This window comes from Sciurus carolinensis, chromosome 7 (assembly GCF_902686445.1).
Source record: "Sciurus carolinensis chromosome 7, mSciCar1.2, whole genome shotgun sequence".
Taxonomy (NCBI): Eukaryota; Metazoa; Chordata; class Mammalia; order Rodentia; family Sciuridae; genus Sciurus; species Sciurus carolinensis.
The window spans coordinates 66,434,283-66,722,640 of NC_062219.1; the positions used below are offsets into that span (position 1 = coordinate 66,434,283).

Sequence of the window (288,358 nt, forward strand, 5' to 3'; positions counted from 1 at the left end):
CGCAAACGATACAATCAATAATGTGAAAAGAGAGCTTACAGAGTGGGAGAAAATCTTTTCCACACACACTTCAGATAGAGCACTAATCCTCAAAATTTATAAAGAACTTACAGAACTACAAAGAACCCAATCAGTAAGTGGGCCAAGGAACTGGACAAACACTTTACAGAACATACACAGGTGATTAATAAACATATGAAAAAGTGTTCAACATCTTTAGTAATCAGAGAAATGCAAATTAAAACAACTCTAAGATTTCATCTTACTCCAATTAGAATGACAATTATCAAGAATGCAAGCAACAATAGGTGTTGGCAAGGATGTGGGGAAAAAAGTACACTCATACATTGCTGGTGGGGCTGCAATTTGGCACAACCATTCTGGAAAGCAGTATGGGGATTCCTTAGAAAATTTGGAATGGACCCACCATTTGACCCAGCTATTTCACTCCTTGGCCTATACCCAAAGGACTTAAAATCAGCATATTACAGTGACACAGCCACATCAATGCTCATAGCAGCTCAATTCACAATAGCCAGATTGTAGAACCAACCTAGATGCCCATCAACAGATGAATGAATAACGAAATTATGGTATTTATACACAATGGAATATTATTCAGCCATAAGGAAGAATAAAATTATGGCATTTGCTGGTAAATGGATGGATTTGGACAATATCATGCTAAGTGAAATAAGCCAATTCCAAAAACCAAAGGTCAAATGATTTCTCTGATAAATGAATGATGATACATAATGGAGGGTAAGGGAAGAGTGGAGGAAGGATGGATTGTGTAGAGGGAAAAGAGAGGTGGGGAGAGGGTGGGGGAAGGAAAGATAATAGAATGAGACAAACATCATTATCCTATGTACATGTATGATTACACAGTGTGACTAATTTGTGTACAACCAGATAAATGAAGGTTGTACTCAATTTGTGTAAAATGAAATGAAAAATAATAAAAAAGAATTAACACCAGCTCAAATTACTTGTGTCTGATCCCATATTTACACTCTTTTCCAAATTAGTACAATTTATTTGTCCTCCCTGTTGATCATGACAGTGTTCATAGCAATGATCAATTGATATTAATGAAAAAATGTGTGAAATCCAAATGAAGCCTTGAATTCTGTTAATTAAAAATTAATGAACTGCTGATATAAACAACAACACAAATGAACCTCAAAGAATTATCCTAAGTGAAAATAGGCAGAATATACATTGAATGATTCCACTTATATAAAATTCTAAAATAGGTAAAACCATCGTACAACAACAAAGGGTGGTTCCAGGATGGACTGGGCCTATGAAGTGCAATGCTTGTTGACTCCAAAAAGGTCTGAGGAAATGTTTTGTGAGAGGTAAATGATCTTTATCTTATGGAGGTTATGCAGCCATTCATATTTCGAAAACTCAGAATTGTATTGGTTAAAATTGATGCAGATTGTAGCATGTAGATTATACTTCCAAAAGTTGATTTTTTTTAAAAAAAGATATACTTAAATATTCTAGAACTGTGAAAATATGTTCTTAAGATATACAAGTTAACATTTTATATTTTGTAAACATTAGACCTGTGATAAAGTTAGTGGACAGGGAGTTAGGAGTCTTGACTTTGTCACTAAATTACTCTTTGGCAATTCTCTCTGCTCCTCTGGCTTCAATTTCATTATCTACAAAGCAAAGAGTTTGTTCTACCATTTCCAGGGGTCCCAGTTCTGAAGAATTTGGATATAACTTGGTTAGAGCCTATGTTATTTTGTATTTCAAGTACTTCTGGAGAAGTGTTTAGTTTCTGAGCTCAGTTCTGTAATTTGTCAGGCAACATTAGTCAGTCAATAGTCCAGAAAGAGGGACAAATGAATGAACACACAAAGTGCCCAAATCTGGACTGAGATTCAGTGTTTAGTGTTTTGCACATTTTTTTTTGATGTAAGAATATTTAGAATTTGGGGTGGGATAAATGCAGATATCAGGTACTGTATGAAAACAATAATTTGGCCACTAGAACTATATCATAATTTTCATTATAGAACATAGCTCTAAAGGTCATAAACATAAGACAAATAGTTATAAGCAAGAAGCAAATATATGGCTGCATAGAATTAGATCCTCAAGACAAAGAGAGTCTGTTGATCAGCAAATAAATTCCCATGTCACAGGAGGAGTTAAAGAATCATCCATGACCTTCAGGATTTTGCCATGTAGAAAGTAAAGGAGATAGTATACTTTTTAATATGTCACAATGGAATAAGCTTAATAGTAGAGTAGGAAAACATGTCATGAGAGTATAGAGAGGAAAATAGAATTTTCAGGAGGACATTTGGAAAGCTTCCTGAAATATTCATTATTTATACTGGATCTTGGAAAATGAGGAAGTCTTTCAGAAATTACTATAAGAAAGAAGGTAATTTCAGTAGAAGCAGTGATCTGGAGACTGGCAGGTCAGAGGTAGAGCTTCCTAAGAGGTTTAAACAATGAATTTGAAGTAGTTTAGACAATGATTCCAACAGTTCTGCTCTGCACTTTAGAAGGTGTTCTGGCAAAACATGGACACATTTCTGATAAGGAATTTTTACACAAATTAAAGATATCAGTTTTCTATAAACTTTTATTTTAGTTTTGTGATGTATTGGAAACTGCCATGAAAGTGAGCCATACTTCCTAATTCAAATTTCTTTATATTGCAAGGAGAGAAGAATTTATTTCAGCAGCTGCACAATTGTACTACCTCACTTGGAAACATTTGCAGCTATATTCATTCTTATTGACACAGTACATTGTATGAGTTTAGATTTCTGGTCTACAGTAATTTGGGAGAACCTCAATAAAATTGGCAGCATTCCCTAGAACTGAGGTGATTAGGATGAATCCTTTCAAAAGTGTTTACAATGAGTTGGAGTTTATAATGAAAAATGTGGAGGCAAGGATTAAAGTTTCTTATAATTCATATCCAAGCATTACTTCATGTCAGTGATAATTTTCCATTTATATGAATTTTAAAGTAACAAAACTATTGTACAACAACAAACAGCAGTTCCTTAGTTAACTGAGCCCATAGGATATCGGGTATTTTTGCTAGATCCCTCATCCTTTGGCTCCTGTCAATCTAAGAGGTTTTTAGCAGAGCCCTGTCACAAAGCAGTTCTTAAGTAGCTTGAAAAGTTTTAGCTTATAACTAGCCGTGTGTGTTTTTCTCAAGCAGCCTGTCTTGTAGGCAAATCTCAAGGCAGGGCAGAAGTGTGGAGAAAGTGTGCTAGCTTCCAAAGGAGGCAGCACAGAATTTAACTGTCAGCTCTTCTGCTTCCTGGCTCTGGGTCTGGGTAGTCATGTAATTTTCATTTCCACCAAAATAAGATGAGACTAATAATTCATCCTGCTAAACACAGTTGTGAGGGTTATTGGTGCAAGTGAATGTCAGCATCCTAGGAGATTTTCTGATTCCCACAGGACTCTTTCCTCCCTGTGGGGGGTTCTTTACACCTGTCCACAGATCGGTATGCACATGTGCCTTTGCTTAGCTTCATCTGGTCCCAGCCTTGCCTTCATCACTGGGCCTTTCGCCATTCTTTAAAAATGCCTTTTACCCTACTTTCCCTGGGATGTTGTAAATACCTATTTTCCTGAAATTCACTCTGTCTTCATAGTACTTATCACACTGGCAATTTCTATTTATATGTTGACTATGGGTTTGTAAACTCTGCAAGGGTAGGAACGGGGTCTGTTTTTCAGTCCACTGTGGCATCAATTTCTACTTTTTGCCTAGCACTGAAGAATCTTGGAAAATACTTACTGAATTTATAACCAAATCAAGCAAAAAAGTAGTCCTTAAATCCTGATAAAACACTTCAGCTCACACATGGAGAGGGTTAACATTGCCAAATACATAGAAAGCTGTCTCTGGAGTCAGATAAAGCTAGGTTCTACTGCATTAGTCAAGACTCTTTAGATAATTGAACATTTCTGATACTCAGTTTCTACATCTAAGAAAATGAGGTTGCAGTGTTCAGATACATTTTTTTAAATGTTAAGTAGGATAACATAAATAATAGGCTTAATATGGTATATGCATGTGGTATTCACATAGCAATTGGTAGTTTTTAAGGTAGTCATTAATAGTTGTAACAGTAATAATACCACACTTTAAATAAACAATATTCTATATTAGTATGAAATCTCCTTTCTATGTTAAAGGTAAATAAAATCTTCTACTATTAACTAAAAATTGAATATAGGAAAGTGGCATTTTTATCTGAATAATTCAAAAAATGCATCCCAGCAGTATGTTTTAGGTTACCAGTAGAACTGATAATTAAAATGTTCAATAGTTGAAAAAATGTCTTACACATTTTTGAGTAAAGAGTATTTGAAGAAATAAACATTAATTTATGGTGAAAGACATAAGTACTAACTCAATTTTGCTGAAGATTCTTCTAAAAAATGGAAGGCAGATTGCAAATGCATTTGAAAGCTGAAGACAGACAGCTCCTTCTATATATAACATGGCTTTAGGGAGGTTTATGGAGCTTCATGGGCTTAGAAAGGATTAATCAACTGGATGCTTTTATGTCTATATTGGAGTCTCTTGTACCAGAAGGAGGCATTGATCAATTTTCTGCTTCTGCAGACTTCTGTCATCACCACAGTCAGGTGGACTACTTTGGTTGACAAAGAAGCCCTTTGAGAAAGCTTACAAATAAACCCATGAGAATTTCCAGTCTTGTGGGTGAGGCAAGATGTTACCAGCAAAGGCATAACTTAGAAGGTACATGGACAATCTTTGGTCATGTTGTGGCTTTGTGTGTGTATGTGTGTGTGTGTGTGTGTGTGTGTGTGTGTGTATGAAACACAGTTATAAGAAACAATAATTGTAAAAAAGTCTCAAACCAGAGATCACTTTGATACTACTTGGTATGCAGAATGCCTTGCAGTCTTCCAATGGCAAAGGAACCACTTTAGAATTTATTATATACGTTAATTTGATTGCACAGTGATATATTTGTTAGACAAATTACCACAGGTCTAATTAGAAGGCGGTGTTAAAGCCATCTGATTACTGATTTACATTGCATTTATTCGATTCCAATGTATTTGTGGAGATAAATTAGATGTAATTTCAAAGTAATAAAACTTTTTAAGTGGTGTATGATCTCAAGGTTACTGGATCAAAAGTGAATGGAGAAGCTCAATCACATCACTGAATGATGTGAGCCATTGAATGAGGTATTATGTATCAGTATTACCATTGTCGAGAATTTAGCAGACTGTTTTTAATCTCTTTGTTATTGATTCATGGGAATCACACATTCTCTACTTAGAGGCCTTTGTTTCTTCATTTGAACAAGAGTTTTCTTATTTACTCTTTAGGGTTGTTTTTGAGAAAACTGGTAAGAGTGGAAAACCCTCTGACTTTCTAGTTGTATGTAATGATATATTATGAAAGCTACTTCTAATGTGTGTATCATGGCTTATATTGAGCCAAAGAAGGTTTGATCTCTTTATTCTAGTACAATACATGTCTTCAGAGCATGGGTATATCTGTTGTCTACATAGGAAGACAATCTGTTAAGTACCTGAATCAGAATTTGCTATAATATCAATGGACATCTGAAAAAACACATACAGATTAATTATAGGCAAGTGATTACACTTATGAAAATAACCCACTCTTTGAAAACTTAAATTATTTTCCATTTTATAAATGCAGTTATCTTTGAATTATGATATGAAATACAATTATTTTTTGAAGTTAGAAAGATTTTGGTGAAAAACAGGTGTTGCTTGGTGTTCGCTACTGCTTCTTTGCTTCAGCTCATTAGTGAAGTTCACTGTTTCACTACTTTTAATGATGTGACACTGGTAGGTTTGAACTATTTTCCTTTAACATGGACATCCTGATACTAGTCCTTTAAAGGTACACTGAAATGGAATGGGGAACCGGACTGGGTTGGAAGGTAGGTGAGGACTGTTGGGAGCTCTGAAAATAAAAGGCCATTTTCATGAGATCTCCCCACCCCACCTTCCTTGAAAGGAGAAGAAACTTGATGATTGAAAAAAACAGAGAGATAATAAAAATAGGAGGATAAGTAGAAGTAAATCTTTTAGAAGAAAAGTAGATTAGAGGAAAGGGACCAGGGGGAAGAAGAAGGGGAGGGAAAGGGGAAATGCTGGGAAGTGATATTGGTCAGATTTATTGTTATATTGTGTGCATGTACAAATATGTAACAACAAATCCCACCATTATGCACAACTATAATACATCAATAAAATGGGGTGGGGAGCTGTTCAAGGCAACTGCTTCACGTTAGGAAAAGATGTATGCATGTGTTGGTGTGTCTGTCTATACTCCTGCCGCCTGCTGAATCTTCTGTGTGTGAGTGTGTGTGTGTGTGTGTGTGTGTGTGTGTGTGTATGTGTGTGTGTGTGTGTACCCAACCTGGGGCGTTTCTATAGGACTGCTTGCTTATCCTGTTTTACCTGTGATGCTGAGAGTCCTCTGTGTATGGGAAGCTCTATGGTTACTGATTTTGCCATCTGGTGTCTGAGCAAAAAGTGCCTTTTCTTATCTTTTATTAAAGATGTCTTTTTATCCTCATTTCTCTTTACCATCAGAATCTCCAGGCTAATTACATGCTTGAAGAAGCCTCCCTCTGTCATATTTAAATCTGACTTTGTTGCTTTGTTTCTAGTAAATTATGCTCCTGAGTTTCTCTTTGATCCATTATAACCACCTGTCTTCATGATATACTTATTCCTTCTCAGAAAATGTCACCTCCATATTTTACATATAAAATATTTTCTAAAAGATTTACTTCCACTTATTCTACCATTTTTATTATCACTCTCTGTTTTATTTCAATCATCAAGTTTTTTATTTCTTCAAGGATGGGACCTGTTTTCTGATACATATTAGCAAATTCTGCAATGTAACTTAAGGTATGAAGTTGAGATAAGCTGTAATGCCCATGTCTAAGATCCTGTTTTACTTATTATACTTTGTGAAGTCAAAGTTTTTTTTTTCCTTTTGAAAACATTCTCAATAAAATAATTCAGTGTTTGTAGTTGTGAAGTTATTAATTTGAGAACATAATCCTGGGATTTTACACTTTCAAATTCACATGTTAAAACATACTGAGCCATCTCTAGAAAGAGTAAGTAAGATAAGAATTGTTCTGTATATCTGAAAAAAAGAGATGAATTAAGGACTTGTGTTTATCATTTTATTTTTAAGTTTCTACTAAAATTGCTTTTTTCAGTGAAGAATTGAGTGAATACTTCCCAATTAAACAGGCGATTTTATGCATACTTCGAAATGAAATGCAAATGTAAGACCTAATGCTAATTAATAACCAGAACATAGAAGATGAATAGAAAAATTAATTCATTATTTTGATTGAAATGGTGAATTTAAAAAAAATAATTATTTAAAGTGTTATTTTTTTATCACAATTACTTTCACATGGAAATTTTGACTGAAACTGGGATCAAAGGGCAAGAAGAATAATGGTGTTCAACATGTAATACAAGAGAGATTTTAATTTACCACTGACTGCTCATGAATATAACTATTTTCCTAATAATAAAAAAGAAAAAATAGTTCGAATGTTTTTTTATGCTTTGGCTTACAGATAACATTTTGTTCATGGCATGTATGTTGCTCATGTTTTGCTTTCTTTTATTTGATATGATATAGAAGGATGATGCAAAAGGTAAGTGGGCACAGCACAAGGAACTAAGAGACTTTAATGATTTGACCCACCGAAAACTATGTAACATTGAGAAAGCAGGTTGACTTCTCTGAATTCCAGTTTATATGTAAGATGAAGATGAACAGAGAAACAACAGGTATCCCATTTGTTTACAATAAAAAAAAATTTTTTTTCATAAGTAAATCATATTCTTCTGAAAAAAAAAAGGAAATTAGACCAGATGATAGCTGAGATTATTCCTGACTTTATGAAGCAGTGAGTTTATTTCTGTTTTTATTTAACTGTTTGATATTTTGTATTATAAATTCACTTTTGTCTCTACCTACGTGTCTGTTCCATGATTACCTTTGAAGGAAATGACGGTGGAATAATAGGTTTGGCATCCAGGGATTTCATAATTGTGCCAACAATTTCCCAGGATTCTATCCTCTATAGACTCTATTCTTGACTCTAAATCATAATTAATCAATGGTTTCTAATTTTTCATATTCTTAAGTTAGTTTCAGCTCAGTTATCTTTAAATAACTAATAATATAACTAATAACTTGGGCTGGAGTTGTTGCTCAGTGGCAGAGCATTTGCCTAGCATGTATGAGGCACTGGGTTTGATTATCAGCACTGCATATAAATAAATTTAAAAAAGGTCCATTGACAACTAAAAAGTATTTAAAAAAGCAATAATGTAACTAATCACTAAAATAACTAATATATAAGCACTAACGTTCATATTAGTTTGGAGTAAATGTGTTACCTCCAAAAGTCAACTTTTTTCAAATACTGAAAAAAATATTTTGGGTTAAACATTTTATCTCTTATAAAGACACATTTACTAATGTTGATAACCCAAACCTACATTTCACGATACAATGTTTTCCATTATGATTCCATTCGAAACATGATAGTGTTCAAAACAGATAGCTAAACCAGATGTGGTGGCCCACGACTGCAATAGCACACACTGAAGATGCGGAAGCAGGAGCATAGCAAGTTGAAGGTCAACCTGGACAACTTGGGAGAACCTTTCTCAAAATAAAAAATAAAGAGGGCTGGGCTGTGCTCAGTGGTAAAGCTCAATTCCCTGTACCACAATAAAAAAATAACTAAACTAATTAATTAAAAAACCCAGCTAGCTCTGCTAGGTTGGGCTAGAAATCTATCTTTCCTTTATAGAAGTTCATGATGATAATAAATATTTTATTGTGCTAACTGCTGTGAACACATATTTTCATTTAATGCTCATGGCAATTTAATTAGGTAAATTCTAAAAGTCTTCCAAATTTATAAATGAGAGATTTAAGATATTCATCTTAAATTTACAAAAGGAATCATGTATCTATAATGCATTATGATATAACACATTGAGATATATAATCTAATGAAACAACTGAAATAATTTCAATATGGGTTTCTGTAATGCAGATTGGGTTATAAGTGAAGATAAAATGGAGAAATGATATAAAAGTGAACATGTAGAGTAAGTTCCTAGGTAATTTTTCCTAGTGTAGAAACATGTTTTGAAGTCGGCAAGAACAGTCTTTCACACAATTCAAGAGAAAATTTTAACAATATGCAGAGGGTGGATGTTTTGTGGTTTCCAGAACTTCAGGGCTTTCTCCAAAGTTAAACTCTGTGAATATTTATGTTAAAATTGTTATTAATACTATTATTTTTGTTAATTTTCCTCATAAGTCTTATAATTTTTAGTGCACATTACTAAAAGTGTCTTAAATGAGCACTAAGAATGCAACCATCAGAATAGAAACTTTCTCCGTCACAATCTTTCTGTTTTTCATGGCCACCAAGTCAACTGATATGTGTTATGTTAGTAAACTTCTTGCAACTGTAAGTCTTCACACTCTTCTACGACTTCAACTCTGTGATGAAATGAGGAGAAAAAACAAGACCATAGTTGAATTACTCTAAATTAGTCATCACTAATATAAAACTATTTCAAAGAACTGATAATTTGCAAGTGAGAACCTACATTGCAGGAAACATTTAGACCAAATGGAATGCTGTTTTTCCTATTAAAACAAATGTAACAGGAACATTAAAATTTTTTAATCATCGATATTGTCCCTACCATAACAAAACTAATTTTACTTTGACATATTACATGTAGACTTTGTTTTCTCACTCATTCATAAGCATACATTTAAAATAGTTATTATAATGTGGCATAATTTGACATCTGTATTTTCATTTGTTCAACCATTGACTTGATTTTTTAACTTAAAAAGTTTCAATATGATTTATGAAATCACTCCTCATATTTAGTATTTGAATTGTTTCCATTTTATTTCAGTTTTACATAAAGAAGTAAACATCTTGATCCTGATAACTTTTATTTAGTATTAAATTGCTTATAGAAACAATTTTATTGGAAAAAGGAGTGCTAAACCATTTCTCATAACTGATGTGAATATATATATATATTTGCACACAGATATATATGCACACATATATATAATATAGATATATTTATTTTTGTGTATATACTCATGATATATTACCATATTGTTTTTCATATTGGTGAAAAAATTGCTAATTCCACAAGAAATTAGTAAATTTAGTAGTCTCACCACAACTTGGTTAGCATTTATTTGATCTTTCTATTTTCAAAATTGGTGAGAAGTACAAAATAATATTTCAGTATTGGTGCAATTTAATTTTATTACAAAATGCTTGATATTTTCCTGTAGGAATTGCCCAGTACGTATTTACTGGGGACATAATTTTTAAAAATCTTTCTAAGCAAGTTACTGAGGTATAATTGACATATGTTTACAGTGTGAATTTCATAAATTTTAACTTACATGCCCACTTGTGAACCTTCTTGCAATCAAGACAATGAATATATCTTCTTCAATTTCTGAAAGAAATTGAAAGTATTTGCCAGTGAGCTATCTAAGTCTGGAAATTTCTTGGTAGGAAGATTTTAAACTACAAATTCAAGTTTTGAAATAAATATTGAGTTATTCATTTTTTTTTTGAAGTAAGCTTTATAGTTTGTGTCTTTCAAGGAATTTGTCCATTTTGTCTAAGTTGTTAAATTTATTGGCATAGAGTTGTTCATAATATTCCCTCATTAACCTTTTACTAGCTCTTAAATCTGTAATCATGTAACTATCTCATTTCTGGTGTTGGTAATTTATGTCTTCTCTTTTTCTATGATCAGTCTAGTCAAGATTTATCAAGATTTAACTCAGAGGTCTTTGTATCTTTTTCAGTTGGCTTTTCAGAAATGGTTTTACTTGCTTTTCATCCACGATTAGTCTCATTTACCTGTTTACTTTTGTGTAATGAATATTGTATCAGGAAGATTATTTATGTAAATAATTGGCCGCTGAGGATGGTTTATCTTCCTTTAAATATTTTTATTGCTTCTTTTAGGTCTCTGAGTTCACCATCAGCCTGCATAGCTTGAAAGTAGACTGTGGGTACTCAGATGATCCGGGTGCAGTCTGAATAAAGGCAGTTCTTTTATTCCTCTTATTACTGGGATGTGACTTTTTGGATTCCAAATCAAACAGATAGGGAAGGTTAGAAGAATTACACTCTTAATTGGTCCTAGGGGTTGATTTTTGTCACTCAAGACTTATAATGATGTTTCAAATACATTAAAAAAAATAATAGCTGCTCGGCTTTTGGTGGTGACAAATTTATGATGTGATAATTCCTCAGAGCAGAATTTTCTCAATTGTCATGTTAGAATCATTGGATTCATATTCTTCACATTTAGAATTCTTTACCATCAATCCATTTAATTATTTTCAAAAATATGATCATTTTTACTCTTCCTGCATTTTAGATATGTTCAGTAGAAGAGTATTTCTTGAAACAGAGTATTGATTTCAGCAATGTAAGCCATAATATTTTCCCTTTTAAACGTTTGGGCAATGTGTTATAGCTATAATGTTAGCCTTAAATGTTAAATTCAGTGTTACTTTAAATCTTTTAAATTATATTAAGTATTAAATATCACCTTATTGTAATTATAAGAATGAAATTGTCTCCAGAATTTGCCAAATGATCCCTGGAGAGCAAAATTCCCCTGGTTGGGAATCATGGCTGCTGGATGCAGGGCAGTATTTTCCTGGTTCCACAGCCTATGCTCATGACCATCACATTGCACCTCCTGTTTGGTGGGCTCTACTGTGGGAGAACCCTTGGCTTCCCCTGATCCTCCATCTCACTGCTTATTCTTTCATTCTCAGATAACTATGCCACCATGAAACTGGATTGTTCTTTTCTTCTTCTCTGTACTTCCATCTATACTTAAGTCATGATGTACATTTTTCTTAGAATTTACTCGTTACTTACTTATTTCCTGTCTGAAAACCTGACCAGTTTAAATGCCATGTCCTTTCTGGAGTCCCTGCCTAATCTTATTTTCCTCCTCTGATTGTGGGTTCTTTCCTGAGTGTCTTAGTTGTCTATTTGAGGATAAATCAAGAAAGGTGTGCAAGGACAGATTTGTCTCTTATTCACCTATTGTTTTCTAAAAATGCCAGACAGTTTCCTGTTTTCAGTAAGCGCTACGAAAATGTTATTGTATTCCATTCCAAGTTTTCCAAGGACTCTCCATACTACTTTCCATAGTTGTCGCACCAGTTTGCAGCCCTACCAGCAATGTATGAGTGTCTTTCCCCCCAACATCCTCACCAACATTTATTGTTGCTTGTATTTTTGATAATTGCCACTCTGACTAGAGTGAGGTAAAACCTCAGTGTAGGTTTGATTGGCATTTCTCTAATTGCTAGAGATGTTTTACATTATTTCATCTATTTGTTGATCAACTGTATTTCTTCTTCTGTGAAGTGTCTATTCAGATCCTTAGCCCATTTATCGATTGGGTTATTTGGGGATTTTTTGGTGTTAAGTTTTTTGAGTTCTTTATATATCCTGGAGATGAATGCTTAATCAGAAGCACGTGGTAAAGATTTTTTCCCATGCTGTGGGCTTTCTCTTCAGATTATTGATAGTTTCCTTTGCTGTGAATAGGTTTTTTATTTTGATTCCATCCCATTTATTGATTCTTGATTTTGCTTCTTGTGCTTTAGGTGTTTTGTCAAGAAAGTCAGTACCGAAACTAGCATGGTGAAGATTTGGGCCTACTTTTTCTTTTATTAGGCGTGGGGTCTCTGTTCTGGTGTCTAAGTTGTCCCACTCTTCAGTTTATACCCAAAGGACTTAAAATCAGCATATTACAGTGACACAGCCACATCAATGTTTATAGCAGCACAATTCAAACTAACTAAACTGTGGAACCAACCTTGGTGCCCTTCAACAGATGAATGGATAAACAAACTGTGATATATATACACAATGGAATATTACTCAACCTTAAAGAAGAATGAAATAATGGCATTTGCTGGCAAATGGATGGAACAGGAGAATATTTTGCTAAGGAAAATAAGCCAATCCCAAAGAACCAAAGACTAGGGGGTGGCACTGGAGAAGAATAGAAGTACTTTGGGTTAGACAGAGGGGAGTGAAGGGAGGGGAGGGGATACAGAGGTAAGAGGAATAGTAGAATGAATTGAACATTATTACTCTGTGTGTATATATGATTATATGACTGGCGTAATTCTATATCATGTACAACCAGAAGAATGAGATGTTATACTCCATTTATGTATGATGTGTCAAAATGCATTCTACTGTCATGTATAACTAATTAGAACAAATAAAACAATTTAAAAATGTTATTGGATGAGTAAATTGCTCTTTTGTGAGAGGAGAACTGATTATCTTTCACTAAGTACTTCTAGAAAGAAACTGCTTCCTTAGTTTCTATTTTGAATTAATTACAAATTTATCACCAAAGAATTTAACTAAATTATACTTTCCTAAGTTACTATTTCTTTGAGCTACAAATTCTTGGAGAATTATGCCCCAGGCATGGACTAGTTAACATTTTGCCACCATTTATTTGTTTGAGAATGAGCTGTTTTCTTTCTTTACTATTGATTTTTTGAATAACTTAAGGAATTTGCATGCACAAAATTTAATTTTATCTACCTATGTTGAGTAACACATTAATTTTAGGATATATTAGAGGAACTCTATAACTAATTGAAATTAAACTGGTGCCCTAGATTGCATTCTGTTGCTATTACTGAATACCTGAGACTGGGTAATTTAGAACGAAGGTCTTATTAACTCACAGGAAGTTGAAAGTTCAAGAGCATGGCGCTGACCTCTTGTCCACATCTTGTGAGGGTCTTTTTGCTACATTATAACATGGTGAAGGACATCATATGGCAAGGTAAAGTAAATCTGGGTCAAATTAGGTTTCTATTCCTCCTCTTTGCAGCCACAAGTTCCATCATAAAGACTACACCTGATGAATTTATTTAATCCCAGTTGCCTTGCGCATGGCACCTCCAAATACTATAAACTTATGAATTTGGAGATGAAGTATCAATATGAATTTCAGAGGCAATGTATAAATGTAAAATTGCAGGCAGAAAATAAATATACTTGATTTTTCTTCAGTTTCCTTATGACTCAATTGTTTCTTAGCATTATTTTATTAACCCAGAATTAAAATAAAATTAGAGCAATATTTTCCAAATAATGTCCTCTTACTGATTTTAGGTAGTCCATGAAAATTTAAAAGCAATGATAATTTTAAAAGTTTAAGAAACTTTATGGTATATTGTACTCTGGTAAATTTGTAATTCATAACAACACATAAAAGGGAGTAATAGATCCTGTAGCAGAATCAATTAATCAGTCACTGGTTCAACCTCATTTCAACCAGTGTTTTCTAAACTAGAGTTTAGTGGTTGAACATTGAGGACCTCCAGCCAGACATTTCAACCCTACATTTTTTTAACTGTTGGTTAACTTTCCCAATATTTTGGTTGGGAAAATGGAGATAATGGTAGGACAGAAGGGTGTTGTGAGGATTCAATAAAAGAATACATGTGAAGAACTTAGAATATTGTGTGTCTCATTGAAAATCTTCACTACTATTTACTATGGTAATCATTTATATTTGACTACAAAATTTATTTTGGGGTCAGAACTATTGGAATTATTGCAGGATGCAAACTTTGAGACCACTGTTACAGAGGTTTTGACATAGTCCTTGGGGATAAGTTTGCCCAGCTCAATTACTTCTAACCTTCAGAAAGGATAGCTGGCCTACGCTGGAAATAGGTAATGCTTGTATGTGGCTGGATATGAGTTGTTGACCCAGAATCCAGGGGCTATCATCTTCCTCCACGCATGCTGAGAAACACAATAATCCTACATATTCAGAGGAAAGAATGAAGCACGAAGTTGGGAAAAGGATCTTTCCCAAAAAAAACCACAACTATGGACCCATACAGAGGAACACACAGAAATTTAGTTCACATATTAGAATATGTGTGCAGATATTGACAGTTTCTTAATTCATATCTGCACCCTGACACTGCAGAGTTTCCTGCAGGCCTCCCTGTTCTTGGTCTAGAACTCTCAAGAGGCCTGGCATCTTGAATTCTCTAAGCCATATGACAATTTATCTTATCAGCTTATTTTATCTCATGCTGATTTATCTTATTATTTATTGTTTATCCTGAAATACTTCAATCGTAAATTTGATTGAATTCAAGACTTTGGTAAATCCTCAAGTTCCTAAATTTCGAAAGTAGAGATCAATAAATGTATTGCCTTGAGATTTATTTTAACTCAAAGTGGACAAATGATTATTAGCTTTAAAAAATCTTTATGCTTCAGATAGGAGTAGCAGCATATATCTATAGTCCCTGTTCCTTGGGAAGGCTGAGGTAGAAGTATCACTGGAGCCCAGGAATTTTATATTGGCTTGAGTAACATAGGAGTCTTTGTCTCAAAACAAACAAACAAAAATCCAAATCCAAAACCAAAACCAAAAAAAGCTAAAAAACCAAAAAACGAACAAACCCAAAAAACCTTCCTACCTATTTCTTAGAGCCTTAGAAGCATGCCTCTTCTAAAAAGCAAAATATCTGGTGATACAGACCTACAATCCTAGTTAGTCAGGAGGCTGATGGAGGAGGATCACAAATCCAAGGTCAGTCTTAGCAATTTAGCAAGACTCTCTCAAAATCCAAAAGTACTGAGGATGCGGTTCAGTGGTTAAGTGTCCCTGGGTTCAGTTGCAGCACACATACACACACACATGCACAAATCTTACAGCCTTAGAAAGCATGACACACTTGTGCTTTATATTTAAAAGCTGGAAATCAGAAAACAGATTTTTTTTTTTTTTTTTTTTGTATTGGGGATTGAACCCAGGGGCACTTAACCACTGAGTCAAAATCCCAGTTCCTTTATTACTTTTTATTTTGACACAGGATCTTGCTTAATTGCTTAGGGACTTGCTAAGTTGCTGAGGCTAGCTTTGAACTTCGTTCCTCTTGTCTCACCTCTTGAGCTGCTGGGATTAGAGGCTGTGTGCCACTGTACCTGGAAAGAAAATAGATTTAATAGCCAAGTTAATGTTACAGAGATTATTAATGTGCTTCATCTATTTTAATGAAATGGTGAATTTTATTTTACCTTAAAATTTAATTAATAAACAAGTTAATGATAAGGCTTATAAGGATTTGATTAGAAATTTTTTGCTGATTGAAATGAACTAAATATTAGAACTTTAAGGTGAATTTATGAATTAAGAAAATTACACAAATTGAAGCCAAACCAGAAATGACTTTACCATCAAATTAAGTGACTAGAGGGTACCATTTATGAAATTATCTAGTATTTAAAAATCCATAGCTGATTAGTCATAAAAATTATATAATATTCTCTGCATAAAATAGCTGAAATACATACTATAACATAGAGTCAGTCTCTGCTCTTACTTCTCAAATGCATATTTTTTATTAAATAACTATTGAGGGTCCAGATTGACACAATTAGAGAATTTTGTATTTCAAACTTATTGAAAATTCTCTTAGTTTGACTTCATTGACTGGAAAATCTAAACAATGATCCTATAGTTTAGTAAAATACTAGATGAGAGTACATTAACATTTTCATTTCTAGATCTGATTGAAGATACAGTTTGTTTGCTATTGGCCATTTTAGAAAATTGATTTGCATGGCCACCTTATAAGTTGTAGAAACCCTCAATTTAAATGTGAAAATTCAATTTATAAATGCTGGGTTGAGAAATTGGAACTATACTCTATTATTCTACTTTCTAAACTGATTCATACACATATACATGAAGACACAGAACAGACATAATTCGGAGTGATTTCATGTTAAAATGATCATTGTATTGAAGTTGTTTGTTTTCCTGATCTGAGTATATGAAAAACAATTATCTTTTTATTTTATTGGCCTTGTTTGGTTAGAAGTGAAACATCTTTCCAAAATATATATCCTAAAGCTTGTTTAGTACAGAGATTAAAAATTCCTTGTTAAATTTTGAAGAAAAATACTTTGGTAAATATTGCACATCATTTTTCTTTTGATAAATACTTTTCTATATAACTATTACATGACTACTTGGATGAAAATGTACCTCTAGCAGAGCTAATTCTTCTCCCTGAGTAAGCAGTTAAGAACATTGTATTTCTTTAAGAAAGATTTCATCTGAAATGAGTTGATGACAACGTAGTTTTCAAAACCACTCCAACATTTTTCTGTAGCTTTACTGGAATAAATTTCTGCCTTGGAAGCATCTTTACAAACAGAAAAAATAAATTACTGTACTTGGCCAGTTTGTCCATCTAAGGGATGTTAGAAAATTCAGGGTTTCTGGCCTTCCTTTACTATCTAGGAATTTCTAGAGTATAATTTACAAGCTTAGAGACTTGTCTAAATAGAGGCCAGGTCTGTTAAGGAGCTCTGCCATAGACTCTAAGGTGATCTCACCTTGGAACTCCATTCTAATGACTGAATTTCTGAGGTTTCCTTCCTTCAGTCTCCTCCAGAGTTCCTGACATCTTCTAGATCCTGATCTCTAAAGAATCCATGTCTGGTCTTCATGAGCTTCTCTTAGATGAATGGGATCCCAGCCACCTGCTCCTGCTTCTAGCTGTCCTAATTTCCTCTCCTGTCACTATGTCATGTTCTGTCTTTTGTTTGATATACCATTGCAAACATATAGATGCATCTATCTTTTTTTCCTGCTTTATTCTTATCACTTCCCTTTCCCTGGAATATCATTTTTTTTGTCTGTTGCCTACCCTGTAGAAACCTCATAATACTTTACTTCGTAGAATAAAGTTTCTTGTATCTCTCTAAAACTTCAGTCTACTTTTCTAGCACCTTCCCTGCTTTAGTTGGTGGAAACAATCCTAATTCTCAGATTTTTCCAGTTTTTTTTGTTTTACTACAGTGAATAAGACTACATCTGAAAGACATTTGAGACTGGAGATTATTGGGGGCAAAGAGAAAGAAACAAGATCAAGAAATTAGTTCAATAGATTCATTGTTGTACACTGTATTTTTTGCTGAATTCAGCATTAGTGTATCTGTCAACATTCACATATCCCTGATATAAAATAGGCTTTTAATTTCCTTGACCATTTTATATAATGTACTAGTGCAAGAGTTCTATTCTTTAGTATAAGGAGGAATTTGAATGGGTTAAGGTGTTTTGGCAAAAAACAAATGCAGTTATTACTATCATTTTGGCTTCATCTTAATTTAGTGTTTAGGCCAGAAATCCTGAAGCAGATTGGATGTCCCAACTATATAGCTTGCAGATGTTTCCCCTTGAGAGGACTGTGGATTTCCAGAATGGGCATAGAATGTGAATCCAGAATTACTCTGACTTCTTGGGTCTAGACCAGACTAGGGTGCCTCACAATCCCATAGAATATGCTGATATTCAAAAGTGACAAACAGTCTCAAATATCTTAATGATATCGAACCTGGGTTTATTAGAGCAAAAACAAATAGTCTTAGAGCAGAAGATTTAAAAGAGTGTTACTTAGAATACTACTCTCCTAGAATTAAATTGCCACTACAGAAAAACAGTTTTTGTGATGAAATACATTGAAGACATGTTGGGTTAAATAAAAATGAACCCTTATTGAAGGTTATCTTGGGGACTTTAACACATGAAAGTGCATTGCAAATCTCTGAAAAAGGAATACTTGCAAAATGTTTTCAAATGTTTTTGACCACTGACCTGCTTTTTTATTCAATAAATAGCACAAAGAATGAGTGTTTGTCACTAGACTAATTTGGGACATAGATTTAAGGGACACCATTTGATGCAACTTTCAGTTTGAATGATCATTTGCAAACATGGCCTTTAATAAAATAAATAACATATGTTCACCAATTTATTAGATGGCTAAATGGTCATTCAAATACTTTCTTATGTTTTTTAAATTCATGGACTATAAAACAGTTTTTCAACTTGAATTACTGATGGTTGAGTAATTAGCATTCTGAGTTTTTTTTCCTTTAGTTTTGGGGCTTAATGTTTTACGTTATGGCATAATCTGGCTATCCCAGGGAGACATTGAACCGCCAACAATTTTATTTTTTCTCTTTAACTAGATTTTGTACTGTGGGGATTTATATTCTTCTAGTTTCTGGAAATTAGACTTATTTTCCTGGTAAGTTTTGGCAATATATCTATTATTAAAGGTATTCCAATTTTTTTTTAAAGTCTTTTTTACTTTGTAAGATAGGAGGGCACAACCCCAACTCCCTGTCTGGAAAATGGGTTTCAGTTCTTACCAATCCAGGTCTATTCTCAGAAAAAGGTGTCATACTGTTGGCAGTAAGATGACTCCTGAGTTACCAGTATCACCAGCTTACTTTAGATATGGTAATTCCCAAAGCAGGGTCTGTTCTACATGCATTTTGTTTGTTTTGAGTACCTGACAACTAACTGAGTGTAAGTTATAAAATTTAGTATTCTTCCTGTCTCTAGGAACTGTGTGATGAAAACATCCTTCTCTGTCTATTAAAGAACAAAGCAATTATTAGAGGACCAAGTGTTTTTAAAACAATTTATTTTTAGAAGATGTTTTAATAGTGACTAGAGGGACTAAAGAAAAGATGCACTGGGGAAATGTTTGTGTTGTTTTTTTAAATAATAGTTAAGATATTGGGTGCTGTGTCTGGTACTGTCGTAAATTTTTCATGTGTAGTAATTCGTTTAATTTTTTTCTTCTTCCAGTTCTGTTGATGAAAGTTAGGGCTTCACACATGCTAGGCAAGTGCTCTACCACTGAGCTGCCTTTCCCTGCCACCAGACCAACTCACTTAGTTTTCATAATAATTCTATAACAACATATTGGTATTATTCCTGCTTCCTATACAAAGAAATTGATAAGAAGAAAAACTCTCCGTAGGCTGCACAGTTGGAACTGGGAGTATATGCCAGCTGTCCAGCCTGGCACACAAACACAGAGCTGCTACATCACACTGCTTCTCTTCAGCAAAAGGAATGTACTATTCATTAACACACATTGGAACTGGCCACGAGGGTGGATAAAACATTATGATGCTAGTTTACATTTTTTAATGATTTGGAGTATTATAAGGTTGTATTCTGAGACTTTGTACAAATTGCACATTTGCTCATAAATTTTCAGTGACTTTACATCATACTGCAATATAAATCAAATCAAACTGTTACAGGTTCCATATGAGGTGTCCCTCCAAATTCATATGTGAAACAATGCAAGAAAGTTTAGAAGTGAAATGATTGGATTATGAGAACCTTAACCTAAAGAGTGGGTTAATCTGCTGATAGGGTTTAACTGGGTGGTAAGTGTAGGCAGGTAGGGTGTGGCTGGAGGAGGTATATCACCTGGTTGTGCATTTGGGGTATATATTTTGCCCCTGCTTCCTTGTTACCACATTCTGAGCTGCTTTTCTCTGTCATGCTCTTCCACCTTGATGTTCTGCCTCCTCACTTTGGATCCTGAGGAATGGAATAGGTCATCAATGGACTAAGACCTCTGAAACTGTGAACCCCAAATAAACTTTTCTAGAATTGTTCCTGTCCCGTTTTTTAGTCACAACAGTGAAATAATTTCTAAGATTTTGTACTTAGGCAACATAATTTATAATAGTGCTATTAATTGAATGAAGGATGAGGGGAAAATTAGGTGATGAAATGTCTTTTTTGCAGATTTATGGATCTGGAGTTGGATGACAGTTGGCAGTTAGAAGATAAAGATAGATGGTTGAAGGAAGAAGTACATACTTAGGATCTTGTCTTACTGTTGGTTTATAGCCCTGAATAAGAGAAATCAGAAGAGTATGCGGCATGTCAGAAAATAGAGAAAGCAAGGTGGGTGAGATGACTTCAAAACTGGGATCAAGGCAAAATGAAGAGATTCTTCTATTCCACAAGCCCACTTACTAATGGGTCTAACTGTAGCCCTGAATCCAGTAAAATAAAGCAAGATTCAGGAAAAAAATTAGCGTAAAACAGTTGACTTGTGTACATTGGCTGTTCCTTTTTTTTTTTTTTTTGACTTAGCATCTATAATGAATGCATAATGTGAAAAATGTATTTATTTACTTTTAAATTTTTAATTCAATATATCCAGGGAACCAGATATACATGTAAGTGAAAATGAATCTTCTCAAGTGAATGATTTTGAATTTAAGCATGATAAATAACCAGTACTAACTATTGTTCATTTAAATTGAAGTCTTTTATTTTAAATATTCACATTACAGGAATTCATTAGGCCTGAATAAAACATTATTTACACATCCAAGTGCTAAATCAGTGAGGTACTTACATGAATATAGGAAATATAACCAAAGAAAGATATTTTTTTTCTTACACACAACAGGCTCAAATTCTTTTAAATGACTATTTCAGCCTTGGTATCAGCACACATTGCAGTAGTCACTATTTAGTGCTAACCAAAATTTCACAAAATTATAGCAGTCACACCATGTATTTATAAGCCCAGAAAGACATCAATGAGCAGGAATCTATACTGGGATGTCATTTGTAAGGGAAGGAACTTTCAAATGGCATCTCTAGTTTAATTTGTGGAAAGCACAATTTCTCCAAGTAGCGAAATATACAGATTTCCTATGGCATCTTGCCTTTCATGGCTTATTAAAACAAGTGCTTAGCTGCCATAAAGTGGTTATTTACAGGATGAGTCAATGAAGGAAGTGATGTGGTATCAAACTAAGAGCCCAGATCAATGTTGCTGAATGTCACTCACAACAGCTCGGATGGTGTAGTTGGCCTTCACATTGCTAGGACTGGCAGCTCATTATTTGAATTAATGCTTTACTCCAAGGATACAGCAATGACATCAATGACATGATTTTCACTTGGAATAGTAGCTAGAATCAACTTTTCTTACCATTATATTAACTTCACTGAAGCTTTTAAAATTGAACTCAAAGGAACCAATCTTCTATGAATAAATAAATAAATAAATAAATGTATAAATAGGATCCCACTGTTTTAATAACCTAGCAATGAAATTACCTTCCAACAGTGTAAATGCTTATCTTGGTGTTTTAAATTACCAAAAGCTATCTTTTAGCCTTGACATACTATGATCAATGACTAATTTCATCTGGGGAAGGGGTGGTTGGCCTACACATAGTTCCCATTTGAAATTAAGACCTTCCAAAAGCACAAGTATGTTTTCTAAAAACAGTCAAATTAACACACACACACACACACACACACACAACCTAAAACACCCTTCTTTTTTAAAAAATGTTTTTTAGTTGTTGATGGACTCTATTTTATTTCTTTATATGTAGTGCTGAGAATCAAACCCAGTGCCCACACATGCTAGGCAAGTGCTCTTCCACTGAGCCACAACCCGAGCCCTTCTTTTAATGGAATGATCCTTGTAATTTTCAAAGACTGCTATCAATTATTAGCATGTAAAGGCATGTTGCCATAGCCAAAATTCATATTCTTTATACATTTTAAAAATCACTCAAGTTATTAAGAAAAAAAAGGTTAGGGTCACCATTTTTATACCCTGCCAATTACATGGATTGGCTCTCTATACTGCCTGCTGTTTTATGTTATTGCCCATTAGTATTGTGCAAACCTCACCTTAAACATTTTTCCCTCTTGGCAGTAGTACTGATTTTGGCAGTGTAAAATAAATACAATTTTAAAAATACACCATTCTTGATTATAGACAAAGCTGCCAGAATATTTTGTTCATAGAATGAAACTGGTAAAAATAATTTTTTCACATCTTCATGCTTTATAATACTGTTTCTGTGTTATAAATTGTATTATTTACCAATAAATGATTTTATTTGTTGAATTTTATTGCCAATAAGTCCAGGAAGAAATTTTTGGGAAAATTTGCATGATATGATGCAAAGTTAGGAAAAAAAAAAAAAAAGCCAAAGCAGCATTGTCTATTGGCTCATTATCACTAAGAATAACATTTTCACTTTACTGAATGTTTCAGAAGGACTTGAAAGGATGTGAATCATGCACACAGATTGAAACGAAGCCTGTGTGTGAGTTGGCAGTGTAAATCCCCTACCCCAAAGATGCATGATTCACCAATTGCATGCTTATATATTTCACCTAATATGAACACAATCTTAATATTGTCATATAATATTTAACATCTTATTTCAAACATGCATTGGCTACTAAAATAAGATTTTAAAGAAAAGTTGATGTTTGATATAAAATAAACATGTTTTTTCAAGTGTGGAAAAATACTCTACAAAAAAATAAGTACAAAAGTGATATCTGATCAATGTGTGATTTTATCTATAAAAATTCAGATGACTAATTAGTGTGCTTACAACAACCGTATCGCATCTGCATCACAATGATACACCCACAGAAAGTTAATGGCATTAAACAACTATTAGCATAATGCAATTAAATTCTTATCAGAAATAACATGAACCTATAAACTGTACATTTGGCATTAGGTTTCAGGGTATTTTTTAAGAGTTTTTTTGTATATGACAATAAAATAGTGCAAAATTACATTAATGAAACATACAATTACAATCCAAATTGTTTATGGATAACTGACCCTTACAATTCACATATTGGGTAGTATTGGCACATTTTGTTCCACCATGGTCATTCTGACCTTTATTACTTGAGTGTAAGTAAGTCCTTTAGTTCAAAGTCACACTTGAACTACTGATAAAAGATATGGACATATGTGCATCTGTATGTGTGATCTTGAGGGCATGAACTCAAGAGGAAGCCTGCAAAGTTCCCACTCTTCATTTGCAGAGCTTCATTGCAGCTTTCTTCCTCAGCAACACTCTAATAAAAGATCAGTGAGAAATTAGCTGTGAAATTCAGTCCACCATTTCTCATCTCCTGCAGAACAGTGACATGGCCACACGGAAGGGAGCAGAAGGAAGGAAAAGTCTATAGAATATGTAGCAGCCCGTATAATCAAACCAGGATTTCCAATTAATAAATCAAACTTTATGAAGAGCTTTCAGGTGATTCTATCGGACAATTCATCTCTCTTGGTATACTGCTGAAAAATCTGTTGTTGCTCAGAAATTACACAATAGATTATGAAAACTAGAACTTGTCTCAGATCCTTAGTTCATTACAATTTTTGTTGTTTCTTGTTGACACTTTTCTCCTTTCTGAAGCTTTGTGAACCTAATTTGAGATATAGACTTGTTGACTCTACTTTTTCTATTTTCCTATATTCACATGTTGTTTTAGATTAAGAGTAAACCACATTATTACAGTGAATATAATAATTTCATTCAACAATTTTGGTCAGTTACATTTCTGCAAGCAAATATTACTTCTTACCATTATCTCACACATGGTTTAATCCTAGGGACTCTACAGAAATCTTATTTTTTATATTGTCAACATTACTCCATTGTCTCTTACTCCTTCCAAATAACACTTAAAAGAAAAGAGAGAAAGCATATGAATTAACATCATTTTTGAGGGCTGCCATTATGATAATAGTTCTAAAGACTTAAATTTTTATTTAAGGATAAAATTCATCAAAATTTCCTCTACTTTTTTCCTATCTTTTTTTTAATGGCATTTAGTCTATCCTGCCTTCCAGAGCACTCATTGATTTGACTGTAGATCATCTATAAGCTGAAATATGTTTTCTTTCTTTCTAAGTAAACTCCTGGTGTAATGTATAATTTTTTGTTCTTTATTTTTAAATAAAGTGTATATATATATATATATTTTTTTTTGCTAAATCATTTGTTTTCTAAAACAGACTGCTTCAAGTTTATACAGATATTAAATCTGATATTCTTAATTTGCTCAGGGCTCTTGAAGAAGAAACTGTGTGAGAGTCGTGGTCTCATTATAAGTCCCTGGCAACCTGTACCCCACCACAGAGGAACTCTCCTTTGGCAATCTCATGTTGAATAAAGATGGCATCTTTAGTCTTATCTCGACTGGGAGACTGAGGTGGTCTAATGAGGATAGCGTGAGATCTGGGATGCCCTGTTGTAAGTCTGGCAGCACATATTTCTTATATAATGAATAGTCCTGGGTTGTTAATTGAGTCTTTGGGTACCATTTCTGCTAAGTCTGCTTTTCTATCTCTTGCACTCTCATTAATCAAAACAGAATAGAGCCACAGATAGAAAAGCTACCACACTTAATATACCTCTACAATTTCACCCTGTAGATATCACCCTTAACACTTTTCAGATAAAATTCACTCCCATTTGTCTTTCACAAAGAAATTCCAGCAAGCTCTAATTTAATATGCTTTACATTCATAATTAAATCAAAATTATTTGTTTGCCAGAGACTTTTTAAAAATTCAATTTTTGAACTTTTCTAACATTATGACAGAAATAGTAAACATTTCTGTTGTTCTTTAGAGAAACACAATTAGGAATTATGTAAAATACTATTTTGAATGTTATTCATTTTTTCGTTTATTAAATTAAAAAGTTTTTTGAGTCAACCTTTTAGTTTTAGCCTAGTTCAACTTAAAAATTGTGCACATGAAAGGTTGAGATTTTTCATGTTGAAACTCTATTTATTATGCAATTATCAATTAGAGTAGTCTTAATCACAATCTGGCTAAGAACTATTTTATTTCTGCAACAGTAAACAAATACAATCATGTTTATGGAATTTATACTTTTAGAGTTTAAAAGTAAATTTTGGCTCTTTTGACTTCTTTTCTTTTTGTACTAGGAATTGAACCCGGGGTTGCTTAAACACAGTCACATCCCCAGCCCTTTTTTATATTTTATCTAGACAGGATCTCACTGAGTTGCTTAGGGCTTTGCTTAATTGCTGAGGCTGGCTTCAAACTTCGATCCTCCTGCCTCAACCTCCCCAGCTGCTAGGATTACAGGTGTGCACAACTGTGCACAGGGGTTTTTTTTTGTCTTTATTAACTTTAGGAAAAGTAGATGGAGACTTGATTCACTTTTCTAATGATCATTATTTATTTACATGTCTGTGGACACTGAAATGAAGACAAGTTGTTGGATATTTCTAAGGCCTATTTCTTTTCAATTTTTTTTTATTATTTCACTCTAGTTATACATGACAATAAAATTCATTTTGACATAATTATAAAGCATGGAATATAATTTTTCTAATTCAGTCCCCATTGTTTCCCTTTCCTACTAATCTAGAGATCTTTCTGCTATTAACTTATAATTTTTTTTAAATTAGTGTCTTATGTATATACTTGATAGTGAGATTCACTGTGGTATATTCATATATGTACATAGGAAATTTAGACCAGATTAGGCCTATTTCTTTACCAGAAAATGATTGCCAAGAATTTTCCTACTATTCTATTCTGTGACTTCAGCTATACCAATTAATAAAAAGCTAAATTGACTGTTAATTTACTGATTGCTGAAAACAGTGTGGGAAAATTAGGCCTGCTTGAGTTCTGATTGTTTTAAGAAATGGTGTATGTGTTTAGTAATGCAAATAATGCCTATTCACCACTGCTGCCAGCCTTACACCCTTCCATTACTTATTAATTATAGAATACGTGAATAAATGCTTCCACACTATGTTTCCTTTCTGAAGATATTCCTTTGGCTCAATTTTCAGTCTTTCTTATAAGTTGCCTGCTTAACATCTTCAGAGTTTAGCACTGAAACTGAGGATATAGTTTTGGATTCCTCACAATTATCTTTTATAAAAATAAAAATGAAAGATGATAGACCTGGTGATTAAGATCAGTGATAGAGTGCTCGCCTAGCATGAACAAGGTGCTGGGTTATATCAATAATAATAATCAATAATAATAATAATAATAAAAATAATATCTAATCATTCAAAAATAATTTCATCTGTTTTACAAAGAACACATCAAGAGTGTGTTACCTCCACTTTACAGATGCAAAATCTGAGACTAAGACAATTCAAATAACTTGCACATAGCTAGAGAATGGCAAAACCATGATGCAATTCTAAATCTGTGTTCATCAAAAATCTGTATGCTCTAACTCATTGTCATACCCTCATTGCAATTTTTCTTTCTATCTATCAATTGAGGACTTTGGAACTCAGTCTCTTAGATATAAGCAATGGATAAGGAGATCACAGAATCTAGAGATTTGGTGCCTTCAAAGAGTCACAGTAATTGTCTAGTTCAGTATTTTGTGTTGCAAAATATAAACATGCTGTTAGAAACCCAAAAAGAGAAGGATACATGTATGTGTGTGTGTGTATATATATATATATATATATATATATTTTTTTTTTTTTTTTTTTTTTTTTTTTTTTTTTTTTCCTTTCTTAACAATCCCTCCAGGCTGAGAACTGCCCATGAATAGAGTAATGGCTCCCACCATCAGTATTACCTATGGCTTCCTTACAACACTGCCTTCTGGGTCTTCCTCAAACCAATTCCATCTGATCTCTAGAGATGCTGCTTGAGCTCTAGCAATTTTAAAGACTCTTCAGATGATTTTGGTGTGCATCCAGGTTTAAGAACTACTGTTATCAGTCACTCACAACTTGGAAGGATGTCTGGAAACTATAAATAACCTGCCCCAGATCACAGAATTAGTTGATGTGTTCCATGCTCATGCATGAATTATTAGACATAAAGAATGTTCTGGATGCAGAATGCAGTCCTTAAAACTGCCAGCTCATCAGAACTGGGTATATTTTTAAAGTACAGATACCAGGTCCCATCTCTTACCCAGAGTATCAAAAAGTGTGTATTATAAATAATATTTTAAATGATTCATATGCAGCTGATCCAGGAAGTTCTTAAGACATATATGTGTGTTTGAGAATGACTGGTTTATGATAGGTAAGATGGTTCAGTAACTATATAGTAGGCACAGGATAACTTAGGAAATGTATTAATAACATGTTTTTTGTTTCCCCACTACTTATTTGAAGAGGTTCCAACTGTGTGGGCCTTTAGGGCCCAAGAATCAGTAAATCAGTATTGCTAGTAGTCACCTCTGGTGACTCTAAGTCAGAAGACCTAGGAACCATGCTTTGAGTAATACTGACAGAAGGCAACAGACACTGAACAGAGGTTCTTTGTAAATAGAAGTATTTTCAAAGAAAATCAAATGCATGAACATATATTAATTGTGAGTTAACAAAAGTAAGTAAGCTAATCAAATTATACTATATTATTGTCATTGAGAGGACAAATTTTGTGCATCAATAAATACTTTAAATTATTGTAATAAGAATTTGGGTATTGGTACTTATATTTGGTATGAATCCAAAATATTTTAAAATAAATCCCAGCATATGGTTTGTTTTCTTCAAACAATTAAGTTTTCAGTGAATAGCGAGTTACAAAGAACCTGGGTAGGTAATTACAGGGAGGAAGAAGATAAAGGAGGAAGTTTAGTTAATTGAGCACTTGCTGTATTCCACACTCCAGTAAAGAAGCAAGATTATGTTTTTTTTTTTCTACACATTAGCTTAAACAATCAGTTTCATGCTTTAACTGCTTATACAGAGAAATAAGAAGGAAGTCTTTTAGGAATGTTTATGTCCAAAAATTATTTTGAGATGGTCATCAAAATTTCATTTTCAAATTCGTGCATAAATCAGTTTAGATCTTAGATTAGAGAGCAGTAATGCTAGACAGAACCATACAAACAAAAAGGTCCAGAGAGGTTAAGTGGCTTCCTCAAAATTGCAATTAGTTGAACTAATAACCCAGAGTAGCATTATTCATATTTATGATTTAGCAGACTATCTTTCATTTAAGTTCTGTTAAATTTTTTTTATAAAGTTCTTATGAATATGGATGCATTTAATATGAATAACAGAGAAGAAGTCATTTGGATAGTAGTGGAGCTTGCCCACTTACAAAATGCTACAGAGTCTTTGGATGTGAGACATCTGGAAAAACAAAATCATCTTAATTGATTGATGTTTGTAATACAACAGAATGCAGTTAGGGAGTTAGGAAGGAAATAAACTGTATTTCTCTCCCTGTGTAGTTCAGTAATAAATATCTGCCCTTCACAGTGCTTGCATTTTATATTCTCCTTAAATACTCATTTTCTTTTCTATTAGAAACAGTTGGTATGTTATTAATATTTGAATAGAATGCTACAAGTTCCAAATCCTATTTAATATTTCTTGCAATGTTACTTCTTTTGGAGTCTTAGAATGTGGTAAGAAAGGAAGTAAAATCGGTACCAATAAACTGGTACTGTTACTAAATTTTAAAAATATTTTTATGATCATGAATGATATTTATTTGTTAATTCAACAAGTATTTGTTGAGATCCTCCTCCATAATACACACCACACTAATCTTTTAGATTCTGAAAGGTTTTATTTAACAACTTAATTATAATTTGTCAGGAAGTTCCCCTAAATGAGATCAGAGTTTAAAGGAACTCAAAGATATGATCAAGCATGAGGTAATAAGGGAAGGACCTAAAACTTGTTTGGGAAACATTAGTTAATGCAAAATCACTTTCCAGGCCATCACCTTAAGAATCATGGAATCTAGTTTGATATAAGCCAAAAATTTTCCTATTATTTTCATATTTAATCTTCAATTGGAGGCAAGAATTTAGTCTCAGTAAATAATTCCTAAATATTCTGTGACATTTTACCTCAAATAATATGAAATATTTTGAAGTTTCATTTCTGCACATTATAGGATTATCAGGAACTTTATAGTAAACATAAAAATTTTAAGTTGATATCAGTTTCCCACTAAGATAATTTTTCTGTTTCTACTTCATATTGTCAAATTTATGGCTGATATAAAATATGTGACTATCATAGTTTTTCCCTCTCACAGTGTAATACTGTATGATATGAACAATTCAATATATATTCTTATTAGCAAAACCCATAATAAATAAATTTTATATATTCTTACTAATAAGATGTTTAATAATTAATACTTAAATATTCAAACCATTGATGGTAATAGCTTTTTGATATTTTGAAATAAAACATTTTAAATGACCTGTTCTGTTTTTATATCTATAATATATCACTGGGCAAAATTACTTGTTTTTTTTTATCCATCCATAAGGCAATTTTGTTGAATCAATAAGTATTTTACATAAGATATCCTTAGGAAGAATTGCAATCCACAGGATTTATTAAAGAGGTTAAGAATCATGTACCTTTTGATGGTTGCATTTCACTTAAATACAATGAGAGCCCATTTTCATATATTAAAGCTCAATTCCTAAAATATTTAAACCAGAAAGAAATGCTAGCAAGTTTCATCTTTTATTTACTGTATACCTTCAAAAAATGAAGTTCTTTCACACAATATACCATCCTGTAGTCCCTAAACAATTCCAACAGACATTCACATATATAGGCATTGAGACATACTTCTATGATAAGGTGGGAGTGCAAAGATCGTAATTATGATTGTGTTCACATGCCTCTGTGTGTGTGTGTGTGTGTGTGTGTGTGTGTGTGTGTGCGCGTGTGCCTATCTTGAATAACTAATATCTTTGGATCGAATTAGTTCACATATAAAAAGAAGAAATGGGCTTATAAACATTACTATAAGTTTATCCTGCCTGAAAACTCACAGATCAGTGGATCCCTAAGTGAAGGCTTCATTCCTTTTGGCACTTCAAATTAAAAAAATTATTATTATGGGACTTGGTTAGGGGTTTGCGTATGCAGATGCACCAGTTAAACACTTATTGTCTTGGCTTAGTTCATATTATCAGCATATAATTATAGTCATAAAATATAAAGGATAAAAGAAGGAGTTCAGTTTCCTAGTCAACAGTAGAGGCAACTTCACTCATGTGTTTCAAGTACTTAAAATAATCAGCATCCACTTTAGCAATGGCAGGTTGAAGTGACCTTGAAAGCTTTTCAGCTTTCAGAGAAAGCTGGGACTTTCTAAATGTATTAGCATTTTCTTTAGATCCCTCTTCTCTATAACTATAAATGACAAATAAATGTACATGTACAAATTTGACTATTTTAACAATAAAATAAATTTAAGTGGATGTCTTGACTAATAAGTCATACATGCAAACATGCTTTTTTTTTTTATAATAAAGAGAAGTACATGGAAAAAAGAGGTAACATAAAGGAAACCAAATGAGTAGACAAAGTCTTCAGCTGAGACACATGTCATGTTGCTAAACAATTGGGAAACTTTGCTAATGCGTTTTTTTTTTTTTTTTGCATTAACTCAACAGTGAACCACATAAACTCTGTTGAGAGTAGTATGTGTATAAACAGACTCAGGCTGAAATTGAAAGGAAACTTTCCTTTGTCTCTCTGCTTGTGAGCTCCTTAAGGCAGATAGTACCCTTTTCATCTTCCTGTGGTGGTGTGGGAACTGCCTGACACCAAGTACCTATTTATTCACTTGTGGTTAAAGAAATAAACCTGAGAAAGAAAAGATCCTCTCTTCAATGCAAGCAACTTCCTTTGCTCAAATCCTTGCAGTGCAAGGAAGAGTCATTCTCTCCATAAAGCAGTTTTGATTGTTGGGCATACTTCCTTCTTACTGAATTGAAATTTGTCTCTATTTTCTATCAGGTGTATAAAATTGGGGGTTGAATGCTGATACCAACATGCAGAAAGACTACTAAAATAAGGCACAAATACATCAATGTGGATGCCATCAGAATAATCTAATTCATTTTATGATTTTTGGTTATAGTGGAATAAAATCACTGGATATTCCTTTGTAGAATGCTTTCCTTAAAGAATCTTTAGCATTTACTATTCTTATCCACTATTTCTGCTTATATCTAGCTCTTCCTTTCTCTAACACTATGGGGGAGAAATACTATAGGCAGATGGAAGTTCAGTGATAAATTCTCCAAAAAATTTAGTGTCATAGTAGGTTTATGTTGGTTCTAGAAAACCATGAAGACTCTAGTCATAGGTGCTATGTATGAACAATTACTAAAATGGTATATAAAACATTATCTCCATAAATTAGTACCACTAGGCTAGAACTGTCACTTCATTGAAACAAACAAAAATTTCCCCATAACTTTCAATGTTATTTATTTCTTCATTTAACAAATATGCAAAAAGATCCTACTCTGTGTTAGCAATGTGTGTTTCCTATAGATCCTCATTTTATTATATTTACCCACTTATACTTCATACATTGATGATAGTTTATTTAGATTCTCTTAAGTGATAGAACGGATATTTCAAATGTTATATTTATTTATTTGTCCATATGGTAAAATAAAACTGTTTTAAATATTTGGGTTTCTGAAAAATATTTTAAACTTATAAGTAATTAAAAATTAAACATAAATAGTACCATTTATGAATGCAATATACCTATAGCTACCTGTTTCTTTGTTACTTGCTATATTTTAAAAATAAGTGTTATTAGGATTGGGAAGAGCACTATCCTAGATTTTCTTAAGTGTTATTAGGATTATTTCCCAGGTACTGAAAATCACAACAAATCTGACATTTAAAAATTCTTGAGCACTTTAAGTTAAGATCATGAGAATAGGTGGTTGCATTTGCCAGTCAACTTAATGAAAATAAAATTGAGGTCCAACAGCTCCCTGAATAGAACAGTTCTGCTTCAAATCTTTCTTATTCAATATGTGAATAATTTTTCTTTCACAAATGCCCCAAACAGGTAAACATTGATCAAATAGACAGTTACATACTTTGTTCAACTCTGAAGTCACAGAGGTTATATAATTCAATTATAGTACATTCTTCCTTTGTTAACATTATGCAAACTTGGAACTAGAGATTATAATATTTAGAAAAATCTTTCATATTTTAAGATGTGCATCTTAATTTCCCAAAATGATTAAAGAGCTGATCAGTGTAAAAAGAATAATCAAATCATAAACATATTATAGACTACTACAAAAATATGAAAAAGAATGTTTATAAATGATAGTGAAGAATAAATTATTTTTTCAGTGCACATAATTAAGTATATACAAGATAATTTAAAACCAAATGGAATGATAGCTAATGCTGAGCTCTTAAAAATCTTCATCAAAATATACATGTTACCCAAGAGAAAGTGATAAAAATAAGTTGTGACATGAAAACAGTGTTGTTTTTCTTCATATCCTCAAAATTTGGATATCTCATCAAAGTATTTTACTAAATGTGCAGATGATGGAAAAACTTTAATTCCAAAACCATTTCTCTAAATTACCAACGGATTTGTATTCTTGATGCCTTTTTACATGATCACAAGCCAAGCATGCATGTGATTCCCAAAATCGTGGAAGATTTACAGTGAAATCCTTCCTCCAGTTAAAGTAACTAAGGTATAACTTATTGTTTTTGTCGACTTCCTTCAGATACTTTGCTAGCTCACTGGGAGAGTTATAATCTTCCACATGAATGAATGAATCTGCTGGAATATAATTCTCATAGTTTTCCCTAGATGGTCCCAGAACAACAGGTACAGAGCCAGCCAAAAAAGCATTGTAGAGCTTTTCTGTGATGTAATCTTTGTGGATTGAGTTTTCAAAAGACAGATAAAATTTACAAGTAGAGATGGTAGGAATCAAATTTTTATCATTCACATATTCTCCAAATGCTTGCCCATAGGTGTGGATTTCAATACTTTTGCTTAGCTCATTGTAATACTTGACCCTGGCATGCTCAGGGTTCCAGTTACTTACAACCCAACACACCAACTTCTCTTTGCTTGGCACTTCAAACACGAAGGGGTTTGTGCTCACCGTCAAGAAGCCATAAGGCACTTGGATGTCTGAGTCACGGCGGTATGTTAGAGTCAGGTTGAACAAATGCTCAATACCACTCTTCTGGGGAGTATGAGTTGGTGATTCCAAATTCATCCAAATCCATTTCTGGAAGGGCGGTCTAGCCTGCTGAGGTAAATTAGTCAGATCCCAACTGATGTCTCGGTGATGTATCAGGACTGCATGAGATTTGTTGTACAGTGAACGGTCTGTTGTGAGATGACATCCTTGGATGTTGAACATTGCTTGGCAGGATGTAAGGTCAAAGGTTTGCCCAAATGGCCACACCCACACCAGAATAGTAGTTTCATTAAAATAATCAGTTTTGGTGGAGAAGAAATTTTTCATTTTTAGCACTGAGCTGGCAGACTCCATTGGACTAAAAATCCAGCTGTTGGTGGGCTTGATGTAAATAAGCAGACATGCCATGAAGCAGCCCAAGATAATGCAGACAATTAAAAATGGGCGGAGAATTCCTTTGGATGTTGATGTCATAATTTTTTCTGTGGAACAGAGAAAGATAGGGGAGGGTTAATGCAAGGATAAAAGAGGTACTTATAAAAATGATTGAAGAGAAAGAGGTGGTACATTATAAAATAATCACAAAATCAACTGCTTTTCCTTTTCAGTGTTATCAAACCATTCAGAGAAAAAGCTTTCATTTAAGCAAGGAAATTAATTTTAAACAGAAGTTTTCCAGAAACTCTTCTCTACAAGTAATGAATCAGAATTTGTTCTAAATATATCAGCGTATCTTCAAATTGAGTTACATTTTCTTCAGTGTCACCCCTATCTGTTCTATTTTTACTTGCTTGTAGAAAACTGGTACAATAGACTGTCATCACGAAAGCATGACTAAAATTTTTAATATTTTGATACTGCCTCATATTTGTGAACATTTATCACTTGATAGAGTCACTTATTTGCTACCATGTTGAGATTATAATATAACTTTTTAGTTCAGATGGAATGCAATAGGAAACTGGACTTTTAAAAGGAAAAAGTGATTTTTTTTTTTTTTTTTTTGCCTATGCAAGTTTATCTTTGCTGTTCACAAATGCATTAGAATGGTAATGTGATTTTAAATGGCAACCCTTGACTTGACATCTTATTTTTTAACCTTATAATAGCTTCATTATTTTTTATCTTAGAAATACTTCATTGTTTTTATTTTTACTTATATCTTTTTCTTGAAATATTATGTACATATACATAGTAATAATTCTTTAGTGGATCCAGAATCTACCAGATTATAATAACTAAATGCTCTATTGGCATTAGAACAGCGATCTCTTTTATGTAGTATCAAGGTATTTAAAAGGTTTTCTTTGTGTGGGAGATTCAAGATAGTGGATTAGAGGAGGACTGGATTTCCATTTGATCCAGGGTTTAGGATTTAAGCAGCAAGAGGACTGCTTCACAGTCAGGTAGGTTGAAGAGGGAATTCAGAAACTCTTAGAAACCAAGAAATTCGGGTGCACTGAACAAAGGGCAAGAAAGTGTAAAGCTGGTGGTGGCAGTGGCAGCACATTGGTTCAATGCGTCGGGGGCAGAGAATGCAGAGAGAAACACAATGTAAAAATTTGACATGGAAACACCTGTAGAATAGAAAAGCAAACAACTTAGCTGAACCAAAGACTGCACAGTGAACATTTGAAAGATGTTCTCTGATTCTCAACTGGCCAGTGAAGAGTGGAGGAAGGGAGACATTTTGAATAGGCCACACTGTGGCTTTTGCTATTGCAAGAGTCCATGACATCACAGCAAATATTTCCATACTGTCCCAGCAAGTGCCTAGAGTGTATCTAGCAGACTGTGATTGAAACAGGCAAAGAGAAAATTGTACCCAGGGAATTCAAATCAGAGATAGGGACAGGGGAGCAACTTGCTTTCCCTTTAGGACCAGTTGAAGACAGTCAGGAAAACAACCGGTGGGTGTGATTACACTCATGACTGATCCTGGAAAGTCACATCGGTGGTGGGTGGACTGTGTGATACCTGTGCAGGGTTGTTTCTCCTGCTCTACTAGTAGACTTCCTGAGAGGCCCCTCAGAACCAGGTGTTCAAATGGGCATTTGCCCATCTCTAGGGGTGTGTTAATCTAATCTCTTCAGAGTAGATACCATCCAATGAAATCTCCAGTGCCTGATGAGAGCTAAGCCCCAGACTTCAGACCTTCCCATGTAGAACTCTGCAGCAGCCTCATCCTGGGAGTTAGCAGATCTGTTCTGTCTGGACAAAATTCCAATTGACACTACCTCCTCCCTCACTGTGGTTGCAGATCATTCTGGCTGGCAGTTCAGTGGGTAATACAAGAAGAAGGGTTTAACAACCCCCAACCTTGGCTCTCTATAAACAGTACATAGCCCAAGAAGAAACAGAAAGAAAGGACAATCTTGTATAGGCAGTGAACATCCATCCTTGATGACAAGGTTGACCACCTCAGAAAACACAGTTCTTCCATTTCTCATTAAGAATTTCCTTTCCTCCTCCTCCTCCTCCTCCTCCTTCTCCTTCCTCTTCTTAGTGTTCTTGCTGTGCTGTTGACTCACAGCTGTACATACATGAACATACTTGTTTACTTTTTTCTTATTCATCATGTTTTAAACATTTATTATTTTTTGTTTTGTCCTTTGAAAGTTAGAGTTTGCTAGTTTATTTGTTTCTTTTTCTCCTCTTTATTTCCTCCAACAAATTCTCATTTGCTCTATTTTGTTTTCTTTTTTCTTCTTCTTTATAGCTATCACTGACTACATCTCTTCTGCTTTCTATCTATTCACATTTTGAATAGTCTAAATTTCTTTTTTCTTCTGATCATATTTTCTTTTAATGAACTGCATTTTTGCCATCTTTAGAACTATTTGATTGATATAATTCTGCCCTGCCATTCAGGTTGTAATTATTAGTACAGTGGATGACAAAGTTGACACCTGCTGTTTACTTTTATCCAGTTCATGATTATTAATTGTTGTTGCTTTTTGTAGTTTCTGACCCCACCATTTTTGTTTTTGAGATAATTAGAGTTGTAGATACTGTAGAAGGCAACGGGTATATACTTTAATGCTGTATGTTGTTCACTATTCTTGTTGCTGTTGTTTGCTTCCCCCTGCTATGTGAGTTGCTGGGAATTGACTGAGACACTGCAAGAGCACGGGTACAGATTCTGATGCTGAGTTACACCAAAACCCAGAAAAGAGACAGTAAACCTTGCTCATATACAAACTAATTATGCTCAAACCTCAATGATACTAATGATATTGAAGGGATAGTGACCCCAAACCAATGACCAGGTCTCAGTAGAAACACCTAGGGAGTCCTCCAGGTCCTACTCGTGGACATCCACTCCAACAGCTAAAACAAAATTAACATGAAGACCATGGATGCCACACCTGCAAAGGGCTCAATCTAGATTTCTCCCATGACCCTTTAGAATATACAGATTTCTTTTTTTGGGAGGGGGTACCCAGGATTGAACGTGGGGGCACTCAACCACTGAACTACATCCCCAGCCCCATTTTATATTTTTTTTTAGAGACAGGGTCTTATTGAATTGCTTAGCACTTCACTGTTTATGAGGCTGGCTTTGAACTCGCGATCCTCCGGCCTCAGCCTTTGGAGCTGCTAGAAGTACAGGTATGCGGCACTGTGCCCAGCTTAGAATATACAGATTTCTCAAGTGACAAAAAGAATCACAGAAGCACCTCACATACTCTGCTGTATACAACACAATTGTGAGATCAACAAGAAGTACCCTACTTTTAAAGACCTACAGGAAAAGTTGGGTCCCAAGCTTTGACACAATATTCACTATCAAACTACACTTAACATCAACAAAGTACTAACAGGGAAGCTACTACAAAACCTTGTGGGACACATCAAGAAAAGTACAGACCAATATCCCTGTTGCAGTTAGAAGCAAAAATCCTCAATAAAATATTAGAAAATTATAATCAGCAATATTTTCAGAAAATTATGCAATATAACCAAGTTGGTTTCATTCCAGGGTAGTAAGACTGGGTTAGCATAAGCAAATCAATAAATGTAATTCATCACATAAATATAATTAAGGACAAAAATCATATATTCATCTCAATATATACAGAGAAAGCTTTTGACAAAATTCAGCACTCATTCATAATAAAAAACTGAAGAAACTAGGGGTACAAAGAATTTACCTAAATAATAAAGTCTTTGCATGATGAACCCGAAACTAACATCACAGTGAGTGAGGAATAACTGAAAATACTCATTTAAAAATCTTGAACAAGACAAGAATGTCTGTTTTCACTAACTTGATTCAATATAGAACTAGTAATTCTAGCCAGAGCAATTAGGCAAGAAAGGTAATAAAAGGAATAAAAATAGGAAAGGATGAAGTTGAATTATTACTGTTTACAGATGATCTGATCCTATGCTCAGAAGATCAAAAAAAGCTCCAGCAGCAGTTTATTAGAGTTAATAAGCAAATTCAGCACAGTAGTAGGTTATAAAGTCAACATACATAAATCAATATACACTCAAAATGAACTGGCTAAGAATTAAATCAGGAAAACAATGCAATTCACACAAGCCTGAAAAAAAAATACAAATAAATCTAACCAAGGAGGAGAAAGATCTCTACAATGAAAGCTATAAAACACTGAAGAAATAAATTCAGTAAGACATAAGAAGATAGAAAGAACTCTCACGTTCATGGAATAAGCAGAATTAATAATTTTCAAAATGATTATATTACCAAAAGCAAGATACAGATTCAATGCAATTCCCATCAAAATACCAATGGCATTCTTCACAGAACCAGAGAAAAACTGTCCTAAAATTCACTTGAAGGAACAAAAAGCCCAAATAATCCTCAGTCAAAACAGTTCTCAGCCAAAAAGCAATGCTGGAGCCATTACAATACCTGGCTTCAATTATACTACAGAGCCATAATAACCAACACTGCATGGTATTGGCATACAGACACATAGTCCAAAAGAACAGATTAGAAGACACAGAGGCAAACCCACACAGATATAGTCATTTAATCTTTTTAAAATGTGCCAAAAATATATGCCAGCAAGAAGCCCTTTTAACAAATGATGCTGGGAAAACTGGTTATCTGTATGTAAGGAATGAGACTAGATACTATATCTAGTATATATCCTTCCCTACACAAAAGTCAAATCAAAATGGATTAAGTACCTGGAAATTAGGCCAGAAACTTTGCAACTCCTGGAAGAAAATATAGGGTCAACACTCCAACATATAGATTCAGGCAATGAATTCCCTAATAAGACTCCTAAAGCTCAGGAATAATAAGATAAGATGGTATTAAATTAAAAACCTTCTGAACAGCAAAGGAAATGATCAAGATTGTGAAGAGAGAAACTAAAAAATGGGAAAAAAAATCTTTGGTGTCTATTCTTCTCACAGAATTAATATCCAGAATATACAAAGAACTCAAAAAACTTGCCACCCAAAACCAAATAACCCAATTAATAAATGGGCAAATTACTGAAACAGACACTTCTCAAAAGAAAAAAATTAAAATGGTCAACTAATATATGAAAAACTGTTCAACATCTTTAGCAATTAGGAGAATGCAAATCAAAACCACACTAAGATTTCATTTCACTATAGTTGAGAATGACATTTATCAAGAGTACAGACAATAATAAAAGCTGGAAAGAATGTGGAGAAAAAGGAACAATTTTATACTCTTGATAGAACTGAAAATTAGTAGAACCACTATAAAAATCTTTATGGGAATTCCTCAAGACTAGGAATGAAACCACAATATGATGTAGTTGTGCCATGACTTGTTTTTTTATTACAAAGTAATAAAAGCTATTATATCAGTGCATGCATACCCATGTTTATAACAGCACAATTCAGAATCATCAAACTATAGAACCAGCCTAGGTGTCCATCGACAGATGAATGGAAAGAGAAAATGTGTTATATATACACAATGGAGTTTTATTCAATCATAAAGAGGAATTAAAGTATGTAATTTGCATGAAAATGGAAAGAACTTGAAGTATTATGTTAAATGAAATAAGCCCAACTAAGAAAGTCAAGGGTTGTACGTTTTGTTTCATATATAGAATTTATGTAGAAAACAGAAAAAAACAAGGTATGGGGGAAGCTCATGAAAATCAAAGGGAAATCAGTAAAGAAAGGGGACCAGGAGAAAGAAGGAGGGGAAGGAAAGGGGAAATACTGGGAAATGATAATAACAAATTATGTGGTTTTATCAAGTACATGTATGAATATTTAACGATGAATCCCAACAATACATATAATTCTTATAAAAAATACAGGGAAAAAAAAAACAAAATCAAACCCCCTAATTTTTTCCTTGTAACAAAATTGTATTAGTAATATAAGAATAAAAATAAATGGATTCTCAAAAGATGAAAGTTTTATTTCATGGAGAATAATTTGACCTTGTGAAATTTAGCAGACTGAGGCTAAAGAGATCAGGAGAGGCTTTTTTTCTTAAATGTATTCAAGGTTTTCCCCCTTTGATATTCATTCCTCTTTATGAATATAGACACATACGTATGACATGTAATATATTTGCAAAATATAGATTTTAATAAATTTTTATTGACCCTCCGAAAGCCATATTATTCTTCTCACAAAAATAATACAGTCTATCAATTTCAGATTCATTAAAGTATTTCAAAATGTTAATCAAAACTAGCATGGACAATTAGATGTGTAATGTCTAGAAAAAGGGAGAAATTATTCTTCATATAATTACCTAAATTTATGTGAATATTTTAAAAATCATATATATGTTTTTTGCCATGTCACTTTTCTTAAAGCTTATGATATTCTCCAAGTAGTAAAACTTGGTTTTGTGAGTCCAAAAATTCTGGACATTGCATTCTAGAGTACCCCTAAAACTGAATTTTTTGAATGAAAGATTAGCTTACTAGTTAGTTGGTAACTTACTAGCTTACTAGTTAGTTCAGTCTTGAAGTCTGTAACAGAAGGGAAAAGAAACATATGTTTTAAATATGCCCAGAAATTGTTACTTTACCCTTAGGATACACATAAAATCAGGAAAGATTTATGAAGTAAATCTTAAGTATTTAGATCAAAGTGACACTGGAGGTACTGCAAGTTGATCTTCATGATATGTTGTTAAAGCAGTATTTAGAAGGAAATTTATAAGTTTATACAGTTTGGGGAAAATTAATTGGTTAACTAAAGGAGCTAATCAAAGAGCAATGGTAAAAAGCTAAAGAAATAAGAAGGAAGCATTAAGGTAAGGACATTGAAGTTGAGAATTGAGATTTGAGGTGATTAGTGATGTCACAAACTTTGAAAATACCAACACAAACTTCAGGTAAGGATAATAAAGAAAAAAAGGACATTTGAATTAACCATTAAAAAAGATAAATCACTGATTTAACAGATTAAAATAAATGACTATCTTAAATAATTTTATGCTAATAAATTTGAAAGACCTGATGAAATAAATAGTTGTAATTTTGCACAAATGGAAAATACCAATGTGGCTATAAAAGAAAACAAAAATGTCAGTTAAACAAATGACACCTAAAGAAATGGGATTCATAAATGACAACTAAAACAAATATTAGAACAGGAAAGTTCTGCAGGATGACATTAAATCAGTGACTTGGGAATATTACCCAACTTTTTAAAAACAAATATTTTGAGGAAATAGAAAAGAAAGAAGCTTAACTCATGAAGTCAATTACAATCTTATAATCAAAATAAGATACAGAAGTTTTTTCTAAAAAGGCAATTTTAAGGCTCTCCTGGTGGCACCTGCTTATAATCCCAGTCACTCAGTAGGTTGAGGCAGGAGTATTGTAATTTTGGAGGTCAGCCTGGGCAACTTTGAGAGAGTCTCAAAATAAAACAGTAAAAAGACTGTGGATGTAGCTCAGTGGGAGAGTGTCCCTTGGTTCTACTGCAAGCACTGCAAATAAATACATAAATAGTTAATTTCACTTGCAAATACAGACACACAGATACAATAAATTTATCAATAAAAAGTATTGAAAATGAATCAAGATGCAATTCAAGAGGAGGTTTATGGTAGTTTAAGTTGATGCTTCTTTATAAATTTAACTAGTGGAACAATTTCTCCATTCTTTGTAGACCAAGCATTCATAGAAACTTGTAAAACTTACTGGTAGGGTCTCCTTTTATTGGATAAATATTAACATTTAATATGCATGAATTTATTGCCCATTGCAGTGTTTTCTTGCTATGAAACTGAAGTCTAATATTTGATAGAAATGCTCTGATTAGAAGTTTCCTTAAATCCTCATTGAATTGAAATGCAAAGACAATCGTCTAAATAACAGCATGATTTAAAATTATCATTCTATTTAAACTATATACATTAAAAAGCTAAAACAGATTTGGCAAAAACTATGCTAAATTATTTTAAAATTTCATCCTTAAAAAACTATCTGAATAAATGATGTCAACTCAATACAATCAGACTACAAACAGCAATAACCACCATATAACAAATGCTTACTCAGCCAGGCCTTGTGCCAAACACTTGGCACACATCGTTATTTTTTCATCTTCATACAGCTACTATGAAGAAGGTTTATATTTTCAATCAATTCTTCACAAATGAGGAAATCGGGTGCCAGAGATATAAATGACTAGGTTAACCACTGAATTATGCTTTCTCTGGCCTTGTACAATCTTCTTTGAACAAATAATACAAATATCAATAATCCATTCACATTTGGTACCTTGAATTTTGTTGTCTGGATTTCCCTTGTTTCTACCCTTCACTCTATAATTAAGGATTACTAATTCATGAGCTCAATTTAGGCCAAATTATCTTAGCAAGATTGGTACCTGACACTGCTGTTGGACTTATTGCCAAAAACTCATTTGAGAACTTAATTTTATCTCTCTGTCTCTCTCTTTCTATCTCTTCCCCCTCCCACAGCATACTCCCATGTATATCTATTAGCTTGATTATCATATTCCCATTTTACTAATAAAGGAACTGAAGCCCCCAAATTTTAAGTAACTTGCCCAAAATTACAAAGCTAGTAAGTGGTAGAGCACACTTTGAATTTCCAGCTATCTGACTCCAGAGTCTGGGCACTTGATGACTAGGTTTTATGATCACTGATTTCATAAACTGCAGTCAGAGAATGCAAATATCTTAGTAATAATAGAATATCAGCTCCTTGAGAGACTTTGCTTCCTTCACTGTTGTATCCTTACCAATAGAATGTAGTAGGTACTTAATACATGCTGCATACATTGTAAGAATGAATGGGTAAGTTACTGAATCTCAACTATGTGCAAAATACAGTGTAGGTAACTATATGTACAAAAAATGAACCAAACGAGAATGAATAAATGTGTACTTACTTACTTTCTCTGGGAATTTAACATACATTCCTCTGTGGAATAACAGCCATTGAAATTGAGATATAGGTATTCCTAGCACCAGATGAGCAAAATCTCCTATTTGTATCTCTTTGTCATGTTTCAAAGTTGACATTTACCCTTGTATGCATTAGTCCCATAACTTTTTTTTTTAATTTAGTTGAATGAGGGAGAATTGGTCACCAAGCAGAAAACAATGTTCTTTCTACTCTGTTTTTCAGTTTTTCTAATTCCTGGATCCTTTGTATTACTTATTTACTCTTTACACCCTCTATCCTTGATTTTTTTACTGCGGTTGGGGTCAATTACTCAGCATTAGGGCAGTTACTCAGTAACCCCTGTTTGCAGAGAAATTGTCAGGAAAGTTTGCTTCCTAGAACCAAATTGACACTCCCTTGACAGGAATTGTTTCCTCTGTTCCTCATAACTAAAATCCAGTTAGTACTCAACATATCTCAAACTGTTAATCAAACCAACTTATTTTTAAAATAGTTTCAGCAGTGTTGCTGTAGTACTCAGTAGATGCAGCAATAAATTTATAGCATAAAGCAAATTGTAGCAGTAAACATGATAACTAAACTTTTCAATTATTTTTACTACTTGCAGGTATTATGAGAGAATATAAAGATTTTAATATTAAAAATAAGAGAATATTTAGTAAGAAATGTTGCCTGATAAGACTTGGTATGGAAATGATGTAGTTTTCCATTAAGGAACTGTTTCCATTCTTTAAAGATGCTTTAGAATGGAAAAGCATTTGGAATAGAAAAAGGTTAGAGTTGTGATTCTCAAAATCACTGACATATCAAGGTATTTGGGAGAGAAATGTGAAACCAAAAAGAATAGATTTCTTTGAGGAGTAGTAATGCTTCTTTAAGTGGTCAAATGTTTTTTTTCTTTTATTTCCTTTTTCACAGAGGAGTGTAATCCTTATTTAAATGGAAAGAATCAGAAGTACACTATATAATACAATTTAATACTTGCCTAAAACCAACATAGAACCAGCCTATTAGGCTTGTAACTTGCCACTTTGGGGCCTTATCCCTGTTGGCAGGTATTACTTATGTTTGAACCCACCTCTCCTCTCAGCTGTGAGGTGGAATTGTGAGAGTTCTCCTTATGTCTTTAGGAACTCTCGGGTTAATATATTTTAAAATCAATGGTAGTGCATTTACTCTCTATTTCTTTATGTGGTGCATGATCAAACCATTCCTGATAAGATGTTTTATCCATAGTGTTATGGTTTGACTGTGAGGTGCCCCCCAAAAGCTCATGTGTAAGACAGTGCAAGAAGATTCAGAGGAGAAATAACTAATCAGTGATTTAATCCCCTGATAAGGATTAACCGAGTAGTAACTGAAGTGGTAGGGTATAGCTGAAGGAAGTGGGAATTGGGGTATGGCTTTGGGGCACATATTTTGTATCTGACTAGTGGAGTCTCTCTCTCTCTCTCTCTCTCTCTCTCTCTCTCTGTCTCTGCTTCCTGACGATATGAGCTATTTCCCTCTGCCACACTCTTCCACCATGATGTTCCTGTCTCATCTGGAGCCCCGAGGAATGAAGTCAGCTGTCCATGTACTTAGACCTCTGAAACAGTGAGCCTTCAAATAAACCTTTCCTCCTAAAATTGTTCTGGTCAGATTCTTTAGTCACAGCAGTGAAAAAGCTGACTAAAACACATAGGAAAAACATGAGAAAGAAATCAGTAAGATCAACTCATACTAATATTTCCAAATATTAGAAATAAATCATTGATAAATTGAAAGATGGACTAAAGTTAAAAACAGTTTAAAAAAAGGTTGATTACATATTGTCACACTTTGACATTCTTTTTTTTTTAAATAAATACCTGTGAAGTGTTTCATATAGTATCTGAATAGCAGTAAGCACTGTGTATTTGCTATTATGCTGTTATTCCCCTTTATAGAATCAACAACAGAGTTCTTAGGTGAACCTCTTAGGATAATAATTCTCTTCTGCTTTCTGTACAAACTATCAGCATTTTTAACCACATGCTCATAAAAATTTTCTGTAAGTTCAAAATATAACTCACTATTAATGACTGGATAAAATATAGAGGAAGAGTTCCTAATAAATATAAGCAGGGTTTTCTAATATTTTGTCACTGTAGCCTTTTTATTTTTTTTTTAAAGTTACTTTATAAGGATATTGTACTAACACATTATGTAGTACAAGTGTTGGTTTTTGCTGCCTGGAAATCACTCCCTCTTCTTCTGCAACCTCCCCAGTTTCCTATTGGAATATTATGTCACCTCTCTTGGATGTAATCTTTGGAATTCTTCCCTTCCCTGACCAAGGTTGAGCAGTGGAGTTGGGTCATTTAAATATCCTCTTGGACTTTAAACTTGAGCAGAAGTATCAAGTATGAAAAATCTTGGAGCTGATTCATCACAGTAGTGTTCCTTAGAAGATAATATGTAAAATCTGCAGTGTGGTTTCATGGAGCTGCTATGTATCTCACCTTTCTGGACTGAGTTCTCTAGGTATTCCTTTAGTTCCATAACCTTCCAATAATTTCATTTTTGTTTACATTATCTGTAATTGGTTTTACTGCTTGAAACAAACCCAAGTAAAAAGAACTCCATCCCAAATAAGCAGAAAACCCAATTGATATTCTTCCCTCCTCATTTTTTTTCTTTTCCTCAGGATCCAGATTATATAACCAGAATTCTTCAAAGCAAATCCATAATTATCCAGATTTAAAAAAAAAAAAAAACACTACACAGTATATAAATTCTCAAAACTGCAAACAAATCATTTTACTTTATATAAATCATCATCCTGACTCCACTGAGAGTTTGGTGGTGTTGTCTAACCTAGAAATATTAGTGATCCATTTAGGCAGACTCAGAAAATAACTTATATAATTATTATGTATTAGAATCACTACATTTGTTTGGGGTTAGGCAAAATTTTGAACACCACATAACTTATGCATAACTTAAATTACCTGGGTTATTTTTTCTCTTTCTGTTATTTGTTTTTGTTGTTGTTTTATTTTTCTTTTATTCCTTCCTACAATTTTTATGCTAAGAACACATACAAGACAAAAAATAAAAGCTTGATTCATTCACTATTATATGCTAAATTATATTCTGCAACTTTATACATTCATCACTTCATTTTCCAAGATTCCTTTGAAACTTCAAATTCTATTGAATCTTCTTGTGGGCGTTCCGGCTCTTAGTTCCTACAATCCTGCCCATTAGATTCTGAGCCAAATGCCTCCTGCCTTGGGAGAGAAGCCATTTACTTTTTGGCAAGAAGACACTGGTTGATCTCTGGAATGCTATCAAATTTGTGTTTTGGAACCTTTCTCAAAGATTCTTGAATGCAGTCTCTGGTATTTCCCAGGGTAAACCTTTGCTTTGCTTCCTCACACCCTGGGTAAGTTGCCATCAAGCGTTGCTATCAAGCAATACCAGTTTGGGTCACCAATGTTTTTCCTGAATATTGCTCCAAATACTCTCTAGCACTACCACTCATTCTCTGATTTACTTCTTAATAGTTTCATGTTTATACAATCTAATGAATGGCCTTTTTGTTGTTGTTGTTGTTTTGCTTTCATTTGTGTCCCAGATATTTTGCTTTTATTGGTGAGAGAACTACCAACTGTTATTTTTCCTGCAATACAAGCTCCTTTATTTTGGGAACTTTCTACATTCACTGTCCTTTAAATTTTTTTTCCAATTCAGGGATTAACTTCTTTTAGTTTGATTTTTCATCTGATCTCTCCCCTTTCTATTCAGTCATTAGTTCTTAATTGCTGTCTTTATTCACTGTGGAAACTCTATTTTCCAACTGCATCTGCAGTCAGAGCAATCAGATCTCACACAGCCGAAGTGTAATATGGCTCCTCCTGCCCATAGAGAATGTACAGACAGGGCCACGGGGTGCTGTGGTGCCATTTTCCTAGAATATGCTTTTTGGTGTCCCTTGAGGCCAGCAGTCTTTAATAACTTGGCATCAGCACCAGCATTTGTTGTGATTATTGTCAGGTTGTAGTCCACAGCAACCAATAAAAATCAAACACACACACACCTCTTATTTTGGGCTGATGTATCATTATTCCTTATTATTTCAAAGATGAAAATTCAGTCTCTCCAAATGACAAGTTAGAGCAATTAACTCAGAAGAGTCTCCTTAACAACCCCAGCCCTTTAATATCCATTCTCCATCTTGCACCAAATATGGCCAATTTTATTGTATATGCAAGTATTCTTTGTATTATCTGACTTCTCTTCATTTCCCTAGGTTAAATATTATCTCTTGTATGGAATGCAGATATTTCTTTCTAAGTGAAAGTTTGGTGGTCACCTGTCATTTACTTTTGATCTTTTTCAATTTGTTCACAGTGCTGACCAATGGTCCTGAAAGTGTGGCCCACAGACCAGCAGTATCAACACCAGCATTGCTCAGGCTCAGAAAACCATACCCCAATGAAAACCTTAGAAACAAAAGTTCATTTTCACCCCACTTTCTTCTCTTTCTTTGTTCACCTTTCTTCCCCTCCCCACCCCCAAGGAAAGTCATAGAATTTCTCTTCCTCAAGGCAGGAAATAAGATCAGAACCTCTTTTCTTCTAAGCAAGCCATAAAGATTAAAAATATTCCAATCTCCCTCTGTCTTTCTGTCTTGCAACTGGCAATAAGGAAGTTCTCTGACTTACCTTGTCTTATAGTAGATCACAAGATCTCCGTTTCAGGTGTCCTGCCCCATTCCGGAGAGGACGGAACCCTGCATAGTGAGGCTAAGAAGAATCTGAACAGACAGGCCTTGCAGGGCTCCCATTCAGTCTATTAGCATAGGGTCATACCCTTTTTGTCCAATCATATTTCTACACCGATATCCATATTTCATTTAACCAAGGTATAAAAATGGATAGTTTATCTTAGATGTTTGGGTCTTCATTCTAAAGCTTCCCATGTCATGTAAAACTATATCAAATAAATTTGTTTTTCTTTTCTCTTCTGCTAACCTTTTATTATAGAAGTGTCAGCAGGGAAACTTTATGATGGTCCAGAAAGAAATCCCCTTTCCTACCCTATACCATCACTTGAGATCCAGTTAGAAATGCAAATTCTCCCACCCTCACCCAGATGTATAGAATTAAAAACTCTGAGGTGAGGCATAGCAATGTGTTTTAAACAGTCTTATGAGCAGATCTAACTTACACTAACGTTCAAAAACCCCTGCAGAAGAGTGATATTTCAAACCACAGATCACATGTTACCCTTTTGTTTAAGGCCCTTCAGTGAATTCCAAAGGCTTTTAATAGTCCTTGACCATGGGCTCCATGCCTTTGTCTCCAGTCTGTCTTACAAATTTTGCATTCCCTGCATTGCCTCCTTCCTTGTGCCTTCCCTGCATGGCCAGGCTAGGCCCTCTTGCACCTGGTCATCACAGTCTTCCCTCTTCCTGGAGAGATTTCCCTCCTCTCTCTGCTGATTTACTCCTTTTGTACTGCAGCTCTCAGCTCTGCTGGCAGTTGCTTATGGAAAGATTCCTGACCACCCCTCAATACACCAAATCAAAGTTCCCCAGCACATATCATAGTTCCATGTGTCATTTTTGTACATTCATCACAATAGCAAGTTGAGCTCTATTTGTATGAGTATTTGATTAATGTTGTCACCCCTGTTCAACTACAGTTGAACTAGACTCATAAGGCAGAGATGGGGTGTTTTTACTCAGAGTTCAGACCCTAGTGCCTAAATCATACTTGGCATATTCTTGCTCTCACATGTTTTATGAGCTACCAAAGAGCTAATTATTGAGCATTTACAATGTCCATGGCATCAGGCTAAACTTTTATACAAATTTTATCTTTTAATTTTCAGGAAAATATATTTCTTTTTGTTCACTTAACAAATAAGTATAAATCACTCCCTATGTTCTAAGCACTTTACAAATGTTAATTCCTTAAAATCTCACTGACAACCAGATGGTATATACAGTATACTTATATCCATTTTGGCAAATGAGGAAACTGATCTGCGTCTATTTGCCTAAGGTCATACAGTTAGTGTGGTCAATAAAGATTAGAACACTGGTGGCTTGATTCCTGAGTGTGTTGCTTTAAAAATATGTGAGAATTGAGATTCCAGCTTACAGTTGCAATGACTTACATGAATTATGTGAATCAAAATTTATTTTATGACACATGTTGCTCTGGAGTCATTGTTCTTAGAACAGACAATTTACCAACACTTGCCTCTGCTCTCATTCTGGAAACCAATGGCCAGAAACTGTGAGCCCAGAGTATTAGAAAGTTTGCATAATTATCTTTCTGCCTGCAAGAGAGTGTAGACAGGTGAATTAGAGCAGGATTTTAGAACTTTTTTCTATTATTGGGTGTTTATAAAACAATATAAGGAGCACCATGGATTAATGACACATGCAATTGCTGATAGAGGCCTCTGTGATGGTTGTTTTCCCCCCAGCTGTGTTCTCTTTCAGATGAATTTTTCATGTGCTGTTTTGTTGAGTCAGCTTTGAAGGTTAACTGATCTCAAAGTGCCAGGTTGCCCTAAAACATTATGCATAGAGTAAAGAAAGCATTTAAGTAAAAATTCTGTTATATCTCCGTATTCTGTGCATGACACCGTTACCAAAAGCTGTATCCTTGTCCCTGAAGTCAATTCAATAATGAGGCCATGGTTTGGGGAAAAAAGAAGAAGAAGTTTTATTGCTTTGCTAGCAAAGGGACTTCTGTCCCAGAGTCTGTAATTCTGACTTACAGGGGAAACAGAAGGTTTTTAAAGAGGTAATTCAAGGCTACATTCCAGGTGTGCCTTGTCAGGGGTCATAATTCACTTGTAGAGTTTAGAAATAGTCATTTCTTAGGTCTTATGGTGCCATCCTTAAGTCTGAATTACTTGTGGTGTGTGGGCTCAAGGACAGATAACTTGGCCTGGAATGGGAACGTTTTTCTTGCTCCCCCAAGATTAGAGAGGGAGAAAGGGTGAAGAGGAAGGAAAAGTAAACCATGTCAGTTTTGAAGTAAGCCACAGAGCAACAAGAATTATGATCAAAATATGAGGTGGTCTTATTACATTTCCTCACTGTCAATTTCTACTTTCCATTTTTATGGAAAAATGGATGATGACGTCTCCAAGCTGCTTCCTGCTAAAAATTAGTGAAGAAGGGGGTCTTAGAAAAGAAGGTTTTATCTGTTGTCATTTTTTTTTTTTCCATCTTTACCAGAAGGAATGTAGAGGTGACTCCAATCTTGATGGGAACCTGGAAGAAGTACTCTCATGTACAGCATTTATATCATTGTTGTTCATATTATTTTAATCTTTTTTTTTTTTTTTTTAGCTACATTTTCTTCTCTCCCCCAAGAATCCCAGGAAAGGTTTTGAAAATCCTGTTTCTTTCTAGGATCAATTTAAGCTTGGTTCTGGGAATACCCGTATTGAGGAGAGCAACTGGCAAGACTTCATCTGATTTTAGGTGGGTTCTCGGCATAATGTAGTTATCATGGTTTTTCATTTTGGTACTGGGGGATTGAACCCAGGGGTGCTTGACCAGAAAGCCACCAGACCTTTTAAAATTTTTTTTATTTTGAGGCAGGGTCTCACTAAGTTGCTTAGGGCCTTGCTAAATTGCTTAGGCTGACTTTGACCTTGTCATTCTCCTACCTCAGACTCCTGAGCTCCTGGGATTACAGGTATATGCTCGGCACTACTCGCGGCAGTTATCATCTTTTTTAAAGGTGTGATTTATCTTTTTTCTTTTTTTCCTGTATATTGAACTTTTCCAGATGTGTGTGACTTCTACAGGCTATCTATTGTTTGTTCACTTGTTTGGTCACTTCTGCCATGAAAGATAATCCATTGTCACTTTGTATGGAGGAGGAAGCCCAGTATCTTGGGATCAGAAGTCCACCTGCAAGGGGACTGTAGTTATTTTTAAAGGCTTTTCTGTTCTGGTAGGATAAATCTTGACCCACCTAGAAAAAGAAGCTACCAGTACAAGCAAATATCTGAAGTTTCTCATGGCACAGGGCATTTGAGTAAAATTTACTTGTCAGTAATCAAAAGGCTCTATTTTTACACCATCTTTGGATTGTTTGGGGTTTTCCAGACAGAGTTTTGAACTTGCTGAATAGTCTGTTGGTGGCAGATCATCAAGGTATCCCTCCCACAGTGCATACTCTCAGGTAGGTGTTTTATCAAGGGCCAGACCTGTCTTTTAGGCAGGAGGATAAGTCCACTGGAATTTTGTCTCTACTTGGCAGTTAGTTCTATCACAGGAGTTAAAACCCCATTTTGGGGGCCAATTTTCTGTACTTCTTAGTATAAAAGGGTTTGTATTAGTGTAATTTAGGCTGGGGTATTATCTTCCCATCCTTCCTGCAGTCAGCCAGTAGTCATCCTTTTGCTGTATGGTGAAGATGTTTTGACAATTAAACTGTTGGTCATAGTATGTCTTCCAAAGTCTGTAAGAGAACTTTAAGAGCTGTGTGTTGTTTATCCTTTCCTTTTTTTTTTTTTTTTTTTTTTTTGTGGTACTGGGGATTGAACCCAAGAGTGCCTAACCACTGAGCAATATCCCCTCCCCTTTTTATGATTTTAATTTTGAGATAAGGTCTTGCTAATTTGCTAAGGGCCTCACTAAATTGCTGAGTCTGGGCTTGAACTTGTGATCCTCTGCCTCGGCTTTGTATCTTGTTTTCCATGGACATATAGTCTGAACTTCTTTTGTCACATAGGTTTAGGGCAGGGACTGTCATGAAGCTTTGTTTTAAATTCTCAAAGGCAGCTTGGCATTCTGGGGTACAAGTCAAGGTCACCCTCCACTTTAAAATCTTATACAGGGGGTCAGCTGTTAGTCCAAAATTAGGGATCCAATTATGATAGAGTGTTGACATTCCAGGAACACATATAACTTTTTTAAAAGCTTTTTAAAATACTCAAAATAGCCTGGTTTTGATTCTACATTAAATATCAGTTCCATTGGCCATTCTGGAATTCCAGATGACAACTCGTTTATAAAAGTGAGCTTTTTAGTGGACACCACATATCTACATAAGGTAAGATGGTTTATTGTAGCAGTAGTGTTGGGAAGGCAATGTACGTAGTCAGGGCTGGCTATAAACAGATCATCCACATGTTGTAAAAGGATTCCTTTATTCATTTGCAACTCTTATAGGTCTTTTGTTAGACTTCATTAAACAGAGTAGGAGACGTTTTAAATCCCTGAGGTAGGTTAGTCAAAAAATACTCAGCAGTTGCTTTGGAATCAGAGTCTTGCCACTCAAAAGCAAATAGTCAGTAGGACATATGATTTGGTACTATGGGCTGAATATCCTAAAGGATATTATTTATGACTCTTAAGTCTTGTACAGATTGATTCTTATCACTGTGAGGTTTCTTAGTAGGCAGAACAGGCATGTTGTAGGGTATCTGGCAAAGTTGACTCAATTCGTGTTTTAAATATTTTTCCAGAAGAGGATGGATTCCCATCAATGTCTCTTTCTCAAGGGGAGTATTGTTTCTTCCTGGGGCAAGTTACCTCCTCCTTAAACAAAATCTTGGTTGGGATAACATTGATCTTCCTTCCCAGGGTTCCTTTGTCCCAAACAGCCTTATTCACGTCTTAGCGGTCTTTCAGCATAGCAGTCTTAGTTTCCTTTTCCTGGATGGTAAATGAAAGCTGGAATCATGGCATGTGTTCTGGTGGCACTTTTAAATGGAAATTGTTACTTTTTGGATGAGAAGGTTATCTGAGTATTGAATGCATATAACAGATTTAAATTTGGCATATACAAAACTGTGTCTTAATCTTTTTCGCCCAGGTTGTACTCAAGGGGTTGGAGTACAGGATACTATTGAGTCTGCCCTGTCACTCTTATCATTATCATGATGTAGTCAACTTTAAGTCATTTTCTTACTATCAATTGATTTCTGAGACTCTTGTGGGGCCTTCTTTAAAACTATAGGTATATTAATATTTCATGGAGGGAGGTCATTTCCATTCCTTTCTTCAGGCTTTCTTGAAAATCCCTTTGTACGGGCTGCCAAAAAAATCTGAGTTGCCTTTAGTTTCTCTTCCTCCCAGACATAACATACCAAAAGGACAACATCAACTAGCCATGAGGGGTTTATGTCAGTTTGTCTCCTCTGTCCACTGAAGGTTTTTTTTTTTCTTCTTCTTCTTTTTTTAATGTCCAGGGCATTATATCCAAAGAAGTTCACACTGACCATACAGAGATTTTTAGGGACTTCTCTCTGTAGAAACCAGCAGAGTCAATGGGGACTTCCGGAGGCCTTCATATCTCAGCTCATCTCTCATATCTCATATCTCAGCAGGCAGGGATCCACCCCTATCTGTTGGTTGGCAGATGAAAGAGCTCAGGAGTATACAAGGTCTGGACCATTACAAGCTGCTTTGGTTTCAGGTTGCAATCAGGGCCTGAGGGACCTAGTTCCCAGTGCTGAGGCCAAACTGGTGGCTCTCTTTATCTCTACATGTCCCTGCTGCTTATGTTGTAGCTGTAGTATAGTCAGAGAAGTCAAGCACCCTGAGGTTGTTCAGTTCAATTTTTATGGCTTGGTACTTTTGTCCAGAGTTCAAGAGGTTGTAGATTTTTCTCTACTCTCATCATCTACTTTTGAGACATAGTTAGCTTTCTCTGCATGTGGTTGTTTAGCCTGCCAGCCCTGTGAATTTATGGAATACTGTCATAACAAGAATTGTGTCCTAGTGACAGCTGTTCCCTGACCAAGTGGGGTGTCCTATCAGATCTTAAAGGGAAGACCGTCCCTGGCCTCAGGTCCTAATCTAACAGTGTCAGCACCCATTGCTACATCCTTTTTGGCCAGCAGCCTATACCCCCAATTAGGCAAAAAGGGCTGGAAGGTAGGGAAGAGGTCAGGTCCTCTGCCCATTTCTCTATAGCCCAGTTTTCCTGGGATTTTTTTCCCCCCAGCCCGGGGCTGGTGTCCCTGACTCAGAGAGGAATGATCTGTGGCTGCCTAGGGATGGGCTGAGAAGCAGAGCTGCGACTCCTAGCTCTGGTTTGAAAGGATTTAAATCTTTTTTTTTTTTTTTTTTTAACCCTTTCTTTTGGTATCCTGCTATCCTTGCACACCAGAGGCAATGCCTTTTTGAACTATCAACTTAGTTTCTGGCTGTTCATACTCCTTTTCATGTAAATGCATAAATGCACAAACAGAGTTTTTTCCACTTCCTTTACCTCTGACAGACCAACTCCAATTGCAAGACTGTATAAGAATTCAGAAAACAATTTAAAGGCCAGCTCGTGTGACGATAAAACATCACCTTATTTTTTAGACAGGATTATACCTATAGGTAGTCCTTTAAGTCAAGCTTTTTCCTAAGAGATTACCAGTAGGATGAATGCAGCATTGCCCAAGTCTTAAAGGGCAGTAATAGATAGAAACAAAACCACAGAGACAGATTACCAGAAGATCCCCAAAACCAGGGGTAACAGATGAGAACCTTTAAAACAGGCAGACCACATAGGGAAAAAGTACCCTAATTTTTCTACTACTAGTTAATGGTGATTCCTATTACTAATGATGTCACAGATGTTCCCAGAAATCAAAGATCTTGTGTGCACTCATGGGAGCTTACCAGATTGTCAAGGTGTCACAACTTTACTGTTTAGTTTCCTATTTTTCAAAGTAGACCAGTTAGTGGAGCAACTCACTCTGTTCAAGAGGAGAAGACAGGAGTTTCCAGAAGCAAAAGGTGAGGACTCCACAGACAGCTGTTCCTCAGTCCCTACCTTTACTCAACTCCTGTATGGCCAAAGGCAATCTCGCCTTGTCTCCGAATTCTTCAGCAGTTGGCTTTTAGCAAACTCACCAGTTACCTTGCATCCTTAGCATGGAAGGGGTTATTACTCAGAGTACCAGACTTGCCTAAGAAGACTGGAGCAGGAGCTGCTCTTGGGCCTCACAATGAGTGTCAATTTGTTACCAAAAGCTGGGTCCTTGTGCCCGATGTCAATCTAATAATGATGACACAGTTTTGAGAAAAAGGAAAAAGTTTTATTGCTTTGTTAGCAAAGGGGAAACACAGGGGACTTCTATTTCAGAGTCTGTGATTATGACCATCAGGGAAACAAAGGACTTTTAAAGAGGTGATTCGAAGGCTACAATCCAAGTGTGCCCCTTCACAGGTCATGATTGACTTGTTGACTCTAGAGATAGCCATTTTTTCTGGTGCCAACAAAAAGTTACTGTACTCCTGTGGTGTGTGTGCACAAGGATGAATAACAGCTTAGAATTGGAAGAAGGTTTATCTTGCTCCCTCAATGTTAGGGAGTGGGAGATGGAGAAGAGAAAGGAAAAGCAAACCATATCAGTTTTAAAATAAGCTGCAATGGCAGAACAGCAAGAGTTGGGTTCAAAACCTAAAATGGGCCCTTGTTAGAATATTACCAAGTGTATGTTCTTATAGGATTTACAAGTAATGATTTCAATCATTACATAAAATGGAGTAAAGAATTCCTTCTTTAAAAATTTTTATACTCTGAATTTCTGGGATTTCACTGAACTACTGTATAAGTCATAAACTTTTAGTGAACAAATTGCAATAGTTTGATCCTTCATTGGTATTGCTGCCCAGAATTTCTCGTCTTCAAAGTGTGTTCCATTTGTTTCTGTGAAAGATCATGAGAGTTTCATATGAATCCCAACCCTGCTTGACAAACACACTACCAATGACCCTACTAGCCCTCCATCACTGAACTATCATGAATTTGAGAATTCACTTGATATTACATCACTCCTGCTCACGCTCACTGAATGTGTGGACCTAGACTTCTAAATTCAACTCTTCTATGATCTCTAACCCTCGGTTTCCAGAGTTTTTGAGTTTATGTTTCTATTGGAAAACTGGTTTTCTGAATCAAACTTTGCCACCAACAAAGCCATTTTGAATTTGTTCAGACACAACTTCTCTCAGACGATTTTATTTACTTTCTTGTCCTCTGTCTGGCAACAATAAAAGAATGGAGGAAGGATGGATTATAGAGAGGAAAAAGAGGGGTGGGAGAGGTGGGGGGAAGAAAAATAACAGAATGAGACAAACATCATTATCCTACGTACATGTATGATTAAAAAAATGTTATGACTCTACTTCATGTACAACCAGATAAACAAGTTGTACCCCATTTGTTTACAATGAATCAAAATAAATTATTTTAAAAAGTTTTAGTTTGGGTAATAGGGAAAATATATAAGTCTCTAGGAAACCAACTGGCTTCCTCTCCTTGACTCTTTTCTACACCCTTTTCCCTAACATGAAATTCTTGCCCTTTCAGGTTAATCTCATATGTCAACTTGTTTGGGCCATGGGATGCTCTGATAGATGGTTAAAATGTTATTTCTGAGTGTGTCTGTGAGGGTGCTTATGAAACAGATTAGTATTTGAATTGGTGGGTTGAATAAAGCAGATGGCCCTCTCTAGTGTGGGTGAGCACCATCAAGTATGTTGAAGGTCTGAATAGAGCAGAAATGTGGGGGAGGGTTTTATTTGCTCTCTGTCTGACTGATTGAGTCAGGAAGTAGATCTTCTGCTCTCTATGCTCCTGGTTCTCAGGTTTTCTGACCTGGAATGAAATATTCACCACTGGCTCTCTGCTCATAGGTCTTCAAACTCTACAGCCAGCTTTTCTGTTTCTCTAGTTGGCACATGGAAAATCTTCCAACTTGTTAGCTCCTATAATCATGTAAGCCAGTGCCTCATAATAAATCTCTTTTTATATACGTACCTTAAAATGAATATCTTTTTATATATAAAAATCTTTTCTCTATATGTTCTATATATATCACAAATCTTTCTGATTGATTCTGTTTCTCTGGAGAACCATGAATAATACACAGTTATAAAATAAACACCATCATGTGTATCAAAGGATGATAACAGATTGTAAGAAGAAAACTGCACGAGTAAAAGAGAGAACATTTACCTGTAAAGGTAAACACTATTAGGTCGGGCATTGTCATGGCAACAGTTCCAAGATCAGACCAAATTTTGCAGGCTGATCATCTTTTGAACTCCTGTGAAATTAATTAGCACCAGTTTTACTGGGATTAAATAAAAATCTATCACTGTAGTTAATTAGTTCCTTAAATTTCAAGTCAAATTTACAATAAGAGGACAAACCAGTAAAACTGAAATAGGAAGAATGAGCTACGAAGAAGTCAAAAGCATAAGAAACAATAGGACAAACATGTAGCTAAAGAGATCTTAACGAAAAAGTAAGTTTAATCAACTTGCAAGTGAAAAAAAGGTGAAAATGAACTAATCAACATTCTTAAAAAGATGATGATATTTTTAGGAAAAAGGTGAAAAAGGGGACCTGATTAAGAAAACAAACAAATAACAACAACAAAAACCTCAGGATGAGAAAATGCTAGTTTTCGAGAAATACAAATGCCCCACTCCTTGGCAATGGTGGCAGGGGTGTTGTATTAGGACATTCATTTGACTCCATTGGCTTCTTTCTCAAGGGTCATCTAATTCTCTTGCTCTTATTTCATTCCTAATCAATGATCTTTTGAATTCTCAGTTTACCAAGTGCTTAAATATCCAGAAGAAGTGCCATATTTTTTTAACACAATAGAGAAAATGGAAGGCACAGAAAGAATGCATCAAAAGAAAGCACTCTTTTTTCTTTCTTTCTACCTCAGTGGAAAATATCTAAGGCTGATCTCCCTCATTAAATTCTGGAATCTAAATGAGTAAAATGATTGTATCCTATCAGTTAGCCTTCATTTTCCCTATGTGTTCAATTTCTCTATTTTTACTGTTTTGTTTCACAACTTAAATAAAATCATAGTTCTCTTATGTTCTATTAAAGAACATATACCCTTCCAAACACTGCTCCTATTTTCTCTGTCTCCATAAACAGTCACTTGCCCACCCAGGGCTTCAATTGGAAATCATTATTTGTTCAAATACTTTAACCTTACATCTAATCAATTACTACATTTATTCAATTGAAATGTGGTCATGTGCATTAAATCTTGCTCGCCTTTAAATTCTTGTTCCCCTTCTCCATCCTATTTAGCCTGTCTCTCTTTCTGATTCTTTTCTGATTATCAAAAGGAACTGCTAACTCTTATCTGATGTTGGTCAGGTTTCCCTCCAAATTATAGCAAGCACTGTGACTTGAGTGCTATTTTATTTCTCCCTTTTCATTCTCTCTTTGAAAAACATATTGAATTTAGGGGAGAAGAAGGAGTTAAGCAGGTATTCTAAGATTCCTCCTGTTCACCAATGTAAGATATGGAAAATGACAAAGCCCAAAATAGTGTGGCCTGGGAAGAGGGAGTAAGAAAGAAGGCAATACATTGATAATATTGGTCCTTTCCCAATATACCCTTTTCCAGGGACAGGAAGTCCCTGGGAAGGAAGCAAACATAACCCAGAGACAAGACAATTCCTGGGAAGGAGATATCTGTTAAGCCTACAATGGCAGTCTCTGGGAGGAAGCCAAAGCATCGATCCTTCCCCAAATAAATCCTTTCCCAGTGACAGTACAATGGAACCCTAAAGGGAAAGAGATAAGTACTGAACTCTGACCCCAGACCCTCCATTCTTCCCCAGGTAAAAACATTGCCCAGTAAAAACAAATTTCAGATTCTTGTAACCTGTTTCCTGAGTGCCCAAACTGACACGTGCTGTCAATAATTAAGTTTCACTTCTCAGTGTAACATATATAAGCAGATTCCTTCTTTGGCCAGTGACTCATTTTCCATCAGGAAAGTGTGTCCATTAGATGCATGACTCCACTACTGAATAAAGGTTTTGCTGATCCGTGAAGTTTGCACTGGGCTTGGTCATTTTGTGCTAGCAACCAAAAAGTTCCCGGAGTGTAGGGAAGAGGAAGGTTTGTGACCTGGTCTAATGTGGTAAACCTGATAAACTTGACTTTGAAGCCAACAGACAATAAAATTTGCAGGAAGAATTCTTTCCTAGGAAAAAAACTTTGAGGAAGAAGTTTTTGATTTGGGACTGCTTACTGTAAACTAACCTAAACTTTAGTAAAATTATGAGACATGGTTCTCTAGAGAATGTCCCATAAGCCATCCAACATCTTAGAATAACATGGAGCTGTTGGGTAACTTAGACATAGGGGTCTTCTACTATCTAGATCAGAGACTCTGTGTTCACTAGTACAATGTTTCAGTCCTCTTTCTGCCTCTTCACTAAATACACCCTTAAACTATTAGCAAAGCTTGATCTTGATATACTCTGATGGAAGAGAGTCAGATATGACAATCTACCTTTTGTATTAGTTTAATGTTTATTATATATGCTTTTGAAAATACACAAACATAATTAATAGCAGTCTATATTGCAACTCACATAATCACAATATTTTGTTATGTTTTTCTAGTCGTTATTGTGTAGAACTATTTTGTTATTTTAACTATCAACTATTTTCAACTTCCAATTGTGTATGAAATGTTTCAAAACAATAGTTAGAACCAACACATATAGATATTTTTTTCTTCTGAGTTTTCACAATTTGTGTTTGAGCATATTCTCAAGTCACTAAAAAAATCCTGGACTTTTAATGACCGGAAAATCTTTCTTTGGATAAAATGTACTAAAACTAATTTAAACATTCACATATTGTTTGTTCTATGGACTATTTTCAGTTTCTTAATATAAATATTACCACACTATGCAATTTGTACAAAAATATATAACCACATTAAAAAATTCCCCTTATGATTGATTTAGACAAGGGGTAAAACCACATGAAAATTATGAATAATTTTCAGAATATATATCTTTACAGAAAGATATAAAAACTCATATCTTTTCTTAAAGTAGAAAAGAGCTCCTTTATTAGAATTTAGTGTTCTTTTAAAATGTATGTGCCTGTTTTTGTATTTAATAAGAAGTATATGATTTGTTAAATCTCTGTTTAATTCATTTTGATTTCTAGGGAAATATGCTTATTTTTGGCTATTCATATTTATTTTTAAATGAATTGCCCATTTGTCTATTTTTTAAATCAATTTACAGTTGAACTTGCTAAATTGAAGGAACACTTTATCAGTTATATATTTTTTAAATTTTTTTACAGACTGCATTTTGATTCATTGTACACAAATGGGGTACATCATTTCATTTCTATGATTGTACACGACGTAGATTCATGCCATTCATGTAATCATACATGTACATAGGGTAATGATGTCAAAATGTCTAATTTCTGCTTTGCTTTTCTTTGTATTTTTCCTTAGAAAGCATCTCAAATAAAAATCAGCCAAATGGATATATTATTCTAACTTTTGTTTACAATTATTTTTATATTAGACTTTTAATTTTGGGGGAATATTTTCATACTTGATATATAATAAGGAAAAGCTCAATATATTTTTCAAGTACATAGTCAATTCTTCCCAATGATATTCTCAACTTCATCTTTCCCACATATGTTTTTTATAAAACTTTATTTCTCACTTTCATGTATGTGTCTACATTTTTTCAAGGGTGTCTTTTTTGTTCCATTTATCTCTCTGTTAATTGTAGTGTTATAGTGCATTTTACATTTTCATAAGTATTTAATAGCTTATAACTTATTTATTCTCCCAGATAACTTTAAAAATACTATTATAAAATACCTCAAAACCAACATGCTAGTATTTTGAAGAAAAATGTCATTATATATATTTAAATTATTTGTATAAAATGACATGCTGAAAGTAGTTCTCAGTGAACACATATGTAACTCCATTAAAGGTGTTTCATATTTCTGAGTAAAGGTTGGTGGTTACCTACCTAGGAAATATTTATTTTTTTCTGAATCATTTCATCTGTTATTGTCCTACTTGCTGCTATGTACTGAATACTTTACCTCCTTTAATATCCTGAGTATTTCTGAAATAGAGAAAAATTATGAATCTTTTTACTTTTTATATTTTATTGAACCACATTACAGAATTCATTAATTTTAAGAATTTTGTGTTCTTTGTCTCCAAGTTGTAAATGCATAGGCTTTGCAAATAAGTTTTATTTATAACTTTCAACAGGTAAAATTTATGTTTTTTGGCTTAGAACTTCTGGAATAAAGTAAAATAAGAATGATGATTTTGATATTCTTGAAAGAACTGTCTAACATTTGGTCTTTGGGTAAAATAGATATTATTCTTATGTGAAGGCTATTAATTTCCCTTCCACCTTTAAATCAAGTAGTAACTATATTTTTTCAATTAATTAAATTAAATGTCATCTATTTAGAGTATCCTATAATTTTTTATATTGGGTCTTTGATTCATTATCATATCAATAGATTTTCTTGCTTAAATTATGGACATACACTACACTTTTTGGTCCAACTTATTTATATTCCCCCAGGTGTTTTTGTGTACATGCCCAGAATTGACCATATTTTTCTGCTCTTGAGCACTCACAAGTTTCTGTATTGGAATAGTGCTGGAATATCTATACAAAATGTTTTAAATTATACAGGCATTGTAATAGTCCTAGCAAATTGCATGTGTAAAATAAATACTAATGTTGTTAATATTTTATGTATCAGGTAACATTACAAAGAAGCTTTTGTAGCTTGGGAATTGTGAACTCAAGACTCAATTACCTACTTGTATATGTGAAAGTGACTGCTTATTTTCAGGTGCTGGGATAAAATCTGTTTTTCTGAGTCTGGAAAGCAGAAGCAAATCCTGAATGTCTTCTTTTGATGTCTGAGATACCAGCAGATTTTCAATGACATCCCTTTGTCTTTCAAACTTTAATAGCAGTAGTATAAATGTAGCAGATTAAAAAGATTACTGAACCTATCCCCCAAGTGTTCATCTATGACTCAAATAAAAAAATTGTCCTTACTTTTAGTTATGTGAAATCAGTCTTAGATTGTACATTTTAAAAAATATAAACAGGAAAAGAACAAGAAATGGAAGGGAGATCAGTAGAGTAGAGTAAAGAGACCGGAGAAGGGAGAAGAAGGAGGAAAGGGGGAAATATTGAGGAATAATACTGACCCAATTATATTGTTATATCGTGTACATGTATAAATATGAAACAATGAATACTACCATCATGTACAACTGTAATGTGTTACAGTTATATAAAATATGAAAACTAAATACATTTAAAAAATGTAAACAGGAAGACCACTGGTGTCTGGACCAGGCGAGGCACGTGGAATAGTGTTCTATTACTGATAATACTCGCTCTGGACACAGCGAGGCTAGTTTCAAATCCTGGATCTATCTGGTCACCTTTGAAACTTTTGGGCGACCTCTTCAACCTCTCCATGTCTCAGTTGTTCATCTACAAATTGGAATGCCCACTTCCTAGATTTGTAACTGTGAAATTAATTGATACACATAAACTACCTGGGACAGTTCCTGGGACATAGCAAGCACTTAGTAAATATGAACTCTGATAATTGTCACACACATGTGTATGGCTTAAATATATAGCTTTTCTTATTGAATATGAAATCACCACATGTAGACGTAGCAATAAAAAAAAAAAAAAGACTTCATACTTCCTCTGAAAGAGAGAGTTGCAAGAAATTTTACATGGGACCGCCTAGTCACTTATTATCAAGCAGTAGGTCACCTTTCACAAGAAGAAAGTGGTATTTTGCAGCATGAATGTGTCACTACTTGTCATTGGCTGCAATGTAAAAGGCAATTTGCTTCATTTTAATTTGATTTTGCTCCATCTTTCAGAGTAATTACCGGACAATTATTTTGTCATAAGCTCTACGCTCAAAAGGCAAATCTGGCTTCACGAGATTAAGAAACTAATTTTCTCTGATGTAGCTTGCCCCTCTTTGACCTTCAATTTCTGAAAACATATTTTCAGGTGTTCTCTTTGAGAGTTAGTAATTTTTCACTCATTGTCATTTATTCATCATTCAGTTCTTATGTCCTGAAATTACATTTATTTCTTTCAGCCAAAAAGCTAACTTACCTAAAGCTTTGCATATATTGAATGCTCATTAAATATGCTTTTAAGTTCATGTGTTTGTGACATAGTGCTATGAATAGACATTAAACTGAATACAAGGAACTCCCTTAACTCATAAACAACAACAAATAGAAGTGGTAAACATATAAGTCCTTTTGAGTGACAGATATTTTAAAAATATTTTACCTTGATAAGTTGTTCTTCCTGTATACTCCAAAAATTGTTATTCATGTCTCTGATGTCACTTGAATTATGAAACATAATGAATTTGCCTATACTCCTTCCTGATCAGATCATCAGATCATAAGATCCAGGAAGCATGAACCAAGTATTGTACTTTGTATTCTTTGTACATATCAAAATTTCTTCTATACAGGAGGCATAAATATCTATCAAATGAGGAAATGTCTTGGATATAAATGAATGAAAGTTCAAGTAACCATTCTAACTTAGCAGTATTTTTTTCTTTCTTTCATTGGAGTGGAGGATACATCTTCTATGATTGTATGCAATATGGGGCAACAATACCCAAGCTGCGAAGATCCAGAAATTTCCAATACAACAATTTTCATGCATTTAAAGAGTGGAGTTTCTCAAAGCAAGAGCTGCTGCAAAGGTTTTTTTTTTTTTTTTGGTTAGAAGATAATTCTGAAAATACTAATGTACTAGAGATACTTAAAGCAAAAGAATTTAATTTTTTTCACCAAGAAATTTTGTGAATTGCAAGTAGTAGATGTTTATGTAAAGCAAATATGGACACAGTTCAGTAGTATATATAGCAATGAAATGGGAGGTTGATAATTTTCTACTGCGTTTATTATATTAAATAGTATTATATAATATATCAATAAACAAAAGACACTCTTGCATATTCCTGTTTATATTCTTTTCATTTATATAGTAAATCAAGTGATGAATTTAGTTTCATAAATAACTCTAAAAATTATGGAATTGTTAGAAGCCTATTATTAAATTATTAAAGCTAACTTTTTCTTAATTAATCCCTCTCAGGTAGTAGACAATGGAACATTTTAAATTCTTACATTAACAAGAGATGAAGACATTCATAAGAATTCGGGTTAATAACAATAGAAAATAATAAAGAAGTTTTCACTGGACAGTATCTTTGTGATCACCCACTCTCAACATCCTTATAATGTAGCTTAATAGTGTTTCAAAATAGATGTTAAATTAAATTTTTGCTAATGTTGTATATGTAGTGACACAATAGAAACATTAATACTGTGTTGTAGAATCTGGTCCAAGACTCTTTCTGTAATAAATACACAACCTTATCTCCTCATGAAATAAGAAAATACAATTGTGATATTCAAAATTAAAAATGAAAAAATAGTACAAATTCAATGAATCTGGTGGATTAGGGCTAAAACTCAAATGAATGTAAATTCAAAAGAGAAAAACCTTGCTGGATATTGAATGAGCACAGAAGTTTGTTTTGGCTATCTTGGTACACGTCCTTGTACATCCTTCTTTCTGCCATGGTGTCCTGGCCCTGGAACCCAGGGTGATCTGGCTAAACAGAATGGCAGAATGGGTGGACACTGAAATTTGTCCTTAAAAAAATGGAATCCTCTCACACCTGTGAGTTAAGAATTGCTTCTTTCTAGGAAAATACATATCCGTGTAACTGTACTCAGTGGGTAATATTCTAATGGAAAAGTAATAATTTAAACAATAACTAATGTTATTGAGCATTTATATGTGGCAGATTCTATGCTGAATACCTTATTATATATAGTCTAAAAAGAATGAGAAAATTATAAAAGAAAGCTGCGACTATTGCTATCTCATTCAATCCCATAATCCTCTGCAAAGGCTGAGAAAAGTTTATTAATTTGTTCAAGTGGTCAGAGCTCGTATCTGGGGGTAGTAGAGCTGGAATTCAGACCATAGTCTTTACCATTACTTATCTTCTTATGTTTTTCAAGAACTATGGTTGAATGAGAAGTAGGAATAGAGTCAGAAACTGGGGTGTGTCTCCTGGTTTCTTACCTAGTAACTAGGCAGGATTAGCATGTTCAATTCAGCATTTTCATTTCTAAATGAAGATAACAATACCTATCTTGAAAAGTTATGGCACAGGAAACACAGGTACATTCATAAAACTGAGTAATATTTTGAAAATTATTTATACATGTCCCTTTTTGGACTTTCTCAACTCACAGTCTTTATACTATTGGCCTATCTACCTCATCTACCTGAAGTGGGGTCTGTTAATTAGGATTAATTAGAAAATAAATAAAAGGAGAAAGGGGAGAATAATTTTCAACTTCTGAAATGTAGTGCAAGATGTATGCTTAGTTATTATTTTGTGAGAAGATTTTTCAAATGCATTTATTCCTTTTTTAACATAAGTTTAAGACTGAGAGAAGCTCCCTGGATTTTGGCCTAAGTGGAGAGTGATAAGATGATTTAGGTCAGTATTAAAAACAGGGGCAAGAAGGAACAGTCAAAATAAATTTGGTCAGTATATTCAAACTCTTGAGGTCGTGAAGGACATTTCTTCAAATTGCTCTTGGTTCACATCCAGTATGGGTTGGATGCAGATGGAGGGAGGAGCTTGTCAGAGGAGGTTTCCATAATGAGGTGAAGTGGCCTTGTAGGACTGCAGAACTGACCACCTGGCCTGAGATGGGCGGGAACCACAACCAGACCCCTGGAAGAGCTTAGTGACAAAGGAACTGAGGGGAACCCAGTGCAGTCAGACAGCTCCACTCATTGTCCTTTTTGAGATGTCCCAAATCACAAATTATCCTTCTCTCAGAATTTAAACCATTAGGGCAAGCCAGAAGCAGGTAGACAAGGGGCTTGGCTCTAAGGAGGCAGATACTAGACAGGAATATTCCTCCTCTCATTCTCTTTTATTTTATCTGAGGGAGAAAAGCAGGTGAAAAGAGAGACTATGTGAAAGAATAAACAATTTAAAATTGGAAAAAAGAACTAATTCAATCAGTGGTTAGCAAATTATATGCTAAATACAGCCACTGCTTGTTTTTTAAATAATATTTTACTGGAAAAAATTACATTTATATACTGTCTATGGCTGTTGTTTGGCTACAATGATACAGTTGAATAATTACAAGAGAAACTGTGCATTAGTCAAATTTCTCCAAAGAAACAGATCCATTAGGAGATCTCAATCTTCCCACCCCCATGAGAAGGGATTTATTAATGGTATTGGTTCATGTGATTATAGAGACTGAGAAGTCCCAGGGCATAACTTTCTGCAGGTTTGAGAGCCAGGGAAGCTGGAATCCTGGCTCAGTTCAAGTCTAAAACCTAAGAACAAAAAGAGCCAATGAGATAAATCAAAGTTCAAGGTCGAAGACCAGAGAACCTGGTAGACCACTAGTGCAAATGACAATCTATAGGACAGATGACCCAAAGTTCTGATGCTCAATAGGAGGAGAAAAATGGATGGTCCAGTTCCAGAAGAGAGAAAGAATGCATTTTCCTTTTCTCTGCCTTTTTGTTTTAACTGCGCTCTCAGGAGATTGAATAGTATACACCCACACTGGGTGAAGGTGGATCATTCTTGTTCAGTTCACTTATTCAAATGCCAATCCTTTTAAAAACACCCTCACTGACATACCCAAAAATAATTCTGTCCCAGCTATCTAGGTATCTCCGAATTCTATGAATTAGCCATCGCAGTCCATGTGGCCTGCAAGCCTTAAATATTTACTACCTTGCCCTTTATAGAAAAATATTGCAATCCATGGTGTATGTAAAACATCAGCAAGAATTTATTTTTAAAAATAGTGTTCATTTGCTTATTTATTTTTCTTGATATTTGATGTCTCAAATAGAAGGCCAGAATAGTGATAAACAATAAACTTCACATTTTATATTCACGTGACAGTTAAACATACATTAAACTAGGTGCTCTATGATAATTGTATACTAAAGTATCTCAGATAAAGTCATGAAGTAGTTATAATAGTTGATGACTGAATTTATATATTTAGCCTCCAGACCATTGATTTTTCTTAGCTTCTTTTAAAGAAACCATATTTTTTAAACATTGCTTAGCAGACAATAAAGTAATAGGGATGTATTTAGTTGAGAGAAAAGGTGGGAGTAGGACAGGGAGGAAATGAAAATATAATTCGTTGCCTGTACCTGATAAAGTAAAATAAAGACAGAGCTGAATGTGCTAGCTGGGAAGGAGGACCAGGTTGATGGGGTTATGGTCTTGGAGAGACACTGTTTCTTTCTCTTTGATGAGCTCCAAGATTTATCTTCTACACTATAGTGTCCAGGAATTGAGAGCCAGAGGAACAGTTCTTTAATTTTAATAGTCCCTGAAAGAATCAAGAACAATGTCTTAGCTTAGCTTCAGAAAAGAAGATACTGGTCTGGCTGATTCCTCATTGTTCAGGCCAAGTCATGATTGGTATAGCAACACAATTAGTCCAATGCGAAATTCAGTCTAAGTCCCTGAAACACCTTGGAGTCAACTGCCCCTTTGCAAGGATGAATGCTTTAGAATAACGGTCAGGAAACAATGCAAATATATGAAGTGGTTTAGATTATGGTTTACATATGAGTTATCCCCCAAAAGCTCATGTGTGAGACAATGCAAGAATGTTCAGAGTTTAAATAGTTGGGTTATGAGAGTGTTAACCTTATCAGTGGATTAATCCACTGATATGAGTTAACTGAGTGGTAATCATAGGTGTGTAGGGTGTGGCTGAAGGAGGTAAGTCACTGGGGGCATGCCTTCGGGGTTTATATTTTGACCCTGGTGAGCAGAATTTCTTCTTCCTGGTTGCCACGTCCTGAGGTGCTTTTCTCTACCACATCATTCCTCCATGATGTTCTGCCCCACCTTGAGTCTGCCATCTATGGACTGAGACCTCTAAAACTGTGAATGTAATATAATATAAAGCTGCTCCCCCGCCCTTTCTGCTGCAGCCATTTCCCTGCCTCCCAACTACTTGTCAGTCTGTGAACATCCTAGCTAGCTATTGGTTCATCAGTCAGCTTGCAAATATCCTTCTCCGTTATTGGTCCCCTGTTAGCCCGGCAGAATTCAACTGCTTAAGGATAGCTTCCCCACCATCTTTTCTCATGCTTTCTCTCTCCTACTCACTTTCTTTCTCTCTCCTCCTCGCTTTTAACACACTCTCTCTTGCATGTGCCCTTTGTCTTTTCCTCTCATTTTCTCTTACCCTGCAGGGAGACACTCTGTTTGCTTAATAAACCCTCTTATGTCAATTCCCATGTCTGGCATGGTTTTCTGGGTTCTTACAGTGAACACCAAATAAACATTTCCTCCTCTAATTGTTCTTGTCAGGTCTTTAGGTCATAGTGATTAAAAAGCTGACTAAAACAGTGTGCATTAAATTTCAAGGAGATTTTGTTGGGTTATTTTTTACCTCATTAGTTCAGGATATCAGAACAAGTATGTATAAAGAATGTCAGTGGATTTTCCTACTGTCTACAGATCACTTTTAAATTGTGAATTTTTTAATCTTTCCTAATTTATTTCCATCTTCTTCAAACTCTGTAACTTAGACACATGCCTCTTGTTCACTTTTGACTTTTTTCTTGGTTCAAATGAAAGAATAATGATGAAAGCATAAAAGTAAGATCTTAATGTGCATCTCTTGCTACTGTGGTACTGATTATCCGCTTTAAAAAAAATTATTTATTTTTATTTTTACAGACTGCATTTTGATTCATTGTATACAAATGGGGTACATCATTTCATTTCTATGGTGTGCATGATATAGATTCATACCATTTGTGTAATCATACATGTACACAGGATAATGATGTCTGTCTCATTCCACCATTTTTCATATCCCCCTCCCTCTCATTTTCCTCTACATAATCTAAAGTTCTTCCATTATTCTCTCACCCCCACATTATATATCATCCTCCTCTTATTAGGGAAAACATTGGGCCTTTGGTTTTTTGGGATTGGTTTATTTCACTTAGCATGATATTCTCCAGTTCCATCTATTTATCTACAAATGCCATAATATTATTCTTTTTTGTGGCTGAATAATATTCCTTTATGTATATATACCACAGTTTCTTTATCCATTCATCTGTTGAAGGGCATTTAGGTTGGTTCCACAATCTAGCTATTGCGACTTGAGCTGGTGTAAAAATTGATGTGACTTCGTTACTGTAGCATGCTAATTTTAAGTCCTGTAATTATTCACTTTTATTTTGAGATATGTGTCTATTTCTGCGAGGGGAAAAATCCTGATAGATACTATTTCTTTCACCCTCTGCCTCTAACTAGTGTAATATTAACTGCTAAAAGATAACTGTTCAATTTTAATGGCTCTTTTCTGTGGAGAAAGATCTACTAGTTTGTATCTAGTTTTTAGATCTAGTTTTTATCTTTCTGTTTTTAATGCTGTATTTTTTTTTTTTTTAATTCTGTTTGTTGATGGAAACATCTGGTCAACCTTTTTATGTGCTTGAGCTCAATTATTAACACACCTCAGATAGCTTTTTTGTGTGTGTTAGTATTCAAACTTTCTTTAACACCTCTTTATAATTGTATGCTGACCTCTAAATTCAAAGCTGCTAATGTTAGGAAGTTAATTTTGAGTTGTTTCATGGTAGTGGTAGAAAGTTTGCACTTAGTTAATCACATCTCTTTTACTTTAATCTCCACTGTGTTGCTTCACAGCAACACTTGATGGTGCATAGAGTGGTCTGTGACTACAAAATGAGTGAAGGGGTAACTGGGGACATAGAATTTCAAATTTCCTATATCAACCAGTGGAAGAAATTCCTTATTTTAGAAGTCTCAATGAATTTTCTTGTGTTTTCCCTAATCTTTATTCACAGAATAAAATTTCACATTTGTTTTTAGAAAATTAAAGGACAATCAGTACAAATAAATGAAGTATTTTGTTATGCAAACGATCTCTTACAAGAAAATTTTAATGACAATATGGCTATCACAGTCACTTAGGAGCTTCAAACAAACTCTTTTCCAATGCTAAAAGATTGTAGATCTCACAAAATAGTATTAGAGGAAACAAAAGTAAATCTGTAGGATTTTTCTTTCAATTGCCCACAATGCATGTTAAATTATCAAAATGTATATATAAAAGACCAGGTGCTCCATCTTGACAAATTCATACTTTCATAAGAGAGATGCAATAATATTTTATCTCTTGAAGTATTCACCATTTTTTCTTTTATTCACATTGAATAGGCTTTAAATATAGCAAGAAAATGAATTAAGGAAACTTCGAATGAACACAACAACTGAGAGAAGAACATGTCTGAGTCTTGGTTCCACCAAGGACATGATTGTACCTATTTATTTAACAAATATGATTGATTGGTTATCAACTAAACAATCATAGTTGATTGGTTAGCAACTTCGTGAAACACTGTAAAAGTTTTCTGTTGATATAGTAGGTGGACAAACTCTCATTTCTCATGTAGCTACTGGTGGGGGATGGCAGGCAATATAATAAAGGCAAGTGAACATATAAGATAACATTAGTTTAGGCAAATTCTTTGAAGAAAATAAAATAAGCATAGTGCTAGAGAGTCCTGGTACTAACGTACATAGGATAATACAGGTATATTTAACTTGAGAATGAAATGATAGATGGGAGTGAAATCCTTAAAACTTTGAAGAGCAGCAGAACTGAAAAAAATGGTAAGATGTCATTGTGATAGGACAAACTAATGTATGTCTGTATAACTCTATGTGACTCCTCACAAAGTATACACTTCCTGCCCCTGTCCACCAATCCAAACTCAAACCTCCCATTTTCCACAAGCCCTTCCCCAAATCCATAAAACAATTCATATTAACTCCCATCAATTAAAATATTTTCACTTTCAAGTTTCAAAAAGTTTTCAGTGGTACTGAAGGCAGAATGAAGGACTGGCAGTTAGTGTAGAATAGGGAATCTGGTCACATTGAGGAATGAAGGCCATCTAAATATGGGACATTGGAGAAGGCCCCTGGGAGATTGGAATGTCAAGGTCTCCAGAGCCCTTTTGATCACTGAAGTTACCTCCTGTACTACCCCTCCCAAAAGGCTAAAGGCAGGAAATTGCTAATGAATGCCCCCTGGGCCCCTACGTGCCAGAATCACTCCATTTAACCCTTTCCCCACTGCCCATCTGCTTCTCACCTTTTTTGCCATCTCACCAGCATCTCCTGAGCCTAGTCAAGTAGGCAGGAAATAGAGAGAAGTGGGGGAGGGGAAGAGCAGGAAACTCTAATCTATAAAACACAAGGGCCTGCTCACTTCTTGGGATTTCAGACCACCAGCCATGGCCACCTTCTCCCTCCCGGGTGAAGTCTGTGTTACTACTGTTAAATAAAACCTGCTTAATGTGCTTGCCCTGGCGTGCTTCTCTGGTGTTATACTTGAACATCTGAGGAAGCAGAACTGGTCACCGATTAATGGTGGTATCAGTATTGGGAAACTTCATACCTAATTATATATGTTGAAAATGTTTTGTATATGTTTTGCCTATGAATTATATAGTTTTAGAAAGAGATTTACGTCCCATGACTTATTTGACTGCCATACTGTCAATCATTTTGTACAAATGCTATTGGTAAAATAAAAATCTTTTTTAAAATTTTGATACCAGTGATTGAACTCAGGGACTTTAGCACTTTAACACTGAGTCATATCCCCAGCACTTTTCAAATTGTTTCAAATTTTTTTTTTTTTTTTTTTTTTTCAGAGAAGTCTCACTAATTTGCTTAGGGCCTTACTAAATACTGGTCTTGAACTTGCAATCCTACTGCCTCTACTCCTAAGCCACTGGGATAATAGGCATGTGCCACTGCACCTGGGAAGAATCCATTTGACCCTCGAATTATGACTTACTAGATATTTTTACATCTAAAAAGAGTTTTATACAAAGTAATGAAGAAGACTATCTCTGGGGGTAATAACTAAGCACCTTGAAAAATAGTGAGAAAAAGTACGTAAATACTAAGGTTGAGTGTGTACCAACTTATATAGAGTCTTGGTCCTTCAGTTTGACGAAGAACCTATTTTTTTGCAGTTAGTTGTCAGTTCTCTGCCTTAAACTTCCAAGGATTTCTCAGTCTTTTCTACAACAGGGGTCTTTTCTCTATGCCTTTCCTTCTGGCAGCAATCTCTAAAGATTGGTGATATTATGTAGAAGCACTACTAAGGCTCTAGTCTTCAAGAAAGAGGGCAAAAGATTATAAAGGTTAAGTGGCTAATAAGCTAATCATTTGTCAGTGATGTAGTGTTGCTTTCCAAAAGAAAAAAAAAGAGACCAAACAATCACCTGAAACTGAATTCAGACCCAAACAATATCACCAGCATTTCAGCAGGAATAAGAGGGATATGAAAAATTTTTATGGTGGTAAATGTGTGTCACCACAAAGAAAAGGTTAAAGTAAATCTTCCATTCATGTTAGCTTGTACTGATTGTGAAAGACCGAATGTCTGTGGTCCACCAAAATATATATGTTGAAATCCTAACACCCAGTGTGATGATAATAGATGGTGATACCTTTACCTGATGATTAGGTCATGAGGGTGAAAGCCTTATTAATGGGTTAATGACCCTATAAAAGGGTCTAGAGATATAACTCAGTAGTAAGCCACTTGCTAAATATTCATGAGGCCTTGGATTCATTCCCTAGAACCACAAAGATATAAAAAAAATAAAGACTACAATTAGCAAACAGAAAGAAACAAACAAAAAGGACTTTGTCTTTCATTAAAAGAAAAAAAATGGCCTTGCAAAAGGAATCCTAGAAAGCTGTCTTTCTACCATATGAGGATTCAAACCAGGGGGTGTATCTCACCAAAATGCAGCCAGAATAGTTGGAGCTTCCATTCTCTAAAACTGCATGAAATAAATTATTGTTGTTTAGCCAGTTTTTGGTAATTTAACTGGGCAGCCCATATAAAGACACTGATGTTTTGAAGAGAGGAAATATTTTCTAAAGTAAGAATTGTAAAGTAGTAGCCAAATAAAAAAAAAGTGTCAAGTATTTGAAAAATTTTTATTCTGCTAGGTCTTTTAGACAGGATCAGGATGGTGCTTTAGGGCACTTGCCTAAAACTTAAGGGTCGGGATGAATGGAGAAAACCAAAATGGGAATAACTTTGAGTTGATGGGAACTCTTAAATAAGATAGAAGGATTCAAAGTTGCTTTAAAGTTGCTGTTTAGGATTTTTAAAAATTTAAAATGCCTAAAGTATCTCTATTTTGTTTTTATTTTGCATCAGAAAAATAAGGTTTGGACATCTAAGATTAAATCTTTGAATAGGGGTTAGCAACATGCTCAAGTGAGAGTTTGAGTCTACAGAGTGCATGAAAAAGAAGAGGAGTGTCTCAGATAACTGTTGTGCCTGTCTTTGCCATACTGAGCCACACCTCTAACTAACCCCTGCTTCAGTATGGTGACAGGTTTTATGCAGCCCTTCACCAGCAGTGGCAGAGGTTAGCCAGTAGTCCCTTCCCCTGGGCTACATACCTACTGCTGCCTGCCTCAGGGCTTCTCTGACACATTGAGTGTGGAGCATTCTTGGGATCCTGTAAAGTATTCATGCATAAGCAACCCAGAAGTACTGAGCTGTTAATATCTAATACCTCAATCTTGCCCTGACTGGGTGGAAACAGGTAAATGTTCTTGTGTTTCATCCCTCAGGCACAAAGCTCTACAGCAGTTCATAAGGCTCTGCAGAATGTGCCATGTGCTTGAGGGCCAGTCTCCCCTTTGGTGATTAACCGGATAATGAATCCTGGAGTCAGCTTTCATTCCTTTCCTCTTTCACTTGTCCTGTTCTGTACTACTGTTTCTTAGTATTCTATGTCCTCCAAAATTATCAGTAATCAAGTCTTTGTCTCCATCTTTGCTTTTTGAAAGACAGAAGCCAAAATAGTGGGATTTGGTGGGGCAAAAAGAGCAAAGCACCGCAATGGTTCCCCTAACAGCAGGTTTTCATTTATGTGCTAAATCACTGCTGTGAGTAACTGATAAAGTGACACTCTTTTTAGATCACTAGAATTTTCTTCATGTTTTTACTTGAGTCAAAGCCCAATCCCCAAATGCCCCATTCTCCAGGGTTTCAAATGTCTTAAATGAATAGAGAGCTAGAAAAATATATTTCCTTCTAATCCCCGGACAGTGCTCTTTTGTCATTATTACATACTTTATTGACTTTTATTAACTTATAACAGATATTGTAGAAAACTATTATCCTCAACCTGTAAAGTAATGATTCTAAATGACAGTAGCATTATTTTATTTTATCCTATTCAACAGCATGCATGTATGCGTGTGTGTGTGTGTGTGTGTGTGAGAGAGAGAGAGAGAGAGAGAGAGAGAGAGAGCGATAGAGAGAGAGAGAGAGAGAAAGGAAGGGGGAGAAAGAGGAAAGAGATTTTGCTTCAGTTTAATAGTTTGAACTGGTTCATTAGCTATCCTTTATAAAGGAAAAAAGAGCATAGTTTGAATTTGATATAATATAGTTAATAATTCTAACATATTAATGGGTAGGTTCTCCTTCAGTTTATGGTAGGTACAATCCTGCTCTCAATGTTAAATCTTATTTATGACTTATTTTAAACTTCTGCCAGAGTCAATCTTGAGTTTCCACGTTTACCAAGTAAAATATTTTACTCTAAAGAATTACATTATCAATTTGATCTACTGTGCACATTATAATCTACTTAAGCCCAATTCTCTAGAAAGTTAGTAACCCCAAGAGATTTAGATGGAAACTCAATTTTCCTGCATGATTTTGTGTGACTGATTTATGAACAAGAGAAACTTCAAATGCAAAGTGTGTTTGAACTTCTTGTTATTCTATGTACATATGTTTCCTTCTCTGTAATATTATATTTGTAATTCATTAGCCATTTCAAAACTTGTCAGAATGTAAGCATTTTTTAGTTTCTAATTTAGTTTTAATGGCAAGAGAGTCCTATTTGTTTTCAGGGTTGGTTTTACTTCATTTAGTCAGGATTACTTGTTTTATAATTACATGTGGAAATAAATAGCCTTTTCACAGGCTGATAACAAAATGCTCATTCAAGTTTGTTCCAAATTTATTTGGTTGAAAGAAAGTAATCTCTCACTCAACACTACTATATGAAATTAAATTTCCTTTCCAAACACAATAAAAAAAGCTGATTTGATTTTCCCAAATTGTATAAAAATCTCATACAATTTTAAAGAATAAAGGAGAAAAACTGGGATACACACAACATTTAAACAGAGATTTGGATATGAAGGGAAAAAGTCTTATTTGTAATGCCTATGCACTTTAGAATAGTTCTTCATATAAAAAAGTCTAAATAGACCATCCAAATTTAAAGCAAATGTGTACATCTTCAATAAATAAAACTTCTTGCTGAAAGATGAAAGTCCACTTCTAATTTAAAATAGAAAATAAACCCAAAAGAACAAAATACAAAAGAAAATTATAAGCAACAATTAAATTACTTCCAACACCTAGCAATAATAAGAAATGAGGACTTTCTAAGAGTCATGATTTAGTTCCTTTAACTTATAATTATTGCTGATATTCACTGAATACTTACTATGTGCCCATAACTATGCTGTATTGTTTATTTGCACTATTCATTGAATCCTCATGTAACCCTATCCTCCATGATAATGGCATGATAATTTTATAATATTTTATTTAACTGGGGATGAATTTAAAAGTACAACTGAAACCATTAACCCAGCTTAATTTGATGTTAAAATTGAAATCAGTATATTTGCTTCATAGCCATCAGAATTTCCACTGGCAATATAAAACTGGGCATCAGCAGATTAGTTATTCATTACCTGGTGAGTCTTTACAGTGGACATTATGGTGTGCCACCCAGATCTTTCCTTTAGGGCTTGGTATTCATTCATTCCCCAGATGCTGGGCAGGTAGGTTGCTGATGACATATGTGAAGAAAAGAAAGTCAACAGGCTCCCACTGCTTTCTGTTCATGCCCAACAGCGCCCACATGAATTTACTCTGCCTTCTTATGTGTTACCATAAATAGGCTTTAGTTGTATGAAAGCCAATTCCTTGATTTGTACAGTAATACCTATTACCTCTTCCCCAACCAAGAAAATTGAGCCCACATACATTATTGCTCATTTTTTAACCTTTCTGTATAATTCCCACTATAATGCGAAGAAGTCTTCCATCTTAAAATGAGTCATCAATAAACCTCTCTTTACTGCCCAGCCAGCTACTTACTGATTCACTTCTGCATTTCACCTTCTAGCAAAATTGTCTGAATTAGCCATCAGCGTTCACTTTCTTCGCTCTTTTTTCTGCTTCTATCCCTATCAATACAGTCCAATCAGACATTTTCCCTTGCTATTTCACAAAACTCTTCTCCCATTTTCTAACCTCAGTGATCCATTCTCCATCCTCACCTTTCCTACTCTTACTTTACATATACGTAATATTTTATATATATTCTCCATTCCCTGATGTACAAATTTTCTGTCCTTGTGTCAGGATGCCACATTCTCTTAGTTTTCCTCCTTTACTGGTCACAGATCCTCTGCTCCTTTCTTGGCTACTTTCATCCTATCTTTCTTAAGTACTCAATGTTTGAGTGTCTCAGAGCTTAGTATCTGGTTCTTATAACTTGTGTTCCATAAATATGTGCAAAATTCCAAATGTATATATCCCAGGTCAGATGACTCCTGAAATCTATTCATATATCAAGATATGTACTTGATCTTTGCCCTTAGATGTCCCAATGATATCCCAAATTCCCTTTGAGATGAATAAAATAGCATCAAATGAATATCACCATTCTTAACTTTTCTTTTGATGAAAAAAATGTGATATCCAAATCTTTTACTAAATCTGTTGCACCTGTTCTTTCCATCTTCCTTGATGGCAATTTCATCTTTCAGTTGCTCAAGCTATAATCTTGGAATATATTGAGTATTCCACTCTTTATCTCACACAAACATGCAGTTCATTATATAATCCTGTTGGCTCTATCATATATATATATGATATGATATATATCATATCATTCTCCACTCTCTTTCCTTGTTGTTCCCTACTCACTCCTTTAGAAACACAGTGGCTTCCATGAAGTAACTTGAGTAATGTACTACTCACCACCTCAGCCTGTCCTCCTGCTGTTCTTTCCACTCACTGAGTCCTCTCCACCACCTCATCCAGCATCCTCATCTCCTAGTGTTTGCTTAAATGAGGTCTATGTATTTCAAATTGCAGCCACTCTTCTCTACCTGACACTCTCCAAATTCCTTACTTGTCTTTTTATGTTCGTTATTACTTTTGATATACTTTTTTATTTATTATATTCTTATTTATTGTATGTAGCTTCTGAACTCCAAGAAGACAGGGAACATTTTGTTTTGAACATTGCAGTATCCTAAGTGTCTAAAGCAGTGCCTGACCCATTGCATGCATATATGAATATTTGTTGAATGATCAATGAATAATTACTGTGCCTGGGACATTGTAATTGCCACATAAATGTTAGCTACATTTGCACTTGCCATACTTCCTCCCTTCTTGTGAAGCTTATAATCTTGATTTTATTTCACTTCTGTACATTCCTCCTCATTACTGGTACATTGACACCTACATATAGTTGCCATCAGGTTGATTTAAGTATTTGGTTTAAGAACTTTCAAGATCTTTGATTTTTATCTTCATTTTTCAAAATCTGAGGATATGTAGTTGCTTACTAGAGATTAAGAATCATATTCAACAACTTCTAATTTCAGAAATAGACTTTAAATTCTTAGTTATATTGTTTCTCTCAAACTTGAAACAGTAATTTTACATTTGCAGGGTGTCAGCAATGGCAGCATTTAGGCAGGGAGCCAAAGTCACAAAGCTAATGTGCACATTTGCATTTTCCATACGTATGTTCATCAGGTCACATGCATTCATTAGTTATGGTTACTGACAGAGATATCAAGTTTAAAGTTATCTATGAAGTACAGGAAATATGTTTTTTTAGTCAATGGCATTCCAGAGTTAATGGCTATTATTTACTAATAAAGTAAAACAAAAATGGACAAAGTAATAAGCCTTTAGTTTTAACCTTCAGTTTACAAAACGTGAATGCTTGTGACTCCCACAAGGAACTCAGAATAGCCATAGCAGATTTTGTAAAAGTCAAATATAAGATTATTCAGAGAAAAACATAAGATATTTTATACAGCTGCATTATGCTAGTACGATAATTTCTGAACAATTGACAATGTATAGAATATGCCAACATTACTATTCTTCCCAGTCTAATGTTACATTATCATATTTAACTGTCTTGGCAGTGCAATTACTTTGAAGGTTTGAGCCATTAAACCTGTCACTTATGTGACATTCTTTAAAATGAAGAATATAGACAATCTCATTTTCTTTTTGTTCAGTGTTTCAGAAGCAACAGAAAATGTGCATGTTCTCTCTCTCTCTCTTTACTTTTTAGTTTGGATTGTATGCTTTTGAAATTAGTTTCTGAATCATTCATGGGCTGAAATCATCAAATGCCCTTGAGGATCTTTTTTTTTTTTCTTTTTTTTTTTTTTTTTTTACAAATTCAAAACCACAACCAAAAGTTTAAATTTCAGTAGCTAATTAAAAGTTTTAATAGGTAAAATATGCAAAGTAATATAAAGACAGTTTTTAATCCATGTGACAGTCACTTGCAGGAAGGACAAGTTTTACTTAATGTATTCTGGAACTTAGATGAGTCTGGATCAAGGTGGATATCCTTGGTGTCACTGTATGCCTGAATCTTGATTCAGACTTTTGACCTTTGTCTCATCCCTAGAATTAAATAGAGATCACTTCTTATCTTGTTTACCACAGATTATTGTTAGTCAACTCTTTTAGTTAACCTCTATTCTTAATTATTTTTCTTATTACCTAATGATTTTTGAAGGTGAAACTGAAAGAAAAACTTAAGCCCTCTCTACATCATTTTATATACACCCATTTTGTTTATTCCATTTGCTTGATGTTTATTCTTTAGAGAATTTCTCTAGCCCAGTTCTGACCAATAAAGCTTTCTATGATGATTGAGATATTCTAATAAGAGAAAAATTCTAAGATGTCCTAAATCTATTTACAAGAGACAGAAGATGGAGGGGAAGAGTGACAAAAGAAGTTAATCTGTGAACTATAGACTGAAACCAAGAAAATACTGTTCTACATTCATGAAAGTATTTTGAGATCTTGACTCAAAACCCCACGAGCTGACTACCAGGTACCACCACGTCCTATTTACAAATTAACTTTCCTGGTTATTAACAACCAATCCAGAAGCACCTAGTACTTCTTGTGAACTGTTCTCCTACCCTACCTTCTCGGTTTTGCATTATCCTGTACCTCTTATTTATAGGCAGTATGGGCTCAGTGTAAACAATCTGTGCTTTCATTCCTCACATTTTCACTACTAAAATGTTCTTCATTCTTAGATCCAATGGACGTATTTCCAACTGCTAAGGAATCTTCCTGCCAGTGGTTGTGTATCTTGTCCTAGGACCTACTTCTTTCCTGTGTAGCATCTGTAATGGCTTAATAATTCCTTTTGTCTCAGAGAACTCAGTCTCAAGAAATTTGGTTTAACAGTTCTATATGGGTACTATCATAGTAGCCACTGGCCACACCTGGCTTCTGAACATTTGAAATATGACAAGAGTGACTATGCAGAGAACTTTGAATTTTACTTAGTTGCATATAAATTGAAATAGCCACATATGAGAATTCTGGTTAAAGATCTAAGAAGTTGCTCCTATCTTTTTAAAACCAGGAAAAATCAGAACAACTTGAAATCAATCACTTTTTTATGGTGCTGGAGATCCAATGCAGTTTCTCACTGCATAATAGGCAAATACCCTACCACTGAAGTGAATTCCTAGTCCTTAATGGCTTTTCTTGACCCATAAAAGAACTGAAATTATAGAGTATATGTTCACCCAGCATCAACAAAGACAAATAAATCCTAAGAATTGCAGGCAAGATCTCGGTATTTGGAAGAGAAGCTGGTGGTAGGAATATTTAAATGTTAACGTTAGTGAATTGGTGAAGCTGGGTGAGGACTAGCAGGAGTGAGAAACCTGTGAGAGTTGCAGTCTTCTGGACTCTTAGGTTTTACCTTCATAATCCCTACAACATTCTCAGTGAAGAGTCAAGATCATTTTCAAGTTCTGGCAGGGAAAGGAGTAAATAGCCTTTGTGAAACATACCTTTAGCAATCTCTATAGTAAAAGCCTCCTCTAGTGGAAAAGATTTTACCAGAGCTTTTCTAACCTCTAAGAAGGGAAGTCCCCAGCTCTAACATTGTCTAGCCTTCCTGAATGACCTAAGAAGAAGTAAAAGACTAAGAAAGAACTGTGAAGGTCACAACCTAAGTACTTAACCTATTAATATATGAGATTTAATTCTAATATTAAAAAGCACCTCTTTGTCATGCATGCCTTATTAATACCACTCCAACAGGGCTCCAGTATTAAAATAGTGGACTATGGTTTGAAAGGGTTGCAAAATGCAGGCTCTATCTGAAAAAGAGTCATAAAGAAGCACAAAAACAATTATGGAGGCATAACAAGGAGGGTAGCCAGTGTGAATTTGCTGACCACACAAGGACAGCAACTATTAACATAGTCCTATACACTTTCTATTAACTGATGCACCCTTTCTGGCTTTCAACAAAGCATTTTCAAGTTATTCTAGAAGGTGAGAAAAAAACACATTCTGAAGATGAAAAGTATGTATCTGAACTGGACTCGGATATAGCATAGATTTCTGAATTATCAAACAGAGAATTGGAAATAATAATGCCTAATGTATTAAGGACTCCTTGGAAGAAAATCAATAAAAATTTTCCAAGTTGAAATACAAAGAGAAAAAAATAATGAAAAAAAAAAAAGAAAGAACATCCATGAGCTATAAAATAATCTTAAATAGAGTGATACACACATAACTTAATACCAAATAAGGTAAGATAAAATAAAGCAGAAGAAATATTTGAAGTAATAATGGTTGAGGATTTTAGAAAATAAATGACAGAAACTAAGCCACAGATCCAGGATGTTCAGAGATCACCAAGTAAGATTAAATACTCCAAAATTTAACTCTAGGCCTATTATTTTCAAATTGCAAGAAACCAAAGATATAGAGAAAAATCTTGAGAGAAACCAGAAAATGCCTACAAATTTCCTACTTTGAACATAAGAACTCAGTTTAAAAGCAAAAGAATGGAGAAAAAATTACTATGCTAGCAGTGATTATGGGAAGGTTGGAGGAGCTATCTTAAATTAAAGACACAGCATTCTTCAGAATAAGAGGATAAAATAGACATCATAAAATGAGAAAAATGTCAATTCTCTAAGACATTAAATAAAATGCTTAGTAATATGCACCTAACAATACAACGTCAAAATGTATGAGGCAATAACTGTTGGAACTGCAGGGAAAAACAGATAAATTCATGTTAGTAACTGTAGATGTAAATGCCCCTGTTTCAGTAGTTGACCCATCAAACAGGTAGGAGATTAGTAATGATATAATTGACCTCAATAGCATCATAGCCACCAGTGGCTAGTGGCTTTGGTATTATGCAGTATGGTTCTAGTTGTTTGCTACCCACAATGTGATCTTTTAATCAGTAGCATTGCTTTTCTTTGGAGCTTGTTAGAAATTCAGAATCAGTCTATACTATCAACATACTGAATCTGAATTTCCATCTTTAGGAAAATATCCAGGTAATTTTATTTCTTTTTCTTTTCTTTTCTTTTCATTTTTCAATACTTGGGATTGAAATCGAGGGCATGCACCACCACACCCAGCCCACCCAGGTAACTTCTATGCATATTAAAGTTTGAAGAGTACTGTACCAGATCATTGGAAACCCAAACATTATTTCTCCTGAAACAATATATCATGATGCCTTTTAAATTAACATTTACATTGTATTAGGTATTACAAATCATGTAAAGATGATTTAACATATAAAGGAGAATGGACATAGGTTTTCTGCAAATTCTATGCCATTTTATATATGGGTCTTGAACATCTGTGGTGGTCTTGAATCTAATTTCCCATGAATGGCTAGGGATGACTCTATATTCTTTATGCTCAAACCATGCAGTTTTATAAGTGATAATGCCTTAGATAACATATGTAGTGTATCTTCTGAATAACTTCACACATCCAGAGTGATGCCCACATCAGTGAAGAGACTCAGGGGGTTGAAGAGTGAAAAAATATCCATTAGTTTACAAGAGATTATTCATATAATAATAAAAAAAAACATTGAATCATAGATGGTGCAAATAATATAACATGACATCAGTGGAAAGTAAAAAGTGACTGGTTTATAACAAAACACCAAGTACGTTTTTGAGAAGAATGATAAGATGTGGGATTTCACCTTTGCTAATAGGTACAGCTGTAGGAAAGATAGGCAGTACATACTTTGTAGAAAGGAGCTGGGAAGAGCCAAGAGAAAAAGTTTTGCAGTAGATCAAACTGCATTGATTTTCCCAATAAGCACCCTTAGGAGAATTGCAGAATCTTGGACTCAAAGTTCTGGAACATCTAAAGGGTCCTGAAAATATTTGGTGAAATAAGCAAACTGAGTTCTATTACTTGACATGCCTTAGAGGTCATCACTGCCCTCAGGAAGGGTCATGCTGAAGAATATTCTTTTTACCCATTCCAAACTGGATGCTCCATTGTAATGCAGTTACAGAGAGGGTGAACCCGCTCTTCAGTAGTGCCATAAGTTCTGAATTTTCTTTCCCAAGTTAAAAGATCAAAAGGTACTCTAGTCTTTAGCATATTGACACAATTTTTGATAAAAATTTTAGTAAATAATGTTAAAGCCATGAGACTATTCTGGTAGTTCTTGATGACTTCTGTATTTTACATTGAAACTTCCCATAGATTACTGTACATACAAAGAAGTAAGTGGGGGTGATTATAAGATGATTTCTGCTAAGAAGCCATCAACAAATCTGAATCAACAGAATTGTATTAAGGTTTCTTGCATATAAGTCATTTCTAAATATGATATCTATGAGTAATAAGAATACAGTATGCAAAAACACCTTAAAGCATGCTACCTTATCAAAGATTCATTAATCAATTGTAAGTTTAAGCAAAAGTAGGACTAGTTAACATGACATTACTTCTGTATTCCATCAAAGAAAGCATTTCATCACCCTCAGTTTTGGGCATATTTTACCTGAGGTATAGTGGATACAGTCAAATGCTTTGAAAAATAATGAAATCATTTTTAATTGATATTGCTAGTTGTTTGTGCCCCAAATAAAATATTCTCTAAGTAGATTTATCTCATTCAGTTTGGTGATGCAGATTATGCACAGAATTTAACTCTTTTGCTGTATCCACTGACCAGCTTGCCCCATGGAAGCAGTCCTAGTACTTTGTGATATTTCATTATCTTGTTGTACCACTTTATTACTCAGCCTGTGGATGTGTATGCTACTGAGAATATATAGTGTTAACAAAAGAGATCTATGAGAAATACGTAACTCATTGTGCATAAAACATATGAACATTTAGAACATTAAATATACAATCTTCAAAAGTTGCTTATACCTAGGATTCTGTTTAAAGTCAAAGAGAATCTTGTGATCCCATAGGATGTCAAAAGAATTGTCACTTTCTATTTTTAAAAATTTTTTTATTTGTTCTAATTAGTTATACATGACAGTAGAATGCATTTATGCATTTTGACATATCATACATAAATAGTGTATAATATCTAATTTTTCTGATTGTACATGTTTTAAAGTCACGTCATGACATCATATATGTACATAAGGTAATAATGTCTCTTTCATTCTACTGTGCTTCCTATCCCTATAGCCCCTCCCCTCCCTTTACTGCCCTCTACCTAAAGTAACTCTATTCTTCCCTAGTGCTGCCCTCCACCACTTATTACTAATTAGCATCCAGATATCATAGAAAACATTCGACCTTTGATCTTTTGGGATTGGTTTATTTTGCTTAGCATGATATTCTCCAACTCCATCCATTTACCAGCAAATGCCATAATTTCATTCTTCTTTAGGGCTGAGTGATATTCTATCTTCTCTATATACCACATTTTAAAAATTCATTCATCTGTTGAAGGGCACCTAGGTTGGTTCCATAGTTTAGCTATTGTGAATTGAGTTGCTGTAAACATTGACTTGGCCATATCACTGTAGTACGCTGATTTTAAATCCTTTGTGTACAAACTGAGGAGTGGGACAGATGGACAAAACGGTGGTTCCATTCCAAATTTTCTGAGGGATCTCCATACTACTTTCCATAGTGGTTGCTCCCATTTGCAGTCCCACCAGCAATGTATGTGTGTACCTTTTCACCCACATCCTGACCAACATTTATTGTTGTCTGTATTCTTGATGCCATTCTGACTGGAGTGAGATGAAATCTTAGAGTGGTTTTGATTTACATTTCTCTAATTTCTAGAGATGTTGAACATCTTTTCATATATTTGCTGATCGATTATACTTCGTCTTCTGTGAAGTGTCTGCTCAATTCCTTAGTCCATTTATTGATTGGGTTATTTGTTTTTTTGGTGCTAAGTTTTTTGAGTTCTTTATATATACCCTAGAGATTAATGCTTTATCTGGGGTGCATGTGGTAAAAATTTTATCCCACTCTGTAGGATCTCTTTTCACATTATTATTTCTTTTGCTGAGAAGCAGCTTGTCAGTTTGAATCCATCCCACTTATTGATTCTTGATTTTACTTCTTGCACTTTATAATTAAAAACAATGGTCTAACTGAATGAAAAGATGCAGAATTTCAACAATTGGAATATATGAAAATGAATCAAACGAACATTCTAAAACTGAAAATATAATATCTGAAATTAACAACTTATTCAAAGTGTTTAAGTGCAGACTTTATAGAGCAGTATTTGAATAAGAAAGTCCAAATCCACTGATGTGAATTCTTGGAATGACCCACCTTTGTATCCCATATAAAAGGTATGGTGGAGTGGGTATTCTTTCTGAGAGATAGCTGGCATTCACTACTAACACCAGAGTTATAGAGTTGCTTTTTAAAAATTTATACAATGCAGTTTTATTGAACAGAAAATGTGAATTCATAGTGCAGCTAAAGATATAAGGCTTTATTCTAGACCCATAAATATTTGTGTGCTCTATGATTATTCATGTGCCATTCGGACAAGTGCCTCTAACATGAAAAATATTTACCCTTTTTTTTTTCCAAAGAGGACAAATCTAACCTGTATGTATCTATACCTAGTTCTGGAGGATGATAAATTGAAGATTGAATGAAGCTTTGGCAAGTTCTGTTGAGGGCTTGTTCTTCATGGAGTGAACCTTTAGGCTGTGTCCTTCAATGAGAAAAGGGTCAATGAATTCCTTTGACCACTTTATAAAGATACTAATCTCATTCTGAGGGCTCTATTCTATCACTCTGATCACCTCCCAAAGGCTCCTACCTCTTAATTCTACTCAGGATTATATTTCAACGTATGAATTTTAGGAGGACATAAATATTCAGATCACAGAAAATCTCTGGTTCTAAAGCCTGTTCTTGCAGCTTGCTCTTGTGCTAATTATTGTTCTTACTTTATTGTTACAAAATTAAACAAATTCAAATTTTCTTTATTGAATAAGATTTCCCTCTGAGTTTACTGTGTAATAGTAAATGGAGATGATTATAATTTGCTTTTTCATAATTATAATTTAGGAACCAAATAATCTTTCATTATTTTTCTCTGTCATTCAGTCACTCATTCTCATCTCTCTCTCTCTCTCTTTCTCTTATCAGCACCTTCTCATTTTTATTATTTTGAATACTGTTATTGGTATTTTCACTATATTAATAATAAGAAACATAGAGAAAAACTGAAGTGTGATAAGTTTGCTATGGACAAAGGACTATAATTTTAATCAAAATGCATTTATAGGTAGATCAATATTTTTATGCTTCCTTACTATCATCAAATCCTATTTATGTAAATAATGAAGAGCTAGCTTCCTATGATGATGAAATTTAAAAATCATCAGTATTTACTACTAGCTGTCCTTTACATAATTTTCTTTTTCTTTTTTTGGTACTGGGGATTGAACCCAGGGGTACGTAACCACTGAGTCACATCCCCAGCCCTTTTTTGTGCTTTTATTTAGACACAGGGTCTCCCTAAGTTACTTAGGGCCTTGCTAAATTGCTGAGGCTGGCTTTGAACTTGAGATCCTTCTGCCTCGGCCTCCCGAGCTGCTAGGATTACAAGTGTGTGCCAGCGCACTTGGTTGACATGATTTTTTATTGGAGACAATTTGGTGAATCATGACCTTCAACAATTTTTTTTATGTCTGTGTCTAACTATAATAAATAATGCCTTGAAAGTTTATAACTTGTTAATTTTCAAAAAGCTTTCATATATAGTATTCCAACTACATTGACTAGTTATTGCATTGGATTGAACCTAGTGACTATCACATAAATCACATGAATTCTTTGTTATCCAACTACAAACACAGTCATTGATGGAAATTGAAGTTATTTATTTTGCAAACCCAGACAAGATAGCTGCGGTATCTTTCATCACAAATAACTAGTTGCTGAAAGGATTGGGCAGCTTTTTCACCCCTTCTCCCCTAACTCTTCTTTAGAACCACAATTCTACCATTGACACAGATTTCAGAATTTCCAATTTCAATTCACTGTGCCAAATATTAAATTAGTCGTGTCCACACCATTTTAAGCTTTGAGCCATCTTTGAAGTTGGAAACACGGGACACAGCAGTATTTTTAAGAGATCAATCAGGGAGTCTTTATGGGCAAAAATCTAAAAGACCTTTTATCTCTATGTAACTAAGAAGCATTCTGAATTTTTATACTTCTCTGATTTTATCTGATGTTCAGCCTAATTAAGTTCTGGTCTTTTAAAAATATTTTATATATACATATGTGGAGGTGTAACCATTTAACTTACATTGTATAGTGTTCACTGTGTCAGTATCATATCTACACAGTGGAGAAAATCCTTCTGCATAGCCTGTTTATTGTGATACAATGATTAAAGACAATGAAACTATAGTCCTATTTTGAAAATATATACCTGAAGTAGAGTCAGTAAGAGTGTGTCCATTAGCTAATGACTTTATTTGTTTAGAAAACAAGTTCATATGAAATATTGAGCTTAGGTGAAGCATATTGTGAAAAATTACAGTAACCACTAATTATATTTTCTTTACAATGTCAGATTGCAAAAGTACTGCTTAAAAGTAATCATTGTTGAGGTCATGTCTAATTTTCTTTTCTAATAAAGTGTGTCCTGTTAGTGATAATTGACACAAATGAAATCTTATAGTTTGGAGAAATAAATAAATAACTATGGAAAGCATATTTACTATAAACATATTTCTTTCATTTGCATCGTACTATTATGCAAAAATCTCTAATGAAACTTTCTCTTAAAAAAAGGGTAGTACTAGATTTGAAAACAAGTGATTTTACAATCTTCAATAAAGAAAAAAAAGAAAGATAGGCTTGCACTATTTTAATATGTTATTGATTAAAGTTATAATTTCAGGGTTGGGTAATTCTCACCAAGAAGTGGATTCATTCCCTGCTTTGCAAAACATTTACATAAAGATATATTACATAAGATTCTGAAATTGCTAATTTAATTAGCTTATGGTTCTCATCGGTATTTCTAAGGTTTAAATGTTTAAACTCTCCTGTGGGTTTTTTTCCTCCATTGATTTAAAGTGATATTAAAATCTGGATTAATTTTTAAATGTCATTATTTTTTTCTAGAAGGAGTTCTGAACCAGAACTTCATAACAAATAGAAATACCTCACATTCTGAAGTATTGTTCACTCTTAGTGTACAATCACCAAGAAGTTTCATTAGGCATTTCCTTCCAGAGGAAAAACAAAAGAAATTAACCAGAATATTTAGAAAGATAATGAAAAGATTCAAATATCTTTACACTTTTACCTTATTTAAATTTTATTTAAAATTATTCTGAGGGCCCAAGGGCCCTCCTCTGTGATATTATCAGTGATTTTGGTAATAGGCTTCTCAGATACTCGAGACACAAAGGTTGTTATAGCCATTTCACAAACACAAGAGAAAATTTAGGTAAAAGTATTGATCATATTATATAGAATCAAAGAATGTGGAATAGAAATCCAAATCTTGTTCAATCTTTCTAGCCAACCATGATTTCATAACAGTTTTCTCTAGAGCTATGCAAAGCTGACTCAATTCCTCAGGGGACACAATTCTAGTCCAAAGTTTTGCCTTTTATTTCTTTCTCTTTCTTCTGACAAAGAACTAAACCAACTTTAATGGGAACAGAGGGAAAAAAAAGAACATTTCAAACTAACATTCCTGCCCATTATTTTATTTGATGGTAACATACTTCAGTTCTTTAGATACAGGCAGTCAATTCAAGACTGAAAACTCAGCACACATTTAAAAGGAGATATTTAATTTATATTTTATATGAACCGGGTTTATGATGGAATAAATGAAAAAAAAATAGGCATGTCCTCAAGGCCCCAGAAGGAAAAGGTGAGCTAATAAACAAAAACTATTAGAAAGAAATCACAATGATGAGTTTGCAGGCTCATAGATCTGAACCTCAAAATGTCTGCTGGTTGGAAGGATAGTGTAAAAATTTTAAAACTTCCTAGAAGCATTATATAACCTATTGGTGTCAGAAATACATCAATCTCATCTAGTGTGATAAGTATCCCTTGAACACTAGCAAAATAATAATTTCCTTCCATGAAGTCAGTACTTCTCACTGTAATTAAAAAATGCTAAATTAAAGGGCTGGAAGACACAGCTTGATTGTGTGACCTCCAAAAGGAAATAGCCACATAAAAAATGAAAGCAACGACAGGAGGGAGTCCTAGACCAGATATAGTTAGAATGTACCTAGCACAGGCATGTTAAGAAATGAAAGGAGAAATGAGTGAAATCAATGATCAGAAATTTAATGATATGTAAAGCAAACAATTTGCTAGGACTGCCATATCAAAATATCAGAGACTAAGTCAGTTAAACCACAATTTAATTTTCCCACAGTTCTGGAGGCTGACAATCAGAGAGCGAGGTGAGACCTCCATTGCTTTCCTTTGAGGTCTCTTTCCTGGGCTTGCAGCTGGCTGCCCTCCTGCTACTTCTTCACATGGTCCTTCCATTTTGCATTTTCACCCCTGATGTCTCTTCCTTTCCTTACAAGAATACCTGATAAGGTTAAGAGCCCCATACTGATTTTAACCAAATAATCCCTTTCAAGCCCTCCTCACCAAACAGGGTTACACATTGGGGGATGGAACTTCGATATATGAATGGAGGTAGAGGGAGATACAGTTCAGCCCATAACATTCCCCCGGAAACAACAACAACAACAAAAAAGATAAGAAAGACTTTTCAGAGTAAATAATTTGATATTCTTTTTTCTCCTCAACAGAAATTAGTCACTTTCTAGATTTTAAAGAATCAGATTTTAAAATTCTTGTAGGTTGCTAAGTGTACTTTTTATAAAAGACAGGTGCTATTGGAAAATGAACCTTGACTGCTGTAGAATTGAGAGATCATTGCTCTGCTGATTGTGGGTCATTTCCCCTTACAATAGAGAGACTGGTTGGTACTCTAAGAAAAAGTCTGTTGAAATTTGGTAATTACCAGCACTGTCATTGCCTTATCATCATCATTGTGTACTCTGTCTTGTCCTATTGCTGCAGTACTGACTCCAGTTCATGAGAGCATTAGTCTGGAACCTAATCCAGTGCCTATTCCTGCCTTCAAATCTGCACAATTACTTCAGAAGTGCACATGCAGAATCATTTGGTTCAAGAAGGATGAAGTCCAGAATTTTTGAGTATTGGAAAAGAAGACCTCTTGTTTTACTTAATCTGTTTCTTTCTTTCTTCTTTCCTTCCTCCTTCTTCTCCTTCCTTCCTTCCTTCCTTCTTCTTTCCATTCTTCCTTCCTTCCTTCCTTCCTTCCTTCCTTCCTTCCTTCCTTCCTTCCTTCCTTCCTTCCTTCCTTCTTTTTTCTGAACAATATAGCAGGTGAATGTGATGCCCCAAACCAAAACACATTTAAGAGAGGTAAGTAAACTTTTCATGAAATAAAAATAAGAGTTGATGGAATTATAGAGAAATTGAGAAAGACTTGACCAGACTGTTTCCAGACCCCACCAAACTCTGGACTCTTAAATTATATAAACTAATACATTTCTTTTTCTTTGGATTTAAGATATGGATCCTATGATTTACAATCTGAACTATGTTTTACGGACTTTATTATTTTACAAGTATTAACTATGTACTATTTGTTGATTTTTTTTAAAATTACTCTTGAAATTCAAGAAAAAGTACAATTTTTAAAAATCAAAGTTGACCAGATAATTGTGTCTTCACAAACAACTGATGGGAATCAGAAAAACTGAAAATTGAGCAATAACAGGATCATCGTGTGGGAAAATGATGTCACTACCTTTGTATTTCTTTCATCTTTATTAATAGCCGACTTTAAGAAGCATGGTGAATATCATTGAAGTGTTACTATAAAGCACTTTGAGCTCTGATTTAGAGAGTAACATAAAGTACCATTATCATTATATGAAAGCAAATGTGTCAAACAAGATTAACCATTGGATTGAAAGCATCTCTTTCACTTTCTGTCCTCACTCACATTGAAAACTAGTGCCAAAATGAAGTTAATATGCAGTAATATACAGTCTGATAAAGCCAGAACAAAGATAAATATAGAAGCTCCCCTCCAGAAGAATTAAGAATTGAATCATTTCCTTTCCACATTAAGATTGGCTACTGGCAACAGAAATGTTTCTGAAAGGGACAGGGAATTAAAATGCAAATGGTATGTAGAAATAAAGACATTCTATTTTTCAGATGACAGCAATGGTTCTAGTATTCATAATTGAAAACTATAAAGAAAATGGAGTGTTTCAGTTAGCTTTTAATCACTGTGACCAAAAGTTCTGACAAATATAATGTAGAGGAAAAAAATTTTATTTGGGCTTGCAGTTTAAGAGGTTCAGTGCATAGTTAACCAACTCCATAGCATTGGGCGTGAGGTGTGGCAGAACATTATAGAGGAAGGGTGTGCCAGAGAAAAGCAGCACAGAACTTGGCAATCAGGAAACAGAGACACCAGGGGAACCACTCACCAGGGACAAAATATAAACCCCAAGGCACATCCTGAATGACTTACTTCCTCCAGCCACACACTACCTAATCTTACCACCCAATTAATCAATATCAGTGGATTAATCCACCAGTTAGGTTAAGGCTCTCATAACCTAATCATCTTGCCTCTGAACAATCTTGCATTGTTTCACACATGAGCTTTTTGGGACACCTCATATCTAAAACATAACATGGAGAAACCATGACTCAAAACATAGCAATAAATGAGAAACCTCAGGAAGTAGGTAGCATTTCTCATTCTAATTTAACAAGTTTTTGTTTTTGTCTTGTCTGAGTGAAGAATTAGAAATACAATGGTCATTATCATGATGCAGAGAAGTTTCTAGCAGAAATCACAAGACTGCATTTTCTAAGTTAAATTTACTCTGACTTTTCAAGATATGTCTCAGTTTCATGCTTAGGAAGATATTTGGAAAGTATTCACAACTTTTTATCTTACTGTCTACTCACAGGGAATATTGCACACTTAGAAAACAAATAATGCTACATCAATTTTTCTAATATCCCCCAAGTATGGATTGATGGAAGGCATCACTTGATGCATAACATTCTTTTTAGTGATTTTAAGAATAAAAGGTCAGATATAAACGGAGCAGTATCCTCTGAGAGGGCAGAGCACATCCAGAATGAGAGAAAGCAATCAAATCCCACATGGTCTGGTCTGATTCTCTTTAAAATTTTTTCACATACTTTTCATTAAAAAAATTAGATTTTCAAAAACTTACCCTTCTTGAGTACCTATGCTAGTCAGATATTTTTCTATGTACCCCCATTTAGAATACACTTATCAGACAGGGGGAAAAATGGATTTGTTTCAAGGTACTTCACTCCCTTTACTGACAAGAATTAATGGCTTCTCTAGTCTGTGTCTATTTAGTGCTATTCTTATCTAGATTTCTGCAGTTTCCTCAGAAGGTGCCCAGATGCATTTTGCCTATCCTCTGTGAGACAAAGCTTAGATTTCAGTGAACCATGCATATGGGAATGCAAACACATTTTATATTATGCTTTTCAGGTATTGCCTTGAATGCATATGCATTGTAGCAACTTTCTTCTGAAAGGCAATAATTCTTCATTTACATCTCTATCAACTGAATGGTCAATAATATTAAATTACTTACACCTGGAAGAATATTCAATCATGCAAAGTCGTATAGCAAATCATCACCTAAAATGACTGTTTATAGTGAATCAGTGTACTGTGACCCTAAGGAGACAGCACTTAGGAAGTCCTAATGAAGTCCCTTCATCTTAAACGTCAGTGGCTAGAGAACAGATTGCTTAAGAAGGACATTTTATGAAAGTATAATTGTCCAGAATTATTCAAGCTCCACTCAATTGATTCATTTATTCAAGGAATACTTATTGAACATCTGCTATATATAGGAGCTAGGCCTCCAAAGATGAACAAAACACACTGCCTCCTAGGGCTGGTGGATCAGGGGGAAAGGAGTGACACACACACTTAAATTCAATGCAAGGGGGACCATGAGGGAGGCGGACAGAGTGCACAGAAGCCAGGTGGGTGCCAGAAACCCGTGGGAGAGGCAAGCATGTGTAAATCTAGGTCATTATTTAAATCTGAATCTTGAGGAAAATGTCTGGGCTGAATTTACAGATTTGAGTCACCAGAATGTCAATGGTTAATAGGTAAAACCTTGGCAGAGAGAGTGTCAATCACCAAGGACAGAATTCTGGGCAACAGTAGACTTTAAATAACAGTCTCCTTCCCTGTGATTTCTCAAAATGTAATGCTGATCTCTCCCAATGTAAAGATGGGAACAGAGGCTGTTTTAAGAGAAGAAGCAGGATCTGGTGACTTAAAATAGTTCTGAAGCTCACAGTTATGTTTTTTATTACATAACTACTTTTATATTGGAAGGTTGCTTCCTAGAGAAAGAGAAAGGATAAAATATTCCTTAGGTCCAAAATATCCTACTTGAACCTCAAAGTTCATGAGAGAGAAGGACAGTGAATCTGTATATGATAAGATCTGCTTATAGCTTTGTGTCTCTTGTCAATTTAGGGGAGTTTTGTTGTGCCTAACTGGGAAATGATGCTTCCCAAGTGAACTAGCTAGCATATGAATGTACTCTAAGGCAATTTACAATGTCCTGAAGCAAGTAAGAAGACAGGACTGATGTCTCTGTCTGATAAAATCTTTAAGAAAGGCTGATCTTCTTAAAGTATGTCTGTACTTGATCTGATGACAGGCAAACAATTTCACTTCACCTTAGGCAGCAAAGACAAGAAAGGCAAATATTATTTTTTCCTTTCTCTTTGACAAATTTTCTTTCTACTAAAGTGAGATTATCTCCTTCAGACATTGCAATGTACTTTGGAAAAAAAATCTATTATATATAATTATAATGGCCTGGCACATAGAATGAGACTCATCTTCAAGCAGAAGTTACCCCAAGGATAGCAACACTGTCAAGTTTAATCAAAGCATTTAAGCCTTAAGCAGGGTTCTCCTCACTTTCCTTTATAATCTAAAGTTAACATTTATTTTAGTCTTCAAAATGACTTTATACTAAGACATTTTCTTGCTGTTATTGAATCTGCTAACTCTGGAAACCATATATCCGAAATATCAATTAGCATTCTATTTGCTGTCTGCAAATCTTTAAATTATGGAATCGCACTTTTCCATTCTGTTGTCACATTGATAAAGACAATTAAAAAGCTAGTATCAGTGGTACAGCTCAAAACTTAAAAAGAATTAAGTAACTTTTATTTTTTAATAAAACTTCAGAATTTAAAGAGAGGAACAAAGTGGCAATGTTAGAGTATTATTTTGCCCCAACCCCCAATCCTAGGGAATTATGTGTATTTTTTATTATAATTATCTCTCCTGGGCCAGTCCCTCACAACTCACTTGTGGCAAGAGTTAACTTTTCATAGATCTAGGGTATTCTGGAAAGAGGCAGGCATCTTCATATTGTATATTGCAGGTGGATTGCAGGCTGATTATCAGTGGCATTTGGGTTAGTTGCTACTACTGTAACTTTTTTCCAGTTTAAGGAGCTGTTGAGCCAGCATCACCTCCTTCAATTCCTCCTACACATGGCTGCCAGAATAAGTCTCCTAAAGCACAGCTCTTGTTTTGTCATTTCCTTTCATAAAACTTCAATGCTTTGTCCAGGCCTGATGATTAAAGTCCATGTCAGGCATCCAAGGCTGTGTGTAGTGCCTCATGGCCCACTGCTCTCTCTAACACACTACAGGTGCCAGTGAAACAAAGTTCTCTTTTCAGTATGTGCCTCACATCTCCCTTGTCCCCTATATTTCTCTGCACGTTGCTAACTCTATCTGGAATGCTGGATCCCTCTTTTCCTCCTCTTAATTTTCGCATTTTAAAATATGTCTATCAAAAATGCCACTTTCTTTACCATGACTTTCCCAATCCCTGATTACTCTATTTGAAATTACGTCTCCAGAATTTTTATGGTGCTTTATATGAAAGTCTCTAATTTAAACCATTTATTCATTTTGTATTGTTGTTCTTGGATACATCTTATTTATTCTAAGAGAACCCAGGCCTAGATGGGCAGAGTATACTCTTTGCTTTAGACATATAATTATTAAAAATTTAGATGAATAAGTACTTTGCACAAATCATAGATTTTTTTCCCTTTTTTTAATAGAAATGCCCTTAATCCTATAAGGTTTATTCTTACTTCTGCTGGTAATTATGATCAATTGAGTTTTGTTTGATGCTGTTAATATACACTTGCTTTGAAGCAATCAAATTTCTTGACTTAGTGAAATGAGAGTATTCTCTAGAAATGTGATACAAAGAAAATATTTGCTTTAAGTATTACAAATATTTACCCATTTTGGGTTATCGATATTTTCATTTTACCCCCAAAGTGTTTCATCATGGTTTCCAACAGATACATTTTTTTTCTAAGTCTAAAACTCAGCTATGTGTTATCTAAATTAGTAATCATGTTGCTCATTAAAACAAATGCACTTTGGTGATAGAAGAATTACATTTGATTTAACAAAAAAGCACAGAATATTGACTCTTAAGATTATGCTAGGGAATTACACAATGAAAGTGATCTATTTTTCCAAGTAACTCAAAATCAAATAGTCCAAATTTTAAAACACAATCACGTAGGAGCAATTAAAGAACAGTTGTTGGAATCTGAATGCATGTGAAGACATAGAATAGACAATACATTTGTTTAAATTTTTATTTCTTTATACTACTTTAGAAGTAGTTATTTATGTTTTTCTTAATTTTTTCAACCCTATTACAAAATATACCACAACAATTATATATCTAGGGCAATACAAAGTTATTACAATTTATGCTTCTCAAAAGTCACTACAGGTTTTGGAATATTTAACTGTTTCCACAGGGTCAGTAAGTATCAGAAAACCCAGTCATAAACAGCCTGCATAGCACATTTTCACAGCTCAACTCATTTTACTGTGTAATTTTAGTGAAGCAAAACTGTAAAATTTAAAGAAGTCAGCAGTCTTGAGTCTGTTTTGATGCTCTACAGAGTAGTCATTCATTTTAATTATCCACCTTAACAGAGGAGTTTGTTTGATGATTATTTATTTATATTTTCACTGTTTGGCTTTGACGACAGTTGTTGACTGGCTTCTATCCTCCAAATTCCCTAGAGCTCAGTGGAGTTCTTAGACTCAAATAATTTTGGAAACACAAGAGAATTTGGTGATCTTACTAGCCGTAATTTTCCATTGCCTATGAAGTATCTGAGACCTTGAGTGATTAATTACTAAAGCTCATTTAGTCATTTATTATAACTGGAACTTCTCATTTTACATTCCTACCTTAATGATTTGTCTACTGAAATAAACAGAAAAGATTCTATTTATCATCAGTTGTGTGAGATATTTGGTTCATTAAGAATAGTTTGTAACGAAGGACTGGCCTTGATTTAATTGCACATAAAATGACCAGCTATTTTTTTTCAACATTAATGTTTCTGTTAAGGGCTTCTCTTTGTAGTTGTCTCTAAAATTAATTTTCCCTTCAGTACACTTTATCCCATGTTCAGTGTTTCTTTTTTTTTTTTTTTACCCTTCATCTCTGCTGTGGAATCATATCAAATGTATTTTTTTTTCTAAAATATTAACTATATCTCTGTTTCTGAACATCTTTTATCAAGCATGGCTGTGATATCTTCAAAGACCTCCTGCAGATTAGTTATGCAAGGCTGCATCCATTCTGGCTGGCCATCACCAAGTGCTACTTCAGCATTTTGTATGAGATGATTGCTGAACTAACCCCCTGGGGTCTTCATCATTTCAATTAGCACAGAAAGGACAGAGAGTGAAGAAATCTTCACTCAGTGTGCTACTAGTGGAAAACATTCATACTGCTTCTTGATATCTGAGAAGGCATCTGTCTGTCTCTAGATTTAAGGTCAATAGTTATGACTTCCTGAAATTTGAAGCCTTATTAGTCTCAGGAAAAACACCAAAAGCTTTTGCATTTTTATATTCCACCGTTTCTTATTTTTGGCTTTTGCTTTAGGATAGCATGAAAATAATATGTCCTTGTGCAAACTGGCAGAAAAGATTGTGCTACTCTAATATTGGGCTTTTTAAAAGGGGAGAGTTATTTTATCTTGTGTGTGAGGTAATTGTGTTTGCACTGATTGTTACTCTTTGGTCTGTGAATTCTTTGTTCTTTTTAATTTCTGGAAGAGAGGCATCTGCTTGTAAGATATTTTATATTTCATTATGAAATAATAAGGGAGCTAAAGCAAGCTTGATTAAATTATAGCTATTCAAAAATAGAAAATTTTCAGTTCCAAATTTAGTGTTGTACAATTGGACTTGTCAATTAGTAGTAATAAAACCAGAACTGGAGTAGACACGTGAACATATTTAGTTGGCTCCTGGGTGAATCCTTTCAAATATATTTAAAATTCATTTTACCATTTTACCAGACAAAAAAAAAGTTTTACCAAGTAATAATGTTGTTTTATGGTAATATGGAAAAGAATCAGAAGGTTAATAAAATAGAAATTAGAGATACCCTTTTGACTTTTTCCTGTGGTAAAGTGACATCCTAGAATTAACTCCTCTTTAAATGTAATTTTAAAGGAGGAAAAGCAAAGAATATTTATCATATGCCTGATGCATGAAAATTATTTTTTTAAACTAGTGTCAAATTAGCCAATTCTCAGGAAATACAGGCATTTGAATTTCTGTAATGATATTGTTTTCTTTTGCAGTTTGCAAATTGGTTGCCTCTATAAATTAGAGGCATATTTTAGATTTGGTGTATAAAAGACAACTAACATCACTAATAAATACTTTCCAGTGTTGCTTGTATATTAAATAGAGTGATAAATATAAATAAAAAAGGAAATTAGAGTTATTAGAATTATGATTCATTTAAAATATTTCTAAAACCTATATAAGAGATACTACATTGGGTCACTTAGGAAATTATTCAAAGCTATATGGCTCAGAGCAACCTCTGCCATTTAGAAGCTCACATCTAATGAAATAGAGCAGATCATTTCTCTTAGGCTCAAAATCAGCAACTACTTTCCATCTTATTTTGATTAGTGTTTCCCTTCTTACTGTGATCTATAATATGTCTCCTATTCTTACTCTGCTACCCCTTTGATTTATAATATCAACACCAGCTTTCTTACAGTTGCCCAAAGAAGCAAGACACATGACTTCCTGCGGGCCTTTGCACATCTTAAAAGTTTTCTTCTTTTAACTCCACAAGATTAGATCTTGCACTTTCTCAAAACTTCACTCACAAGTCTCCTCAGAGAGAACTTCTTAAACATTCTTTCTAAAATTAAAACCCACCCCTATACTTCCTATTTTTTCATATTTTTCTTATCTAGCATTCATTACTATTCAACATACTATATACTATATAGTATATTTACTTATTTTTTAACCTTTTAAAAGGTTAAAATAGAATCTTGAATTCTATTCAAGATTCTTGATGGCAGGAAATTTTGTCTTCATTCTCTGTTATGTCCCCCTACCTGAAATGCCACCTATCACATGGGAGGTGCTCAGTAAATGTCAGTCTAATGGATGAATGAAAAAGGCCGAGTGGATGTGTCTACAAATAGCTATGACCTAATAAAGACATGAAATAGTATAAGCATAAAGTGGCTACACATTCAGTCTTTCAGTTTTGGACTTCACATATCTGTGATTTGGGATGGTTTTCAGCAAGTGGAATTCTTTCAGTCTGTTTTATTTTCTGTAAAGTGGGTTAATGTCATTATTAGACTACCTTCCCTCTCCCATAAATACTGATGATACCATGAAATGTCTTTAGAATATTTTTATTTTAAAGAGAAGCTAGAAATATATCTATTCTTTTCTGAGAATAATTATTAAACACATCTTAAATTGTAATGAATAATTCTACTTTAAAAATGCAATGTTTGATAATAGATCTTAAAATATAAAATTAATTTCTACTTTTCTAATTAGCCTCCTATTATTTGCAGTCTTAATAGCTGAAAAAACATAGATTCATCATGTTTTTAATCAAATTAGCAAGCAGATTTCCTCCTTTACTACCCTTCCATAAAAATCTATTTAGCATAAAATAAGGATGCTGTAGCATTTCCAGGCAATATTTGATTATGTACAGACTTAAATGCTTCCAATTCTAACCAATTGTTGGAGGGTGCATCTAATTATATCTTCACTTCTAATTCAGCAATCTGTTTTTCCAGTTGTTTCAATCTGGCATATCACTCTTTTCTCCTATCAGCAGAAAAAAGATATAATAGCCCTGCACAGCATTGATCAAGCAATTTTCCTAAATGAATAACTGGTGTTCTTTATGGGCAACACTGGAAGCTGCAAGCAAATACCATTGTTTGTTTAACTAATTGGGGGGAAAAAACACTAGGAAGAAAGAGTATTTAGAAGCTAAAAGCAAAAGCAAGAATCACAGATGATGTAATAGACGGGTCCCCACTGCTGTGTGTGTCTGCATGTGCATACAGAGTCCAAGGTCCTATGATGAGAAAACATATCCAGGTGAGAGTCCTGAAGGGAGAAGATAAATAGACGACCCAGTTTGGAGAGTAAGAGCACACAAATAGTACAGTTCACTTTATCAGCAAAGACTCACCCCTCCATTTGCTGAGTTGGGGCTTTCTGAGTCAGGTGCACAGCCTGAGTTATCTTTCTCCAAGTAGCAAAAACAAAGCAGATGGGTAGGGAGGAGTGAAGAGGGCTAATTTGCTTAAATTATTGAAATAATGTCCTTACTGTTTTCTCTGTTATCTGTCTCATTTCTTGTTTCTAACAGGGCAATACATTCTCATATACTAGGCCATCCTATCTAAAATTTCAATTCACCCACCAAATCCATGAAATCTTTGTATTTTAAAAATAACCATGTTAAACAAATACTGATACTGCAATAGCTACTAATGGCCCTGTGCCTAATACACCCATACTGAGAATATGGTATTCCTGAGGGTTGGTGATTGAGACAGGAGAAAATTAAAGGCAAGAAAAAATAAAGGGAGAAAGGGAGGGCAAAGGAGGGTAGAAGAGAGAGAAGAAGGGAAGGAGAGATGGGAAAGAGAAAGGATTGGAAGGAAGGAAGGAAGAAAGGAAGGGAGACAGGAAGGAAGAAGAATCCTCTTGGCTACCACTGCCTATCTGATGGGGTCCATACCATCCTAACTCTCTAGCCACATACCAGAAGACTTGCAGCTTTCAAGGCATCTTGAGGTAGTTCCTTTTTCATCCCCTCTGTCTGAAATGTACATTCTAGGAAACATTTCCTAAACCTTCAGACTTTTCCTGAACATTCTGGGCTTGATGCCTGCATCCCCTCCTCACTGTTTCTATCTTAATTATTGAAGTACATTGGGAAAGTATTAGTTTGCGGGAATATTTTCATTCTTTGGTCCAGAAAACAAGCAGTACCTTTCTGTTCTGGTTTTTCTAGTACCGAATATAGTACTGGCATATCACGTACACTCAATGAATGCTTATGGAATAAAGTCCTATCAAGGAATCCTGAACTTCTCTGGATTTTTCCTTGCATTGTGTAAGAGAAATAATGACATCGGTAGAATTTGTAAGGGCTTCTTTTACTCTTCAGGACTGTGAAAAGAAGTTTTACTTATTTCATCCTCCTAACAATACTTACAAGGCAATGATATTAGCACCCACATTTTCTAGGTAGGGAACTCAAGAATAGAAAAGTAACCTGTCCAAGGTCATAGAAGTATGAAAAATACAGAGAACTAGGTCAGGAAAGAGATGATGTAGATAATACCACATTATTTGAAGTTGAAATGGTCTTGGCTTCATTTCTAGCCATGACATTGACAATTTACGCCATTGAGGAAATGATCCTTGTCATCGTCAATTTAAGCAATATAACAAAATAGCATAAACTGTGGTTTATAAATAAACAGCAAAAATTAATTTTATAGAAGTTGTGAGATACCAAATAAAGGTACTGACAGGTTAGGCATCCAGTGAGGGTCATCTTCTCTGTCTCTGTTGCTTTTTTGAGGGCACTGATCTTGTCCATGAGGGCAAGCCCTCCTGACCTCGTCCTTTCCAAAGGCACAGACATGATGATGTCAGTGATGAGGTTTTCAACATTCGACTTTGAGGGTTCACAGACATTCAGACCATAGCAACTCTAAACTTTACCAAGATTCAACTTTTCTTTCTCTCTGAAATGTACATAAATCACCTGCCTTCTCAAAAATCCTTCATTGTGAAGATACCATAATATTATCTATGCAAGAATACTTTTTGAAATTATATTACTTTGATTTTAACATTATGATAAAAAATTGATAATTCTATATGTTCTCTATAGCTATGCTCTTTTTTGAGTAAAATTAATAAGAAATTTGTATTGGCAAAATTTACAGTTAGAGAGCTGAAATGTAAACAGTACTCTGTATACACAGTATATGTATTTTAGTGAGAGTTTTCATGATTTTAAACAAAAAATGTATCATGATCCTTATACTAGATATTCCTTCTTATATGTTTTTAAAAAAATTTTTGTACTGGGGATTGAACCAGGGGTGCTTAATCACTGAACCACATCCCCAGTCCTTTTTTATAATTTATTTAGAGACAAGAGTTTCACTGAGTTGCTTAGGGCTCTGATAAGTTGCTGAGGCTGGACTTGAACTCACAATCCTCCTGCCTCAGCCCCCGAGTGGCTAGTATTACAGGTGTGTGTGACCACGCCTAGCTTATAAAAAATTTTTTTTTAACAACTTGTAATAGTGACCCCCATAATAAACCTGGATACAGAAAAAAAAAAAAAAGTTACTACAAATATTTGGTGGGACATACCCCAAAAAGAAGGAAGTGACCAATAGCCTCTGGTCTGGGAAAAGGCTCATTCAGATATGTTCACTCATGAGGGATCTTTAAATAGCTCTTGAGCAAGTGTATCCTGATTCTGGTGATGTTTTTCCTCTTACAGATATTCTCACTTAGTTTCTTGTTCACTTTTGGGAAGATGCAGGCAGGCAGATCTTTTTTTTTTCTCAGAATAGATTGGGCACTGACCTAGGCTGGCCCTTTTCTGGTCATTGCCTTTTCTTCTAACTAGATTTTTCTTTACTTTTTCATTTTTTTTTTCTATTTATAGACAGAAGGAAATAATTTGCCTACCTCCATACATATTAAATATTGTCTTATTATCATTTGTTAACATGTGAGGAAACTCCCTAGATGAATTTAGGACCTAGAAACTTCCTTTAAGACTACAACATTTCTCAGTTATAAATCAAAGTGAAATTATGGTATTTGCTGGTAAATGGATAGAACTGAAGACTATCATGCTAAGTGAAATAAGTCAATTGCAAAAAACCCAAAGGTCAAATGTTCTCTCTGATATGCAGATGCTAGCACACAATGAGGGGTGAGGTAGAGAAGAATAGAGGTACTTTGGATTAGACAAAGAGGAATGAAGGGAAGCGGGAGATGGGAATAAGAAAGACAATAGAATGAATCAGACATTACTCTCCTATGCTCATGAATACATGATAGGTGTAACTCCACATCGTGTACAACCACAAGAATGGGAAGTTATACTTCATGTATGTATGTATGTCAAAGTATATTCTACTGTCATGTATAACTAAAAAGAGAAAATAAAAAAATTTTAAATAGCCTAGAACATTTTAATAGAATTCATTGTCTTTGCCATTTTCCTATACCCTGTTCTATTAAAGAATTACTAGTTTTTAAAAGAATTTTAGTTTCTTAGGAAAATTCGTGAGTAAAATACCCAAGTGTGTACACTGTTGGCCTCACCCCAGCACTACCATTAAAATACACTTTCACAAACATACATACATTTTTAAAATGTGTTTGGACTAATTAATTCCATAGAAAGCTGATATGTGAAATGGAAGAGGAAAAATATTAGACTTGGGAGGGACATATTTATCAGACAGGAAGAGTGGTGTTATAAGTTAAAGTAGCTAAGTCATAGCCAGCAAAATCTAAGAGATGACAACCAGATCTAGAGAGCAGCAGTACAACAGTGAGTCAGGTCCTAACAAGTTCTGCACTGTTACTCTTAATTCTCCTGCAGTTCCTGGGGTCTCAGCTTGCTGCACGAGCCTTGAATTCTCTTGGAAAATTTAGAGTGAGCTTATTCTCCATGCTTTCTCTCCCCATCATCCCAGCTCACACAATGCAAGCTTCTAATCTACCATCTCTTTCCCTTTACCCTTATGCTGACCTGCTGCTCTGTCTTCTTTTCTGAGAGCAAATCCTTGCTTCTCTGCTCCTGCAATGCTCTGCTTTCTTAATTTCCTGGTTCTTTCCTGAAGCTCCTCATTCTTTTATCACCCCCTTCTCTTCTCCTTTTATCCTTTATGATTGGTGCTCCATCCTTGGGTAAAAGCATCCATATCATTGATACTCTTATTATCCAGGAAGGGAACTTTCTTTTTTTTTTTTCTTTACCGTCTACCTTCTTGCCTCCTGTTTATTTTCGATAATTCCTGTTTCTTTGACATCTGACTCTTGGCTTTTCTTTTTAAACAAATCCTGACCTAATCAAGCAGAATCATAATGTTCATATAACATTCCAATATTATGGCCATTTGTTGCTTTACCATACCAACTCTAATGTCATTTGTACGCTCACTCAAAGATCATCATTCTCATGGCCACACTCTACAATCTGTGGCTCTACTTCTGAATTTTATACTTAAATATGCTGAACTTTTTATACCATCACCTTTTTACACCACCTTGCTTTGATGGCTTGTGGTATTGAATTTACTTGAGCTAAAATAACTTCTAATTTCTTTTTATCCTTTCCTACCTAATCCATTCTCTTTCTTAGGTAAAAACTTCACTGGAACCCTCAACTCCTTACAGCTTGATCTGGGTCAGTCCAACACTTTTCTCATTTCTCATCTTTGGAGTCCTGATCACTTACAGAGAAAATCATGCAACCAAATGGCATAGTGTAGATAAAAATGCACTGCCCCAGCTCACTTGCGTCCTCTACAGCCTGAGGAGCCTTGGTCATCTTCTCATTCATTCCTCAAGAGGCACTTTCATAACCCTCAGAACTTTCCTAATGCTTCCATGATTTAAACTTCTTTTTATTCTCAGCAGAAGAATTTGCCTTCCATTTAGAAAGAATATAAAATTCAACAGATGGGAAATCCCTCAATATTCCATATTTAAACTTATCAATATATCTACATGTATTTCCATCATTATCATTTTTCCTTTAGTCATTGTGAACGATAAGTCCCTCTAGATATCATTTTGCTTCTTCAAGAATCTGCATTATCCAACCAGTCTTTTGCCTATATTTCAGTGTTTTTTTCCTCTGTATCATACCTCCTCACCTTAAATATAATAAAGGAGAACAAAATAATAATATCCATCTATGTGTCTGGTACTATCTTGTCACTCTTCTTCCCATCAAATAAGTTTCTGGAAATAATTGCTTATATTTGTTAGTTCTACTTCTAAACCTCCTACCTAATCTCTTAATCAGGCTTTTGCCTTACTGTTTCACTAAAAGTAGCTGGCCATGATCATTAGCAACTGATTCACTATTAAACCCAACAAATATTATTTCCCATATGCATTACTTCACATTTTCTGTAGCATTGTTGACGGCTTCCTCCTTCTTAATGCTCTTTGCACACTTAGCATTATAATCCTGCACTCTGATGTTTTCCCCTATGACACCTACCAGTTGTCTAATGCTTATCTTTTGCTGATGTTTGCCTGAGTGACTCCACCTATTGCTATGATTTTAACTACCACCTATTTCCTAGCATAGGTCTGTAGCCTATGTCTTTTACTTGAGTGCCAGAGTTTTATATTCAAATATACACTGATACTATTTTCCTTGACTCTACTACATGAAAACAGATTCTGTATTTTATCCTGTTTCTGACCCTTGCTTTTATGTGCCTAATCTTAGTGACTTGTCCCAAATCCACTTATTACCCAAACCATATATTTAATTCATTGCTGAATTCTAACCCCCTGACATCCAGTCACTTTTTGAATCCTGACATTTCTAATACACTTTTATCTGTCTACTTCTTTTTAATATGATTACAACCATATTTGCTCAGGTTTTCTTTGTTTTCTTTAGATTATGGGAAAATTTCCCTAATATGTCTTTAATCCACCCTTCATATTGTTACCATTGTGGCCATTCTAAAAAGAAGTTTGGAAAAGTTTCAAATTTTTCAGCAAGGCATAGAAGATCCTTTATAACTTGGATGCTGTTTGCTTCTGCAGACTTTCTCCTACAGCTTTTAAAATATTTTTGGCAGACATTCTTTTTATAGGACTTACCAGAGCATTTCATATGTTAAAGAAAAGAAGCTTAGAAGAGACCCTGGTAGGCAACATTTCTGAAATTTATGTGATCAAGAAATGCTTTCTGTCTTTTCATAGATGTATTGATAAAAATATGTTAGAACTAGTAATATTCTAACATTTGGGAAAATGATACAATAACATTTTGACTTGATTTTGTTATAAAGAGGAATATTATAAAATAATAAAAATGTTCTTCAGAAGAAACTGAACAGTAAAAAACAATTTCCATACTGTTATATGTAATCTGTCACAAATATTAATGCCTTTGAAATAATTTTTAAAATCTCATTAATGTGAATCAAAAATGAAAATAAACCCACATATTTCTAGATTTAGATAATAAAATTGCCCATTCTATAAAAACTTTTTTATTACACATAAAGTGATTTGTTTTATTATAATATAATTCTAAGATCAATACAGGACGGAAAACAAATGTCTTTCATCATTCGAGTATAACTATATTTCTGTCAAGATTTTAGGTATGTAATGCATGGCATACTTCAGATACTTGAACATTATAATGAAAAATATGAATAATCTTAGCAGCAAAAGTAGCTAAAAAGATAGAACTCTTATTTTTTGATGTCTGTGATGTTCATGAGTAGACAGTGGTCAATTAAAAAATGGATATTAAATTGAGGTTTGCATTTTCTGCATTGAGGGCAATGAATAAGTAGTTGATAATTTTTTTTTTTTTCAAAATTGTGACCTCTATCTTACTGTGTTTAATTTTTGTGACACTTTGTTTGAAATCTTAGCTAAAGCTGCAAACCAAGATTTTATTTTTTCATGTAGGGAATTTCTACTTGAAAAGAGATAACTTGTGCTGCAGAAAGGGTGGTTTTTCCTGGTTAGGCAAATTCATTCGTAGTTACTTATGAATGTCTGTATGTTATAGTGACAAGTGATCTAACAGATGGAAAAGAAATAAAATAATGCCTTACTGGTAAGTCAGCTCAGTCTTGGCTTCTGCCTTCACAGCCTCTGAATTGCTGACAGGTCATACAACTATATAATTTCAGACTTAATTGTTGGCCTCAACCTTTCTGCTAACCATCCCTGCTAAGTTTTTGCTTTCTATGTCTTTCTCTCTCTCTCTCTCTCTCTCTCTCCTTTTTTTTTTCTTTTCTTTCTTCTTTTTTTCTTTTTTGGCCTAAGAAGTATAATTTTAAGTTTCACATTCCTTATAAAATGTTAAAATAAAAAGAAAAAAGTAACAAATAGGTGCTTGCACTTTGTTTCTCAATATTATTCCAACACATATCTTTCTTTGGAAGTCCTGATTTTTCTTTGTCAGCATTCAGATCTATTTTTGTGAAGCAACAAAGGAAAAACTAGAAATTCATAAAAGAAAGAGTAAAGGATAAAAATCAAACAAAACTTGCCCTCCACCTTCACTAAGATTATTCTGGTTCATTTATAAATACCTTTAAATACCTCTTGGTCTACAATGTCATTTTACCCAAATATAGAGCAAAACCCAAATCTGTATTGGAAAACCGTTGCTACCCTATTTATTTATTTATTTTTTAAATCTAGAACGGGCATGCCTAACACACCATTGACTTTTATACCTTTTAATAACTTACCATTGAAAGAAGTAATAAGAATGTGAGTAAATATGTAAAATAGTCATCAAAAGAATAAACTCCAAATAGTCCAACACTTCAATAGATGTGTAGTTGAAAGCAAAAGAGTTTTCCTTATTTCAGTCAATGGGTGGCTCCATATAAAATCCCTTGGATTGCAACCTCAGTTATTCCCATGTCTATCATTTTAAAATAAATTCTTATTTTCAGAATACTTTTAAGATTTACAAAAAGTTGCAAAGAGAGCTCCCAAAGTTTTTGTGTATTCCAAACTCAGTTTCCCCTATTCTTTATTTTTTTGAGACAATGATCTTTATTTTTAAATTTTTTTCTTTATTTGTTCTAATTAGTTGTACATGACAGTAGAATGCATTTATACATTTTTATAGATCATACATAAATGGAGTATAACCTCTCATTTTTCTGATTGTACATATTGTGAGGATCATGTCGGTCATGCAGCCATGCATGTACATGAGGTAATAAAGTCTGTTTCACTTTACTATCATTCCTTCCCCTATACCCCTTCTTCTCCCTTCACTCACCAGTTTCCCTATTCTTAACAACTTATATTATTATGGTTCATTTGTCAAAAGTAAGGAACTAATATTAATACATTATTATTCACTAAATCACATACTTTATTCAGATTTTCTTAGCTTTTATTTCATATCTTTTTCCTGGTCCAGGAGCCTATCCAGGATGTTACAGTTAGTCATATCTCTTTAGGCTTCTCTTTTCTAGTAGTTTCTCAGCCATTCTGTTTTCTGTGAACTTGAGATTATTGAAGATCTCAATTGTTAGATATTTTGTAGAATATTCCTCAGTGTGGATTACTGGATCTTTGTTCTTGTGGTCAGGCTGAGGTCATGGGGAGGAAGACCAAAGAGGTAAGGTGCTATTCCCATCACACCATACCAAGGACGTGCTCTCAACAGGACTTTATCCTCCGGTAGAAGTTGGTGTAACCTTTATCCTCTGACAGAAGTGGTGTTTATCAGGTTTCTCCACTGTAAATTTCCTATTTTTCTCCATCCTTACATGGTGATGCTTGGAGGAGATCATTATGTGCAGCTCACATTTGAAGAGTTGGAAGTTGTGTTCCTTTACCTTGAGGGAGGAGTATCTACATAGATTATGCCAGATTCTTCTGTGTGGTACAACCGCCTTTTCTATTCTATTTATTCATTTAATCATCTAAGTTTGCACTTATGGATTCATTTCATACATTAGGTCATAAAATAATTAGGTCATAAAATAATTATTACTCTATTTTATGTTATTTAAAATTGGTATTTTGGAAGTCTTTCATTCAACCACCCACCCCTTTTATTTTCTAATTGACTTCAATTTGTTCTTTTTTGCTATTACATTGCTTTCTGACAAAAGAGATCCACCAGGCTCCTTTTGTGAATTCCCTTTTTCCCTAGAATCAACCATTTCTCCAAAGAGTCCTGTTACTTTTTATTAAAGAATGATGTTAGAATTCCTTTACATTTCGAAAGGAAAGGTATTGCTTGGATGTTGAGAAATGAAAAGGATTCTAGGATCAATTTTGTTAAGGAATACAATTGACTAAAAACAGGTTCCTCTATATTTTGTTAACTATTATGGAATGCCAAAAGGTCATTGTACCCTTTCAAATAAAAGCATCTATGAAAAAGTGGGTTTTTACATGAGAGGAAAATAAAGGTTTTAAGTCTTTCAGGAAAGAAGTTGTGCCTCATGGTTTCTTTGCCTTACCACACCTCATAACATTCCCTGAATTAAAAAGTTCTTGTTAAATATTTGCTGATTGATCTCAGATGACCGTGTGTCTAAATTTTGACTGCATGCATATAGGACACAGGAAAAAGTAAATGTCAAAGATTTATAAACTCTGTCTTAAAGTTTTCATTTTCCTATGTCCAAGTCTATTTTTTTAGGATATAATCTGTATGCTATAAAGATCAAGTCTATTTTATAAGTCATATTAAATGTTTATATTCATATGTGATATTAAAAGCCATATTAAACTGATTACTCATGTAACGTGTTTGAGAATGGCTTTTGGTTTGAGAGTAACATTAGAAATATTTCTTTTCTCCTATTATTTTAAATACCCCAATGCCCCTTTTCTTCCACACATGGAACATTGCCACACGTAAGTGATTCTCTACAATTCTTTGGAATAAAATTTGTTGTTTTTAGAACACAAAAAGCATCAGGGTATGTACAAGTGCTGTGGAAATGATATTCCTAACATCACATCAATCTTTTAGCATCTGCAGATCACTTAATGAATACTCCGTATTCAAAAGTATTGCCAATTTTAGATAAATGAAAATGTTTGTCAGGACTAAATATGAAGTATAGTACACATAACAAAATTATTTTATAACTTCAGGGAAGATGATGTGTATAACTGACTCAGAATAAATATGTTAAGTGGGTTTCATTTCTTAGTAAAATTAAATCTAAGCTTTCAATTATATCTATTAAATTTTGCAGCAAACATTCAGAGGCTCCGTTAGACAGTTTTGATTATTGAGATATTTCTCACTGAATCAAACTCCTGGTTTTCATCAAATACTACGTCAATATAGCATGATCAATGCTAAAGGATAAAGTGATTCAACCCACTCAAGGAAGTCAAGGTAAGTGACTTTCTAACTTTCTCCTGGGTGATATTTCACTTAGACAAAACATTGCTTCATGATCTAATGCAGCATATGGATGCTATTTTTAAATATGTCTGTGATCAGTATGTTTTGTAGGCAAGTAGGAGATAAAGAAAATCATCAAGTAACAGAACAGAAAAAATCAATCTATAAATGATCAGCTCTTTTGCATGATTTTCTTTTGGTTTTATTAAAGGATTCAGTATCTTCATCTCAGTAAAGTAATTTTTCTAGCAATGAATAGCTGGTTCAAGCTAGGATAGACACAGAATATATAACCAAAATATGCTATTTGAGGTTCACTTCAAATCATATAGATGATTTTATTCATATTGGGAAGCAATGTTCGTTTTCTGCTTCCTCAAATCAAGAGTGCTTTTCTTTATATTTCTTTCTTTCTTTTAAAAATTGTGGTAGGAAGATTTAAGATTTAAGATCCACACTCTTAAGACTTTAATTATGCAATGCAGTATAGTTAACTAGGGCACAATGTCATACATCAGAGGTATAGAACTCATTCATCCTAACTGAAATTTTAGACCCATTAAACATCAATTTCCCATTTTCTCATCCCCCTGTAATTTTCCTTTCAACCACCAGCCTGCTGTAGAAAAGGAGTTTTACATTTGCTGTGTATTTTCTTACACAGTATACTGAGTATCTGTAACCTTTTTATATACCCATGGTCATTATTTCATTCAACAATGAATCATGGTACAAATTAATTAGATTGACTGGCAACTAGACTTTCCAGTAGAGCAAGTACTGTAGGTTTTGGCATTCATTTGCAACTTCAGACTTGCCCTTATTAATACCCCTCCTCTTGTACAACAACTAATGTGCACTCATTTCTAATCCCAACAGAACATTGAGGCTATGATATTTTTCAAAAGAATAATAAGCAGTAACTAAAGAAATACCTCTATGCAAAATTTTCAGTATATATATATGTATGTATGTATGTATGTATGTATGTATATACCATACATATACTTATGCTTGGTGAAAATATACAACAGTTTTGTGCTGTTGTAGGGGAAAATATCAGTCAGAATTCTTAAACGATATTGTCTTTTCCACTTTATCTGCCATTCATATTATGTAATATTCAATAGAGTAATTTGATAATAATGTTTTGCCAATAATTTGTCCTGATGTATTTGTCCTGATGTATTGTTAACGTATTAGTCCTTAACTTTGCAGCAGATGATCTCAGTAAAAGAGTGACTTGTACGTCTTTTGAAAATCTCATGAAATTTGTGCCAAGCAGTTATTTGACAAGCTTACATAATAGACAACACACTGAGGACCAGGGACAAACTAATTACAGTTGGTCCTACAAAATTAATTTAAATATTCTGGAAACAAATTAGCAAATACTAATAAAAAATTAAGATGAGTGTACCTTAGGAAAGAGGTAATACAATGCACTAGTTATACACATGGCTTTTGGAATCAATTGGTCCTGGTTATAGTTTCAGCTTTCAGTGGATTTTGACAAATCATTCAATATTATTAATCTTTAATTGTTCTGTATGGTAAAATAGGGTTAATGCTTGCACTCACCTTTCAAATAAATAATATCTCTTTGATAACCAAAAACCAAAATTTATTTTTTACTTGAGAGACTACTGGTTTTGAAAATAACTTCTACGAGGTATACACTGGACAAATATAAAAAACCAGAAAGCCAGACAAAATGGGAAAAAAATGTAGTTCTGTGGGCAAATTGTTACTTTGTAATCCCTTCAGTAAGGATATTGAGATAATTGTTAACAGTTATCTGAAAAATTATTAATTGTGAGACATGAAATCCAATGGGTGAACTAAACACCTTAATTGTGTTAACTCCCAAAGAGACAGGGTAGTTTTGTCTTTGTTTTATAGGTGAAGATGTGCAGCATTGTGTAGTAGTTAACTTTGTCCAGGATTCTCAAGCAGCAATTTATAGAGCTAGGGTCTGAATGCAACACTTATTAACTGATGTTTAATTTTTTTGTATTCAGTAGCAACAATAACAACAACCTATCATGTTTGCAGTATTTGGAGACTGTTGTCCTTTTCCACATTTAATTACCTCTTTATACCCTACTCTTAAGGGCTCTCAGTTATGTAAATAAATGACCACAGAAGTGCAAAGGATTGTCTTCTAGATATGGGAGAATTTCTTAACAGTTCTACATTTAGTGCTATTTTTTTTTTTTGTAATGGCATTTAAAATATTTGACTGTAACCTACAGTATGAAATATATTTTATATCATTACCTAGTAGACACACACATACAAACACATATCTTCTGTAAATACATAAGAGTCTTAATACAAGTGCTCTGAACCAGACCGAATAACCTGCTTTTTTGTGTATTTGCCTAGAGTTTTAGAAGTCTAAAAATAGATTTTTGCTCAGGGCAATTATGTTTCATAAAAATTTTAAGAAAGCTTATGGGAATTGATGTGTGCTTTTTACACGTTAGCATAAATTCGTTTAAAGTGTCTCAAGACACTTTAATATAAAATATTTTGTCACATAAAAATTAGTGTGTCCAAATCATCAAAACATCAAAACAAAGTAAAGTTGAGTGGTAAATGGCTGGCAAAATGTGTCTAGGCCCAGTGTTGACAAATCCCCAAAGTGCATCTCCTTTACTACCAGTGCAAGGACAAATTACAGCTTCATTGTGAAGAAAAGTATTGAAGATATTCATCCATATTATGTGTTTTCCATGGTCTGATTCACCTTTCAGTATTATCCAAATGATGGTTCTGGCATGGAATGCACACTTACCACTAGACTGTAAAGGGCAGGTGGCACTAGAGAAGGAAGTGTTCCTTTCACAGGCGGAGAAACTGATGTTTTGCTAATTTGCAGCTCATAAAAAGCTTGTCAGGAAAGGAAATGTGGAAGTGTAAGTCTTTGCACCTTTTGTCTTTTTCTGTTTTCTGAAATGATGTTGAATATTAATTTTTTTCAAAAAGATATATTAAATGAAATATGGCTTCTATAAAAATATTTAACATATAACATAAAGTCTTTCATATTTGTTCCCAAATCAAAGATATAATGTTAGGATGTAAAAACACCATGTACCATGGGAAACAGGGATTTTGTAGGGAGGCTTTAGGGAAATAGAATTGATAAATGGCTCCCTTTTCAAATGAAGATTTGGGCAATCATTCTCTGAGACATACATAAGAAATGAAGGGTATTATTATACCTTCTTCATAGAATCGTGGTAACATAAAAAATAATTCTTGTAATTACTGATATGTTTTAATCAATTTAGTATGTTTTAGGTCACCTCCCCTTCCTTAATTCCTGCCTATAAGTACAAGAATGGGTTACTTGTTTGGGACCACACAAGGAATTTTCTGTATAATAGGGTGAAGGAGATTGATGACTTCTTTTGTATTCTGTAATATCTACAAAGAAATAGAAAATCTTTTCTCAATCTCAGTTTCTTTGGAGGATTGGAGACAGTGGCTCCTAGAGGAATTAGGGAATAAATGTGTGAAAACTGGGATTTGCCAAGGTATGCTGAGGTTATTCAACAACTGCACATCCCTGCTGAAAGTCTAGAAACAGTAGAACGAGAATGGCTGTCTTTATAGCACTCTCTCCTCAGAGACAGAGAGATGGAGCAAATACCTGAATTCACCTATTGGTTAAATAATTATGATTAAGTTCAACAATGATCTGATGCAAATGGGTGAATGAGGTGGGGGAGTAGGACATCACTACACTTGTGCACTACATCTTCACTAGTTAGTGCCAGCAGCCTCATCAAATATAGATGTGGAAAGAAAGGGAAAGATATCAAAAAAGGGGGAAAATCAGATTGCTTCCTCTTCTGAGTGTCAGGGGAGCAATTCTAGAAAGCTGAAATTTTGGAAACAGTCATTCATGATATGTTATATTCATTTGTTTTTCAATTTTTTTCATAAAAGTGGTTGATACAAAATTCAAATAGGAAAAGAAGTGAAGTGTAGATGTTTTGATGATATTTTAGAATAGAAGAGAAACAGAAACTCAGAAAAATAATGCTAGCAGCTCTTATTCATTAAGGGCTTTATGTAAGCTAGGGAATGGGTCTTGTGCTAATATGTGCCACCAACACAATGGTTGGTGATTTTATGAACCAGATTTTACAGCAGGTGGAATCACTGTGCTATACTGTGAAGAAAGCTAAATTTTGAAGAATTTATAAAACAAAAGTTCAGAAATGACTGTAGAGTAGCAAGCACCAAGATTGCATTGTCTCAGTGAGAATAAACAGTTGCAAGATCTCTCTCTGACACACTACATAAGAGAAAGATTCAGGACTAGTAGGAGGATGATGAACACATTTTCTATTCCCACACCAAGTTTGAAAACATGTACGTGAAGTTCAATTACGATTGTGTAAAAGGAAAAAATACATTTTAGAGTGTTACACTTAGAGGAAAAATAATTACATTCATATTCTTTAAAAGGATATGTAAAGGTAGGTTGGATATTCATAACTACAGCAATTAAAAAGTCTGAAAGCTTCACACAAGCTCATTCATCACAATGAATCTATAGCATTTCTTTGATGTCCAACAACCATGAGATCTATGTCTCTGCTTTTTTGAGAGGTATTTTCACAAAAGGATAGGTATAAATTTTTCAAGCAGGTTGTGGAGACCTAGTTAGGGTGATTCTGAGACAGTCAAGGTGAATGATGGGGAGACAATGTAATTAATGGTGTAATTAATGAGACATTAGCTGTCACACCAGGTTTCACTGTTCTTCCATCCTATTCATTTATTTATTAGGAAACAACTTCCTTTCATTTAATTTGGATAGCTATGAGTCATTGTTCATTTCCATTTATATTCTCCTAAGGGGCCTTGGCAAATGCATTCATATTAAACAATTATGGGTGCTTAAAATCTCCCCCGGGTGAAAATTTCTGTGCAGCAATACACTTTACTTCCAACTTTTTGTAGCGCAGTCATAGATTATCACCTACATTGTCCCAGTGACTAGAAATCATTAGAACCTGTGGTGTCTTAAAACAAAGTGAAAAATCATTTGACCTTTTGACCATTTCCTTCTCTTAGGTGGACTTCCTTCTTTCCACTATATTCTCTGGATCTGACTGGTCTATGCTAAGAAGCTATCTGGTAACTGAAGTGTTAGTAAAACCTCATTCTTCATTTCCTTCCTCTTCTTCTTTTTCTTCTTAGCAACTTACACTCGATATCTTATAGTTTTGTAGTTCAGAATTCTGGACTTAGCTTTTCTAGGTTGTCTGCTTCAGAACTTCATTTCTTCAGGCTCCAATGCAGGTGTTGTTCCGGCAGGGCCAGTCTCATCTGAGGCAGCCCAAGGAAAGACTGTCTTCTACATGACCTCAAAGTGTTCAGTTTTTTTGCTGGAGGCTGCTCTTGCACCAATGTGAAGCCTCCTACTGATTCTTGCCTCCTCCAACATGGCCATTTCATGACATAGCTTACTTCTTCAAGGCTTGTGAGAAGCAATCTCTCTAGTGGCTCTGCCACTAGAATGAAATATTAAATGTATGGCAAGGGAGTTGCAGTAATGACCTCTCATGACCTGTGTCATCAAATCTAACCATGGTGGTGGCATCTCATCGGCCCTAGATTTTGTGAATTAGAAACAAGTCACCGGTCCCACAGCCAAGGGAAGAAGATCACATGCTGCTCGGAACACCAGGAACGGAGGATCATGAAGAGTCATTCTAGGAACAGTCTGCCACAACTGTCATCTCTTGTCTGGATTTTTTAAATAGCCTCCTGTCAAATTCATGCTTCTTCCCTCTCCTGTTTTCATCCACAGCTAGAACGAACTTTTAAAAAATTGAGTCAGATAATGTTATGAGCTCAAAACCTTGAACGGCTTTCCATTTCAATCACAGTTTTCCATCTTAATATATGTCCTTTCAGAATTTTAAAAATAATACTGTATTTGTCAAGGTACACACACACACACACACACACACACAAATTACTAATGAAACAAAAATATCTAATTAAACTACAAAGCAACATTTGCATATAAAGTAGTAATGTTGGGCATTATTTCCTTTATTTATGGGTCATTTTTATTTCCCCTAAGATATAACTAATCATGCTTTACTTCGCCTTTTTATTGTGCCATTCATTTTTTGTAATTAATTTTTAGACACATTTTATGTTTATTTTTGCAAATATATTCAGGTTTTTAAATGTAAAAATTAGTTTGTTTCTAGTCTCTATTGTTATCCTAAAGTATATTTTTTATAATGGTGTAGTTGAAGTTCTTTTTAATATTTAAGTTTGGTTTAAGAATTCCTTTATAATTACTTAAAGAAAAAGAAGTTTCTAGTGAGATATATTTTTACCCTTCCAGTCAAATAATAATCTGAAACTCTTCATAGAAGTAGTTTATCATGACTTATTACTTAGGTTAATCAGGCTTGACCCTTAGATTTAAATTCTCTGCTCAATCATTTAATGTTATTACAGGTGATTGTTCATTTCCGTTTTAATCATCACTTCATATTTCTCAGTCACTGCCTAGCCATGCTCTAATTCCTACATGAAAGTTTAAAAATGCAGAGATGGCATTGCCTCTACCTCCATGGAATTTATTCAGGTGAATTGAATATGTTTATAATAGAAAATGACATGAATTAAAGCGTGGTTTGAATTTACAAACTTATGTATATGTGGACCAAATTCAGCTTCCTAGTGAGAAGCAGAAGCAGAGAGCCCTTTGCTTTGAAATGCACTGAAGCCTAACAATTCATTGCATGTAAGTGATAATTTAAAATACATCCTGGCTCTGCAGAATAGCATAAAGGTGTTATAGATGTTTTTTCTGCTCAGTTGAGTGAGTGCTTTTACAGTCTCAGAATTTTAGGGAAGTGAAGAGTAGCATCCAAAGGCTGTGGAGCAGTTTTAACCTGTGCCTCCAGGGGAAACAAGAGAGGGGTCATGAGCACGACCTGGGGCAGCACAGGGTGGGAGGGAAAGCAGGAGGTCAACCCTCACTGGGCTCAAAAGCTTGTGTTGCTGTTTAAAAAAAAAACAAAACAAAAACAAAACAACAACAACAACAAAAAAACACAGTGAAATTACCAAACAGAAGTATGAAATAATGAGACTGGAAATAAAGCAATTTTAACCTGAAGTGAATGAAAGCAGGATCCAGTAGTAGAATGCTGCCAAGAGATTTAATAGGGAGGGGCCTTTGAAAAGGAGCTGAGCGGAGATGGTACATGAGTCGGGTAATGGCCAGGAATCATTTTCGTGAAAGGAAATCATTTTTAGTGAAAGGAAACCAAATACTACTGTGACCATTCTTGTTAAGATAATACATATTTAGTACTATTGTGATCACTGTCACATTTCAATTTGTTGTTCTGACAATGAGATCAAGTTAAAAAAAGAATTATTATTATCTCTAAGTGAACAAACTTAAAGTGACTTGACTATTAAGGTGCTACACAAAGACATTGTGCTTTTTACATCAAGTCTCATAGAAATTTTAATTATGCAATGTAGTAAGAGAAATTAGGAAATAAAATCAAATGAGATTCATTATTTATGTGGTTACTTCTGGAGAAAAAAATGTGCTGTGTGTTTCTGCATATAATTTCAATATATTATTGTAGCCATCCTTTGTACAATATTTCCCATTTTATAGATAAAAAAGGTAGATTCAGCTTAAATTACTCCAGGAAAGTTACATCTGCCAATAAATTGAAGAAATAGGAGCCATTTATTACTCTGATCTTAGAATTCAAGATTTCTTAAGGGTTGCAATAAGTCATCTGTTAATGGTGGGAATGGACTGTGGAAGAATGACAGAATAGAAGATATCAGCATCACTCGCAATGACTTAATTTGGACCTACCTTATAGACATATTTAAAGACAGGAAGCAGAAAGAAAAACAATAGATCTTTTTGTAAAATTTATGTAGAAAAAGAGGGCTTTTGTTTGTTTGTATTTAGCCGGCAGGTATGATGGAAGAACAGAGAGACAAAAATACATGAGAAAAGCCAATATTCAGAAACTAAATGTCATTTTAAAACAAAACGAGGAAGAGCTCAAAATTGTTGGCTATGGAAGAGGAGGAAATTCAGGAGGATGAGAGCCTGAAAAGCATTTTGGAACTGCCAGGAGCAACCTTCTGGGAGGAGATTGGAAGCCATGCTAGAATAAAATACAATAGAGAGCACAATTTATATCAGACAGATGATGAAAACAAACAAAAATCAAAGATTACCAAATACTCTTTATGAGTATAAATTGAGAGAAAAGCAGCCCTGTGAACTAAAAATTTTAATAAAATAATACGTATGATTCCAGAAAATGAATTTTAAAAAATGTTTAATAGTGAAGAGGAAATAAGTTTTCTTTAACAGTTATATATACTTACATTAAAATGTACTTTTAGAATGTACTTAATTTTCTTAAAAGTGCATTAAGTTCTACTTCTCTTTTTTATGGGTACTAACTTTCCATGTTTATTTTAGTGTTTGATACTAACACAGTATTTCTTATCAGAAGAAGATTGCATTAATAACCAACTTCTAGTTATTTCCTTGTCTTCCTTACAAATATCCTTTCTTGGCATTCTTTTTTATTTCCTCTATGAAATTTTATCTCATATGGTTAATTCAAAAATAGCTAGAGAATGAAATGTTCCTACAGTCCTAGGAAACAACTGATTTTTTAGTAGCTGTGATTGCAACTGGTCTCTAGAAGTAGTTTCTGCTTTCTTAAACAATAGCACTTCTAGAAACCATCAGAATGGATATTAGACAAATTTGAAGAATTAATGGTAATGTACCTTAGTAAACAAATATTTGAAAATCAACCAATTGGTAAAACCCTAACTTTCAAAAGTCAGTTGATCAGAAAAAGACTTGGTCTAAAGAACACACATCCGAAAGTTAATTAATCAATAATATTGTCACTTGAGAAACCGTGGCTCTACAGATATCATCAATAGACATTTTTCTCAAAGACCACCAACCACTGACTTCTACTCTTCCTCCAAGTTCTAAAAATATTAGCAGTCATATCTTCTCTGATAACTTGTGTTTGGCACATTTCAACATTCTCTAAGTAAGCAACAAATTCAACTTTGCACCATTTGCCTTAAGAAATTGAGGGTTAGTTTTCATGGTTTGGGTAGTTGAATACTCTGGAAGTTAACAATTTGTTCACAATCTTGGAAAGAATATAGTTATATTTTTTGCCTCTATAATTTAATACCTAGAAAATTTCTCAAATAGATAAAATGCATAATCTTTGTTATGTATTAATTCTCATAACTTTATAATATATGCTTTACTTTTATCTCTATTTTTTTATTTGATGAAAGCAAGGTTTAGAAAGTTTATGACCATTTCTGTAGCTATAAACCTAGTAGGTTGAATATCTAGGAACTTAACTCCTAAGCCCTAATTGGGCTCTTGAGTCCTAATTCCTCTAGAAAATAAGTTGATCCCACAAAATCACGAATATATTTGATAAATATTGAAATTGACATTCTATTTATACATATGAACACCTAGGGGTCCACCATAAGAAAAACCAAGCAGAGTCATTATAAAGACACCTATAATATAATAAATAGGCTAAAACACTTATGGTGGCATTGAGTACAAAATCAAAACACACACTTAAAATCATGCAAATTTATGTGTACAACATAGATTAGAAATTAAAGGTAATATGAGCAAATAACTAAATTTCTGGAGAATAATCATTTTGGGTGGGTTTTCATGACATTAAAGTCATAAATTTTAAATTAGCATTTTATTGGGTTCAGAGTATAAAATGATATGAATTAAAAAGGAGGGATAGGACATAAAATGTGAAAGGGAAGATTAATTTTTAATAACAAATACAAAATAAAAAGGAAACTAAAATATAGTAGAAATAATCAAAATTAAAATTCAAAAATATATAGGATAAATTATAAAGATAACCAGAAAACCCTTTGAGTTAATATGCATAGTTTTAAATAAAAATCTAGGGTACTTTTATCTGCCTCCACTTACTTTAAGTACTTACCAACATAAATATTCACTCCACAGTGTCTTTCCTAAGAGAATTGATTCACTGAGAAGTGTTTTCTTTGCTCTTTGCAATGTAGCTACAGAGAAATCACACTCTCTAAAAATAAAAATTTAAGACCAATTTGAGAATAATAATTGGGATTTTGTGGACATTTCTTCAGCTAATTCTTTCCCTGGAGCATATAATTTGAACTACAGACTTCTTATATTTGCATATTCAAATTAAGAGTATACCATTAAAGATATACGAAGAGAAAGAATATAAAAGAGTCATTATTATAAGAAGTCTTCATATGTATTAATTTTTCTATGAAGGTCAAAGTAAATGAACATCATTTTGGGGGGATAAGCAAAATAAAGCAATAAGTTCTCCTGGACACAGAGGTAAAAGCATTAGAAACTCAATTGTTTCCCAAATTATCTCAGTTCCATGTAATTCTGTATTATGAACATTTTTACTCAATTCCTTTAAATAAGTTTTCCATGTCTGGATGAAACATTGTTCATAGTATGAAAATTATTTGGGGGGTATTAGCAAGAATAAGTTTTCCTATTTTTCCATCTATTCATTCTCTTCCATCTACCTATCTATATTTTGAACTACTTCTAAACCAAGAATCACGTTCTGCTCTATAAAGGATGCTCATCACCAGGCTCTGGAGTCCCTGCCATGTGTGGTTCCTTCCAGAATACCTCCATGTTTCCTAAGTTACCTAACCTCTTAAACCTAGTTTCTTTAACTGAAAAAAGTGCTCTGTGGTATTCTGTTTAGAAATTCAGTACCACAAATATTTGTAAGTACTAATTATTCCCCAAGCAGTACAGTAGGAAGTTTTTGTACAAAAGAGACAGATCTTATAAAAAGAAACTCTTCTAAATAACATTTTAAATGAAACCAAAACAAAGAAACAAACAAAATGAAACAGGCTTTTACTCCTGTAGCTGGGGTTTAGATTAGAAAAAAGAAAATTGTGAGTGCTCTAAACATTCAAATATGGTAGGGAAGTAGTTTTGAGGATATACTTTTCAAAGTTTATGAATTTTAGCAACTATCAAATTACATTTAAATATAGGATGGACCAGATTGATTTTCTATATGCTTCCTGTACCTACTATACTATTATTAGGAAGTGTAGAACATGCTTTTCTGTTGATGTGTCTTCTTTCATTGTTTGTAATCCTTTCACAGTCAATAAATTTTCAAATAGGCTAATAAAGTATTTTCAAATTACCTAACAAAATTAGCTCCCCAGAAGTTGATATTGTGATTGGAAAGCAATAGGGAGAAACCTTGATATGTTGATAAGTGAGAGCATGTTATAATTTTTTTTCCATTTTAAAATTCTGTGTGGATTATGAGATCATTCTTACTAAAATGAACTGCAGCCAATGGGCATAGTAATGTAGGTATTAAAGGAAAGGATCACAATTCCCAAACAGATATGCTTTGCTTTATAAAATGAATCTATTTCTTCTGAAATAATATGCATAGATCTAACAAAATCACATCAGGGATGATTGTTATTTAAGAAAAGACATGATAAATGCTTTTGTGAGACCGATGTTCATATTTTAATAAAATATCATTTCTCATTTTATGTATTTTATAATTTATTTTTACTTTTTTTTGGTTCTCATATATAGTATTATACTTCCCTAAAGTGAAAGCATCTTTGCATCTAATATTGCAAATCAATTAGCAAGAAGGATTTTTTTATTTAGTAGTACAAGTGGAACTCCGAGGCTCAACAGGAAAAAGACACTTCAGGTAAAAATTCTGAATTTAAATATGTATAATACTTTTAAAATAAGTAGTATTTTGTATTAAATAAGATAGATAAGATCTTATTCCAATTTATAGAGACAATACAGGTACTTTGACCATCTTATCTGATATTTAAGCATATATTTATTTTGCATGAAAAACAAAGCCAATCATAATGATTTTAAAATTGCTGGGCCTATATGACCAGGAACACAGTATTGACAAAGATTATGGTACCAAATGTGCTATAGAAGGATTAAAATTAAACCATAATTTTGGGAAGTTTAAATAGTATGAGTTGTTAAAAATGCAAACATGAAAGAACTTTATAATTAAGAAATTTTAAGTCATGAAGAAATACTTATGGCAAATAAATAGTAGAGGTTCTTAAGGACTTAAAGCAAATGATAAAATGTGCTTACAGAAAAGTAGAAAGGATTATATTACACATGAGAAAAATTTTCCTAATAGAAGATTTCTCAATGGTCAAATGTTTTTAATACTTTAAATATATAGATTTATGGGTCATAATTTGATACTTCTATATAGTTGTAATCATCAAATCAGGGTAGTTTATATTTCTCTCTCAAACATTTAAAAATATCATTAATATTCAATAATTATATGTTTATTGAGTATGATGTGATATTTCAGTACATGCATACAATATAAGTTGACCAAATTTGAACAATTAACATTTTCATCCCCTTCTCATTGCTCTGTGTTTGGCACATTTAAGTTGCTGTCTTTGGGTTATTCATAAAATATATGATAGGTTATTGTGGTGGAAAAATCACTCTACTGTGCTGCAGAAGAGTAGATTTACAACTTCTATCTGTGTTTTGATTCCCATTATACAACTTCCCTCTCTTCCCCTCCTCACCACCCTTTGCAAACTCTACTAATCACAACTCTACATTCAGATTCACTTTTTTTTTTTTTTTTAACATTCACATATAAGAGAGAACATGCAGGATTTGACTTTCTGTGCTTTAGTTCACTTGACATCTACTTAGTTGTTTAAAATTGTTTTAAAGCCTTAAATTAATATAAAGTATAGATAGAACTAAAATTTTGAAGTTCTATTTGATTTGGTCTACCCTGAGTGTTTAGGACAAAGTCAATGCAAATAAGAGCTTTCATTAGCCTTGAACAGGGACAGTTGAAACTTTTAGTTCAAATACAAGACAATTTTAATATATTTATGTCTTTTTTCATTGTCATTTGAATTCTTCCACTGCTTCCTCCTCTACTTGTTGACTGGGAATCTTGCTAAGTTGTTCAAGATGATTTCCATTTTGGGTTCAAGTGATCCTCAGACCTCAGCCTCTGAGTAGCTGGAATTACAGGTGAGTACCACTGTACCTTGCTGAATTTCTTCCTTTGAGGAGTGGCTATTCATGTCCTTTGACCATTTTACAATTGGATTATTATTTTTTAAATTCTTTTTTAAAATTTTAAAATTTTAAAATTTGTTCTAATTAGTTATGCAGGATAGTAGAATGCATTTATGCATTTTGGTAAATCATGCATAAATGGAGTATAATTTCTCATTTTTCTGATTGAAGATTACAAAACCAGCCTACTACAGTGATGCAGCCAAATCAATGTTTATGGCAGCTCAACTCACAATAGCTAAACTATAGAACCAACCTAGGCATCCTTCAACAGATGAATGGATAAAGAATATGATGGAATATTATTTAGCTTTAAAGAAGAATGAAATTATGGCATTTGCTGGTAAATGGATGGAGTTGGAGAATATGCTAAGCGAAGTAAGCCAAACCTAAAAATGACAAAGGTTGAATGTTTTCTCTAATATGAAGATTGTTTTATTTTTGTTATTGAGATTTTAATTTCCTTATATATGCGGGATATTAATCTTGACTAGTAAAAATCTTGTGGTTCATATAAAAATAATTTCTCTATTTTGTAATAACATGAGATTGACAGAAAAGTTGCAAAGATACACAGAGATTTCCCATATATCCTTCCCTCAGTTTCCCTCACTCTTAATAAGGCACATTTGTCAAAAGTAACAACATCTATGCAATAATATTAACCAAACTATAGGATTTATTCAGTTTTCACCTGTTTTCTCACTAATGTCCATCTTCCTTTTCAAAATTAAACCCAAGATACCATATTGCATTGTTGTAATGTCTCCTTCCTCTCCTTAACTGTGCTTCTCAGTCTTTCCTATCACTTTGCTTGCAAATTTTGAAGAACATAGGCAAGTCATTTTGTAGAATGTCCCTCGATTTGGTTTTGTCTAATGGTTTTCTCATATTTAGAGTGGGGCTATGGATTTTGGGGAAGCATATCACTTAAGTCTAGTGTCCTTAGAACATCACACCAGGATACATGGTATCAACATATCTTGTCACTGGAGATGCTAGTCTTGTGCACTTGATGAGGGTGGTGTCTACTAGATTTCTCTTGGAAAACTTACCTTCCATACTCTCTATTCCATCTTAGTCATTTGGGTCTGTCTTCTTTCACTTACCAAAATGCACTTAGGATTTATACATGCTACAAATGAACAATAGCTCCTTTCAAACTTTGATCTTTTTCTGATTCAGTGATCTGATACACTCTCATGATGCTGGGATTTTATTCAATGTGTTTCAATATATTCAATATGTTCAACTTCTAATGGGTTTGTTGGAATGAAACCCCTTTGCAAGTAAAGGAGCATCTGTGTTTAATTTTATAAGGAATTGGTATGTAGTTTTTAGAAGTGACTTTGCACCATTTTGAATTCCCATCAGCCATGAATGAGAATTCTCTGTGGCCCTCTATACTTCTCAATATTTTTCATTGTCATATTTTTAGAAATTTTATCCATTTTAATAGATTATGAGTGATATTTCACTGCTTTTAACTTGCATTTCCCTAATGATTAATGGTTTTAACATTTTCTCATATACCCATTAGCCATCCATAACTCTTCTTTGGTGAAAAACAGATATTTTACTCATTTTCAATTTGGTCCTACATAATATTATTAAGTTTTAAGAGTTCTTTACATACTGTGGCTACAAATTCTTTATCAGAATGTGATTTAAAGGTCTGCAGCTTAGATTTTCATTCTTTTGTGGGTATATTTCACAATTAAACTTTAATTTTTCATTTTATATTTAAGCTTTTGATTCACTTATTGAAACGAGGAGGCTATGATTAGCTAATTCCTTCAGTTACAATAGAAGATGCAATTGAAGCAAATTAAAAACCTCCAAATTTAAATGTGTTATATAACTTGGAAATTATTGTATACCTTGTATATTTTCTTATCCATAAATGTCTCATAAACATGTCATTCTATAAAACCTTACTTTAAGTGAGAGTTTTTTGATAATTTTTTTCTCATTGAAATTCTAAAGTTATATGCTCCTTTACTATGTCTCGAAGTTTAGCCTTCAAAATTTATCACTTAGCAGAATTGTAGCATTGTGTCAATAGTTCTCTTGAATACAGTTTTTCAGTGTTGCAGCCAAATGCATGTATGTAACTGTTAAACCCTTGAAATGTGGCTAGTTTGACTGAAGAAATGACTTAATTTTAAGTAAATTTAAAACTGATATTTGACAGTTATTCAAAAAAATTAAAATATGTGTAGGAAAACTTGAGTTTGTTAATCTAATTCTTCAATTGTAAATTTTATAATATTTAAATGTAGGTCAAAGTATGTCCAATAAAAAATTAATATCTGAATTGAGATGTGCTTTATGAATACACTGAATTTCAAATATTAGTGGACAAAATAATGCAAATTTTCTCATTAGTATTTTTATATTAAGTGTGAAAATTATTCTGTTTTGATTACAAGAAGTTGAATAACTGCATAATTATAATCTCTTTCACCTGTTTCCACTTTTTTAAATGTGGTCAGAATAAAAATTTAAATTACATGTGTGGTTATATGACAAAATACATAAGCATATATTTTGTTTCTTTGTTTTTGTTCTTTGTTTTTGTTTTGCTTTGGCAATGCTGAAAATCAAACCCAGGGTCTTGTGCATGTTAGGCATATTGTCTACTACTGAGCTATACCTCCAAAACCACATTATATTTTTAATAGGAGTACTTCTTTAGAGTCTTATATTAAGTATTAAATTATATTTTTATAAAAATTCATCCTTTATTCTGAAATAGGATGTCAATAACCTATCTATTATCACCTCAACCTTCAAAATAAAATCAGACACCCAACATTTTCCTGCCTTCCATGAAGAAGGATCAAGGTTCACTACATTCCTCATCATGGGTGCCAGATATTACATCCTTAGACAAAAGATTCAGCAAAACAATAACTAGGAGAATGGAGATTAAGTCTTGAGATGGGAATTCTAGGTTTTATAATATTAGTGGTTAAGGGAAAGTATGTCCTGGTGTCTAAACATGTTAAAAAGTTGTGGGTTTTGATAATCAAAGGGCTCCAATTCATGGCTTACATTCTTCTGAGGGAAAGAATTGGCTGCCTCCTTTCTTTGCCATCCTAAGAGTTGGAACTGATTGCTTAGTACTTCTTTCTTCTTGCATTGCTTTCAAAAACATTTTATTTTTAAATGATGCATAAAAATAGTGAATATTTATTGGCTCCTATGTGATGTTCTTATACATGTGTAAAAGGTGCAGTGTTCAAATAGGGATAGTCATATCTATCCCAAACGTCTTTTATTTCTTAAGAGTATAAAATATAACATTTTAAAAATATAATTAAACGTTAGTATATATTCTATCATGATAGACACTTATTTTAAACTTTAATTTTGGTACAATATTAAATCTGTTTACAGAATTTCCCTTCATCGTAGATAATCTTGTAAATTCATTCTATATTTCGGGTGAATTTTAGCTTATAATTTTAAGAAACAATCTAAGTTGCCCACAAATTCAAATTGAATATATTTATCCCACAAACGAGCTGGATTGAGGAAGTAAATATTTACTTACAATACAGAGAACATATCATGGGAAGCACATAGACAGTTGTTCAACTATTCCACTGTGTTATTGAATTCTTGAGTTATTACATTCTAAACCTGTTGAGAAAGAGAAAAACAAATATGTTAGTTAAACTCATTGGGTGTACTATATAAGTAATAAATGATCAAAAGGGAAACTAAAAGAAATCACACATCTTACAAACAGACCTTTTTATATGTATTATTGGTACCTTTACTTATATCAATTCATGGCTTCTTTTAATTTTTAGGAAAATGCTATTGAATTACATAAACAAATTAATAAAGGAAAATGTTATTAAAAAAGAATTAATGCCATAATTGAAACTAAGAAATTGAGTATGTATTGACAGGCAAATATATTTCATGTTCTCCACTTTTTACGTACAGCATAAAAATAGACCCATGTTACTAAATCATCTAGATGTTTATAATTATGTAGATACTTAACAAAATAAAGATCAAATAAGTAAATGATTTTCCTAAACATTTTTCATTTTCATGTTGATATTTTTCAGTCAACATACTTGATTTGTATCAAATGGAAGCAAGTGCTTTAAAATTTTTTGAATTATGTATTCTATAATTTATGAGAATTAGATTTACTTTTTTAAAAAAGGGAAATCAACCCAGAGAAGAAAAATATCCAGTGTACCTACAGTTGTGGAGATCCAGGATGCAGGAGCAGGAGGTAGGGCTAGTTGGACAGATAGTACCAAGTCATATAGGACCTCAAAGGTCATCCTAAATTCAGGCTTTATTTTATAGTTCAAAGGAGAAAGGTGAGCTTTAACTGGGAGACTGACATGATCTCATTAAAATTTTAAAGAATCACTTCAAATGTTCTGTTTAGTAGAGAGGAAACTGTGGAAGCAATATCCAGTCCAAAGGTTACTGAAGTAGATGAAATGAGAAATATGGCTGTTATCTTTTGTCACAGAGGCCATGGAGAGAAGTGTTTGGATTTTTGTGATGTATTTGAATAAATATAACTGGGATTACTTTTTCTTTTCACAAATGCAAATGCATTTGGAGACTTCATTATTATAAAGGTTATTTTTTTCTAAAAAGAAGGGTTAATTTTAATAACAGAAATTAGATACTTATTCAGGATAGATACTCAAGTAGGTTGATTGATTTTTGTGGTATTGGGGACTGAACCCAGGGATACTCTACCACTGAGCTACATCCTTAGACACTTTGTTTGTTTGTTTGTTTGTTTCTTTCTTCTTCTTCTTTTTTTTTTTTTAATTTTGAGACACTTGTCTAGGCTAGAATTGAATTTGTGATGCTCTTGAGGAGCTGGGATTACAGATGGGCATCACTATACCTAATACTTCAACAGATTTGTGTAAAATCCACCAAAGTGGGAAATACAGAAACCTAATTGTTTTAAAACTACTATTGAAGTTTTGGATTAAATATAGTGCAATGAGCTGGGCAAGGCAGCAAAAACCTGTAATCCCAGTTACTCAGGAAGCTGAAGGAGATGGATCACAAGTTCAAAGTCAGTCTCAGCAACTTAGTGAGGCCCTGTCTCAAATTAAAAAATAAAATAAAGTCTAGGAATGTGGCTCACTGGAGCACCCTTGGTTTCAATCCCAGTATCAAAAAAAAAAAAAAAAAAAAGATAGTGTAATGACTGATAATAAAATTATCCAATATATAAATTTAAAAACTAGTGAAATAGCTGCAGGGACACAAAACATTAGAGGACATTGATGCTAGAAACATCTCAGATATATTCAAAACTGAATTCATTAATAAGACCAAGGTCTTAATTCAATTCATCAGATTTGATTAAATGACTTTGAATTTTGAACAAATATCCACAATGACTTTATGCCATTTGTGGTAATAAATGAGATTTGCTGCCAGAAGAGGTCATGGAGCCAATTCCTGTGACTGTACTTTAAATAGAATTTTATGACTTCAGAATTACTAGACTGAAGTTTTAAGCTCTCTTTAATTCAACATACATTTTTCTAAGTGCCTTTACATAACAGAAAGCTGCTAGGTGTTATGACTCTCAGGGTCTCTAACACATTCTCCCTGCCCTTGGAAAGTTCACAGTCTAGAGGAGAAAGCTGGGAAAGAGAAATGAAGAACTTTGAACAAATGTCGGGCTGGGGACACTAACGTAGCAACATTCCATTTTACTTGGCAGGAGCTTAATAGAAAATAGGTTGTGCGAATGCTGAAGGATGACTAGGCAATGCAGCATGCACGAAGATAAGCAGGACAGGGATAATAGAGTTTGGGACTAAAAAGTAATCTGGCTATAGTAGAGCAGAGTGATAGGAAGTGAAAGGAGGACACGTGGGAGGCAGAGAAGGTAAGCCAAGTCTTGGCCACTGGAGGGTCCCTTAGTCATGCTGACAGTTCAAACCTCAATAACACAATAACAACACTGAGTATAAATGAAAGTTCACTACATAATGGCTCAGATTTAAGTTTTTATACATAAAGATTTATATATTTTTTCTCATTTCATCCCATTAGCAAGTCTCTCAGGCAATGTTATTTCCATTAGAGATGAAGGCTGTGAAGCATAGAGAGGTTAAACAACTTGTCTAGGTCATCCAGGTTGTAAGTAGTGTTTTGGGGTTGGAACGCAGACAGGCTGATTCCAGATTCCACTCTGGTTCCCACATTGTTTGCCTTACGTAGCCAGTGCAGAATGCCCTGAAGGATTCTTTTTGTGTGAAGTACATGAAAAATATTTACCTCCCTCACAGTATAAAAAAGCTGACTTTCCATTTATATTAAGCAGAAATGGGAATAAGAAATTTGGACCTAACCGTGCAAAACCAGGCAAGGAAAGGGCAGAAGAGAAGAAAATAATGAATGTGTTTAAACATTAGATTTTGGGACAAATTTGGGGCTAGATGGTTTAAACTACTTGGTCCATATCTCTGCAGTACCTGAGAAAAGGAGAGTGGTGATGGAAGAAGTCCATGATTTGTGCTCACTATTATGGCTCCTGCTTATTTTCATTACCAGGAATCTTGCACTGTTTGGGCTTTCTTCTTCCTCCCTTCCCTCTTCCTTAACTGATTTGAATAATTTGTCCTGATCCTTAGAGTGAAAGTGAACTTACTACAGTCTTTGTAAACTGGGCAGAACAGGGGTGGGCTCCTTAAAAATGTTAGCTTAGAATGACATAGAGTATGGAGGATGCAGACTCTTTCACTTGCTTAGTTGTTGAAGACAAGGAATTAGTAGAACTTCCAGTCATTGTGAAATGTATTAAAATGTACTTATGATTGGAATACAGGTAATTGTTATGACAGATGTTTGAGATTAATTTGTTCATATTTATACATTTATTTTATTAGTCAAAATTTTTTCAATGCACAATTTCTGGGCAAAGACAGAACTACTTTTTTTTCTTAAAATCTGCAGAGCCTTCCAGGGCTTCTCAGGCTTCTGCCCTGTGGGGTTGGAGGCAGTATTGGAAATTTCACTGTATTCTGGAGCACCTATGTTATGCAAAGATCCTCCCAGTGTACAGCAGAGCCCAGAGATCACTGATGTTGAAGAGACTAGGACACACTGACTTTTCATATTTAATACTTGCCTCTCATACTTAAATAGGCACAATAATTATTTGAGTGGCTTGTTAAAAACAGATTCATGGAGTATATTTCTATAGATGCTTATAAATAAGTATGGGTTAGATCCAGATTCGTCATATCCAGCAATCCTTCTACTTCAGAGGGAAACTTGTAGCAAATTTTGGGGACCATACTGTGAAAAATAATAGGTCAGTTCCAGATTATTCAGAATTGTTGAATGAAAGGATTATAGAAATTTATTTTATTATTTAATTTTTCTTGCATATAAATTAACTGCGTGTAAAGTAGATGTTTCTATATATATTTTAGATATAAAATTAAAACTATAGCTTTCATTTAGACCAAAATCTCTTGGAAAATCAATAACAAAATATTTAAATTCAGGAAGCTGGGGTGTAGCTCAGTGGTTGGGCCGTGGGTGGGTTCAATCTCCAGCACTAAATAAATAAATAAATAAATTAGTTAAATTAAACAACATGTGTTAGTGTGTGTTTGAAATTAACAAAAAAGAAATAATAATCTTAACAAAAATCTTCACTGGACATTTTATAGCACTTCATTTGGAATAATGTATTTCCTCTTTTCTAAAAAGTGTTTATACTCATGAGAAAATTTTAAACTTAAGAATTTTTTTATTCTGCTTTTCAAAAAAATATTGAATTCTCTATGAAAGAAAAAAGTTCATTCCAATGTAAGCTTTATTTTTTGCGTTAAGTGCAATGATTTGAACTGTGTGTTGGTAGTATGTGATTTATAAATACATCAAGTTATTTAAAATTTGAAACATTATATTGTTTAGAATGTAGGGTAGTTTTACTACAAAGCAGACTTGTGGCATACAAGGGAAAATTATTTTAAAATATATTTATCTCCCTTTGAATCATTTTAAAACTTGAATATTATGATTTTAATAGCCTAGATAAAAGTGCCTCTTATTCTGGCCCCAGTCCTTCCAGGGATGAATGGTCCATGATTGTAAATTGATATTGACTACTAAGCAAGCACAAAGAACCCAGTTTACCTGATCTAAACCTCACAAAGACTCTCCTTTTATTCTTATCTGTTCTTCTAATTTAACCTTTAAAATATTTGGAGAGAAATTAAGCATGGATCCAACAAAACCATTTACATTCATGTAATTATCCATTGCCCAAATTTTTGCATTGGTGTCCTTTTTATTTTTTATACACGTCCTTCATATATGTACTATGTATGGGGAATAGGCAAATCTAAATCCATGTTAATATGGCAAAGTTAGCATATGAAGTATGAAGTCATTATTTATGTAATTTTGTTCAAAAATATTTCAACATTTATTATAAAAGTCAAAACACTGCTAAAGGAGAAGAAAAGAAATTTTCTGTATCATATTCAACAATCCCACTACTGGTATCAAAAGGAATTGAAATTGGTGTGTCAAGAGACATCTGCATTCCCATATTCATTGCAGTACTGTTCAAAACAGCTAAGATGTGGAAGTATCTGGGGTGTCTATCAATGAATGAATGGATAAAAAGTGTTTATACATATAATGGAATACTATGAAGTTTAAGAAAAGGAAAGATAGTGGCTCACAACAACATAGAACTGCAGGATATTATACAAAATGAAATAAGCCATGCACGGAAAGATAAATACTATGTGAGATCACATATGTGTGGAATTTTAAAAAAGTCAGTTCCATAGAAACAGTAGAAAGGTCATTAACAAAAGCCAGAGAAAGGATGAGAAAAGAAAGATGTTGAATAATGGGTATAAGTCTCAGACAGGAGGAATACGTTTTAGTGATCACTGCAGGGTGATCACAATGAGTAATAATATATTACATATGTCAAAATTGCTAAAAGAATGGATTTTTAATATTCTCACTGCAAATAATGAAAAGTTGGTGAAGCGATGATATGAACCAGACTAAATCTTTCAAATATATATATATACACACACACATATATATGAATACTTTATATACATATGTATCTATTCAGTATATATGTATGTATCAATACATCTGTTTGCATCCCACAAATATGCATAATTATTATTGATCAATTAAATAGACAGAATAAAATAAAATATAGAGATAAAAATGTAAAAAACTAAATGATTTTTCTGTGTGTCTCTGTTTCATTTATAGCTGTCCACTCTGGTGTGAGAGTAGAGTGGTAAATCCTTTGCCTGGGTTTGCCAAAGTTGGGGAGTGGGAAGCCCTGGACAGAAAATATGCTTTGATCTCTATAGTGCATTAATTTTTTCACACATTTGTGTTTCATATGTTTGTATTTATTTTATAATATGCTGTGTGGTAATTTTTATAGCAGTCTTAGGAAATTAATGTAGCCTTCATAGATTTAATTTAGATTTGGGTAAGGAGGGTAGTTGGAATAATATTGGGATGCTTTAGTGTTGAATGTGAATGCTTGTATAAAAAGGAAGGAGCATGGAAATTCTGTTTACTTGGAAGATGAAAACTGGCAAAGAAGAAGAAAGGAAGTGTATAAAAATACCTCTCTATACTACATACTGATGTATATATATCAGCATATATATAGACAGGGGTGGCAATTTTGTCATGACTTATATAGCTCTAAGTTTGTCATAACTGAACTTCAAATCATTTTAAATAGTGCTACTGCCTAATACTATCTCTGAAAGTTTTGCCTGCCTCCTATACCTTCATTCAAATGTGTAGGCAATTCTTTGTTTACTGACTTAGCTGATGTTGCACAGAAGAACACCACTATTAACCTGTGTCTCTTCCTGATCATCACTTTTCAAAAGTGGATCCTACCTATGATCTCTTGGCTTTGCTCACAGGTTTTGTCATTGCAGCCTTTGGTCAATTCTTCAAAGTGCTTTCCCATCTCAATATATAATAATACCTTTTGGTTCATGTGGTTAAGTCACATTCTAGCATAGCTGGATGCATGGGAGGAATGTAAGCTTAAACTGTTCTCTTTGCTACAACAGGGAAAATATTTACCTTTGAATTTGGCATATTGAGGGAAAACACAAATTTTATATGTTATTTTTCATGGGTATCGAACCCAACTACATCTTTAGATTAAGATGAATTGACCTGGATTTCAAATTAAGTGTCATATGCAAATATAATTCAAAGTATAAACTTAAAAATGCTCTAAGTTAATGATAATTATATTGTGGCAAAGTGCATCTCAAAAGTTGACTCATGCCCCATCTAGAGCATCTTGAGAGAAGAAATTTACAATATCTTTTGAAGGGAAGCACTTGATCACAAAAATCTGATAGATCAAAAAATTCCTATAGCAATAACAGATTCTAGGATTCAAATAAAAGGAAAAGGAAGCAAGTATCAGACAACTAAATAAGAAATAAAACACCATATCTGTTTATTCTGTTTAATGAATGACTGTGACCTAATAATTCATTTTTAACTTAGGTGAATTTAGTGCTTCATTTATATGCAAAATTTCTGATATACAGTTCTTACCCTGTCATTCCAATGAATATGGATATGAAATATGCCATCCTTTGAATTTCCAGGTCTCATCAGCACACATCATTTTCAAGAAATAAACTGATCCCTGCAAGACTACTTCTATGACTATGTAAAGATGTGACACTAGAAAAATTTTATCTGCATACAGTTGAAATCATGAATTAGGAAAATTTTATTGTTTATGGAAACACCCACCAACTGCCTTTTGAGATTTTACACTTCTATTTATATGCATGTGCACATAAACATATCCATACATGATACCAAGCAAACTGAAATAACTGTTTATTACTCAAATATATCTTTACATACACTTTCTTATTATTATAGGCTAAAAAGTTACATGAATTCCTAATGACATTGACCAGGTAGAAAAGGGAAACCTGGAAGGACAAAGACTTTCTCTTCTCCCCAGTGACAGGATTTGTAATCTTTTTAATGCAATAATTGAACATTTAATGAAATATACACATTTGTGCTCTTACCTTTTTCCCGAAAATTTATTCTTGAAGATCTTTAGTAAAACAAGATACATACATGTATGCACATATGTATGTATATATATGCATGAATTAGAATATTACTCAGATATTTACATGCTCAGAATGTTTTTCAGAATTAAGAACACTTAGATTAAAAATCTGAAGTGGTAATTAAATATAGATTGCCAAATTTTAATTCACATTTAGTTACAATTATAAGCAATAACACTGAGTAGAAATCCCAATGACATCTTTTCCCCCTTGACTTCCACTTCATTCAATCCTAAAGTCCTAATTCTAACTTGTAATAAATCTTCCCCTCCTTTAAGTCCACATCAACTGCCAAAACTGAGTCTCCTTACTAGAACAACTGCAGTTTTTATAACTTCTGTGTTGCTACCAATGATAATGTCCTGAAACTCAGCTATTGAGGGTTAGCTCTGGTCATTCCAAAGTTCAAATCCTTCAATAGTTCCTCACTACTTGTAGGCTAGTCTGAACAGCTTAATGCCAAAAGGGTGAGTTTCCAATTTGAAACCCCAGTTTTACTTCCAGACTTATTTATCATCACTACTGACCATATCTCCATATCTCAGTCACATAGGTCTGTACTCCATTTCAGAATTTTATCTTTAGATATTTCCAGGACCTTTGTCCATATTTTTACTTTTACTTAGTATTTCCATTAAATCTTGAAAAATTCTAACTCTATATTGTACAATTAAAATATTTTCAACTTTATAAAATTTCATCTTTGAATGCTCTGTTTCACAGTTATTGGAATATATTCTAATATTTCCCCATTAGATTATCAATTTTTGAGGGCATTAACTACCATTTATGCCATATTCTTGGCTCCTAGAATAGCACCTTAAGCATAATATTTTAATATAAATATTTATTACTGTTTATAATTCAAAGCAATATATTCTGTGCAGACATTTTATGATAATAAATGATAAGAAATGAGAAATATCCTCAACCTCTTATGTGCTCATTGCTATTACAAATGTTCCTCCTAATTTCCCTTGGAAATGTTCTCTCCCCTGTAAACCTAAATGGATGAGTAAGAAGAAAGTAACTTTCCCTGTTTTGGTAGTGGATTACAAATAAAGTGAATCATTTCTTACTAAACTTCAGCATTTGAAAATGAACTAACAAATACAAGAGGATTTATTGGTATTCCATTGACCTTTCTGTTGTAGACAGCATAAAAATCTCAAGGGCTAGCTTACAGTTCAATTAATAAAAATTGCACATAATGTACAAGGTTGTTTTGTTCTTCTTCCATTGAATTTTTCAGTCAGTAGAAGAAACTAATAACAACTTGTGTGTAGGAAAACTGGGTATTTACGGAATATTTTATAGAAATTTAGCTATGAAAAAAACAAACTTGTATCTGCCCAGTGAAAGGTAGAAATAACATATTTTATACTCCAAATATGCTATGAAATTCACAAGCACCAGGCAAGGGACAGAAAATTCAATGTAAATTTTATATGTGTGCATCAATATTGAAGAACATGTGACTTCATTGTGTTTGGTCTTTTTCATACAATTTTTCAGAAGGTATGCCAGGTCTATGAATGGAACATTGGTAACTGTTTTCCCTGAAGTGTGTTAATGAAATACTGTTTCTGACATTTTAAAAAGAAATACTAAAGGTGAGATATAAAAGGAAGAGAAATAGCCACAACAACTTGCATATTTTTATAGTTTTAAATGGATGAAATTATCTTTCTGTTATGAAACCAAGTCACACATTTCATATATACATGAAACTAAAATAGAGTGTTTTAAGTGAGGCACAGAGATATACGGGCTCCTCTATTCCCCAAAATTGTTGTGACTCATTTTTTCTGTAATTTATTTCTGAGAATAAGTCTAGAGAAAATTGCAAACTTTATGAAGAACTCTACACTTTAAGGTGAAATATTCTCATAGAATATATCAGAAAATATTATCTGTGTTTCTAATTGATTTGACAAATATTTATTGAATAAATGTTAGGAACAAATTTCTGATAATGCAGAGGTAAAGGATGCACAGACCCATCTCCAAGGATTTGACAGTCCTTGAGAAGAGAGAGAAAATGGAAATCAGGTTATTTTGTGGTAAGGACTAACATAGGAACTTGCACAAAATTCTATGGGTATACAAAGGAGATGCATACGATTGAATCTAAAGGAGAAGGTAACACAGAAGATGTGGTGCCTTATCTGAATCAACTGTATTTCAGAAAGACTTCTGAAATAATTCCTAAGGTATTAGGAATCATAAGATGAATGTATATGGTAGGATAGTTAAGTAGTTGGTTTGCATCTTTAGCTGATAGAGCTTTCCTATCAAACAATGATGATTAATGGCTTACTGTCAAACTGCAGGTGGTCTCCGATTTCTATTAATGAAACTTTATGTCCTTCTTATGTCATTTTAAAAATAAACTATTTAATCATATGCAAGACATATTTAATAAGTTTAGAGATGAATCTAACTTGGGAGCTTTATCTCCTACAATATAATTATATTATCTCCTATAATATAATTAACAAAGACTCCCAAAGACTAGAACAGTGAGATCAAACTGATGATGAAATTTAATAGCAAAAATACAAAGTTAGATTTAAAAGTCCACAGAGGAAATAGATAAATGAAAGAATCCATATTACCTTTTAGATAAAAAGAATGTAGAGTTTTAGTAAAATGAAAGATCACTGGATCATGGTTGATAAAGTTGGTTAGAACATGAATGGAGTCTTGAGCTACAATAAAAAAAAGTTTATATTCTGGCAGGGGAGAGATTCAGGGGCAATAGCTTGATCTCTCCAATAGAAAGCAGGGACACTGAGTAACAGGAGGGTGATCTGGAAGTTGCAGGTTTTAAAAAAATGCATGTTTTATAATGAAGAGTTGGCAAAACGTGAAACATTTAGAAAAAAATATCTAAGGGGTAGTAAGAGGCATGTAAGTAGTACTCACTCAATGCATTTATTCAATCTGCACATCTTTCTTTTTTCTTTTTTAAGTACCAGTATTCAGACACATGCTGAGAATAGGAAATTAATTAGATGAATAAATTAGACCTGAGTTTCTTCTATTCCAGTGCAGAGTTCTTTAATATGGTAGTATGATGGGGAGGTCTATGCTCCCCCAGAAATTGTATGCCCAATTTTATGCTTCTTTGTCAATTATCTTAGCCTTTGCTGCTGGATGTACTTGTTGTTCACTAAATTTACCTGACTTAAGGGTAATGATAAAGACCTTCCTATTTTATACATAATAAGCATGAGATGACATTAGACTTAGAAGTAGAGTTATTGTATGGGTAGTTGAATATGTGGTTTATAAGTTCATGGTAGAAGTTCAGGATAGATAGATGTTATGAGTCATTAAAGTATCCATGATAAATAAACAAACGTATAGTGTCAATTATTCTGCTTTGCCCTTTTATAAATATTAACTCATTTAGTGCTCCCATACTTTTATTGCACAGGTACTATTATAATTCTCATTTTTACAGATGAGGTAACTAAGTAGGGATAGATGGGTAGAGATGGATCACTTCCCCTAGTTTACACCTCTAACAAAGTAGTTGAGCTGGTATTCAAAGCCAGATAGCCTGCGGCAAAAGTGTTTTCTTGGCCCCAAGCTCAACATGAAACTTGATGGAATCATTAATAGAAAGACCACAAAAAGCCAGGGCAGGTCAACACTTAGAAGCTGTACTAATTAATGAATGAACAAGAAAAGCAGATCCAAAAGGAGTTTCCAGTGATGCATAAAGAAAACCAGAAAGGTTTCATTGCCTGGAAGGCAAGTGAAGAAATGATTTGAATTTCTAAAGAGAGATCAATTTCATCAAATAATGTTGATAATTCAAGTAAAATGAGGGCTAAGTCTTTGCCTGGATTTATCAATTTAGCAGCTGTTAGTATGCTAGAAAAGAACAACTATGGTGAATGGTGAGGCAACCAGCTTAGGGCTTGTTACCAGAGAGGCTAAGGAGGGGACTCAATCAGGCAGTGCAGACATCTCTTTCAAGGAATGCTGTGAGGAGGATCAGAGAAATAATATATTAGCTGGGGGGAAAATGTGAGCACTAAAATGAGAATTTCGATGTGTTGAGATAGATCTAAACACAGTAAATGTTCATTAAAGATGAATGGTCATTAATATTATTTATATAACAGTATAACTCATTAGGATTGATTTTGTATGTACATATGTGTGTTTGTTAGAGTTTGCATGTATGTTTGTGGCTGAAGGGTAAACAGAATGAATGCATTACAGATGATGTGACATTTAAACCAGTATATAAAGAAGAACTTAGCATAAATCACAAAAGGATATAGGTATTCCTGAGTAGAAGGATGGGATGGGAAAGAACGGGAAGTGCTAAAAGTAATGTCTTCTGAAGCGGGTCTGCATTAGAACAAAAAACAAGAAACAGAAGTATTATAACTCCCTCTTGCCTGGAAGAGTTTTCCAGAATTTTTATAAAATTAAAGATATCCCTGGTTCCAGTGCTGCTTGGGAAGTGCTTGGGAATTGAAAATGCTACTTCTTTACTAAAAACTTTCTCAAAAAGTTATTGAGTAACTTATAACAGCATTTCCAAAATTTGTTTGAGCTTAGATTTTTCAGAGTATAGCATTCCATCTGAGGAAACAGTAAAAAGACAGACTTTTCTGACTCAATAGCTTCACCACAACTTTCAGGCATTTGGCTTGTGGTGCACCAAATTAGGGTTTAGAAGTCATACAGAAGTGGATTTTAATTTTGGCTCTCCAATAATGGAACCTTGTGAACTTATTAAACTCCTCTGTTCATTTTTTTTTTTTTTTTTTTTTTTGCAGTGCTGGCGATTGAACCCAGGGCCTTATGCATGTGAGGCAAGCACTCTACCAACTGAGCTATATCCCCAGTCCCTGTCCATTATTCTTGACATGTAAACATGGGTGGTAACATATTCTTGCCTCTGAAGGACTATGACACAGATGAGGACCATGTGTATCAATTTCCTGGTTGGTATATAGTCCTTGTAGAGGTTTGAGTCACAGAAGTCAAAGTGGTTATTACCTTCTGCCTCGCATCATAGCTATGTTGGCAAGGCTCCTGCCTCTAGTTGAAAAGCTCTCTGAAAGCACTTTATTTCTTATCAATCATGTTCCAGTATCTTATACACACAACACTCAATAAACAGTTGTTAAATTGAATAGCTGAAATGCTGAAAAGAACAACCATTATGTTTTTTTTCACTCTGCATTAAACAGTTGCTAAAATAATGATTTTTAAAATTCGCTTTTTGTAGATTCTTATTCACTCAATATCTTTGAAGCCATTTTATGCTTTACTCAGGAAAAGTGATGATGATATGCTTGTAAATAACATAGGCATGACGAAACACATATTTCAATCCTTGCTTTCGTTTCAGAGAACTTTTCTGTTAAATATCCTACTTCATAATGCGATCTAATTTATAAGCTTGTTTCTACAGTTTCTTTTTTAAATTAATTAATTATTTATTTTGATTCATTGTATATAAATGGGGTACAACTTTTGTTTCTCTAGTTGTACACAACGTAGAGTTGCACCATTTGTGTAATCATACATGTACATAGGGTAATGATGTTTGTCTCATTCTGTTATTTTTCCTTCCCCCCATCCCCTCCCCACCCCTCTTTTTCCTCTATACAGTCCCATCCTTCCTTCATTCTTGCCTCCTTCCCAGCCCCCATTATGTATCATCATCTACTTATGAGAGAGATCATTCAGCCTTTGGTTTTTTGGAGTTGGCTTATCTCACTTAGCATCAATGTTCATAGCTGCTCAATTCACAATAGCTAGGTTGTAGAACCAACCTAGATGCACTTCAATTGATGAATGGATAAAGAAACTGTGGTATATATACACAATGGAATATTACTCTGCAGTTTATTAACATGGATTTTCAAATATTCTCAAAATTGCCATATTCCTTCCACTTGTCTTAGAAATGGTCCATTCAAGCCCTATAGTTTTAAAGGTGTGATCAATCAAATATCCATCTCCTTTCATCCAGAGAGAGATGTCCCAACCACAACTGATTGCATTAGTCACATGAGAAAGACAAATGAGGGCTTAGGATAATCAACAGAAGGAAAACCCATTTCAAGAGAATCATGACAAATACAAAAGAGTTCTATAAAAGAAAGTGACTTTACCAATTAATTCACCAATTTAATAAATATTTAGTAAGCACCTTTAATATGTGAAGAACTGTGCTAGGTACTGGGAGCACACTGATCAGCAAAATAGATGAGGTTCCCGATTTTATGCCTGGGTGTGAACCTAATGGGTGGATAAATATTAACCATATGACATCATAAATAAATGAGAAATATCAGCTGATACAGTGTCCTGGGAGGAAGGAATGGTATAAAATGTTATGAGTAAAATGAGGAAATTTGACCACATATTTCCTGAATAAATGAGGAATGGGGTAAAAGCTGATAGGTAAATATAACTTATTTAGGAGGAAAAGTAAGAATAGAATATTCCAGGGAATGAGAGCACAAAGGCTCCACGGTGAGTTATAGCATGACACAATCAATCTTTTTTGTTTGAATAGATCCTGGAAAGGATGGAGCACAGAGAGCTGGAAGTGTAACATTAGAAAATTCTAGAAACAGCAGCAGAAATCAGTTCAAGTAGAACATTATATTCTATAACAAAGATTCTGATATTAATCTCATAATTTATGGGGAGTGATTTGCACATTGGAAACAGGAGATATACTCTCAACATTCATGTTTTTATATTTTTACTGTGAATATATATCCAGCAACCTGATATATAATTTAAAAATTTTACACATGTGGTAGCAAATGCTAAGTATCATTCTATAATAAATTGATGCACTCAAAATTGTTTCAGAAATAAATTCATGAAGATGTATAAAGATCTAGTTTATTCATTTTATTGTTGTTTAGGACTATATTATAGAATATTTTGAAAATGATTACAAGGTTTTTTTCTGTTACTTTGATAAATGTGTTAAATAAATATTTTTTTGTTAAAATAATATTATCTTTTTAGGATAAACTCTACTTGCCCATAATATATTTACATTTTGTTGCACTGTTTGTTATAGTTTGGCAATATTTTATAAAGTATCATTTTTGTATCCATGTTTATAGTAATATATTAAAATTAGACTTTCTCAAACTATGCATCTAATTTAAAGGTTATGCTTACATTATAAAATCATTATGGGAATTTTATCTCTGAAAACATCTTCTTACCCAAGAATTCTTAAATATTTAATAAAATTTGCTTGTAAAACCATATGGTCTTGGTGAAGTTGCTCTCAACCTTTTTGTTTGAAAAAAATTTAATTGACAAAGACGGAAGCATTATTACAAAAACCATATGCTTTCTCTACACCTAACTTCACCAATTCTTTATATTATGCCATATTTATGTACTCTTTCTCTCTCCATATATCTGAAAGTATATTCATGAACTCCACCATTAAATATTTCAGGATAAATAGTCTAAGAAAAAGGGCTTTCTTCCACAAGACAATAATAATTGTATATCATATAATATGTATGGAACTTCTTTCAATTATGCCCAAAATGTATTTGAAACTGCCTTTTTTTTAATCACAGATACAATCAAAATTCATGCCTTGCTATGGATTTAGTCTCCTTGATATCATTATCCTATGTACAAGTATGATTACACAAATGGTGTGAATCTACATCGTGTACAATCATAGAAATGAAAAGATACACTCCATTTGTGTACAATGAATCAAAATGCAGTCTGTAAAAATAAAAAGATAATTTTAAAAAATCTACAATGATTCCACTGCCTTTCCTAATTTTACCTTCTTTACTTCCTTAAGGAGGATATACTATTTTGTTAAAAAAAAAAAAACAAAAAAACAAAAAAAAAACCCCAAATTCGTATTTGAATTTCTAGTAGTTGAATTCAGTCTAAATATTTGTGGCAAGAGTACACAGATAATTCTTTGTATCTCTTATTGCAAAATGTTAAGGATAATATAAGTCCAGTTGATGAAGTTGTATCTTATCCAAACTTTCCAGAAAGATTTTCGATTATGGTATATCTGTGATTTTTAAAATATGATAAGTGCATTCATGTCATTTTTTTATTCTTACAGTATAAGAATAATGTATAGTCACTTTTTTCTTCTATTTCATATTTAGGATCAGTTTTTTCTTGTTGATAATTATATCACTAATTTGTTTTATTTAATTATTTTAAATTTTTTAATTTTTTAAAAATGTATTTTACCATATACCTCAGGTTTATCCTTTGATTCCTCTCACTTATGTTGATCACTTTCTCTAATTTTTTCTAATGCATTGTCTGTACATATTTATCTAAATATTATGTAAATGTATCATAAATTTCTAAAATTATTCAGTTTCAGATAAAATATTTTAAATATGTAGTCTGATTTCTTTCTCAGCTGATAATTGGTTTTTCACATTTCTTTTTTATGTTCTGAAAAAAGTGTATATAAGATATTAAGTTTGGAATTTATTGAACTACCTTTGTTTTTAAGCCCAAATAAAATTCCATATTGTTCTATATTCTAAATTTTTTATAATTTTATGAAAATTGTTAACACTTTATGAAAGGATATAAACTCTCTGTACCTCCTTACACTATGCTGTTTAATTTTTCTTGTTTCTCTATCTGTCCTTTTTGTCTTTTTTTCATAATTTTATGTATTAAAAATCTACTCATGTGTTCATGGTTTTGTACAAGTTTCTGTGTAATTATGGTTTAAGGCTGTCTTTTCAAGAATACACAGATTTATGTTTGATTCATTATCTCAGTCAATTCTATGATTAAGACATATTCATCACCATACATGCAAAGATTTCTGTTTTAATTTGATCTACCCTGCAATGATCATGGGCAATGTGAATTCAGAGGCCACCTTCTTACAAGCTGGAAGCTTAATCTTGTGATTCTTTCTTTCTCTGCTCATAGCCTGGATACTCCTTTGTGCTGGCAGGGCAATGTTTTAATAGAGATTATTGGATAGAAAGGGAACCATGCCTCATGGCAATATGCTGACAGCTCAGATCACCTTCCCTTCATGCTCTGTGATGAGCCTTTGAACACACTGTTAACTATCCAGACCATTACTATATTTTGGGCAAAAGGCAAGAATATAGATCAATTTTGTCTTCTAATATGTCCATTAGATAACACTAAAACAAACAGTGCAATACATTAATGTCAACAAAAAGGAAGAAAGAATGTGTATCAAACAATGGTTTTGAACATTTGCTATTAGGCAGTACAGGATAATTATCCCTGACAGAAGAAAAACAATCACTGGGAAGTCTCCAGATTCCTGCTAGGTCAGAGATTTTAGGCTGCAGTAGGGGAGAAGGGAAGCCAGGTGGAGCCTGATTGTCTGTTGTAAGGTGGAGATAAGAGGAATTCGGGAAGACTAACAGGATGGAGTTCTCCAGGGCAGCATCCCAAAGCACAGAATTCCACAGCAAATCTGAAGATATAGGCAGAAGAGGAGGGACATCAGTTGAATACTGGTTAGCAAATGTGAATGAGGAAATCACCCATGGTGGAGCAAAGAATCAGCCAAAAGGAAGCTCACAAATGACTAGCATAATTTGAACTACTATCAAAGTAGAAAAATACTGAATTTGACATTGATAAGAATATTCAGAAAAGTATTGGGAGCAAAATTAGTCCTTGAATAAAGGCTGCTCTCATCCTACTAATAAAATCTAAAATCATTTCTCAAAAGGAAAGGATCAAACTGTTTATAAGTAACTTAACTGGGTCCCAGGACAAAGCTCAAAAAATTATAAATAAACAAAAACATCCACCAAGAAGGTAAAACTAACAAAAGATATGATATCTAGTAAAAAATAACCAGTCATGAAAGAAATCAGAAAAATAAGATATTTCATTTGTTCAAGGAGGTACAAAAAATACCGAGATAGGGAGAATATTTTCAAAAGACTCATTGAACTCTAGAGACAAAGCTACAATTTCTAAAACAAAAAGCATGCTAAACAAGATTAACTACATATCAGACAATGCAGAATACAAGTTAGTGAAATTAAAAATAAGACAATAGTAACTATCTAATTTGAGAACACAAAGAAAAGAGTGAAGAGAACATCACATAAGTGTAGGAAAACTTCAAACCACATACTATACATGTATTAGAAGTCTCTAAAGGAGTGGAGGAAAGGGGGAAAATATTTGACTGAATGATGGGGAAATTTTTTATTTGATGAAAATTATAAATTTATAGAACTAATAAGCTCAATAACAAAAAAATTAAGAAAACAATATCACAACATATAATGAATTTACTTAAAAATGAAACATTTTTAAAGTAGCCAAAGAAAAAAGATATACTATAGAAAACAAACCTATGAATAATGACTATTTCTAATCAGAAACAATGCAAACCAAGTAACAGTGGGAAAACATTTTGGAAGTATTGAAAACCAAAATTGTCTTCTTTCTGATCCCCATGTGTTCAGATGGCATGTGTCCTTTTGCCAGTGATACAGAGGGCACAGGTGCTAACCCAAAACCGGCAGGCCGTACACTCCTGATCCTGAATTGCAGGAAGCCTATTTTCTGTGACAGCAGGGTCCTGATGTCATCATGTACTTTTTAATGCCTTGGTGCAGACAGTTTGTTCCTTTAGTGTAAGGACTAAAAAGAGAGGCCAATCAGAGAAAAATGTTAACTAACAGAGAAAATACAAAAGTTCTTTTCAGATAACAAGTTCTTACATTGAGATTAAGGGTTATAAAGACAAGAATCCTGTGATGTAAACTTGACTTTTGATACAGAAAAAAATAATAAAATTAGCTTTCTATTTCATTCTAATTATCAGATTAAAGTCCAGATGGATTATATTCCTAATTATGAAAACTATTTATAGCTAATGGAAGAAAATATAGGAGAGAATATCTTTGTGACCTTTAGATGGGGAAATACTTCTTAGGCAAGTTACACATAAATAAAACTTAAAAGTGGAAAGACCAATTGATTTACCTAGTCAAGGATTTCTAGTGGAAAATAACGTTACTGAATAGATGATAAAATGAGGGAAAACAATTGCTACATAAAACTGAAAACCAAAGTTGAACTAAAGCTTTGAATTGAAAATTTAAAGAAGACTGCATAGCTAACAAATAAGTTGAGGTATATGCAAATGAGGGGAGTATTGTCCATTTCAAATGGCAAAATTAGAAATCTAAAGACCCAAAGTATTGTCAAGAAGTATAGAGGGAGACAGGTGCCTTTATGCTGTCTGGAGCACACTCTTGCAGTATTAAATGCTCTAATTTGCAGAGTACTGAGTTTTAGAAGGATTAGTTACAAAAGGGTATGTAATAAAAATAATTTGGTATACTGAAAAGTTAATATTAAACTTTAGAAGAAATCAACTAGGCTCAAGTTTTGATAAATTTAGGGATATATATGTATATATATGCATATGTATATACATATACATATATAACACATGGATATATGTATATATATGTACATATACATATTGACAAGTAAGATTAGGAGCAAAACTGAAAACTAAAATTTGGTGTAATTTTTCGTTTCAGTTCTTTATGCAAAAGCTCTTCTCCTTAGTCAGATAGAAAAGTCAATAGCTTTTAAAAATACATAACACTTATGAAATATGCCAGATGGTCTTTCTAGGAAATTTAGGATTTTTTTTTTCATTTTCACAGAATTCTTTGGAGAATCAAACCAAAATTATCTTAGCTGTTAAAAGAAATCAGGGAGAGATAATCTTCCATACACTCTGATTTTTAGTGCAATTGAAAACTTTAGTCTCTTTTTTCTCTTTTAAAATTTTAAGGTTGGTAAGCACTTCTTATTTTTGGTTTTAAAAAAAGTTGTATCTCCATCACTGTGTCTAAGAATTAAGAAATTCAAAGTGTTAATTAAACATCTTCAATGTTTGACATGCACCTAATGAAAGGTTAAGGCTTAGGTTTATGAATTATCACATAATGAAACGTGATAAGAAATGTTTTCTGGAATTACTAGTGCTCCTCTTTGCTATATTTGCTTTGGTTAACACATGGTAAAAACCAAGAAATTGTAATTGAAAGAATGCATGTATATAAGTAAAGGAATGTTTAGATTAAATAAAGGAAAATATATTATAACTCATAAATTTCTTAAAATATTTGAAGGGTCACTATATTCAAAGATGTTAAACTTCTTTTCTTATTTCTCTCTCTCACTCTTTTTTTTTTTTTTTTTTTTTCTCTCTCACTCTTGCTCTCTGTTTTTTGGATATGGCAGTTAGAGCTAAAAACAGTGAATGATGACTTGAGAGAAGCAGAATTTAGTTCAGGATGAAGAACTCTAATGCAATTAGAGCTACTTAAAAATGTAATAGAAATCTAAGGAGAGATTGTGCCACAGGCCCCTGAAGGAGTTCAACTGAAATTTTATGTGGCCACTCAACAAAGATGCAGTACAGAGGCTGGGACACTGTCTGGAAAGTAGAACTAAGTGACCTGTGACCAAGAATATCATTCTACACTGTGTTCAAAAAGATTTGTAGGTGAATAGAAGAGAATAGAAGAGAGAAAAAAAAAAAATAAAACAGTCATCAGTTCCATCAGTTCCTTTTCTATTATGTGCTAGTCACAAATATTTTCTTTTGGTTTACAATTTCATGATTTTGGTCTATGCTAGTTAATTAATAGCCAAGACAATCTATTTATTTGTGAGAAAAGTAGAACATTTTTCTGGACTTAACATTTCTGAAATATTATTAATGTATAAAACTTACTTATTCATTAATTTAATAATATTTTTTAGTGTCTACTTTGACACTGGGGATACAGTGTTGTTCAGGAAAGACAGTTTCTACTCTCAAAAGCTGAGTCATGGTGTCAGAAGACAAATCTAACACATCAAACAATAGGAAATAGAAACATTTCAGAATGTAACAGTGAGGAGACTGAACTGTAAGGAGACAAAAATAGAAGCACAGAGACCAGTTACAAAATGACTGTAACACTGCAGTATAAAATTCATGAAGAACTCTCATTTCTAGCATTATGGCAGACTAGGCAACCAGAAAACAAGAAACAAAAACAAAACAAAATCCTCTCCTGGTTAATGAAACCAAGAACATAAAGTATCTAGAAGCAAACAATAAATAAAAACCAAATAAATAACTGTTAAAAAATATTAAGATGCATTTTTTTGAGAAAAAAAATAATTAAACTTGATTAAAAAACAATAAAGAAATCCCAAATAAGTTGGACAGGTATAACATGTTCCTGAATGGGAAGACAGAATCTATGAAAGATACAGTTTTCCCCAAAATACTTTCTAGATTTAATGCCTTTTTTTTTTTTTTTTTTTTTTTGCATTATAGATTTTTAGAACTGTTAATGGCTTGTTTTTTACTTTTTGCTTTCATTTGCTTATTTATTTTGCTGTCTTGGGGATCGACCCCATGGTCTAGCACAACGGCCTGACTCAGTAATCTACCAGTGAGTTGCATCCCCAGTCCTTTTTATTTTTATTTTGAGGCAGGATCTGCATTGCCTCTAGTCTGGACTAAAACTTACAATCCTCTTGCCTTAACCTTCCAAGCATTTGGGATTACAGGTTTGTGCCACCCTTCCCAGTTCATATTAGAGTTTATGCATAATCATAATGCACTAATAAAAATACATTTGAATAATTATGGCAATACAGAAGACAAAAAAATTGAAAACATTCTAAAATATGTATAGAAGAACAGAGAAACAATAATAGTCAAGACTCTCCAGAAGCATTATGTGAAAAAACAAAACACTGCAGATAAATTGTAAAGTTTTACTTTAGACAGTATGGTGTTCCACCCACACAAACAGCTTTGGGAACCTAAGAACAGAGTAACACATGTATGGGAACTTGTTTGACTACATTGCTGTCATTGGGAAAGAGTAAACTACTTAAGGAATGGTGCTGTGCTTTTGATACTCTTCCAAAGAGGGAAAAAAGATCTCCACACATGTCATTCACAAAACTTGTTTTAAGACATATTAAATATTTAAAGTGAAAGGCAAAACTTCAAAAGTTTCAGATGACTATTGAAAAATATCCTTATGCTTCAAGGTTTGGAAACATTCCAAACCTTAGAAAGCTTGGAAACTGGAAGAAGACTCAAGAAGTCTAACTTCAGAAGAAAAATCCTGATGTATTTTACTCAATTAAAAATTTAAAAATTATCTTCAAAAGATACTTTACAAATAAAAAGACAATATCTGAACTGAAAGAAAATATTTTTGAAAGTATATCAGACAAAAGATAATAGGATAGAATAGGTGTATATAGAACACCTACTGTTATGGTTTGGGTCTGGACTACCCTTCAAAGGATCAATGTTGAAAGTTTTGTCCCCAGTGAAGTAATATTCAGAAGTGGCACTTTTGGAAAATGATGGAACCATGAGGGAAACTAACCTTGTCAGTGGATTAATCCACCAATGGATTCATAATTTGATGAATAATTAGGAGGTGATGGTAACTTAGGAGCAAGGACCCATTTTCAGGGAGTGGGTCATGGGAATGTGTCCTTGGGTATTCTATCTTGTCACCAGGTGTTTCATCTCACTCCCTCCCCTTTTTCTGGCCACCATGAGTTGAAGAGCTGTGCTCTGCCATACCCTCCCCGTCACAATGTTCTGCCTCACCAAGAAACCCCAGCAGTGGAATCAGGTGATCATGAACAGAAACCTCTGAAACCATGAGCCAAAATAAATCTTTCCTTCTCTAAGTTGAATTTCTTAGATATGTTTTCACAGATACAGAAAATTACAAATCAATCAGCATAAGATAATTGATAAAAGATGCCTAAGTAGCCATACAAGCATTTTCAGAATAAGATAGAACATGAATGACCTTGAAATATAAGATGCTCAGCTGCATCCAGAAAATGCAAATTTAAAATAAAGAAGAGATATCCTCTTATACTCTTTAGATTGGTCACACTTAAAAAGTTATAGATAATGTTATTGGTCAGGTGATGGAGCAATAGTAATATTCATCCATTGATAATGGGGGTTTAAATTAACATAAAAGTTTAATAGGATAGTGTAAGCCATTACATTTGAATATGTGGAAATCTCAACTCTTAGTTCTTCCACTCTAGATATATACATTGGAGGAAACTAGCATATTTTCACCATAAACTATTAAAGGGATGTGTGTAGTAGCATTGTTTTAAATCCAGAATGACAATAACAAATATCAAGGAAAATCTGGAAGTCATTCAAATATTTACCTGAATTAGAATCAAAACATAAATTGTGAAATATTAAAATAATTATACATTGTATAACAGTAAAAGTGAATGAACAGTGAATATACACAGAAGCACAGACAAATGTTGCAAAGGAGAAGCTGAGAGAAAGAAACAAACTAAAGAATAATATATGCTATGAACTCCATTTAAGAAAAGTTCTAAAACTATCAATGCTAAACAACACATTATCTAGAATACAGATAAAGAAGAAACACTTTAAAAAGAAAGAAAATAATGAGCAATTGAGCCTCTAGAGAAAAAGAGAACAATTTGATCTGCAAGAGCATTCATGGGGATATAAAATAATAAATGACTGTAGTGTGAGTAGGATTTTAGCAGTGGGATTTAGATCTGATATATATTTTAGAATTATTGCTGATAAGAATTTATGGTAAGCTGCATACACAAAAATGAGTGAAAAAGTAATATTAAGAATCATCCTTTGATCTCTAGTAATAAAAGAAATGCAAATCAAAACTACCCTAAGATTTCATCTTACCCCTATTTGAATGTCTATTTTCAAGAATACAAGCAACAATAGGTGTTCACAAGGATATGGGGGAAAAAGTACACTCATACATTGCTGGTGGGGTTGCAAGTTGGTGCAGCCACTCTGGAAAGCAGTACGGAGATTCCTCAGAAAACTTGGAATGGAACCACCATTTGACCCAACCATCCCACTCCTTGGCCTATACCCAAATACTTAAAATCAGTGTACTACAGTGATGCAGCTACACCAATGTTTAGGGCAGCTCAATTCACAATAACTAGATTGTGGAACCAACCTAGATGCCTTTCAACAGATAAATGGATAAAGAAATTGTTGTATATATACAGAATGGAATATTATTCCACCATAAAGAAGAATAAAATTATGGCATTTGCAGGTAAATGGATGGCGTTGGAGAATATCATGCTAAGTGAAATAAGCCAATCCCACAAAACCAACAGTCGAATGATTTCTCTGATAAGTGGATGATGATACATAATTGGGGGAGAGGAGGTAAGGGAAGAAAAGGGGAAGGATGAATTGTATGGAGGGAGATGAGGGGTGGGGAGGGTGTGGGAGGAAGGAAATATAATAGAATGAGACAAACATCATTACCCTATGAACATGTACGAATACACAAATGGTATGACTCTGACTCTACTTCATGTACAGCCAGAGAAACAATATTTGTACCCCATTTGTGTACAATGAATCATTAAAAAAAAATTATACTCAGCTGCCTTCTCAAGAGCAGCAATGCAAACCTGAAGAAATGGAGTCTTTGTGTCTCCATGTACTGTAATGGAAAGATTGATGTTAAACAAAAAATAATCCTGTAAAATGTTTAAGCTTGGGAATTTAATATTTTAAAGATGTCACTTCTCCCCAAGTTACATTATGAATTTAATACAATCTCAATAAAAATTCTAAAGGGGAAAAAAACCCCGAATCATCCTTTGGATATAACCCCAAATGCACACATGACAAAAGTAAAAACAGACAAATAAGATTGTATCAATCTAAAAATATTCTGCACAGCAGAGGAAATAACAGAGAAAAAAGACAACTAGCATAATGGAGAAAATACTTGCAATTAATACATCTGACAGAGGTTGATATACAGAATACGTAAGGAACTAAAAAATAAACTCCATAGCCAAAAACCAAATAATCCAAATAAAAAAGTTGAAAAGACATTTCTCAAAAAAAGTCATAAAAATGGTCACAAGATATAAAAAAAAAAAAATGCTCACTAACAATTAGGGAAATTAAAATCAAAACCATAATGAGATACTACCTGATTTCATTGAGAACAGTGGTTATCAAAAAGAGTAAAATAACAAATGTTGATGAGAATGTGGAGAAAGAGAAACTCTTACCCATAGAAATTATGCAACCCAGCCAATCGCAACAACATGGATGAACCTGGAAGACATTATACTAAGTGAAGTAAGCCAGGAACAGAAAGACAAACACCACATAGGCTCACTTACATGTCAAATCTAAAAATGGGAAGTGGTTGATCAATGAGTACAATGTTATAGTTAGATAGGAGGAATAATTTCCATTGCTCCATGGCACTGCAGTATGAATACAATTAACAGAAATGTATTATATATCTAAAATAGTAAGGAGACGATTTTCAATGTACTCACTACAAAGAAATGATAGAAGTTTAAAGTGATGGTAGATTTACCCTGAGTTGATCACTACTCAATATATGCATGTATCAAAACATCACATTATACCTCATAGTATGAACAAAAGGAGTCAACCAAAATAAAATTTAAAAATACAAGAATGAATCCCTAGATATTGTCTTGAAAAAACAAGATGAATGTTGTTGTTGATTATTCAATTAAGAAGCACGTTTCCCAGTGAAATAAGAGTTCTGATGTGGAATTGCCACTTTGAGGGGCACAACAGATATATTAAAGAAGATGTTAAGTTAATGGTTGGATACATGAATTTTAAGGAGATTATCAGGGCTAGTGATACTAATTTAGGAGTCAAGAGTTTTACAAGTAGTTCCCCTTTACTCACAGAGGATGCCTCAGATACACAATGAACACCTGAAACCGTGGATAGTACAGAACTCTGTAATACTAGGTGTTTTCCTATAAAGACATATCTATAATAACATTCAGTTTATGTTAGACACAGTAAAAGGTTAATGATCATAACTAGAAATAGAACAATTCTAACAACATGATAAAAGTTACATCAATGTTCTTTCTCACAAAGTATCTTACTGAATTTTTGTCTTTTCACTAAAGAATAAACTTTATAACTTCTCTCTGGCATGTCAGCATCACTGCTCTTTTACATTGGCGTTATTACTAAGTAAAATAAGGGTAACTTGAACAGAAATGCTCTGATGCTGTGCCAATGATGGAAGAGAGAAAGCTACTCAGGAGTGTGTCATCATAGATACAACTGACAAAGGGAAGTTTCCTCTTCTGGATGGGATGGGACAGGACAACACACAATTCAGAAAGGTGTGTGGCTTAAAACTTATAAAAACTTTATTTCTAACACTTTCCATTTAATGTTTTCATGCTGGATAACAAACCATGGATTAAGGAGGACCCATTTTCAACAATGAAACTGGATGTGGCCACTCAGGATATGGTTCTCCAAAGATTAAATAGATGAGATATTTCCATTTTTATCATCATTGAAACTTGTAGATACCTTATTTGTTCAGCATCATTTTCTTAACATTATGTTTTATTTGAAAAGTTTTACTTCACATTGATTTTTGAAGTTGGAAGAATATACATACCTACATGTAATACACAGGTAAATTATTTTAATTTTCTTTTTGCTTCACTTCAACCCTTATTATTTCACTAAATTACTTAAGCATCCAAAAATATACCTTAAAAATCTCATTTTTTAAATCTCCTCACTGCTTTCATATAAGGTTTTCTTATCTAGGTTCCAGTAAGTATTGAAGAAATTATTTATAGTTATGTTGGTATTCCTCTTACATACAACTATTTAAAATTTATGTCATTCTTTCTGACTTGCCTTTGAGAAACACAATTAAGCTTTATTTGTGAGACAACTGAGAAATGGGTCACAGCAACCAGTATAAATAAAATGTTGAATATTTTTTCGATAAATATTTTATGCATTATAACTTATTTAAATGCGATACTGAAAATAATTCAAAGTAAAAAATACGCATGAATTTGTGTTTCTTTTGATATTAAATGGCATGGATTTACTCTACTTCCCAAAGTACAAAGCAATAATGTTGATGGATTCATTGTTGTATCTGAAGAAGGTAGTAAAGGTATTGTTTTGGTGATAATCAGCATTGTTTCTCTATTATTTTTTAGCTAGATCCATTTTGTTTTCCCAAAGACTATCGATTTTTCAGAGTTCATTAAATTTAGCTACTAGTTTTTCCTAAAATATTCAAAAACACCATTGTCATGATGATAGATGATTTTGTAGTATAGTTCTTAGGACTTTTTAATATAGATAATGAACAAAAATTTCCAGTTCAGATTATCTTGCTTTTTCTGGCTGAGACCATGTTTTTGCATCAGAAATAGATGGTGTAACAACAAAATTTGCCATCCTGAATGTCTTCAGAAACACTTTGTCTATGTATATTAGAAGGCAAAGTGATGATGCTGAAATCTAGAAAATTAGTAAAGTAACATTACATTAAAAACAGTGAATTGATCTCATGTACTTTTTTCCTTCCTTTCAATAATCTCACCAAAATGACCATAAAGAAAGGAACAGTTTTTAAAGGCTTGAAGAGCATGGAAAACAGAAATATCTGTAACTAAGAGATTTCAGCATTTCAGGGAGATATGAAAGAGTAGTAACTGGATTTAGCCTCCATATAGATTCTTAGAAAAAGGAGAATTAGAAGAAGCTAGTCAGTAGAGCCATGATATCCCGGGAAAGCCCAGGACTTGGATCCACTAGATATTGAAGGAATTTGAAGTTTTTGAAAATGGAGAGTTGATTAAAAGAATGCATTTGGATCTCATATTTTCTAACCTTATTTCCCATCTTTAAAAAAACATGTAACTTCCATCAGAGAAAACAAATCAAATATTTATTTTCAAGAGAAATTAAATCATAGTGGCTCTGAACATAAGACCATCAAGAAAGGTTGTGTAGATCAGAGCAAAATATAGGTATACTGTAAGGGTCTGAAAATATTGTAGGACTCTCTAATCCCAGAATTACAACCTTTGGGATATGTTTTGAAGGAAAGAAATTGAGGAGTCTTCTGTTCAGAAGTTGAGTTTTTGAGAGTAGATTAAGAGAAGAAAAAGACCAACAAAAAGACCAACTCAATGATTAATTGTGAAAATTTTCTAATGTTTAATATTTCTGAACATTTAAACATTTCTAATGATTCATGAAGCTTCAGTTAGCTTTGTTTGGCATGAACTCCAAATATAAATAAGTAATTAAATATTATGGAACATTTAGCTAAACAGAGATCAAAGGAAGCACACTGAAAAATGTCTCATGGGAGAGAAAATATAGTGAATATCTCAGCATTATAAAAGGAGATTTTTGTTTTGTAAAACAAAAGCAGAATGATATGAAGCTAAAAGATCAATAGCAAGACAAAGCTTTTGGTAATAGTACCAAAGTTAAAATTATAGTAGAAAGTTTATAAAACAAGTTTAGGGAATCTCCTAGAATACAGAATAAAAATGAAAGGAAGAAGAGTCTGCTAGAAAAATAAGTTGAAATCAGTCAACTCTGAAGGTTCAACATATTTGTTTCATAAGCATTCCAGAAATAAAACACACATGAAATAACTTTAAAATTGTTTTTAAAAACAAGAAGATAACTAAGGGCACAATGAACCTGCTTATTGAATACCTAATGCAAAAATTTTATAAAGGAATTCATACTAGTATGAATCATCTTGAAATTTCAGAAATCCAGGGATAATGAGCTAATATGAAGACTACATTTATGAGTAAATAGAAGACATATTTATAAATAAATATGACTATAAGGTGGGTGTGGGGTCAGATCACGTAGGAGGGAACAAAATAAAGGAATTATTTCTGAATTCTTAAAATACTGGATATCCAGAGACTAACATTTTAAAGAAAATGACTGCTAATAAGGGATTCTACAGCCAATCTATAATTATTAGTTGTGTGAGGGCAAAATAAGGATGAAGCTGGCATCCTAGAAATATGGGTTCAAAATGTATTTTTAGGCATCCTTTTCAAATTTTATTGTAGGATGTTCTTCACAAATGCAGGAGAAAAAACCCAGAAAGAGAAGTACTCAGGAAACAGGAATCCAGCCAGCGAATGAGCCATGGGGCCTCTCCAGGATAGCAGCTGTTCACCAAGTCTAGAGAATAATCTGTCCAGACAGAAAAATGGTTGAAAGCTTCAGGATGAAAGCCAAACAGAAAAGAAAAAAAAAAAAAAAAACCTGATAATTCTGTGTTTTCAAAATCATACTTTGATAAACTGAAAAAAATAGGAATGGTAAATAACTAAATAAATAAGTAAATTAATAAAAATAAATTGTTAATTCCAAGAACAATAAAAAGTTATGTAAAAGAGGAGAGTACAGAATGTAGATCGTAAATGAGTATCTAGTTATATAATCATATTATAAAAACTGATCAGTAAACTTTCTAATAGTCTTAGTTTAGGAGGTTGGATAAAAGGGATGTAGGAGTGTTGGTGAGGTGGTGGGGGAAGGATAATTGTGAGGATTCTGATCTCATTTACCATAAAAGAAAGTAAAATATCAGCATAAATATTGATTGAAAAAGTTATAGCAACATAACACAAGTACAGAAGAATAATGGTATCATCTTTTCAGGTATTGTATCTCTAGGGTATCAACCTGGGGGAATGTAAAGGCTTGGCAGAAAAATTGAAGCTTTTGTTTACTCGAACTTTTGTACTGCTTAATGGGTTTGAACTATGTAAGCATATGACTTGGATAAAAATTTTACAAATCATAAAATAACAAAGACAGACATCAGTGACTAATAATCAAGGTTTGCTTGTTATGATGTATTTGTTGATCTGACACACACATTCAACCAGAGTGCCAAACTGTTAAACAAGTTCAACAATATTTGCTGCTGGTGGATAATGGGGTGGGTTTGGAAACTACTGATAGGAACTGCAAGGGGAGATAGCAGTGCTAACAAGAGACAATGTTATGAAGTGCCTGCTCTGTGTGAGTTGTTTTTATATTTCTCTATATCACACAGTATAATTCATTGACAATCATTTAAATTATTTATTTCATACTTGTAAAGAAAATGTCAATTATATTTGTTGGTCCCTGCAATTCTATTTTTAAATGAATGAAACCTAATCTTTTGCCCAGTCCTATGCTAAATATATTTTTTAAGTGGGCCTAAGAAAACTTTAGGGGAAAACTCAAATAGTATGCAGATGTTAGTATTCTTGGATAAAGGAAGACTGACATTTATATTCACAAAATAGTGTAAATTAATTCAACAGCCACTTGAAAGCTCTCAGGTAATTTCCAGATTATCAAGGAGGATGATCTACCAGTGAACTTGCTGTCCTTGACATTTTATAAAGATCTCTTAATAATCCTTGTTAAAATTTTCCTTCTTTGGTGCTCATCTCAAAATATTCTCCATACCTTTCCTGGAATTTCAATATCGATTAAAAAATGTCTCTTGGTGTTAGAAAATGCAAACATGCAAGCATTCTTTATGTTGTATCTGGGTTCTAAGTAGAAGGATCTGGAAATCCCAGTTATTTCTGAGTCCCATGGTAACGTTATCCACCATGAAACTGACTGTCCTGAGTCACATCTCACTTCAGACCACTCGCCCAGTCATTTCATTATTTATAGTAAATAATAGGCTGGTGACACAGGGTGAATAGCACAGCTTGTGTAAGTGTCCTTTTCTGGTATGTTTCAAGATGTAGAAGAACAAAGGATGTTGTCACAACAGTCTATTTGGGGCTATAAATATTTGTTAATACCTACTACAAAACCTGTAGGAGGAGATAAGCAATGTTACCCTCTACTTATCTTAGTGTATATAAAACACTATAGAATTCTACAGGCCTTTCATTGATCTCTTGTCAAATCAGTCAGTAGACCTAAGTTGACATGAAATTGAAGGAATCAGCTAACTGATATTAATAGTCAGTTAACAAATTGCTAGAATTAATAGGACTGGAGTTTCAAAGGTTTAAAATGTGTATTAATTTCCATAATATTCAGTTACACATTTATATTTTAGGAATATCCTGGTCTATCTCATCTACAGTCCATTAACTCTCCATTCATAATATAAAGGAGTGAACAAATGATTAAAAGTTAAGAAAATAAAAGTTATATATGATTTGAATTTTAAAATATGTCAAATCTGCTTCTGCAAGAAAGTTAGTGTATTCATTTAGCAGAAAATTGAGATTCATTTTTTCAGGACAGAACTTTCATCATTTTCATCCAGATACTAAGTAGTAAAGGGTAAAAAGTTGATATTTGGATTCTATGTCTTTTTGAGTTTTCTTGGCATCAAATACCTGATCAATAATTTCATGTCTAGTGTATCCAAGGAGAACATGAAGCCTTGATTATTTCTTCACTATTTAAAATTTTCAACATCATTAGTTTTAAAGTGAGCCCTTAACCAACTTTTCTTGTGTTTCTGATTTATATGATGTAGAATCTCTGCTAGTAACAGAATTTCTTAATTATTCTAATTAATGTATTTGACATATTTTATAGTTACAATATTTGATTTGATTACAGAATTGAATTTTTATTGATGAAAATAATTCTGAAAAATATAGTTGTTATGTTGGTAACTACACTATTTTTAAATGACCTTTTTTTTGAACCCCAATGTTCAAAGGAACAAAGTCTCTTTCTGAATATTCTTTAGGAAATCTCCATGAAGTAGGAGGATTCTTTTTCCTCTTTTAAGAAGAAGAAAAGTAATATGCCAGAAGGCTAATTTTAGCTGCTTCTAAGAGTCTTATAATTAAACAAAAATATGACTCCAAACTAGATATCAATAAACTAAGCTTCTTCAGGAAATTCATGATCACAATTCAATCTTATTTTCATTATGCTATATGCCTTTCTTCCAAGAAATGATTTGGATTGTAAACACCATGTTTTGTGTTTTAACAAACTATAGGAAACAGATATGATCACATTTTATGTATCACGCTTTCTGAGAGGGCCTATATGTAGCTGCCAGGCAGAACACATTCCCAGGGATGAAGTCATGCTGTATATATTTTATATTAAAAAAAACAACTACTGTAAATATTCACCGATAATAGAATGATAGGGTTTTAGAACTGGAATGGATTCCTGTAACCATGTGGGCTAATAGTTTCCAATGTTTTCAGTAGTAAAGATTTTTGTATTGTTTTTAATGGCAGATGCTGAATTTTGAAGAATGTTAAATCAGTAAAGAAGCTGTCATGTAGGTTGGTATTCTGTAATTTTGAAAATCTAAATGGGGTTTTAGTTCAGTACGAAGAATTCCATTACTACCTTTGGGGACTCAGGTTGGAAATGAATGAGTTAGTCTCTTCTATCATCTCATTTCACAGATGACAGAAGTTGTGCTAGGATGTGCTGTTCAAGGTTACACTGATAAAGAGAAGCAGCACTGGAGACAGAACTAATAAAAAGAGGAAATCAATTTGAGAGAGTACCATCTGGGACATCTCATTAGCTCTTCTTCCTCATCAGTCCCTTTTACTATTTCTGCTCCCTCCCATTGTCCTTTCCAACCTCTATTCTAGTTCTGCTTGTCGTGCTGTTTAAAGATTTTAATTAATGCCTAGAAATGGATGATGTTTAACCAATTTCTGTAACCTGACCTCATTCATTATATTCAAACTTGCTTCCTATAACCTATTGAATACTACACTCTAATAGACTACTTGACCTGTATGCTTATCATCAGTATTATCCTGCTTCATCATTTTAACCCTTCTTCAAAAGGCAGTTAAAAATCTTATATTCTTACATCTCTTGAATCCTACCTTTCACCATGTCTAGTCAGAAATAAGGAGTTCTTCTTCCCTGTGTCTATATTACAAGGTACAGCATTTGTCTTCCTGTTTTCTGATCGTTCCTGCATACCTCTCTAGCTACACTGAAAGTCTCTTAAGGGTAGGAAGAGTCTCTGCTCCCTTTTTTCACTTCAGTGCCTACTTAACTGACTCTGACATATTTGAAACCAAACACTCATATGCTCTGATTGTTAATAAAGAGATATTGGTTAAAAATAAGACAGGAAAGACAAGAAGAATAGTGCAGTGGTTCTGAACTTGGAATCTGTAGTCAGTTGGGTTTGAAGTTTTACTCTGTGACTTATATCCATGTAATCTGGCTCAAATTAATTAATGTTTATAAACCTCCTCTTTTTCTTTCTCATTAAGAAATGAAGCTGATTTAAGAAAGTAGCTTCTTTAAGAAAGGATTAAATGGAATAGAAAGTAATTTGCATCACACCTAGTTAAATAAGAACTATAAAGGAAATTAACTATTTTTATTACTTTAACTATGCAGTGGCTATTATCGAAATTATAGTCTTAGAAATTTAGAGATGGAAAACACCTTGCTGATAAATTAAAAACAAATGACTTAGTTTATAGTTGATATAACTGAAGTCTGTGAATTTTGTTTGTTTGTTTGTGTAGTAATATTTAAACTGACATCGATTCCAGTTGTTCAGATTCACAGACCAGTGCTTTTGATATTCTTTGCCAAAATGACTATTCAATGCCATTTTCTCAATAATGGATTTGCCATAAGTGAAATTATTATTATTTATTTATTTTTAACCCCCAGAATAAATTTTTGTTATCATTTGTTATAATAAAGAAAGCAGAAGATTAACAGTGTATGTGGGCAAATGTTATTAATTCTTATTTTGCATTGTGCTTTTGGGCCTCACCCTCCAAGATATACTATCTCATGACAGACAACTAGAACAAAATACAATCTGAGATACTTTGCTCCCAGAGATAGACCCACTTCCCTCCTCACCTAAGCATGCTAAATTAGTACATCCTGTAGAATAGCAGTTCTGACCTGAAGTTCATTCCCAGGGTAAGAGAGACACATCTGCTGTCAGAATTCTGCTTTTCTCTAACTTTGGAAACTTCTCTACTATCTTTGGAAGTTCTTGTTTATTTTCAATGAGTTCATAAAGTAAAAAGCTAGATTTCAAAGAAGTCTATCCCATTTTCATTAGCTACTTGACCAACATGATTTGATTATCATTTTGGTAAATTAATTTGGAAAGGGCTTAAATTTATTATTGTTAAGGCAGTGATATTAAATATATGAACCAAATTTAAGCAAGAAGACAAATATCTGATAAGATTAATTACCTACATTTTTATTTTCCTATTTAGATTACTGCATCTTAATAAAGCAAGCATAATTCAGAACCAAAGGGGAAAATAATTAAAACAGAATCTAGGATATATTCTCTACACACACACACACACACACACACACACACACACACACACATTAATATCTATAATATTTATATATATAGAATACTAATATAGTTATATATTCTGATTTAAACTAAACAATATATATTGTTGCATCCAAGTTTCTATTCTGGATTTGGCAATAATGATTCCCCATGCAATTATAATTTTAATAACTGCATAGTATTACACAAAATAGATTACCAAAATTAACTTTACTCATCTTGTGGAACATTTATGGTGTTCCCAACATTCTGATATTATAAATAAACATATTTAAATAAATATATTTTCCATGTTTTGGTAGTACATGTCTGTAATCCCAGAAGCTCAGGAGGCTGGGGCAGGAAAATGGTGAGTTCAAAGCCAGCCTCAGTAACTTAGGAAGACCCTAAGCAACTCAGTGAGACCCTATCTCTAAATAAACTATAAAAACAGGCTGGGGATGTGGCTCAGGGGTTGAGCGCCCCTGGGTTCAATCCTTGGTAACAAAAACAAAACAAAAACAAAAGCAGAACTCAATTTGCTTAAAACAACATCATAAGGAATCATTAGTGGGACAAAGAATATAAACATTTTAGATAAGTACTCATTTTTGTCATACATCATAGGATAGATGCCCCTCATATTTTAGTTAATCCAAAAGGTAGGAGAATATTTCTCTTTGTGCTTCTTATTTGCATCTCTCATTATTAGGAAAGTTAAATATTCCATAATTCATTAGCCATTAAGTTTCTAAATTAATGAATGATTCATAAATTATTCATGAATTGTGCCCACTGAGATTTTAGAACTGATTTCAGAGTTTTAATTATTTTGATTTTTTTAAATGTGCTTTCATAGTTTGTTCTGTTTGATTATTTGCTCATCTTCCTCATTATTATCTTACCAAAGTTATTGTTTTGTGAAATTTAGAAGTAGTTTTTAAATTTTCTAAATACTTTTTTGAAATTTGTATTGGAATTTTTTTTTTTTTTTTTTTTTTTTTTTACGTTTACATAGGGTAATGATGTTTCTTTTTTTTTTCCGTTCCCCCCCACCCCTCCCACCCTTTTCCCTTTATACAGTCCTTCTTTCCTTCATGCAAATATAAAAAATTTGGTAAATATTATTATTTACAATCTTCCCATTCAGGAATTTGTTTACTTAATCTTCTAAACCAAGAAGAATAATGTAGGTCTCATTAATTTCATATTAAGGTTGTTCATAGACATCATATTTTATATTTATTAATGTAAATAGAATCATTTTCCATTATAATATCAATGGTTATTGCCTGAATGCAGTAAAATCTTTGAACTATAATAACTATAATTTTCTTGTATCCAAAGTTTGACTAAAATTTTGATCTATTAATTTACAGTTTTCTAGGTTATCCACATATAATTTTTTTTTTTTTCCTCAGCCCATGGACAAAGGTGGCTGAATACTCTCTCACAATGTTGTGGATAAAAGTAAGGAAGCAAATTTAGGTAGCATAAAATTCACTTTGAAAGAAAATCTTGCCCACATTTAGATTTTTACTGAAAGACTATCTTTTCTTATTTCTTCATTAACAACTTGACCCAAAAAAATCTATATTTGGTAATCAACATAAATTGCTTTTTAAATCTAACATTTATTTTCAATTTTTCCCAGGTTTATCAATGTGATAGGAGCATGATAAAAATTCTTTGTATTTCACCAATGCTTTCTCAATTATCAAATTAACTGATTACTTTAATAATCATTATTATTTATAATTATTGGTAGTAGTTCAATGAGCACTTTAATTTTTAGAATCTGATGATACATTTTCTTCATCTTCTCTCTTACTGCATTATATCATTTTGGTTATTCTACCCATCTTTCCATGTTTTTTCACTATGTACCTGACCTTCAGGCTACTATGATGACCCAATCTTCTACCATTGCTTAAATATTGGTGTTCTAAGAGGATTATTTTCTTTCTCATTATTTCTCTCTTTTCTTCTTTTCTTTATATTTTCCCCTTGGGCAATCCAAACTATTTCATAGCCTCAAATATGACCTGTACATAGTCAAATTCTCAAATTCTAAATTCACATACAAGATAGCATGTCTTTCCAGAACTGTATTTCCAGTGATTCATTTGTTACTTCTATCAGGATGTTTGACTACACTGTTCAGTCAATCCAATGTAAGATTCATTATATTTTCCTAAAATCCCTTCATTAGAAATCTTTGTATCATGTAATGATATTATGATAATGATAATAATAATATTGTATGATAATAATAGTCATATAATAATCACTTTCAGTCAACATATTATATTCCAGACACCACTTTAAGAGCATTCTATGTACTAACTCATTAATCCTCATAACAACCCTATATGGTAATAACAATTATTGTGACCTGTTTTACAAGATATGTAAAGGAAAAAGCATTTGATCAGATTGTCCAATGATGCTCTGATAAAATTTTTAAAAATGCTGAAACAGTTTTATAGTCTAACCATAAAATCTTTCTTTAAGTACAATTGTTACCAAGCTTAAAAAAATGGAGATATCATTGAATTACTCCTTCATCCTATGTTCCTAAATAATTCACCAAGTTCTGTCTGTTTAGTCTCTCACATAGTCAGTTCCCTTCTCATCACGTCTCCTACCCCTTTGTTTTGTTAAGATACCGCCAGCTCTTACATAAAACATAGCAAAGAATCTCCACCTCCAATATTTTTGCATCCATAATGACTCCACTATAGTCAAGGATGATTCCATCATTCCTGTGCTTAAAAGCTTTCCATGACTTTTTGTTCCCTAGAGAAAAAAATTCATACTCCTTAGCAAAGTGCATGAAGTCTTTTATGTTCTAAATTTGTATTATAGTTTCAGATATTCCTCACTTGTCCTTCCACCCAATAATGTATGCTTCATTTCATACTGAACTACTTGTTTCTACCTAAATATGCACTTGTGAGTATCTGTGTGTGCCTGTGTGTGTGTGTGTGTGTGTGTGTACACAAACATACAGCTAGGAATTCCTCAATGGTGTGATATGCTCTATGGATCTATATTTTTTTATCGTAACAATATACATTTCCCCACATCTGGGAGCTATTCACTAAGTTTTGATTGAACACTCAAATGAAATATCAAGTGGAAATATCACCCTTGTGGTTTGATAGGCCACACCTATCAGGAATAAGATATGTAGTGCAATTAGTATACATTTGAATTGTTATGCTTATAGTAAAATAATTTTGAGTATGATTCCCTGTAATTATTTAATTAATATAAATTTTTATACTATGAATCTATTAAATATGCATTTGATCTGAAGCTTGCTAAATCACTTTTAGAAGATGAAAGTGTTAAAAAATTTCAAATAAGAAACTAAAACTAATCCAAAATGATAACTTTCTTAATAGTTTTCTTATGATAAAGCATCTCTTGAGCCAACCACAATAATCACTCAAAAATCAAAGTTATGTAACTTGAAATAATGCAGCAGTGACCCAAGTCATTCAGCTACCCAAACACCTGGCAGATGAAGTGACAGCATCTAAATCATAGATTAGCTAGGATGAAAAAATAAAATTTTTGTACTAGAACAGTTGCTTGATAAATGTATCCTACTTTACTTCAATGTTTACTCATGATAAATGGCCAGACTTTGCAATGACTTTGCTGTGACATTTATCTCACAGTTGGCCGCCATTTTCTTGCAACAAAAATCTATTTCTATTATCTGGAAGCTCATTATTGTTAAATCTTCTGACTAAGAATTTCCTATAAATTTTAAACTTATGGCATAAAAGGGCAAACTTCCAAATGAAGTATTTTAGGCATATGGTTTGAAATTAAAATTAAAAATAATAGACCTATAAATTTTGTGGGAATTACTTAACAGACCTATATCTAGAGGGAAATGTTTTGAGTAGCAAAGCAAATGCTGGCTATATATATATATATATTTTTTTATTTTAGTTGAAAATTCTTTAAAGTGCACATAAACTAATTTGAAAGTTCACAGACTTGGAGTTCATGGAGCTACAACAACAATTTGGTCATTACTATACTGTTCACATCTTATTGAATTAGGTGGAGCAACCACATGGCCAGTTACTTAGAGAAATGAGCAAGTTGCCAGGAATTTGTAATCATTGGCATTCCTTTCACTAAACATTTTTTTTTTCCAAGTATTGTTGTTCCTGTGGCTATCGGAGGTTTTCCAGAGCACACCAGAAAAGGAAGAATAAAAGAGCAAATCCTCTAAAAGCATTGCGTGTATGAATAGTGCATTTAAAAAGAATTAGACAATGAATTGTTAAGCTTGCGAGAACCCTCCATGACTATTCAAATTATTTGTCTCATTTTATAGATGAAAAATCTAAGGCCCAGAATATTTTTTGTGACTTATCCAAGTGTCCTTAGATAGAGGGGGAAAAATGCAACCACATGACACTAATAATTTTTCCTGTAATATCTAATCTGGTGTTCTCTCTACAAATCATTGTTCTCAGAAGTCACATAGAAATTTGCTAGAAATAAGATTTCTTGATCTTTTCCCCTAATCTGGTATGAAGTTAAAGATTCTTCATTTTTATAGTCTAGGGGATTCTGATGTAGCTGATGTAGGAACATACTTAGAGAAATATTGTTCTCCATCATATTTCTTCATAAACAAAAAATAATATTTCCATTGCTTTGGCTATCATACTATAATGAAAGCTTTCTTAATAGTGATTCTTTTCAGTTATATATTCAGTTTTAGAATATCTAATGCACCCTGAGGTGGGAAGGACATGTAGGGTATGTGTGTCTGTGTATGTGTTGAGGTGAAAGATATAAATGAAAAACGGTTTGGGTAGAACTTTGGTCACAAATAAGACAAGAGGGAGAATAAATCAAAATGATGCAAGATCCAATCATTTTATATTTTAAAGCACTTTTGTACCATATACAGTTTTTGGAATACAGGTCAGTGTATGTGCTGGAAGTCAACGAAAAGACTTTTTTTTTTTTAAAGTAGAGGCTCTATGCCAACTTATGCAATAGGGAATAAGAAGATATTGTTAAGTGTTCCTTGTTCTAATGCTGCTACCAGCCCTCTTGGTTTTTTGTTGCTGTCCTTTTCTGTGACCCTAGTGTCCCACATCACTTTCCAGATGATTCGATACAAGGCTCTTTATGACCTCCATTCAGTACTGCTCCCTAGCACAAAGGTTAACTCTCAATACTCAGTTCAGAACTACTGGCTTCTCATGGAGCTATGAGACCACAGGTCAAATATCAGGATAATAACAAGAACAGAATGCAAAACACAAAGTGACTATCACAGACAGCTGGTATGTGCAAGCAACTTTCCTCCTGGTGTTAAACCTGAGCTAACGACACTGAGGCCACTGTTTTATCCCAAAATCAGTTTTTCTGAATCCCTTTCTCTATCACCTGTGCAGTTTGGCAGCACTTGTGCCATTACAAGTTGTAAATGGATCAAAGTATACGGTAAGCCTGATAATCGAACCAAGCATTTGCTGGTTTAAACATTCAAGTCATTTCAGTCATTGTGAGATTTTTCCAGTGTGTTTAAGTAACAGAATTAATGACTTTTTAATTGAATTATATAAATTTTCCCCATGAGTTGTCAGTCTGAATGTATAGTTACTGGTTTTTTGTTCTAATTTCAGTGAAATGTGCTGAGGTACTCTGGCGCATCTGCCGTGTGCATAGCATCTGGATGGTATCTGCAAGATTCTTCCAAACTCTCCCTCCAAAGGTATAACAGATCAGTCCCCACTTTGTGTACTTCCAGGCCCTGAAGCTTCATCCATCTCTTACTCTGCAGTGCACCATTGCTGTTCGGTTGTCTTGCACAGCAGTGGGGCACGTAAGTTATTAGACATCTACATTTTTACCTGAGATGATCAGAAGGTTTACATATTTCTCATGTTCCTCAAATTTGTAGATTCTATGTTGATTTGTGTTATATACATATATATATACAATTTATTTTATATATATATATATATATATATCATATCTAGGAATTAAAGATCTTATTCTGGTGCGCTGCTAAAAGCATTCCATAAAGGACATCTTTTTCTTTCAATATCAGTAGTTCATTAACCAGGAAGTCCAGTAGATGACTGGATTTTTTTCTTTTTGCAAGAAAATTATACTAATTACTTGCTCTCTTTCCCTTTCTTTCCAGTAGCCTCCCCATTTCCGTTTCCTCTCAAAGGTAGCACAGGATCACAAGCTACTTTAACCCCTTTCTTCCCTCTATTAAAAGAGAAAATTTAACTGAAAAGACTTCAAGCACTATCAAAACACTACTGTGACTGCGACACAGTTATAAATCCAATTATTAAGTTCAGTCAACCACTCCAAGAGAGTTATTAAGATCAGTTTGACTTCCAAAGTAAGGATCAAGTATGATAGAGTAATACTTTGGCTGCTCGATATGGGACAGTGCTTCGGTATTCTGTAACTCAACTGTGGCATTGGTCACTTTTCTCTTTAGGCTCCAGTGAAGGAGTATTCTGGGAGAGTGCATGAAATAGAATAAAGGAGGCTAACAGCTTTCTGAGTTTGCTGATGATTAAATGTGATTAGACAATCAGCACCTGAGAGAGGAGGATTACTATATAAATAATGCTACCAATGTGTAGCAGCTCAACACCACTAGAATAAAGAATGGGACCACAAAGAATAGATAGGCATCCACATAATCATGAGAGAAAAATATCCAGGAATCATAATGGAAACTAGTATAATAATATAAAATCAGGAAAAAATACATGATGTTAAAAAACTCATCAAATTTTGCATAACTTTAAGGTTCTAGGAAGCAGTTTGATTTTTTTTATAATAAAGGCAAATATGAAAGATAAAGCAATATAGAGAATGAAAGTGTAAAACTAGACCCTTGAGAAACTAGGAATGTTAAAAAAATATCTATGGAGGGCTGGGGTTATGGATCAATTGTAGAGTGCTTGCCTAGCATGTGTGAGCACTGGGTTCAATTCTTAGTACCACAGGCAAATAAATGAATAAAAATAAGGGTCCATCAACAACTAAAATTTTTTAAAAATCTATAGAAAAATGAATGATTTCCAAAATAATGATACACAGTACGATTAGAATTTAGCCATCTCCAGAGAGAACAGAGTTGAAGAAGTATCTGAGAGACTTGAAGAATAATAGACAATAAATTCATTCTTAAAAGGAATGTAGTTAAATAGTAGAATGACACATTGTGAAATCTGCTTCAATGAGAGCATTATAAAATAGATTAATGTTTATATGGGCAAATTTAACAATAAGACAGAAAAAAAATTCCTATATGTCCTTATTCCTATAACTCCATGACACAATTCCACAGAATACTACTTAACTTTTAATGCTTATTAGATATAAAATACATTTTTAAATGTAATCACAAGCCTGCATATTTGGCCATTTAAAACATTTTTGTAAAAACACAGCATAGAAAACATAATGACTATTATTTACTCTCTGAAACTCTCTGCTTAAATGTTTTACATGGTCTTTTTTACCAGTTGAATTTCATCTTTTCAATGCTGTAAATGTCTAGCTAGTAATGTCTTTGTAGATGTTAAGTATGCTGCAGGTCCCAGATAAACTTTAGTATACATACAATGATAAAGGCTTGCTTAAAATCTTAAACCAAGCTGGGCATGGTGGTGCTCACCTGTAATCCCAGCAGCTCTGGAGGCTGAGGCAGGAGGATTGCGAGTTCAAAGCCAGCCTCAACAACAGCTAGGCACTAAGCACCTCGGTGAGACCCTGGCTTTAAATAAAATGCAACATAGGGCTGCGTATGTGGCTCAGTAGTTGAGTGCCCCTGAGTTCAATCCCTGGTACTACCCCCCAAAAAATCTTAAATCATTATTTTAAAATAATATATTAATATGTTAATGATGATAAAGCATTTACCAATTCAAAATAATCATTCTGTATCCCATAGCTCCAAATAATATGTTTTAAACTTAAATTTAAATTAATATGTAAATGTTATTATTGAAATCTTCGGGACTTGGAATGAAATTGAGTAGGTGTTCATATTCTACAAACTATACTGGGATTCAGTTGTTACTGCATTAAAGAGTTTATTTCAAGGAAGGTCCTTTGTAAGTGAGTTTGTATTGTTCAGTCTTACATTAAGAAGAGGTTTAATCCAGATCAGGACCATTCCTTGTGATTAGATAATTGAATGAGACAAGAAAAATTTCTGTCAGTTGCTGCTTTAACAAAATGAGAAGTACTAATAGAGAAATTAGTTTATTGTTTTATAAAAACAATAGATACTATGTGTTTTCTTTTTCTTTTTAGTATTAAAATTACATTCAATGTATGATTATAAAGATATGAGACCACTAAAGCAGAATTGACAGGGACATCTTTCAGAATATTCACCTCGATAAGCATACTCCAACCAAGCTGGTATTGCATGGAATATTTTGGCAACTCCAATTTAGAAACTGTTTTCAGAGGCAGGATATGACTCACAAAAGAAAATCAGCCTCCTTGCTTTATATTCACACTTTGAAAAAAAGTAACTTTTTTTTTTTTTCCTGTACAGAGGAGATATTGTGGGACAAGGTAGGAATTTATTTTACAAACTAAATTCAAAGCCAGCACTAGAAATTAATCATCTTACAAGGCAACACCAGTTGGGAATAAGACTCAGAATGATCAACAGTGTAATGAGATGGACAGTTGCTTTAGGTAATTATTAAAATCTTTTCTATCCCTAAGATTCTGTTATTTTTATTTTTTTCTGATTTCAGTATTGTGTTAATTCCATCTTAACCATGTTTCTTCTTTAGTTGGCTGTATTCCATGTAAACTGTCATTCTTATGCAGTATGTTCATGGTCCAGAGTAAAATCATTGTTCCATAATAAAACAGTATCAGCCTTTTGGTGGGTGCAAGGACAGGTGTGCATGCAGGTGGTTTCTTTAACATCATTCTCTGGCTTCCTGCAAATGGTATTGTCACAGATCAAAATGGAGAAACGAGTCTAAAGAAAACTAGCACAAAGAAACTCTTGGGTTATTTAGGGAAGGAATTCACGTGCCTGATGTCACGTACTAAACACCTAACACCTTATATTCCATTTAGCAGAAAACACAATCTGCTTCTGCTTGATAAACACTCTCAGGGTTATATCCATTATAGACCTCAACTTCCACTCTCTTTCACATCTATTTGTTTTTATATTTAAATTCTTCAGATATCAATGATTTTTATACCTTTTAATTAAAAACACCACATGTAGCAAAATATTCAAACTAATATTTTGTGTTCTGTTAACATAGCTAAAATTGTTTCTACATTTTCCGGGCAAATGCAGTGCCATTACAGTTATTCTTAAGTTATACATAAGATTGTTTAACGTATCATTAGTCACAATATGAAAGACTGGGAAATTTGTGTAGCTAAGTCTAGTTGTTTTTATCATTTTTCCTCTGTTCAAATTCAATTTTCAGTTGCACAAAATTCTACCGAACAAGGATAATCAATATAGATGTTGTCATCACTGTAAACCAGGCAAAGCATACAAGACACAAAATAACTAGGGGTAAAAGTTTGCCAGATTTTAAATTTATCTCTTCAAAGTAACAACACTACTAATGCTTAACACAGATTACCAAAGGGTGGTACTGCTTGGTCTCACTACATTAAACATTTATAAATTCATTACTTAGTACTTAAAACATTCATTTATATTTTCTTACATGGAATTATTATGCATTTAGCTTTTATTCATTTAAAAATGTTCCACTGCATTAGTTCTTCAAAGGGATTTCCAAAGTGTTCAATTACTTCTTCTAACTGTGGCTTTTTCTGTTTTTTTGGAAAAGAGCCAGGTTCCCAGTCTTTGCAGTTACTCTTACTCTCTTCATCTACTTGTTCCAGGGGTTGTGAAAAGAGGTTTTCTTTCATGACTGCTTCAACAGCGAGAGTTCCTTTCTAGCTTTAAAACATTCAGGCTTAAAAAAAATTAAACTGGCATCTTTATAATGCTGTAGCTTTTGCTCAGTGAGGAATCAAACCCTCTGAACAATGAATGCTTGTCTAAAGCAACTATTCACAGAAGGTACTGCTTTCTGGGGAATGGGAAAAAGTTTTTACCTAGTGGGCAAACGGGAGTAGCATAACAGAATAGAACTGCACCCAAACCCAAAGTGCTTTGCGTTTCCTGCTCTGAAGGAGATGGGTTACAGCCCTCTGCTATTGACCCCTTATAGAAAGAAGAGAGTTAAAGCATATCAAACAAGATCAAGCTCAGTTCAGATGCAATCATGTGACTCCCTTTTAAATACCTTTAATTTACAGATTTTAAAAATGCTCCGAAAGGCTCGAGGTTTATCCACATGTGTGAATGAAAACTTGATAGAGCTCTAGTGTGAGTCTGGGAGACAAAAAGGACAAATCTTGAGAAAACTGTCTGGTACATATAAATAGATTTAACAGTTACTTCAAAATTTATTTTTGTTATACTATTTAGGTATTAAAATTTTCAAAGTTCCCTGAAAGACTCCAAACTTTGCAAGTATTTCTCTATCAAACACTCACACTATTCATTAGTCCCTGAAGCAAATAAATAAATAAATAAATAAATAAAATAAATAAACTTTAAAAATGTTTGAATTCTCTTTCTTGTTAGAAGATTGCACTGGTTTTTGTTTCAGTGACACAGTATTTCAATTTCTTGATCTTGTTCTTGATTCTACTGGTGGAGGAAGAGATGAATACTTTTGCTCTTGGGCTCCAACTTTCCTTCTTCTTCTCAGTCCCCCTTAGAGCTACATGAGTGAGCTCTCACTGGTACTTAGAGAGACCTAAGTTGGACTAATCAAGGAAGGTGGATTAAATCAAGGGGAAGGAGGGGGCAAAGGTGGCACTAGAAATGAGACAGGGTAAGGTTAGTGTAGGAATGTGGACATACAGCGTCTGTCAGAGAAGACAGGCCTGCCATTGTTTGAATGTGTCCCAGACAAAATCTAGGTGTCTCCAGTGACCAATACAGAATTAAGAGGAGATTAGGCAAGAAGGATTCCTCCCTCAAGAATGAGATTAAAACCTTAGGAAAGAAGCTTCACACTGCATTTGGCTGGTTTGCAAGCTTGCACAAAAACACAGCATCCCTGTCCTCTGGAGGAGGCAACAATCAGTGCCATCTTAGAGATAGAGAGCAGCTCTCCTCAGAAAAGGAAGCTGCTGGTGCCTTGATCTTAGACTCAGCAGCCTCCAGACCATGAGAAATGTTTCCGTTCTTTACAAATCCCCTAGTCTATGGTACTCTGTTAGAGCAACAAAAATGGACTAAGACAGGACCATGGATTGCTTGTGGTGCTGTCTTGTCTGGTACCCCATTGTTAGTGGCAGAATCAGGAAACTTGGTAACTACATGATATGATGGATATGTTGTAGCCACTACAGTAACCATTACATCATAACATCATGTCCTGGATGTTAAATATGCACAATAAAACTTGTTTTAAAAAACAAAGAAATAGGAGACTTCTTTTAAAGCATAAACATCACATTTCTTGGACATACCTTTAAAAGACTCACTGTGCATGAAGTAATACCTTGTTGTTTTGTATAAACATGAACAAAACAAGCAACTTTTATGTCAGTTCTACTTCATGAAAAGGAGAAAATTATCTGATTACCTCACATATGGTCACCTGAAGACCACATATAGAAGGTGGAGAATGTGATACTTTTACTTTAGATATTTCCCACCCTTTCTCCTACATTTAGTTATTTGTTTGTAGATGTGAGTTTTGTTTTCTTTGTCTCTCTCCTTACATATTTCCTCTCCCAAAGTCCAATGATGTGTTTTGAAATGACAGCTTCTCTACAGAGAGCATGAAATATAAGGGAGGCTAAATTTTATGACAAGTTCTCCCCAAATTGCTTAACATATCTGATTTATCTGGAGTGTCATTGCTTCTCTTGATGTATCTTATTCTGCTTTCTCCAATAGTAGTTTCTTATATGTAATACTGCTCTTCATTCTGTGCTTACACTAATTTTGTATTCCAAAAATTATAGTAAAATATCCACCAAATTTAGCATTTGGAAGCAATAGGTTTTAATCCAGCTTTAGAAACTGGAGAGGATTAGGGATAGAATCAAATCAGAAGTTTTCAGAAAATTAGATAATGAAATTGACAAATGTAAATTATGTCCATTATTACTGCTGACAATGTTGAATTTCTTAGAGGTGGTGATATAAATGCTTAAGCAATCCAGTTTCCATTTTCTTTCTGTTTCTATATTATACAGGGAATGTGTATGAAGCATATATTTTATTGGAGATTTCTCTTCTCCCTCTGCAATACAGAATGGTCTGCTTTACCATTCTTCAGCAGTTCTTAATGTTGTATATAAAATGAAAGAAGTGGCACTTATACTAAAATACTGTACCACTTTTCTAACACTTTAAGCATTAGAAAAGGAAATGACTGATGCACCTGTTTTTATCTATTCAAGCTCTTTTATCATTATTTCTATGTTCCATATACACTATAAATATATTTATAATTTTTCTATTAGATTGTGGATTAGATGATTACTTAGAAGAAATTAGATGTTTCAACATTAGATAGATTTGCTTAGATTTAGATTGTTTCTTTCCCTATTAACATTATCCTGAAAATTCAACCAGTGATACTCATGAATAAAAGGTCTTGTAACTCACTTTTTATTGATCAAAAGCAGTTTAATCTTTTATATAAAAATTTAACAAATTCAAACTAAAATTAGATACACAGTTTATAGGGGTAATTATCCACCTGCCATTTTAATCACCCTGACAAAAGAAAAATAATATTTATAGATGTTATGTATATAACTTTGTCATTGAAACTAAACCAATTTTTAAAATTCCTTCCTACCCCCAGTCAGTGGGAATTAAGGATGTGCAGGTATTTGATAATAGTGATCTTTATTTTATTTAGTCACAGACAAGACAGATTTCAAGGTGAAAATTACTAAATAGGACATAAATGATCATTTTATTTAGGAAAGACAATTTGTAATGAAGGTATAATAGGCCTGAAACTTCAAGTACTAGCAGACAATCAACATATCTAAACAAATTCTTTAAAAGGGTAGAACTTAAACCAAATAGGAATAGACCTGAAATGTAAGACTTGGACTTGATATCTCAGATATATGTTGATATTTGATATTGAATTGAAAAATATTAAGCATAATAACCATATGGAAAATTTTATGCCATTGAACTGAAATTATTTTTTCAAATATTTATAGTATTCACAATGAAAATAGGCCACACAAGAAAGAAATATAAATAAATTTAAAAGGCAGAAATTTCATATACTATATTCTTTTTATCAAGATACATTTAAATTACATATGAATTTAATAAGTTTTCTCACCAAAAAGAAAGCAAAAAAGCAAAGAAAAGCAAATGTCAGTCATTTATGAGAATGAAATCATTATCCTTAGTGGGTCAAAGAAAAAAAATTAAAAGTATTGTCGTATATACTTGGAAATGAATGAACATAAGTGTATGTCACATCAAAACTATATGACAAATCTATATTTCAAGGTAATTTGTAACATTAAATGTTTTATATCAAATGATAATCAAATTTTATTAAATAATGAAAATAGATTAATTAACACACTACAAAGACTGTTTATAATTGACAAGTAATCATAAGAAACAAATTAAATAGTAAATATAAGTAGAATTTAATGAATTTGAAAGTACAAATTATTTGATTAGTACATCAAGGTGTTAGGGAACAGATAGATGAGGATGGGGGAACATGAGGTTAAGAAAATAGTTCTATAAAATGAACCCATAGTACTGCCCCTCCATGCTTTCTTTTCCAAGAAGCCATTTACCTGCAGCCCTTCCTGGTCTCAGTGGACAAGATATGTCACATTCTTCAACAAACTACCTGTTCACTACAGGAGAAAGGTAGGCCCAAACACGTATTGATAAAAGGAACCCAAGTTACCCTGAAGGAGGAGATTTTCATGACGGGATCCTGAAACTAGAGGAGATAAGGACAGTTCCTCCTAACCATAAAATCTGTAAGAATGTATGGCTAAGAACCCAATTAGAACAGGTCAGCATGGGCCACGGTGACGTAGAGTTGCCATGACAGTAGGAACTTGAAAAGTCTAATAATCGCCCTGTTGCCAGTCAAAAGTCAAGAGGTAGACCTGTGTGGGACTCTGAGAACTTCTCTGGGATTCCTAATAAACTGGAGTGCAGGAGAGGCATATTGTCCCTCTCCTTTCTGAGAAGACCCACTCCCTTGAGAGTGTCTCCTTCCCCTTTTCCTATCCCTTCAAAGAATTCATGCCTGTTACTCTGAGTGACATGTCTAAACTTTCTGACTAGATTGCAAGAATTGGATTTGAAGAGGGGTCTTCAGATTGCCTCAGTTTCAAAGAAGTCCCCACTCCATAACAAAGGGGCATCATTTTTGACAGAATATAAAAGAATTTAAAGAACACTCACAAATTAAATGAAGGTAAAGAAAAAAAATATGAATTCAAGAATAATAAAAATGAAAATGATAATATTGACCTAGCATGTACTATGTTTCAAACATGTTTATTAGCACATTATCTGTGTCATCTCATTTATTGTTCACTTTTAAACCATGGGAGGTAGGCCTTGTCCTTTTCCCTTTTTAAGGCATACAGAACACTGAAATGAGAGAGTCTAAGGAGAACAGTGCACAAGATAACCAGTCAGTAGCAGAGTGGGTTCTTCCATGCGTCCTGTGTCTCCTGCTTAAATTTCTAACCTCTGCTACAATAGAATTTTTCCACCCTTTAATCTGCTGCATTGCATCATGTTGTGTTATACATCCATTATTTATAATGATTATACTTGTGGGGTTTGTTTTTTTGTTTTTATTTAGAATGTAAATCCTTTAAAGACAGAAGGATATTTGTTTTATCTTTGTATTCTGAAGATCTAGTAAAGTGCTTGAATCATAACGATCACTGAGAAATTGGAGGCTGACTACAATTAATGAATCAATAAAGTAAATGAATTCTGTAGGGCACATTTAACATTACACAGTAGCCTGAAGACTTGGTCTTGGGTTATAGACCCTGGTAGGCTGCAAGCAGCTGCTAGACTACAGTACATAAGGGCCAAGGCCACACCACACCTGCCTCTTTCATATTTGTTATAACGTTGGCACTGAGCACAATGCCCATCCAGAGTAAGTGCTCAGTAAAGAAGAGCTGATGGACCGAATGAGTAGATTAATCTGTCCACACCTCCTGCCTGCGAAGGGTAAGACCTTTAGGCCACAAAGACCTTAAGATCTAAAATCACATTGGTGAAGCTGACCCTGAAACAGGTAGAATTAGTCTTCTGCCTATCTCACTCAGCACAGTAATGTATTGCAGCACTTTATGATACCCTGGACTTTATGTTGCACTGTTAAATATATCTAAGCTTGAGAAATAAAGCTGCTTTTGTATGATTTATTAATTTTATATCTCATATCATATTGTGTTCGCAAATAATACTGCTTCACAATTTCCCTTGGGCCATAATTTAATAGAAATAAATATCATGTACAATTTATGTTACTGGATGTATCCAATCAAATATTGAATAGCTTTCCAAGAGACAGCTATTAAAAATTGATATTAAACATGAAACGTGATATTTTGTTTAGCACTGCAATTATTATTTATGTAAATATGTCTGTTAACAAATTTATTTTCCTTAGTTTGAATGATTCAGGATTTTCTCCTTCTATTTTCATTAGAAAAATAAAGACTTTTCTTTGTTCGTTTAATGTAGTCATAACTCTAATCATGCTCTGGATAAAATAGGTTTAAAGTTTCTAAACTATAAAAATAAGTGAAATGACCAAATGGTCTGAAAATAAATGCATGACTTTAAGGCTTCTTTGACATGGAAAATCTCTAAAATCTAGGATAATCCTGAAGACTAAGTATAAAATTAATTTTATGGGGATGTAAACTTGTGAGTCATTCTGACATCTTTGGACCAGAGTAGAAATTATTTTTCCATGACCAGGAGAAAGCCTTTTTAGTTAATCTGATTTGGTACTTAGTTTCAAAAGATTTTTTTATAAGTCCTTCACTCTTGGTATATTTTCAGTGATGATTCGACTTTAGGATATGCTTGGCTGAATAGAGATTGAATGAAGAGAAAAGAACAGTAAGATGAAGACACAAGAATATTTTCAGTGCTTTATATTTTTAAGATTTTGATCTTATTAAATGTTCACTTGCTTTTTAATTTTTTTCTCTCTATCCCTCTCTTTACACCACCTTCTCAAAAGAAATTAATAGATAATATTTGGTGATCCTTTCTGAACATTTCAAGCAGTATCTTGAGTATTAATTTTTTTAAAATAATCTTTTCATTTTTAGTGTCATCATCTCCCAAACATCTTTAGATGCCTGGTGTCTGTGTGCACAGTGAAGTCAGGATAATTCCTTTGGAAAGTTCTCTGACAGTGTTCTTCTAAATCCTATTTCCTTTCTGCCACAACCTGACATGTTAGGGAACACATAGGAGCAGTTGTCCAGCTTTCTTTTCCTTTCTGTTCTGAATTAATCAATTGGGAGTTGAGGGAAAGGAATTTTGCTTAATTAAGAGCAGTAATTGCTAAACACTTGGAAAGTTGTGAAGAAGCTCAAGGGCAAAAGTGAGAAAATTACCAGCAAGCAACTCTGCAGAGTTGAAATATTGCTGAAAGAAAAGGCAAAATCAGTAGTCTTTTAGTTCTTTTTAATAACCTCTCCTTATCCAAATGTACCTTCCAAAGGATCTTGGGAAACCACCAGTCCTAGTTTTAAAAAAGGATTTTAAATAGTATTTCCAGTCACTTATATAATATCTACATTACCAAGGATCAATGTTTTTAAAAAATATATTTAAAAGGGCTGGTGGTAAATCACTTGTGTAGCACGTGCAAGACCTTGGGTTCAATTCCTAGGACTAAAACAAACAAACACAATCAAAAATTCTTTTATAATATTTAATAGAATAAAAACTGCAAAGCAGCTATTACACAATTACTCACAAATGAATGAAAACACTCTGACAAAATATTCTAATCAGTTTCTTAATGAGAGTTAATATTTTCAAAATATATTCACAATAAAAATACAATTATGGGATGACCCTTAGATCAGTGCTACGTGAAGTGTGGTAGGCAAACTATTAGTTCCTATATTCCATTTGAGATAAGGTCAGAAAAATAGAACAGGTATTTATACACTTTTACAGAAATTTGAAATGAGCAAGATATCCAAATGCATGGTTTTATGAAAAAAAAAAATCAGGGACGTATTAGGAGGGAAAAAAAAAAAAAAACTCTTCCTTTCAAGGTAACTTGAAAAGCACTGGGTTAGATAATGAAGAGAGAAGTTGCTCATGAGCAGAACACTAACCCATGTATCTGAACACAGGTTGCATTCTTAAGTGAGCGGAATGATGGAAAACATAATACTAATTCTATTAAGAAAAAATAGTGTTTTAATAATAAAAATACTGACTTTTACCTCGTTAGGTTTGGTTAAATTCAGACATAGATTCACAGGCATGTGTCCTGTGTGGTCATACAGGGTCCTGCTTGCAGAAGGTCCCCATACTTGGTTTAATGCTCTGTTGTTGCCATCTGGAAATTCTTCATAACCTTATCTTTGAACTTTTGTTTTGGAATCTATGTGACAATGAAGCATGTATAGCAGATACATTCAATGAGCACTGCCACCATTTCTAGCAGCCCTGTTTGCACAGAGCTTTCCAGATGCCCCATGGCAATAGGGTTCTGGTGGACACACTTCTGTTAGACAAGCTACTTTATTTCTCAGTTTCCTCATTTTTAAAATGAGGATCATATCTACCTCATAGAATGATTATGAGGAATAAGTGACATACAGCATTTTTGTATAGTGTCTAATAGACTTAGACTTATTATAATTATTATAATTCCAGTCTTTCTGTTTCTTTCTTTTCTGAAATTGAAAAATAGAAGATACTCGAGAAATTTATAATCAAAAAAGTAAAATAAAGATAGGTGTGTTCATCAGCTTTTTATTACTGTGACCAAAATGCCCAACAAAAATAATATAGAGGAAGAAAAGTTTCATAGATAATCATGATTTCAGAGGTCTCAGTCCACATTCAGCTGACTCCATTGATCTGGTCCTGAAGTGAGGCAGAACATCATCGTAGAAGGGTAGAGGTGAAGGAAAGCTGCTCTGTTCAGGCAGCCAGGAAGCAGTGACTGAGAGGAAGGGGTCAAAGACAGATACAGTCCAAGTAATGCCCCCAGTGACTTATTTCCTTCAGCCATTCTCCACCTGACTACAGTTACCATCCAGTAGTTAATTCAATTACTAATCAACCCATCTAATGGATTAATCCATTGATGAGTTTACAGTTCTCATAATCTACTCATTTCACCTCTGAACATTCCTGAATTGCCTCACACACAAGTTTTCCAGAAGATATTAAAGATCTAAAGCAAACAACAGGCAATACCAAAGTTAAAAAAAAAAAAAATCAAGACTATTGTTCACCCTGTGTTTCTCAGTACAGAACTTAAAAACAACCCCAATGTAGAAGTCTGGTAGATCTCTCACTTTTTCTAGTATATCACAAATAGACTAGCATTAAAACTACTACTTCTTCAAATCTATCCCTGATGGTTTACCTAGATTGCTGACTTTGTAGGGGTGGCTTCTTATGAGGTGTGGAAAAAGAAAGAAGGATCTTTCTAAGAAAGACATGAGGACTAAGAACCTAATTCCCTTCTTATAATGAGATATGAAAATTGTGAATTATTCGTTAATTTAAACAATTAAATTAATCCCTTGAATTTTGCAAGGGATTAACATGTGTTTTATATATTGGTGATTGACATCCCAGAAAAATGAATGTCACTACCTTGTATAATTCCTAGAAAGAGGCTCCAGAATACTAGACTGGAAGCTAGTAATTCCAGCAAACAGCAAAGATGAATCTACACCCTTGTGAGAAAGAAATAATTTTCTGAAACACTTTATGTCCCTCTTTAATTCCTACCCATAACTTTGTAATCAAACTCCTAGATCAACCAAACTCTTTCCTCAAGAAACCCTTTCCATAACTGCACCCTTGTCTTTCCATTATTACAATTAGTATTTGTTTAAACATTACTATATGTAAGACAAGGTTCTTTGAATTTTACATTTATTAAATCATGACAAAACCATAAAGAGTTTACTTGTATTGGTATGTCTATCTTATAGGAAAAGAGACTCAAGCACAGTTAGGTTAAATACTTTGCTGAAGGTTACCCAAGTTGGAGGTAGCAGAATCAAGACTCAAACATCAACAATCTGACTTTAGGTCTCTACTCTTTCATATTTTGCTTTACTGCCTCTGCACCACATCTACCAAGGAAAATCAGACACTGGATTAATTCCCCTGTCCCAATTTCCACAACTGGAACTTAGGAGATATCCAGGAATATTTGAGACAAAGTGAATATATGTATATGTCAATAAAAACTTCCTGTGCAGATCTCTTTTCTGGGCTTTAGTTCCATGAGAATGCACTCATCTTAGAAGAAGCACTAAGAATTACAGATACTTTAAATTAATATAACCACATGTCTTCACTATCCATTTTACTCTCAAGCAGCCCCCATCTTCATGAATACAACTATTGTTGACCCCTTTGTTAAGTAGCTTTTTTCCTCTTTCTTCCTTCCTTTCCCTTGCTTTTTTGGTCTACCTTTTCTAATATCTTACACAGAAATCCTCAAACTTAAAAACACCTTATATAGCAAAATATTTCCATTGAATTTAAGGTTGTATCTGTTTAATGGATTTCAATTTTGCTGTCCCATATTTGCCAGATTTATCTTCTTAAAACTGATGTTTCCACTATCTATTGTACTAAGCAGAATTATGACCCTCTCCCAAAGACATCTAGGCAGGAATCTCTGAAAACTGTAAACATGTTACCCTCTAAGGCAAAAGAGACTTTGAGCATTAAGATCAAATGATGTCTTGGATTTTTTGGTTGGCCCAGTATAATGAGGTGAGTTTCTAAAAGTAGTGATCCTTCACTTGCTGTGGTCAGAATGTATGAGTAAGAAGAAGGTGAAGGGAAAAATGCAGCCTTGTGACTTCAAAAATGGAGGGAGGGACCATAAGCCAAAGAATGCAGGCAATCTCTAGAAGATGGAAAGTTAAAGGCAATGGATTCTTCCCAAAAGCTTCCGAAAGAAACATAGCCTATACGAGTTGAGCCAGGAAGACCTGTGTGGGACTTCTGACTTAGAGAGTGCTAAGATATAAATTCGTGTTGATTTAAGCCACTAAGTTTGTGATAAATTGTTGCAGCAGCAATAGAAAACTAATGTACTCTATCAATAATCCAGCAATTCCCTAGAGATTTTGGAAAATCGTCCTTAATTCCTGTTCATTAGGTCAATACCTATGGTACTATCTAGCATAGTCCGTATTCTACATTCATAGCAGTATGAAAGCTGCTATGTGAAGTGAAGAGGAGGCAGTGGGGAGAAGATGAAAAACATATAAATGGGAAATATATTTCCTTTCTGAAACTAAAATCACAGATATGATGAATGTAATTAACTCAGGGATGGAAGGAAATTTTTGGTAACCTGCTAGTAAGAAAAAATAAATGATATGATTTAATTCAGCAAATGAAAATTGCGCCAATTTTACTTTACTGTAGGAAAAGGAAAAAAAAAAAAAGATTTTTGTAGCTTACCATGTACCTAGAAGCAGAGGTGGATATAGTGTGAAGTGAATACAGCTTAAATATACTTGGTGTCTTCATCTGTATGGCCCCTTTGACAGTCCTGAATGTGACCTGAGAGGCTCATACATTCTTGTAAACTTTGCACAAGTGAACTACTTCTATTGTAATTAGTTAAGGCTATTGTTCCTGTCATTTCCTTGTAATGTTATCCTTTCTATTGAGTAGCATTGGAAGGATACATTGTCTTTATAATTTCCTATTCTTTTTAATTAATCAATTAATTTATTTTTATGTGGTGCTCATGATTGAACCCTGTGCCTCAAGTGTGTTAGGCAAGCACTCTACCACTGAGCTACAACCCCAGCCCCATAATTTCCTATTCTTAAAGAGGTCTCTCAAAGAGTAGGAGTTTCAGACCATGTGGAAGTCTCCTTCTCCACTACATGAAAAGTGAAGATACAGTAGAGTTGGGAAAGGAAGAAAGTACATTGTTTCATGGACAGGGTTTTCTAGTGACTAGCAAGAAAGACAATAGTGAGGAGACTAAACTCAAAATACATAACTAATTTCTTGTTCTGCTAATCACTTTTTTTAATGTAGAATAATCCTAGAGGCAAAATTATCTGTTGAAAACACTTTTTTCGGTTGACAAAAAGTGGTATTTTATGTAATGTATACATCTTCATTGATTACTTGCCATAGTGTCAGGATTTGTGAGAATGCAGCAGTGAAGAATCTGGACTCTCCTGTTTTATGGATATTGTATATTCATGGCAAAGGGGCATACAATAAAAAGTTAATAAGTGCTGGAGAACATTGTCCATAGAGTTTGGGTGAAGTTTTCTTCAGAATGAGTAATAGCAACCCTCCCTGAAATGGTTGCATTTAAGGAGAAACTGGAAAGAAAAGGAGACAGTCCTGCAGAGCTCTCTAGACAAACAATTTTGGGCAGAAGGAGCATCAGGTTCAAAAGCTTTCGACAGAGTCAGTTATTTGGAGTTATAGATTAATGTTTTCAAACTGTGATCTATGAGCATTTTGTTAGTCTTGAAATCAATTTGGTGAGTTGCAGCAATTTTCTTCAAAAAAATTGAACAGAAAAAATAGGAAAATCAGAGTACATTGTATATGTTAAGAATATAGTTTTCATAACATGATTGCTTCAGATGTGTGTGGATGAATATGTGTTGGGTCATGGTATAAAATATACTGAGTCATGGTATAACATGTATTTCTTCCCTCTAGTTTCTAAGGAAAAAATGTGAATTACACTGCTGTGAAGCGTTTCAAGGTATCTAAATACTGTTCCATGTGAAATGAAACACTGATGAAATGTTTTCAGCCACCTATACATACAGGAAGAATTTGGACTGTTCAAAAATTGAATCTGTTTATTTGCTTTCATTTCTTTAGCAAGTTCAGGTTTAAGAATTTAGAAAGCTAAAAATTAGACACTCAAAAATGGTGTATTTTATACCTGGGGTGTTTTCTCTGAGTTTCATGTTGCCTTCCTGTTCCTAGAGGCATCCTGATGTTTTAAGCTGCCTTAGGCAAAAGGAGCACCCAGGAAAGGACAAACTACGAAAAGAAGTGCCTACGCTGACCTGCTGGGACATGCAGATGGCTTCCCAGAGTGATCAGGCTGCATGGTTTGGTGAGTGGGTCTTAGGTAGGGTTTCAGTGTGCACTTTTCCTGTGGCTGAGCACCCTTTGCCTTCCAGGAACCAAACGACCACATGAAGCATCCCTGAACATCCACTGGATCTTCTCTTCTTTGTGCCTCATCAGTCAAATTCCAATAGCATTTGCTGTTTTGAATGGTAACTGCTTTCTTGTCAGCCCCTGTGACATTTAGGGAAATTGGGTACTTAGTACTTACTGTCTCTAGTTTAAAATATTGACATAAATGAATCAGGTAGTGGAATCTTAACTAGGAATCAGCAAAGTGGATACATTAGATGATAATGTCAGAAACTCGATATAGATGGTACAGAGAACAACTTAACAATAAAGACCGCTGGAACGGGATCTTAGAGTCCAGCTAAATTCTGCCTGAAAGTCAGATCCTCTTAGTCCTCATGCTTCAACTTGCTCTTGATTTTTTTATTTCTACTCTTGATTTTCTATAATAGTCATTTTTCTGTTTTGTACTTTGACTGTTGCTGGTTCCTCAGCACCTGTTCTAACATTTCCAGTCACCATTTCATTCCAGCATGACTGGCCTGCTTAAGGACCCATCTTCCCCATATCTGTCCCCTGAATCCTGACATCCTCCCTTCGGATGAGCTTGGCCCATCTCCACTCCATTCAGTGCCAAACCTAGATTAAACTCTGCATTATGATTTAGTTTATCAAATGAGATTAGTCATTTAGCACATCAAGCATTCTGAAACATTGGTATGACAGTTTGAACATATAAGACTGCACACAGCAATAATTAATGTTAAAATAAACAGTAAATTCATTTACAAGATTGTGATTATTTGATAATTAGTACTTTCATACCTAATATAATAGAAGATTACTTAAAATTCATATGTCATTGAATATGGTAATTAAAAATTTAGGAAATATTTCTAAATAAAATGCTTTTCATGAAGACTAAGTAGAGATTGTGTCTCATAAAAAATGTGATTTTAGCTATGTCTAAGAAACATAGAGAACTAGAACACCCGACTGATCAAGATTTCAGTGCCTAGTCCAATAGTTTCAATTAATATTTGTTTGCTAGTTGAGAGATTCTCTGTCAACATAAATATCAAGCAATATTTAAAAAAGTCACATGATTGAGCAGTACTCAATAAAATATTTTGTTTATTTGTATGCTTGATTTTTACTTTAATTTACCAGGCATTATTGAGCTTTTCAATAGACATGAATTTGGGGGAATATTTCCACTTAATCTAGGCAATTACAAACCTAAGTAGGCCTCCTACAAAAGGTCTGACTCTTTGTATGAACAGAAGTTAAATGATTAAATTTAAAGAATTCCAAGAGGAATCAAGTCAGGTTTAAAGATAATTATTTAGACCCTGCTGCCTAGGCTTTCATTTGAACACATAGGCATCATTTTCTTGAATGTAGTACATGTACACATATTTTGTAAGTTACAATGCTACTAGTATTTTTGTTCTTCCCTCTTCACCAGATTCCCTAACTCACAGATGTAAATATAATTATTATTATTATTTAAAATACGAAACATCACTTTTCAGAGGTGCACCCCTGGTTTAAAGTAACATTAAAGTTGATAAAATTAAAGAGTCAAAGCAACACGGCTTATTTCAAGGTGGTTGAAATCTGAATCTGCATGACTTGGCAACACTTGTTCAAATTTATTGATAGCAACAAGTGGTTTTATGAATATTACCTTGAGGAAACATATTCTGTTTGTCATTTAAAGATATATATTTCCAGCTTCTATGCTCCCTAAAATAATATCCCTTGGATGTAAAAACGTGATGTACCAGAACAGATACATAAGAGACTGACTTAAGTACAAGGTTTAAAAAAAGGTACAGCAATAACATTTTTTCTGACAGTTAAGAGAATATGAGATTCAAGCAAGATGAATCATTCATAGCAATTAAATTCCTGGATAAATAATAATTACAATCTTATCAATGTTTTTAAATTCAAAAGTTAGGTAGATAAAACTTTTGAAATAATTTATTTCTAATCTAAATCAAGGATTCTCATTTTGGGGAAATTTCTGGACATAAAAGATTAAAATAAAATAATACTGACATTTTCTGAATAAGAGCAATAAAACAATTAAAAACAAACAGCTGTCCCCTACTATAATTAAACATTTTCAACAAAAGCATCTGCATTTGCCTTGAAACAAATGTATAACAATTATAGCCTTAGTTGAAAGGGTAGTCCTATAAACTTATCAAATTTAGAAGCCTTACTAATTATCAGCTCTAGGCTTTAATTTCCTTTCCTGAGAAATGGGCATAAAAATATCAGCTATCTCACAGAGGTTTTGTGAGAATCCAATGAGTCAATTTACCCAAACATCCAATAGGTTAATACAATTAAACCCAGTGGGCTAATATACCTAAACACCAAAAAAGGCAGGTTTGAATCCCCCATTATATCTAAGATTTGATTCATTTCTTAAATTTCCATCTTTCTAATGCATAATAAATAACTCAATAACAAATGCGAAACATATTATGATAGTTTATGATGTACATGCCAAAGGGTAATGGTGACATGTATCTATAACTGCAGTTTGCTATCCACAAAAAAAGATAGATTGACAGTTAGATACAGGGATGAATAGATTTTCAAGCACAAAACAAATGTAATATAAGGCTGGTTGTAGAATCTAGGCATTCTAGACTCTACATATCTAAATATAAGTTCTTTTGAATATTTCGTCTTAAATTTTTAATAATAAAAATGAAAAATGAAAGTGTACACAGTTTTAAAGAAACATTATTAAAATTTTAGCACCTATTTAGCAAGAAAAAATTAGTTAAAATAGAAAGCAATCATTTGCAGGCATTGTTCCTAACACCTGTCTGGGAATTCCCTTGGTTACATTTAATTTCTGCTTCTGGCCTCCATGTTCATAATTGCTAGTTGTGATGGTGCCCATATAGGCATAAATATATTTTACCTGACTTCTATTCAGTCACATATTAGTGGCTGGGGGAAGCCCTGGTTCCTATGGGCACAACTTGCATCCAGTTCTAACATATTTAACCTTTCTAAAGCTCAGGTTATAGGAGTTTGAGTATTAGATACAGAAAGTCTGGAAATTACTAAGAAGTGTAAGTTGGTTTCTAGTCTGAAGCAAAATTCTTGAAAAGTAGCACCTTTAAAAAGTAGGTGACAATGTTGAAGAGAAACAGATGATTAGTTACACAAAATGAAACACAACCAAAATTGGCTGACTATATCCTTGCCATGGAACATTAGTTTATAGTAGTTTTATTCTTGTGTCTAAAAAGTTTCTAAAAAGCAAAGGAAACAATCAAGAACATGAAAAACGCCTACAGAATGGGATAAAATCATTACTACCTGCACATCAGTAGAGCATTCATCTCCAGGATATATAAAGAACTCAAAAAAGCTTAACACACACACACACAAAGCAACAACAACAACAACAACAACAAACCCCACATAACACAATCAATAAATGGGCAAAAGAACTGAACCGACACTTCAAAGAAGAAATATGAATGGTCAAAAAATATATGAAATAAATGTTCAACATCCCTAACAATTAGAGAAATGCAAATCAAAACTACACTAGGATTTCATCTGACTCCAGTCAGAATGTCAATTATCAAGAATACAAGTAACAATAAGAGTTGGCGAGGATGTGGGGAAATATACTCATACATTCTTGGTGGGACTGCAAATTGGTGCAATCCCTCTGGAAAGTAGTATGGAGATTCTTCAGAAAACGTGGAATGGAACCACCATTTGACCCAGTTATCCCCAAATCAGCATACTATAGTGATGTAGCCACAATAGTGTTTATAGCAGCTTAATTCACAATAACTAAGCTAAGGAACCAACCTAGGTGCCTTTCAACAGATGAATGGATAAGAAAATGTCGTACATACACACAATGGAATATTACTCAGCCATAAAGAAGAATGTAATTATGGCATTTGCTTGTAAATGAATGGAATCAGACTATCATGCTATGTGAAATAAGCCAATCTCAAAAAACCAAAGGCAGAATATTTTCTCTGATATGTGAATGCTAACTCACAATAAATAGAGGGAGGGAGGGACGGAAGAAAAGAATTTCACTGGATTAGACAAAGGGGAATAAAGGGAAGGGGGTATGGGAATAAGAAAGACAATAGTATGAATCAGACATAACTTTCCTATGTTCTTATATGAATACACAACCAGTGTAATTCCACATCATATACAACCACAGAAGTAGGAAGTTATATTTTATGTATGTTTGATATGTTAAAATACATTCTACTGTCATGTGTGTATGATATGTTAAAATACATTCTACTGTCATACTTTTTAAAAATTATATTTATATAATTATAAATTTATAAAATTATATATATATCTCTGTGTGTATACATATATACATATATATTATACACATTTATTTAATGTATATACATAAATGTACATATATTATATTGGACTCCTTGTGGATCTATTAAATACTAAAATATTTTATAAATTAGTATAATTTTCTATCATTCTCATATTCACTTTATAATCCCACACAAAATAGAGCTGAGGGTTACTTTTTTGTTTAGTTTTTATTTTTGTTTTTAAACTGTTTCCATATTGTGTTTTGAGATGTGTCATGGCAATTAAAACCTAAAGAATGACTCAGTATGAAATCAGACGGTCACTGTGAAAATGATTTTAACATCATCAAAAAAGAATTGGGATTTTATTTTAGAATTTTTAAAAAAATCTAGCTCTTTAAACAACATAATTAATAAAAGACAAATAATGCAAATCTATCATAATAGGTAGTAAATAGTTTCCAAATATTTTAGTGATATGTCTTCTGAATGCCAACTACTTTCAAGTTTGAGTTCAGTATCAAAAAATGAAATATAGATGTATAGTCATTTTTTCTATATGCACAGATAACAAAGTAAAGATCTATTGTGGTAAATGAATTCTGCTTTAATCTCTAGATATTTATTGTAAACTTCTCTTTTTCTGAATTTTCTAGATAATAATTATCATTTCTTCTTATTTCTGTATAAAGCTAATATCAAAGAGAATACTGTTTTTTTAACAATATTTTTTATAAAAAATTTCAGCCAAGATAAGATTCGTCAGGTCTGGGGCGGGCCAAGATGGCGGACTAGAGGGTGGCTGCATTTCACGCTGTTCCAGGACGCAGGATTCAAAAGAGGAGATAGTGAGAGACTTGGGACCAACTCAAAGCCGCCAGGTGAGTCTCTCCCGTTGGGGAGGCGTCCCGGATGGGGCAGTGGCCCCGGAACGCAGGGAATTTGTGAAGTGGAGTTGCTCAGCGAGACACCCCTCCCCCCACTGGAGCGGTAGGCGCGGACAACTGGGATCATCGTGGAGGAGGCGGCTCAGCACAGCGCTTGGACTCAAGCAGCCACTGGGGTTCCGGGCGGCTGCCTGGGGAGGAGCTGCGTGGCGAGCTGTTTAGACCCGGAACGACCGCTTCTGAACACCGGGGGGTTGCCCGGAGGAAGAGGAGAAGCTCGGCGGGTCACTTGGTCTAGGAGTGACTGCATCAGAGCCACAGGTGGTTGCCAGAGGAGGAGCTGCGTGGTGAACTGTTTGAACTCAGGGTGAGCGCTCCTGAACACAGGGAGGTTGCCCGGAGGAAGAGGAGGAGTGCAGCGGGTTGCTTGACCTAGGAGTGACTGCATCAGAGCCACAGGCAGTTGCCAGAGGAGGAGCTGCGTGGGGAGCTGTTTCATCTCAGAACAACTGCTCCAGAACACTGGTGGCCTGCCTGGAGGAGGAGAGCGGTGGGATGCTTGGTCTAGGAGTGACTGCATCAGAGCCACAGGTGGTTGCCAGAGGAGGAGGCCAGTGGTGAGTTGATTGGACTAAAAGCGACCGCTCCTGAACACCGGTGGCCTGCCTGGAGGAGGAGCGTGGTGAGTCACTTGGTCTCGGAGCCACCGCTCCTGAATACCCGGGGGGCTACCCCAAGGAGGAGGAGGAGGAACAGGGCAGGTCACTTGGACTTGGAGTGACTGCCTAGGGCTACGGGTGGTTGGCGGGAGGAGGAGACCCAAAGTGAGTTGTTTGGACTCCTAGTGATTGTCAGAGGCCGGGCGGCTGTCCGGAGGAGGAGGTGTGTGGCGGGTCTCTGGGTCTCGGAGCTGTTGTGCGGGGCTCCAGGTGGTGGCTTGGGGGAGGGGCTGCATAGCCAGGCGATTGGTGCAGAGCAGGGTCCCAGGAGCTGGGTGGCTTCTTGCTGGAAGAGCCGCACAGAGACACGCCTAGGGGCGGAGCGAAGTTTCCAGGGCTGCGGGCAGATTCTCTGAGGAGAGGCAGCCTAAGGAGATTCGCCTGCGAAGGGTGAGGCTCCCAGGCCCAGGACGTAGGTCCGGGCCCCTGGGATCGTTGCAGAGGAAGACAGCCCAGCCCAGGTGGTAGTTGTAGATTGAGGGGAACCTCTAGGAGGGCAACTGACCAGCGAGACGTCCCCACCGAGTGAGTCTTCCCGGCTGGGGAAGGTTTTCCCACAGGGACGGTAAAACCAGAGACACAGGCACAAACAGGCCTTGCCTCAGCCCGCAGTCTAGTTCCCCATTGGATGACCATTGGTCAACAAGTGGAGGCACCTCTGCCCACTAGCGGGGAATATACGCCACCTGAGGGTCACCACCCCTAGAGAGGCAGCTTCTTCGTGGAGCTCTGCATTATCGACCTCCTCCAAGACTTCAGGCTACTGAAGGATAAGAGGGGATATACTAGCAATCTTCAGGGATATTATAAGTTGATAGAGGAAATCTGCAATATCTTAATGACCCACTGACTCCTGAACAATATGAGAAAACAAGGGAAGAAAATGCCCCAAACAAATCTAGAGGTTACATCAATAAAATCCAACGACAGCATGGCAGAAGAAATGACAGAAAGGGAGTTCAGAATGTACATAATTAAAATGATTAGGGAAGCAAACGAGGAGATGAAAGAGCAAATGCAGGCATTGAACAATCGCACCAATCGACAGTTAACAGAGCAAATTCAGGAAGCAAAAGATCATTTCAATAAGGAGTTAGAGATATTGAAAAAAAACCAAACAGAAATCCTTGAAATGAAGGAAACAATAAACCAAATTAAGAACTCCATAGAAAGCATAACCAATAGGATAGAAGAGCTGGAAGACAGAACTTCAGATATTGAAGACAAAATATTTAACCTCGAAAACAAAGTTGAACAAACAGAGAAGATGGTGAGAAATCATGAACAGAATCTCCAAGAACTATGGGATATCATGAAAAGGCCAAATTTGAGAATTATTGGGATTGAGGAAGGCTTAGAGAAACAAACCAAAGGAATGAACAATCTATTTGAAGAAATAATATCAGAAAATTTCCCAAATCGGAAGAATGAAATGGAAAATCAAGTCCAAGAGGCTTATAGGACTCCAAATACACAAAATTACAACAGACCCACACCAAGGCACATTATAATGAAAAAAACCTAACATACAAAATAAAGATAGAATTTTAAAGGCTGTGAGAGAAAAGAACCAAATTACATTCAGGGGGAAGCCAATACGGATATCAGCAGATTTTTTAATCCAGACCCTAAAAGCTAGAAGGGCCTGGAACAACATTTTTCAAGCTCTGAAAGAAAATGGATGCCAACCAAGAATCTTATACCCAGCAAAACTTACCTTCAAATTTGATGATGAAATAAAATCATTCCATGATAAACAAAAACTAAAAGAATTTACAAAAAGAAAGCCAGCATTACAGAACATTCTCAGCAAAATATTTCATGAGGAAGAGATAAAAAACAAAGAAGCAAATCAGCAAAGGGAGGAATTATCCTAAAGGAACTGTCAAATAAAGGAGGAACCAAGATGTGTCAAAAATTTTAAATATGAACCAAATGACTGGGAATACAAATCATATCTCAGTAATAACCCTGAATGTTAATGGCCTGAATTCATCAATCAAAAGACATAGACTGGCAGATTGGATTAAAAAGAAAGATCCAACAATATGTTGCCTGCAAGAGACTCACCTCATAGAAAGAGATACCCATAGACTAAAGGTGAAAGGATGGGGAAAAACATACCATGCACATGGACTCAGCAAAAAAGCTGGAGTTTGCATCCTCATTTCAGATAATGTGGACTTCAAGCCAATGTTAGTCAGAAGGGATAAAGAAGGACATTTCATACTGCTTAAGGGAAGCATAAATCAGCAAGATATAACAATCATAAACATCTAAGCCCCAAACAGTGGCTCATCCATGTATGTTAAACAAATCCTTCTCAATTTTAGAAACCAAATAGACCATAACACAATAATACTAGGTGATTTTAACAGGCCTCTTTCACCACTGGACAGATCTTCCAAACAAAAATTGAACAAAGAAACCATAGATCTCAATAACACAATCAATAATTTAGACTTAACAGACATTTATAGAATATACCATCCAACACAGAATGAATACACTTTCTTCTCAGCAGCACATGGATCCTTCTCTAAAATAGACCATATATTATGCCACAAAGCTAATGTCAGCAAATACAAGAAGATAGAGACACTACCTTGTATTCTATCAGATCATAATGAATTGAAGTTACAAATTAATGAAAGAGTAAAAAACAGAAACTACTCCAACACCTGGAGATTAAACAATATGCTACTATATGATGAATGGATAACAGAAGATATTAGGAAGGAAATTAAAAAATTCTTAGAGGTAAACGAGAACAAAGAAACATCATATCAAAATCTCTGGGACACTATGAAAGCAGTACTTAGAGGAAGATTTATTTCATGGAGCGCATTTAATAAAAGAAGTAAAACTCAAAAAATAAATGACCTAACACTACAGCTCAAAGCCCTAGAAAAAGAAGAACAGACCAACACCAAAAGTAGTAGAAGACAGGAAATAGTTAAACTCAGAGCTGAAATCAACGAAATTGAAACGAAAGAAACAATACAAAAAATTGACAAAATAAATAGTTGGTTCTTCGAAAAAATAAACAAAATTGATAAACCTTTAGCCACACTAACAGAAGACGAGAGAAAACCCAAATCACTAAAATTCGGAATGAACAAGGAAATATCAACAGACACGACTGAAATACAAAACATAATTAGAAGCTATTTTGAAAATCTATACTCCAACAAAATAGAAAATTTCGAAGACATCAACAGGTTTCTAGAGATATATGAACTGCCTAAACTGAACGAGGAGGACATACACAATTTAAATAGACCAATTTCAAGTAATGAAATAGAAGAAGTCATCAAAAGCCTTCCAACAAAGAAAAGTCCAGGACCAGATGGGTTCTCAGCCGAGTTCTACAAAACTTTTAAAGAAGAGCTCATTCCAATACTTCTCAAAGTATTCCATAAAATAGAAGAGGAGGGAACTCTCCCAAACTCATTCTATGAAGCCAATATCACTCTGATTCCTAAACCAGACAGAGACACATCAAGGAAAGAAAATTTCAGACCAATATCCTTAATGAACATCGATGCAAAAATTCTAAACAAAATTTTAGCAAATCGCATACAAAAACATATTAAAAAGATAGTGCACCATGATCAAGTGGGTTTCACCCCAGGGATGCAAGGTTGGTTCAACATCAGGAAATCAATAAATGTCATTCACCATATCAATAGACTTAAAGTCAAGAATCACATGATTATTTTGATAGATGCAGAAAAAGCATTTGATAAAATACAGCACTCCTTCATGCTCAAAACACTAGAAAAAATAGGGATAGTGGGAACGTTCCTTAACATTGTAAAGGCCATCTACGCTAAACCCATGGCTAATATCATTCTAAATGGTGAAAAACTGAAAGCATTCCCTCTAAAAACTGGAACAAGGCAGGGATGCCCTCTTTCACCACTTCTATTCAATATCGTCCTTGAAACTCTAGCCAGAGCAATTAGACAGACCAAAGAAATTAAAGGGATACGAATAGGAAAAGAAGAACTCAAACTATCCCTATTTGCTGATGATATGATGGTATACTTAGAGGAACCAGGAAATTCCACCAGAAAACTTTTAGATCTCATAACTGAATTCAGTAAAGTAGCGGGATATAAGATCAATGCACATAAATCTAAGTATTTTTATACATAAGCAATGAATCTTCAGAAAGAGAAATTAGGAAAAATACACCATTCACAATAGCTTCGGAAAAAATAAAGTATTTGGGAATCAATCTCACAAAAGAGGTGAAAGACCTCTACAGTGAGAACTACAGAACACTAAAGAAAGAAATTCAAGAAACCTTAGAAGATGGAAATATCTCCCATGTTCTTGGATAGGCAGAATTAATATTGTCAAAATGGCCATACTAGCAAAAGTGCTATACAGATTCAATGCAATTCCAATGAAAATCCCAATGATGTACCTTACAGAAATAGAGCAAGCAATTATGAAATTCATCTGGAAGAATAAAAAACCTAGATAGCTAAAGCAATCCTTGGCAAAAAGAGTGAAGCAGGGGGTATCGCAATACCAGATCTTCAACTCTACTACAAAGCAATAGTAACAAAAACGGCATGGTATTGGTACCAAAATAGAAGGGTGGATCAATGGTACAGAATAGAGGACACGGACACAAACCCAAATAAATACAATTTTCTCATACTAGACAAAGGGGCCAAAAATATGCAATGGAGAAAAGATAGCCTCTTCAACAAATGGTGCTGGGAGAATTGGAAATCCATATGCAACAGAATGAAACTAAACCGATATCTCTCACCATGCACGAAACTAAACTCAAAATGGATCAAGGACCTCGGAATCAGACCAGAGACCTTGCATCTTATAGAAGAAGTAGGTACAGAGTTTCAACATGTCGGCTTAGGACCAGACTTCCTCAACAGGACTCCCATAGCACAAGAAATAAAAGCAAGAATCAATAACTGGGATAGATTCAAACTAAAAAGCTTTCTCTCAGCAAAAGAAACTATCAGCAATGCGAAGAAAGAGCCTACAGAGTGGGAGAAAATCTTTGCCAATCATACTTCAGATAGACCGCTAATCTCCAGAATCTACAAAGAACTCAAAAAACTCTACACCAAGAATGTAAATAATCCAATTGACAAATGGGCTAAAGAAATGAATAGACACTTCACAGAAGAAGATATACAAGCAATCAACAAACATATGGAAAAATGTTCAACATCTCTAGTAATAAGAGAAATGCAAATCAAAACCACCCTAAGATTCCATCTCACCCCAATTAGAATGGCGATTATCTAGAATACAAGCAACAACAGGTGTTGGCGAGGATGTGGGGAGAAAGGTACACTCTTACATTGCTGGTGGGGCTGCAAATTAGTGCAGCCACTCTGGAAAGCAGTGTGGAGATTCCTTAGAAAACTTGGAATGGAACCACCATTTGACCCAGCTATCTCACTCCTTGGCCTATACCCAAAGGACTTAAAATCAGCATATTACAGAGATACAGCCACATCAATGTTCATAGCTGCTCAGTTCACAATAGCCAGATTGTGGAACCAACCTAGATGTCCTTCAATTGATGAATGGATAAAGAAAATGTGGTATATATATACAATGGAATATTACTCAGCCATAAAGAATGATAAAATTATGGCATATGCAGGCAAATGGATGAAACTGGAGAATATCATGCTAAGTGAGATAAGCCAATCTCAAAAAACCAAAGGAAGAATGATATCGCTAATAAGTGGATGATGACACATAATGGGGAGTGGGAAGGGTTAGTGTTGGGGTTAGAGTTGGGTTTAGGGAGGCGGGCAGGAATGGAGGAAGGAAGGACTGTATAGATGGAGGGGAGGGGTGGGAGGGGTGGGGGGGAAGGGAAAAAATGGCAGAATGAATCAAACAACATTACCCTATGTAAATTTATGATTACACAAAATAAAAAAATAAAAAAAATAAAAATAAAAATTAAAAAAAAAAGAAAAAGGAAAATAGAAAAAAAAAAAAAAGAATCGTCAGGTCTGATAGGAGGTAGAAATGGTGACTCTAAGTATATCAATAGATTGCCTAATGTTCTTTAAATAGAGTTCCAAAAAATATAGATTAGGATTTAGGAACTGTAAATGCCCTTAGAAATATACTTTTATGAATGAGAAAAGTAGTGTCCAAGTAGTTAAATGAGTCTTCTCTCAAGACTATCTCAGAGTTGGTCAGTTAAATGGCAGGATCAATCAGCTCAGTACATTTCTACCAAGCCACACTACCAGTATCTGTAGTTCTGCCATTATTTTGCTATAAAGAAACAAGACTTTGGAAGGAAATCCACACAGAAAATAATTCACCTTAATACAGTTAGATGTCTGTTTACATTCAGGGAATAGTAAATGATTATATTAATTTTGAATTATTTATGTGAGGTTTATGTAATTTACATATAGATTACAAATAATATACTCTAGTAAGCACAATAGGGAAGAATTAAGAGTAATACGATATCCTCCACCCGTGATTTTCTTGGTGTTAGAAAACTTAAACAAGAATTCATTACATAAAATATTTTTTGTGTGTCAGGCATTCTGCTGGCTGCTTCAGAGTGCACATGAACTCCTTTCCTTCTAGTCTACTAGTGGTGAAGATACTGATATGTAGATATTACTTACAATGCTGTGTTTGGTGATGTGGGTAAGAAAAGAGAAGAGGTCAGGAGAGGTATACTAGCAAAGTAGGAGAGAAGCTAAAGGACTAGGAGACTGGGCAATTGATTGTCAGGGAAGAGGGGCAGGCATTCACAGACAAACAAACACTGGGGTCCCAGAATTTTGATAGATCTACTCCTGTTCCTCGCCCACCCTCCCATCAAATCATTTATATACTACAAACACAAATAAAAGAAATAAAATTCAGGTACAAGAACTTCTGGAACATTAACCACAATACATCTGCTCCCCTTCCAGTATATTAGTGAATGTTGCCACACTCTGAGTCCCAGGGATCACCCCAGATTATTCTTTGGCCTTCCAATTTCATATTTTATCTCTCAAGTTCTAATACACCACTTCAAATATAGGTATATTCTAGACTCCCTTCATTCACACTACTATTCTCATCTCCCTTCATCCACACAATTATTCTCATCTTCCTCATCTCTTTCATTTGTACTACTGTATCCAGGTGTACTTTCTCTAATACCTTTCCTAGGATCCTGCAAAATCAGAGGCATCAACTACAAAATGAAATTTAGGCTCAATTGCTCAAAATCACTTCAGGTGTTTTGTGCTCTGACCCTTACCTCCTACCACTTACTTTTCTTCTCCATTTCCAACTTTATTCTCCAAGGAAATTTAACACTTGTAGTTCTAGGAACAGGTCATGATTTTACACTTCTGTGCATTTTTGCTAGTGAAACAGTAGCTAATAGGCTACTATTATGTGTTCACTTTTTGGACCACATAACTGCATTATTGTGTTGGTGGATAAATAAACCAGTTTATCATAATCCTTCTTGGTAACTTTCAGTGTCTCAAACAGAATATGTTTCAGTATCTCAAATTTTTCTGTTTCTCAAAGAATTTATATTATGTTCTTCTCTGTGGTCCTTAAGCAGATGCACCATTTAAACAATTATGCACTGACACTCTTGTTAGGCACTGGATAAGAAGGACAAATCATGTCCAATCCCTGCATAACAAGACAGTATGCAACATTCAGGACAAGTCAGAAATGTAAATATTTAACTTCAGATTAGGTAACTACTTAGTATGATGTATGTTACTGGTACTTAGCATACAATAATAATCTAATAAATATTTGAAGGAAAGAAGGAGAGAAAGCAGGAAGGCAAGCAAACAAGAGAAGGAATGAAACCAAAAAATGGCTTGAATTGAGTCTGGGAGGTATGGTCTTCTCACCTACTTTTAAAATAAATACTATTTTACTTTTAAACATCCACTATGTGAAGAAAACATATTAATCAACTCATAAGGTGTATACATACTTATTAATCAATTGTTACATGCTTGGACTGTTTTAAGTGAGAGAGACATAGTAAAGAGCAAAATGGATAAGGACTCTGTCCTCACATAGCTTCCCTTCCAGCAGGGAAAAACAGGAGGAGCAAGAGAAATTTTCAGATGGTGTAAGTATTATGAAAGAAACAAACCAGGATCATAAAATAGAAACTAGTGGAGAAGTGGTTTGGCTCATTTTGAGAAGATGATTGGGGCAGCCTTTGATAGGAGGAGGGGATTCTTGAGTTGAGGCCTGGATAAATGGAGAGCAAACCAGGCAGGGAATAAACTACATGCGCAGAGCTGTGGTGGAGAAAAACGTGTCTAGTTCAAGAAATGGAAAAAGGGAAAATGAGGGAGAAGACACATGGTACAAAATTAGAAGAGTGATAGACTCAGTGATACAGTGACTTACAGGCATTTTTATGAATTGGTGGGCAGCCCATTTGTAGTGGAGAGTAAGCATGGACATGACTATTATTGAAGGAGGAGTGGTCCCCTCCACAAACATAGCCTGAGGACTTTGAAGTTCTTCCCATCTCACGACTGTAATTCATAAAACTGGCACTAGGTAGACCCTTTTGCCTTATTATCCACTAATGGCATGTATAATTTAATAGTGTTCAGTTCACTAAGTAAACATTTCAAGAGCACCTACCATGTGTCCTTACTGACAAGAATACTTTGAAAGATGAAAAACTTTGTTTTTGTCATAGAGACTATACAATGTAGAGGGAAAGACACCCACATTAACATAATTTTAGACTAATACAGTAAGCACTAAGACAAAAATAATGAAGGATGGATGTGAGGAATAATTATTCTAGGTTGTTGGTTTGGGGAAGGTTTCTTGGAAAAAGGAACACCTGAGTTCTTGGTTATCTAACTAGTCTGAAAGGGTGTTCCATGTAGAAGGAAAGCATAAGTCAGCAAAGAGAAACATTTTCATTCAGATGGTGCAAAGACCTTTCTGGTCAGTATTACTAAAGCTTAAAGTGTGAACCAGGGGCTGGGTTGTGGCTCAGTGGCAGAGCACTTGCCTGGCACATGCAAGGCACTGGATATAATTCTCAACACTGCATATAAATAAATAAATAAATAAATAAATGAATAAAGGTTCATTGCAAACTAATATATATATATATATATACATATATATAACACATATATATTATAAATGTTTATAATATATATTATAAATTTATATATATATTATGAATATTTATATATTTTTATTTTTAAAATTTTTTTTAAAAAAGAGTAGAGGGGCTGGGGAGATAGCTCAGTTGGTAGAGTGCTTGCCTTGCAAGCACAAGGCCTGGGCTCGATCCCCAGCACCGCAAAAAAAAAAAAAAAAAAAAAAAAAAAAAAAAAAAAAAAGAGTAGAACCAGGACCAGTGGAATGAGATCTGGAATCTAAACAAGAAACAGATAACAAAGATTTCAAAGCCATTTCAAGCATTCAAACACTATCCTGAGATCCATTAAAACCCAATGACAGATTTTTAAGAATTGATAGAACATAGTCAGAACTTCATTTAAATAGATCTCTAGAAGTAGGTGGAAATCATATTGGACATCTTTTATTCCCAGCTATCATCCTCGATGAGAATTGATGCCAAACCTCTTCTGAATTCTTTAAAAAACCTTTTAATTTATATACAACAAATCTAAAAGAGGAGTTACCTAATATTTTCCATATACTCTCCAACATTTTTTCCAAATTTATTTTAGCTTTAGAGGAAAAGCCAAAGAGGAAGAATGAAAAAGTGATTTGGGATTTGCCTTCTTAGCCAGATATTCTACTAGCAAAGGCCTGAGATATCCTAAATTTTCTCATATTACTTATGCCTTAGATTTCAAGACAGCAGTAAATTCATCTGACCCAGATATGACAGGAATCCTCTGTGATGAATATTTGCAAACTTTCTGCATCTCCTTTCTGAAAACATTTACTTCTCTTTTGATTTGATTCCATAATTGGAAACCAAATGTAAACCACACCTTTAAAAAAAGAAAAAAGACCTTATGATTATAAATCATGCGTGACTTGCACCTAAGAATATCTACTGACATCTTCAGAATCTTGCTTAGGGTCCCTTCACCTTTGGTAATGCTTTGAACCACTGTGGTATGTTCAAGGCAGGACACATCTGTAGTGAGTATGGGCATCTTAGGTGTTTATTTTGGACATCTCCAGTAGGCTCTAATCAGCTTCATTACCTAGAAATGTCTAATAATTTTAGAACATAGCCTAGCTTAAAGTTTTGGTCAGTATTTATGTGTACAGTTCATCAGTATTATGAGCTGCTGTCTCGTTTACCCCACCCATCACTGGAGTAATTCTTTAAGAACCTGTGCGACTGCCATTTTGTTTTCACAATCAGGCATAAGTGGCAAATGAAAACTTGGTATTTCTTGTGAGTACATTTCTCAGGAGAGAAATTTTTTTTTTCTTTCTTAACCTTGAATAATTTTTCATGCTAATTACTAATGATTGAGCATTTGTACAATTTTATCCAAATAAATAAAGATAATTTGAAGAGTTCATCCTTTTTAAATTTTTTTGTCATGCTGGGGATTAAACCCAGAGTCTTGGGCATGCTAGTCAAGTGGTCTGTAAGCCCCAGGATTGCCTTTAGATTTTGCCTTCATTGCCTCTACTTTCCTCTTTCCAGTGTTTGCACTTGTTCCCCAGCTTCTTCCACATCAAAGACATTTAATATCTTTGACCCCATTAGTTTTTGAAACAGTCTAGGCCATATATTCTTCAGCTTTTCCCTCGAAAGTCTCATTTACATAAATGTGTTTATATTCACTTGTTTATTTATTCCTTCAGTATTTCATTCATATACTGTACTATTAAACTTCTTTCTCTCTAATCAAAACTTGAAAGGCAATGCAGTACATTTTCAAGCTCCCAGATTGGGCACCAGGAATCTAGATGTAAGTACGAGCTTTGAAACTAACTCTATAAACCTGGCTGATAACTTTGCCTCCCTGGATGTCAGTTTACTCATCTCAAAATGCAATGAATTGAATCAGTAGCTACTTAATTAGGTCATAAGCCTCTTATGTAATCTAATAACTATGAACTTTACTCTCCAGAAAATATCTATGCTCAAAAAATTTTTCATTTTACTTCTTGGGACTCATGGAATCTTAAAACCTCTGGATAAATGCCTGGAGATTGACAGGCTCCTAGTTAAGAACTATGGAACTAGACCATCTAGTTTTCTACTTTTGTAGTTTTATAGATCATTGTTACTCAATGTAGTTCATAGAAGAAGAATTCGCTTGAAAGTTTACCAGAAACCCATGTCCCACCCCAGACTTAATGAATAAAATCTGCATTTTAACAGTATCTTCAGGTGATTTATATGGATATTGAAGTTTAAGAAATGCAACCACAAAGATTTGCTTAAACACATTTCATGAAAAAGCAGAAAGGACTACAATAATTACCAGGATGGATTAAAGGTGCTTTTCTTTTCTTTTATACCCTTCACAATTTCCCATGTTATAGACAAATCACACAAGGGTGGTTAAGCTGGGACTCAAGTTTTATGAATGAAATAATGATAGAGAACTTAAGGTTCCGGAAGGAAGAAGCATTTCTTTATATTATGCTTTAGTTAATAACAAGCATGATTAATTACACATAGTAGTAGGGGAAGCTTTCACTAATGGCCACACTGATAAAATGGGAAGAAAAAAATCCCAAAAGTTAGTTTGGCTAAGAAATTCTATTGACAGGCATTCATGTGAATCACATAACATTTAATCACATAACATCTAGCACAATCATGATCATAACCCATGGATAAATTCAAAGTATCAGATTAACTTTGTTCTAGGTTTTATCTAATTATTGTACAAAATTTCAGAGATACACAGAGTCTACATAATTTTTCTCTTGCAGCATGCAAATCTCAGTACATTTAAAGATTAAGGAAAATATTATTTTAAAAGGACATCTTGGTAAAAAATAATATAAAAAATAATGTTTTATATTAGCTATTTAGTACATAGATAAATTATCTATTCTGAAGTGTAATTGTTCTGGATCAAATCACATAAAAGAAATTTAAAACTGTAAGCATTCATTCACATATGTTAGACCTGAACTTTCATATAATTACTGCTAAAATTAGGGAAACTTTTGAAGTTTCCCTGAGTAAATGTCACATTAGTCTGAAAAACTGCGAGCTCCTATATTTCTGAAGTAATCTCTTAAAATGGAAGAAACTAAATGTATTGGAAGCATGAGATATATATGGATTAAGGAATAAGAGGAAACCAAATAAGGTAAAAGGGAAAATAAGGTTATAAGTGGCAAAGGAGGTGGAGATAAGATGAGTAGAGCATGAATCTTCATGCATAAACACCAAGTGACATTTACTGATCCAAGAAAAGAAACTGGAGAGACAAGACTACATGTTTTTAAAGTGTTCATGTACTTTTTGTCATGGCAATAATAGAAACTCAATAATAGTCATAAGTAAATAGGATCTTTCCTCTTCCTTCTCTCTCTCCCTCCTTTTCTTCCTTCCCCATCTTAAATGTATTGTGCATTATGGTATTCTGGAAAGGCAATAATTTATTAGACAAGACAGCTACACCATTTTCCAATGAATAATTCTTATCTTTTGTAACACTGTGACCTCGTGTAAGTTAATTGAATTGATAGTTATTCATCCATCTCTGATTACAGCTTTTAGAAAAGTGTTCCTCATTTGCCTAAGTCCTCTTACTTAAGTCATTTGCTTATCTCCTGTTAGCCAAGCCACTGATACCTTCTAGTTCCTAATTCATCTATCTCATTCTTCGGCTTTGAGAGTAATAGGGCAGTTGCTGCAAAACAGATCTTTCTTGTAAGCTTCAAAGTCGATAAAGCAATAAAAATCATGGCAATTTTTTCTTTCTTCACATCCAGTTAAGAATTTTGCTTCCATTGCACTTATTAAGCAAGTACACTGGGCTCATTGCTAGGGCAAAGTTGGGGTCCAGAGAGGAGTAATTCTGGATGTAAGGATATAGGTGGTAGTTTTTAAACACAGAACTAAATTACCCATATATTAGTGTGTCTAATAAAGAACCATTCTGTTCTGTTTCATCTCAAATTAATTCACACCAGTTGATTCATTTGCTAATCTAGATCATTTATCTGAAACTGAACTGTTCACAGATTAATAGATGTTTATTGAACAAAGACAGTAATTCAAGAAAATATAGTAAGAACATTATGGAAGGGATGTTGAAGGGAAATTGACCTTGGACAGTTTCTTACATGAATTATAGTTTATAGTCCATTTAGATATTGATTTATTATTTATTTTTTCTGTCATTTTGCTCTGCGAGTTTGATTTCATGTTGGATATTATTTCCTAGGTAAAACAGGGACCAAATTAGTATTAGGGCTTAATAGTGTCTATCCATAATGTCATATGCAATTATCTTTTAATAACATTTATAATGATGATATACTCTACTACTATTTATAATGATGATTTAGTTCTACTGCTTTCAAAGTTGTAAGAGACTGAATCTGCTCCTGTGCCTAGTTCATGAAGAGGGCTGATGTACTAGAGGAATAGGCCAATAGACAGAAAGAATCCACAGAATCAAGAACTTAGAAATATGAATTCAGCACAAAAAAGTGCCACAGACAGAGTCAGACTAGCCTGATTATCCAGTTCTGTATAGTGATTATTGTTTTTTTCATCAGCTTAGAGTATTAAAGTAAACTAGATGCTTATATGCATGTTTAATTGTTAAGAGTTACCTTTGCATATACTTTTACAGGGGTTTATTTGCATATAATTACATAGGTGCACTTCAACATTTTCATGTGAGCATATTTGTTCTTTAATGTTTGGCAGTTTGAATTTGTATGTTCATAAGTGTGGATAATTTTGTGTATTTGAGTGTATACATGTGAGTTTATATTTTGGTGTATCAAAAGACAAAGAAAGTAGATCAGTTTTCTGTTTAATTGTTTGCTTTGAAAAATAAATGTTCTAATATGTGTTGTTTATATGCTTGCTCTATGTCAATAAACTTTTTGTGTGCTTCAGGAGAATAATTTTCAGATGAAGGGAAATTGACCTTGGACAGTTCTCAGGGATTGAGACAATTTCCAGGCTATGTAATTAATTGTCACTTGTATGTGTTCTGGCCATTGCTGGTTCAATTGAACAAGAAGTCATGTCCCTTAATAGACAATATTATTATGATTGCTATGCCCCATTTCAGAGGTGGCACTGTTTAGCAGCCAGGAGAATGCTCCTATTTGGTAGAAGTTTACCAACTGTTTAGCAGCTACAAATGGTGATCTAAAAGTTCTCAGTGAGTCTTAGACTTAGGACACATAACCAAAAAGGTGCTACAAGCACTTTTTCTTCAGTGAAATACAGAATGATATATTCAAAATCTTATAACAAAGCTGAGCAGTGTTTATGAAACTGCTGCTAACATATGAGCTTCTAATGTTTTTCTTAATTCTACTAGAAGAGTGGTTTGCTTTTAAACTTCTCATTTTTTTTCCCCGAATAAGGTGTAATTAATTATACAGAATTTCAACTCCCATTTAGAGAGCTGAAAACCACATGTAATTGTTCTTAATAGGTTTTTTTTTTTTTTTTTTTTCTTGGCTAGAAGCATAGAAACTTCTTTCTCCGAATCAAAAAATCGTCATGCCGAGTTGAACAGGATGCAAATCTGGCCTGAAGTTTTTCTACAATTGCTCTAATAATATGTACTGTTCATCTACTCCTCAGGTTGCCATTAGGTATAAAAGCATATTATCTCAGTAGGTTGCTGTTATCTCTCTGGTTAAACAGCCTGCCTACAAACAGGCTCTGGCTTACATCGGGAACCTGAAACACTATGGGACTACATGGACACATATAATACTGCAGTGACCTCAAGTTTTACAAGGTAAATTTTACTATCTACTTTCATGTATAGAAAATTGTATCAAATTTTCCATTACTACATTTGTTTTATTATTTTTTATTTAGCTTTTAATTTTTTACAGACTACATTTTGATTCATTGTACACAAATGGGGTAAATCATTTCGTTTCTATGGTTGTACACGACGTAGATTCATACCATTCATGCAATCATACATGTACATAGGGTAATGATGTCTGTCTCATTCCACCATTCTTCATACCCCCCCTCCCTCTCATTTCCTTCTACATATTCTAAAGTTCCCCCATTATTCTCTCATTCCCCACTTCCCCCATTATATATCATTATCCATTTATCAGGGAAAACATTTGGCCTTTGGTTTTTTGGGCTTGGCTTATTTCACTTAGCATGATATTCTCCAATTCCATCCATTTATTTGCAAATGCCATAATATTATTCTTCTTTATGGCTGAATAGTATTCCATTGTGTATATATACCAGAGTTTCTTTATCCATTCATCTGTTGAAGGGCACCTAGGTTGGTTACACAATCTAGCTATTGTGAACTGAGCTGCTATAAACATTGATGTGGTTGTGTTACTGTAGTTTGCTGATTTTAGGTCCTTTGGGTATAAACCGAGGAGTGGGATAACTGGGTCAAAAGGTGGGTCCATTCCAAGTTTTCTTAGGAATCTCCACACTGCTTTCCACTACATTTGTTTTTAACTTCAAAATTTCCAAAATTATATTTTTTCAAAGTGTGTTTTCAACTATGTGTCCAAGAGAGTAGAATTTAGAAAAATAATATGCTCTAGATTTACTCAGATATTTAAAAGACAATATGCAAGCATATTTCTTCCTTTTCCTCTTTCTTCCTTAATGCCCACCATCTTTCCTTGTAGTTCCCTTTACTTTGCTAAAATTTTTAAGTGCATTATGAGGGAAAGAATTACTGCCCAAATAGGTTTGGAAATATATAAATAAGCAAGAATGTTTATAAATTACATCATATCATTTAAAAATGCCTGCCTAGTTGCTCTGTAGTCAGTAGGGTCAGAAATGTAACTTGAGCTTCCTAGCAGCTATTAAAAATAAGTTGTTCATTCAATATGATCAGTAGTGAAAATAAGTATGACTTGTCTGGAAAACAAAGTATGAAGAACATTTCTCTTACAGATTATAATAAAAGGACATCTTACAGTATACTGAACTGGTTTTTCCATTATATTCTCATTTCAAATGCAACAATCTGTTCCAGATGGCTCAGTGTAGACTGAAACTTGATATAAAGTATAATTCAGTGCAGTCAGTTCTGGAAAAGGTGAGAACAATGCAATTCTGGTGCACAGATCTCAAATTTAGAATATCTAAAAAAAGAATTGAAAACTGAGTTTGGTACAGATCTATTGCATTTGTCTTATTTTGTTTAGTTATTTTGAATACCTGAAGGATCTGTTGTTCTCAAACTAATTATGAAATATATTATAATATTTTAAGAATTTCTACCTATCCCGTTTTGTAAAATCAAAACTTTTCTAAAATATAATAAGAAATAAACTACTAGAAAGAAAAGAAAAAAGCTTTAAATGGAAGTTTTTAAATTTTGCATCAATTACCTTAGACAAATAGTCAATTCTTCAAAAACTACAATCTCTTAATTAAAATTTTGGCAAATCCTAGATGGGGTGTATTAAGGTAACACTTTCCCATTAGTTACCAGGGTATTAATATTCTATGATACCATCTATAGATATATTACCTCTATTAAATAATCAGTGTGCAGGTGATGCAGAAAACTATCACAAATAATGTCTTACTATGCTAATTTGCTGCAATGGGTAATAATCTTGGGGGGCAGACACCCTAACTCTGCATAAAGGTATGTTGCTTCTGCATATGACTTATAGTCTGGCTGCCATACTTAATAGTTCCAGTAAGCTGTTTAATTCCCATAAATTATAGTTTTCTTATCTCCTAATCATGCTAAAGATTCCATTCTTCAACATTGATATAAATATTAAATGAAATAATATCAGTACTCTAGAATGATGAAAAAAATGTTATTTGCACTAATTTGTTTATGTGTGTGTACTCAAATGTTCAAATTACAAGGAATTAAAAATAGGGAAATAATCATGTCTATTTTAGGTAGTGTTAGAAAGTGGCTAATATATGTAGACCTACCTAATGGGACTTCTTCCATTCATTCATTGGTGCTTATTAAAAATATCAGGTTTATTGAGGCATGATTTATGAACAGAAAATCAATTCTATTTTGGTGCCTTGTTCTATGAATTTTGACAAAGCCTGTAAACTGCCATCATGCATATAGTTACAGAATAGTTCCATCACCCCTGAAATTTTCATCTTGCTACTTTGAAGTCAATATTTACATCCTATCCCTCACCCCTGGAAGCCACTGAGCTATTTTTCTGTCCTAAGTTCTCATTTTTTTCAAAATGTCATACAAACGTAATTATATAATGTATAGCCTTTTGAGTGAGATTTGTGTCAGGCGAGTAGTTCATTCTTTTTCATTTCTAAGTAGTATGCCATTGTATGAATATATCAGTTCATTATTTATTTAACAGGTGATTAACATTAGGTTATTTCCAGTTCATGACAAGTATGACTACAGACATTCATTATACGATTTTATGTAGACAAATACATTCATTTTACTTGGGTAAACACCTAGAAATGGTATTGCTGGATCATATGTACTTAAATTTTTAATTTTATAAGAAACGACAAGCCTATTTTCCAAAACGGAAAACAGCAGTATCATTTTCACTCCCTCTAGTAATGTAAGAATGATCCAAATGCTCCACATATTTACCCCTATTTGGTAAGCTCAAATGTTTTCATTTGTTTTGTTTTTGTTTTCTATTCTAATATGTGTATCATAGTATATCACTCTGATTTTAATTTGCATTGACTTTCCTAATGACCTAGTGTTGACCATTTTTTCATATTATTTTTTTGCCATTGTTGAAGTATATGTCTCCTTATTGAAGTTATTGTTCAAATCTTTTGAAGTTTATTAGGTTATCTGATTTTGATAACTGTGATGGTTCTTTTTTCTGCATGGCAATCTTTTATCATATATTTATTTTGTGAGTATTTTCTCCCATATTCTGCAATTACTTGGTTATATATTCTTTAAAATTATTAATTATGTCAAACTGATTAATGACACTGTTGAGGCCTTCTATATATGTACTAATTTCTACTTGTTCTATTAATTACAGAAAGAATTCTGAAATCTTCAGACGTACTTATACATTTGCCTTTTAATTTGATTAGATCAATTTGATCTCTTTTTAACTGAATTTGCTTCTTGAATTCTGAAACTTTATTATTAGCTGCACATACATTTAGGATTGTCATCTCATTGGTAAATTTATCCACTTGTATATATCACTTATACAGTGATCATGCTATATCATTCTTTGTTGCTACTATCATTTGTTCTAAAGTTTACTTAATTTATATCAACAAAATCACTCTTACTCAATTTTTACTAAAGTTAAAATAATATATGATATTTTTATACTTTTATTTTCAGGTTTCCTTTTCCCCAAATTGTTTCTTTTCTGTAAACAGCATATAGCTGGGCCTTGATATTTTTTATTCATTCCAGCAATTTCTGGTTTGAATTTAACTATTTAGGCCACTTATAGTTATTATAATTGTTGAAGTGGCCAGATTTAGATCTACCATCTTGCTAGCTGTTTTCTTTGCTTCTATCTCTTCTTTTTCTTCTTAGTGTTGAACTGGGCTTTTCTTTATGATATCATTTTCTCACTGGCATTTTACTTACACCTCTGTGAACATGTTTTTAGTTGATTTAAATTTCTAATATATGTAAATGATTCATCGCAGTTTAAACACAAGTAATGTTATGCCACTTTCTGTCATGTATAAGAAATTTACAATATATTTCCAATAGTCCTATCCCAAATTTGAGGTGTCATTGACATACATTTTACTTTGATGTATGTAGCAAGTCCTTAATATGCGACTTTTTTATCTTGGACAAAAAAGATATTATTTAGAGCATTAACATTTAAAATATTTCTGCTTTTATAATTTGCTTGTTTTTTATTGCAGTGTTGGGGATCAAACCAGGGCTTCACATGTACTAGGAAAACACTCAATCACTGAGGTACACCCCCAGTTTTGGAAAAACCTTTTTAAAAAGCCTTTTATCTTTGCCTTTATTTTTACCATTCCTGGAGTTCTTCAGTCTTCATGAGGATCCAATTTCCTGCCTGTTACCTTTTTTCTATCCCACGGATAATTTTTTAAAACATATAGTACAGTTTTTGCTGCACTGAAGACTCTCTTTTACTTTTGATTTTACACCTTTTGAATATGACTTGTATGTGTGTGTGTGTGTGTGTGTGTGTGTGTGTGTGTGTGTGGTTTCTGTATTATCATTAGTTATCTTGTTTGGAGGTTTCTTGACTCCCTGGACCTGTGATGGCATGGTGTTCATTAGTTTTTTTTTTTTCTTGGAAAAAATTCTAGCCCATTTCCTATTTATGTAAAGTTTCCCCCATCACTTTAAATATTTCTTCTGGTTTGTACAAAGAGAGGCTCTTCTTTAGAACTTTAATTCCATGTATAATAGTCCATTTGATATTGTTCCAGAATTCTTAGATGTTATGTTCTTTTTGGTTGTCGTTTGTTTTTCTTTACTCTTTGTCTCCTTATGTTTGTGTGTGTGCATGTGCGTGTGTGTGTGTGTGTGTGTGTGTGTGTGTGTTAAGGCTTATGTCTGATGACCCATCTCCAAGTTAAACTGATTCCTTTCTCAAAGATGTTGAGTATACTAATAAGGACATTGAAGGTATTTGTGAGCTGTGATAACATTTTCTTTCCCCATATCTTCATTTGACACTTTCTCACAGATTCATTTTTCCTGCTAAAATTCTCCATTTGTTCATGCATTTTAACACATGTAATTATAGTTTTCTAATCTATCTGATAGTTTGAACTTCTAGATCATCTCTTGAATCAGCTTTTGTCTTCAGCCACATATGACACAAACTCTATGACCCATTTTCCAGGGAAGGACCTACATCTTCCTGGAATTCTAGACATTTGTAAGTATGCTGAACTCAACTTTCCAGTGGATTCAAAAAAAGTTATGCTTTTGTTGTTCATCTGGCTTTTTCATATTGTTAGGGTTGGATTTACATTCTTTTTAACATTGGGCATCCTAAGTGAAAGAGGATCTCCTTTAGTTCATGAATTTAATGCTGATGGAAAAGTTTTATATACACTGATAATAATAATTAAATTAGAACACTTATTCTTTGAAAGTCTACTTAATTTTGTTGAAAATATGATTCTAATTATGTCCTGTATGTTCATTACATGCTACTTCCTGCATTACTATATAATAGTCCCAAAAGTCCAAATTTTCTTAGTGACCTAAGAGTTACTAATTATCTAATTGGATTATCTAATTATAACTTGCTAATTATCTCATTTCATTTAAAATAAATTGAAATGATCATGTCCTTTCAAATGATCAAATATAGAGAAAACCTGGCATTTATTGACTGAGAATTTATAACCACAATCAGTATTTTAGGAAAGGAATTTCTACATATTATCTAATTATATATTTTCAATAATCAAAATTTTACACAATGGGAATAGCAGTCTTAAAGGTACTAATACACTTGACTTTACTCTTTCAGCTAGTGATAATTACATGAGAATCAGAATGCAGTTGTACCTGGTTACAGATCTATGCTTTTTTATATATAGTGCAGTGTTTTAATGGGACTCTATTGTAATACAGGTAAATTTTTGTCTTTATCATTCTGTAACCTATTGCTCTGCCTACTGTTCCCTCTATCTTCTCTTATTTTCTAGTATTTTTGTCTTTACAGCTGTTTGCATACATTGCCATTGTCATGCTCCAAATAAAATAGTCATTTCCTGACCTTCCATGCTTTCCAGGAAAACGTATCTGTTTTCTATCGGATTGACTTCAGCCTCTTTATTGTCCTAAATAATACACATACACATACTTCATAAATTCTGAAGTATCTATTTGTTAGTGTTGTTATTAAAGTAACAAGATAATATAAAGGAAAAACTGTTTCCAAAGACCTATTAAATAGTAAAAAAATTGTTTTATTAATCAAAATCCAAAAATTTAGAATTCTTAGCTTTCCAAAACATCTCTGGAACTAAATCAGAAAATCATAGCCTTCAATTCAAGTGAGGCTAGGGTCAGTCCCTGATTAGCCATCAAAAAAAAAAAAAAAAAAAAAAGGACAAGAACCAGAAAGTCCAAAGTTCCCTTTGACCCTTCACATACACTGCATTGCAGGAATATGAGTAAGCAATAAGAGTCAGGAGAAAGGGGTATGTTGGAGAAAAATGGGAGAGAAATACTTCAAGACTTGCGGTTTGGCATCAATAGTGACAACAACAATAATGATTAAGGTGGGGTGGAAACAGAAACTACAGAGGCAGGTATGAACAGTAGGCATTTGAACATGATGGGGGAAAAACACTATGAAAAAGAAACTAAATGAGAAAACCTGTGCAAAAGGAAAAAAGGTGAAAGAGAATTGTATTTATCATCAGTTTCCCTTTTGATGGAGGGAAAAAGTAAGACTCTATGGAATTTCTAACTTAGGCTTAGGCTCAGAATAGAAGTAAGTCCTGGATAATATAAATCACTGATCTCTAACCTCTTGATGATTGAACAAATGTTACATTTAATTTTGTGATTCTCCCCTCAATTTCTGATTGCACATAAACTATGTAAAACCTTAACCTTAAGTTTTCTCTGTGTTTTCCTAAACTAGGAAAAAACATCAGAATTTGGATATTTAAGTGATTATAATAACCAAGCCAATGGTCATTAAGAACTCCAGTAGATTATTCCTGTTCAAATATTCTGCACATACTTTAGTCAGTTATTTCTCATGGGACATAATTTTCTAAAATATCTGAAAGCAACTTCAATGTTAATGAACATTGTCACTTTCAGTTCATCCCTACAAATATTTATCGAATGCTCACCATGCTTTAGTTGGGAAATGGAGCACTGAAACATGAAGATTAATAAGTAGTGAGGTTTAGTTTCAGAGTAATCCAGAGGGCAAAATATATATATATATATATGGCCAATGTCATGTTGTAAAGTGATAATTTGGTATAGATAAGCCTGGGCATCATGCCAATACAGAAAAAGGCCTTGTTTCCCAGTCCAGAGCATAGGAGATGCTTATTACAAAAGATGACAGCTATGATTATCCTTGAAGAAACAATCTAAAGTTAATAAGGTAAAATAACATTGAACATTTTCTCTTCATTTAACATTTTCCCTTTGAGTATTTGGAAAACGTGGGGCAACTTTCAAAGCACTAAAGAAGTATTAAGGACTTGGGGGTACCATATTCTTGCTTATCAATTTTTAAATCTATTATAATTATACAAAATTGTACATTTCTTTTATTCTGTAATTTAGGCTCAAATTTTTACTTAGAGACAAAATATTCTCAATTAATTAATCTGCTCTACGCCATAACATATAATCAGGAGTAGCTAACAGTTTAACAATACACTTTAAATACAACATATTGCTCTAAAATCTCCCTTCTTGGTTTCTATCTTAGTGTGAAATTTATCAGTCTCGGGTATCACATGTTCCAAGCATTCCTTCATTAGAAAGTGACAAGGATGAACATTCAGCATACCATAGATAAGGAGCCTGCTAAACCAAGCACTTACTGTATTCTTTTGTCATCATTTGGGGACAATGTCTCATGGGGCTTTTCATATTTCTGTACATCTTATGAAAGAGTCACTGACTGCTTTTGTTTTGAAGTATTTTAGAAAATATTTGTAAAGCAAAGAGGCTTGGAAGATAAAAATAGCATCTCCTTCTGGAACAAAGAGAGACATGCTTACTGTCCATTATAAAATATTTGTGTTCCTTAAGTCAGGGTGCCTTTCTTGCAGGGTGTAGGAAGTATCCTCCAGTGCACTTCATTGCCTGGTGGAAACTGGGACTCAGGGAACCAGTATGAAAATGTTGATACTCTCGTTGTGAATAAGTTGTCCTTCTTCTCTGACCTAGGAGTCTAAAGTCTTCCACCAGAATCCATGAATCTGTGGCTGGTTCTCCTGTTAACCACAAGCAGGGACACATCTCAGAAGTTTTAAAGATTTTGATAATGTTAGTGATGAGAATGAAATGCTGGCAGAGATATCACTTTCTGAAAGAGGAATGAGGGTTTTGTAGGTCCTATCATGGAATTTGAGGGAAGTCTACAGAAATCAGTAGGAAACAAGTTAGCCAAATGCTATGACTATAAATAGTGATATACATTGGCCATAGAAGGCTTTTTGTTTTTTGCCTGTTAATGATAAGAACTCAAGAAGTTTATTACATGCTATTTGATTGGAAATAAGTGCAATACAGATACCAGAATGCTGTCCTTAATGTTGCTAATTCTCCTCTAAGTGGGAGGATGTTCTTGCCAAGCTGCAGGCCAATCTCACATCACCAGCATTGTAGCAACTAGTACTAAGGTTTTTGTTGAGTAGATAGAAGTTTCCCCCTCCTTTCAGACACTGGTTAGAGAGATGTTCACGTACATCCAGTGTGAAAGGGAATTTACCACAAAAGTCACAAGATCTGGACTGGTTCATAGCAGGGAAAAAGGAGTCATGGAACAAATTTCTTATTGAGGAAATATGGTAGGTGATGGATTGTGTTATGGCTAAATGTTTCCTTTATCTATCATGGCAAACTTAGATGCACTTGGAAGTGAAAATAAGATTTTTCAGAGACTTTTTAGATGGGACCTTGACATTAAAAGCTTTAGTCCTCTTGGGGAGATTTTCCTGAGACAGAAAAACTGTGGGCCACTGTGGATAAGGCATTGATTAGTATTTGGGCTCTGACTATCCTGAATTGGATTTAGAATTCAGATAAAGTTAACTTACTGAAAAATGAAAAAGAAACCAAAGAAGTCCAGATAAAATGTTTAGGTCATTAGCACTATACAGAAAACCTTCCTTTTCCCTGATGTTGACTTAAGAAATATTATTTAGACAATGAAGCAGCTATTGCTTCAAATTAAGGCAGGTTTCTTAATGAACATCACCACCCTGTGAACCAAGACTATATCTGCAGAGGTAGCAAATTGTATACTCTAGCAAGAACAGCTATAGCTGTTTTTTTTTAGTCAAGGGATTCCTGAAGATGAAATAATAAGTGTCAGATGTAAGAGTTCTGCTTTGGTATACAGTATTGAATGAGTCAAAAATAGTTGAAGTCAATTTGGTTACACCATGAGCCACTGTCATATCACTTGAAACTGAAAGTACCCATGAAGGCTGTCTTTTTCCCTGCTGTTGATTCCTCTCTGCCCTTCAACCGTGACCTTGGGCTGATTTAAAGAGAGACGTTAATAAGGTCAAGGTATCCTCATTCCTCATGGTATCAAAATATAGGTGCACCTATCCAAGTATAAGGAAGAATTTCAGGGAGATGAGGTAATTGAACTTTTACTATGTGTTGGGTTTAGATGCCCAAGTCACCTTTTAACCTGTATGTGTAGAAATAAAAAGACCTTCAGATTCAGGTAATGGGGTTTAAGCAAGGTTTTTAGTAGGAAAGGCAAGCTACCATCATCTTGTGGATGAAATCTTTTGGGCCAATTAAATGTACTATTGATGTTTCAATATATGATTTTTATGGTAGGAATTAAGGTGTTACATACTTATTCTTCATCATCAATTAAGTGTATAAGATTGTCACAGTTGGGAAAAGTGCTAATAGGATGTATAAATCACTTTCTAGGCTTCTTTCCCCTTTCTTCACAGATGGTTCAACAGAAACCATTTAAAAACCCAGGGGGAAAAAGAGAAGCACAGGCTTGAAGGGAACATGTGTCATAAGAGATGCAGAATCTTAGACAACAGCTCTATACTGCCAGTGAAAAGACTAGTGAGAGCTATAAGCTTAGAATGGATTACCACCAACTGAATCCAGCTGTTGGTCCCAGAGTCCCAGCTGTGTATGTAACTGAATTCATTGCAAAGATTAAACTCCTGGAATTCCATCTTTGACAATGTCCAGGCTTTCTTTTCTTTTCATTTTTCTTTCCTATACACTGACTCCTGAGGACAAAGACCAAGTCACATTCACATGACATGACCACCAAAACACATTTATATTAACTCTCTCAGACATTACAAGTTACCTGCCACCAAGATTACCTAAATTACTCGGCTGCTTGCCATCAGTAATACTGGATTAGCATGAGAACCTCCACAATCTTGCTTTTTAAAAATGTAAAGCTTTAACTATATAGACGATGGTCTATTGATGAGCAATGAGAAACTTTCCTTGCAATAGATTTGGCTGTGTTATTGCCGTAGTTCTGCCAAATAAAGTGGTTAATAAACCCTGAGAAAATCACTGCTTTGCTAGTCAAGTTTCTGGAGACTATATGGGAAGATTTGTCCAGCAGTCAAAGAAAACATTCTGCCTATTTATTCCCAACTTAAAATAATGATTCTCAACTCTTTATTGAAAACTTTTGGTATTGATATTAGGTATTGGAGAGAATATGTCTCACTTGGAAATTCTACTTGGAGCCTTGTATTGGTTAATCCCCCAATTCAGTATCTTTTAAATGAAGATGGAAACATGCAGTTGTAATCTGTCCATCAAGCTGCAGCCTTCTCTCTACTTTGGGGCCCTCATATCCTTAAATAACCTGTGAGCAACAAGTCTCTATGAGTAATGATTTTGCAGAATGCAGCCTGTGGAGAAGGGAAATAGCCTTCACTTAGGGTGAAGGGTTTTGAAATGGGTTAAGGTTTTGAGATGGTCACCTCACTAACACATAGACTTCATCCCTACCAGGTACACTTCTATGGAAAAGCAGCTATTAGCCTGCTACTCTTGTCAAAATTGAACTCCTGACCCATAGTGGCCTGTCTCTGGCCTGATATTTCATTTGGGGGTGGGTGACATCAGAGTCAATGACTAACAAGTCGAGAAAGGGTCCTAGAAATCTTACTTATCAAATAGAAATAGTTACGTTCAAGCTTACAGTCCACTTGGCTCTTCAGTGGTATCTCAGCTTGAAATTAAAGAGAAATTTGCAAACTGTTTGAAGGGTGTTAAATTTAACTGTCTACTAGATCTGCTATTTTCTACCAGGTATCTCTGTCCATGATTTGATCTATATTGCCCTTCACCACAGCATGAAATTTAGTGGAAATAACAAAGAATGGTCCCAATTTCTCCCTTTCCCATGTAAAATACCTGTGAACACCTTTGGGTGCCTTTTATACCCCCAATTCTGTAACTACTGCTAAGCCATTCAGTGGGGGCAAACAAATGACACCATGCTATTATTGTGAACAAATGATACAAGTTAGATTGACAACCTTCAAGTTAGATTGACAACCTTTAATTGACAGCCTTCATGTAGTCCTTTCAAAACAACAACTGGAGTTCATTATTCATACTATACTTGGTGGGTTAAACTAACCTCAGTCCTTTCATGGTTTTTGGAAGTCAACAGGACTTGCCTATTATAAAGCTCAGTAGCCTTACTACAAATCAGGGCAGTGTCAACCACTATAACTAACAGCCCTAGGTCTCCTGGCTCATCTCATATCAAAAGTGTCCTTATATTTCCCTGATGTTTTCCAATTATATCACTTCATCTAACTCAGTTACTTTCTTGACACAATGAATGTAGTAAAAACAGTAGTGAAAAACTAATAAAACAAAGACAACAACTTAGGAATTATTCATATTTTTCCATTTATGTAAAATCCAAATATCTTTTTTTCTTGGTAAACCAACAATGGAAATAAATGAATCATTTTCTTTCTGTGTTTGACAAGCCTTTCCTGTAACACCATTTGAGTACCTACAGAAGTTGTTTTAGGCCATTACTTTGTAACAATGAGAGTATCATAAATTTTTCATGACTGTGTCCAGTCATGTTCTAAATTAGATGGCATGTGATACTTACTGAAAAGTGGCATTATATCATCCCAAAACCATTTCTTCCTGAGTATATGTTTTATCATCCCAGCTATATATCATCTTTCTTTTTTGTCATTCAGCTGTAAACTATTCAACAAATGTTCATTATCAGAGTAAGATAGAGACATTTTTTTCAGTTACCAATTTATGTTTCAGTAGTATTTCCTTAAAGTAGTTTGCTAACTTTTAACCATTGGAGGTACAATACATACATTGTGTATAGTCTCTTCTCTTTTTGTATACTTCCTGTGAGAGTTTCTTAAAGATTTAGGTTTCGTAACAGATAAGCTTAACATTTCAAACGTATGTTGAAATTATGTAATTAGTCACATTTTCTTTAGATAAATCACTTCATGGTCTAATCACATATCGAGTTCATAGTATAGGATTATGTATATATTAGTTCATACTAATATACATGATGGTTGGTTCCCAAAGAGTCAGAAAGTTTTGTTGGAGTTGGCATTAATTTAGGAAGCCACAGAAACATATGCTTTTTAATGAAATAGACAGTTACAGATGCAGTTTTCCTTTCAGATAAGCTCACAGCATAGGTTGAAAAAAGATCAATTTCTTCAACAAGGAAAACATAACACAGATTTCCTCCACATCTTTTGAGCCAAATACAGAGCAGTCCAAAATCATAGATTCCCCTAACTTCCATCAATCCAGCTACACTGAGATGATGCAGTGTTGGTCCAGATGATATAATTGTGAGTTATGCACAAAAATCACCATGTTATTCTTCCTAGACTTAGTGATACTGATAAGCCACCACCATCAAGAATACATATGAAAGTTTTACCCAGTAATGATGACAATTCCTCATTGATTAAGTCATTCAGTGCCACTGATCCCTCTAGCCATCAGTGAAGAAAGTTAAATGTACCTAGTTTTCTATTCTGGACTTGGAACTTTGTAAAATTTATCTTCCCTGACTACCTAAGCTATTCACAGGTTATAGATACAAAAATTTAAAAAAAATAAATAAAACACTTGGATGCATAAACTTTCTCTGTGATGACATAAAGATTAAGCATAGAGATGACAATATATAAAATTAGATGTTCATTTACACTATTTGCTTATAGAAACTAATATCAAATTTTAGAAACATTTTCAATCAAGTATATATACAAGTAAAAATGGAAGCAGTCATAGTATACTGTTACTATGAAAGAAACTGAACAGTATGAGCAAAAATTTTATGATGAAACCTATGTAAAATATATTAAAAGATTTTTTAGTAAGACCAATTATAGTGCAATTTCCCAAGCTTCAACCTGAAGGTGAGAAACAGTGAACAAAAGACTGTTTACCTTCCACTATCGTGGTATTAAGACTAAGCATTGAGATGGTTCCTGAAGAAGCACAGACCTTTTATTTCATTTTATTTTCCATTTTCTCTAATACTAAAACTGACTTATTTCATATTACATTCCTAAAATAAAATAAGGGAGGACTTGTTTTTATTTAATGAAAGATGGATTCAGCATGAAGTAAGAAGACCTAGATTCTAATTGTTTCTATTAACTACTTAAGAAACTTGGGCAAGTCTTTAGTAAAATGATGATTATGGAATGTTCTCTATATTCTGTAATCAATGCCTAAATTCTGAGATGCTTCTATTAAGAATGTCACGCATTCCATTTGCAGCTAAATAAGTAAGTTATTTTATGAAGTCACATATGAAATCACTGTTTGAATGGTTTATCAAAATTGACTTATGAGCATATCACTTTGATAACATTGTTGTAAAACTTTGGTTGGATTCAGGTTAGTTTTGAAGTATTCATTTTGCATACTTGCTCTTTGAGAATGCATTTTGCTAAATATTCCTTTGCAGAATGAAGATAGAAAGCAACCATTATGATTTTATGTAATGATTTGATACTTACCAGTGCAATTTGGGAGCTATAGGGAATTCATGAAATTTACATTTCAAAATAAAGATACTCTTGTGAATTTTTAAGTAAAAATGCAAATATCTATAAAATGAAATAATACATCCACCATCAATAAGGTGATATGAAAAAATATACATTAATCTATGAAAATATTTTATGTCATTATTATTTGACTAAATCAGTTTGCCCTCACAAAACATTAGATTACTTATCTAATTCCATGATAGGTATGAGTATGTGTGCTGTGCTTCTTACAAAGCTTTGTTTTTAATTTTGTCTAGAATTTTATTTGGTTCATCAGAAAATGAGATTATAGGAAATACTGTGCCTGTGATCCTCAGTAAACTGTACTGAATAAAATCAATGAATGACTTCATAAGAAAAAGAAGTTGCATTTTTATTGTAATTAATAAGGCATTTCTTAAAATTCAAGTTGGAAACAGTTGTTGTTTCCAGAATCAAAATAATGAAACTCATATTTAGTTAACTTCATTGATTAAAGAATTTAAGCAAGTATTCATAAGTTTTAATCTTCCCCTTTCTGTCTGCCTTCCTGCTACTTTCTCTATTTCAGCCCTTCTCTCTCCACCATACATCCAACAAAAAATTGCTGCACATAGAACATTCAACTACTAGCAACTTGTTGATGGAGTAATATATTTCACTTCCACAATTTCAATTTATTTTTACCAGTGCAAACATTTAATTTAGACCTATCATGGGGGAACAAATAATTATGAGCATCAAAAGATAAAGCTAAATGGTGCTCAAAGATATGCCATTCCATTATTGGAATACCAATCTCCTCTTGTGTTTTGCATAGCTGTACTAGTGACAATGATATTAAATTCAGACAGATCTTAAGCTCCAACTCAACAAGTATTCTTAAAAGAAACTCCTGCTATAATTAATGGCATGCTAATTTTCATTTTCATATATAATACTAAGACCACTTCAACATTTTGACATTAATTAGAATTATTTTAGAATACACTGCCTTGAACTTATCATTAGCACAATTATGAGTAATAATTGATCTATCAACATTACTCTTGCTTTCCCTTTTGTTCAGTTGGGACATTCCTTTTCCAATATAGACTCATTACTGTTGGGCAAAATGTGCATAGTAATCACTCCATTGTCACTTGAAGGGTTAATGTATTTAGAGAATAAATTTAAATGATCTTTTGTTTCAGATCCTAACTTAACTATCCACATGGCATGGTGAGAATCTGCAATAATTGCAAGTTTTAATATGTAGTTTTGAATGTTCCTCTTACTCAATCATGAAATGTAATCAATCAAAATTTCCAAATTTTAAAAACTGACAATAAAGTCATTATTTGTAGACCCCCCGACTTTCAATGCAGTTGCCCATATTTACTTAAAACCCCCACTTGTCACTGCATTCTGTGTCTACACGAGAAAAGAGAAATAAAATCTCAACATAGTTGGAGTTAAAACGAAACAAAAATAAAAATTCCTGACATTAGAGAAGGTGAGATTTTAAGGCATCCCTCACTAAACAAATTCTCAAGATAATTGCTCAACTTTCCTTTCTTATTTCATGTACAGGCAGAGATTTGTTCCTTTAAGGTGAATAAGCATACATCTCTCTCCACCAACTACAAGAATCAGAAAGGCAATTTAATTCTTATTCCATGAATTTATGTATAGTAAAGCCAAGAAATTATACTCACATATCACAAACTTAAACAGGGCACCTTTCAAAGTTTCTAACATTTATTTCTGAATACTCTAGGAACATAAGACCTATGAACAAGTGTTCAAAGAATAAAATGTAATGTTGAAATTAATACATTTCATAACTTAAAAAACACATAAGTTCCTTGCGAGTTAGTTTCTTTTTAAGATTTAAATGCATGAGGAATATGGAATACAAATCTTAGTATTTAAATTATCTCCCCTCTTGCTCACTCATTCCCTCAATCCCCTTGGTCATATTCATTCATTGAGCAACTGCCTATTTTTTCCTCAAATCAACTAGAAATACTAAAACAGTAAACGTGATCTCATAAGAAAGGGCTGCTACCTTAAGAAAACTTCCATGGAAATATTGTCTGGATAAGATGCTACACAACACAGGAAGCACGCAGATAGTGCAGGAGCCCCTTTGGTACAATGTTTTCTAATCCTGCTATATTCCCCTCTTAGCCACTAAACCTAAAGAAAAATAAGGGCTTTGGCTTTTGCTATTTCAAAGAAGATTTTAAAGGGTAAGTTTGATGCCGCCCCCTTCTCCTTCAAGAAAAAAGCTTCTTATCCTCTGGAGTTGCTGAGCTTTTAATAGTATTGTTGCTGAAGGCGATTCACCGCCCAGTCAGGTGCTCTGTTCCCAGTCTGAAAAGACCCCTTCTGGAGAAACAGTTAAAATAAGATTGTTCCTTATACTCAGCTGAAATTTCAGAGTAGAACGAATCTATGCCATGTGAATAGTTGTGCGCTTTAAAACAACAATAACAAAAAGTTTAGTCCCAAAAGGTTTGTTATTCTTGTCTTTCCTTTTTCGTGCTTGATCATTCCCTAAACAGCCCAGGTGCTGAGAAACACAGTAACTGTAACAGAAGCCAGGATCGCGGTGTGTCAGTGTCAGTTTCCTGAGGTGACTGTCAGAAAAGCTGGAGAGACAGCAACGTGTGGAGGGAATGAGGTCAGAATTTACTGAGAGGACCTTTCATTCTCGGGAGGAATACGGCGGGACAGTGGGGCTCTGGACCCACTGAAGGAAGGTGGGTTAGGGGCGGACTTTGTAGAGAATTCTCAGCACCAGAACGAGTGAGGGGTGGCCCATGAGGGCGTTTGGGCGCTGACAGAAGGGGGAATTAAAGGGGAAGACACGGGGACAGTGAGGGCAGGGATGACCCTGTTCGGAGTGATGCTAGGGTCGGGGCCATCCACTGTTAGTGTGGAAGCTCAGGAGCTGGAAGGTGAGGTGGGACTAGGACATGCGAGCAGCTGTCCCTGGGAGGGAAAGGGTTCAGGTTGCCGGCAGGTGGAGTTGAAACCAAACATCCCCTCAGGGACCACGTAGCAGACCCCTCAGGAGACCCTCTACCTGGAGGTTGGAGAATCACAGCAGGTGGTTTGGGTTGCCTCTCAAATCTAAAGACGTTCTCTCCGGCCAAGCCTTGACATCTGACACCCTGAGCTCTCCTGGTTACTCACCAGTCCTGGGGGGAAAGCGCCATCCGGGGCGCACGCGAGGGTTGCGCGGCGCAGGCTGCAGGCAGGGCCGGGCGGCGGTGGCGGCGCTGTCCTAGGAGCGGGACTGGAGTCGGGGGACACCAAGGCAGCGACAGCGGCGGCGGGGGCGCAGGGAACTGAGGGCGGGGAGAGCCGTGGATCTGGAGCTGCTGCGCCTCGCGCGCTCTCTGCCCATCTCCGTCTCCGCTGAAGCGGCTACTGCTACTGCCGCTGGAGAGGAGGGAGGCGAGGGGGAGGGGAGGAGGCACGCGGTAGGGAGGGAGGGAAGAAACGGAGGGAGGGGGATGAGCGAGGGGAAAGGGGGAGATGATCACTTAGAGCTGGGAGGGGGCAAGGAGACGCACAAGAGCCCAGCAAAGGTTCCCACCAGATGAGCTCAGGATGGAGAAACAGGGTGAGGCGATGGGTCTCTCCCCCGCCCCCCACATACCCTGCGTCTCCCTTCGCGCCCTTTCCTTGGACTCTTCCTCTTATAGCTCAATCTGGGGGTTGCCCAGTCTCGGCTGCAGCTAGGGCTTCAACACTCTGGTGAGAGTGTTGAGCTCGGCAGGCTAACGCGATAGCTCTCCGCGCCACCGGCCTGTGGCACCTGTGCGCGCACACACCACCACCAGCTCCATTGCAGCGGCTCCCAGACCAAGATCTCGGGCTGTCACCCTCCCTCTTTCCCCTTTCCGGTCAGATCGTAATCGTACATGTGCATCCATGACATCTGTGTAGTTCCCCATTGCTATTTGTTTCCCTGGGCGCTCTTTGGCACCGGCTGTCCGACCAGAAGGCGCCAGCAGGGAGCTCGATGCAGGAAACCTTCTCCTGCCCCTTGGAGCTGCTGCCAGGGCAAGGGTGGCGGTGTTTGTTTGCTGCCTGGGTTGACCAGCTAGTCCGGGGTGGGGGTGGGGGGCGGTGGGGAGGATCTTTGGACCTTATTACCTTGAACCGTGTACTCAGCGATCTAGAAAGGTTGTAACTGTGAAGGGCAGAGCTACAGTCCATTACCTCTTGTCTTGGTTCTCTTCCTTCCTTTACCGAACGTATATATATGTTAAAAAAACAAAACAAAACAAAACAAAAAAAAAAACCCCTCGATTTAGCACATTTAATGGTAATATTTCCCCATCTCTTCATTGCAGAGCTTTCGATTCCACCCCCAACACTTTCCTTGGATTGGCCGGGCTTTCCTATTGTGAATTTTTGTTTACTCTTTTGGATTGTAAATCAGTCTTGTATATTCAGAAACTACAAAGACTTGAATGCTTATAGATACTATATTCAGTGCCCCGGTACACTCTCAAGGTTGAGGGAATAAATTCAAACATTCGGTAAACATAAAAAAAAAAAAAAATCGGAGTATTATTGACTGATTTCAATGAACCATAATTTTGTTTCATAATATTCTCGTGGTAGTTGGGGGTCGGCAGAGAGCAAGTTCGTTACTGTGTGAAAGATATGACTGGAAAAAGAAGTCTAGTAAAACTCTCCTCAACACATAAAGTGAGCTCTTATTCCTTGTCAGAACCAAGAAGGAAAGAGGTTCTAATTTTGTTTGGTTTCTCTTATGTGAGGTTGCTTTAAAAAAGAAAAAAAAAAAAATTGAAGTAATCTTCCATTTACTAAAGAGACAATGTTATAAACGCCTGAAGGATTTTAGTCTCTAGAAGAAATAATCTGAGTATTTTATTTTACATAAATATGTCTTATATAACAAATATATTCATATTAAGTGCACTCTCAATTGTACACGCAGTGAGGAAAAACATTTTTGATGCACTAAGTCATACCCAAACGTTAATGAAAACCCTCTAGATCTTCCGGTATACCTCTACATGAGAAAAACAAAAATGTTAAATCTCAGTGGTAAAGTACTATTTGATGGTCTGAGTATTCCCAACTTGTTAGAATCTTTCCTGTTGAGTATATCAGCTAATGCAAATACTTGGTTTCACATCTATCTAATGATCCTAATGAGAGAAGTACCTCCTCATTATGGGAACAACAGATGGTTAAACTCCTCTAATGCACCTCACCTTTAAAAGGCATATGTTATTGTTTCCAGATGTCCAGAGGTGCACCATGCAAATTTACCAACTGCTATTCTTTCAAAGACCATAGAAAGAAAATGATTGGTGGAGAACTACAATTCATTTAGCACTCTAAGTCTTTATTATAGGTGAGCAGTAAATTTTTACCAATGCCATTAACTGCTTAGGCAGAGTTTGGAAACAAGAATTAATTAAATCTCAAATTTCTTATACCCAATTAGAATATCCCATTTTTTTTGTTAGTGAGGTAATTTGCCTTTGAGAATATTAAATTATTTTTCTTCCCATAGTTGATTAGTAAATCACAACAGCAATATGCATGTAGTCATTTTATGTTTGCGAAATGGTAAAGAGAAGAATGCAAAGTAAATAGCTTTAAATCCAAGCAATGATGAAGGGTGATATTTAAAGTAAGTTTCTAACTTTCTGAATATCAGTTTACCTCTCCAACCACTTGACCCACTGGAGACAAGAGAATGATAAAAGATGAAATGGCATTCCAGTTCTCCTGCTGGAGGATTTGGATTTCAATTTAGATTCTAAGGCTGGATGAAACTTTTCTGCCCATTTCTACCTCACTACAGCATTTTCTACCCTTTTGTACTCTTTTCCCCTTTTTCATATCTATTAGCGTAGTACTGAATTATGCATTATAACACTTAGTCTCAGAAGAGAAAGTATGAAAAAGAAAAGAGAGTGGGCCCTGTGATCTAATCTTAGAACGTACCAACAAAAATGTACGTTAAAAAAGTAGGTTTGCTTGGAAGTGCAAAATTTATTTTCTTAGGTTACAACAATGGGTTCAGGAACTGGAATTGGGCTGCAGCTGTAAAAGGAAAAGGCATGGGAAATGTAGGGGGACTCAGTTGTGGTTAATCTCACAAAACTAAGAAAAGTACTATTCCTGAAGGTGTGCTGTTCATCCTCACTTGTGAAACCTTCTTTGCAGCAACTGGTGTGGGAACTGGACTAAGTAAGTTTGATGACAAAAGCCCACGTGGATATGCTTTGTAAGAAGTAATGGAGGAATACACAAAAATGAGACAGAAAAGCAGTATTTGCTAAAAGCAAACTACTCCTATAGCAGCAGCAAAGGAAAAAGTTTTGTAAACTATAGAAGGCTATTTTTCCCCTCTCTTTTTCTTGGGAAACTACATGAGAAGAATTGAACTCAGTTAATTTTGAGTAATTGGAAGAAAGAATGGATACAGTATCAATATAAAAATAATAAAGGTAAAGACCTCCAGAGAAGCAGAAAATCAACCAGTTGTTGAAAAATTCATGCCATAACAATGTTGCCATGGGGAAGCTGAAAAATAAGTCTTAACATGCTGCCATAAATTTTCATAAAAGCACAGAAAATGAATTCCCTCTGTGAATGAACACCACAAAGGCACAAATGCAAGATCTTAGGGTGAAATGATGAGGTAAGTGGAGCCAGTGACACATAGTTGGCAAATCTCAGGGAGAAAGTGAAAGAAAAAATAAAACCATCACAAATTAAAAATGAAAACGGAAGAATTACAACACAAAACAGAGATTGAGATAATCAGGGAAAGAAAGGAAGAAATGAGAAAGGCTAGCAAAACAAAATGGAAGAAAAAATAGGCTTAGAGAGAACATAAAAGTTGGTGAAGATATGCCAAAATAATCCAATAGATACAGAGAGACCCTAGAGAGGAAAAACAAATAAGGGAAAAAAGTATATGTCATTAATGAAAGAAACAGTCTTAAAATAAGACTTGAAATCTCATGTTGAAAAAAAAACAGTGATTAAATGATTACCAGAAAAAACTGCCACAGAATCAACAAGACCAAGGTTATTCTAGCACAGTAACTAGGATTTAGATATTAAAAAGAAACTTTTGAGCATGTAGGCAAACCCATCAGTAACATAAAGGAAAATGTTGATATTGTTCTCAAGATTCCTTAATGTAACATTCAGTAGTGGAATAGAATCATTCACTATCAGTGGAGCAAAGTCTATGAGATACCAAAGAAAACAGAGTGAGAGCTTTTTTTTTTTTTTTTTTTTTTTTCTTTTTGATAAATAGTGCTTCAAGCACAGTGAATATAAGCAAACAGTTTTCTACATGAAAGAAATCAGGGAATATTATTCTTATGAACCCAACATCAGGAAATCACTGGTAATGAAATGAAAGAAATGACTATTAAGCTTTGTAAGAGATAAATGGAAGAGACATGTTGAATTAAAAAGTGATTATTTGTGTTAATAAATTGAATGCATTCATCTAATAATCTAAATTCTGAGAATAAAAGTGATAGAATGGAATTTAAGTCTCACAGATCCCAGCAATATAAAACTTAAATATCTAAAAAAAAAAAAAAATGGGATTCGAAGTACTAAAGAAGATGGAGTATAAAGGCATTTGTAATTTAAATGATGGGAATCAAAGAAAATCACTTAAAGCAGCAAATAAGTATTCCAACAATTAATAGTCCAAACATAAATTATAAACAAGATTATATTTAATAAATTATACATTGAAGGAGAAGACAGGGAGGAACAAGAAACACAAATTTTTACCATTGCTTATTTTAATGAACCAACCCACATAGTCAATAAAAATAGAGAAATGCAATTAATTTATAAAGAAATAATTTTGGAAGTATCAAGAATAAAATAAAAAACCTTCATATATGTTTAAAATATACACATAGAGAAAAAGAATAGAAAATCAAACAGAGTGAAGAAATTGTACAAAGTTCTAAAAAGAGAAAACAACATGAAACAATGTGGCAGAACCACAAGTCAACATTTCTAATATACCAATAAAAGTAAATGGTTTTTCTCATTTCCTGTCAAAAATTTTTCAGATTGGAATACAAAACAAAATAGTTTTTATGTTTTGTGTCTACAGTAAGAGAATTAAGCATACTTGAAAAACAAAAGAATGGGAAAACATACCAGGCAATTGAAAATGAAGAGTAAGCTGTAATCACAATCTCAATCAGAGACAAGTCTGCATAAAGTCAAAATTATGCTGACAAGAAGAAAGATATATTATGATGATAAAGATAAAATTCACCTTCCTATTATGGATGAAACAATTAGCATCTCTGTATCAGATGACATAACACTAACACTACTAAATCAGAAATCATAAAAGTTCAAGAATGACACCCACTAATTAATAGGAGTCTTAATACTTCTAATTCATGATTGTCTACATAAACAGAAAAAATAAATATATATGAAAGACTAAATATACATATTTATATTCTAGTTACAGTATTAACAAATGAATCCTAGCAGTTCCTTACACCATCATCAAAGCACATGCTTTTTTTAATCAAGAAAGTAAGGATGTTTATATCTCAGAAAATCTATTAGCATACTTCATCCTTTCCCTCATTTATAAAATGGAAATAAAATATCAGTACCATCCTACAGAATTGTTTTTACAATGATTAAAAGAGTTATTACATACCAAACCTTTAGCAAGAATTCTGGGCGTAGAATGAGCCTTCTTAAATGTTATCTGTTGCTTTTAATCAGCATTCATAGATATTAAAAAGTTATTGTGCTTATGATAGTGGATAAAACTTGCTTTCATTTTCTTGAATAATAAACTCCTTGTGTTGATTTATCAATATTGTGTTCTCATCTTTTGTCCCTTCTTCTTAGAGTGTTCATTATTGGATTTCTATTTGTTTTTGTCCTCTGTTCTTTTGTATTATTATTAATATCCTGTAAAGGATTGAAATCGATTTATGAATTCAGAGTATATTTAAGACCAACTACCCACTTAAAAATAATTTCACATTATAATAGTCATATGTGAATGCATTTTCTTTTAAAAATAGACTTTATTTTTTGAGACGTTTTAGGTTTCTAGCAAAAAGTGAGCAGAAGGTAGAGTTCCTACATGGTGCCTTCACCCACATATACACAATCTTCTCCATCCACTGTCAACGTCCCCCATCACAGTGGTACATTTGTTACCATCTATGAACCTACAATGACACATCATTATCACCATGTCTATAGTTTGCATTAGGTTTTACTGTCGAAGTTGTACATTCTATGGGCTTTGATAAATGTATAATGACACTTATCCATCACTGTAGTATAACACAGAATAGCTTTACTTTTCTAAAACGCCTCTGTGCATCATCTATTCATCTTTCTCTCCCTACTACACCTTGGCAATCCCTGATCTTTTTACTGTTTCTATAGTTTTGCGTTTTCTAGGAATCATACTGTATGCAGTCTTTGGAATCATAGTTGGAATCATACAGCTTATAGCCTTTTCACACTGGCCTTTTTCACTTAAACACGTGCATTTAAGTTTCCTCCAAGTCTCTTCATGGTTTAAATCCTTCTCTGTTTGTTTATATAATTGAGCACTAAATTCTCTTATCTATATGTATAATAGTTAACTAATTATCCATTCACCTATTGAAAAACATCATGGGTGCTTCCAAGTTTTGCCAATATGAATAAAGCTGTTATAAACATCCATGTGTAATTTGTTTTCAGGACATAAATTTTCAAATCCTGTGAGTAAATATCAAGGAATGTGATTTCTGGATCATATGGTAAGAATATGTTTAGTTTTGTAAGAAACTGCCAAGTTGTCTTCTAAAGTGGGTATACCATTTCATAGCCCCGTCAGCAATGAATGAGATTTCTTTCTGCTCTAAATTCATGCCAAGGTTTGGTGTGATCTCTGTCTGGGATTTTGGTCATTCTAACAGTTTGGTAGTGATTTCTCATTGTTGTTTTAATTTGCATTTCCTTACCATATATGATGTTTAGCATATTTCATATGCTTATTTTCCATCCATATATCTTCTCTGGTGGGCTGTCTGTTTAGGGATTTTACCCATTTTTTTAGTTAAATTGTTCATTTTTTATTGTTGAGTTTTAAGTGTTCTTTATATATTTTGGGTAACAGTGTTTCATCAGATATGTCCTTTGTAAATATTTTCTTACAGTTTGTGTCTTGTTCTCTTAATATTGTCTTTCATAAAAGTTTTAACTTTTAATGAAGGCTACTCTATCAATTATTTATTTCATGAATCATGCCTTTATTATCATATTAAAGATACATTATGATACTCCAAATCATATATATTTTTCTCCTTTGTATCTTCTAGAGCTTTTATAGTTGTTTTTAATTTTAACTTTACCTTTATTATCCATTTTGAGATACTTTTGTGAAAGATATAGGTCAGTATCCAGAGTCACTTTTTCCACATGTGAATGTGAAATTTTTCCAATACAATTTGTTGAAAAGTTGAAAAGACAATCTTTGCTCCATTTCATTGATTTTACCTCTTTGTCAAAGATCTGTAGACTATGTTGCCAATCACCCTTGGCTCTTTTGCTCAATTTGAAATAGAAATCACTAACAAGCAAGCAATACCAACTGAATAAGGCTTTATTGAGGTTATGCTCAAGCATATGGGAGACAGCATAGTGACAGCATAATTGGACTGACTTTCTGAAGGGCCACTGGGTGAAACACTTTTAGTCCTTTGATCTTCTCATGCAAGTGCTATTGATGAAAGTTGTGCACTATCCAGGATTTTTGTACACATCCGATCTGACATTTTGTTCTTGGCACTAAGGTTGCACTTGACACAGTAGTGTATTTATGCATGTTGGGCCAGTTTGTCCTTTGCCAACTGAAAGATGGCAGAGGGGCTCTCTACCACCAATCCAGGGAGGTCTTTTAATGGTCAGGATCAGGCATCTTGTGTATATAGAGTTGCATGAAAAGCCCCTATAGGAGAAAGAGGGAATTTAGTGGTTGGGGTATAAAGGGCTCTGGTCTCTGGTTGATCACAGGAGGGAGGGGGTGACTTGTAGTCTCAGCAGGTGGATAGGTGGATCTGGGTGGAGTGTTTTGAGCTCTTTTTCAAGTCTATCATATTCCCTCCTGAGAAATTTTCTCCCTAATTCTTAAGGAAAAGAGTTGAAGATCTCATCTTCTGTAAGTGGTGCATTCCTGTCATGGACACGTGAATCCTATGGTTCCCTAAGGCATAAAATCTCTTGTTGAGTGTTCTAAAGATCTATACAGTCCTGATTCTTCTCTTGAAGATATTGATTGGAATCCTTGCATAACCATAATATTTACATGGAACTGCTATAACCTATAAGATGCAAGCTTTGTCAAATGATTAAAAATATGAGGGCCAAAGATTCAAAATAGTGTAATAACAATTAGGGGATCTGAGGAAAGAAGGAACTGAGTTAGGATATTTAGGGCAGACTTACCCACATTCCAGATGAATATGGCCATAGGATTGCCTTGTATAAAAGTGTGTAGTTCTTTTCTCTGGTCACATCCAGACTTGAGGTTTACTTTCACTTTTCCTGTGTAGTTAATTGAAGTGCAGTAGGTGTTGGATTAATCCACCATCATGTTCCACTAGGAGGCAATCTAGTGCTCAAAAGTTTTCAGGGACCATATTTGCTAAGGAGTTAAGGGAAAATTTAAGTCCCATGAAAACCTCAAGTGTGCTTAATGTGACCATTTCAATTATTGTGGTTGGATTGGTTAAGATTGTGCAGGGTGGCTTCATGGTAGGCAAAACTTCTCCATGATGCAGTCATACCTATTGTGGTCCATATGCCTGCTGAGATAAAGCTTATGGTTCTCTTGTTACAGTGTGAGGAAGTGGAGGTTTTGAGAAATTTAGATACCTCTGAGGGAGCAAGATATCTTTGGGTGCAATCAGAATCAAACCAGAGGTTATCAGTACAATAGATGCTAGTGTCTTGTTTAGGAGGGAGGTGGTAGATTCTGCCCTGGTATCTGCAAATGGAAAGAGCAGTTGAATTGTTTCTGGTTTCTAGAACTTTTCTACCAATGGTATGTGGGGAGGAGAATACTATGGCCTTACTAATGGTCTATGAATTCCCAAAATGAATTTAAGTAGCTAAGTTGCTGACCTTGTCCAAGGCCATGGACTTTTGGTAAGATTTAGTAGGTAAATGTCTACAGGTGATGCATGCAGCTGTATAATTCTGAGTTTTGCCCCTTGTGCCAGTGGGTTCCAGACAAATATGAGTTCAATAAGGTATATATTTAATAATGGTGTCAAAGATAGCTTGTAGAAATTCACTTGGAATTTGAGCAAATGGAATATTCGGTTTTATCAGCTACTAACCTATGAACATCACTGACACAGTTCACATATTTCTCATGCTACAGAAACTTATTGTATAATATTCATATTGATGTCATGCTGAATTTAGCAATAGACATGGATTTGTCAGTTCAAATCTGGGCCACCATTTGACTTTAATGAATCTCTTTGGTGTTTCTCAGGGAATCATTACTGGGGCACCAGAGGTATTTGTTCCAGATATTATCCAAGTGTGAATCCTGATTTTTTCTAGATTATTGAAAACTGATCAAGCAATTAGTATTTGTGGTGGTTTAGATATGAGGTGTCTCCTGAAAGTTCATGTATGAGACAATGCAGGAGTGTTCATAAGTGAAATAATCAGATTACCAGAGATAACACCTAATCAGTGGATTAACCAACTTGATGGATTAATAATTTGAATGCATTAATGGGTGATAACTGTAAGTGGGCAGGGTGTGACTGGAGGAAGTAGGTCACTGGGATTGTATGCTTGAGGATTATATTAACCCTGGTTCTTTGCACTCAAGTGCTATTTCTGCCTCTTGGCTATCATGAACTGAGACACTTTTCTCCACCATGTCCTTCTACCATGAATTTTGCTGCACCTCAAACCCAGAGATATGGAATTGGCTGGCCATGGACTGAACCTCTGAAATCTTGAGCCAAAATTGGGCCAAAATAAAGTTTTGCTCTTCTCAAGTTCTCCTTGTCTAGTATTTTGGTCATAGTGATAAAAAACTGACTGTCACTCCATTTACATTGGTTATAGTGTTGACTTCCCATTGGCCTTTGCTTATGTTAGCCAGAAAAGCACATAAGAATGAAAGAACCAGGTGCATGGCAAGAAGTGAAAATTTTATACTTAACAAGGACAGAAAAGATATTTCTGCACAAACAACAACAACAACAACAACAAAACAAGAGTGATAAGAATCAAGGTTACCAAGATAAAGGTCACTAGTATGATCTATACATTATTTATCTGTGTGTAGGCTTATTTGCCTGAATAGGTACTTATAGTCTTCAGGCAGCTTACAGGTATATGACGAGGCTGTTTCTGGTGAGAAACAAATCTGTGGATCTGAAGAAGATAAAATTTGGATTTGGGAAAAGTGGATCCAACCTAGCATTCTTTTAAGTTTGGTTTTATTTTTTTATTTTATTTTATTTTATTTTAGTTGTTTTATTTTTTTTTATTTTTATTATTATTGTATACAAAAGGGATACATGTTGTTTCTCTATTTGTACATGGAGTCAAGGCATACCATTTGTGTAATCATATGTTTACATAGGGCAATGATGTTTGATTCATTATTTTTTCCCTTCCCCCCCACCCCTCCCACCCCTCCCACCCCTCTTTTCCCTCTATACAGTCCTTCTTTCCTTCATTCTTACCACACTCCTTATCCCTAACCCTAAACCTTCTTTTCAAATGACCTTTCTCTTTGTGGAATGTGCATAGGTTGGATCCTAGTCTCTGAGGTCTTTGTAATCCCCCTGATTGGGAGGTTGGGTGACTTACCAGAGTTTCAGGGCTCTTTTAGAGAAATACCATTATACCCTGGGTTCCAGCTGGTATTGGAGGGTGAGGACAAAAATACTGGCTATTTTCTTAACATTTTATCCTCTTTGGCTTTGCCCTCCAAGTATTAGTTCTTGAACAACTGGGAAGCCACTCCACAAGAAGTAGTTAATTTTAAATCTAGTTTTTTGTAATTTTCTCCAGATAACAGGGGCACTGGAGTCCACTGGTAAGTTTAACTCCATCTTTACTGAAGGTGATAGTTAGTATCTCAAAACACTGAGTCAGATTACTTTGTAGGAGTTGTACTTCTGCAGTATTTTCAAAGGCAATACTTATAATTTAAAAAAAAGAAAAAAAGGAAGGAAGAAGAAAAAAAGTAAAAGCAAAACCAACAAAAGTAAAACAAATGCAGGTCGTATAATAGTTTTGAATCAAAATCATAATCCTTTTGCTGTAATATCAATTTTTACAAAAGTTATCAAAGAAAAACCAGTTTGTCTATAAGATAACTAGCTTTATCAGAGAGCCATATTTAAGAGTAATTGTTAAAATCTTATTCATAAGTCTGAGTATCAATGCTTTAGAAAATAATCAAAACTGTGAATGAAAAAATACTTAGAAGAATCATGGTTAGAATTTCAAGGAGAATTTAGCAACTGACAAAACAATTTAGATATTTCTATTGTGTATAGCATTTTTGGAAAACAATGGAAAAGGACCATCAGACTTTTATAAATTTTATATAATGTATAGAATATTTGTATCAATAACTATATCATATCTCACTGTAAAATAATAGTTATTCATTTAACCAGAGTTATGAATCAGGTCATTCAAGGTATACTTTAAAACAAATAGATACTTAAACACATTTTAAGTCCCTTAAGACTCAGTTTCCCTAAGTAATGACAAACTTAATAAAGACAGTGGGGTACAGACACCAGGTGAGACTTCCCTACGGGGAAGTAGACCCAGAGAGCTGGAACCAGACCAGCTGGGCCCCAGCCCACAGTCTAGTGCCCCTACAGTTGACCATCTGTCAACACGTGGAGGTGCCTCTACCCACTAGCAGGAAAAATACTCTACCTGGAGTCCAGCATCCCAAGAGGGGCAGCATTCTTTTGGGGTCACTGCATTATCAAGTTCCTCCAAGACTTCAGGCTACTGAAGACTAGGAGAGGGGAAGATACATGAGCAATATGAGAAACCAAGGAAGAAAGTGTCCCAAACAAACCTAGATGCTACATCAATAAAATCCAATGACAGCATGGCAGAAGAAAATGTCTGAAAGGGAGTTCAGATTGTACATAGTTAAAGTGATCAGAGAAGCAACTGATGAGATAAGAGAGCAAATGTGGGCATTGAATGATTGCACCAATCAACAGTTAAAAGAGCAAATACAGGAAGCAAAGGATAATTTTAATAAAGAGATAGAGATTCTGAAAAAAAAATAAGAGAAATTCTTGAAATGAAGGAAACAAAAAAACAAATTAAAAACTCCATAGAAAGCATAACCAATAGGATGGAACACCTGGAAGACAGAACCTCAGATATTGAAGATAAACAGAGAAGATGGTAAGAAATCATGAACAGAACCTCCAAGAATTATGAGACATTATGAAAAGACCAAATTTAAGAATTATTGGGATTGAGGAAGGCACAGAGAAACAAACCCAAGGAATGAACAATCTATTCAATGAAATAATATCAGAAATTTTCCCAAATCTGAAGACTGAAATGGAAAATCAAATACAAGAGGACAGGACACCAAATGTACAAAATTACAACAGACCCACAAGTCACATTACAATGAAAATACCTAACATACATAATAAAGGTAGAATTTTAAAGGCTGCAAGAGAAAAAACTCAAATCACATTCAGGGGGAAACCAAAACCAATATCAGCAGATTTCTCCACACAGACCCTAAAATCTAGAAGGGCCTGGAACAACATTTTTCAAACTCTGAAAGAAAATGAATGCCAGCCAAGAATCTTATACCCAGCAAAACTTACCTTCAGATTTTAAAATGAAATAACTCCTTCCATAATAAACAAAAGCTAAAAGAATTTACAAATAGAAAGAAGGCACTACAGAACATTCTCAGCAAAATATTCCATAAGGAAGAAATAAAAGCCAAAGAGAGTAGCCAAATAAAGGAGAAACCAAGTTAAGTTAAAAACCAAAAGTAAGCCAAAATGACCAGGAATACATCACATCTCAATAATAACCTTGAATATTAGTGGTCTGAACTCATCAATCAAAAGACAGAGACTGGCAGATTGGATTAAAAAGAAAGACCCAACAATATGCTGCCTTCAAGATACTCATCTCACAGAAAAAGAGACCCACAAACTAAAGGTGAAAGGATGGGAAAAAATATTCCATGCATATGGATTCAGCAAAAAAGTGGATCTATCTATCGTCATATCAGATAAAGTGAACTTCAAGCCAAAGTTAATCAGAAGGGATAAAGGACATTTCATACTGCTTAAGGAAAGCATAATTCAGCAAGACATAACTATCATAAATATATATGCCCCAAAAATGGCTCATCCATGTACATCAAACAAATCCTTCTCAATTCCAGGAACCAAACAGAACACAACACAATAACACTAGGTGCCTTTAACATATCTCTCTCACCACTGGATAGATCTTCCAAACAAAAATTGAACAAAGAAACCAAAGATCTAATAACACAATCGATAATTTAGACTTAACAGACATATATAGAATATTCCATTCATCAATGAGTGAATACACTTTCTTCTCAGCAGCATGTGGATCCTTCTCTAAAATAGACCATATGTTATGCCACAAAGCTACTTTTAGCAAGTACAAAAAGATAAGAGATACTACCTTGTATTTGATCAGATCATAATGGAATGAAATTAGAAATCAATGACAAAATTAAGAACAAACTACTCTAATACCTGGAGATTAAATTATATGCTATTGAATGATGCATGGATAACAGAAGACATCAGGGGGGAAATAAAAAATTCTTAGAGGTAAACAAGACAAAGATACAACATATCAAAATTTATGGGACACTATGAAACCAGTACTAAGAGGAAAATTAATTTCATGGAGCGCATTCAATAAAAGAAGAAAAAGTCAACAAATAAATGACCTAACACTACAGCTTAAAGCCTTAGCAAAAGAAGAACAGATCAACACCAAAAGTAGTAGAAGACAGGAAATAGTTAAAATCAGAGTTGAAATCAATGAAATTGAAACAAGAGAAACAATAAAAAAATAGACAAAATAAAAAGTTGGTTCCATGAAAAAATAAACAAAATTGATAAACCTTTGGCCACACTAACAAAGAGAAGGAGAGAGAAAACTCAAATTACTAAAATTTGGGATGAAAAAGGGAATATCATGACAGACATGATTGAAATACAAAACATAATTAGAAGCTATTTTGAAAATCTATACTCCAACAAAATAGAAAATCTTGAAGACATCAACAGGTTTCTAGAGACATATGATCCACCCAAACTGAATCAGGAGGACATACCCAATTTAAGTAGATCAATTTCAGGTAATGAAATAGAAGTCATCAAAAGCCTACCAACAAAGAAAAGTCTGGGACCAGATAGATTCTCAGCCAAGTTCTACAAAACCTTTAAAGAAGAGTTCATTCCAATACTCCTCAAAGTATTCCATGAAATAGAAGAGGAGGGAACCCTTTCAAACTCATTCTATGAAGTTAATATCACCCTGATACCAAAACCAGACAGAGACACATCAAGGAAAGAAAATTTCAGACGAATAGATGCAAAAATTCTCAAGAAAACTTTAGCAAATCGCATACAAAAACATATTAAAAAGATAGGGCACCACGATCAAGTGGGTGTTATCCCATGGATACAAGGTTGGTTCAACATCTGGAAATCAGTAAATGTAATTCACCATATCAAGAGACTTAAAGTTAAGAATCACATGATATTTCAATAGATGCAGAAAATGCATTTGATAAAATACAACACTCTTTCATACTCAAAACTCTAGAAAAAATAAGGATAGTAGGAATATTCTTCAACATTGTAAAAGCTATCTATGCTAAACCTACGGCCAATATCATTCCAAATGGAGAAAAACTGAAAGCCATTACCTCTAAAAACTGGAATAAGGCAGGGATGCCCTCTTTCACCACTTCTATTCAACATCATCCTTGAAATTCTAGCCAGAGCAATTAGACAGACCAAAGAAATTAAAGCAATATGAATAGGAAAAGAGGAACTCAAACTATCCCTGTTTGCCTATGAAATGATTTTATATTTAGAAGAGCCAAAAAATTCCACCAGAAAACTTCTAAAACTCATAAATGAATTCAATAAAGTAGCAGGATATAAAATTAATGCTCATAAATCTAATGCATTTTTATTCATAAGTGATGAATCTTCTGAAACAGATTTTAGGAAAACTACCCCATTCACAATAAACTCAAAAAAAAAAATACTTGGGAATTAATCTAACAAAAGAGGTGAAAGACCTCTACAATGAGAACTACAGAACATTAAAGAAAGAAATTAAAGAAAACCTTAGAAGATGGAAAGATCTCCCATGTTCTTGGATAGGCAGAATTAATATTGTCAAAATAGCCAAACTACCAAAAGTGCTATACAAATTCAATGCGATTTCAATTAAAATCCCAACGATATACCTCACAGAAATAGAGCAAGCAATTATGAAATTCATTTGGAAAAAATAAGAGACCCAGAATAGCTAAAGCAATCCTTAGCAGGAAGAATGAAGCAGGGGATATCACAATACCAGAACTCCAGAGCAATAGTACCAAAAATGGCATGGTACTGGCACCAAAATAGGTAGATCAATGGTACAGAATAGAGGACTTAGAGACAAACCCGAATAAATACAGTTTTCTCATACTAGACAAAGTTGCCAAAAACATACAATGGAGAAAAGATAACCTGTTCAACAAATGGTGCTAGGAAAACTGGAAATCCATACGCAGCAGAATGAAACTAAACCTCTATCTCTCACCCTGCACAAAACTCGACTCAAACTGGATCAAGGACCTAGGAATGAGACCAGAGACCCTGTACCTCACAGAAGAAAAATTAGGTCCAAATCTTCATCATTTCGACTTAGAATCAGACTTTCTTAACATGACTCCCAAAGCACAAGAACTAAAAGCAGGAATCAACTGGGATAGATTCAAACTAAAACGCTTTTTCTCAACAAAGGAAACTATCAGCAACGTGAAGAGAGAGTCTACAGAGTGGGAGAAAACCTTTGACACATTTGGTTCAGATAGAGCACTAATCTCCAGAATCTATAAAGAACTCAAAAACTTAACACCATGAATACAAATAACCCAATCAACAAATGGGCAAAGGAAATGAGCAGACAATTCACAGAAGAAGATTTATAAGCAATCAACAGATATATGAAAAAATGTTCAACATCTCTAGTAATAAGAGATATGCAAATCAAAACTACCCTAAGATTCCATCTCACCCCAATTAGAATGGTGATTATCAAGAATACAAGCAACAACAGGTGTTGGCGAGGATATGGGGAAAAAGGTACATTCATACATTACTGGTGGGGTTGCAATTTAGTGCAGTCACTCTGGAAAGCAGTATGGAGATTTCTTAGAAAACTTGGAATGGAACCACCATTTGACCCAGCTATCCCACTCCTTGGTCTATACCCAAAGGACTTAAAATCAGCATACTACAGTGATGCAGCCACATCAATGTTCATAGCTGCTCAATTCACAAGAGCTAGATTGTGGAACTAACCTAGATGTCCTTCAATTGATGAATGGATAAAGAAAGTGTGGTATATATACACAATGGAATATTGCTCAGCCATAAGGAATAATAAAATTATGGCATTTGCATGCAAATGGATGAAATTGGAGACTATCATACTAAGTGAGATAAGCCAATCCCCCCAAAACCAAAGGCCAAAAGATCTCTCTGATAAGCGGATGATGATACATAATGGGGGTGGGAGGGAGGCAAGAATGGAGGAAGGATTGATCATATAGAGGAAAGAGGGGTGGGAGGAGTGGGGGAAGGGAAAAATAACAGATCGAGACAAACCTCATTACCCTATGTACATGTATGATTACACAAATGGTATGACTCTACTTCATGTACAACCACAGAAATAAGTTTTACCCCATTTGTTTACAATGAATCAAAATAAACAAAGAACAAAAACAAAAACACCAAATTTTCAACTTAAAAAAAAAAAGACAGTGGAAAGCACATTAAATTATCTTTATAAAACACAGAATCTTTGTACTTCCAGCCATTTCTTTGTAAATGTTACTAACAGCTGATCAATACTTTAAAAAACTTTTGCTGAATTAAACATGTAAATGATAATATTAATTCTTAGTAACCTTATTTTTAAGTAATGACCCTGAAAAAATGCAATCTTAAACTGTTTTTCTGTGTATACCAACAATATGTAAAAGCATATTTAATAGATGCAATTATACATTGTCTTTTATAGCCTTTAAGAAGTTAAGACCAGTTGAATTTACATTCTGCAATTGACATTTCAGTATTTTAATCTAGAAATGGCTCAGATGTTTTATCTCCATCATATGCATTTACAAGTATTTATCCCATTTTATCTATCTAATTTACCTGTTTATAACAACTATTCCTAGAAAAGTTATTTGAAACACTAAAACAAGGGACATTCATCTTACCCATTTAACAGAAATATATTCCTGATTGGCTAGCAACATAGGTAAAATATGTTAATGATTTCAAAGACATCTTTATTTTATCTTACCACAAATTTTAAATTAACTCACTTGTCAAAGATTTACTTGAAGTCACATGACTAAAATTTATGTTTTAATTTATATAAACACTCACTTATCTGCTGCCAATTTGAACAGGCTACCTTGGAGGATTTTATCATGTAGACACATCATATGGCATGTACCCAATGGTAGCATACAGAAGCATATCCACATAAACCAAGATCTTATGACTTCTTGGCAAAATTTTAGTATGGATGAGTATAAGACAGAAATAAATACATGTATATTTATATGAACTCTTAACTCCAAATTATATCTATAAACAGAATGAAAAACAAGATTATCTGTTTATATGGGAAAACTTTTAAGATCTTTATTTGCGAGTCTTATGTAAGCCTCACAGCAGCTTGGATTTTTTAAAAAAACTTCCATTTTTATCCTTTTTGATTTCAAATGGTTAAGGAGTAAACTCTTTGTTGTCTGTATTTTAACTAGAATTGGCTGAGATAATAAAGCTCCGATCAACCTTGAATAACCGATTCTCAATATTAACAGAAAGACAACAGAAGAAATAGCATAGGTAGACAGAGGACTAGTAGAACATGATAACCTTGCAATTGAATTTTAATAATTACCTTAATGGCACTCACAAGAAATGTTTCAATTTAGGCATGCCATTTAAATGAGAATGCCAACCTGGGAAACAGGTCTAAAAGTAAATTCACCAGGAATAAAGAAAAGTCATGAGATATTATAAGCTTGATTAAAAAGTGCAAGAGTAATTCCTGCTCTCCTCCCAACCCCCCGCAAAAAAAAGCGGCTATGAACAACCTAGCCAGAGCTATTTCTAGGAATTCTGGGAGAAATGTCCTTAGTGGGTTTGTCCAATGCTGTCTCTAGCACCCGTTTTGTGAGAGACTTGTTTGCTGGCTGAATAAAGAATTGGTGCTCAAGAACTAGCTACTAGGATCAAATCAATCCTTAAACCTCCATTGTAAACAGTAAAATCAAAAGAACAAATAAAAGAATACATGAAATGATTACATTAAACCAGAGCGTACTTTCAGTTTGATCAGAGAAAGACCAGATATCTCCAACAGTGTGGGAACCCTCAGGGTCAAGTGTGACCTAGCAGATCAACATATATCAGAAAGGGGTTAAGATGAATAGCCCTAGAATTTGAAAACTTGCTGCTTAAGAGTCTGAGGAGAAAACAGCAGGGGAAAAGTTCTAGGAAGACCTTTGCCAAGGATGACAGGATACCAGTGTTTGAGTTAGAAGTGTACAAAGAAAAGAGGAGGGAAGGACGTGTGTATAGATTAACCTTACCAAAGTGCTGCTGTTGTCATCAGAGTCAGTAGATAGAGGGTAATAGGGTCTCTTCAGATCCTTGCCCTTAGGAAAGGAAGATCCTTAATAGGAAGGGCAAAGACAAAGCACAGACAGCAAGAAGAAAGTGTATTAGTCAGTTTTCCATCGCTGTGACAAAATTCCCAAGAAAGTCAATGTAGAGGAGGAAAGATTAATTTTGGCTCATGATTTCAGAGGTTTCAGTCAATGGTCAGCTGGTTCCATTGCTGTGGCCTGTGATTAGGCAGAGCATCATGGCATTAGAGTGTGGTATAGAGCTGCTTACCTCATGACAACTGGGAAGCAGAAAGAAACTGGAAGGGTCCGGGGACAAAGTAAATCCATTCAGCAAGAAATTAATTTAAAAATTAATAATGGGCAAATGACAGAAGGATCAGTAGAGTAGAGGGAAAGGAGGAGAGTGTGTGGAGAGGAGGTAAAGAAGACTTAGAACAAGTTTTATTCCATGCTTTTATAATTATGGACAAAAATGATTCTACTGTTATATATAACTGAAAAGAAAAAATAAATAAATAAATAAACTAATTTAGGGTAGGAACCTGATTCTACTTCCTCCAACTAAGCCCTATCTCTGACAGTTTTTGCCACCTCCCAATTATCCATCAAATTATGAATCATCAGTGGATTAATCCATTGATTAGATCAGAGCCTTCATGATCCCATTACTTCCCCAAAGCCTTGACTCTGCACATTGCTTTTACTGCATGAGTCTTTGGGGGACACTTTATATCCAAACCATAACATCAAGGGACTAAATAGGGTAAGAGAAAATTCTTCAGTCTCTGAGTCAGGGTGCCAGATAGTAATAGGAGACACCACAGTTATGACCAGATGATTAGGTAAATGCAAAGACAAAACACTAGAACAATAAACAGTTAACATAAGTTACCAATTTCAACCCAGTCTAATTGCAAAGAAGTTTTCAGGAGAGTGTCCAATACCCTCAGAAGTGAGCCATAGGCTGCCAGGTCTTTGTTAGGGGTTCTTTAGTCTGAGCTGTTTTGCAACTCCAAGTTCCCTATCACCAGCTCTTAGTTTTTCGGTCAGATGATGGCAATGAGATAAACAGGTAAAGGTGGAGAACAAAGGGGGAAGCAGATTCATTGTCAGGCTGTTGTTGTCCTTAAACGTCTAAGAAATCCTCAAGAATTTCAATCTTGTATCAAGTCTGAGTTCTACCGAGTTCAGGACTGTGCTTTCTTATAACTGAAAGAGAAGAAAAGGTATTTTATAAGCCAAGTAAAAAAGAAAAAAGATAGGAATCCTAGGACCACCAAGAACTGACTCCAAAGAAATACAAACAAGGTCCACACAGAAACAACACTTGGGGTGCCTAGAGATGGGGATTACGATCCACTAAATGACACAAATTTGACAGTCTTCAGATCCCCACAGACAAAAACACAGTGAGGAGAAATAGCAGGGAGAATTAAAAACACAATACAGGGATGCACCAGTTTTAGAAATGTTGATAACAAAATAGAGCCTACAGAGACTACAAGAGAGGTACAACATGATCTGCTGTCTAAAATACCAGAGTACTGAGCCCCAGGGTTGTCCCAGCCTCAATTTGCCTTTCCTGTGGATCATTACAGTTCAGACACAGACCAATACTCTAAAGAAATGGGAGAAAAAAAACCCTGATAATAGAATAGAGGTAGGGGCAACAGTAGCAAAGCCTCACCCATATGGGGAGAGCCACACAGTTGGAGACAGTCAGGGCAGAAACTATCAGTCTTGGGTGACACTGAAGATTTGGATAGCGGCTTTGTGAGTCATGAGACAGATCAATGCCAATCACTCTGTTACTTTTCTTTGAGATTCTCTAAAGGTCACTTCTGGGTCTCCAGTGATTTTTTTCAATCAGTCCAGGGTTCTTTTTCTCAATTCCAGAAAAACACTGAATGAGACTTTATTGGGGCTTTTGATAGAGTACACAGGGCAGGGATCCGGAATGACTTTCCAAAGGCCCCAGGGTGAACACCTCAAGCATGTATTGGTGGAAGATGCATGTGGTCCAGGATTTCTACATACATCTGATCCTATTGTTGATATCACGACCCAGGTCTGGACTTGGGTCTGTTTTCTCTGGTCCCATAGAAAGGACTGAGCGACTCATTACTGCTGCCCCAGTAGGTCATATAATGGTCAGGACTGGGTATACTGTGTGTACCCAGACTGTGAGGAAGTCTCTGACAGGAGAAAGAGGAAACTCTGTGGTTAGGATAGAAAGGGCTAAACCTCTGATAGATTACAGGTGGATGACTTGTGGTCTCAGCCAGTGAATGAATGAATTTGGGTGGAATTTTTAGTACGTCTCAACTATTTTATGTGTATCTATTTATGGACTTTGATTCTGTTGCATTTGCTGTCTATATTTCTACTACTACTGTACTGTATTACTCTGGTAATCAATATCAATCTTGATTACTATAGCTTTATAGTGAGTCTCAAAGTTAGATAGTGTCAGTTTTCTATTTTGCTTTTTCCTTCAATATTGAATTAATATTCTGGGCCTTTTGCCACTCCACATAATTTTTTAAAAGAATATTTAGTGCTGAAGATCAAACCCAGGGCCTCATATGTACCAAGCAAGCACTATACCACTGAGCTATGTCCCCAGCTCCACATAAACTTTGCAAATGGTTTGTCCACATTGAAAAAATTTCAGACAAATGTTCAAGTTATTTCTTTTTAATGGTTTGTAAAAGTCGGTTTCTCATGTAATGGTCTTTACCAATTCTTGTAGATTTCAAATACTTCATTTCTGATGCACTGAATTTCAGACTATGTGTGTGGTCTGCTCTGAGCTCTTAATCTTTCATATTTTTATTTATCAGAGATAATACTGCTTCTATTATTTCAGATTTAAAATACAAATTAAATATATGTAAGGGTAAATTCCCCCTTTTGTTTATTTCTCAACTGTCTCTTTTCTTGCACACCTTTGATTTCATAAAAATATTAAAATTAATTTCCTTAAATAATCTTTTATGATTACATTACACATGTGGATTACTTGAGGGAATACTGACGTATTTTCAGTGTTAATTTTATGATCTGTGAACGATTTATTTTAATATTTTATATTTCTTATTAATATTTGAAATATTCTCCACTTAGAATTTGCACATTGTTGGTAGATTTGATTGGGTTTATTCTTATGAAATGTGAAAGTGATTTCTTCTATTGATTTTTTAAATAGATATTTTTTTATATATAGCTGAACTATTTATCACTACACAATTGCTGTTGTCAAAATTTTGATCTTACTGTTTATAGGTAGTTCAGCAATTGATTTTCATAAATTCTTTAGAGAAATTTACAGTATCTTAATGGTTACTCTTCATTTTTAATCCTTTAATCTTAATGTAAACTTTTTTCCCTTTATTTTATTGATTTGGCCTTGGCTTTTTCCTAAGTCTTAAGTTGCAATAGTAATTTGCATACTTGCCTTACTATTAATATGAATGCGATTATTTTCATTCTTTTAGATAATTGAAGTAGAATTTATAGAGAGGTCTTTAATTAAGGTGAAGAAACTTTCCTTTGTTTCTCTAGTTTAATGATATGTATATGCTATATTTGATTACATATCCTATATATGTGGCTTAATGTTTATAATATAAATTAAACTATTTCTAGGATAATCTCCATTGTTCATCATTCTTTAAATAATAAATAATAATGAATTTAATTTCCTAATATTTGGTTTACCATTTTTGTTTCTATTTTTAAGTGAGATTTGATACATTCTATTTTTCTGAGCTAAGTTTAATTTTTAGATCATTTTACTCTTATGCAAATGAATTTGGCAGTTTCTCAAATTTTCTTTAGTCTAGAAAAAGTAGAAATAAGTACATTATCTTTTAGTTTTGATGCAAATTCTGGTCAAGTCCTGTCAGATTTTCTTTATATATTTCAAAACTAATGGTAGTCACAAGCATTTTGCATCTTTTTCATGACTTTTTTTTTTTTTTTTTTTTTTTTTACTTTTAGCTGTAGGGAATTCATTGGGTTTTCTAAACATTTTCTTTTTTCTTTGAACCTATCTTTTCTCTTATTAAGGTTGTTACTAACTTTGTTTTTGCATATTTTTGGCTAGCACATTTATACTATTAATTTATTTCAAATTTTCCAAATTTTTGCTTCACGTGTATCATGTAAGTGACATGTATTTAGAATACACTTCATAACCCGATGTGATGGTGCATGCCTGTAATCCCAGCATTCCTGGAGACTGAGATAGGAGGATCGCAAGTTAAAAGCCAGCCTCGGAAACTTAGCAGGCCCTAACCAACTTAGCAAAACCTGTCCCAAAACAAAATTAAAAAGGACTGAGGATGTGGCTCAGTGGTTAAGTGCCCCTGGGTTCAATCCCTGGTACCATGATAATAAATAAACAAATAATACACTTTGTAAAGCACCATGAAATTTCCTTTTAGCAGGTGAGTTTAATTTTATTCCCATAAAGTGCATTGTCTTTGGCCCATCATATTTTTATTGCTATTTGCTATGCTTATTCCTTTTCTTTATTCCTTGTTAGATTGACAAAGATTCATTCTACTCATTTTTTTCTGGTAAATTTTCTCCAATATTTGACATTAACAGTTTTGAATTATGTCATTACATAAAACTTCAAAACTGATCTTCATAAAATCCTATTTCTGAAAAACAAAAGAACGTAACTTTGCTTAAATGGTTTGATGTATCATGTTGCCCTAACTTACTTTTAAACCCACCATACTTCCACTGGTTTTATTCTGGAGTGGAGTATAGTTTTAAACATGACTAAAAATTTTAATCATTACTGTCAAATTCCAAAAAACTATTCATTTCATTGTTCAATACTTCATCATATTATGGTTTTCAAGGTCTTTGTTGAAGAAGTTTACTGGTTCTTTCTAAATGGTGAGGTAGATTTTATTAAATGAGACTTGTCTTCTATTCTGAAAATTCTTTAATTCATCCATGAAATTAAAGAAAAACAAATTATTATAACTAGTAATTCTAAGATACCCAATTGTACTTCTCAGAATTAAGAATATTGGATATTGAATTAAGGATATCAGAATTAAGGATGTTATTATAATGATTTCTTGTTCCAATATTGCTGGACTTCTGTCTAATGCTAATCTAATCTTTAAACAATGTCTTTTCTGTTTACTTTAGACATTTGTTTCTGTTTTTCCTTCTCAAAAGTGTAATTTCAAACTTTTATAATGTTTTATATTTGTTAGCCTTTTCTATCTAAAACTAGTTATTTCTTTGGTTCTAGAAAGTTATTACTGATTTTTTAAAAACAATGTTTCCTGTTGGCATGCCTATTGTACAGACATAAGAATTGAGGTACTGTGTGTGGTTGCTTAATCCTTTCAGGCCTCTATGTAAGGCTGGTTCTGTAATTGACCTACAACCTCTTTGAACATGGGACTCATAAAGTTATATTAATGACTGAAGATATTCTTAGCACACATAAAGAAATGGGCTATTCTGGCCTACCCAAGTTACTTTAGAGAAACACCTGGATTGTTGAAGTGCACCTGGTTTCCTTATTAGACTCCTAAGTTTTAATTAATATAGTTGACTAGTTAGCAGGATATTCCTATGTGATTAGTCCCATAAAAATCTCAGTCCCTGAACACTTGAGAAGGTTTCCTTGAGCACAGACATTTCACACAGCTACCTGTGTTTCACTGAGAGAAATCATCCTGTGCTCAAACATGGAAGGATTTAGAAAATTGCACTCGTTGTCTCTGGATTCCACCAAATAAATATATTTCTTTTATTGCTTCTTCTCTGTCACCTTTTGATGTAAAAAGGCTTAGCCAATAGTATAATTTGCATGGTGTTCGCCAGTAGCATAAATTGCTGTGAATCAAACTTATGTGGTAGTGAGACTTCCAACACAATAAATATTGAAAGATTTGAATCTGCCTTTTAAAGCTTTTTATCTCTTTTTATCCTTGATGTAATTTGAAAATATTTCTTAATTTTTTAGCTTACTAATTTTCTCTGCTAATATGCCTGAATTTCTATTTATCCCACCAATAAAGGGTTTCTGTTTGTTTCAGTAGTGATATTTTCTACTTAGATGATCTTAATTTTGGTCTTTCAAAATGCCTGATTCTTCTGCAAAATTGACCTCTTGAATTTTATACTATCCCATTTTTTTGTTACATAACCTACCATTTTTGTTTCATTGTTATTATTGATACATTATCTTTATATAGATGTTGTACAGGACTATTTAAGATGACTTTTAAATCTTTATTGCACTCTCTTCCCTGATGGTTGTACTATCATCTTCTACTAGAAAATTATCATGTGTATTTATTTATCCATGACTTAGCAATAATTTGTCAGGGAGAGAGGTGCCGGCCTTGTGGTCATGCCATTCCTTGTTGCTTAGCATGGTACTGTTTCTCCCTTAGTCTTGGAAGGAAGAAGCAGGGAGGAAATAGAGGAAGGGATTTGTGTTTCTGGCTCTGGGTTTCAGTGACTTTAGCCACCAATGCCACATGTTCATCAATGTGTTGGTCATCAGAAGAGTCAAGTAAAACTGACCCCTGCTTATGTCTTCTCTCTCTCTCTCTCTCTCTCTCTCTCTCTCTCTCTCTCTCTCTATATATATATATATATATATATATATATATATATATATATATATGTCAATTGTGTAGATTTTGTTTTGTATTGTTTGTATTTTGCTTTACAGAGCTATGTAATAGATATCAACTTATATTTATTTAGATTCTTCCAGATCCTCAGGATTATGTCAAAGTTTTCACTCATATGAATATCTCATTCCCTAGTTCTTCCATTTTGCTTTCCTTTTTTAAGTTTTTGTTCAACCTTGTGCTTCCCTTGAGTTGTATCACTGTCTCAAGAATACATGATGTTGAACAGTTATGATTGATTATTTTCAACAAATATTCCCCGGAGGGTGTTTTTCTCCTGAATGACCTCCAACCCTGAGTCAGGTCAAATAGAGAAAAGCCCTGTGATCAGAGCTTTTTGGGATAGTTTTTGGGACAACTCATGAAAATTCCCTTGGCATGAGGATTTGGGGGGGGAGCTTGTACCCAGTATGCCTTCTCTGGTGACTGTTAACCTAATGTTTTCCATAGCTGTCATGGTCACAAGCTGTTGGTTTCAAGGCTATTGCAAAGCTGCAGAGGAGAGAATCAGAATAGCATTAAGTTGAAATGTTCTATAACTCCTATTACTAAGATTCAGCTATTTCTATTCATGACTTGAGTACATGCTTTTAAAATTGCTTAGAGTGCAGGTTGATTGTCCCAATCTTTGTGCTTTCATTGCTTTTTTGAGGAGGCTTTCAGTGGTCCTAACTCTGAATATTATACACCTGTTCCCTCCCTCCCTATCATAGGTCTATTCTTATATCTCAAATCCCATGGTAACACGAATGCCAAGGGCAGAAAAAAGTTCATTCCTACCATTTCCTAGAAGGATAACTGGATTTATGTGGTGAATGACTCTAATAAATGGCATTTCCCATAGTCAGTGTGGTAGGCATTTACTCAAAAAATGAGATGATACATAAACTGTTTTCTTTGACTCCTATCAATATAATTATGACTTGTAATCAAATTGATTTAGAAATGTTTCTAATAATAAAACACTTTATAGTTTCTTACCAAAAGTCATAAAACATTTCTACTTTTAAGAATATTTTATGTGTACTTAGTTATAAATATTAAGATTAGATCATAACATTAAAATGATCCATTATACTAGATTGTTCTCATTCTGCTTGTTTTGTGCATGTCTTAAGACACCATAAGAAAATCTAACTGTGAATCTTGTCTGATATTGTAGAGAATGGGAAGTATATATTCTAATAGTACACTTTTCATTCTTGAAAATAATACTTAATTTATACACAGTCAGTGGTGTAATTTTTCTAACTAATGATGCCTGTACACATATGTTCAAATATATCTACAGAGCCTAAAGAAGACAGTGAAGTAGCAGCAATTGAAATGGCATCTCTGTAAATATTACCCATTCCCCAAGGTACTACTAATACCTTGTCCACCTGTGTTCACATATTGCTTTGTTCACAGTTGCATATCACTACGAATTGCTACCTTTTTCATATTAAAAGCAAATGGCTTCCCATAGAAGATTATGGAAACTCCAGAGGAAAAACCAATTGTTTGGCATCTGTTTCATGTCTCATTGCCTAATAAATAGTTGAGGAGGTAATCTTGAAATATCTCTAGAATGAACGAGAATGAATATGTAATCAATAAGTTAAACTAACAATTCTTTGCAAAAAAATTCACCACTTATAAAGACCATTTCAAAGCTAGAAAGCTGATGCTTAAAATTATAAATCTTTTTCCTCTTGAAAAACCTACTTTTTTATAACAATCACAAAAGTGCTGCAGAAAAATAAAAGTTATCATTCATAAGAGTGATATTTGTAGAGGTGACGATTGAGGTTGTAGGTGGAGATGATGATGACCTCATGTTATAACTTCAAATTGATAACCAGAAATGCTATTTGTGTTTTTGACAAGGTAAAATGGCAAATAGGTAATTTTCAATAAATATATATCTCTAGAGTCAGAGAAATATTATCATATTATCACTACAAAAGGAAAGTAGGCAAAAATTAAGGAATGCAAAATAAAATTAAATTAGATTATCTCCAAAGGAACTTCTAAACTATGAATATTTGTTTTATTCCTCCTATATTCAATGAAAAGTAAGTTTAACTTAAATCAATACGTAGAGAATTTTTGAGTAGCTTATATTTATTGAATGTAAATCAGGGTGCTAAACTATGTCTCTATGTAAAATTGGAGATTAATAAATTCGATAATGAACTTTAAAGCTAAATGAAATTGATGACTGGGATGGGGTGGAGGGATTTTAAAATGATTTGAGGAAATTGGTACAGTTGGAATTCTCATGTTAGGAAAGTAACAGATCTGGTGGTGTCCATTAGTACAAATGCTTGGCCAATTTCACTTCAGATTTATTGTATTGAAACTACTATAACAACACAACACAGTAGAAAAAAGTCATTTTCTCATGTTTGTCCATATTTCCAGCATTCTGGGAAGACTTTACTACTATCTCTTTAGTTTTTATTAATACACATGAAATTGGCATTGGAGAGCCACACTTATCCTTCATTAGACAATTTTCTTTATAGCTGAGTAGCTAATCTCTCCAGGACAGAAGGAAAGTTGCTGCTCTTATATCCATCTTGTCCTTTCACTCACTCCTCTCATGAAAAGAAAAGTAGTATTTCTGAGAAGTGAAATCAGGGTCCTAACTGAGCAAAGGAAGGATTCAGTCTCTTCTGGGGGCTGCCTACTTGTACATGTATTTTTCTCTTTTCCTTTAGAGAGAGGGCTAAAATTGTTCAACTACTTTGTCTTGATGGGAAATGTTTTAGTCAGCTTTTCATTAATGAGATCAAAAGACCTGACAAGAACAATGTAGAGAAGGAAAAAGCTTATTTTGGCTCATAGATTCAGAGGCTCAGTCTGTAGTTGCCCAACTCCATAGCTCTGGGTCAAAGTGAGGCAGGACATCAAGGTGGAAGAGTGTGGCAGAGAAAAGCAGCTCAGAAAGTGGCGACAAGAAAGCAGAGAGAGCTCCAGTCACAAGGGACAAAATATGAATCCCAGAGCATACTCTCAGTGATCTACTTTTTCTGGCCACACCCTACTTGCCCATAGTTACCACCCAGTTAATCCATATCAGTGGATTAATCTGATAATTAGATTTTGACTCTCATTATCTAATAATTCACCTCTGAACATTCTTGCATTGTCTCACACATGAGCTTTGGGGAGATACCTCATATTTAAATAATAACAGGAGGAATGTAATAGGGAACCTAAATTTGACTTTAGAATCTAATTGGCATTTTCTGTCCTAGATCCACCAGGATTAAAATGGATATTCTGAAATGTATTTGGACCTAAACCTAAATACTGGATACAAGTAACCACCATTTTATAGCTGGAAAAAAAAAACAAACTAAGTTTCAGAGAGATTCTTAGGTTTATATTGGTTATAAATGAATGGGATAGGTAAAGACGGTGGAATCAATCTGACCTAATATTCTTGTGTACACATACAAATATATCACAGAGAATCTCACCATCATGTATATCCACAAGACACTAATTAAAATATATATAAGTAAGATCCTTGCTTGATGTTAAGTGGATACATTAGTTTTTGCCTCATGAACTTCTCCATAATCCTTGTTCTTCATACAGCAGCTTACTTTCTTCAGAGTGAATGATCTAAGAAACAGCAAGAGACATAGTGATGAGATAAAAATTACAGTATTTTTGTAACCTAATCTCTGAATGGGCATCTTGTATTATTTATTCTAGAAGCAGGTCCCATTAGGTCCAACCAATACTGAAGAAAAGGGATCATTCACTAGCTTAAATACCAACAGGTGGAGACCATCAGAAGAAATTTTAAACAATGTTTAACACACTTATTTAGAGTGTGGTTGGAGAAGTGTTTGTGGAGGGTGGAGGAGAATGGAAAAGTTTGTAACAGTACTCTACAAAGAATGAAAAGTGAATCATTAGTTAATTTCTTATACCTGTTGGGATTTGGGCAAATGAATGCAACATTAGTGTCAATGAGTCAGAGTAGTTTACTATATTTAGGAATAGGTTTGAGAGGAACTCTTATGCTTTGGTTATAAAGTGTCCGCTAAATATTCTTGGGTTGACAGCTTGGTCTCCAATGCAGCAATGTTCACAGATAGGGCTTTGGGGAAGTGATTAGAACATGAGGTCTCTGACCTCATCATTGTAGTAATCATTCGATGGCATTATTGGGAGGTCATGGAAACTAGGAGTAGGATCTAGTTGAAGGAGTGGAACCTTAAAGACATGCCTTTGAGGATTTTGTCTTTTGCGCCCTCCTCTTTTTCTCTGCTTTTAGATCACCATGAATTGAGCAGTTCTGCTCTACCATATCCTTTCTTCCATCCAATAAATTGAAGGCCTTCTTGAGAAGAGAAGATAACTCCTGCTTGACTGCTTGATCTGCAGCATCAGTCTTCTGCATTAGAGGGAACTTATTTGGCTCTCCTGATTCTCAGGCCTTTTGATACAGACTGGGACTATAAAATCAACTCTCCTGGGTTTCTAGTTTCCTGACTACAGATTTGGAAGTTCTCAGTCCAAGACTTCATAATTGTACAAACCCGTAACTTACAATGTTCTCCTTATATATACATGCATATGTATGTGCACATATATCTATATGTGTTTCCTGAAGGATTCTATTTTTCTAAACAATCTAAACTATGCTGATTTCAATACTGGGAATGCAATGCTTTTGTGACAAATATCCAAAAATAGAAAAGGAGCTTTTTAAATGGGTAATAGGTAACTGCTGCACTTTTAGGTGCATACTGGAAATATAGACATAAGAGTAACTCCAGTGAGATCTCAGTGAGGAATATTTTACTGGAAACTGGGAGCATAGTTTATTATTATAAATTAGCAAAGGCGGATCTAACTTGTATTCTATTGTTTTTTGGAAGGCAGAACTTTTTTTTTAAATTTTTAAATTTTTTAAATTTTTTAATTTTTAATTTTTATTATTATTATATACAAATGGGATACATGTTGTTTCTCTATTTGTACATGGAGTCAAGGCATACCATTTGTGTAATCATACGTTTACATAGGGCAATGATGTTTGATTCATTATTTTTTTCCCTTCCCCCCCACCCCTCCCACCCCTCCCACCCCTCTTTTCCCTCTATACAGTCCTTCTTTCCTTCATTCTTACCACCCTCCTTATCCCTAACCCTAACCCTAACCCTAAACCTAATGCTAACGCTTCCCACCCCCCAATATATGTCCTCATCTGCTTATCAGCGAGATCATTTGTCATTTAGTTTTTTGAGATTGGCTTATCTCACTTAGCATGATATTCTCCAATTTCATCCATTTGCCTGCAAATGCCATAATTTTATCATTCTTCATGACTGAGTAATATTCCATTGTATATATATGCCACAGTTTCTTTATCCATTCATCAACTGATGGGCATCTAGGTTGGTTCCACAATCTGGCTTTGGTGAATTGAGCAGCAATGAACATTGATGTGGCTGTATCTCTGTAGTATGCTGATTTTAAGTCCTTTGGGTATAGGCCAAGGAGTGGGATAGCTGGGTCAAATGGCGTTTCCATTCCAAGCTTTCTGAGGAATCTCCACACTGCTTTCCAGAGTGGCTGCACTAATTTGCAGCCCCACCAGCAATGTATGAGTGTTACTTTTTCACCACATCCTCGCCAACACCTGTTGTTACTTGTGTTCTTGATAATCGCCATTCTAATTGGGGTGAGATGAAATCTTAGGGTAGTTTTGATTTGCATTTGCCTTATTACTAGGGATGTTGAACATTTTTTCATATATCTGTTGATTGCTTGTAGATCTTCTTCTGTGAAGTGTCTGTTCATTTCCTTAGCCCATTTGTTGATTGGATTATTAGTATTCTTCGTGTAGAATTTTTTGAGTTCTTTATAGATTCTGGAAATTAGCGCTCTATCTGAAGTATGGTTGGCAAAGATATTTTCCCACTCTGTAGGCTCTCTCTTCACATTGCTGATAGTTTCCTTTGCTGAGAGAAAGCTTTTTAGTTTGAATCTATCCCAGTTGTTGATTCTTGCTTTTATTTCTTGGGCTATGGGAGTCCTGTTAAGGAAGTCTGATCCTAAGCCAACAAGTTGAAGATTTGGACCTACTTTTTCTTCTATAAGATGCAGGGTCTCTGTTCTGATTCCGAGGTCCTTGATCCATTTTGAGTTGAGTTTTGTGTAGGGTGAGAGATAGGGGTTTAATTTCATTCTGTTGCATATGGTTTTCCAGTTTTCCCAGCACCATTTGTTGAAGAGGCTATCTTTTCTCCATTGCATATTTTTGGCCCCTTTGTCTAGTATGAGAAAATTGTATTTATTTGGGTTTGTGTCCATGTCCTCTATTCTGTACCATTGATCTACCTCTCTATTTTGGTACCAATACCATGCCGTTTTTGTTACTATTGCTTTGTAGTAGAGTTGAAGATCTGGTATTGCAATACCCCCTGCTTTGTTCTTGCTACTTAGGATTGCTTTAGCTATTCTAGGTTTTTTATTCTTCCAGATGAATTTCATAATTGCTTGCTCTATTTCTGTAAGGTACATCATTGGGATTTTAATTGGAATTGCATTGAATCTGTATAGCACTTTAGGTAGTATGGCCATTTTGACAATATTAATTCTGCCTATCCAAGAACATGGGAGATCTTTCCATCTTCTAAGGTTTTCTTGAATTTCTTTCTTTAGTGTTCTGTAGTTCTCATTGTAGAGGTCTTTCACCTCTTTTGTGAGATTGATTCCCAAGTATTTTATTTTTTTCAATGCTATTGTGAATGGGATAGTTTTCCTAATTTCTCTTTCTGAGGATTCATCACTTATGTACAAAAATACATTGGATTTATGAGCATTGATCTTGTAACCTGCTACTTTACTGAATTCACTTATGAGTTCTAAAAGTTTTCTGGTGGAATTTCCAGGTTCCTCTAAATATATAATCATGTCGTCAGCGAACAGGGATAGTTTGAGTTCTTCTTTTCCAATTCATATCCCTTTAATTTCTTTGGTTTGTCTAATTGCTCTGGCTAGAGTCTCAAGGACGATGTTAATAGAAGTGGTGAAAGAGGGCATCCCTGCCTTGTTCCACTTTTTAGGGGGAACGCTTTCAGTTTTTCACCATTTAGAATGATATTAGCCATGGGTTTAGCGTAGATTGCCTTTATAATGTTAAGGAATGTTCCCACTACCCCAATTTTTTTTCTACTGTTTTGAGCATGAAGGGGTGCTGTATTTTATCGAATGCTTTTTCTGCATCTATTGAAATAATCATGTGATTCTTAACTTTAAGTCTGTTGATATGGTGAATGACATTTATTGATTTCCGGAGGTTGAACCAACCTTGCATCCCTGGGATAAAACCCACTTGATCGTGGTGCACTATCTTTTTAATATATATGGAAGGCAGAACTTGTGACCAATGAAATTAGATATTTAGGTAAGGAGATTCCAAAAAAATAAATATTAAAGGGTTGGCTTAGTTTCTCCTGATTGCTTTGAGTAAACAGAGGAGAGATGATTGAAGGAGGAATTATTAAGCTTAAGGAAATCAGAACATAAATTAAAAAAAAAATTCAACCTGTTCATATTGCAAAAAATCAGGATGTGTATTCAGGAAAGAACACCAAGAATGTGGCTGAACTATTACTCAATAAACAGTCATGGGATTATATGAGCAGAAACACTGCCAACTTGAAGTGGATAGAGATGGGATGAAATGAAGGGAGGGTGTTGGATTCCGTAGATTTTAAGAATGAAACCATGTAACTACTTTACCATGAAACCTCAAAATATCTGTCAGAAGGAAAGAAGGATCCTGAAGACAATGTAGAAATCACCACTTTCATTTCAAAAGGCCAATATCCTCTGACTGAATCCTTGTGGGCAGGACTGCCCTGTATAGCCAGGGAGTCAAGGCTTTTCCAGAACCTTGAAGGTGAAAGTTCTACCACGTAGAGTCCTAGAAGCACAACCATAACCCCAGATGGCACTAGAGCCAGAATTGGAAGGCAGAGCATCAAACCAAAGAGCGTTATTCCCTCTCCCTCTCTTTTTTTTTTTCTTTTTTTCTTTTTTTGATATCAGGATTGAACTCAGAGGCATTCCTCCCTGGCCCTATTTTGTGTTTTATTTGGAGACAGGGTCTCACTGAGTTGCTTAGTGCCTTGTCTTTGCTGAGGCTGGATTTGAACTCTAGATCCTCCTGCCTCAGACTCCCCAGCTGCTAGGATTGCATTGTGCCACCATGCCCAGCCCCAAAGAGGATTATTCTTATACCGTAAGAACTCATGGAATTTCTCTTGCTAAATTTTAGAATTGCTTAGGACTTCTCATCCTTATTTTCTTACTTATTTCTATTCCTATCCCATCATTATATCTTAAAGTACTACTTGTTTGGATTCATATATTTACAACTGAAGAGGAATTTTGCCTTAGTGTGAATCACCATCTGAGTCTCAACCATATATGATTTTGATGAGATTTGGATAACACTTTGGACTTTAGAATTTAGACATTAGTTAATATTAGAATGAATTAGGACTTTGGGGACTACTAAGAGGGAATTAATACATTTTCATATAAGAAGGATATAAATTTTGCAGGCCTGTGGTATAATACTATAAATGGAATTGTTTGCACCTAAATTGTATATGTCGAAACCTAGAACTCAGTGTGATGTGGTTTGGAGAAAGAACCCTTAGGAGATAAATGGTTTTAGATGAAGTTATGAAGGTGTAGTCCTTAAGATGGGGTTAGTGTTCTTATAAGAAGAGATACCAGAGTGTTTGTGTGTTAGTTCTTTCTTGCATTCTCTCTCCTCTTACCTGCTCTCAAATGAGAATACAGTAAAATGAAGGTCACAAGAATCCAAACAAATCAACACTGCAAACCCAGATTTTCAGTCTTCAGAACTGGGTGGCGTGGCAAAGGCACTCAGTCTACAATAATTTGTTATGGTAGCTTGACTAGAATAAGACACCCTCCACTTTGTTTTCCACTGTTGGCTCAGACAACAACACAGAAGTTGTGGTGTGACATAAATGCAATCATGTAGACAAAAACAGTAGCCTGGAACACAGGAAAGCAGTACTGTAACTGAACTGTGCTTCCTTGCATTATCTCAAAGATCCTTCACCTGACACTGCTACATGAGAGCGAATGGTAATCTTCTATTTCAAACTTTAGATAAATAATTCTATTATGTTCTGCTACCATATAAATAAAAATAATTCTTTGTAATTTGATCATATTTCTATTTTTTCTTACACTGTCTTATAGATTTTCAATTGTAGTTTACTGATGAGTTACCCATATGTTATATGAGATTTGAATGGCTACATTTGATGAAACCTTAAGAACTTAGCGCCAATGTTCAAAAACTATGCCCTTTCAAATTGCATGCAATGAAAATCAATAAAATTTGAAACTGTTACCTTCAGAAGTTGCATTCTGAAATATGATTAATGAATGTATTACTGATGAGAATTTGGCTTCTCTTAAATCTTATTAAGAAAATAAATATTATGAGTGAATTTATGACTAATTTAATTGTTATGTATATCCAATAAAACTTTGGTGCTTAAATGAAATACACATGTTTTGAAAATAACATCAACTTGAATTTGGTTGCTGTACAGTCCTGTAGAGAAGTAAGTCAAAATGATACCATGTGTAGGCAAAGAAGATAAAAAACAAAACAAAACAAAAATAGGTATTGCTGCAGAAGTTTATAATCTAAGAGACAATAAGATGAAGCATACAGTTCCCTACCAAACTCTTTTCTTTGTCTGGAGAATTAGTCAGGGTTGAATATACATGAAGAGGTTGTCCTGTAGGGAAAGGGCCCATTCACCCTCTTCCTCTAACATTTTATAGGACTATTGTAAAAATGCCCTTGTGAATGTTTGGGGAGGGGTAAAATACTCAGGTTTCATGTCAGGTCTTCAGAGAGTTGTATCATTCCCAAGTCTGGAACACTATTTGCTGAAAAGAGCTGTTTATGCAATGATGGTAATACCTGGAGGGCTGGGTGACTGCTCCCTTAGCAGTCCAATCCCAACTAGCTCATTGCCAGTCTATCCCAAGACATTTTCTGCTGTGATTTTGGACTTGCACACAAAATATTTGTCTCCACAATAGAAGGTATAAAGCATCTCAGTGCTTCAGACTATCTTAGACCAAGAGCATTTACTGTGTTTGGTCCTTCTCACTTCAATCTGATTCTAAGCACAGGAAAGAATGTTCCAGTATATCCACATACCTTTTTCCTCTGTAAAGTAAGCATCCCAATCATTTTGTGTTTTGGTATAACATAAATATTTGAAATTCAGGCTTCTCAGTCAGTTTTTATAATTTGGAAAACATGAGATAATTCCCTTTAGTTTTTCACAAATGAGATTGCACTGTGTGTAATGTGCTACAACTTACTTTTTCCCGCATCTGTTCAGATTAGTAAACACATGTCCACATTATTCTTTCAATGTCTACACAGAATTCCATTGGTCATACAATATCATCAAACGTAGTCCTTACTAGTGAGCATTTAGGTTTTTAAGTCTTTTGTTTAAAATATTACATTATATTAAGCATGTTTAAATATACACTCTTATAAGTTTTTCACTCCTGGGGGCATTTTTTAAAAATATGTATTTTTGCTTTAATATGAAATTTCATTTAAAATTTTTAAAAAACTTAAAAAATGTACTGCTACTATAGGGACTGTATCTTCTTTGTTTCATGTTTTGTCTTTTCTTTATGGGAAGTGCTTCTCAGAAAAATAAGAAAATAGTAAATAAAATACTAACAGTTTTTAATTATTACCTGATAGTATATATTGATTTTAATTTCTGAAATATGCATATGTATTAGTACCTGCGTGTATATACTTCTCAACAACTATTCTCCAAAGACCAGAATTTTGTTAGTTTTTGATCTTTATTATTAGTATTTATCAATACCATTTTCTGTTATCATTATTAGGAAGATTATTACACTCATACATTATTGGTAGGACTGCAAATTGTGGCCACCACCCTGGAAAGCAGTATGGAGATTCTTCAGAAAATGTGGAATGGAACCATCATTTGATCCACTTTTCCCACTCCCAGTATGTACCCAAAGGACTTAAAATCAGCATAACTACAGTGATACAGCCACATCAATGTTTACAGCAGTTCAATTCATAATAGCTAAGCTACAAAACCAACCTAGGTGCCCTTCAACAGATGAATGAATAAAGGAAATGTGGTATTTATACATAATGCAATATTACTTGGCCATATAGAGGAATGACTTTATGACTTTTGCTGGTATATGGATGAATCTGGAGACATTTTGCTAAGTGAAATAAGCCAATTACAGAAAAACAAAGGTCAAATGTTCTCTCTGATATATGTAATCTAACACACAACAAGGGGGAGAAGGGATGGGAAGAATAGAAATTCAATAGATTAGATTAAAGAGGAAGCAGGGGGTGGCAAGAATAGGAAATGAATCTTACATAACTTCCCTATCTACTTATATGAATACACCACAGCAAATCTCCACATCACGTACATCACAAGACTGGGATCCCAATTAGAATAAAATACAACTCATGTTTATATAAATATGTCAAATTATACACTATAGTCATGTATAAATAAAAAGGACAGATAAAAAAGTAAGAGAAAAAAATGATTTGCTATTCCAGGATTCTTTATTTAGATTAATGTCTTGGTAGCTTAATTTCAACAAGAAATACATATGTTTTCCTAGTGGATTTACATCAGTGCCATATTTCACACCTGGTATTTTTAAAAAGTATTTTCTATTATACAAACTGACTTTCATTGTTATTATAGGTGAATTTATTTGTTTCTCCTCCAGATGCTTTGATGTTTGGCAATTTCACTATGCTTTTTTTCCAAGCCAGCATTCCTTTTTAACTAACAATTTCACTTTTTGTACTTCATTTACCTCTTTTAAAAATTTTCTGCTGTATTTACTGTTTTATTCTTCACATGTCATATAATCTTCTGCATTTTCCATTTCTATAATTCTCTTTGTAATCATTTTAACTTTCCAGGTATCTTAATTTAAACATATTTTGTTACGTTTAGTGCAGATTTCCTGCACATGTGGCTTTTTTTCAACACTGCATGTCAATTTTTTAAAATCATTCTTCCTTGCTCCAAAGAAGTATTATAATTTGAGACTCTCAGGTCTGCCCTGTTTGAGCTGAAAAACAATCTGTAATTGTCAAGAAACTTAATGAGTATGCATAATCTCTTATTTACTTCATTAATTTGGTCTAAACTGTACTGTCTTCGGCATAGAGCTTTCAGAGCAAGTTTTTGTAACATATGGTTTCATTTATGTCAAGCAAAGGCTTACTTGCCCACAAATATAGTGGGGTCATAGATTTATAAATACACACAAGTGTCCAAGGGGAAAATATGCTGTTCATTTTTTAAAAAATATATTATTGGAGTATGAAAACTATACATCATAGTAGAATTCATTATGCCATACCTGTTCATGCACATAAGATAATTTGCTCAATCTCATTCTCCAGTACATTTCCTTTCCCTACTCTTTCTCTATTCTACTGACTTCCCTTTTATCATCATCATCACCAACATCATCACCATCATCATCACCATTATTTTAATTAGCACATTATAATTATATAACTGGGATTCATTGGGGTATGTTTGTATTTGAATATAACATAATTTGGTAGATTTCATTTTCCATTATTTCATCATGCCCTTCCCTCTAGCAAGTACTTTGTAATTGTAGTGATTTCCTAATTACATTTTTGTGTGTGTGTGTTTATTGTTGTAGAAATCTCTTTGGTGGGAAAAAGAGAATCAACATCTCTTCACCAGTCATATTTTACCCAATGTTTCTAACATGAATTTTTTCTAAGTTTTCTAACCTTGGACATTAATGATAAGTGCCAGTAAAGACTTAATTCCCATTAAGAAAAATTTACCTGGGACAGATATTTCACAATGGCATATTTTGTTGAATAGGGAGAAAGACAAATTTAAAAATAAAATGTCAGCACAGTCTCACTTTACACTCAAGCAGTTGTATTGTTAGGTATTTACCCAACTGATATAAAAATTATATATACACAAAAATATGCACATAAGTGTTTATGGCAGCTTTATTTACAAATGCTAACACTAAGCCACCAAGGAGTCCTTTAATGATGAATGCACAAACATTAGTATACCCAAAGAAAGGATTTTACTCAGTGATAAAAAGATATGGGTTATCAAACCAGAAAAAGACACAGAAGAACCTTAAATGTATATTGCTATACAAAAGAAGTCAGTCTGAGGAGTATTGTTCTAATTATATAGTATCCTGGAAAATATAAAACTTCAGAGAGTTAAAAAAAAAATCAATGATTGGCTGGGTACAGTGGTGCATGTCTTTAATCCCAGCAGCTTGGGAGGCTGAGGCAGGAGAAGACAGGAGGATTGAGTTCAAAGCCTCAGCAAAAGTGAGGTGCTAAGCAACTCAGTGAGACCTTGTCTTTAAATCAATTACAAAATAGGACTGGAGATGTATCTCAGTGGTTGAGTGCCCCTGAGTTCAATCCCGGTTACTCACCATGCCTGCAAAAAGTCAATGATTGCCTGAGGTCTGGGATCTGTAGAGGACAGTTGAATAACTGAAGAATTGCATTTTAGGGTGATATAACTATTTGTTGTAATACTGTAATGGTAAAATTATAATATTATGCATTTGTCAAAATGTGTAGAATTTTGTAGCATAAAGTTTAAACCTGAATTTATGCAAATTTAAAATAATTTAGAAACTCAGAGTTCCCAGGAAGGAATACAGACTGTGACAAATAAGTCTAACTGTATTAAAATTGTATGAAACATGCTCACTGAGGGAGAAAGATGCTGACCTATGCAACTCTGGAAGTGAGTGGAGTCTGCAAGACAGAAGTAAAAGAACTATGTAGAGACACTACATAGTTGTGTCTTTGTGTTGATAAAGCAATTTCCCATGAGGATATGAATTAGCAAATTTGAAATAGCTAATTGTGTGTACAGAAATTAAAAATTAAAATGAATGGAGTGTGGTGATTTCTCACTTTGGGAGTGGGAGTTTATATAAAAGTAAGGGGAAGAGGCTAGAGTGATCTATGTAGTAATAGTTTAGGTTTGGAGGCTTCTGTAAGAACTCATGTTTAATTTAAAATAGACAGATGTTTACATATAAAAACTTTATAGAGTTGATTGCTTTTACTCATGGTAGCTATATTATATAAAATCATCACAAACACTCCTAGGAGAAATACAGAATTAGGTGCCTGAAAGTCTCTGCTCATAATATTCTGGTCAAGTAATCAGTACATAACCTGTTTTATGTGTGTTTCTGTTTTAATACACCTTATTTAATATATATTGTTGAGTTTTTATCATTGAACTCCAAGCTAAGAGCACTAAATATAATCCTTGCCTAAAGCTTATCTTGTTCTTTCTTTATAAGGCACATCACAATCTTCTTGCTCTTAAGAACTGGAAAGCATTTCAGTGCTACACTTGTGAGGTCATTTTATACACTGAAATCAACCTTAAGTATAAAAATATGAAAAATGTGTACAACAAAGAGGACACTTGTTTGTAATACGAAAGCTGAAATATGGCAGCAGAGTATTGAGCCTCATTTGGGATGGGGTAGTGACTCATTTATTTTTATTTTATTTTTTTGCTATCCTGTGCATATATGCATAAATTTTTGCAAAAGGACAGTGAGTATTGATTTTTAGTAAGCAGAAAAATTTACAAACATGGAATCTGAAAATAATGAGGATCTACTATTCACATATATCACAATGTTAGTGTATGCACATATTTTTCTTTGCTGCTAGCTAGGAGATTAAAAGAAATACTCCCTTAATGATTAGTAGACCCAATGTCCAGATCATGGTTTATAATACTATTCTCCAATGACAGGAAACAGGGATCCCTGGAGAAATGGCTGCTTTTAGGATAGGGGCTGGAAATATGCAAGAAGAGCCTGGAGCATTGTGAAATTCCAGAAAGTATGAAAGAGCTAAAGAAGAAAGAAAATAAAAAAATCTCTAAAACCACACTGATGGGGATTGTCCAAGGGTACAGGAGTCAACTGAAAAAACTATCAATGACCAAATTCAGAATAATTTGAACAACAAAATATAGTCTAAATATCTTTGAGTATCTCCTAATATAAATAAATGATCAGATTAATTAACAAATGGCAAAAAGAGAGAAGTCTCCCATGCCATAGAGTTCCAAATAATTGCTGTAGATATGCCACCTTTGAGCAGAGGGGTTTAACTTAGCATATTTTACATGTGGTTCCTGATAATGATTTGCTTCCAAAAAGTACGGTGTGGAAATGGGGAATAAAAGGGTAACTTCACAGAGGAGACACGCAACAATCACTACTTCAGTCAGGTGATCAAGATCAGCATCAAAAGTGATAAGCCAGGATTATTGTTTGTGCCTTTGCTGTGATATGAAGAAAATGACACCTTACCTCTGTGACCTTCCTCCCAAATTCATAAGTCTACTCATGAGAAAAAAGAGACAAACTATATATTTAGTCTTACAAAATGCCTGACCAGTACTGTTCAAAACAGTCTATGTCCTAGGAAAGAAGAAATACCCAATAAACTGTCATAGCTAAAAATAGCCTAAGGAAAAATTTAAACTAAACGTGAAATGTTATCCCATATAATACCTTGGAACAGCAAACACATATGAAGTAAAAACTAAGGATATCTGAATAAACTGTGAACTTTAGTTAATAGTAATGCATTAATATTGGTCATTGTGACTAATGTACCAGACTAAGATGCTAATGGGGGAAACTAGAAGTAGGCTTTGTTGGAATTCTCTGTACTGTCTTCTATATTTTTTTGTGAATATAAAATTGTTTTCATGGAGTTTTAAACATTTCCCTCACTTTCTAAAATCAGTTTTTTTGGTCAACTTTGGTATTTCTTTGTCTTCAAATTCACCTCCCTTTTTTACCTTAACTCTTCAAAGGAATGCTAACTGACTCAAGTAAGAAGTGAGGAATGCTGAAATTTAGAAACAAAATTCAATCAAAGAAATGGAGCTTTCTAAGAAATGCATAATTCTGCAAGACCTCATGGGTGTTGGTAGAAAAACATGGGCCCAAATAACTCTCCCATGAGGAAGTTAGGCCTATGCTGAAGTAGATGGAAGCACTGTTACACAAGACACTTGGTCAGTCATATCACTTAACTAATTGAAATCAACTCAGAATTTTACTCCAAAGTAAAACATTCACTCTATTTCTAAATCTTTAGAGACCTAAACAGTTGTATGAAGTAATGTAATTTGTCCTTCATGAAAAATGACAGAAGTTTCAAATTATTTTTCAGACTGTATCTGGTAGAAAAAGAAAATAAAATATTGTTGTAGTGACAGAAGGAAGGAGAGAAGGAAGGAAGGAAGGAAGGGAGCGGGGAGGGAGGAAGGGAAGGAAAAATTGGTAAAGATTCAGTGAAACTGCCAGGTGTGGTGGCACACACCTATAATCCCAGCAACTTGGAGTCTGAGAAGCCTCAGACAACTTAACAATTAAACATCCACTGTTTAGTTATAAATACTCCATATATCTGTATTAGGTTCCACAGGAAGAATCACCAGAGGATTGATACTTGTTCATTATTCTTTCTTTCTTCTTGACTACCTCCATTACTTTTTGGTCATGAAAAATGTATTCCATCATTTTAAAAATTCTCAGCATCAATTTATTAAGCAATTATCACTAAAACTAATTTAAGAAAAATGTCATTGATTGCCTTATTTAGTAGTATATCTTTTTTTTATATTTTTGATTTTGTAAATTAGTGTTCTGTCTTTGTTAATTTTATATAAATACATTTTAAGTACATTTTAACAGTTTAGTAACATCATCCATGGATTTGAATCTCTTGACTTCATATTTCACCCCTGTGAATATATTTTTAATTTCTTCTACCAGATTAAAAAGTCTGACCATGGTCTTTGATACATAACTTTTAGAATTATAGCATAGATTATTAATCATAAGTATTTATTTAGGAAAAGATGAGATGTTTTCAAAATCACCAGTCAATATTAGTTATAAGTATACTTGAAGTACGTTTTATTATATCCATGAACAGGAATACAAATTTTAACCTAAGTTAAAAATATTAGGGTACTCAGAGACATAAATTTCAATAGCATTAGTGCTTTTATTTGCTTATGTTACTACTTATTAATTTTAATTTCTTCAGTTACTTATTGTGCTAAAATACATAATATTTGTAATTTTATACACTTTTGAGTATATAGTTCAGTGGCATTAATCAATGTTATATAAAAATCACTACTTTCAAAATTCTTTCTTCAACTGAAGTAGAAGCTTTGTAACCTTTATACAATAATTTCCTATTCATTCCTTTCCCAGGCTTTGTAACCTCCAATCTACAATTAAATTCCATGTAGTAGCCCCTTTTAGGTATTATGTGTGAGTGGTATTATAAAATGTTTTTTTTGTCTAGTTGTTTCACATAACAAAGCATTTTCAAGTTTTATTCATGTTGTTGCTTGTATCAGAACCTGTGTGTACATAACAATTGAAAATTTTAAAAAAAACTGCAATTTTTAAATTACTCTGTTGAAGTGAAAGTTAGTGTTAAATACTAAAAGCATATTTTATTTTAATCAGTTTTCTCACCCTTCTTAAGTTCAAACAAAACACAGGACATTTTCTAGGTTTTCACTGACACTTTAATGTTCTGCTTTTTCACTATATAGTTGCTCTTGAAATGTACAATATAGTTATTCAGTGAGAATATGGCAAGAAAATTTATAAACCTCCTCCCTAATTTTAAGCTTTCTACAATAAGACAAATATTGTGGCATATACATAACTCTTTATTCTTGACAACGCTACAAAACCCTCTATTCAAAATGGATCGTAAAATTTTAAAACATCCATTGTTGTATATAGCTCAGTGTATCAACTAAACTGAGAGAACTTCTGCACAGAGAAGCTACTTCCAGGATTGATAGTGAATTGTGTGAGAGTGACTATTGTTTTACTGTGGTAAGTCTGATACAAAGAATGTAGTTCATTCTAAAACACAGTTTCGGTCAAATGTTTAAGACGTGGAATATATTTCCTGATAACATAATACTTGAAATATCAGTTAGGTTCTCTATCAATCCTGTTAGTAATTATGTGGTTAAATCTAAAACTCCTGATTTTATTTGACCAAATAATTTTTTTTTGCCTAAAGATATTCCTATTAGTGACTTCAGAAACAACTTTCCATTGACTCCACCCAAGACTCTAGTATTCCTTGCCACTAGTATCCACATCTTGTTATTAGAAGAAAGGCCTCCTGTCTTCTGTCATCTAGGACTGTCATAGAAACAGGGTTTCAGAGGCAAGTAAAAAGCAGAAATATTGACTAAAGTTGGATATTTACTCAATTTAATTCAGTGAAATATAGCAAAAAAACTGTACATGTATTCTATTGTGTTAAGAGGTACAGAGACTATAAAGAGAGATGAGACAGAGTCCCTGACCTCACAGAACTTTAAGAAGAAGTACAGAGATTTACAAAAAACGTGGTCTGGAAAACCCCATACACAAAAGTTTAAAATATTTGAATGGAGATCATGAGAACATGTTTCAACAACCGTGGAATGTTCCCAGAGCAGGCAATAGCAGAGATGGACCTGGAATCTGGACCTGCTTTTGAAAATAAAAAGTAGGGATTTTGCTGACTTGAGAATAAACTTTATTTCAGCACAATGTATAGGAGGTTTTTAAATTTAACACAGTTTTAGTTCCTAGTTATGGAAGATGTTAAAGAACTGAGGGTGAAGCTTAGAAAGGGAGAGGACCTCTGGATATAGTCTCTTTTTCTTGTTTTTGTCACCATGATAGACCTGTGCACATGAATTTACTGAAATTATTCCAATTTAGGAATGATAAACTTTTGTCTGTACCTAAAACTGAATCTATTTTCATTCAAAATTTTAAATGAATGTTGGGATATATATCTATTTTAACTTTGTTACAATTAATATAATTTGAAAAAATTAATACTAACAGGGAAAGAAAGAAATCATTCCAAAGCAAAATATCAGTAAAATATACCAATGTAAGATCAGGTATTTAGTCTTCTTTCATTAAATGGGGAATGTCCATATAAAAGGAAGAATAAACAATATAACCTGTTAACCTTGAAACTAGGAGGAAGTGCCTAGAGTACATTTATAAATGTTGAACAACTTCTGGGAACTATGTTGCAGATGATGAGACCTCTTTCCCTTTTCTTTTTCTATTTCTTTTCTTTTTTCATGTTATTTTTCTTATTCTTTACAGTAGTTCTTGCTGCTTTGCCCAGCTGGACTCAAACTTGTCATGCTCCTGCCTTATCCCAGCATCTGGGATTGTAGGTTGCACGAGGTTGATCCTTTTAAGACATAGCCTCCAGGGCAGAGGCTGAGGCTCAGTGGTATTGCACTTATCTAGCATATGTGAGGTCAGGTACCATCTCCAGCACTGAAAAGGCTTCCCGGTTCTGAAGATAACTCTATACTAAAGTAAGTGAAAGGCATTGAATAGTAGCACATGTAATCCTGATTTGAAAGACAGAAGACTAGAGGAGAAGGTCAATGGAAGGAAAGATGGAGTTTGTATTTGTGTTGAAGGCTGACAGACATCAAAATTCCAGTGCCTTAAGAAAATAATTTTATTTTTTGAGGCGATTGTGAATAGGGTAATGTTATTTCTCTTACAGTGGATTCATTACTGATGTATAGGAATACATTTGATTTATGGGTATTGATTTTATATCCTGCTACTTTGCTGAATTCATTTATTAGTTCTAGAAGATTTTTGGTGGAATTTCTTGGCTTTTCCAAATATAGAATCATATCATTGGCAAATAGTGATAGTTCAAGTTCTTCTTTACCTATTTGTATACCTTTAATTTCTTTCTTCTATTTCATTGCTCTGGCTAGAGTTTCAAGGACAATGTTGAATCAAAGTGGTGAAAGAGGGCATCCTTGTCTTGTTCTCATTTTTAGAGGAAATGCTTTCAGTTTTTCTCCATTTAGCATGATGTTGGTCTTGGGTTTAGCAAACACAACTCTTATGATGTTGAGGTATGTTGCTATTATGCCTAGTTTTTCTAGTGTTTTGCACATGAAGGGGTGCTGTATTTTGTCAAATACTTTTTCTGTGTCTTTTGAGATGATCATGTGATTTTTTTTTTTTTTTTTTGTCTATTGATATGTTGACTTATGTTTATTGATTTCCGTATGTTGAACCAACCCTGCATCTCTGGGATGAACCCCACTTGATTGTGGTGCACAATCTTTAATTTGTTTCTGTATGTGAGTTGCCAGAATTTTATTGAGAATTTTTGCATCTATGTTCATCAGGAATATTGGTTTGATTTTCTCTCCTTGATGTGTGTTTGTCTGATTTTGGTATAAGTGTGATATTAGCCTCATAGAATGAATTTGGAAGGGTTCCCTCCTTTTTTATTTCATAAAATAATTTGAGGAGTATTAGTGTTAATTATTCTTTGAAGTTCTTGTAGAACTCAGCTGAGAATCTTGGGCTATCTGGTCCTGGGCTTTTCTTCATTGGTAGGCTCTTAATGGTGTTTTCTATTTCATTACTTGAAATTGTTCTGTTTAAATTGTGTATGACCTCCTGATTCAGTTCACAATTGCCTCAGAAAACAAAACAAAACAAAACAAAACAAAACAAAACTTGGGAATCAATCAAACAAAAGAGTTGAAAGACTTCTACAATGAAAACTACAGAACACTAAAAAAAGAAACTGAAGAAGACCTTAGAAGATGGAAAGAACTCCCATGCTCCTTGAGAGGCAGAATTAATGTTGTCAAAATGACCATACTACCAAAAACATTATACAAATTTAATGCAATTCCTATTAAAATTCCAATGACATTCTTAATAGAAATAGAAAAAGCAATCATGAAATTCATTTGGAAAAATAAGAGACCCAGAATAGCCAAAGCAATCAATCTTTAGCAAGAAAAGTGAAACAGGAAGCATCACAATACCAGACTTCAAACTATACTACAGAGCTGGCATAATAAGAGTAGCATGGTATTGGCACCAAAATAGACATGTAGACCAATGGTACAGAATAAAAGACACATAGACAAATCCACATAAATACAGTTATCTCATACTAGACAAAGGTGCCAAAAACATTCACTGGAGAAAAGATAGTTCATTCAACAAATGGTGCTGGGAAAACTGGAAAACCCTTATCTCTCGCCTCACACAAAACTCAACTCACTGTGGATCAAAGACTTAGGCACTAGAACAGAGACCTTTAGACTACTACTAGGAAGAAAAGTAAACCCAAATCTTCACCATGTTGGTCTAGGATCTGACTTCCTTAATAAGACCCCTAAAGGGCAATAAGTTAAATCCACAATCAATAAATGGGATGAATTCAAACTAAAAAATTTCTTCTCAGAAAAAGAAACAATAATGTGAAGAGAGAGCCTACAGATGGGGAGAGAATCTTTACCACATGTATCTCACATAAAGCATTAATCTCTATGATATATAAATAACTAAAAAATCTTAACACCAAAAAATAAGTAACACAATCAATAAATGGGCTAAGGAACTGAACAGACATTTCACAGAAGATGATATACGATCAATAAATATATGAAAAAATGTTTGACATCTCTAGCAATTAGAGAAATGCAAATCAAAACTACTCTAAGATTTATCTCTCTCCAATCAGAATGGCAATTATCAAGAATACAAGCAACAATAAATGTTGGCAAAGGTGGGGGAAAAGGTGCACACATACATTACTGGTAGAACTGCAAATTGGTGCAACCACTCTTGAAAGTCATACGGAGATACCTCAGAAAACTTGGAATGGAACCACCGTTTGACCCAGCTATTCCACTTCTTGGCCTATACCCAAAGGACTTAAAATCAGCATACTATAGTAACGCAGCCACATCAATGTTTATAGCAGATCAAGTCACAATAATTAAACTATGGAACCAACCTAGAGGCCCTTCAATAGATGAATGGATAAAGAAAATAGGATATATATATATATATGTGTATATATACATGTGAAATATATATATATGTATGTATATATATATATATACATGTGAAATATATATATATATCATGGAATATTACAGCTTTAAAGAAAGAATGAAATTCTGGCATTTGCTGGTAAATGAATGGAGTTAGAGAATATCATGCTAAGTGAAATAAGCCAAACCCCAAAACCAAAGACTGAATGTTTTCTCTGATATGCAGAAGCTAATTCACTATAAGGGGCTGGGGATAGGGAAGAATAGAGCTACTTTATATTAGGCAAAGGGGAGTAAAGGGTGTAAAAGGGTATGGGGAGAAGGAATTTATAGTAGAGTGAAAGAGACATTATTACCTCATGTACATAGATGACTGCATTACCGATGTGATCCTGCAATATGTATAATCAGAAAAATGAGAGATTACACTCTATTTATGTATGATCTATCAAAGTGTATATACTCATTCTACTGTCATGTACAACTAATTAGAACAAATAAAATAATTTTAAAAATTAATTTATTGACTTTCCACCTAATAGTCCATGCTCCTAAATGTGATAGATGGCCTTTCTCTATGTAGACATTCAGAGTAGATGGATAATCACTCTGCCAATTGTCAGCATGTGGATTTCAAGGTCACCAGTAGTGTTACCATCAGCCAGAGTGGGGACTGTAGAGCAAGAAAACTGGTTCATGACAGGTTTGTATGGGTCAAACCTGGAAGCTGAACACATCATTTATTGTCATAGTCCACTCATTAAGACAACCATGTATCCACTCCCAGTTAGAAAGGAGACTGAAAAGTGCTCTTGAGGTGTCCTCAAGAAGAGGTGACTTTATATGCATTTATTTACCTGTATGTTGTATGTCTGGTGGACAGTTGGTTATATCTGCCTCAGAGATTATTCTACTTTTGGTGATACTTGCTATTTACTTATGGCATATTGAAGTAAATCTCTGGGTGGACTTAGTATTTTCTACTTTATATTGCACTGTTTCTTTACAAAAAATATTATTAACATAATAAATAATTAAAAATCAGCAAAGTTAAAATCACCCCAAATGTCATGATCCAGTGTACTCACTGTTAATATTTTTATATATGTCCTTGTCTATCTTTTCAGCCAATATTGCTTCATTCATGTGTTACAGATTTTGGTTTTTAGAAATGGAATCAAATCTCAATATTCTCAGCTAAAATCAGTTTATGTTAACAGATTAGGTACTTCTCAGGCATAATAAGAGTGCTGATACAAGATTTTTAAATTGCCTGCATAGGTAAAAAGCAGCCAGGAAAACTATCTAATCACATGCTGAGAATGTTTTATTGGAAACTTTCCTGTGATGAGCACCTCTGACTACACCAGCAATGGTGGATGATTGAATGCCAAATTATGGTCATAGCTGTATCAGAAGAACCCGATACAGACTCCATGCTTGCCAGGGTATGTGAACTCCCTCATGTCAAGATCATCTTACAGAATTAATTTTTTGCATCCAAATATCATACCATGATTTCTCAGAACTAAATAAAATATCTGTATCCTGAGATAAGAAGTACAGGATATTGCATTAGATTTTAAACTTTTGTAGCACATATGGAGGCAAATTAGGTGTTCTTAGAGTAAGAGTTTAGGGAGCCAATTTAAAATATTTTCCAATGACTTTTGTCTCAATTGTTTATTTCTTATGGGTTAGTTATAAAAACTATTGGTAATGTAGTTTTTAAGAATAGTTAAAAAACTATTGTTATTGTATAAACAATATGCTTTTCAGATAGGGGAATCATATCTGGAATATTAATACTTATCACTACCTTTCTAATACTTATTGATTTTTAATTTCTTTGCTTATTGCGATGATTTTTACCAAAATAATACTAAATAGTATATTCTTCATTCAGAGCCTCTCTAAACAAAAACAGATAGACAATTGATGACCCATGTAGGCCTAAAACTTATTTTAAGTGAAATTTGACAATAGGAAGATAGCGTTAGCTGTAAATATTTTGCTGCTCCTGTTTGCTTAGGGAGTTACTTTTATGGTGTGTATGATAGATAGCAAGTAATTCTGGTATTGTGGAAGAAACTGCCAAGTAATGAGACTAATTTATGTAAAAATAATTTGTATTATAATAAAACTAGTTCCAAACTAGATTCAGTAATGGAAAAATTTGAAATCCTCACGGATTCTACTGCTCAGAATGAAATGACAGTCTACATTTCTTTATATTCACCCCATACCTACAAACACGTATATGCTAAAAACTTGATCACATAATCATTTTGTGTATGCTATTTAATAATAAGTGAAAAGTATGTTCTTCTCTTGGTAATTGTCATTCAACTGTAAGAACTGATGTAAATTTTTTAGTCTAAAAAATTTATGACTTCACACATAATCTTATGGTAATATCTGATTTTCCCATATCTGGGTTCCTTTTCTATTATACATTCTTAAAAATGTTAACTGAGAATCTTAATAATATGCTGGCTTGAAGCTCTTTAAAAGATGAAATTTTGTTTTATTCAGACTATTACCAAGCATTTTATTATGGGTCAAATAAATAGTACTTTAAATAGCATATATTTATATGTTGTCATATAAGCTGATTAATAAATACAATTTCTTCCCTTTAATTTGAATATACTTACTTTTAAGTAAAGTGGTAAAACTATATATTTTGAATTCATTTAGCTGAAGAAAATCATGATGTACCAAAGAGAGATTTATCAGAATAATAACAGGGTCTAAAAAATTACATTTGATTACCACAACATATAAATTCTACAAACTTTGTGAAAACCTCCACTTTTTTTTTATTAATGTTTATATTGAATATGAATTAATAATAGAAATCTCCCTTTAAGCGTTTTTTATAATACTGAAGCCAATGCTAATTTGAACTTGAAGGTTTGAATCAAATTAGACAGTATAGAATGAGTAAATGTGCCAATCTAAAGGACTTTCAAACACCATTAATAGAAATTTCATGAGTGTGGGGGGGAGCGTGAGTGCATGTGTTAAATATTTCAGAAATAATGATGCATTTTGAACCCAGAGTTTCAACTGTCTTTTTTTAAGAGTACTGAAAATTCTTCTTCACACTAATTTTATTGTAAACAAACTCTCAGGGTGGACTGAATCAGATAGAATTTTAAAATTTTAGTTCTATGTATAGTTTGTAGTAATAAAAGGCTTTAAAGATAACCATGAATCAAACAGATGTTAAATGAATTACATGAGACATAGAAAACCAAATGCCAGCCTGGAACCAAGGTGCATGCCTGTAATCTGAGCAACTCAGGAGGCCAAGGCAGGAGGATCTCCTGTTCAAAGCCAGCCTCAGCAATTTAATGAGGACCTAAGCAACCCATGGAGACACTGTCTCAAAACATTAGAAAAACAACAACAAAAGAAAAGGGCTGGAGATGTTGCTCAGTGGTAACATGTCCTGGGGTTAAATCCCCATTTTCACCACCCCCCACTCCCAGAAAAAGGAAAAGAAAGACAAATGCTGCATATTCTTTCTCCTGTGGGTGTTTTTCAGGAGTAAATGAGCTAATAATGCCTGTTTCTATAACTCTGTGATACACGATTACATGCTCACATTGTATACCGATATTACTGCTCTGTTATTAAAATAGTTCAAGTGAGAGGGGTGACCAACATAAGGTGGAAAGGGAAAGGGACCCTAAGTAGAGAAGGAGGGAAAGGCACTTTAGGGGGGAAAGGAGTGAAATAGTGCAAAAGAGTGAGGTTATGAGGTAAAGAGAGGTTATAAGAGACTCATTCCAGGTGAGAGACTGAATACTTACAGCATGAACATTAAAGACATAGACTAGGGCATATGTACACAAATTATTTGTGACACATGGGATTTAGACCTGATGTCCAGATTTCTAGTTTGTACAGCTGAATAGGTGGTGATGCTGTTGGTCAAGATAGAAAATATAATTGTGTTTATTCTGATACTTAATAATCATTTAGTTCTTAATTTGTGTTAGTCTCTGCTCCAAGTAGTTTTAATACATTAGCTCATTAATCTTCATGATAATCATAAAAGAATAATATTATTTTCATTTGATAAGTAAGAAAACTGTAGGGAATGGAAAATAAATGGTTTGTTCAAGTTACATAGCTAATGACCATTACTGAATTCCAAATGTGCTTGCATAGTTTCAGAGCCTGTGCCTTTGAGCTTCATACCACTCAGAAGAGGAACAAATTTGAAGGAGGAATTGGGGGGTATTAACATGGATAAAGGCCTAGCCTTGGAAGAGATCTCAAAATGAGAGTTTTGTCATTCATGTGGCAGCATTTCATGCATTTAGTGTGAACACAGCACCACTTCAGTTCATCATCATAACAACTAATCAACTTAAGTGTGTGTGTGTGTGTGTGTGTGTGTGTGTGTGTATGTGTGTAACCCAAAGGCTAGTAACCCTATCAAAAATAATGTAGGCTGTCTGGAATGACTTATTGCTCATAAATATATTGCTTGCTCCTAGCAGTTAGTTACCACTTGCATTTTAAATGTTCATATCATCTATTATACTGAACTCCGCTTTATCTCTTTATGATTATAAACTCGTTTTTTATATTTTAAGACACATAACTTATTAGATATTTGTTTGTTTGTGTGGACCAGGAAAATGAAAACTGAACACAACCTTAAATTTGTGTCTGAATTAACTAATGATGGCCTCTCAAAATTCCATTCTGTCTTATTATCATATATTTGTGTTAATGAATGGCTTTATCAATGTTAAAAAAAACTCTTAAATGTGCTAATGAACAACCCTACCACTATAATGTTATTTGATCCATATTATCAAGATACTCATTTATTATATAAATCCTCCCATAAAATATTAGTGAATCATTTTACTTAATACATGAGATACATTGAAATAAACTCAAGGGCTAGATGAGTTTATATATCTGAAGGGAATTCAGTATTAACTGGTTATTTAGATTCCGCAAGCTTTAATCCAGAAATTACAAATTTCTTATTGAATGATACACAAATCTAAGATGTCAACGACATTAATACAAACATTGAAATGAATGATTTTCTCAGTGAGATAAGAGAACAATGCAATATAAATATTATTGGTTTCAAATTATAATACTTAAATTATATATTATGAAACTGGCCTTTCAAAGAGAGACAGATAAAGAAAATATAAATACAAGTATTAATTGCTTATATGCTACCAAACTACAAATGCATTCTTTTATTAGTGTTCTACTAATAAATGCAGACTGGCAATCTTGTAGATCCTCAACCATCTCTTATGCTCTGTGATGGTTATTTTAAACTTTCTTCATTTTCACAAATCTCCTATTAAATCAGGGCCCAGATCATCACCAGATCAATTAGGTCATGATTTCAACTCACAAGTATTAGAGAAAATGAGTCATAGGAACTACCTTACCTTTCTTTTCTTGATCTCACTGTAATTCAAGAAAAATACTTTCCATCTGGGTCATTGTCTGAGTTGGCATTTCCTGCTTTCTCTTCCAGGATCATACACCATCAATAGTCCCTTTCTCTTCTATTTTCATTGTTTCCCTTCTTGGTGACCCATTCCCAGTTATATTTAAGGATCCCTCCATATCCTCATCTGTGTTAGTTTCCTAAGGCTGTTGTAACAAAGTATCACAAGTCGGGTGGCTTAAACAGCAGAAATATATTGTCACACAGTTCTGAACTGACCCTTTCTAGGCTCCTGGTGTTTTACTGACATTGCTTGGTACTCCTTGGCTTCAGATGCATAATTCTTATACTTGTTGCTGACATAACATTGTTTCTCCTTTGGTTTCTATTTTCACATGGCCATCTTCCTAAAAGAATACCAGGCCTATCATATTAGCAGCCCACCCTACCTTTAACAAAAGTTAAACTTTAAAGCATTCTTTAACAACTTCCTATTTTAGCTATTTTTTTTTATCTTTTCAGTACTTTACACCGTTTCATTGCTTTAGACCTTTGAAGATTTTGTCAAAATATCCTGCCTTTATTGCCTCACCAGTTCATGCACATTTCACCATGTACTTTTTATCATGTTCCTGAAGAAATTTGTCTTTCCCTTTGAGTGTGTGTTGTGTGTGCATGTGCAATTTGCCTTGATAATGCAAAAATATGTGTTCACTCAACTGGATAGTTTTATTCTTAGTATCAATTAAAAAGTTAACACTATGATTTCATATGTAAAATAAAACTACTATGTATTAAGTATCTATTGTTTCAGATATTCTGATCAATATATAATCTAATTTTATTCTCTTTATTAAAAAAATGAAAGGTAAAATTATTCAAGTTTTTAAGCTTTTTTTTGGCGAGACTTCTCACTGGGAAACGTATTCTTGCTTGATTTTCTTTAAGTTCAGTTTTTGAAAACGCATAGCTTGAGATACGGCCTGAAAAATATGTGTTAATTTCATCAAAATGTAATCAGACTGGAATACAGCCTGCTGGTCTTTTCTTGAACTCAGTGTGCTCTGTATTAAGCCTAATGTGACACACACACACACACACACACACGCACTTACATATATGTGTCTATACATATATATATATGCAAACATAATAATATTCAGTTTATTCAGGCCATATTTATATTTATTTTTACTATAGCATGTTTTCTAAATGCCTTTAACTCTAGCCTTACACTGTTCCAACATATTTAATAACCATAACACAATAAAGCATGCCAAGTCTAATAATAAAAGAAATGTAGAAATAAATTATTTCCAAAAAAATTCTCATGTCAAATTGATACAGATAGAAGTTTTTTTCTTTGTTGTTTTTAGAAATACAGGGTGTATTTTAACATATTATACATATTTGGAGTACAACCCATTCCAGTTTTAATCCCATTCTTGTGGTTGTACATGATGTGGAGTTACACTAGTTGTGTTTTCATATATGAGCATAGGAAAGTTATGTCTGATTCATTCTACCGTCTTGATAGAAAGTATTGATAATATTAATTTTTACATCTTGTAATTAAAAGTTGATAATGTTGGAGGATTATTTGATAAATTACAAGTCCAGACTAACTGTTTCTCCATTTGGTAGTAAACATTGCTTCAGAATCCTGTCAATGAATGTTTTCTGAAATACAAATTGCATAACCTCTTATTTCTGAAAGCCACATATTGATCCCTTTTCGACTCTAAGGGATTTAGCAGTGAGAAATTAAGCAACCAGAGAGTAACTTTCTGCTTCTCTCTCTCAAAACCACAATGTCTTTGGGCATAAGGACCTGTACTTTCTTCTTTCCTTCTGCCACAAAAGAGTAAAACTTCCTTATTTCTATTAAAGAGCAAGTCTTCCCTTGATCTTAGGTTCCCTATTCTTCTCAGTTTGACGATGTCTTCTTTGCAGATTCCTTTCATTTTTCTTTATCATTAATACCCCTCTCTAGAAAACTATTCTCAAAAAAAAAATGAGGTTTGCATCTGTCTTTGTTTCAAATCCAATTTGTATTCTCATTGCCTTCTACTTCATATTCCCATCTGTTGGTTTTCTTTATACCAAATTTATTGAAAAATTACCCATTCACAATCACATTTTCACTTGGAATTAACTCAATTTTCCCAAATTTTGTTAAACTATAAAAAATTTCAAGTATACAATAGAGTATGATTAACTGTTGTCATTATACTATGCATTAGTTCTCCAGAAATTATACATGTTGCAGGAATAAAAATCTATACCTTTTGACTCTCCCAGCCTTTGGCTACCCACATTTCTAATCTCTACTTCAATATGTTCACTTTGTATGATTTTATATGTAAGTGAGATCATGTCACATTTTTCATTCTGTATATGATTTATTTCACTTAGCATATTGTCCTCAGGTTCATCCACATTGTCACAAAAGACAGAAATTCCTTCTCTTTAACACTAATGATATTCCACTGTGTATGTGATGGAGGTGGATATCTTTTTGCTCAAGATTGTTTTGGGTATTTGGAGTCCTTTGTGGTCCCATAGAAATGATTGGCAGATAAGAATATAGATTTGTAAGTAGGTAGATAGTTACATAGATGATAGATAGATAGATAGATAGATAGATAGATAGAAGAAAGAATATTTAAAATTCATTTTTTCTTGATACATGAATATCTTGGGTATTTTGAATAATGCACCAATGAACATAGGAATGCAGATTACTCTTTGAGTGATTTCATTTCCTTTGGAGGGATGCCTAGACACGGGATTGCTATATAGTATAGCATTCTATTTTTAATATTCTGCTGTTCTATTTGTAATATTCAGCATTACACTCTTTTTAAATAATGACTGTACTAATTTGCATTCCTGCCAGCAGTATGTACAAGGGCTCCCTTTTCTCCACATCTTTGCCAACTCTTTTCTTTCCGATAGCAGTCATTCTAAAAGGTATGAGGTGATCTCTCACAGTTTTAACTTGAATTTCCCTTTGATTAATGATGTTGAGTTTTTTTCTTTTTTCTTTTTTCCACTCTTGTTGGTCATTTGACTCTCTTCTTTAGAGAAAAGTCCACCCAGGTTCATAGCCCATTTTTAACCTGAATTATTTATTTTCTTGCTGTTAAGTTGTATGAGTTCTGAAAAATATTTTGGTTAATGAACACCTTATCAGATGTGCGCTTTGCAAATACTTTCTCTCAATTCCTCAGGCTGTGTCTTCACTCTTATTCCATTTGCTATACAGAAGGTTTTTAGCTTGACACAATTAAATTTCTGTTTTTCTGTTTTTTTTTTTTTCTTGTTTGCCTAGGCTTTCAGGGTCATAACCAATAAATCTTTGCCCAGATCCAAAACAGGAAGTTTGACCCCTATATTATCTTTGAGGAGTTGGTCTTTTCTCTGTTGTGTGTATTCTTATCATCTTTGTTGAAGGCCAATTGACTGTAATGTGTGTAATTATTTCTGGGCTCTGCATTCTGTTCCATTGGTCTATATGTCTATTTTTGTGCCCATATAATACTGTTTTGATTACCACAGTTTGGGAGTGTATTTTGAAGCCAGGTAGTATGAAGCTTCTAGCCATGTTCATTTTGCTCAGGATTGCTTTGGGTATTTTGGAGCTTTTGTGATTTCATGCAAATTTTATAATTTTTAAATTTCTGTGAAAATACCATTGTAATTTTAATAGGGAGTACATTGCAGTGTGAATCATTTTTGAATATGGACATAAGAACCATAATAATTTTTCTAGTCCGTGAACATGAGATATATCTTCATTTATTTGTGTCTTTTTCATTTTCTCTCATCAGTGTGCCATAGTTGTTGAAGTACAGAGATTTTACCCTGGTCAAATTCATTTACAATATTTAATATTTTAATGCTATTGTAAGTGGGATTGTTTTCTTGATTTCTTTTTCAGATAGTTCATGATTAGTGGTTACAAATTATATGGAGTTTTGTATCCCACAACTTTACTACTTTTTTTTTCTAAAATGTTTTGGTAGTGCATAGGGTTTGTGTGTGTGTATGTCTGTGGCTATATATTTTCAATATATATATTCATGTTGTGTACAGATGATGACATTTTTACTTCATCATTTCTCATTTGGAAGCCATTTATTTCTTTCTCTTGCCTAATTGCTCTGGCTTGGAGTCCAAAGTCATGTGAATGGGCACTCATGCCTTTTTCTTGATGTTAACAGAAAATATTTCAACTTTTCACTGTTAAATATATTAAACTATGGGTCTTATATGTATGTAACTTGTTATGTGGAAGTATATTCCTTCTATACCATGTTTGTTGAGTTTTTATCATGGAAATATATTACATTTTGTTAAATACTTTTTCTATATCTGTTGAGATATAATTTTTATCTTTCATTCTGCTAATGTGGTAGAATGCATTTATAGATAAGTATATTTTCAACTATCCTGCAGTGATAAGTCTCACCTGATCATGGTCATGGCATACAGTTCTTTAATGTACTATTGAAATAGGTTTGCTAATATTTTGTTTAAGTTCTTTGTATCAATGTTCTTCAGGGATATTTGCTTGGATTTGATTTTTCTGTAGTGTCTTCATCTGGTTCTGGTCATAAATGCTACCTCACAAAATTATTTTAGAAGTATTTTCTTTTCTTCTGCTTTTGGAAAGAATTGCAGTAATTCTCGTTTGCAATTAGGTAAAATACACTACTGAAGTGACCTGAATCTTGACTTTTATTTATTTGTGAGACTTTTGTTAGCTGACTCAGTCACTTTTTCATTATTAATTGTTCAGAACAGATGCAAGGCAGACTACCTGAGAACTCTCTTCTTAAATATGGATTTTTATCATAGTACAGTTCACTAGTAGAACTGCTTTTGCTGCATCCCCTAAGTTTTGGTATGTTATCTTTCCATTTTCAGTTGTTAAAGAATTTTTAAAATTTTACTTTTGATTCCTTTTATGATCCATTGATTATTTAGGAGTGTGTTCTTGCCATATATTTACAAATTTTATAATTTTCCTCCTGTTATTAATTCTAATTTCTTACTATTGTAGTTTGAAAAGATATTTGATATAATTTTGACCTTCTTGACTTCTTTCTAAGATATAATCTATCCTGCAGAAAGTTTCTTGTATACTTGAAAATAATGCTTATTTTTCTGCACTTTGATGGAATGTTCAACATAACTCTGGTTAAATCTGTGTGGTCTATAGTATTCTTCAATTCCACTCTGTCCTTATATTTTTGCTGGGATGATCTATTCATTCATGAAAGTATGATATTGATGTTCTATACTATTATCATACAGTTGTCTTTATCTCACATCAGTGCTATTAATATTTGCTTTACATATTCGCATCTTCCAATGTTGGGTGAATAGATATGTAATTGATAGATCATTTTGATGCATTGATATCTTTATCAATATATAATGATCTTTGTTTCATACTAATGTTTAATTTAAAGACTACTTTGTCTGATGTAAGAACAACTTCACATTCTTACCTTAGTAACCATTCTGAATGGGATACTTTTTCAGTCTTTTACTTTCAATTATACATGTCTTTAAAGATGAAGTGAGTCTCATTTAGCATGAAGTATTTTTTTTTAATCTTAGCCATTCTAGAAGTTTCTGGTAGTATCTCATTTAATTTGAGATTTTGTCATGAGAGAGATATTAGTCTTCAGTTTTAAAAACTTTATCTGGATTTGGAATTGAGTAATGCTGTCAGGTAATGAATTAGTAAATGCTTCCTCTGATATTATATTCTGGAAGGGACTGTTGAAAATTGGTATAATTTCTTTTTCAATATTTGACAAAAATCACCAGTAAATCCATCTGGGTGTGGCGCTTTCTGTTTGGGGAAAATATTAATTGTTGATTCAATTTATTCGTTAGATAGAGGCCCATTCACATTGGGTATTTTTCTCATTCAAGTTTCGGCAGATTGTGTCTTTCAAGAAATTGTTTTACTTCTTCAAGGTTGTCATATTTGTGGAAATAAGCTGTTTATAATATCTTTTACTATCCTTTTATTCTCATAGAGATTGGTACTTATAGCCACTCCTTAATTTCTGTTATTAACAATTTATGTATTCTCTCTTTTTTTTAGTTCACTTAGTTAGAGGCTTAACAAATTTATTTTTCATTTAAAAAGCTAGGTATTGATTTTCTTTGCTTTTTCTCTATTGATCTTATATTTCCATTTCATTGGTTCTTATTCAAATTTTATTTTACTCTTCTATTTTAGTTTGGATTTAATTTGTCCTTCTTTTTCTAATTTTATCCAGTAGAATCTTAGATTAATAAGTTTTTTCTTTCTATTTTCTCATATATATAGCCAGTCCTATAAAATGCACTTGTGAATACAGGTTTTACTACATCCCACAAAGTTAGATAAGTGTATTTTTATTTAATTTAGTGAAGAAATTATCAAATTACTCTTGAGAGTTCTTCTTTGACAAGTGTCTTTGGAAGTTTGTTGCTTAATCTCCCTATATTTTAGGTTTAATTAATTTTGCTCTATCTTGGTAAAGATTCCATGTGAGCTTGAAAAAATATGCAATTTGCTTTTGTTGGATGAAGTCTATAGATGCCATTTATACCCAGCTAATCAATGGTGCTGTTGTGTTTAACATAATGCTCTCTAGTTCTTTTCATGCTGGCTCTGTTCATTTCTGATAGACAGATGTAAACTGTATAGCCCTGTTCATATATGTTCATATATGAACATTCTATTGTTGGATAAATAAAAGTTGAGAATTGTTTTGTCTTCTTGGAGTATTTCCTCCTTAGTCACTATGCAATGCTTTCTTCATGCCTGACAATTTTCCCTGCTCTAGAGTCTGCTCATTTTTTGAGATTAATATAGCTACTTCCACATTATTTTGAAAAGTAATAGCATTGTTATGGACCAGGCTCTATGGGCAATAACCAAACAGACTCCACTTTGCTTTGAGACTCCATGTCATGGAAGTGCTTCCCTCATGGTAACACCCCTCCCCTGTAGCTAGCAACAGTTACTTAGCAATGGCAATTCTTATACAAGCTAAATTGTTCTCCTTTTGGTTTCCATTTTTCTTGGGCAGTGTACCGCAGTACACTGTAACCATATAAAATGTTAACATTTGTTTAAATGTCAGTAACCATTCTTAGATTGCACCCAACTGGAGTCATTATAACCCACTTCCCCTTCTGCTTACAATCTTAGGGCTCATGATTTTTGTTTATGGGATTAAATCATAGCAATTGTCACTTACAATTAATGAACTGAAATGTTTTACTTGTGATCTATAAAAGATTTTCTCTGGCTCTTGAAGGGGGTCCATGGGTGCAAACTTGTAGTTTACCTCTTGGCCCGCCAGTTGGTGAATAAAGACAGTTTCAAATCCTCGCATTAAAATCAACTTGGTGATTTATTGCGATTTCGCCATAACAGCATCATCTCTCTTTATCACTTTACTTTTAATGTATATGTGACTTTATATTTTAAGTTGTTTTGTTGTAGACAATTTATAATTGTTTTTAAATTTGCTCTGACAATCTATATTGATGCCTTTAGACAACCGATTTAAACATGATAATTTTTACCATTATTGTATCTTTCTTCTTGGTTCCTATTTTTGTCTTTTTCACATTTTCTGTCTTTTATGGTTTTAATTTAATACTTTATATGATTTTATAATCTGTCTTTTCTTATCTTATGCTATAATTTAGATTTTTTTCCATATCCATTTCAGCACTAATTTTATTTGTTCTTTTTAGTTATACATGCTAGCACAGTCAATTTTGACATCCTTATACAAACATGAAGTATATCTTATTCTAATTAGGTTTTGATTATGTCCCAAAGGTATATGTTTTAGAAGCTTGATTCTTCATGTGGTGCTTTTGGAAGATGGTGAAATCTTTGCTTTCAGACCACAAAGTGAGCAATTTTTCTCTGCCTCAGACTCTTTCCTTGTTTTGTTGCCTAGCCATAGGCCCAAAGCAATGGGACCAATTGACCCAGAATAGAAACTTCCAAAATCACAAACGAAAATAAGTCTTTCATCTTTATAAGTTGATTATTTTGATATAGTGACAGAAAGGTGACTAACACAACATATCAATTATACATCATTTTTTCCTTTTCTCAGTGAATGCCCTAGAGTTGTCAGTATATATTTACAGTGAATCTATGTTCACTTTTAAGTAACACTATACCACCTCATAGATAATGCAAATATTACATATTAGTAAAATATTCAAGTTACTTTTCTCCTACCCCTTTGTACTACTGCTAGTATTTATTTTATTTGTATAGAAATTCATATATAAAATAATAAATACATAGCATACACTACTGAATATATTGATTCTATTGATACTTTCAAGCAACTGTGTTTTAGTCAACTTCTTCACTGCTGTGACTAAAAGACCTGACAATAAAAATCATAGGTAAGGAAAAGTTTTTTTAGGGGCTCAAGGCTTCAGAGGTCTCAGTTCAGAGACAGCTGGCTCCATTTCTCAGATCTCCAGGTGAGGCTGAACATCATGGTAGAAAAGCGTGGTGGAGGGAAGCAAACAAAGACTAAGCTCAGTTTCACCAAATATATACCCCAAAGGTATCTCCTATTGACCCAACTCTTCAGTCACACCCTACCCACCTTCAGTTACCACTCAGTTAAGCCCTTTCAGGGGATTAATTCACTAACTGGGTTAAGGCTTTCACAGTCCCATCGTTTCATCTCTGAGTGTTCTTGCATTGTTTCATACATGAAATACTGGGGGACACCTCTTATCCAAACTCCAACAAACTGCTTTCTTCTTATTTTTAGTAAAAATAAGAAAATATGTTTATATTTTTACCTTCACTCATTCCTTCTCTGTTGTTCTTAATTTTTTGTATCATAGTATCTGACATAAGTTTCCATATCTCTGAATATTTTTCTTCTTCTTTTGTTCTTTTTTTTCTCTTAGTACTGGGGATTAAACCCAGGGAAACTAAATCCACTAAACTATATGCCCAGCCCACTTATTTTATTGTGAGACAGTGTCTTCCTGATTTGCCAAGACTGGCCTCGTATTTGCAATCCTCCTGCTTTAGCTCCTCAGTAACTGGATTTACAGATGTATGCCACCAGACCTGGCTGAAAAACTTTTTTTAACATTTTTTGCAAGGCAAGTATACTGGCAACAAATCCCCTCAATTAGTCTGAGAAAATTTACATTTCTCTTTTGATCTTATTAGATGATTTCTCAGGGTTGAATTATAGGTTGGTGGATTTTCCATCTCAACAATAAATATTTTACTCCACTCTCTTCTTGATTTTTGTTTCTGAGAATATACAATTAATATCTTTGCTTTTCCATGGATACAGTATTTTTTTCCATAGATAAAGTATTTCTTTTCTGTCTGGCAAATTTATATGCATACATGATTTATATAGTATTATATATGCTTATAGGTAAAATATTTGATTTTCTTCTTTTTGACTATGGTATGCTTCTGTCTATGTGTGCATGTTTTGGCATTTATAATTTGGGCTGTACTTTAACCTTCCTGCATTTATCTGTCATTCATTTTTTTGACATTGATTTTTGGAGGAAATCTGTTATTATTGCTTCAAATATTGCTTCCATATCATTTTTCCTTTCTTCTGCTCATATATTCCCATCATGCATGTTACATTTCTGTAGTTATCATGGTTTTTGGATATTCTGCTTTTTTCTGTTTTTCAATCTTCTCTTTGGTTTTTAGTTTTTTGTATTTGATTCCCCAAACTCAGAGATTTCTTCCTCAGTCATGTTCAGTTTAATGGACCCATCAAACACATTTTTATTTATTACTATATTTTTGATCTTTAAATTTTATTCATGATTCTTATGATTTCTATCACTCAGGTAAAACTCTTCAATTGTTATTGTATGACATCCATTTTTCCATAAAAGCTCATAGGTTTCTAAATTGATATTCTGATAATTCTAACATTCCTGATATATCTGACTTTGGTTCTCATGTTTGTTCAGTCTATTCAAAATGTGATTCAGTTTGTTTTCCCTTTAAGTATGTTTTGCAGTTTTTTTGTTTTAAGATGAACATGATGTGCTACTTTAAAAACTATGGCAGGGGGGCCAAGATGGCGGACTAGAGGGCGGCTGCATTTCACGCTGCTCCAGGATGCAAGATTCAAAAGAGGAGATAGTGAGAGACTTGGGACCAACTCAAAGCTGCCGGGTGAGTCTCTCCTGTTGGGGAGGCGTCCCGGATGGGGCGGTAGCCCCGGAACGCAGGGAATTTGTGAAGTGGAGTTGCTCGGCGAGACGCCCCTCCCCCCACTGGAGCGGTAAACACGGACAACTGGGATCATCGTAGAGGAGGCGGCCCGGAGGAAGAGGAGGAGCGCGGCGTGTTGCTTGACCTGGAAGTGACTGCATCAGAGCCGCGGGCGGTTGCCGAAGGAGGAGCTGCGTGACGAGCTGTTTGAACTCGGAGCAGCTGCTCCAGAACACTGGTGGCCTGCCTGGAGGAGGAGAGCGGTGGGACGCTTAGTCTGGGAGTGACTGCATCAGAACCACAGGTGGTTGCCAGAGGAGGAGGCGAGTGGTGAGCTGAGTGGACTAAAAGCAACCGCTCCTGAACACCGGTGGCCTGCCTGGAGGAGGAGCGTGGTGAGTCACCTGGTCTCGGAGCCACCGCTCCTGAACACCCGGGGAACTACCCCAAGGAGGAGGAGGAGGAACAGGGCCGGTCACTTGGACTTGGAGTGACTGCCTAGGGCTACGGGTGGTTGGCGGGAGGAGGAGACCCGAAGTGAGTTGTTTGGATTCCTAGTGACTGCGTCGGAAACCGGGCGGCTGTCCGGAGGAGGAGGTGTGTGGCGGGTCTCTGTGTCTCGGAGCTATTGTACAGGGCTCCAGGTGGTGGCTCAGGGGAGGGGCTGCATAGCCAGGCAATTGGTGCAGAGCAGAGTCCCAGGAGCTAGGTGGCTTCTTGCTGGAAGAGCCGCACAGAGACACGCCTAGGGGCGGAGCGAAGTTTCCAGGGCGGCGAGCAGATTCTCTGGGAGAGGCAGCCTAAGGAGACTCGCCTGTGAAGGGTGAGGCTTCCAGGCCCAGGACGTAGGTCCGGGCCCCTGGGATCGTTGCAGAAGAAGACAGCCCAGCCCAGGTGGTAGTTGTAGATTGAGGGGAACCTCTAGGAGGGCAACTGACTAGTGAGACGTCCCCACCGAGTGACTCTTCCCGGCCGGGGGAGGTTTTCCCACAGGGACGGTAAAGCCAGAGACATAGGCACAAACAGGCCTTGCCTCAGCCCACAGTCTACTTCCCCATTGGATGACCATTGGTCAACAAGTGGAGGCACCTCCGCCCACTAGCAGGGAATATACGCCACCTGAGGGTTACCACACCTAGAGAGGCAGCTTCTTCGTGGAGCTTTGCATTATCAACCTCCTCCAAGCCTTCAGGCTACTGAAGGATAAGAGGGGATATACTAGCAATCTTCAGGGACATTATAAGTTGATAGAGGAAATCTGCAATATCTTAATGACCCACTGATCCCTGAACAATATGAGAAAACAAGGGAAAAAAATGCCCCAAACAAATCTAGATGTTACATCAAAAAAATCCAACGACAGCATGGCAGAAGAAATGACAGAAAGGGAGTTCAGAATGTACATAATTAAAATGATCAGGGAAGCAAACGATGAGATGAAAGAGCAAATGCAGGCATTGAATGATCGTACCAATCGACAGTTAACAGAGCAAATTCAGGAAGCAAAAGATCATTTCAATAAAGAGTTAGAGATATTGAAAAAAAACCAAACAGAAATTCTTGAAATGAAGGAAACAATAAACCAAATTAAGAACTCCATAGAAAGTATAACCAATAGGATAGAACAGCTGGAAGACAGAACTTCAGATATTGAAGACAAAATATTTAACCTCGAAAACAAAGTTGAACAAACAGAGAAGATGGTGAGAAATCATGAACAGAATCTCCAAGAACTATGGGATATCATGAAAAGGCCAAATTTGAGAATTATTGGGATTGAGGAAGGCTTAGAGAAACAAACCAAAGGAATGAGCAATCTATTTGAAGAAATAATATCAGAAAATTTCCCAAATCTGAAGAATGAAATGGAAAATCAAGTCCAAGAGGCTTATAGGACTCCAAATACACAAAATTACAACAGACCCACACCAAGGCACATTATAATGAAAATACCTAACATACAAAATAAAGACAGAATTTTAAAGGCTGTGAGAGAAAAGAACCAAATTACATTCAGGGGGAAGCCAATACGGATATCAGCAGATTTTTCAATCCAGACCCTAAAAGCTAGAAGGGCCTGGAACAACATTTTTCAAGCTCTGAAAGAAAATGGATGCCAACCAAGAATCTTATACCCAGCAAAACTTACCTTCAAATTTGACAATGAAATAAGATCATTCCATGATAAACAAAAGCTAAAAGAATTTACAAAAAGAAAGCCAGCATTACAGAACATTCTCAGCAAAATATTTCATGAGGAAGAGATAAAAAACAAAGAAGCAAATCAGCAAAGGGAGGAATTATCCTAAAGGAACTGTCAAATAAAGGAGGAACCAAGATGTGTCAAAAATTTTAAATATGAACCAAATGACTGGGAATACAAATCATATCTCAATAATAACCCTGAATGTTAATGGCCTGAATTCATCAATCAAAAGACATAGACTGGCAGATTGGATTAAAAAGAAAGATCCAACAATATGTTGCCTGCAAGAGACTCACCTCATAGAAAGAGATACCCATAGACTAAAGGTGAAAGGATGGGGAAAAACATACCATGCACATGGGCTCAGCAAAAAAGCTGGAGTATCCATCCTCATTTCAGATAATGTGGACTTCAAGCCAATGTTAGTTAGAAGGGATAAAGAAGGACATTTCATACTGCTTAAGGGAAGCATAAATCAGCAAGATATAACAATCATAAACATCTATGCCCCAAACAGTGGCTCATCCATGTATGTTAAACAAATCCTTCTCAATTTTAGAAACCAAATAGACCATAACACAATAATACTAGGTGATTCTAACACGCCTCTTTCACCACTGGACAGATCTTCCAAACAAAAATTGAACAAAGAAACCATAGATCTCAATAACACAATCAATAACTTAGACTTAACAGACATTTATAGAATATACCATCCAACCAAGAGCGAATACACTTTCTTCTCAGCAGCACATGGATCCTTCTCTAAAATAGACCATATATTATGCCACAAAGCTAATGTCAGCAAATACAAGAAGATAGAGACACTACCTTGTATTCTATCAGATCATAATGGATTGAAGTTACAAATTAATGAAAGAGTAAAAAACAGAAACTACTCCAACACCTGGAGATTAAACAATATGCTACTATATGATGAATGGATAACAGAAGATATTAGGAAGGAAATTAAAAAATTCTTAGAGGTAAACGAGAACAAAGAAACAACATATCAAAATCTCTGGGACACTATGAAAGCGGTACTTAGAGGAAGATTTATTTCATGGAGCGCATTTAATAAAAGAAGTAAAACTCAAAAAATAAATGACCTAACACTACAGCTCAAAGCCCTAGAAAAAGAAGAACAGACCAACACCAAAAGTAGTAGAAGACAGGAAATAGTTAAACTCAGAGCTGAAATCAACGAAATCGAAACGAAAGAAACAATACAAAAAATTGACAAAATAAATAGTTGGTTCTTCGAAAAAATAAACAAAATTGATAAACCTTTAGCCACACTAACAAAGAGAAGACGAGAGAAAACCCAAATCACTAAAATTCGGAATGAACAAGGAAATATCACAACAGACATGACTGAAATACAAAACATAATTAGAAGCTATTTTGAAAATCTATACTCCAACAAAATAGAAAATTTCGAAGACATCAACAGGTTTCTAGAGACATATGAATTGCCTAAACTGAACGAGGAGGACATACACAATTTAAATAGACCAATTTCAAGTAATGAAATAGAAGAAGTCATCAAAAGCCTTCCAACAAAGAAAAGTTCAGGACCAGATGGGTTCTCAGCCGAGTTCTACAAAACTTTTAAAGAAGAACTCATTCCAATACTTCTCAAAGTATTCCAGAAAATAGAAGAGGAGGGAACTCTCCCAAACTCATTCTATGAAGCCAATATTACCCTGATTCCTAAACCAGACAGAGACACATCGAGGAAAGAAAATTTCAGACCAATATCCTTAATGAACATTGACGCAAAAATTCTCAACAAAATTTTAGCAAATCGCATACAAAAACATATTAAAAAGATAGTGCACCATGATCAAGTGGGTTTCATCCCAGGGATGCAAGGTTGGTTCAACATCAGGAAATCAATAAATGTCATTCACCATATCAATAGACTTAAAGTCAAGAATCACATGATTATTTCGATAGATGCAGAAAAAGCATTTGATAAAATACAGCACTCCTTCATGCTCAAAACACTAGAAAAAATAGGGATAGTGGGAACATTCCTTAACATTGTAAAGGCCATCTACGCTAAACCCATTGCTAATATCATTCTAAATGGTGAAAAACTGAAAGCA

The 288,358-nt window shown here is 34.1% G+C and overlaps 1 protein-coding gene across 2 annotated transcripts; it reads right to left on the reverse strand.

Annotated features, from left to right (window-relative positions):
- Nucleotides 1-28,474: 28,474 nt before the first annotated feature.
- Nucleotides 28,475-221,340, reverse strand: Fut9 (fucosyltransferase 9). 2 transcript variants are annotated; one of them, XM_047558909.1, is made up of 4 exons: nt 221,132-221,340; nt 220,663-220,911; nt 126,281-126,369; nt 28,475-34,291 (listed from the first exon to the last, which is right to left on the reverse strand). In XM_047558909.1, exon 4 carries the CDS (start codon nt 34,281-34,283, stop codon nt 33,204-33,206), a length of 1,080 nt encoding a protein of 359 aa, XP_047414865.1. In that variant the 5' UTR covers nt 34,284-34,291; nt 126,281-126,369; nt 220,663-220,911; nt 221,132-221,340; the 3' UTR covers nt 28,475-33,203. The 2 variants fall into 2 exon arrangements, with proteins under 2 accessions (XP_047414865.1, XP_047414864.1); XM_047558908.1 differs by lacking the exon at nt 221,132-221,340 and having other exon boundaries at nt 220,663-221,118.
- Nucleotides 221,341-288,358: the final 67,018 nt, after the last annotated feature.

Coding starts and splice junctions, on each gene's coding strand:
- Fut9 (XM_047558909.1), bottom strand. CDS start 34,283: ATGACATCAACATCCAAAGGAATTCTCCGCCCATTTTTAATTGTCTGC.